General features: G+C 38.1%; 4 protein-coding genes across 7 annotated transcripts; 3 read left to right on the top strand and 1 right to left on the bottom strand.

The window, feature by feature from the left end:
- Nucleotides 1-24,934: 24,934 nt before the first annotated feature.
- On the top strand, nucleotides 24,935-31,516 carry CCNJ (cyclin J; the record flags this gene model as incomplete). 2 transcript variants are annotated; one of them, XM_079536497.1, is made up of 5 exons in its annotated part: nucleotides 24,935-25,003; nucleotides 26,567-26,777; nucleotides 29,151-29,450; nucleotides 29,576-29,702; nucleotides 31,105-31,516. In XM_079536497.1, the coding sequence occupies 5 exons, from the start codon at nucleotides 24,935-24,937 to the stop codon at nucleotides 31,514-31,516; spliced, it is 1,119 nt and encodes a 372-aa protein (XP_079392623.1). The 2 variants fall into 2 exon arrangements, with proteins under 2 accessions (XP_079392623.1, XP_079392622.1); XM_079536496.1 differs by having other exon boundaries at nucleotides 29,543-29,702.
- Nucleotides 31,517-48,317: 16,801 nt separating this feature from the next.
- BTAF1 (B-TFIID TATA-box binding protein associated factor 1) lies at nucleotides 48,318-118,051 on the top strand (the record flags this gene model as incomplete). The annotated part of the gene is made up of 48 exons (XM_079535919.1): nucleotides 48,318-48,460; nucleotides 54,334-54,409; nucleotides 57,598-57,729; nucleotides 58,531-58,654; nucleotides 61,338-61,413; nucleotides 62,395-62,496; nucleotides 63,122-64,039; nucleotides 64,925-65,035; nucleotides 65,923-66,202; nucleotides 67,059-67,146; nucleotides 75,646-77,131; nucleotides 85,050-85,173; nucleotides 86,287-86,401; nucleotides 88,295-88,441; nucleotides 90,582-90,745; nucleotides 91,041-91,177; nucleotides 91,812-91,923; nucleotides 92,863-92,931; nucleotides 95,447-95,536; nucleotides 96,527-96,622; nucleotides 96,857-97,033; nucleotides 97,556-97,696; nucleotides 97,816-97,940; nucleotides 99,316-99,436; nucleotides 99,512-99,616; nucleotides 99,830-99,979; nucleotides 100,609-100,751; nucleotides 100,919-101,093; nucleotides 101,574-101,777; nucleotides 103,485-103,911; nucleotides 104,894-105,084; nucleotides 106,292-106,445; nucleotides 106,536-106,645; nucleotides 107,189-107,390; nucleotides 107,937-108,085; nucleotides 110,168-110,320; nucleotides 110,912-111,033; nucleotides 111,298-111,465; nucleotides 111,633-111,710; nucleotides 111,790-111,919; nucleotides 112,533-112,674; nucleotides 113,074-113,204; nucleotides 113,672-113,797; nucleotides 114,490-114,642; nucleotides 115,223-115,434; nucleotides 116,315-116,474; nucleotides 117,027-117,197; nucleotides 117,905-118,051. The coding sequence occupies 48 exons, from the start codon at nucleotides 48,318-48,320 to the stop codon at nucleotides 118,049-118,051; spliced, it is 9,057 nt and encodes a 3,018-aa protein (XP_079392045.1).
- Nucleotides 118,052-141,236: 23,185 nt separating this feature from the next.
- On the bottom strand, nucleotides 141,237-216,935 carry CPEB3 (cytoplasmic polyadenylation element binding protein 3; the record flags this gene model as incomplete). 3 transcript variants are annotated; one of them, XM_079536195.1, is made up of 11 exons in its annotated part: nucleotides 141,237-141,464; nucleotides 144,269-144,450; nucleotides 146,700-146,814; nucleotides 148,084-148,202; nucleotides 165,307-165,396; nucleotides 167,260-167,427; nucleotides 171,901-171,924; nucleotides 182,356-182,412; nucleotides 194,476-194,635; nucleotides 215,720-216,627; nucleotides 216,857-216,935. In XM_079536195.1, the coding sequence occupies 10 exons, from the start codon at nucleotides 216,614-216,616 to the stop codon at nucleotides 141,237-141,239; spliced, it is 2,040 nt and encodes a 679-aa protein (XP_079392321.1). The 3 variants fall into 3 exon arrangements, with proteins under 3 accessions (XP_079392321.1, XP_079392319.1, XP_079392320.1); XM_079536193.1 differs by lacking the exons at nucleotides 171,901-171,924; nucleotides 216,857-216,935 and having other exon boundaries at nucleotides 167,260-167,400; nucleotides 215,720-216,616; XM_079536194.1 differs by lacking the exons at nucleotides 171,901-171,924; nucleotides 216,857-216,935 and having other exon boundaries at nucleotides 194,545-194,635; nucleotides 215,720-216,616.
- A 7,512-nt stretch (nucleotides 216,936-224,447) lies between these two features.
- On the top strand, nucleotides 224,448-245,273 carry MARCHF5 (membrane associated ring-CH-type finger 5; the record flags this gene model as incomplete). Its single annotated transcript, XM_079536292.1, has 6 exons — nucleotides 224,448-224,491; nucleotides 236,024-236,226; nucleotides 241,974-242,104; nucleotides 243,241-243,424; nucleotides 243,864-244,030; nucleotides 245,157-245,273. 6 exons carry the CDS (start codon nucleotides 224,448-224,450, stop codon nucleotides 245,271-245,273), a joined length of 846 nt encoding a protein of 281 aa, XP_079392418.1.
- Nucleotides 245,274-266,125: the final 20,852 nt, after the last annotated feature.

Here is a 266,125-nt window from a genome sequence, read left to right as displayed (position 1 = left end):
ATAAAGTTTATCTTTTAAAATATATTGAATGCTGAAATAGATAACTAGATGAGGTTAAATTTTACTTACAGAGTCACAAAGCAACCCAGAACATTTTTTGCTGTAAACAAGGAACATTTTAGCCCACATCATAAGAAAAACATCAAAAACAGGAAGTCTCCCAGAACTCTGCAGAGCCAACACATGAAAAAAGGGATTAAATGAGCACTCAGAAAATCAAATTGTGAGAGAAAAACAAAATGAATCATTAGCATTCTGCAAATACAAACTTGTAAATCTTTCTGTATCAGAGTCCTTTACAGAAAAAAAAACAAAAAAAGACTGTTTTACATTGTCTCCAAGTGTCAGTAGAAAAGATTAAAAAACAACAAAAGGAATGGTAACTAAATCAATAAGACCAGGACTAAGCATTCTAATTGAATAAAGAATGAAATCATTATATGAGATTAAGAGAGTTACACTGAGGTATAACTGTTCACTTAAAACAGAGGATATTTTTAACAGGATTTCTGAGGGCTATGAACTATTAAATCTGAATTTCATACAATGGAAATAGATAAAAACTCCTAAAATAAGGCACAGAAAACAACAATACATAGATTTATAATATAATATCTTGGAATTTACAGTCAGTTTTCTTGAAAGTTACCAGAAAGTCTCACAAAATTCTGTTATGGCCTGCACATTCCATATGTGAAACAGAAGAGTGAAACAGAACCATGGTAAAATTTTATGATGACAATGTTATTCAATTCACAATCTTCTGCGAAGTGCTGCAAACAGTGTTTGTGACGCTGAAGAAATGGACAATAAACTTGAAAGTGAAATGTGCAAATAAGTGCAATGTCAGTATTTACATAACAAAAAGTAATAGTAACTTTGTGTAGGAAATCATGGATTCCAGAATGGCTAATACAACCCAGAAGAAACATCTTTGAAATGTGATAGCCTTTGATAATAACGTGTGCATACCCAGTAATAATCATAAAAGAAAATAGAATATTAAGAGCTGTTAGAAAGAGTAGAGAACAAAACAGTAAACATCACGGTGCTACCACATATAGCCTTGCTATGGAGCCAGTATGATAGAAGCATTATGAAAAAGGTGAGCAAAGGCTGATGCATCACAATTTCGTATTTAAAAAAAAAAAAAAAAGAGAGAGAGAGGGAGAGAAAGTTAAAAGGCATGAAATTAAGTTATAAAAATCCCAGTTCAAAACAAACAAGCAAACAATGTGCAACTGAGGGCACATTCAGGAAATATACTCTCACAGCAGCTATGGATATTAAAAATTTGCATGCATTTAAAAAGCTATGAGACAAACTCACAGAAGAAAAATATGAAATTATTAAAACAGAAAGGTACAGCCTCTGAATCAAGATGACCCTGAGCCTCACTTGCTACGCACAAAGAGTGCAAGCTGGTAAAGTAGCACAAAGCATGTGCTCTGCTCTTCTACAGCTCTGCTGAAACATGCTTTGGGCTGGATGATGCTCTGCTACATAACTCAGTACATCAGTTCACCTTTTTAATTACTTTAATATACTCACCAAACAGACATATTCAGTTATAACAGAGTATCCCACATACATTTATTCTTACTGCAGATTTTCAGATCACTTGCATCCACAGAGTCTGCAGTACAACTAAACCAAAGCTCTTAAGGATTTGGATCTTCTTTTGAAACCTGTGGTGGAAACCTCACTCTGCCTTTGTGTTATGTAAAATAAGAAATTTTTTTCCTCCTAGAAACATGAAAAAAACCCACAAAGTTTATCACTTTGTTTACGGCTCTATCACAAGTACCTCAATCAAGACTAATGTGCTCAAAGATAAGACTGATTGCGTTAAGTAGTTTGCCTTGGTACCAGAAGTAGAACTTCCACATATCTATCTCTTGATTAGGCAGTACTAACACCACTGAATCATTCTCTTTACTCTATCTTCAGCTAAGTTTAGTCATATGAAAACTAAAGAGCTTGCACTGTTAAGTGAGGACCAGACTCTAGTCTCAGTGTATGTAAGTGTCTTTAGGATGAGTCGCAGTAACAGCTGAAATATGGTCAGACAAGCTAACTCACAGCAGAAACCAGGGCCAGAAATGAAAGTGGCAAGAGCTGGGAAGCAAGGCTGAGCAGATTAAGGGCAGGATTAGGAACCAGCACTGAGAGGAAGAGGAAATAGGATGAGGTACAGAAAGCAACAAATTGGATCAGGACTTAAGGCAACACTCAAGACCAAGAATCTAGAAAGAGCATCATTACAACTAAAAAGTATTCAGCTACCCACGCATCCTGCCCCATCTCCCATATGTTGAGATAGGTTACACTGATCAGCTAGCTCAGATGTCAGGCCACAGCCTTCTGAAAGAAACAAGTAATGGACAAACAAATCTCCCTGAGAAAGAGATGCCAAACTGACTGTGGAAGACTGTGGCTTTCAGTGACAGAGCGCTGAGCTAGCAAGATTAGTTTTCATAGAATCATAGAATCATAGAATCACTAAGGTTGGAAAAGACCTAAAAGATCACCCAGTCCAACCGTTCACCTATTCCCAATAGCTCCTACTAAACCATGTCCCTCAACGCAACATCCAGTAACACAAGAGCATCTTCTGCATCAGTAGATACTAATAGAGGACCCCAAGGAAATTTTTGTCAGTAATGAAGCCACATGTAAGCAGGAAGATGCAATCTCAAATGCCTGGGTGAGACACGAGATGGCCTGGCAAACATAGAAATGTTTAATGCATAGAGAAGCTGAGGGAACAAGGCAATCTCCATGACTTTCTCAAGATGGGGAAGATTTTACTCTTGGTGGGCAAACCAACTAGAAACCACAGACCATTGCATATACTGTCTTTCTGATGCAACATTGCAAAATACTTCCTGACTACTGATCTTGCTTTCTTTAGCAAGATCAGTGTCAATTTTCACTACAAAAGGTGCAGATATACAAACCAAAAGATTCAAAATCACCAAGTTATTCTAAGCCATAACATAGCTTCTTTGAGATTTACTGATTCCTGGATGTCTTTTCCAATGTCTTTCCTATTTTATCTAGTCTTAATCTGTTTTATTGGCTCTCAATGAAGCTTAAAAATGGAACTTTAGTCATTATTATATGACTGATAATAGTAATCTGCTCATTTTATATGGTCAGCAAGTCTTTCAATCATCTTGTGTTTTGTGTCTTTAACTGTCAAATTCTCCTTGCAGTTCAGGCCTGGCAAAGGCGGTAGCACAATAGAAGTTTCTCTGCATAAACCCCCAACAATGTCACGCATCTAGTCACACTGCAAATGATTCCAATTTCCACATTCATTCATCTACCTTTGGCATTTTCACTGAGATCATTAGTATCAAGCAGTGAGTTTTGAAACGTGGAGGTAAAGATCAAACTCTTTTTATGCAGCATTCCTGGTCATATAGTACCAGACTAATTTTGAAGTAGAAACATACAATGCAAAGCCTTTCAATCCCTTGATAAAATGCATTGTCTCTTTCTGGGTATTTCAGAAGATGTATTGGAAACAGCAGCTATCAGGTTGCTTTTTAATTGTGCACTGTGGCCTTGGATTTCACTGCCTAATGACTGGAGATAAGTTATCCTACCTTGACGCAGTTCACAATAGGGTCAATAAAGACTTTTTTCCCCCCACTCCTTAATCCATGTGATATGTGTTAGCTGTTATTTTAGTTCCGTATCCCACAAGGCTTTCCAAGCAATTCTCCAGACAAGCATATTGCACCCATCCCTGTTTACAGAAGCAGAGCAGACTGTGTGTGTGACCGCGTTTGTTGTTCTGTTATAAAGTGTCTTTGTACAGGGAAAATAAGCCTTTAATTAAGGGCAGCTGGCTCTGATATTCCATAATACTGATTACAATTTTCAGATATAGATAGGGAAAATCAGGGATTTTCCTCAGCCTAACTAAAAATCTATTGCTAGTTTACCTCTTCAAGACAGAGTATCTCATCCCTCTCAACAGATCAAGAAAACAACTAAATTGTAACTATTTTAAAATCTTAAATGCTCAGTGTTCATATCAAAGAAGAGTTTTATGAAAGAAAGCCAAGAAACATCCACTTTGTTACCATTTCATTCTGCATATCCACTAAACCAATTGATCTTGTGATCTTTGGTAGCTTATGTATTGGCAGGCAATAAGGGCGAGTAGCCAGATGTACGTGTTTGAAAAATAAGAGATCAAGGAGGGAAGTATAATATTGTCATTAAAATGATAGCTCCCACAAGCAAAATCTAGTCTTAATAATTTCCCATGTCAGTTTTGAGTTAGCTTTGCCAATGCTATTCATTATCTGTCTTTTCATGAAATCTATTCCCTCAATTGAGTTTGACCATTGAATTTTGTTTGTAAATCTACAAACATTAACTTGCTAAATGTTTGTAGAAAGAGACTGCAGAGATTAATAAGGCAAAAGATTAGGAGTAAGGAGAGTCTGAGTCCTAATCCCAGTTGAGCCATTTATGGCATAACCTTGGGGAAGTTACTTGACCTTCACGTTTCTCATAAAACTCTGCTGGAAACTGGATACCTCCTGGACCTCAGAGAATACCAGGCACATCTGCTGAGGTCCTCTCAATTAGCAACCTCAGAATAATGGTAAGTGGGCTTGCATTATAACTGTGGGGTGCTACGCACATAAATGCAGTTGAGGATTAATGACCTTTCTTTCCCTTCCTGGCAGGGCAAAACTGAAGTTAAAAGGTGGACTACACACCACACTTCATGTCCAGTTGGTGGATATGTCATGAAAAATATAATGGCACACAGGAGGCAATTAGGTTTAAAAGGATTCCAGCTGTTCCCTTCTACCCAGCATTCTCTTGCACTTCCAGCAAGGACATTTATGAGATTATCTGATTAGAAAGATTAGATTTATGTAGCAAGACTCTGAACTGCCTCCATGATGAACTTGTTGCAGTTCATTATTATGGGATCAGTTCCGTGCAACTGGAAGAGGCATTGTCTCTGAGAATGTGATGAATCTCAACTTTTCAGTATTGTGGAAGTCTCAGCAAAAAGTATCCAAGCAAAGTTTAGGATAAAGGGCATAACAGGAAAGAAGCAAAAGAAGAGGAGGGACCAGGGACATTTTGTTAGGGAGCTACTGATGACAGGTTAGACCAGGACTGGAAATTGTTGAAGCAAATTCAAGAGGGGAACAACAAGCCATGGGCAGGAGTAGCAGGACATTATGACTAGATAAATTACTGAGTCAAAGATAGTAAGACAAGCAGTCATAGCTAAGGAAAATGAGAGGGAGGAAAATCTTACTGACAAGAACCAGAAGGGGCAGAGAAAAAAACTGGAATTGGTACTGTGAAGAAGCTGAGGCAGAAAATTAGAAGTGGTGAGAGTCTGAGACACAGCCAAGTGTTTGTAAGCGAGAATGAAACCACAAGCCAGTGACAGAAGTGAGTCAATATGTTGCTGATAGAATGACTCTCATTTGGGGCACTTTTATTGAAGTTGGGAAATCATGTTTTAAAGCGAGTCCTTAAGACTCAAAGAATAACATCACTAAAGTGCCTCTGAAACCCCTAGTTTCACTTCTCTGTACAGATGTCCTGTGATGCCACCCTTGTTCCAATTTCAGAGAACAGCTCACCGTAGATTTGATTTAGCTGTGTAGTGAAGAAGGACACTGTTTATGAGCCAGGAAATGTGAAGCGGACAGGACAGGGGATTACAACAGTAGGGACAGTTAATGCAGCTGCATATTATGCTGGAAAACACAGCTGTACTCCTTCCTTTTCTAGAAGTCCCCTGGTATGCTAACCGGTCCACTGAAATACCCTATTATCTGTTCAAATTTTCAGTCCTTTGTTTTCTGAATAAGACAGAATCAGTCTCAATGCTGACAAGTACACAGCAGTTTAATCTGTTATCTGTGCCAATGGGAAACATTGTTAATATGTACAACTGAGCTATCACACAATTCTGGGAAGAACTATTTTGCAATTTTCTTAAACTGGGCACCCAACAACAGTTCCAGTTGTATCTCCTTTTTGCCCTTGTTCCACTTCCATAAGTGAAAGACAATACAACCTAAAAGACTCTGATAAGACAAGTAATAATGAAGAGATAGATGTTGTAAACATCAGGGACGCATAAGGACATTTACACTTGTATCTTCCTAAAGGATTTAACTAAAGTGCAGTGAACAAGGTACAGGTAAAAGCATCATGCAGAGCAATGAGAAAGAAGCAACGCAAGGAATAGCTGTAAACACTGCTCTTCCCATGTGCTGAATGAGGCAAGAAATCTGTAAGAAAGCAAGCCAGTCTGTTAGTGAGTTTTGGTCAATCCTGTTCCAGGCCACATTAATGAGTTTTGAATGAATTTCATCCCATGTCATCCAGCTCTTGGATAAAAGGACAAAATGAGCAAACATTTTCTTTTTTTTATGTGCTATTCATGTCATTATCATTCTTTATCTATGCAGAAAAATCATGGTCTACATAATTTTTTTCATATAGATAATTGTTTTGCGTATACATTCTTTCATTTTCTTATTTAGTATTTTTCCAATAATTCCTAAAATTCCGTCTCTTTTTTAGTGGCTACTCAGCATTAATTTCATACTTTTATGGGTTTGCCTACCAAGTATTCTGAACCATACCAGTATTCATCATCATGTATTTAAAGTCAAGATAGATTTTATCATGTGCAAATATTTACCTTCACATATATTTACATGAATTTCATTGACCATTTAGTCACATGATATTAGCATGAAACCTTTCCGCATCTTTTAACAACAAACTAGAGGTTCTTTTGACTTTTTTTACTCGGTACCATCAGCAGATTTTCACTCTCTTCTGAAATCATTTGTCAATAATGCTCAGTAGCGCAACCCCCTTGGGAGGGTTTCAACCTCCCTTTGCCGATGAAACTGGCCATTAATTCTTACCACTGCACCTTTGCAGCTTCCCCATACCATTCTTTACCACTCCCTTTCCCATCTTCAAAGCAGGGAGAATACTTTTTCCCTCACTCTGAGCAGCAAGAACTGCATTTCTCAATCTACAACTACATCCTCTACGAAACAGTCTTGCTTCCTTCTCTGAGTTTGATGGGCAGGAAAAGCAGAAGAAAATGAGGATGCTAAGAAAGCACATTGCATCATCAATAATTGTATCAAGGGCTTGATACATACAACACTCAGATAAGCTCTAAATATATGATGGATATTTGCCTTAGCAGAAGCCAAGGAATAGTTAAGATAAGTATGCCAATTCTTGTAATATTTCTGCCAAGGAAGAAGAAGTAGTGTGAGAATGGTGACATGATATATGAGGCAGCCAGATCAAAGTTGCTTCATTTTAGAAGGAAGCAGCAAAGATACTTGTGGAAAGTTAAAAGAGTGGATATGATTCAGCCTGTCAGTATATGGTTCATTCCATCCCTTGCTTGAAAATTTAATGTCAGCTTTTTTATAGATAGAAGAAAATTATGGGCAGTAATGTAAAGTGGAGGGACTCGTTCCCAGCAGTAACAGGTTTACTTACCTTGAATGTGAGAACCAAGTTATCAGGTACTTTTGTATTTGCACTCTGAATTAAAAAACAAACAAAACCACACGCACACAAGATACAAAGCCAGAAATATTTCAATGTACAGGAAGAATAAGTTGAATATAAAAAAAGAGGTATAGAAAAAAATATTGTATATATTAAGAAATTCCTAATCTCTCTAAAGAAGTCTATGTATTCAGAGAAGAAGTGCTAAGGATGAAAGATCAGTATAGAATAGGTAGTTCTTGTGAGCTGTGATTTTGGCATTCTGGAGTTCAGAAATCCTAGCAGAAAAAATAACATCTATGCATTGTTCTTAAAAAGAAAATCAAAAATAAAAAAGGAACAAAAACAATAATAAAGTAATCAAAAGTGCCCACGTGTTTTTTCTCCACAGTAGCAATGAGAAATCACATCTTTGTGAACATTTTGCAGATTGAGAACACAATTATGTAAAAGCTTCTAAGAGCATTTTCAACTCACACAAGTAAAAGCTTGCACGAGTTGCACATTCAGTAATGTAGGTAACAAATTCAGTGCATAATAAGGAAGACTGAAACCCTGTTGAGCAGTAGAACAGGTTATTTTGGCATCCCTAGCATCGATTCTATTTTGATATGTTGCCAACAAGGCAGTTGCAAGCAACTTTCCAAAGCCGCAGGTTGTGATGCCCATGTTGCACTCAGCTGAGCATAATGTCCCTTTGTTTAAAATATTTGAAACAATGGAAAACCAATGGTTCCAGAGCAGGTCACAGGAAAAACTGGGTCAGCCACACTGCATGTAGGGTTTTACAAGAGTTTGATGAAAGTGGTGGAGGTCAAAGGCTTTGACAGCATGACATAGTCAAATGAGACAAACACCAAGGAGTGTTTATCAGACTCTTGCAAAACCCTACAGACAGCATGGCTGCAGGATACCTAAGCCATTACATAAGGCTGTTTGCTTTTTTTGTTGCTGTTTTATTGTTTGTTTTTTAAATTAAAAGAAAGCAGAGGTTTTGGACAAAGCCTTAGCACAAAACAGGCATATAACAGTTGCCATGAAACTGCTTCCTGCTGCTTGGTTACTCTATATCTATTGTTTGCAAAAACAGGATAGTACAACAACAACAACAACAAAAAAAAAAAAACAACAAACAAACACACAAAACCAACCATTTTTATCACCACTGTCTTCTAAGAGCAACATACTGCAATACACTGACTATAAGATAACTGCCAAAACATGACATGGTAGTATGGGGAAGGGATGAAGTAGTTTTCCAGAAATAAAACTGTGAGCTCTGGCTTGGGCATTATGATCTGAAGAAATGAAACTGTGAGCTGAATACTTCACAGAAGGGATTAATCAATATCAAAGTTCTCCTGGAAAACAAGTCTCATTCTGTGATGGTATCTCTTCCTTGGATCCAGTTGGAAAGGAACTGCATCTACCCAGGCATGCAGAAAAGCCAAGTTGCATCAGTCACTGTTTGAAATGGCATAGCAGGACCAGCAGGATGAACAGTAATCAGCCTATGCTGAGTGGACGAATTTCTATAAAATAAGGAAAGTTAAATAAGTAAGGAGTTTATGCCAGCTTGAAGCTCACTAGCCATTCTCAACTACAGAGGTAGTTGCACTAATCAGAAGTGAAGCATTTCTCTGCCCCATGGTTAATACTCAGATAAGCAGTGGATCAGGAACAGACCATGCCAAAAGGCAGGAGTCCATTTCTTTAAGTGGAAGTCTTCTACCTTAGGTTGCATTGCAAGATTTAATGCAGGCAATTCAATACTAAAATACAAATGAAGAGCTCAGGAGATGGAGAAAAAAAAAATAAAAATCAGGAGAGATTCATTAATGAAGCCATCTGATCTTTGTTAGTGCCACAAAATGGTTGTTGTCAGAAGAAAGGACTGTTCCCCATCAGACTGAGCCAGCCAAGGTGGCAGTGGGAGAGGGAGGCTCTCTCCAAACTGTCTGGGGTCAAAGTAGATTTTGCCTTGGGTATGTTCAGATTCAGCAGTGATTCTGAAGATTAGCTGAAGCAGTCCAATTTATTATGTCACATAGGACTTGGATTTGCAGGAGAAGAAAGACTGTAACAAAATATAAAGAATGATTTTGCCCTAGAAGAATACTTTGCATTGTAACTATGAGTTTAAAGCAGCTACATTCAGTTCAAGCTACCAAAGAAGATGAAAGCCAGTAACTATGGAAACATTAACATCCTGTTGTAAAAAGCAATTAAAAAGAGCACCCTGTGAAATGGGCTAGAAATGGAGCTTTCAGTGCACCAAGATTTCAGTGCACCAAGCGCAAGGACACTTTGCACTTTCCTTCCCATGGTCTTTCTATTTCATCTTGTACTTCACTATCAGAGGGAAAAAAACCTCAATTGCTCTTCAATCACTTACGTGCTACATTTTCCTTAAGCATCTTGACCTTTTTCTTCCTGTTGACTAAACATGCAGAAAAATGTGCTAAATCCCTATTGATTGAAACTGCTTTATTGCTGCAAGACAACAACTGTTCTATATTTCCAAAACAGACAAGATTCTTCAGTTCTCCCAGTGTATTTGTTCCAAGGAAACTTGTCATGGATTATGATAAACACGCAGAGATCTAAGTGTAACATTTTAATTCTGGTGGGATGTTGATCCCAGCCTGAAGCCTTATTTACTTCTTGAAGGACTGCATGATTTCCTCTCACCACCACCAGATGATCTTCATGAAGGACATTCAGTCTCCCAATGAAATCTACATGCTTTTTTCTCCCACAACAGAGCTTCAAGATTATAAAGCTTAAAATGTAGCCAAAGCATTTAACTGTAACTATTAAAAAGTAAATAAATCAGAAACTTACTGGAGATGTGTTTACGCAAAATTTTGCTTGAAAGAATATAGTCATGATGAAGAGCAAGTTCAGACTAATTAAGAGATATGGAATCACGGAGATCATGTTTGCCTTGATTTGCAATAAATGAGAAGCCAGCGAGCAATTTCCCATTTTTAGTGAAAGCACTACCCTAACTGAACATAGAAGAAATTTCATTTAAAGCAGAGATATATTATATAAATAAATAAGAATGTGCAGGCAATACATAAACCATAGTTTTCTGAGGGCTCAGCCAGCTCTAACTGCAGTAGAAGAGGTCAGACTAGAGAGGGGTGGTGGTTCAGCTTGAATTACAGCTGTAATAAAGAGTCATAAACCTAACGAGTAGAATGTTCTGTCTCCATTCCCCTCCGTTCCCCGAGTGTGGAACAGGACAGTGCAGGAGACATCAGCATGGCAGGAAAGGATTTCTCATCGTCCCAGCACTCTGCCCATCTAATTCAAGTCAAAATATCACTTCCCACAGTTCCTCTCTTTTCACTAGTTCATTGTTATTGATCTGATAGAGCGCTGTCTTCAGAAAGCAGGTAATGAGAAGATGCAGAGGGCTGAGCTGCTTGTCAGCCTATGGCATGCTTCATCTCTGGTCCTAGTGTTCCCCCTAGGGGTCAAAAAAATAATTGTTTCCAAATCTATTCCCATACATGCCTGCCAAGATGACAAACCGAAATAGGAGTGCGAGTTCTGAGGCACCAGCACGTGTGCAAGCTGGTCTTAGGCTAAGATTCATCTACTATAAATTGTCAGGTTGTCATACGCGTCCATTTTCTCCAGCTTAACATATCTATCCGCTGAGCATAAGCTCGAGGCTGAACTCAGCTCTGACAAATTTCCAGTTCCTCAAACCTCAGATGGAAGGCTTTTCAGTTTGCTCAGAACACTCATGCTTCACAGGTTTTTCTCTCTTTTTCCATATATTCATCCCCCTCTCCCATAACATCCATGCTTTCATGTCCAGGCACTGAAGAGAAAACTAAAAACAAGCACTTTTAATTCAACAAACAAAAATTCATATTATCAACATGCATTGATATTTACTATTATTATCCAGCTTAAATTTCACTAGATTTAGGAAAGCTGCCCAGCTCTGTTACCAACTAAATGCATAAATTCTAGGAGGATTGAATCTTCTGCTTCTTCCTCACAGTGATTACATACTGATTATAACAAGACTCTCAAGAGAACAGATACAGCAACAGAAGCTCCTTGTTTGATTGCTCTGCTGCTGCTTGGCAGCATTTCACTGTATGCATACCCAATTTCACACACATCCACACACAAATACATATGCCTTCTGTTCCGAAGACTCAGTCAGTGGGGCTCTAAGCCACCAGTTTGTCAGCTACTGTGAGCAGATGAACTGTGCAGCTTAAATAGACAGGCACCAAAGGGAGTTCCAGAGGAGTTCACCTTAGTATTTCATGGCAACTGAGATAGATTCTTGGTGACTGGGGGCTGAAAAAAACGTACATGTACAAACCCAGAAGGCAGAGCCAACAGAAACCTGAGAGTACAGTCTTGTACAGCGCTTTCACAAGCTTTTGGCTGTCTACTTGGGAGTGTAGCTATTTAGTCACAGGCTGCATCATTCAGTGATGATACTGGCACCGGCACTAGTTTCTCACCATGGCTTTTCACTAGATCCCACTCAATCTGGGCATCACAGGAGACTTTCCAGGATAAGTGTTTTAGAGCCAACTGAGGTTTATAGCAACACCAGCCTTTTCAAGCCAAGACATGATTCATTAGGAACAAAATCAAATATTTAAGCACATAGCTTAAGTGTTCAAAAAAAGTCCTCATAGCCTAGCCTGCCAGTTTTCCCTGGTTCAGTGGGGCTCCCTAAACTCTGCCTGGAATGCAGGTACAAATTTTCAGGGGCAGCCCCATGCCCTGAGGTCTGATGGACTCATCCAGCTCTTAAGACTCTCCCTGATCAGCCCACATTTATTTAAAGGGACAGAGATGTTATTCTCCAGAGCATACCACAACCTCCCTGCTCACATACTGGCAGCTGTTACTCAGTCATTCTTGCCACATTAGGTGTGATTCAGTGATTCTCAACCAGTCCATTCAATTATGTGGGGAGAGGCCAAACCACTGAGATCAAGAGTCAGCAATTTTTAATTTAGTAGGTATTTGAGTCACACACCACTTTCCAAAACATTTCTCCCTGCTCTAAGCTGCCTCAACTTTCAGCCTCATTTAATTTTTTTAAATTGAAGATGGTAATGTGTCAATAAGGAAAAGAGGTGTCTTCAATACTTTGAGAGGTAAAAAGAACTCTGGCTAAAAAGATTAAAAATTCTGGCTAGTATTAGATATTAGAATAATACCAATGAACGTATATTCTTGCAGTCCTTCTGTCAGCTCTGAGGAATACCAAGTTATCAAGACTCCAAAACAATCCTGACAGCTTCTAAAAGTGCGTTTGGTAAAGCACTCTTTAATTTCACAGTTTAGAAGACAGATACATAACGTAGTTTCAACAGAGGCAAAAGTATCAAAATCACAGTGACAAATGCATAAATGATATAATCATAATAGCTAAATCCATGAAAAACTGGCAATTCTCCACTGCTCTTTAGCTGAAATCAGTAATCACAATGGCACATTCAAAATGGCTAAAAATGTTAGTAAGGTTCAGTTGGTAGAATGACCACAAGATTAAAGAATTTACCACTTCACTCAAGCATGAAGATGATCCTGAAATTAAGGCACTTCAATGCATTCTCAGAGTTGAAATCACTTTCAGCTTGGGAAAATTTCATCACTTCCATGCCTCTTAAGATATCGTTCTGTATATCATAACCCCATTTCAAGTGAGGTACTTCAAAATACTTTGTGCATAAACAAACCTGACAGGCTTCTTCATAGCAACTGCTCTGTTACACTCTTGTCCATAGCAGGTAAAAGATAACTAACTTCTTTTTCACAGTGGAGCAAACAGTTTCATACCACATTATACTTCATAACATTAAGAGCCCACAAAGACTGTTATTGCAAATGACCTGTTATCTATCACAGATACCTATTCAGCATCTCTAAGCTTATCCTTAGAACTTAACTCCCTAAGAAGCACACACACATTTTTGTCTTTAATTTTTGTGCAAAGGGCAGTTAACGTCAACATCCTGTGAAGTAAAACCTGCCTGCTTTTATTTCATTCCCATTATTCTTAGTCCTAAATTACTCTGAGACAGTGTGGCTTTGTTTTCTGCACATAATGTCTTCATTTAAAAGAAACTTCATAGGTTGCTCCAAAAAGTAATGCCTACTATGCAAAAAGCACAATAATACTACTTGACAGAGCAAATTTCCAGCTACGAAACACTGTTTTTCAACATAACCATCACCATCAGCTATGCATTATTGCCACTAAGAGCCTGCACACTGCGCTCACATACATCTGCAAGAGCAGAGATGACCGGCTGTTGCCACCACTGAAACCCACCATGCACTGCCTTGCTGTGCTCACATCCACTGCTTGGTGTCCATAAATACTCATTAAGCATCACTGAATGTCAATGGGTGCAGTTTTTTCTGCATGGAGGGAGGAATTCAGTGACACACCTTTCCTTCATACACATTTCCGTATCAGATACCGTTGTGTCAGACTGCCCCTCTGCTGCCATCTGTCACACAGCGACAACATGAATGGAATATTGGCAGTAAGGTTCAGCTTCTGCTGCCATACCACCAACATCAGCCTCTGGTTTCATAGGCCAGACATAATAACACTGGAGGCACTACTTTCAGAGCAGCCCTTGTATTATACGCATGTGTTATTTACCCAGATATTTTTGCTAACAATACCCAATGTCTGCTTTTAAGATACATAAACATAGATTCTGAGATGAAATATAATTCTACACATAGGCTTAGAAGCTTTCCCTTAGTAGGAATAAATCCTTAGCAATGAATAAAGAGAGTTAGGAAGAGAGCTCTGGTTCTGTTTGTTTGTTTTGCTTTTTAATATATTGTTTCCTCCTTCTGTATAAACCAGGATGCCACATGAATACTACTGAAAGAGCAAAATCACTAGGTGTGATTGCAAAATTAAAGGGCAAGTGGCAGTACTAGATTTGACAGCTCTATAAACAGAAACACTTCATTTACCAAGAAGAGGGCCAAAGCAAGTACAGCAGATTTCAGCTCAGTGCCTCCATTACTCCTGGGCAGAGCATTGCACACAGGAATCACATCAGTTCTGGCAGCAGCCCCTAACCACGCTCTTCTGAAATGCCAGTCCCTGCAGCAGCCAGGAGCATGATGTTCTCCTAAATCCATTGGCTTCATATTGCCAACAGCCTATGGCAGTTAGTGTAAGTGTAGTTGGTAACTTACTGAGGATATCAGGATATTAATGCAATGCAGAGCTGTAAGCTACATGGAGGAAAGCAGCAATATCTGGCTTTCCACCAATAGTTCCTATCCTGCATCACTCCTGATGGTGAAGGTGCCTGATTACTCAGACAATGAATATATTCTCTGTATCCTCAAAACAGCGTGTATACATAACCATTCGCTCTTCAGCTTTGGAAGGAATTTGTTTTCCTCAATTATATCATTAATATCCCAGATAAATAGGTTCTGTCTGATAGACAGCTATTCACATGGCAGCTACTCCCACAGCAGGGAACAGGAATGGTACCAGAACTACTCCTGATGCACAAGGCACTGAAAGTAACAAATTACCCAGTAAAGACTGTACAGACTTTGACAACTACAAAACAAATCTTACAGTGTCAAATTTTTCAGTAACTTTGGTGGGAACAGAACTGTTATGGTAACCAACATTGAACTTTAAAATATGTATTATTATTATCAAATTAAACTTTGGTGATATGTTCAAAGACGACATGTTTAAAGTATGGTAATACAGGCTTTGAATATATTGGTTTTTATTAATTCCACTCTTTTCCAGCCAGTTGGCAGCAGGACAAAGTTAAGCAATGCTTTCAGGGCAGGCCCTTGACAGATGAGCAATTACACTGGAATGTTACTCCTGAGAACTCTTTCTAAATGACTTGAACAATAACTTGTGTTATACTGCATTTTCCAGAATGACATCTTCTCCTCATATCAAGCTGTTAGTGAAGTAAGTAGGTTGGTTGTTCACAAGAAAATCCTGATTCAGAATTACATCATTTTTTCTGCTACTTCAGAAAGAAGCTAGAAACCGAACAGTAGGACAAACACTGGTCTTTTGCAAAACTCTTCAGCTTATTCAGCTGCTCCTTATGATACATAGAAATAAGCCCATTCCATAACACTGTAAAAGTAACCTCAATATACTTGTGCGTATTTATGTTTCAATAATCCAAACTTCAAAATAGTTGAAAACAGATGTATGCACTGCATATAACTTTCCCTCCATTACAGTTTCCCTACTACATGATTTGTGGAGCATTACAGATCCATGGTGATTTCTTTGATCATATGTTGCTGGCTCACAGCCACATATTCTCTAAACTATATCTTAAGTGAACACGCATTGCTATTATTTAATTTTGCACTGTGATTGATGTAGACTCAAGGGAAACACAAAATCTTGGTTAAAGGCAATAGGGACAGTGAAATAAAATTTCTCCTGTAGTGGGGAGGATGTTGTAGCTAAGCTGGAGAGCTCTCAATTCGCTTTGTGTTCTGCAACCTCAGAATATTTAACTGTTTGCCCTCATCTAAGGGCAGACCATTAATCAGCCTAAAACATATATTTTGGCTTTGAAAAACACTGACAAACCACTAGAGAAAGGCTGTGAAATAATATTCAGCATGACCTAAGTTGAACTCAGAAGCAAAAGACAGTAGATTCTTTTATTACTTCTCCTGAGGTTTTTTCTCTCTGAATTCAGTCAAACTATTGTAGTTCTACAAAGTCAAGCAAAAAGGGGACTATTCTATCCTTTAAAAATAATTTTATTCTTTTTCATTGACAGTAGAATAATCAAAGCTTCCATTGTCTTTTTTTTTTTTTTTTTTCTCCAGTAACTACAGTAAAGGTTGCTCCTCCTTATATTCTCCTTAAGATGAAGCATGCCATCTTAATTTATATTACTCATTTGATTCTAATGGAGACACTGGAATGAGTTAGCTTTACAAGATTATTTGTTTCCAGTAATTGCATTGCATAAGTCTCATTGAACCATTTGGACCACAGCTGAATTCTTCACAGAACAGGGAAGTGAAACTCAGAAACACAAAATGTTCTTACGCATCTGTCAGACCAGGCTTCCCCAGTCACTGACTGCAGATCTATATCCTGTTGGGCCAGCCAGTAGTGGAAACCTGATCACATTTTGAATTTCAATCACATTTTGAATTCATTGGAAAGGTAGCAGTATAAACTACAGAGTACACTGGCCTTATAATTTTAGTAAGCCTCACATTGGCTGCTTAGAGAACAGATGATTCCTGTTCATATACAAAGTAACTGAGTACTAACAGACAATTCTAACCAGTACTAGCATAACCAATTAAATTCTTCAAACAAAGCTGAAAGGTCAGTGTGATGTTATACTAGATCAAAGCTTTGGGTCACACAGTAACACATTTTTAAACCACTTGTAGGAATCCAAAAGTTGAATTTAATATTTCATTAAACCATAATGCAAACTGATTTCAGTATGTGTGGTTCTGTCTCTGTAGCATCATACCTCTGGTCTTCATAATCTCATAAATTTAAATCTATTTTTTATTCATTCATTATTTCCACTTCTAGATCAGAATCACAGAAGTTCTCATTTGAAATTTTTAACAAACATTGTCAGACAAAAAAAAAAAAATAATCAAACAGTTGGAAAAATCACTACAGCCCAACATGCTTTTTTTCCATACGTAGTCTGTGATCTAACATAACATGTTGATCTAACAGTGAACAATAATACACTTTCAAAAGCCAACTTTTCCATGGCAACCCCACCCAAGCTCATCAGTATCTGAGCACTGCTCTGATCATCAGAGGACTCACCAGTTCCTGGCCATTCCTATCCCTATTCTGCTCTTTTCCACCTCCATTCCAACATATGCTCCCCACCTCGATCAGTCACACACAGCCATGTATTCACCCCAACATTACCATGCTGCATTTGCATTCACCCTCTGCAATCCAGAATTCTTGATCCACTACAGCACCACCTGATTACAAAAAACTAGCTTTGGGCATGTAAACATCAACCCATGCAATGGGGTAACTTTAAATTGAATCATTCATGTTTGCAAAACTTTTACAGGGGATCAGAACTCAATTCAATTCAATTCTGGTGGTTTTGGGGAAAAACAAACAAACAAAACAAAACAGGCAGGAACCACTGAAAAACTGCCAAAGCGCAACAGATTTTTTTTGCAAATATAAAACACCCAGCAACATCAAATTATTTTTTATAAGCAATACTTGCTCTAATTGCAGTCACATACTAAGCAAAGCAATGACTCAAACATAAAAATTGACTTTTTCTACCTATTGTGAAATTGTTGGACTGCCACTTAAAAAAACACAAGCTGACATTTCTTAAGACTGAGGCTATTAGTCAGAGAAGAAACATTAAGTGCTAGTTTGTTTTCTTGTCAAAGATAATCTTGAACCAATTTAAAATATTATGCTGACATAGAAGTGTTTATTTACCATGCTGATATTTGTAACTTCAGACTGAGGTTGATATAGTTTTTCTCATATACAACGTTCCTCACTCAAATCAGTAAGTGAATGTGACTCCATTTTGCCAACAGTAGGAAGAGATGGTTTTTATTCATTGTTCTTAACATAATTATGAATGGGGCAAGAAAGTAAACACATGAGTTTATAAGGAATTGTGCATACAACCCAGTTCAAATTGCAAATCCACCAAACAGAGGTCATAGACAGCTCTGTTCATCCATGTCTGAAGTTTTTTATGGTGCTGAATGGGCAATGTCTCATCAATTCCACTCATCTCTTACACAGGGTGATGAAGATTGTCCATTTCTTTCTAGAGCAGAACCTATCTTGATACAGTCTGCTTCCTTACTGTGTTAAAGAAACAGTCAGTGCTGATCAGTTTCAACCAATAAAGCACCTGTTATGGGCACAGCTTTTATGCAAGTCTGCAAGAGTGTTCTTCAAACAGTACCAAATGAATACCCTAACACAGTACAGGGTCACAGTCTCAGACAGGAGTACCAGTGATAATGTACTGTGAAACCAAACAGTTAGGATTCATTTTACCATTCTATTCAGATATTCTTTCAACTGAATTGTCAATACACTTTTTAAGCAAGTCATCACAGTGCTTTTAACATTATCCAGATGGAGGTCTGTCTCTGCATTGTTAATGACACAGTGGGTGTAATGACTCACAATGCAATGAGTGAAAATACAGAGTACTGACTCATGTCTCTTAAAAACATGTCTCAGCTAGATGTTTTGGGACTAGGTGATTATGCATTGAATAGCATAAGATGACATTAAGAAGCAATGGTGAAGTGTCTGTCCATAAAGTTGGGGAATGGCATATCCCACACATCAACCAGACATACAGACATCTGCTCCCTCAATACATGACCGTGTGACTGGCAGTAAAATATGTCTTGAATTATTTTATCATAGTAAGACCTAAAGATTACCTAAAGAGTCTCTGATATATCAGAAGAAGAATTTACCATAGTCATCACTGCTACAGAACAAGGTCCCAGATACCATTGTGATTTATGATCAGATTAGGGTACACTGTTTCTACATACTACAACACCAAACTACAGCCCCGTCACTACTAAGGCATCAGAACAAGGTTCAGCACTTCTAAGCTATGTAACAAGCAGCACAGTACTTGAAACACACACAAACCCTATTGGATTTGGCAGGATTTACCCTGGCAAGCATCCTGGAAGAAAGTGCTAAACCAGCCAGAACAACAGGGAGGCTAACAGCAAGCCAGCCTGCATTAACAGGACCTTAGCAAGAAGATGAAAAAAGTGATATTACCCAAGTGATATTACCCTCTACTTCTTACTTACTGAACCTCATCTAAAAGACTGCATCCAGATTTGGGACTCCCTCCTCCCTCCAGCATAACAACATGGACTCACTGCAAAAAATTCATCAGGTGGCCACCAAGCTTGTTGGGAACTAGAACATTTCCTCTCAAGAGAGGCTGAATGATCTGAGCTTCTTCAGCCCACAGAAGAGACAATTCAGAAGGACCTAATAGAAGGCTTCCCTCATCTAAAAGAAAGCAGAGAGCTCTGAGTATTCCGGCCTCACCCTGCGCATGAAAATCAGAACAGACTTAAACTCAGAAAGCCTTTAGAAAAAAGAAATATATATATATTGATGGTTACTTTCAGTAGTAGCAGCTAGGTTTTCATTAGCAAGAAATCGGACCTGTGAAGTTTTCCTCTTCTGCCTGGATACAGAACTGACAACCAACTAGTCAAACACTTCAATAAGAAGCACTGCAAAGATCAAGTCTTTCCTAAATTCCAGTCAAATGAGCTGAAGCCTTCCAAGCAGGAAGTATGTACATATGTTTGAGATGCAAAAAATCTTTGGGTCTTTATAGTTATTATTTCCTAAACTGTGTGTGTGACTTACAGGAGGAAAAAAAAAAAAAAAAAGGAACCCCTCAGTGCAAATTATATCCATCAGCACTATTTCACTTACATGAGTGTTTTCTTCACCCAACACATTACCAAAAACATACATATTTATCTTAATGACAAACAAAACATTCACAGACACACTTTTTTTGCAATAGCTTCCCAGAGGATGGGAAAACACTTAAAGCCAAACTGCTTATCAAAATCCTTCGAAAAAGCATGTATCATTCAAGCCAGAGAATTCTCGGGTGCCTTTTCTCTTAATAGTTGTATTAATAACTAGAGACAGCAGCTCCAAAGGTTATTTATCAGCTATGTTCAAACACAGTAATCACATTTTAGTAGCTGTTCTGGGAATCCAAATCCCTAGACAACTTTTAAAATCTTACCCACAGAGTACCTTTAACATTCAATACAGGCATTTACAAACACAGCCGCAGATTACTTCCAGTAGGAGACAGCCCCACATTAATGCTTCTAAAGTGTTACAACTTAACCGACGTGCTACATTTCATCTACCACCGTGTTGTAAAGAACTCCGAGAGCAGCTACAGTCCTGTCTTCAGAATGATTCATTCTTTTAATTAAATGGCTCTGAAATTTTACTGCTATGAATGTCATCAAATGCAGCCTTTGTTTGAAAATAAGATCAACAAACACAGTAGTGAAAACAGATCTAACTTTCCCAGCCTTAAGAAACACAGGAACTAGGCTTGGATCAGTTTTCTGTTTAAAGATTATTATTTTTTTTTTTTTAATAAGTTTCACAAAACTGAGGTTTTCTTATACTGTAACTTCAGAAACACAGCCCTTCAGAAACAACGTTTCTATGTTACAATCTTTTATTCAGATGAAAATATCGAAACAAAAGTAAGACAATAGGCACAAAACTAAAACAACGTGTCAGTCTTTAGAAACTGTTAGACTCTGTGGTTGATGTACCATTAACATTAAATACAGCGTACAGAAATGGATCCTTCTATATTAGGAGGAGGATTACGTTTCTAATGCAGAGAGACTGCTGTTCTCAAGATCAGAGTATTTGCTGTACTTGGCAATTACTTGCAATTTCTCAATTTGTATTTTAAAAGATGTTTCTTTTTCCAGAGGCCAATGAGAACCACCAAAAATGTAGGGAGAAAAGTAGCTTAAACAGAAATATATGTATCAGCTCTTGACATACAGAACCTCCCAGTAACTATAAAGACAAGTCTGCTCACCCATCATGTCTGAATTTGTGTTGGGACTATAATCTGTGAATTACAGGTCCATAAATTCTACAACTTCAGTAGCTTTCCCATTAGAAGATTCCACAAAAATGTTACAAGCATTTTAGTCCAGATTTTACAGGTTCCGTTCTACCCTGTTTTGGATGTCATTCAAGGTCATATTTTTTTCTTGGTGAATTCCAAGAATAACATTGTTTCTTGTTACCTAGCACTTTTTCAAAGCACATAGAGGAGCTCTCACATCCAATCCTACTTTCCCCGTTGAGACACAAGTATTTTCTTAGGTGATTCATGGCCATCCACAGAAAGAGAATACGCATTTTAAAATGGTTTCCTAACTTTTATCTACAGTTTTCTGTTCTCACAGATTCCATATACTACACATAAGTAGAAAACTTCACACTTCCAGTTTCTTACCAACAAAGGCCCTACTACCAGATGAATACCTAATGAAAGTAATCATTCATATCCTCTGTTTTTTTCTAAGAACTTGCTAAGTTTGTTCTGCTTCTGTCCTGGCTTACATATAGGAGGACTAAGCAGGAATACTTAGAGCAATGAACACCAAAAGCAGATAAAATAAGCACCAGTTAAACTTTTAGCACCTGTCCACTTTTAGGACAGGTCATAAGACATGCAAAGAAGCTGCAGTAACCTATCCACATTTCATTACCACTATTTCCATTTCAACTCTCTAAACCTTGACAGCTCTGGACTCTGAAAGCAATCAGCAAATTCGCTTACCTCATAAAATTTGGAAGACTCTCAGTTCTTCCAGTCAAAAGTTAAGGTGCAGAGATGTGTAGGTCCTGCAGATAACAATGTAGCTGTACAGAAGTACTCTGGCTTTCTCAATGGGATGATTTTCTGGGAAAAGAACAGAGGCCACCTCAGAAGAGAAACACCTTTGAGCTAACTACACGGCATTTCAGCTTAGGTCGTGCACTTACGAAGGACATGAACAAACAAGATGTGCCCAGAGAAGAATAACAATTGGAGGTTTAGAAATTATGACCTGTAAGGAAAGATAAAATGATCAGTGATTACTGCAGCTAAAGAAACAATGGAAGAGAGGCATGACAATACAGTCTTCAATTATCAGTTCTCAGTGTCTGTGGTTTATAGGCAGTAAAAAGCTTGACCCATGCACCAAACATTAATAAACTATCCAACATAAGGACAATGAAGCACTGTCATGCACTCTTCATAGAGATTGTGATCTCACCTTACTGCTGTCTGGGAGATCAGAAAAATGCATGACCAGAGCAATTCTGGCCTCAGGCAAGACTGTGAGGCTCTTTCCAAACCTATTTTCTGACTGCATGAAAAGGAAACACACATGAAACTGTTTGCAAGATCAATAATTTAATTGAAATACATTGTATGTTGTGCCTAGCAAAATTTGAAATAACGAAGCATTACAGGGATCTGAAATGCATAGCTCCACAGCTCAGCTCTGTAGCACAGCAAGTAACCACAAGTGAGCGTTTTTCCTATTAAGACATAAATAAAATAGCCCATAGCTTTATCACAATAGTTCCTACACAGGTCAGACAACTGAGAAAGAAGCCAGCATGCATCTGTCCTTTTTTCCACCTAATACTTCAGGAACAGACTAATCCACACAGTCTTTAGGAAGCTCTAAGGAAAGCAGCAATGCTAATAACAGCAATTTCTCCCAAGACATAAGAGTGAAAACGTCCCTATTTGGGCCCATTGCAGCAGGTTTCAGCACATCAGAATTTATTAGTTTCCTCTTTCTCAAGCAGACAACACATTTTCAAAGATTAAAGATACTGTTAATGACCACAAGCCCATTAGCAACCTGTGGCTGAGTTGGAACACAAATTTTATATTACCTTTCTTCAGGAATCAATAATTCCTGAAAAAAAACCTGCGTACTTGCTCTGCAAATATTACAATCTGCTCGAGCATGCACTTGCATTTCAAACAATTGAGTTTTCCTCTCAAACTTCTTTTTCTTCAGGAAGCTATGCTACACAACAGAACAAGATATACCAAAATGTGCCTTAAAAACAAAGATTTCCAAATACCAGCACCATTCCCCAGAAGAAAAAGGGAATTTTACTGAAATCCATGTGATTATCCACCAAAGTCAGAAATACATGTGTGTAGGAACAGGCTACTTCAGTCTTGGTTACAGAGTCATTAAACTGGTTCTGTCAAACAGCTGGTTTCTATTTTCTTAATTAAGGAAAAGAATCGTGTCTAAACACAGGCAGAAATATAAATTTAAATCTACCCCCTCAACATAAATTGCATCCAAAGCATTTATTCTCCATCACTTTGCATGACTTGTTGTACCAGGTTGAACACCCTCGTTAGGCGTCTGTTTGGATATTTGACAACAACTTTAAGACATAAACCACTATAAAGAAGCGAGTATTTTGGAAGACCTCTAGAGCAGGTTGCCAACCAGGGGAAACCAGGTGGAAAAAGCCCTTCTGGAGCAGGTGCAGGAGCTCGTTTGGGCAACAACTCCCAGCAGAGCAGAGGGCGGTTCTCTCAGGTGCAGGAGCACGAATTAAGTGAGGGCACACCTATCTGCAAACCTTCCTCCTCTATTTGGTCAGTCCCACACTTGAGGGTCACGGCTTTCTGCAGCCCAAAAGGTGCGTTTCCTTCACTAACAGCCTGAGGTGCAGCACTGACACGAGCAAAAAGGGGCAACGAAAAGCTCACAGCTGAGCCAGGGAAAACAAGAAAAAGTGGTAACAGGTGAAAGTTTGCTATCTGCACGTAAATATGAAGTTTTATAACTTTTATTAGTGGTATTTAACCCAGTGGGACATAACTTCGCGTACTTTTTGGCTCTCCCAAACACCTCACGCTCAAGGCTCAGGAGAGCCCCGCGCTGCCCCAAGCTCCTTCATACAGCCGTCCCAACGTCACAAGACGAAGAACCCCACAGCTGCGGAATCGAAACGCCCAACCGCCCTCCGAGCGTTCGCTCAGTGGGCAGGCCCGCAGGAAAGGCGCACACCGCCCACTTCAGCACCCGGATCGCCCCGCTGCCGGGACCCGTTCCCAGTGAGGCCGCCCCAAGGCGGGCCCACGTAACGGCTCCGCCCCTCCCCCGGCTCCTTACCAAGAGGTGGCTACGGCAGCTCCGCGGGCCCAAAGGCTTCCCGCGCGTGGCCGCGGACAGCGGGGCTCGCCGCGCCCCTATGAGCGCCGCGCTCCCATTGGCGGCCGGCGGGCGGGCCGCGCTGTAAGGCAGCTAGCGATTGGCGGCGGGGCGGCCGCTGCCCGGCTTTGTACACACGCCGCCCCGCTCGGCCCTTTAACAATGGGTGAGGCGGGCGGCGCCGCGTGATGGCAGGGGAGCCCTTGGCACACCGCGCCGCGCTCAGGTGCCCCGCGCCAGGCCCTGCTGCGGCCGCTGTGTAGGGTGAGTGGGGGAGGGGGGAGCGCCGCCGGCCCTTTGTTGGGGCGCGATCGGGCTCCTCGCCCGGCGGCGGGGCTTAACGAGCCTCAGTTGTGCCGCCGGCTCGCATGACGGCCAGCTGGGCCGGGGGGCCGCGGGGCCCCGCGGCGAGAGCGGCAGCTGATCGCGCTTAACTGTGGGCGAGCGGGGAAGGGGCGAGCGTGGCGCTGCCCGCCCCGTCCTGCCCGCCCGCGCTCAGCCGGCGCCGCTTCCTCCCCTCCGCCCAGGCCCCGGCCGCGCCGCGCCGCCCCCCATGGAGCTGGAGGCGCAGTGGTGGACCGGACAGCTGGCGGCGGACATCCACCAGGCGCTGCGCTACAAGGTGGGGCCGCCGGGGGGGGGCGGCGGGAGCGGGCAGCGCGGGGCCGGGGTGGAGCGGGGCGAGCGGCGTTGGTGCCGGCGTTGGCTGAGACCTTCGGGACGCGTCTCTAGAGCGGGACACACGGTGCTGTGTGCTCAGCCTGCCCTGGGTCCTGACAGCTGATCTGCCCCGCTGGGTTGTTCTCTGTTCGTCCGGTACAAAAGGAAAAGGACTTTGCTCAGATGTGCGAACGGCTCCGAGCTCAAAGTCAGGGAAGTGGTGATGCTATTGCACCGCCAGCACAGCATCGGGAGCATTTAAGGGCTGTTCAGAATTGCTCCAGCTCTAACTGGGAGTTGCTTGCTGGGGATGGTTTGGTGTGGTAAAGAGCATCTTGACTGGAAAACGAGTTGATAGTGACTGAGCCTATTTCTGCTGCCTTGTGGCATTTGCGGAGAGGATTATCGTTCTCAAAGGTGCGACTGCCAAAGTGACTTGTGGAGGGGGAGAAACACGAGAAAAACAGGATAACGTATGTGCTCTCAAGAGTTACAGTTACTACAGCTAAGTCAGATTGTGAAATTCCAAAGTTTGGTAGGTATGAATGGCTTTGGTCATGATGAATTTTTTTCCTGATTTTATAAAACACTGCGGAACTTTGAATTGATGCTAAAACTTGGAAAATTGGGGGTTACTCAGTTCTAACCTGATGTCATTGGATTGTTCTGCTGGAAATCTTCTTGTAGTCAAAATCCTACTTAGTCTGCAATGCACAATGTAACTCATAAAAGTATGCATGACAGCAGGCAATGGCTGAGCTGCTGTGCTGCACCAAGGGGATGTAGGCAGGAGCCCTCGGATTCTACTTCTGCCAGCCCAAACTTTGTATTTCAAACACAGTGCCAAAGGCTTTTCTTCTCTGTAGTGTTGGTAGGGCTTTGGTGTTGTCCCCCTCTCCAAATCTCAGGCTGTGTGAGGTTTATGTGCCTTTAACTCAGTGTCTGAGAGCGTGCTGTAATCAGTGTCAGGGCAACATCAGTGAGATCAGATTGTCAGGGTTGGAAGTGCATGCCGGAAGAGATAGTATCCCCCTGCTTCTTTCCCAGTTCCCAGCTTCAGATATAGCTGTCATTGCCCCCCTCACAAAGGCACCTGCAGGACAATCAGCTTTGGTACAAAGTCTGGTTGCTCAGATCAAACTGCAACAGGAGAGGGCTGAGTTAAGCTATTGGACTTCGTGTTGAAGCATCTGAGCAGTCCTTGCATATTGCTGGTGCTTCCCTGCTGGAGAAGCCTTTGCAGTAGAGAAGGTAAAATCAGCAGTCACTCTAGCTGATTGGTGAAAATATGTTAAGCCTTACACTGTTATACTAATGTTATGCAGAACCAAAATATTTAATTCTGTAATACCACAAATAATCTTTGCTCTGTGAAAAGAGATACTGAAGCTAGGGGAACAAAAAGAAGAGGAAAGAAATAGTTTGCAAGTTCCATAATAAATGTGAGAATACCAGCTATGTTGGTTTGATGCCAGTGTACACTAAATGGTGGTTTTAATAAAATTGCATGCTGCTGTCCATCTAGGAGCTGAAGCTGCCCTCCTACAAAGGCCAATCTCCCCAGTTACATCTGAGAAGATACTTTGCAGATCTGATTGCCATTGTGAGCAATCGGTTCAGACTCTGTCCTGCTGCACGACATCTAGCTGTGTATCTGCTGGACCTCTTTATGGATCGCTATGACATATCCATACAGCAGCTGCATGTGGTTGCTCTTTCCTGTTTACTTTTAGCAAGTAAGTATGTAGCACCATAGTTGAACGAGAGCAATACAGGTGGTTCTGCCAAGTGCAGGGAGTAACCTGGTGGGGATACAGGGGGCAGAGGAAACAAAGTGGTTATAAAAGACTGAGGGTTAGATTTGCGTACTTAAATTTGGCCCAGATGATACGCCTTTCTTTAGATTTCTGTTTGGACCTCTGTTGGCACCTGATAATACAAAGGGGAAAAAGTGAATTGCAATTAAAAACCAGTGTTTGTGTTTGGAAATGCGAATTATTCTAAGATGAATTTTTCAGAGGGAAGCTACAGGAATGGAAAGGCTGCCTTCTGAAGAATATGTCAAAATAGGTGGATCCAGTGCTGAAAACAATTAAGATACTTGTGATAAAGGAATAAATGAAATAAACCATATGTAGACTGTTTTGCAGCCTGTTGATGGTGCTGCATGTGTCTGGCATACTTCAGATTTTGTAAATTGTGCTGTTCTTTGTGCAAGCCTAGGCTAAAGTAAATCCTGTACTGTGTCACATAAAAAATGTAATGTAGGTGAATACACTGGCGATTACACAGTACTCTGAAGATAGAATTAATTACAAACATTCATTAATAACTGTGCTGCTGCTTATATAGCGCTCAGCTAGAATCCTGTGGTGTGTATCCATCTTTATGCACTTCTGGAGCCTTTTTACAAGTCCCCAATAATATATGAATGTAGTTTGCAGCATGCTTGCTGGCAATTGTTCTTAAACCAAGCACCCAAGCATTGTGCTGGTAGCAGAGCTGACTGCTGATTCAGTTTCTGCTAACCCATTTCTCTGAATCTATTTTCATTTTCTCAAACAAGATATGTCACATTGTAGGCCCTGTCCGCTAGTTAACACCTCTGTGCTCTGGTTTTCTGGTTTTGGTATACTGCTTCCTTTCAGTGCACTCTGTCTTCAGCAGTACAGCTATTCAGCAGAACAGTTGAAAGATAAAAGGAGTTGTTTTGGAATTCTTCTGGGGGTAAATTTTGACTGGATACCACCAGCCACTTTGGCAGAGGATGGGGCTCCGAGTATTAAAAACCTGGCCTCAGAAACCAGTATAATCCATTTAAGAAAGTGGATAGTCTTTGAACTATGCCAGATCTTCAAATTAAATTCATGTTCTGAAGAGGATTATTGTTTTTTTTTCTTAATCACTTTTACTATCCTTTGTAACAAACTGCAAATAGTGCTTATGAGAGCCTGAAGTACACATTCTTCTGAGAAGCACTGTGTGACTTAGTATGGAAAGCACAAACCAAAATGCTGCTTTGAACTTCTGTCCTGTGTGGCTCAAACAAGTTGTTCAAACAGTATGGTAAGCTAGACAAATCACACTGTGCCTGATAAAGTTGTAGAAGTAATAAGAGAAATGATTATGTGAGTCCTGAAAAGCTTCCATTTCTGTAATTAGTTAAGAGTGGAAAACAAAAACGAACAGGCTGGGGCTGGCATGGCCTTAACTCCTGTGTAAATACCTCTCACTGTTAGTGGGGTGAAAGCAAACGATTGGTATGTTCAGTCCTGCAAAAGTCTCTAAAAATGTGCTTTTACAACATATCTGTAGTACTGAATAGTGGGTGTAAGATGGAAAGAATTTGCAATGAAATTTAAATAGCACAACCATATGGCAAACTGTATGGAAATGTGACACTTGTTTCCCTTATTAATGGATTTTCTACATATACAATTCTGCTTCAGGCTAAAAGCATACAGGCCTGACAAGTTAAAGTCCAGGGAAGGTTGAAGCTACCAGCAGTGTTAAGTTTATATGGCAATGTGGTTTTTCAGATGTACATTGCTGGAATCCACTTCTTTGAAATACTGGAGCAGCATATCTGCTATCAAATCTAAAAATGCACCTAGCATAACAGGTAATAACAGAGCAGATAAATTGACTAGAGAGGTAGCTGTACTCTAATGATTTCTAAAACCAAACAGGGTTTGTGGGGAAGAGAGAGTGATTAGGTCCCATGGCAGTGGTATTTCACTATATCACTTCATAATACAGTAGTTTGGTGACAAAAACTTAATATAAGTAGTGCCACGGATGTCATAACATAGCTTACTTCTGCACTTGGCAAACAGTAACTGGTTCATGGGCAGATGGATCAACAGGAAATATGGCACTGTATGATATCCAGCATGATGACATTATCTGCTGAAATTCAGTCCTTTATAGTACATGCTACTTTATGTCTCCAAGTAAGTCTTCCATTTGAGCTTTGCATTTGTGGAAAAGTCTAAAGCTTATTTGATGTACTAGAATTGAAATATGACCAACAACAGTCAGTAGATGCAATGTGTTTTGTAGTTCACGCATGCTGAACCCTTTTTCCCCCTCTTTCTGTTCATCTGAAGGTAAATTTGAAGAAAAGGAAGACAGTGTTCCCAAACTTGAACAACTGAACAGCTTGGGATGTATGACTAATATGAATTTGGTACTAACAAAACAGAATTTGCTTCATATGGAGTTACTGTTGCTAGAAACATTTCAGTGGAATTTGTGCCTCCCAACTGCTGCTCATTTCATCGACTATTATCTTTCTATTGCTGTCCATGAAACTGATCTTCATGATGGCTGGCCAATGGTTTGCTTGGAGAAGACTAAGTTATATATGGCAAAATATGCTGATTACTTTCTTGAAGTATCGCTGCAAGGTGAGTTATGTATTTCAGGTAATTACTTCTTTGTTGTCTTGGCAGATTATGTCCAACTTAAATGAATCTTTTTTATGTTTTCTTCATTCTAGATCATGCATTCTTAAATTATGCCCCTTCTTTAGTTGCCACTGCATGTGTAGCTTCTTCAAGGATTATCTTACGCCTCTCACCAACATGGCCTACTCGACTGCATCATCTTACTGCATATTCCTGGGATTTTCTAGTGCCATGTATTGAACGCCTTTTAATGTAAGTTAATAGCTGCTTTTTTCTGGCCGGTGTACCAGACTGTTGGTATGCCTAATTGCTTCTAACATTGTGTTGATTTTTTTTTAAATATCTGTTTATACTTACATATACTTATGTATTAAGTCATATTTTTAGGTATAACATGCTCAGAGAATCTGTTAAATATCTTGTTCCCAATCTCTGTAGTCCATTAACAGGCAAAAAAGAGTATGGGAGGCTCAGGATCTCATTCTTGCTCTTAAGACTGTGCCTTGGAAGTTAAAAAGAGGCTCCAGGCAGATTTTGGATCAAACATGGAATTGTTTGAAAAGCCAACTTACTGAGAGAAAAATCAGCTGGGTGGTTGCATCTAGTTTTGTGTTACCATGTAGCAATGCAAATGACATCACACAAAACACCAGCAAATGCCAACTTGAACCTTGCTGGTAAGGGTACATTGATACCTTGGAAAGGGTATCAAATCAGTTCTTACATTCCAAAGCTCAAGATCTAAACCTATGCCCACAGTAATTGCTATCCTCCTATAGAGGTTTGCTCTTGCCCATATATAAGTACAATTATGCACTGCCAAAGTACAGAAAATTCTGAATCTGGAAGAATCAAAACTGTAAATAAGGTTGACATTATCACCTTTGACCTCTGTTTTCTTCAGCAACAAATGTAATGAAGTGAATGGTACCTAGAGCACGCAAATGTGTTGCATTTTCAGTATCACTCTGGAATGCTTTGATATGGGAGGACAGGGGAAGCTTACAGTCTTTTTTGTAGTGCACCATAAAAAGCTTGCAGTCTCTTAAATTAAGACTGTTGATGGGCTGAACCATACCAAGCTCAAGAGATCAGCCCTGTACATACAGAACCAAAACCTTATCTGACTTAAGGTCTGATAGAAGTGTGCAGCTGGCACCTGCTTGCTTCACCTCAGCATAAGAGCATGTGAAAGAATAAGTCTAAATACATTTAAGGAAGGTATAAATCAAAAGAAACTCAAGTGAACTAAACTGTTTAAGTACAGAGCAGGACAGAATATCATGTTTTTTAAAGAAAAACTTCTACTCTGTTACCAAATTTAAATGAGACAGAGACAACAAGTAAGTATACTTTCAATGATCTGGCACTCAACTGCAGTATACTAGCAGACTTTCTTGCACTGAGACTATTTTAGATACTGCTGTATTGCTTGTATTGCACTAAAATTTGGTTTAGAATTGCTAGGAAAATAAGTGAAATCCTGAAAAGAAACAAACTTTAAAGGGCAGACTAAAAAAAAAAAATTTTTTTTTCTTAAGCTTTGGATCCTTTCTGGTAACCACAGCATTTGTTACTGCTCTTCAGTTAATCCAAGAGTTCAAATGACTTTTATAGCTATTTTAATGTATTCTGTCTTCTCCATTTGTTTTAGTGCACATGATAATGATGTGAAGGAAGCAAATAAGCAAAAAGGACAACACTCTCAGTCTGCTCAACATACTGTATTTCAGACCCCAGGTCCAACTGCTCATCAGGCTAATGTTCAACCACACATACCACAGTATCTCCAAGCTCATCAGTCTTCATTACAGTATCATCATCAGACATCACAACAGCAAAACTGTCAACAGATAGTATCAGCTAATCACACAGCATCTTATCCACTTCAGACTTGCCCTGCTGCCTTACAGTCTAGTGTCCAGGCTCGATCCCATGTACAGACTGGTGCTGCCATGTCACTAGCTGTTCCTCTAGAAGTGAAGCCATGTATAAGTGTCTCCTACAATCGCAGTTACCAAGTGAATGGACGATATTCCTGTGTTACTCCCTGCTTTGAGAGGTGATAAATACAAAACTGATCTTGTACTTGTTTATGGGGGGCAGGAAGTTGCATTGAGGGGGAGTCATTTTGTTTTTGTTTAACCTCAAATATGTTTGAGGGCAGGAAGTTGTATTAAAAAAAAAAAAGTCTTTCCAGGAAAAAAAGGCAACTGGATTGACAATTAGTACTGGAGCTCAAATACAGACTGCTTAAACTAAGCACACAGAACATCTGAAAGAATGTGTATACCTGGGCATAGTGACTTCTTACTCAGGCACTCAGAATAGTCTGTGCTTCTAATGCACATACTTGAAATATTAGCCAAAAGAAAAATGGCTGTGGACTAACTACAGAATTACTGTTTAATGAAGGAGATACGCAGTATTATTTTTGAAGACATTTATGTAATACCACCATACAGTATTAACGTTTACTTTAAATTTACTGAAACTTAAGAATCCACTGAATGCCAGATTTTTCCAAATATGTAGGGACCAGAGGAAGAAACAAATTTCATTTTGATAACTTCACACTCTTGCTTTTGTGTTGGATATTTGCTTTAGATATTTGCATTTGAGTTAACTGGTATTGTGGCTAGTTTAAGTTTTGTACCCCACAGGATAGATGCTATGTTTTTCCTTCTTTTTTCTTTCCTTGTCCTTTTTGTTTAAAGTAACTCTTTCATACTAACTCAGGGAATTTTCTACTCATTACTTTGCGCTGCTGGTTTGTACGCTTAATTGGGTATAACCTGAGGGAGAAAGGGAAGAGATTATAGCAAATGGAGTGGCTTTTTTTCAGGGCATCTACACACCAAGTACCAAAGGGATGCATTAGTGTTCACAGAATGTAGATGTGAACTACTGTCCAGCAGTGAGGTATTAATGATTGAAGAAAAGAGAAAGTTTCATCCGAGCTAGTGCTGTGCCAGATTGTTACAGTGGCTGTGATTCCTCCATGTACATGCACACACAACAACCAAGCATCCTCCAATTGTACTGACAGTATCAATTCTACAAAAAACAAAACAAAAAAAAAAAAAAAACAAAAAAAAAAAACCAATCTGTGTCAGGCTTACAGTGGAGGGAAATTCTCAGGTAATAGTGGGGCAAATTTATATTCTGTTTGGGAATTCCAGAAGAAAATGCAGAGATCTACTCTTCTAAATGGGTGGGTCAAAATGTGTTGCAGAGTGAACTGCTTTATCGCAATTAAGATGTTAATCACATAACTTTATGAAATTACACTATCTCCTGTGGAGCAGGCTGTCTGAGAGTAGAAAGCTTCACTTGTCCAACTCTTGGATGAAAATGGTAATGAAGATAGTAGGGCAAAACTGCTTAAAAAATAAAAAAAAATGCCAGCCTCTCCTGTGGTAGAATATGGGAGGAAGTTTGGATGACAGGATTCTTACTACTTTAAAATATCTTTATAGGTTGTAAACTTCAGGCTTTTTTGTTGTTGTTGTTCTCTTACCATCTCCATCTTCTGCTCATCTTAGTAGCAACACTTACAAAACTTGTACCATCCCATTGGGGATCTCACAAAGACCACTTTGAAAATAGGGGCAGTTAAGATATGCTACCAATATTAAGGTGAGTGCTTTGTCACTGGAGAGAGGGCCTTCCCATTATGTTCAGAATGGAGAGAATGCAAATACATTCATTCTCTCTGGAATTGAATGATAACATGCTACAAAAAAATCTATTTATTGATGAGGAGAATAAATCCTGTTCCTTTTGTTCTATTTTCTGTATAAATCCCAATTTTTGTTGAGGGCTTTTGTAGCATAAAAGTCTAAGTCAAGAGGGGTTTAGGAGGATAACAAAAGTTTATTGTTGAGAATCAGCTTTGAAATAGGCATAGGGTCAATTCTTACTTCTTTTAAGTGTAAAATCTTTTTCCTCACCTGTCCATCTATTAATGAATATTTCCCCTTGTCTGAAAGTAGCATTAAGTTGAGATTTTCCACCTCATAAGATGCCATGCTTTTTATTCAGCATTGTTACCCATGTAAAAGGGAAATGGACTTCCTTCTACCAGTTTCATTTTGTTGCGATGCTATATCCAAGTCCTCAGTGCTCTGAACTACCTCTGATACTATGAATGTACAGTCTTGTAATAGACCATGACTTGAAGTAACAGCAGATGCCTGTAGCAAACTTTTCTGGAAAATCTCATCAGCTAATTCATCATCTTTAGTTGTGATGCATCAGTATAGGCTTTTTTTTTTTTTTTTTTTTTTTTTTTTTTTTTGGAGTATTAGTAAAGTTATCCCATAGGCATTTGATATATAAAAATTTAACTAATACTTAACACTGGAATTATAATGGGTGGGGGGATTATTCAGTTAGTTAATACAACCAACTTACATTTAATAGGATATTTTTATTTGACAATTTTTAAGACATTAGGTCAACTGTAAAGAAATCCACTACTTGCTGTTTGTTTTTAATTTATTGCTTAGTCTGTCTTTTTTTTTTTTCTGACACTACAGCTTCATAGTGACTGCAGAGAAAATGTATACTGAACAGTTTTGATGTATTATTTAAAAGGGCTTTACCAGTGTACATTAAAGATACACTGTTCTTACTACTAGAACCAAAATGTTTTCTATAGCATAAATAAGAATGGTGCTCCTAAATGCAAAATGTCCAAAACAATGGAATCTTTGTGAGTGCTATGCATTCAATTTATTTTTAAAAATAAAACTAGTTTTGAATAAGAAAGTCCCAGTGTATACTATGCTTTATTTTTTTAATATTTAAACTGGCCCTAATAAGTCTTCTATCACCATTGCATATGAGCTGGAGGTATATGGACTTTTTCTCCACTTCACCACCCCTTACTTCTATGACACTATAAGCAGCTTTGGGAATGCTGACACAACCAAAAAAAAAAAAACCAAACAAAACCCAAACACTGCAAACTGGGGGGAGGGGGTTCGAGTGGGAAGGAAATCATGCAGGAAGGGGCTTTGGAACTAATTGTACCCACAGCATATGTTCAACATTGTACACTTCAACAACCTTGTATCCAGTGCACAGCTGTAACAAAGAAATTGAGAACAAAAGAAGTGTTGCAGGAGGAAAGACATGAATTCATTTTGCTCTCATTAAAAAAAAAAAAAAAAAAAAAAAGTGATACATGCAATCCTTTCAATACTTGAACTCAATTAGAAGAACACTTGGCTTTTGGCAAAAGGCTATTGCCACAAGTTTTTAGATTATTTATAATAGCTGTGAGGGCAGAAGGTAATAGTTTTTAGTTACTAATTAATTTACTAATAATGTATACATTTCACAATTGAAACAAGATATAGAACTCCAAACGTCATGTGGGCTGCTTAAAGTATCATTCCCAGAAGGCTAGAAAATGAAAATCTGAGGTCTCTATTAGCTTACATCCATTGTTTCAGGGATAAGCTCTAACTGTGGAAAACCTTCTGGAAGCTACAGAGGGAAAGCAAGCTCTGTTCTGTTCCACCAAGGAATAGGGACAATACATTACATCAGTATAGTGACAGCATACATGAATTACTGATACTTTCCTCTGGAAAGTTTTGTCTTCATCCTTAAGGTGGCAAACCTTCCGTCTAGACTTTCTCCATGAAATCCCATAGTTGGTTGTTTTCGAGTTTTGTTTTTTTTTTAATTGTAATTACAAAACAGTAATTACCACCTGACCTTTATGAATCTCTAACTACAAGGACTGACAGCTACAATTCAGTTAGGTATTCCAGTAGAATTCAAAATATTTTAAATTTGAAGCGTGAAGATTTGTTTCTGTACGTAACACACCAAGTTTCATCTGTCTCCCATGATCTGGGCTTATTACCTCTATCAAATAGTCCTAATTTCTGCCAGAAATTCATTTCATTTAGAAGGTGAAATTCAAAGTTCATATTTTGCAGACTGGCATGTAATTAGAAATAAAAGATTTTTCAAGCAATATGGCATGCTTCCTTACTAATTTATGAGTGGTTCCAAATGTTCACAGGAACATCAGCCTCTAGAGCAGATAGGCCTTATCTGACTGAACAGTAGTGCCCAGTTAGTAGTCTTTATTTCAGAGCAGCAAATTTTTAAAACACCAAGTGGCAATAACAAGATGCTGTGCTATTTTCAGTCTCCATTATAAATAATATAAATAAATAATACAGGTACTAAAACTGCAAACTTGAGATTCATTATGCTTATTCATTGTAACATTCACATTCACCATGCAAGTTATTTGCATCATTACTATACATATTAGCTGATGTATGTGCTCTCAAGCTGTCCAGAAATGCAACTTGCTGTTCTTGGAACGTGTGAACTTACTCTCCTGAAAAAATAAGATACAAGAACATTTTCATAGAACGTTGTTAAAATTCTCATGAAAGAAAGTGTGCATTTTCCATAGTCTATGAATCATTTAAATGACGACTTGAAACTGTGATTACATGTCTGTAGGAATCTTTTCATGTTAATCATTGCTTATAGGACGACTAACAGCCATTAGAATGCCAATTCAGTGTACAATCATGGAAAAGCAAAGGTTGGAAGGAATTTCAGATACCATCTGGACCAGCCATACACAGCAAGAGCCAGGCATAGACAAAAACTGTCTACCATCTTGTCAAGACAAACATAAGTCCTAGGTGTTGAAGAAGCATTGGAAAATGTACCTACATGAAATTTAGCAACATTCAACAGTGGTTTATTTTTGTAGTTCTGAAATGATGCATTACACAATGGTAAGATGTATTCATTAGAAACGTGTTAATTAGAAATTTGTAGGCTTCTTTGTTTTTAAACAGTGACTAAAGCAGTGTTTAGCTAAATGTAGCAGTATGTTTAAATGCACAGATCTTACAGGAGGGTAAATGGCATTCCAGATGGCTTCTTCACAGATCTCAAAAGACAGAATTTCTTCAGAAATGCCACAGAAACAGTTTTCAGAAAAAGTGCCCGTATCACAGAGAGTGGCTTCCCACATCTGGTATTGCACCTTATCCTATCTTAGTGCATGCTCACTGTGGAGCAATAAGGACAATTATCCACAAGGATTTGGCTACTCCATACTCTTCTAGCAAAGGTTATGAGTACCAAAACAACTATCTTCATCAACAGATGAAGGAGTGGGCACAGAGCCATGCATCCAAAAGAGCATTCAATGACAGACGTAGAAATAGGATAAGATTCTGCTAGGAAACAGTCTCTCTACTAGGAGAAAAGTCCTTACCAGGCTGCTTTATCTGAGTTCAGATTATGGCTCTAAAGAGAAACTCCCTCATCATTGAGATCACTGCATATTTGTTTTGAGAATCTTTTGTGAAGCCTCCCGAGACTTGGAAGAACTTGTTGGTAAGAAGGTAGCAAGTAAGTAGCACTACAGACCACAAAGGCTAAAGATACATCAGAAGAATTTTTTCCACTTCCTGGATTAACTCAACTGCAAGAGTGCAGAAGCAATTCTCAAAGCAGTTCCATTGCCATCTTCTTTATTTCTCTGCTTATATATTCCTTATATATTCCTCTTTATATTACATGAGGGTTGTGGGTTTTTTTTTTTGTTTTTTTTTTTGTTTTTGTTTTTTTTGTCTTTGCTTTCGTTGCTGTTTTTTGTTTTTTTTTTTTTTTTTTTTTTTTTAATATTTAACAGGAAACCATTTTATCTTCCTGTTGATTAATTTCACTTTTTACATCCTCCCTATTGACCAAGCAGTCAGCATTCTGGAGAGGACCAGAGCACTGAACTGCTTGTTCAGCTTATTTTCAACTTCATTAAGAGATTCCAAAAGAAATATTCTGCATTTTCCAGAGTTGGTATGATGGCACTTTTTTCCTCTAAAACAACAGAAAATACGTACTGGCAATGAAATAGACTTCCAGTGGGAAAAAAAAAAAAACTAAAAAGGCTTGCTAGTTTTCTTACATATATGCAGTAAGACCATAGCACATCTAGAATTAAAGCAGCACTTCATTTTGCAACCTTTTACAAATGGTTCCATGTTCCTTTCAAAAAGATGCACGACAATTCTGAATAAGTGAAATCTTTCATGTCAGTAGAGTAATTGCAGCACAAATTATAGTTTTCACAAATATACAATTGCAGTGGCTGCACCAACAAACTGAAAGAAAAAAAAAAAAAACACATCAAAAAAGCCCCAACACACACCTGGTATGGCTTGAAGGAACTACTAAGAGCAAACAGCAAAACAATGTAAAATAACATGATAGAAAGGATGAAATTGGTACTTCTCCATTATTACAAAGGAAAACAGAGGAACATTTCATAGAATCTGAAAACAATTTATTTAAATACAGAAATAACTACAACAAATTATCATAGCTTTCAGTGAAGGCAAGAGCTTAGCAGGGTTTCCAAGAGATTAAGCATTTACGTAGATAATGAAATCATTCAGGATTTAAGCCAATACTAATAGAGGTAACGGAGAAATACCTCTTAATGCAAATTAGTCAACAGGTATCCACGAAAGGATTTCTTGTGCCTTCCACTTAGCAAGTAGGTCTGACTACATGCAGAAATTCTATACATTAAAGCAGTTAATTGTCAATAATTTTTGTGATGTGATGGATATACATTTAATTTTGCTAAACACTTCATGTGCAGTATGTTTTTGTTAGGTAAATAAACAATGTTTTGTGTCTGTTGTTTATGCCTCATAATCAATATCTGCATCAATTCTTCAGAGCAGTAGTTGACATCACAGGTTTTATTTCCATTTAAGTTTACAGTATGACTCAGAAATCCATGCCTTTTTTTTTTTTTTTTTTTTTTGTTGGCTCTCAGAGCAACAATAAGGGAAAACATATACACTGGCAGGAAACTCTACAGAAAGACTCCATAAAAATAGACTACAAAAGCTACTAACTCACAAAGTACACCCATCCTCAGCACAAAAGTTTAGGAACCAAGAAAGTCAGCATTAATCTTGGCATAAAGACAAAATACAATGAAAATATTTAATGTATTAAAAAAAAATCTTATCTATGAATTTAAGGAATGGAAAAGCTTCAAAAAATTTTGATAAAAATTTATAATAAATCTTAGATTCTAAAGACTGAGTCAAGAAACTCAATTTAACATTATAAACAGAAAGGGTTGCTAACAAAATTCTCAAAATGAGCATATCTAACATAGGGTCCTAAACAAGCAGATACAGGCATAACAAAAGACAATTCCAGGAAGTTGAAACTTGATGAACTGGACATAAATGGTAGAAACAAAACGTTGTAACTAATCAGTAGAACTCTTCTAGGGAGATGATAAATATTCCATCATATCTAGTCTTAAAATGACAAACCAAGAGCTATAGCTTTTCCTTAATTAAAATAAAGAAAGACAGAAGTTCATATCTCATGGCTTACTGAAGGCAGCCAAACTATATTTTCAACACCAGAAATATCCACCACAATTTCAGATTTGCTTAAGCAAATTCCTAATTGTAACTTAGAAAGCTGAACACTGAAGAGCCCAGATTTTTTTCCCAAAACCAGAAATGGAGTGCCATTGCTTTTGTTGACTCTTGCTCTGTCTCAGAATTTCATCTTTCATTAAAAATAATGACAGCTCAGCATGAAGTCCCACAGCATCTCATGGAATATATAATGTGAACCACAGAAAAAAAGAAAGTATGAGAAAAGTCTTCTAACCTCCTAAAAAGCACTGTTAATACCATCCACCTCCATCTCTTTCACAGTTTAAATACAACAGATAACAGATGCTTAAGTTTAGGGCACTAGCTGAGTCTCAGAGCTAGGCTATTCAGATATGACAGGTGCTGATTTTCAATAAGTATCAGGCATACACCTGTGACATTAATTACTGGTCTACTTTCTCACAAATCTCAAGAACTGAAATTATAAAATCAAAGGGCAGCATTGTCCCACCACTGTATTATAACCTGTATTTTAAGTTGGCTGAACTCAGTCTCCGTGTCACAACAGAATCTACCTCTATCATTCGTGACTCCTTCTGTCATTGGCTTTCATGCTGAGAAAAAAAAACACCAAAACCAACACCTAACAAACATGCAAATGAAGCCATGAGTTTACAGAAATAAAAAAGGAGAGAGGGGAAGTATTGTAGATGAACATAAACAGAATTTAAAAAAAACATAGAAAAAAGAGAAAACATAGAAAAAACAGAAATTAAAAAAACAATGCTGACTGAAACTCTCCAGAGCATTTTACAGAAATTTTCCCTTCTTTACTATCACTTCATGCTAGCTTTATCTTTGCCAATAAGAATTGGAGGCCTCTGGCAGGATTATCTTGAAGCCCAGGTCTTCAGCATTTTTCCTCTCTATTCTATGTTTAATTTCAAATGCATTCTAAAGACCAAAAAGAGGACTGATAACCTCAATCAGGATCAGAAAATAAAGACATGCAGCACCACTAAAGAAAACACTATTTTGTGATCTAGGAAAAAATAAATTATGAATAGTAAAACATGGAAAAAAAAAAAATTTCCTGAGGTCAAAGCAATACTTTAAGATGTCAACAGCAATGCTGTCCAAAACATGGTATTACAAATATCTGTTTCAATTAAGAGAAATCAATTTACTTTGAACTGCATTAATAATGAAGATACTCATCCTGAACAGTCAGGGCATAAGCCCTGTTGTTTTAGTCACTTAAAAAAAAACAAGAGAATAACATCAGTACATTTTGTCCTGTATATGTTGAAGTATTCCTACAAACACAGGTATGCATGTTGAAAATAGCAGAAGTTTAACAATAGTGCTCCTAAATCTGGAAGCATTTACAGTTTTTAATCTCTTCTTCAGCAACAAATTTAAAATGTTCTTGCAGCTGTTTTAAGACAAATGTTCTTTGGAACGGTTTATTCCCTGAATCCCACATACTGTGAAAGAATGCAAGACCAAGGCTACAGTATTTCACAGATCATCCCCATTTCAAAATGCTTTTTTTCAATTAACTTTTAGAGCCTTTACCAAAAACCTTGAACGAATTTGTATATCTTTCTGACTAGCCCAATAGCATAAGCTAAGGCCAACCTTGTGGCTAATCTGAACACGAATCTTTTAATGGAACAAAATTTTATATATAAAAGGGTACATTACAAGCATTAATGCTTCCTTTGTTCCTGGTGCTCCCTTTATTTTTCAAAAATATGCATTTTTTTCTACGGCACAAAAATCTAACTGGCCTTTTCTGATTAGTATTGTGAATGAAGATGTTTCCTGCAAAAATCATTTTGCTTTATTCCTATATTTTCACCAGATTACCAGGTATCTACTGTCCCAGGTAGGTATTTGAAACTCAATTAATGAACCATATGGGATATACAGCATAAGATCAGCACACACCCACATCAGAATTCCAGCCTGTATCCTGTAAACTGCATGCTGCATTGGATCTAATGAGTCCAGAACATCTCAGAGTCTGATTTACTGTTATAAAAAAAAATTAACTAGAAAGCACTAGAAACCTTAAGTCATCACACTGAAGTTTCCCACAGTTCTGAACGTGAAATCCTAACTGATGAGAATCCTGATAAAACTGAAAAATATATGATTCATTACCACCTGCATCAAGGAGAATTTACTGGCTGAGAAACAGGTGTGACAAGAAAATGCTCCCTTCATCAGCTGCGCAGCATGAAGCATGCATAATTTTGTGTGACATCAAAGAATAGAGGTTTCTCCTTTTCATTAAGAAAAAGAAAGGAACATCTAAGTCCAAATCGGCTGACGTAAGAGAAAAAGCCATGTAAATTTTTTTCTAAATGTATTTGGATGGTCAAGATTTGAAAGGTCATCTCCTTTCCTCACCCAAAAGCAAAGCCATGCATACTCTTGATTTTAATGGGCCATGGTAACTACAGTTTTCAAACAAAATTTATACTTCTCTACCTCATAGGCATCTCACCTATGTTATAACACGTGAGCAGCTGACAAGCATATGCCTAAGCATTTTCCTGAAGGAGGATGCTTTCAAGAAATAGTGAAGGAGAAACGTTCAATTCTCCCAAACTTCCTGAAAACTTCCAAGTCATGGACTTGGACATCTCTACCACTTCCACTCCAACCCATTTTTATTTTTTTTTTAAGAAAAAGATCAACCATCTCCACAATCCAAGTCTCTGCAAAAACCCTTAGGAATAAAAACAGAGACATATCACAGACTTCTAAAGAACTCTACAGGTCAAGGAAAACTATTTGGAATGAAATCTTTCATTAAAATTTTGAGAGAACTTCCTCATAGACTGAAGCTTCATTAAAGGCATGAGACTGGAGGAGATATTCAGGTTAAGTCCAAAAACTTATCGTACACAAATATGCGACATAATTCCTTTCATTATACTGTTCTGAACCCTTGGTCTTCCAAGACTTAAAGCTCATAGAATTCAAGTCTATCAGCTCTCATTTATTTACGGTCACTTCTTCTTAAGCCAGTGTTGTCTTAATTTAAATCAGTCTTTCCTGTTTTGGGTTTCTCTTCCTGCTCCACTTAAATCAACTAGGGAAGAGCTGCATAGCTGCATCCCCATCACATGTCCAGGAGCACGTGCTTCAATAAGCAGTGGTCAAGAAAGGGAAATCACAGTCACCACAGACTTCTCAGCATACCCTTCTCTAGCTGAATTTAGTTTCTGCTCAGGAGAGCCACAACCAGCAATTTCCAACATCACAGTGCACCAGTGCTAATAAGACAGAAATAAGTAGCTCAGGGACAGATGAAAATCTCTGAGAAGCAATGGAGAAAATCAACTAGAAACTGAAGATCATTCTTAAAAATTGAAAAAATAAAGAACAATAAAAAAGGCTTCCCTGAGCCACTATTATTATTACTGGTAGTGTACCTGGCAAGTATCTGCATTTAGCTCGACCAAAGGATTCAAAGAAAAAACAAAAACCGCAGAGCTGCTGTAGGGGGCACTGTAATCCTTGATTTGCTCTGAAAGCAGAGAAGTTGTGAAGACTGATTCACGTGTGAAACACGCACTTGGATTAGCTAAAATCTAACATGAGGTCACATGCATTGCACTTCAGCAGAACCAGGACACACAGTCGTCTAGCTTTCATCAGCTACTGACAATGGTACCTATACATCCCCTTTTTTCCTCCCAGAAAGTTACATATACAATAATATTCTTAAATACAGGTTTCCCCTCCGATCTCAATAAAGCAAAAAAATTTATGTCCTAAGGAAACCTTAGCTCTCAAGATTTTATAGTCAAGGGCAATATCACTAAGTGTACAGTGATGTACAGAAACCTCACTCTAAATGCACCTCATGTACATTAACAGTTAACACTCCAGTTAACAGGAGAACAATTTGTCTTATCATACAGTAAAATGGGTACATCAGCTGGGAAAAAAACAAAACAACAACAGAAAAAAAACCACCAAAAAACAACCAACCCCCACCCCACCAAACCAGCAACCCCATAACCTCCTGGCTCTACACAAGACCACCCAAAACTCAAATCATGTTTCTTAGAATGTTGCCAAAATGCTTCTTCAACTTCAGCAGGCTCAATGCTGAATTACAGGTTAACAACTTTGAGATGTCTAACAAATATTGTTTTCCTAATTAGAAATGCCAATATAAGAGAAGTATCTCCAGCTTAAATCTTGAAATTCAAGCTTGACAAGACTTAAGTACAAGCAAATGATCAACAATTAACTGCAGATAATGAGATTATACTTTTCAGATCATTTCACACTGAAACAAGACTAATGAAGCACAACAATACACACCCTGGAACGTATCATACTCAGTGAGCCAATGCTAAGTGAACTGAGATAAAATGGATGTAGCTCAATTTAAGTTAGTATTTTGTTCTGTGCTTTGACAGTGCAAGTATGTACAGTGTATTTAAATACTTAGTTAAATACTATTCCTCCATTAAAGCTTTGCCAGACCCTTCTGGTCAGCATTATAACTCAATAAATCTTGTAACAAAAATACATTTAGAAATACCTTTTTTTTTTTTTTTTTTTTTTTTTTAATTGCATGCATTAAATTAACGCATTCCTGAAACACGATTTGGTTTTATATCATAAGCATCAACATTAGGATAACTGGCCTCCATACTCACATACTCAGGACTGCTAGAAGCCAGGCTACAGAAATAAATCCCTTTTAGCCTGTCTGCAACAGTTGCATGTCATATACAAATTGCATCAAATTGCCACATCTTTAAAGTTTATAATCTTACTTGTACAAAGAGATGAACTTAACCCATAGATTAGGTTTCTCCACAAGCCATTTCTGTTCATTGTGCATCATGGCAGCTTCATTTTGTACATAGCAAAACAGGTCTTGTGTCTCTTCTGCATTCTTCAGTCAGTGTACTGTTTAGATGGGTGCAAAATAGAGAGGATGAAGTGATGGGGATGGGAAGAAGCAGCATGGATTTCTCATTCAAGGGTGTGAAAGTATAGAGGTTTGGAGGGCACCCCTCCTCACACACAAGACCTCACCTACCATTTGGAGCTGGTGTCACTGCTGTTAGGTGAATACAAGGAAATCAAATGAAGGAACCTCTAGCTTCAACCATGGGAATTGCCACTGAGTTCAATAGGACTATTCAACGTAAGCACATAAAAATGAAAACTAATAGGCTTCTAACTGACTGCTCAAGTTTTGCTGCACAATAGCAGGAAGTATGTAAATAAGTATTTTTTCTTGTACTACCTTCCTGTAGGTCCTGATTTACAGGTTCTTCTATTTGTGGTCTACCAGCATCTTCAGTAAGCTATGAAAAACAAATCAGGAAAAGCTTTCAACATTTTAAAAGTACAAGGAAATCCCACTTCTCCCTCCCTCCCCCCATTTTAACTGATTAACTAACTGCTCACATTTTTATATTATGAAATAAAAATACTGACAAACTAAAGTGAATACACAAGTTTTCTGATACTCAATATTTAACACTGATCATTAATTCCCAGTTGCACTCTTTCCCAATGAGAAAATAATGGGGAATGTGAATTAATCTGTCAGTCACAAGCAGGCACTTTTAAGGGAGTCCTGACTATACAGTATGCTCCCTCTGGTGGTTACAACTCAAATTTATGTTTCACACAACAAAGCCTATTTCTGTTAATTTTTTTTTTCTGAATAAAATTTTATTTACTCAAATTTTATACAAGGTAAATAAAAATAACAAAGTTTTTGTTGATCCACAGCATTTCAGATTCAGAATTACATCCTAAAAGATATCGGGTTAGTAACATCAGACTTCAATGTGAGCTTCCAGGTTTGTTGCAATAACAGCAAAAAAAGAGAGATTTATTACCAGTGAACTGCTGTAATGTATACATCACATTCAAACTAATATTTAACATCTAATTAATCAGGGATATTGCGTTGTATATTGCAAACTGAAGCAAAAAGAGTAGGCATAATCTCTGTATGAACAGTGTAAACTTACAAAAGGATTGTAGATCTATACAGTACAGACCTAACCAACATTTGAACACATTCTAGTTGTCCATATTTTAAAACACAACAAAGGAAAAATAAGAAACAGTATATCCTAAAGCTCTAAAGTAATTATTAGATGGCTGGAAAAATTTCTTAGTGGGATTTGAGAACTGCAATAAATTACGTATGGCTCAAATCATGCTTCAATTTGCTCAGGTACACTGAAACCACCACATCCAGAATAACTACTCTTATACAGAAAAATAACTTAAAATCCAATAAGTTGAATAAGAACTACTACAATTAAAGGATAATAGTGATTAAATATGGGTATAAACTATAGGAGAAGAAAGCACATTCTCTATCTCCTGAGAAATGCAAATTGAGACTACAACTTAAATTCAAAATAGCAAAAAATCTAAGATGAACAATTAAATAAAGGTTACTAAAACCAAGAACAGAACGACTTTCACTTTCAAGAAAGTTTTTCTGAAAAGGTCCGAAAATATTTTCTTGCAAAATACAATTTTTAACCTTCAGATCACTAGGGGACTGTTCTGCTAACAGTATCCATTCCTATTTTTAGTACACATTTATATACGTTGTTGATAAAACTGTAGTAAGTTTTAACTTACTACCAGTTTAAAATTGGGTATAAGAACCTTGATAGGTTACATTTCAATCCTACAAAGATGTTAAAGCTACATAACAGCTAAAGAGTAACACTGCTTATCACTACTGTTCATGCGACTGCCATCGTTCACACTGATCCACAGTAAAGTTTTCTGAGACAACACGCATGAATTACAGCATCTTAATTACCTGAGAAATAAAAAGGATGAAGTACTCCTGCCTTCCTGTACAGTGAAGTCCTATTATACTGTATTGTCAGTAATTGTATTGTACAGTACATGTCAGCATATACCGTACAGTATTGTACAGTAATGTCAGCAGAGTGCTTTATTTAAGCTCTCAAAGATTTCTTTTTCCCCCCACAGCATTCTGTATGTTCTTTAGCTAATTGAAAATACTTTTACAGAGATGGATGATATGCTTACTGACTACAGAATGCACATGACTATCAGGAGATTGCAGGAAAGTTGATATGAGTTAGGCAAGGTGCACAGGGTAACAATTCAGAAGTCCCCAGAAATCTACTGAGGCCATCAAATACTTCAAAAACTGTGGAGCAAAGGATTCTCAATACCATCTTCGTTTTGTCTTGTATGCACAATCTGGCAGAACAACTGCTAACCAGTTTGCCTGTTGAACTTAATTCAATGCGGCAACACTCAAAAGAGCCAGAATCTAGAAGTTCCGTTGTTAAAAATGCTGTGCCAGATCAAATGCATCACCTGTCTTACTCTAATACTATCAAAACTGCCTCCTTTAAATCTAACTGCAGTTGTAGAACTTTCTTGTTTCAAGGTGGCTTTGCATCTTATGAGGTAATAAATTGAATTCCACTGGGCCTTGCTTACCAGTGCAGTGTGAGGCTCTTGTTGAGGAGCACGATGGCTTTCCAGAAGAACAAAGGGATATTATACAGCTGATACAGTTGTAATTTAAAGCATTAGGTTTAGGAGGAAAACTTCACATTTGACTCTAAGAAATCCGTCTGTTCTTCAAAGATGAAATGTGAGAACTTTGAGAGTTTAGGATCCTCTCAATAGAAGCACCTCATGGTAGCACTATGCTCTTAACAACTGCGAGTCGCTCCATGGTCTCATGCTTCCCTCAGATTAAAATAAAATTAAAAAAAAAAAAAATTCACATTGTTTCTGGAATTCACAGGATTTTTGTTTGTTTCCAGAACTAAAAGGGACAGCACAGCACTACCCAGAGCTGCAGAACTCCTAACAGCACTGCAGTGAAACCCCGCTCACCACGTTGCACGTGATGGCTGAAACGTGAGAAGCCTCCACAGCTCTCCCTCACAAATCTGAAGAAAACCCAAAATACGATCTGGATTCTCCTATTCTCAGGGGATGTTTTGTACTCAAAAACAAGGTGTGTAGAAAAGCTCTGGTGACACCTAGCAGGTGGCGGGTGCTAGGCTTTTCCATAGCTGCACTGCAGTAAGCACACAAGTCATGATTTCATCTGAGAAACAAGCGTTTCACACGCCCCGGCAGCGGTCTAGATAGAAAATACACCACCATTTTCTCAGAACACCACCTCGCTGCCAGCAGACACGGCCTCCTCCGCACACTTCCTTCCTTCCTGGCGGTGCAGACGCAATACCGCAGCTCCACAGCAGCAGCACAGGCACACTTGAGGAAGGGGGCGGGCGAGGACACCCCCCAGACCCGGCTCTCCCTCAGGGCTCCCTTTGAGCTCCGCTCCCCACGACCACAAAACGTTCCGCCCGCTCAGCAATAAACGCAACCCCTATCCCTACCACTTCCACACCACGCACGCCTCCCAGCCTCCCCCCTGCGCCCACGGGCGCCCGGCGCATGCGCAGACGCACGGGCGCGTCCCATTGGCCGGCCGGTCACGCACGCTGAGCGGGTGCTCGTTCGAGCCTAGGGGTCGCGGCCGCCGCGCACGCGCGCTCGGCACCCGCCGGCTCGACTGCGAGGAGCAGGCGCAATGCCCCCTCCCGGCAAGCTGGCCAGCCGCCGCGCATGCGCAGTCGAGACCGTTTCGGGAACGTTCTGTGCCGCCCGTCTCGCTCCAGCCTTCCTCTGCAAGGGAAATCCTGTCAGGGTACGGGCCGCCCGCAGCCCCGCTCCTCCCCGCCCCGGCGCCCGGGCCTTCCCTCGTTACCGCATCCTGCTGCAGCCCTCGCCCTGCTTCTCACGGCCCGGCCCCTCGCCGACAGCCCGGCCCCCAGCCGTCGGGCCGCGACCTCCCCTTTGCCCCCGTGTCTTTTTTTAATCCCTCCTCTCGGCTTGGCGGCTTCCCGCCGAGCGGCCCGAGCCGGCCCAGCCTCAAGCGTCCTCTGTGGAGCGGCGACCATGGGCCCTGTGCCGCAGGGGGAGCTCTGCGCCCCGCTGGGCTCGGCGGCCGCTGCTGGTGCTCGGGCCGCCGCGGGGTCGGCCCCGCCGAGGTTCGCGCGGGGCAGGTGGTCGTCCAGCTCGCTGAGGGCCGGCCTCGCCTCTTGCAGATGCTCGGAGCTTCCAGTCGAGATGAGTTCTGGCTGTGGGAGCGCGAGGGCTGAGCGGACTGCTCTGGGTCTGCCTGGAACATCTTCACCTTTGCAGCGCTGCTGCGAGAGTTAGAAACCCGCCGCCTCTCCTCTCTGGTTCTTTTGGTCTCCTGGAGAGGAGAGGTGAGTTGTTGTCTTTCCCTCTTGTACAGTTGCGGTGGAGAACATAGAGTAGCTTGCAAGCAGCAGAACTTTTTCAGGATGGCTTCCAGCCGCGGCTGACTACTTCATTTACTTTATCTTGAGTCAGCCCTGTGAAAATGCCCATTGATGGAGAAAGAGATAGGCACCGTGTTAACTGCGCGGTTCTCTCTCCTTTGCTGCAGTGCGCACTTTCACCGCTGTCTCCTGCTCTGCCTGCTCCTGCTTTCAGCATGGTAAAGAAGAACACTATCCCCGAGGGGTAAGTATCCCTCACACTAAGCGAGAGGCAGGAGCGGGCACAGCCCTGTCCATAGAGAAGGGGCATTCACTGCCCCAGGTGCTTCTTTGCCATGTACTGCCAGGTAAGCTAGGTATCTTTTCCAAGACAGGAACAACACAGCTTGTCATCCCCCAGGTGAGTATGATGCTCCAGCCCATCTGAACGTTCTCCTTCATCAGACAAATGCAGTCCCTTCTTCCTAACTTACTCACCTCCAGATGCATACTTACCTGGGTAAATGGGAGAGTAGCCCATCCTGACTGCTCAGAGTAAGGGAAGAGTAGATAAGATGAGAGCAGCTGGTTGCGTGCACACGATCAAAGAACACACAGGTCCAGAAACACGTTATCCTCTGTCTCTTGTTTTTTGTTTTTACGATAGGATGACAAAAAATGTTCTATCAGTGAAAATAAAAAAAAAAAAAAAACAACACAAAATAATGTATTATTCTACTTGCTTTCTGATGGCTTTAGTGGGAGTGCATATAGGCACCACTGAATATTCTCATTTAAAACAAATGTGGTCCCACTATTGAGCTCTTAAAAAAAAAAAAAAAAAAAAAATTGAAGGAAGTCCAACTTTAAAAGCTTAAGCTATGTTTTACTGCTGATGTTTGAACAAATTTTGTGATAGGAGGGTGTGGTGAGACATACGAGCGTGTTGTAACAGGACAGTAACTTGGAATTCATATGATATTTTGGGAAAGGTGGACATTATCTAGAGGAACCTTATTGAGAACGTTCTTAGGAGGAACAATGACATACAAAAAGTGTTTTCTTGCAAAACATGCTGGTCTAAAGCAGTGAATAGAAACAAACAATAAGCAAACTTTTAGAATTAGCTTCTAGAAACTGATTATTTCAATAGCAGACATACTCAGAGATTAAAAATAGAATAAAATTTTAGAAAATTCTATGCATGCATTTATTTGTTTGAAAGTTTCTGTTAAAATTCAGTTAGAACTTTAACACAAAAAGTTATCCTGAAAAGTGGGTTAGGCTTGCAAGCAATAATAAAGGGAGCCTGTAAGAATAACTCCTGCTTGTTTTTTTCATACTTAAAAATTATTACTAAAATGTTGTGAATGTGTCAGTTACTCATTTTTCCCTTCTTTTCCCATGGCATTTGAGCTTGAGGTGCTTTTAGGTTACGTGTGTTTCTTCTGTAAATATGGAAGAAACAGTGGCCTGTGCTTCTGGCCTCTCTGATTAGGAACTAACACCTGTGTATCTTTCACAGAGAGGAGAACATCTGCTGTAGAGTAATTGCTTTTAAAGATAGTGTTATCATGTGACAAAGCTCATGATACCAAAGTGTTCCCAGCTTTTGGAAGAAGTAAGATTGAGGTACACTGCAACATGAAGACAGTATTTAACTATGGAAATAAAATCTCTATTGTATCACTGTGAACATAACACTAAATTTTTTTGTTTGGTAACGATAGCGCAGGAGAAGCCTGGTAGTAGATAAGTTGACAGCCAGTGTTTTTTTTAGGTTGTCTTTGTTACTGCCTCCATTTTTTATGCAGTTCTTAACAGTTTCAATCCACTTTCTGCCAATTAAAGCAGTATGATAAATTTGAAGGCTCAGTTAGGCTTTAGCTAGAGATGGTACAAATAAAAAAAATAGTGTATTTTTAAAAATTGGTCAGCTAATTACTGTCACTTTACAATACTATGTCTGCAGCATAACTAAAGTTGACTGTATGTAAGGGTTGTATTACAGCACCGTGCAATGTTGCTGGAATCAGAACTGTGAGTGTGCCAGCACCTGAAGAAGTATTAATAGCTGATGTTGCCACTGGGTCTGCAGTACGTCTCATTTCTTGTTCTTGCATACCTGTTGCTTTCCCTTAGTCCTGAATGCTTGATGTTGCACTTTTTGCACAGCCTTTGCTCCAGCAAAGAGGAGAGAAAGTAGCCTGGAAGTACAATTTTCCGTATTCCTTCATAGCAAAAGTCATTTCTCCCTTTTCCCAGTAAAGTCTTGGAGCAAAACTAAGATGTGCAGTATCCATTGCAGCCTCAAAGCCTATAAAATAGTGCTGTGGAGGTGATTTCGTAACAAAATGAGATTTAATATAAGAGAGGGACTCAAGTGTCCTACTCTGCTGCACTTTCCCCCAGGGTCTGAAAGGTACTGTTGTTTGGTAGTTGTATGTTACAGTGTTTTACTGGGAGTCAGCCAGTAGGATGTGTTCAAGCTATCTAGTGAGCTTTCATAAAGTGCTGTGATGGTTTACAGGGTTACACATGTGGTGCATCAGCATCCCAAGTCCTACTGTGGGTATAATTTCATCAATTCAGATTCTGCTTTGAATAGCATCTGCCAAAATATAACCTTATTTTACGTTTCCCCTAGAGTCTAGAAAAAGTAATAATCCAAGGAGTGGAGTATTTTCATTAAAAAGACAAAATTGAGTGATTTCTACCTATGTGTTGTGAACGTACTTTTAACAAGATGCATGAAGTTTGTTTTAAGAAAGCAAATCAATCTGTTACTGCACATCTAAGATTTTTAGACAAAAAATAAGGCCATAAAACAATGCTTTCCATTTAAACAAAAATGGATAAGTGTAATAACATATCTTAATGTAAACCAGATATAAAGCCGCTTATAGTTGAGCTAACTACAGTCTGTAGTAGCAATAATAATTGTACTTATTTAACTGGAAGTCATGAAGGAGTCACAGAGATTTCAGAGGGAAGGGGGAATTATGTTTAATTGGAGTTTAACACTTTTCAACTGAGATGTGATTCTCTTATTTGGAATGGCTGGTAAAATTCTGCCTGTGTTCTGAGACTGTTGATGATGGTTGGGAAGTGACGAAGACAAAAAATGATAGAGAAGTGGGAAAGGAAAAGAATTAAGCAATTCATTAATTTTTGTTTCGTTACATTTCAGATCTTACTCTGCATGTATTCCATGGATTGTTTACTTATTTGAAAACTTGTAGAAATAAAGCCGTAATTAAAAACATGTTGTGTGTGTACAATATGTCACTTTGTATTTGAGTGCTGCTCTCTCTTCGGTACTTTTCTATTCAAACAAATAAATTTGGGGTTGTGGTTTTGTATAGAGACCAGAAAAAAATCACCATGTTGGGTTGATTAAAAAAAAAACCTCTCAGCTGTTTTGATGCAAACTTAAAACAGAATTTGATTTGCAGTTCTTTTACACACATGAGGTTCTGAAGGGTGTTTGACCTGGCTACTCATTTTATGAAAAGTCCAGAAATAGCACATATTGTCAGGTAACAGTTTGCCTTAGAGTATAATGACTTCCTGCCTGCATTTTGACAGCTGTTGTGTTTCATGCAGAAGTTCTAATTTTCTTCCTGGTCAGTCTGTCTTTATTTGATTGTTGTTTGGATTATTAAGCTGCAATGATTTACTGAATTTACAATTCCATTTTAGACTCTCATCACAATGTCTTTCTAATGTGACTGTTCCATGGCCAGAGCTGTCCCCACTGTAGTGTAAATACCTGAATGTTTCTAATGCCTAGCAGCACACATTGTCTATGTCTCAGGCAGATACCACTGGCTCTTTGTGGAAACTTCCTACTATCTTCTCAGCTACTTTATGTCCCGTTCAGTGTTTTTCACTCAAACCTTTTAATCATTGCTACAGGAATGATGATGGTGTTGAGTCTTGTAAATAGGATTTTTAAGATATTTTTTTTTTTTTTAGCATTTCTTGCTGATTTCTAGTGACTTGGAATTTACATTGGTTGCGGTAGATTTCCACTTATACAGTTTTCCAAGATAAAGCTGGTTAAAGGCAACTTGAGTTTCTAACCTATGGCATCCAGCTGTCTCCCTGCATGAGCTGGTTGGTCTTCTGTGGTTGGGATACTTTACTTCTGCCTTCCTTCGAAATGTTTCTAAATGCGTATGTGCAATTATGGCCTTTGGCTGCCTGATGAATGAATCCCACTGTTGTAAAGCATGTTGTATGTTTTATTGGTATTCGTACTAGTTTCTCTATTCCCAGAAGCAGCCCATTTTCTGATTCTGCCTGTAAGTTTGAGAGCAAAAATTTTTAATTTCCTGAGTTATTAAAAATAGCCAGAGGCTGGAGTTGGTGTTAAGCCTTGATTTTCTCATTATTTTAACAGTAGGTAAGATCAAATGTACATCTAATAATGGTTCACAGCATTTAGCTTCTTTTTAAGATGATCATAGAATCACAGTGGTTTATGATGTGAACAAGGTAAAATTAAACTATGCACAGGGTTGATTAAACTTCTTTTTGGTACAGTTGATTTTTTTAACTGACCACATCTTGCAGTCTGGACACTTATGTTGTGGGTTTTGTTAGGTTGGGTATTTTCTGTATGCTTATACTGCTTGCGATCTTAATTCCTATTGAATTTATCTATCTTAAACTAGGAGGCATGTTGCATAGAACGTGTCCCTAGTCATGAATGTATTCTTATACTGGCATCTCTGAAATGTGCTACACAAAAACTTTCTTCAGCACTGTGTAAAATCAGTGAATGCCATTTCTTTGTGGATTTGGAATTACTAAGACTTTGATTGTTAACATAAGTCTTCATGTTACTAAAGTGATTTTTGCTTAATTTTTCTACTGTCAAATATTCTTTGGTTTTGAGAGTACCAAGAGAAAGAGCAGTGAAAAATATTGCCCTGAAAAAGAAGAATACTACAAAGTGAATGTATTTGCAAAATCTAAAAGTTTTATACTTCTAAATGAAAATAAACTTAACATTTTGTTGTCGTCTAAATAACTTAAGTGAGGATGTAACACTGTATCTAAGAATGTTTGATTCAGCCAAGTTAAAAATTGATTCAGCCATTGAAAACTTTCTGGTGACCATAATGTAAGAACTGGGTTTTTTTTTTACCTGTTGTACTTTGTTCTTCTACTTTACTCTATGTTGGTGCTCCATTTGTTGGTGAGGGAACAGAGTTTTCTGGAAGCTGAAAAAGAAAGGAAGGAGAAAGACTGTTTTGGAACATAGCGTCAATACGGCGAAACGACTGTAACAGCTGCAGATTTGGGGGCATAATTCTAATGTATGATACAGCAGTCATGCACATAATCTGTAAAAAATATTTTATCATAGTGCTTTATGGAGAATAAATATTCATTTTATTATGACTCCTGCTTTTAGGCTTGCAAACAATAGGAGTGTGTTTATTTAAGTTGTGTAGTGTGCTAAATAAGCTTCCTTCTCCATCAGTCCTGTGGTAACACTGTTCATGTTCTCCTAGCATCTTTTAGGCAGCTCCCTGTTTCATTTATCCCAGAAGAATGCTAAGCTATTAATTGTGTTCAAATATGTAGTATCATAACAAAATGAATTTTTATGATTTTAAAATAATGTTAGTGTTGGTGAAACAGGATACTAATGGAAGATAATTTTTTAGAAAGCTGATTTTACATACATACAAGGATCTAATTGGACATCTTTTTCAAACTTTTGTGCGTATCTATTGCAACTGCTTGCTTATGTGACCAAGAAATTTAGGAACTATTGATTGTGCTTTTTGGAAATCTTAAAGCTTTATGCTAGTAGGTGCCCATTGTAGGCAGGAAAAGGTAACTGTTGTGTCTTTATGCTTGAAGTTTTAAATAACTATTACATTAAATCTACTGCTAAATGTGACAGCAGAGTTGCTTGATATTTGTAAGATATTTCATATAGTTTGAAGTAACTGCTATTACAGTTTTAAAGAAAAGGGCTTTTTATGTGCTTTGTTTTACAGAAGTTTTAATCCAAAGAGGACATATGTTATTTTAGAAGTTTTACTTAGAGCTATTTGTGTCTTTTGTTGACATCTGTTATTTAAAAATATTTTAAAATAAATATTTATTTCATTACAGATGGAGGAGTTTGACACCGGTTGGGCAGCCTATACCAGGAACTAGATTTATTGCGTTCAAAGTACCTTTAAAAGGGGTATGTATAAACAGTAACTACACATTGTCTTTACTAAATACAGTACAAAAATAATGAAAAATAGCATTAATATTCACAAAAACTTCAAAAAAGATTTATGGGCAAATATTTTGTTTAAATAATCAATCCAGTTATCTACCAGTGGCTTCATTTACACAATTATCTGTATTTTTTTCACTCTTCTGATGTATTTAGTGTTAGTCTTTTTATTTTCTGTAAATAAGACAATCTCTAACCAGTCAGTAAAGTCATTTAATCACTAATTTGGTGGCCTAAATTCAACATCTTATTTAACATCCTTTCATGACTGTTCGAAGAAAAGTCTGATTATTGCCATGGGAGGGGGTTGTGATATGAATAGCAGTCTAGGCAGTATAAACCAAAATACCATTTTTCAAAGATGAAGCACTTATTAAAATACACTTACACTGCAGTACTTTTAAAATTAGAGATTTAGATTACTGGTAAGCTTCAGTGATATGGAGAAACACAGTATTCATAGATTTATTCTATTTTTGTGTTAGTAACTCCATTAGATACTTAATAACATGGAATAGAGCCTTAATCCATTAAATACACTAAGCTAGATCTCTAAATTTTTTTGTGCCAGAACAAAATGTGGAGACTTCAGTTCTTTGATGGGTTGAGGTACATGGTTGCAAATTTGCCTTTCTGTATAAATCAACACAAATGCTGTATAAATTAATTCATGCAAGTTCTTACTTCAGATACACAGGAAAGAAAAGTTTCTGAGCTCTTTTAATATTCGATGGCTAGACATAACCATAGCAGTTAAAAGTAAGTAAGTCTTAACTGTTGTCTACTGATTGCACTCTAGTATTCATGTAGTAATTTTTTTTTTTTTTTCTTCTGGCATATTAGAGCCCATTACATTTTCAGTCACCATTCACTTTACTTCTGTTAGACTGAAGTGGAGTGCTTGCAGGATTTACTTCCTTAGCTGCTTTCCCAGCTTCAGTATGATGCTTTGGTTGCTTTGACACCAAAGGTCTTAGTTGGTCATACTTGCTCTGCATAATTGTAAAGAACGATATAGTAGCCATGTGCCTTTCTACTAAGACTGCCAGAGGGTAGATCTACTTATCAGTAGAAGACAGATTCAGTAGATCTGTAATTAGCTTCTCTACTGTTGGGGTGGGAGAGAGATTTTTTGTATTATCAGCTCCTGTAATTCCACTTGATCCAGCACCATTTTTTTCACAAACACACTGCTCTGGACAGGATTTTTGCACTCCATATATTTCTAGTTTCCCATCTGTAGTGGAAGTGCAGAGTCACAGCCTGAAGCAGCGATTGAGCACCTGGTGGGAAGGCAGGGCCAACCCAGAGGAGCTCAGGTGCTTGCAGTGTACCTAAGTGACTGGAAGGGGTGGAGCCAAGATCCACCCCTTGCCAGACCTCACTTAAGGGTTGGCAGTGGAGATGAAGGTATCTCTTGCCAGAGATCCCTGCCTGTTTGAGGCCTTCCAAAGGTAAATAGCCTTTTTCCTTCATTTCTGCATCTGAGTCTGCTGCATTTGAGCTTGTTCCCATTTGCTGTAGCCCAAGACTTTGCCACCCTGCCGTCATCGTCCCATTGTAGCATTACACTGTCACTCCAGATTTCAGAGGAAGATACTTGGTTGTTAGTTTACCTTTCCCCTGCAGTTCTCTGATAGCCTGGAAGGAGCTCCACCAGAGATCATAAAAAGGGCAGGTAAACTCAGCAGGATTTGTCAAGTACTTCAGAAAATCTCAAATAGCTTTTCATAACACAGTTAACTGGTCACGCGATGAAGCAAAATGTTTATAGATGTCTTACTTTTTAGGATGTATTTTCACTTGATTTTAAGTGCGAGTTCACATAGCAAAAAAAAAAAACAAAACTTTTTACAAGTTCTGCCACAGACTTCTGCAGGTTAGTAGTTTTCACCTCAAAGTTCATGAATTCAGTTTCAGATTTTATTAAAAAATAGTTCTGAGTAGTTGAGAGATGATTGTGACTAGTCTTTGTTAGGTTTGCACTTAGACGACCTCCACAGTTTTTCAGCAGTACACCAACATTTGAAATACTCAGGAATGAATACTTCTATGCACTTTCAGCCCTACTGTTTCAGTGCAAGCTTTCTAATCATATACCAGCTTTGATAGATAGGAGTTTTCTGCTGTTCATTCTTAAATTAGAATTCCTCTCTCTGTTTCCAGACTCAACTCAAAGTGCTAGCATCTTAGATAAGAATCTGTACAGTCAAAAGATAGAATAGTTACCCTATAGCATCTGTGGTTCTGAGAGGTGTGTGGTCTGTGGCTGCCTTCCTTTCCATTAGTTCTGAGTCCAGTCTACTTGAATTTCTTATTAACAAAGGAACTGAGAGGTGGTTGAGGCTGCTGCATCTGTTCTGCCACTCTTTATTGGTGGTGACAGAGCCAAAAGGCTCTCACAGTGGACAGCTCCCTATTCAGAGAAAATCCAGATTTGTGCACGAGGCATTTTCATACCTAGAGCGGAGAACACATGTCAGAAACCACAGGCTACAATAGGGTGAGTAAACAATTTTCGCGCTGTGTCTGTCAAATGAAATTAATTAATACAATTAATTAATTAATGATTATCATTATCCACCAACATGCCACTGTATTTTAGACTTATTTAACATTTCCCAGTGCTAGATGACACACAAGTACTTTCTGACAAGAGTTGAACCAGGGATAAAAATGCCTGCGTAACATTTGTGGGGAGAGGGTTAAAGCCTTGAGAGTAAGTGAACTCTGGCATCACAACTTCTGATGTTTTATGTGAAATATGCTGTTAATGTTGTGCTATTGTGCAGGACAAAAGAAATTCTGGGGGAGGGATTGCAGTGTTTTGAGCTTCCTTGTTTAGTTAGTTACTTAATCAGTATGTATATAAAATTATATGCTGCATTTTGCAAGGTTTTTGTCCATTAAATTAGTGCTTTTTTGTTAATGTTGTGTAAGTGAAAGTTCCTCCATGTTTTCTTGCCTATTCATGGGAACGGAAACAAATTTTTATTTTGTTTTTTTATCTGTATAAAACGTAGATATGCTCTTGATACTGCAAACATTCCATTTTGAAAACTGCCCTTTGCCTATTTAAATAAACTGAATATAGCAAATGTCTTATTAGAACTCAAAAAGCAAATGATCCTTTTCCATTGTTATTGTAGGCAATTAACCAGAGGCTTACCCCAACCCAGAAATTTACACCAAAAGACTTAATTGCTGCAATGAAAGCCCTAAATGTGGAGCTCGGATTAATTATCGATTTAACATACACCACACGATACTATGAAGTTAAGGTACTTGTAAGAGTCATAGCAAATTTTGTAATAGTTACTGCCATCATTGTTTTGAAGTATTTTTGCATTTACTCGCCTTGAGTTGGAATAGACGAGTTGAGCCATCTAGACTTACTTCGTGTCTCTAATAGAAACGGAATGCTTTGTGACAGGAAGAAGCTCCTCCTACCTGCTAGTTACATCGGTGACTCATTTGTGCTATGGCAGCTCAGAGTAATGGATGAAGACTTCAGTGCTAGGCACTGTAGAAAAGAGATTGGAGGCATCTCCAGTGGAATCCACTGAAAAAAGGATACATCTTGAAATTGCTTCCTTCATGATAGATTTGTTACTAGTTGACCAGCTCGTAGAATTTTAATTGCCTTCTATTGAAAAGGAGAATAGGTAGCCATGTTATAACTGAATGTTGATCTTCAAATGTGCATTGGCTTGGTACACTAAGGGGACAGATGTGTGAATATGACTGCAGGTAGATTCAGCAGGGTAGACATTCCTAATAATTGTTAAATGTGTTGGAATGGAATTAAAATAATCTGCTCTTTTTAATTAATTCGTGTGCCATCTTATTTTTAGGGATAGGTAGATGTAAAGACCTTATCTGATAGAAGAGTTTCTGTACAACAGAAATGTAAATATTGGTTTCTGAGAATGTCTCTTTGTGAAGTCATGTCATGATTGTTTTCAGTTTCTATGCAGCATTGAAACTACTGTTTTGCATTGCTGATATTTTAGATACAGCTTAGGGTTTTCACTAATGCAAGATTCCAGTAATTTTTACCATGTTTTTGTTCATGTTTCTAGGATTTACCTAGAAGTGTGCAGTATAAGAAACTTTATACTGTTGGACTCGAAGTTCCTGATAATGCTACTATTCTACAATTCAAGAAATGGGTCCGAAAATTCCTATGGGAAAATGCAAGAAATGGTAAATATCAGCATCGTATGCTGTAAAAGGCTAAAAAATAATAATACTTTGGTGCTAGCTGCATCATTTATTAATTACAATAGATGCCTTATGGTATCTGGGACTCCAGATGTCTGAAAGCACTCCACAGCATTTTCCAATTTACTATTATGTGGTAGTAAACGTAATATACCTTATGTCTTGTATTTGTAACATACCTTTCTCAAAAGTAACAATTCACTTCTTAATAGTATTATACCTGTATCTGTCATGTGGCAAAGCAACTCCAAGTGAGAAAAACTTGCTTATGAATTTCTGGTAATTATTTCTGGTAATTTACAGACCACTGCTGAGCAATAGATTTTTTTTTTTTTTTTTTTTTTTTTTTTTTTTTTTTTTTTTTAACTATAATTGCAAATATTTTTGTACTCCTTGATCCCAGTGTAGTTAGGCTTCTTTATTATACTTCTCTAATTGTGCTGGGGAAGTCTCTATCCAGTGCATGTTGAATGCCCCCATCTGAACTCCACCTTTTTCACAAGGTTTAAATCGGTTACCTCCATCTAGCTGACAAAGAGAATACTCAATAGAATCTGGCTCAGATTTTTCCCCATAAACTGAGTGTCACAGCTGCTGCTTCTCTGTGGATGTTGAAAATAGTACAGGGTTTCTCTGATGGCACTGGGCACTGATATGCAATCTAATGAAGCCCATTTAGTCACACGCAGCAATTTTCTGAATTGTTGCCATCATGTCCTAGCAGTTTTTAAAAATCATTTTGCAGATGTGGTGTCAATATTTCCACAGTGTGGATCTGCTGCTGGTTTTTGTGTTTTTGCACTAGCAAAATTATGTAATTATGTAAATTCAGAGGTGTGTGAGCTTTCAGTTTTTATGTTAACTTATGCATTGTAACATGCCCTCAGTTTCAGATTTCCATGGTAACTAATCATGATTCTACTTACAAATAACTTTTAAAGTTTGTTCTTTTACTGTTTGGGACACCAACCTAGAATAAACTTACACGATAGCATGACTGTCCTATGGCAAACAGTGATAGTGGATCTCATTAAAAAATTTATCAAAGTCCGTTTTAGAGACCTTCTGTCAGTACTTTGTCCCTGCCTGAACTTTGTGCTTCTGACGTTTGAAGTTTGTCTTCTAAATCTAGATTTAAACTCTTAACCAGTTAATATTCTTATACCAAATTTTGCTCTTACGTATTATTTATTCTCACTAAATAGGCCCTTTTTTGTGACAAGCACAGTGGACCTTTAAATATGTATTTTAATTTGTTGGGTTTTTTTCTGTTGTGTATTGGTGTGTGAAATAGTCTGGATGAGGTTTTTATCAGTGCCTTGCATGACCACATTGCTGTTTCCCTTATTGGAAATACCTCAGTTGAAACAGCCTAATAGTAGTAACTCATTCTTTTAGCCTACAGCTGATTAGTATAATCTTTTCAGAAAATATGTTTTCTTTTGACATAACTGATTCCCATCAGAGTGCTTGTCTGTGTCTGTGAACCTGAATACTTCATCTCTATGATTTGTCCCAGTAATCACCTGAATTTTCAGTCCAGTTAAATTAATTCTTCTTGTAATGCATTTCATACTCCTAGATACTAAGGATATTATGCATTTTTTTTCTTCTTTTTGTAAGTTTTAAAAGAATTTGAACATTAACTTATTTAGTGTTACATTTGCTAGTTGGCCAAGGTTGCTTTCAAAACCGTATTTTACTCTTTCCTATTACTGCAGTTCTGACTGGAGGCTGGCAGCTTTCTCTGATATCATTCCTTTTTCATATGTTCTTTAGAGTTAATCGCAGTCTTCACAGGTCTGGAAATAATGAGTTAACTGCTGCTAGAGATCTGGCATGAAGAAGACAAAGTCTGGATAATATGTTATTTTACAAGCATGACAATCATTCTGTAAACAACAACGACTTAATAAAAAGTTCAGCACTTTTTTTTTTGTCTTAAGCTAATTTCAAGTAATTTCATTTTCTGAACTACTAAAGCCTGTGTTTATCTTTTTTGATAGAAAAACTCATTGGTGTCCACTGTACTAATGGAATTAATAGAACTGGCTACCTTATATGTAGGTAAGGGTTGAAAAAAAAGTATCAGTATTTACAAAAGATATAGTGACTTTATATTAGTCTATAATCCCTTTGGGACAGCAGAGTAATCAAGTTTTTTTTTAGATATCTTATAGACGTTGAAGGCTGGGATCCAGAGGCAGCAATCCAAGGTATGTTACAAGCTTTGAACTCAGACAAATGTTGGGTTGTAATTCACATTTAACTATAATTGTATTCACAAATGCTACAGTTCTGCTGTAGTGTGCTGTTCTGCTGTTGCGTGTTGTTACCTCCTGTGGTAGTCTCCAGAGAAGATTTTCTGCTGATTTTCTTTCAAATGAGGTTTGAGCATTAGCAAACTGAATGACAGGAAGTTTCAGCTCTTTAATTCTTTTTTCTTTGGCTTTTGCTTTGAAGAATTTTTCAGTGATAGGTTGCTACCACTACTAGTTTCAGTTTTAAAAGAATAAAATTGCTTCAACAATTACAGCTTGCTGTGGCATTTGTATTAATGCGATTTTTTTTTTTAGTATTTCATGGTGAATAGAAAGCTGCTATTTCATCTTCTTGTGACTCAGTTTATGCACATGTCATTGGACATGTTCTTCTTTTTCTTTAGCTTTTGGTGATGCTAGGGGTCATTGCATGGATGGTCTTGTATACCTCACAGATCTCAGAACACAACCAATGAGAAGGTAAGCAAAAGCTTTTAGTTGCGCAGTTAAGATTTTTCCAGGATGTATTTTTAGAAGTTCAGTTACATTTGTAAGCCAAAATTGTCCCTCTTAAACACTTTGTAAACAGCTCCATAAATTCTGCAAGACTTCTGATGTGAATAACATAAAAAGTACCTTTGTTTATATTTTGAATTTATATGGCTTTGATGAATACGACTGGGCATTGGTGCGCTTGTATCATACTATCCCAACTATACTGAGTCTGTGCTCTCTTATAAATTGAGAAGAGCTACTGCTAAGATTTCATTATAAGCTCTGTGCTCTGCCTGCTGTTGATGGTGTGGTGGAACTAGATTATTTAAAAACAAACAAAACAAAACAAAAACAAAACAAAAAAACCAACCCATAACAACAAAAACCAGTTGTAGTGGAGAAAGTAAGGTGGAAGATTGTTCCCGAAGCTCCTGCCTTTAGTATTTAAATTCCTGACGCATATGGAATCTTTTGTCTTTATCGTATTACCGGTACACTTTATCCGGTACACCCCAGAGCACCTAAGAATAATTAACATTTACATCTCAGTACATTATTTGTACAATTACAACTTGTAGCATCGCATTGATTTTAAAATAATATCTGACAGATTTTGCTCCTTTTAGTTTAGTGCCCTTTGTTCTTGTTTTACTGTGTTAATTGCTGGTGTGACTGAGTGTGATTAAGAAAGTTAGTTCTGTGCTGAATTTTTTGAAGTATGGTACTTGTCTCATATTTTTGATGTTGTTGCAAATATATGAAGTTTAGGCTTTCTCTACAGCCCTTCCTCAACTAAATTCACAAGATTGAAATTTGCTATGAAAATCTTGAATGTCTGTAAGTTTAACTTACTATTTTTAAGAAAATCACTAATTCTCAACTGAAGAATCTTTGTGATTCTTTTTTCCTCTCTCAGTATGTTTGGGAGAAAAGGAAGCTTATGAGAGATGTTTTTATTCTTTACAGTAACCTTGGAATGGATGTATGGGATTCAGATGAAGATATTGTTCCCCCACCAAATGCAGCAGAAGGACCTGTGGAACAATTCCCTAATGAAGATTTTCAGGGGTAATAAGTTGAAACCTGGAATGAAAAGCCAAAAACCCCATAGTGCAAAAGATGGTTTTTCCTTAGTGTGTGTGAGCTGTTTTTATAGTAGCAATCCACTACAATGTTACAAGAGGATCAGCTGATTTTAACAATTAGAGATGTGGTGTTTTGAAACACTGAAAGCACTGAAATATTCTAAGTTAGAAGAGATTTTGTTTTCATGTAGCTTACTCATGCAAAGTATATTTACAGAATTAGAAAAAGTAATGAGAAGATAAAGGGAAGATAGGGAATATGTGCTATTAGGAATTGGTGAGCAGCTCTTTTGGGAAAATGTTAGAGTTTTACTATGCCTACTGGTCTTTGTTATTCTACAGCAGTCTGCATTTTATTTTTAATTAATTTCATATCTCTGGTTTTGCCCTATGGAATTATAGTTGACTGTTTGTCATATCTTCTAATTTGACATTGTCTGAAAGTTTTATAATTTTGCTTAGAGTTTAGATTCTTAGTAACTCTGATACATACATGTTTTGCTTGCAATGTGTTTCATATCAATTCTTGGATTAAAAAAAGCTTACTTTCATTAATAACTTGTACTTATAAGTACAGATGTTCTATTTAAGAAAAAAATTCTTTACAGGTCTGGGAAAAGATTAAGAGTTTATGATGACAACTCTCATAATAATTTGCAAGGACAAACACAACTGAGAGATTTTGATTTCATTAATAAGGGACCTGGACGAAGACGAAGACCATTTAATGACCATCAGACTCAGGATGACTTGCGAGCACCAATGCAGATGAGAAATTGGGACTACAATAGGGGACCAGGGCAGAGGCAAAGACCATTTCCTGATCACCAGTTTTATGATGATTACCAAGAAGACACACAGCTGAAAAACTTCAGTAACAAGGGACCTGGACAACAGCTGAGACCTTTTTATGGATGCCAGTTTCGTGGTGATTTACAGACAGAGAGACTATCAAGGAACTTTGAATTTAACAAAGGCCATGGGCAAAGGCAGAGATCTTTTCCTGACTGTCCATCCCACAGTGATTCACAGGAAGATATGAAGTCAAAGGATTTTGATTTTGGTAGCAGGGGCCGTGGCCAGAGGCAAAGGCTGTTCCACAATCACCCATCTCGTGATCAATTTCAGACTCCAGTGCAGTCAGAAGAGTCAGATTGTGTCAAAAAAGGTCCTGGCCAAAGACTGAGACCATTCCATGACTATCAGTCACAGCCCCAGATGCAACTGGAAGATTTTGAATTTGTTAACAGGGGCCGTGGGCAGAGATCGAGACCTTTCCATGATCACCAACCTCACAATGCTCACAATGACTTACAAACAGAGGAGCAGCTCAAAGATTATGATAATAAAGGTCCTGGGCAAAGGCGCAGACCTTTTCACGACCATCAGCCTTATGATGACTTACAGGAGCAGCCTCAGTTAAAAGACTTGGATTATGTTAATAGAGGGCAAGGACAAAAAAGGTCAAGACCCTTCCGTGATCATCCTGTTCAAGACGACCTGCCACATGAATGGTGTTCAGACAGGTACAATTGAAAGCACTGCAGTTTGAAATAGTCTTAGTTGATACTTTTCAAAAGCCTACAGTAGTTTGCATTACTCTTCATATATGATTATTTTGATTATCCTTTAACAGTAAGACCAGAACTAGCAGCACTTCTAAATTAAATTTTAAACTCTTTTAAATACATTTATTTGAAACAGTCATCTGTTTAAAATCACACACGAATGATCAGTTAGTTAACAATCAACTTTTTATTTTGAAGTCTCTATTTGACTTAAGTTTCAGTGCTGTAAATTTGAAGGCACCTTACCTAAACTACAAGATTGTGCTTCCTTAAAGCTCATGTTTCACCTTTTCTGGATTCAGCTTGAAACAAAACTTTGTCAAATTTAAACAGCACTCCTCAAGACAAAAGATATAAATTTTTATTTATATTCTCATCTAAACTGAGATAACAGTAATGTTAAAGGAAGTTTGACATTCCCTGTTTCATGAATTAATCATTTGTAGAAATCCTTTTGCTTCTGACTGCATTGTGTTGCTCCTTTTTTGCTGTATTCTTCCAAAAGCATATATCGCTTAGTAAAATGGATTTAGTAGTCAAGTTTCTTGCAAATATATTTCAAAATATTTATTTGATCTTTCAGAACATAGTTCAGATAATTGCTGGGCTAGTAAAACTTGATTTAATCTTTTTCATTGTACAGGTGAAACCAGGCAGTGTATCAGCACTATGAGGGTACTATTTTGACGTGTTAAACTAATAGGATTAAGATATTTCCAATAAAACTTCATTTGAAGAAATGTTAATAGCTATTAAATTATTTGAAGTAATTTTAACTGATGTTTTTCAAAAGCCTACAGTAGTTTGTACTCCTCTTAACATGATTATTTTGATTATCTTCAGAAATCAACCTTTTTCTTCCCATGAAAATGTATTAGAACCTCAGTTCTCCTCATCTCCTTCACTTCACAGAGATTATGGATCTGATAAGGATGACTTCAACAGAAGCTACAGGTAAATACCAGGTTTTATGTTGTTTTCTGATTTATACTGTTACTCTTTCAGTATCCAACTGCTGATAGTATGTTTAACTCTTAGCTGATGTCTAACAACGAGCTGATGAGAAAGTACAAAGAAGAGTGAGGCAGACTCTTTTTCATGGTGTGCAGTGATAGGATAAGGGGCAACAGACTCTTATTAGACCATCAAAAATTCTGTAGCCTATATGGAAAAAGGCTGTTTCTTTGAGGATACAGAAATGCACTGCCTAGAGCAGCTGTGGAATTGCCATCCTTTGAAATACCTTGAGCTCAGCTGGACCTCTGTGCAACCTCATATGGCAAGAAAGAGTTTGAGCAGGGGACTGGACTAGACATTACTAGACATCCCTTCCAATAATATTCATCTATGGTTTAGTGAAGGCAAAGATTAAAAATTACAAAGATTGTTCTCAATCAGCTTTATACACCATTTATTTTACGAAGTACTGTACCAAAGAGAATCCATAACAAAAATTAAATATGATATTTTGTAGATTCTTCTGTTGCAGAAGAATACAAAAATATTTTGCAAGATAAATACACAGTGTAATGTTGCTTGAGACTGTGTAACAGACAGCTGCTGTTAAGTATTTTTCACACAATGAAAATGTGTTCAGGAACAAAAATGGACCCTAAGAAACCTTCAGTAAATAGGCAATTTTAATTAGAAACAGCAGCTGAAACACAAAGCATTTTCTAGTTCATTTACCTACTAAATTAAAAAAAAAAAATTCTAACATCTAGTAGAGAAATTTTAATTAGAGAGGATAAAAACAAAAGTAGAAATCTGATTCTTGTTCTTTCAGGGCTAGGCAGTTTTAATTTCAATGACTTCACTGTTCATGTTTATTCTTCCTACAGTAATCGAGGAAGTTGTCCTGAAGACAATAGGAGAGTGCATCCTTCAGATGAATTTAGCAGAGGAAAAAGCAGATTTGCACCATATTCTTCATGTACAATGCATCCATCCTCATCTGTACACCAGGAAGATAGTTCATTAGACTGTGAAATAAAAACTTTTGAAGCTGAAACTACTAGAGAAATGGAACAAGGCAAAAGATTACCAGTTGTAACAGTTGATTACAATTATGGTCTGCCATTAGATTATGGACCTGAAGAGGAGGAGAGAACACCTTATGATGTACCTCCAAGAGACTATTACAGCTGGAACTGAATTAAAGAAAGGCACTGTTTCCTCAGCTTAAGCTTGCATCAATCAGTTTTACTTTATGTGGGCCAGGGTTCTTTGGTTGGTTTTGGTTTTTTTTACATGTTAGGGAAATGCAAACTCCAGTAGTAGAGAACTGATCTCTATTGTAAGATTTGTTTCTACTTCTATATTTATTAGGGTATTTGTTAAGTGTAGTTGGAGACAAGGTCTTGGTATACATGGGATGAAAGTAGTCATTCCTCTTAGCAAAATTGAAGCCATGTACTCTAAACTATACAACTTTCTGAGTGATAATTGTCTTTTGTTTTACATTTATTTATAATGTATGTAATAGTAAGATGCTAAAGTCATAACAAAATATTGCACTGTCAGATAAACTACCATTAAGGTTATAGAAAAAGCACTATGAAATGAATGAAATAAATTTATGTCAAATTCATCTTTTAATAATAGCAGCTTGTTATTATTGCTAACAGTTATTGCTAACAATCTCTGCAGCATTGCAGTTTAATTCCAGTTTTTCTGTATCATCAACAGAACTGACCTAGGTGTGCAATTTTGTGCTGCTGAGAACTTGGAGGTGACTTGGAGTTTTGACAGTGCAAATGTCAAACTGGTTTTTCAGCAACCTGAATATTCTATGCTGTGTTGGTTTTTTTCCTAATTCCCTCAATTATAAATGCTTCAGAATGGCTCAGTGCAGATGAATTTCACAATTTTTTTAGTAACACATCCAAACGAGGCAGCTCACATTTATTAGCAGATTGCCTTTCTCAGATGTCCAAGATTGCTTCTACTTATGTTCTTACAATTCCGTGTTTGTCAGTCAAGTGTGTCTAATTCTTCAGTTTTTGTTCTACTGACTTTTTCTACAGCACAGCAAGGTAATCAGAATGGAAAACTAACTTCTTCAGGTAAGTTGCTTTTAGAGTGGTGTGTTGCAACAGTCTCTTCTGAATTGACACTTCACCTGGGCCTCAAGATAGTAGTGTAACAGAAAGTAACAAAAATGATGCCAGCTGCAGATGTACAGCTGCAGCTCAAGTCCTACAGTTCAGAAACTGCTTTAAAGCAATACAGCTGTAAAGCAAAGCAAGAGCATATAAATCTACACTAGAACTCTGCAGAGTGTGTTCATGGCAAGAACTCCATAGACCTGTTTTGCCTTTTGACTAGCAGCATAAAACAGACTTCTGAATTCAAGGGTCTATGACTACTATATAAGGAATAGATTTTGGAAGTTTAGAACAGCTGGCAACTCTTCTGATTTTTAACACGTGCAAAAAGTTCTAAAAGGATTCTGTGCATATAAACTCAAAGTGCAAATATTTCATTGCCTGTGCAACTGGTAGAGCAACTTTGGCTTTGTTCATTATACGAAGTAAATCATTCCCTCATTTTTACAGCAGCTAGCCAATAGTATTTCCCATTAAATCTGGCTTTGTGAGCCTCATTCATATGCGCTCAGGAATGAAGGTGTCTGAATGTAATGTGATTTTGGGACTAAACGTTAAGAAAAAGGAACGTTTCTTCATTTATTCTTTTAAAATGAAGAGTAAAATGAAAGTCTTTGTCTGTGCTTCTTTATTTAGGGGAAAGGAAGGTCTGAAACTTGGGCTACCATATATCCAGATTCTTAAAATAATAATGCCAACCGAAAAAAAAAAAAATCTTCATGATGCTCTCCATGAGAGAATTAAGATTTATGAAATGGTATTACAAGTATTTGTTCTCTTCTTACACTATGTATGCAGTATTCATAAAGTGAACAAAGAGCAAATATTTGCTCTTTATGTTTTTTAATTTGAAGTACATCTTTAGGATTGAAATGACCCTACAGTAAATCCTTTCTTACTTCAGTCCAGAGGTGCTGTATGGCTGAAGAGCTGGTCAGTGCAAAGTTTCATACGATGAGAGATGGGGCAACTCCCTCAGGATTTAGGATGGATGATGGCCTTTAGTAGTCCTTGGTCAGCTCCTGCAGGACTGTTTGAGAGTTTCTGTTTGGGACTGGTCCCTGAAATGCGTCTTACCTCCTGAAGTATGCTAGGAATTGTTAGAGGAGAGTGTCAGTGGCACAGACTGAAACCTTCCATGAGTTTGTTAGCATGGAATATTCCATTGCCAGGGAATGTACTGTGATTAGCAGGCATCCTCAGGAACGGAGAATGGCTCTTAGTGCTGTAACCCCTGCAGCTAATTGTGAGCAATCCAAACACAGCACCCATTGCAAGCTACATCGAATGTGCATGTTCTGTGTGCAGGGTGCTGCAATGCAGAAAGCCTCCCAGCTCACCACGTAGCAGTTGGTAGTAGCCAGTGACCTCCTACTGGCTACCTTCAGTCAAAACTTAGTGGCTTGGCAGGAGTACAGCTGATGCTCAGTTCTATGAAAATGATGTGCTATGTCCTCTAAATCTTGAAAATATATGTGTAAATGTATCTGAAGTGGCTCTACACGGAGCCAGCTCCATGACACACGCGCTGCCTCCATAGCCCCTAACAGCAGGGCCCAGGCTGCCTAAAACAGCTGGAAATGCAACCACAGCACTGACAGTAAAGATTATCTGTTAAAATAAACTGTGAATATTAATAATTTGATGGAATGGCCTTCTTCAGATTAAGAGCCATTGGTGCATGAGGCTTAAAAATGTAACCCATAATAATATTCCTCTTCAGTACAATAATGCATGATCCCATTTAGGATTTACAACATTTTTTTGGCTGCTTTATGTAGCAAGTAAAAGAAAATTGTTTATAAACTCACCTTTTTTTCTCTAGACTGTAGTTGGTATAAGGAGTTAGTATTTTATCTCTAAAATGATTTAGTTATAAATACTGCAAAAACCTGTAGTTCTGTAATTCTATGGTGATGCTTGATATTTTTCACTCCAGTCATTTTCCCTAGAGACAAATAATGAGGACTTTCTTGAAGAGTTGGCAGGAGTATACTATGGGATGTTTTGTAGAAGACGACATGCAGGATCCTGAGCAACTTACCTCTGAAATCAGGGAGCATCTTCTAAGTAGGTATAGTTTGAGTATTGATGTAAAGATATACTGGCATTTTTGCATCCCTGGTGTACTACTTAACAATTGTGCTCGTCACTCACAGCACAATGGAAGTTTGCTGTAGCTTGAACAGGGCTCTGATAAGGCAGGCTAATGATAATGAACAGGTGATGTTTGTGCCACACACATTTGCAAATGATTGTTGCCAGTACCCAACTATGAGCTGTCAGCCTATGGTGATTCCCCCAAGTGGGTGGAAATTGAGATTTATGCTGAGTACTCGTGTTCACATTGACAAATATAATGGAATCAATGATGGCTGCAGCACCCTTTCAAGACCAATCATAAAGACTGCAATGGATTTAAGATGTTCCCTATGCCACCACTGAAAGTTAGCATGTTAGGAGGATAAAGCACTCCAGAGTCCAGTGTTATAAGTGCAGTCACACAGTGCAGCTTCTGCTGTCTGACAAAATAAATACCACTTTCATAACTATGCTGGATTCCTCTTTTCAAGCAAAATTAATAGATATGACGTTTCCAAAAATGGCTTTGTGATGACTATATGGAAATAGCCAAGGGTGGTTTTATAAATATTTTTTTAGAACTTAGGACAAGGCTTTCCCTCCCTATTGTTCTTGACAGAATTTGGCAGAGCTAAACCCATATAAAATGTTACTGAAAATTATCTCACGTTCCTCAGCTGAGTCATTACTGCATATTAGTCTCTGTAGTATTCAATTACTAATTGATCCACATGGTGGAAAATGGAATTAAATAGAATGCTTTTTGTTCTTTTTAGCTGAATATTGTATTTCAGTGGCACTGACTAAAATAAGTTTCCTTCTCTTATATCTTTCATAGTTCTACAAAAATATCATGAAACCTTGTTGACCTCATTTATGGATTTTTCCCAGTGAACCTAGAAATACCTCTGTAATATGGCATAGCAATAAAGAGCAGGACTTCTATGGAGAATGTTGTTTTCCTATGGCATCAAGTGTGAAATCTTAAAGAAAGATAGAAGTTGTAAGAGTTTCATTGTATGTAACTATTAAACTCTGAGTTCATACAAAAATTCCTTTTGTTACTGCCCTGAAGTGAATATTTAATTGGCAGCTGATTTTCATCAGGCAGTGAAGCATACAGGTGAATAAAAAAAGAAATTGCTTTCGTGTTATTACCAACTACTGGTATGTGATTCCTCTCTAGGCTGATTCATATTTGCTTCAGCTGTCAATGGAGTGTTCCTTCCTGTTCCAGTGGCTAGCAAGCACCAAACCCACAGATCTTTCTTTTCAGCTCCAGTCACCAGAGAAGCAGGTGAGGAAGTAACCTTGCTGTAGACTACAATATTGCCCTTTTTTCTTGAGGTGAAAAGGCAACGGGGAGGGGAAAGGGAGGGCTGAAAATAACCGAGAAGAGAAAAATGATCACAGGAGTGAAAAGGAAAATGTCAGGAGGTGGAGAGTTACCAGCGTGAGAGAAGAAATGTGCAAAAGATGTACATGTAAAAAGCTGGCCAAAGATTACTGGGTATAAAAAGCAGACACAGGTTAGAGAAAGAATTCCTACTAATTTCTTACCTGGGTCTTCCAGCAGTGTGAGCACTGTGCTTGTGTAAGCTACCAAACACATACAGCAGCATTCAGGCCTCTAATCCTTCCACAAAATCACGTGGCAGATAAAACTAATTAAGGCTTTCCTTTAAGCTTTAAATATCTAGGTGTAGTATAATAGCCTGAAGATACACCCTCCAGAATCCAATGAGAATTTCAGACAATCAAATATGAAACTATGCCACAAATCTGTTTCACACATTGAAAACAATCCCATCATTTGAGGAATTTGAGAATCCAATCCAACTTACATATTACAAGTGCATAGCTGACTTCTTGCACGCTCCCAGTATCAAAATGCATCATAAATTTACTGTAATTGTGCCCACTGCATTAAACTTACAGTTATGAATTAGAGTAACACAGAAATTTGAAGCAGCAGCTTCATCAAAGACAGGAAGTAAGCCAGTGCACTCACGCTTAGAAGCAAGAGTCGTTTTCTTCCTTTGTAAGCAATGTTCAAGCCTGAATGTTCCACAAAGGAAGATGAAAGGGCCCCCAAAATAAATATACTTAAAAGCTGACACAGACGACAATGACTTTCATGCAGTTCCTCAAAACAACCTCTTTTAACGTAAATACAGAGATTTTTTCACTTTGAAAGTTGTACTGCCAAGCTAAAGCCTATAAAACAAAATTAACTCCTTAAGGAGAAGATAACAGGCTACAAGCTAATGTTGATAACTGTTAATCCCACCTCAAGTGGAGTGTTTCTACATCATGCTGAACTTTTTAATAGCAGTGGTGAGTTCTGATTTTCAATAGTTATATCATAAATCTTTAATAGGCCTAAAATACATTCTGAGAAGAAGCGTTTGCAAATTAAAAATATTGTTTTCTGTCATTCAGTACAGTAAAGATGTATTCACCCAACCCATTTTTCAATCTAATATAAGCTCAGTAATTGTAGCAGAACTTGTAATAATGGCCACAGATAAGCCTTCTTTTCTATCTTTATAAAGCAACAGCTTTGGAAAGAGCTAGACTGGGTGTGAAACCTCTGTTCCTGTTCAGTCAGCATTACAGCGTGTTTCTACATCCGTACATCCCTGATGACAGCACTGCTTTTCTATTTATGTTGTTTGTACTCAGTTTGTGCACACTGGTATTACATGCTTTTTGTTTTTCGTTTTCAGGCTGCACAGGATAATGTCCCTCTTGCCTTATCTAATGGGAAAAAAAAGAGAAAATTTGACTACTGGGATTAGATTAATAAGATGAAAAAAACTTGCAACTACACAAGCTTATACAATGGAAAAATGTAATAAAAAGTCTCTTTCTAGTGTTCTTTCTACTCCATGTTATGTTTTTCCCCAGGCTTATGTATACCTGCAGATCTATAGAAAGAGTTTGACCATATTATTTCCATTTCTCTTTGACTCTATGGCTCTCATTTTTATTTGATGCCTTTTTTCAATAAATCCCACAAAACAAACCAACAGATATTTGGGAGGAGCTTTCTGGATATGAATCATTTATATATATGTATGTGTGTGTATTATAAGCGTATACATACACTTATTTATATAAATTGAGCTCACAGCTCTCCTAAATATCTATGTGAATTACTATTGTTAACAAACCCTGAAATATTTCAAAGTTCATAAGCCATGTTTAGTGAATGTACATATAGTTCAGTCACTTTCTTGACAGAGGAGGTGCTATAGCTACTGCTAACACTGCTTAGACAGAGGTAAAAACAGGGAGGATTTAAATGCAAACATAAAACTTCTGGAAAACTTTGGCTTTTGGGGAAAAAAAGAAAAACAACTGTATGAAATGGTTATATTATCTCCTAAGAGTCATGCAACAGGAGCAACAGGAACAAGAAGCTATCCAAAATGTTAAATGCTTGTTTAAAACAGGAGCACAGATATCAGCTAGACTAAAATGAGGACTTTTCACTTCACAGATATGGAGTGTGTAAATGTATGTTAATTCATTGGATTTCATAGTGTAAATGTGGTGACGTTTGGAACCTTTTGGATGTTTGGTTTTAACTAAATGATTGATTTTAACGCTGTTTAATTTCAAGAAACTGGAATGCCTCAAACATTTTTCACAAAAGCTGTGTGTGGCAATGTCCTAATTTGTAATACTGGTCAGGATGTCCCTCAGATATCATTTCATGGATATCTCTGAGGCACCTTTTGGACTGCAGGAGCTATTGATCAGTATTCAGTCTCTGAATGCAGACCAATGCTCTGATATGAAGCCTTTACTCATGGTGAAGACTTCAAAGGAAGGCTGTGTGCATATTGCTACTTTCTGAGGAGGTTTTGAAGAAGGCCATGCAACAAATCCTATACTAGCTTCTATTCAGACAATATTTACGAGAGACTATAAAAATCAAATTGAAAGTCACTGAAATACATGCAAACAATTATGAAATTTGTACAGGAGGGACCTGTTGGAGTGCATCCAGAGGAAAGCCACAAATATGATCCAAGGAATGGAACACCTCCCCTGTGAGGACAGGCTGAGAGAGCTGAGGCTGTTCAGCCTGGAGAAGAGAAGGCTCCAGGAGACCTGAGAGCAGCCTTCCAGTATCTAAGGGGCTGCTGTAGGAAAGAAAGGCACAGACTCTTTAGCAGGATCTGCTGTTACAGGACAAGGGGAAATGGTTTCAAACTAAAAGAAAGGAGATACAATCAAAGGTAAGGAAGAAGTTTTTTACAGCAAGAATGGCGAGGCACCAGCACGGGTTGTCCAGAGAGGTGGTGGGTGCCCCATCCCTGGACACACCCAAGGTCAGGCTGGAGGGGGCTCTGAGCACCTGATGGAGCTGTAGATGTCCCTGTTCATTGCAACAAAAGTTCACAAGTGGACACAGTTGGCTGGAGAAGGAACACACAAACTAAAAATAATTGAGATCAATGCAAGAAATGGTGACCAAAACACACCAACCAACTACAAATTAATAAGTTTTATCTAATTTAGGAAGAGGTTTCAGAGAGTATACTGGCACACAGCAGATCTACAGAGGAGAAATAATCTTAATATACACAAAAAGAAACAGGAGAGAATGTGTAGCAACTTCTTGAGAAAAAATGGGGAAAAATAAAATGTGCAAAAAGAATTCACATAAAGAATGGATAAAGAAGAATTGGTTTTCATAGTGTAGGATATAGATTGAACTACTGAAGATATAAGTGAACAGCTAAATAAAAGTTTACTTTTCACAAATGCCCCATCAAAATATAAAAATATATAATGTGAAACTTGGATGAATTGTGTTTCAGTCTAAAATGCTTAGATCATTCTTTCTCTTACAGATTATTTCACATGGACTCTGGTTTATCATCATTTCAGCAAGTATTCAGTTTGTAAGATCTGTCACCAATATTTTCCCTGCACTTCTTTTTATCAGGTAAGATAACTGCTATGGAGCTGTTCAAAACAAATTTTGTAGCATTCTTGATGGGTACTTCACCTTATGTGCTGTTGGAACAGTGCACAAAATGTTTTTAAGGAACCTAAGAGGATATAGGATCTTAGAGTTACATGGAAATTGGAAATGGGATGCTAGAATTGCACAGATATTGGAAATAGCACCTGAAGGTCATTTCATGCATGGCAGGAAAGAACAGTTGCTGGCTCCTGGCTAAACAAAAGCAGAAATATTATTCAGGATGTTTGCTACATGCATCACTGTCAACAGCATCTAACATAGAAGGAAAACAGATCCACCCTTACCCTTGCTATTCTCTGCCCTACTTCCTCCCTGCTCTTCCCAATCATGTGGCTGAATAGCAAGCACCCACCATTGGATGTCATGTATACACAGGGAGCAGGAGGTGTTATGTACCTCAGGTCATGCATTGGGACCCAGGCACACGCACACATCATGAGAGGCCCCTTAGTTTTGGGAGCAGAGAAGTGCATTTATTGGTTCTCTGATGGCAGGGGGGAGGTGTGAGTAGTTTGGGAGTAGAAGTGTTTCAGTAAGAGTTTTCTGACCTCCATCTAAAGCTACAGGTACTTTTCTTTATATTCTGCTATGGGATGTGTACTGTGCTACCTAAAGGTAGTTCTTACCTCAGCTCCGTGAGACGGAACAGACTTTACCTGGGTCACTGAGCACAGCACTGTGACAAAAACTGTCTGCCACAGAAAATGAAGCCTGGGGTTTGCTCTGGTCACGTTCTGTGATGTGAGGCCTCCAGTTGATTCGTGTTGCTGGTGGTTGGTACTTCTGGACTCGCTGCTTTCAGCATCCATTCCTCATCACCACCAATCTCCCACCAAAGAATAGGAGAGGGAACAGGCAGGGAGAGCTGTTCTGCTCCCCAGTGCTCTGGAGGGGCACCTTCCTGGGTTACTCAGGTGCAGGCAGGACCCATGTGCCAGAGGTAGCGTGTAGCTGTGTCTCTGTTAAAGAACTATACAAAGAGGGCGAGGATGCAGATGGAATTGTGTCTAAGTGAGATATGCGTATTACTGAGGAACGATTCCATATTGGGAGTTCACCATAGAGAAAAGCAAACCCCTCCTCAGGAAGGCTGGGGGCAAGCAGAAGCGTCTCTCTGAGGGCTCATCAGGCTGTGCAAACCGCAGGGGGCTGCAAATGAAGACTTCACCCAGTGGCACTATGCAGTGCATTTATGTAAGTTTATGAATAACTCATAGGAAAAAAGAAATCTATGATTGTTTTCAATTCATCAAATGAAAGGTTACGTGCACCAGCTCTATTTACATCCCGGTCTGGGCTCATTAATGCAGATTAATTCCAAAACTCTTCCTCCGTCTGATTTCCAGATTTCTCTTCCCTTGGATCCTGAGATAACGGCACAGCCCGCTCAGTTCAGCGGCCGTCCCGGCGCGGGGCCCTCAGCGCCTCGGGGCACGGCAGAGCGCGGGAGGGCCGCCGTGACCGGGCCGCGCCGGGTCGATGGCGACGAGAACCGCCGCGACCGAAAAGAACGGCCGAGAAACCGGTCATCGGACGCGGCTCTCCACACCCAGCTCCGCTTCCGGCCCCGACAGAACGACCGCTCCGCAGCGCCGACGGGCCGCGAAGCAGCGGCAGTTACCCGCCCCGCCAGGCCGTGCTGCGCAGGTGCGGCGGCGGGCGCGCTGCACGCCGGGAGTTGCAGTCAGCGCGGGGCTCCTGGGCGGCGCCGCATCGCCGGGGCGAAGGCCGAGGGACGGCGCACCTCAGCGAGCGGGGGCCGCGGCATGAGCTCCCCGGGCTCGCGCCGCCCTTTCCCGTCGCGCTGGCAGAGACGCGCCGGCGCTCGGCGGGCCGAGGTGGAAACGTGCGTCCGCGCCTTCTCGCGCCCCTCTTCGCTCCTCGGGGATGGGGACCGCGGAGCTCGCCCTCGCACTCCTCCCTCCTCCTGCGCGCGGATGGCGCGGCCCGCCGGAGCCCGGCGCCCCGCTCCCAGCCGGCTCGGCGGGCTCCGCGGCCGGCCCTGCTCAGCCCGGGTGCCGAGTGCGCCCGCCCTCCCCGCTCTTGGAAGCGCTCTCTCCATTGGCTGCGGCCGGGCGCTCTTGCCAATCAGGAAGCGGCTATCATGGAGGAAGGGAATAAATACAAGATGGCTGCTCGTATAAAACCAGGCATTGGGCTTCGCCCCGGCGATGGGGGAATTGAGGCTTTAACCCGCACTCCAAGGGCCGCGCGCCGCCGTCGCCCGGACCGCCGCCGCCTTTTCGGGCGGAGCGAGCCCCCGACCGCTATCGACCACAGCCGCGCTCAGCCGCTGCCCGCGGAGCCCCGGCGGGGCCGAGGCCGGGCGCGGCGCACGAGAGGCCCGCAGCTAGGCCCCACGCCTTCCCCCCTGCCGCCGCGGCGCCGGTCCCCCGCCCGTCGTCCCGCCGCTCGCCTCCCGCCGGGCACCGCGCCGGGCGGCCATGGCCGTCTCCAGGTCGGTAGGAGCCGGGAAGGGCGGGAGAAGGAGGCCCGGGCGCCGCGGCTCTCCGTGTGCCCCAGCCTGGGGGTGGGGGCGTTAAGGAGGGCTGCACCCCGCTTCCCTCGGAGCCCGCGGAGGCCTCGTGGGGCCGCCCCGTTGGGTTCGGGGCTGGCGGGGGTTGGGGTGCTGCCCGGCCCAGAGAGTCCCGCGCCCGGCCAACCCTCCCTCTCTCATATCTGCCCCCCCCCCCCCACCACCACCACCACCACCACTCCTTCCTTCGGGCTCGGGGCTCTGCCCCGGTTCCCTTCATCCCGCCGCTGCGGGGTAGAACCGGGGGGAAGCGGGGGTGACGCTGCCGAGTCTCGAAAACTGGGGATAAAGCGTTCTGCCTTCCGAGTCCCAGCTGTAAAGTAACCGAAATGAAAGGGGCTTCATGGGGAAAAGTGGCTGGTGTGTTCTGGCCCAGCTTCAAGATGTAGGGCAGTATCTGCTTACACACATGTGTGCTGGGGTGTGCCAGCTCTTAAAGTTGCTCACTGATATAGAGGTATGTCTTAATAGAGCTGTTCTGTTAAAACTGCTGAGCCTAAATTCCTGCCATCTTTTTTTTTTTTTTTTTTTCCCTCTGTGCGTGAAATGGACGTGTTAAGCTTCCAAACTGAACAGTTGAAAGGAAACATAAATCCAAATTAACCTTGTGATAGATTAGACCAAAGTCACATGCTGGTAGTGTCTGTGTACTTCTGAGGTCCTGTAACAAATGTAAATTCTATTTCTGAAGCTGTACATGAAGAAGCATACAGCTCTGTGTAGCAGAGTAAAGGTGTGTGTGCTTGTAAATCAGATGTGTTATAAATCAAACTTTTCAGTAGCACTGTGTCTTTTAAGGCCTCAATAGCAGGTGCCTTAGCTGGGGCTTAGTAGTTTCTTCAAAGTATTCCCTTAATCTTGTTCTACTTGCATCTCTATCAGCCCTTTATGTATTGGGGAACTTTTTGTAATGCTTTTCACAAGAACCTGGAATAGAAAGAGATTGCTGTAACAGGGCTACTATGTAATCTAACACTATAAGCAGTTATGTAAAATAGACTAATATTACAATTTAATTAGATGAGGGGCAGTCAACTTAATTAACTGTGCTGAGCTATGTAAGATATGGGGGCTAACTGGAATGCCAGGATGGAACGAAAAGTTTGTATGCCGAGGCTCTGTCAGTTGCAAAGATTAGTAACAAACCCAGTTAACAATGCCTCTGTATTTCTGTAAAACTACACAGCTTCAGTGAAAAACAGCAGTGAAGTTTGCAAAGATTTAGGTAACGTCTGTTTGGTTGGTAACTGATATGAAAACAAATTTCTGGTTTGGATAGGGTTTGTTCTTAAACCTCTCTGGGAAGTACTAAAAACGTTGATGCATTAATTATGTCATATGATGCATTGCTTCAGTGTGTAGTCTTAAGATCAAAATGTGACACGAGTGAACATGGAGTGTTGAGCTTTAATAAAAGTGCTGTGATACTTGTGAGTTGGTATAGAACTGCTTCAATTCCACATACAAATCATGTCAAAGAATTACTCGTTGGGATGCTGTAGCACCTTGCTGATTCCTGAGGAACTCCTAAGTTTCTCTCGTTTCAGGTATGATACTGCAGACCTTCTATCTTAGACTGTTTTTTAAGATACAGCAAAACTTAATAATTACATGGCTTTTGACAAATGCACCTGATACTGTAGTATCAATTAGTTTTGTAAATTCAACAATTCTTATATTCACCTTTTATTTCAGAACATTAGATTTCTAAAATTCTTCCCTTTCAGACAGTGTTCAAAACAGTTATTTGTAGTATGCTTCATAACCACGTTTCTGTAGAGGGTGTGGTTCCAGTTTCTCTACTAGCTCCATTTAACTGTAGAGACTGGATTTTTTTTCCTCCAGATAGCTACCCTTCTGTATTTTAAAGGACCAACATCTTTCATTGTTGAATGATTCTAAATGTACAGCTGTGGGGAGTGAAGGAGAAGATCATCTTTCCTTAAAGACTGTAGATGTCACTGCGTGTTTACCAGACATCAACTTTAATGTAAAAACTTCAAGGAGGTTAAACTAGGAGGGTAAATTCTGTATTGACACCTGAAAGAAAAAAAAAAAGAAATGGGGAGGAGGGAGGAGTGTTTTAACATGCTCAAAACAAATTATCAAGTGGTTTTTCTTGCAGTCAAGTTCAGTTTCTGCTGGTTAGTGAATTGGAAACCTTCCTTAAAACCTTAGTCTGGGTGATCTACGTAAATCTGGGGGATGCTTTGAAATACCGCAAAACTGCAAATCTTCAGCCTAGTTCTTCTGTTAATAAGGTCATCTTACAAGCAGAAAATACCACTTACTTGTGATCTACTGACAAAATAGTTGCTGACATTTTCATCTGCGTTCTCTCTATATATACATGCTTGTTTTGTCAATCTGCTGTTACATGAACTGAAGATCTACTCTGATTCTGAGATACTAGAAAATACACCTAAAAGCAGAACATCTGCAGAGTAGTTCTTCATATATGTTCATCTCTTTGGTAGTGTTATGCTGAAAAGACAAATGAACCTCAGAAGTATGTTTGAGCAGGTGGTGTTCTTTCTACACAAAAGCCAGTTTGTGTAGACATTCGCTCCCTTTTCCTGTCTAAATGTATAAATGAATTAGTATAATGTTTGCATAACCAATAAAAAAATCTTGACAGTGGAACTGAGAAGGAGGAGAAAAAAAAAAAAAAAAAGGAAGTGAAAAGTTTTGCTTCAGCTCAATTCCTGCAAAGTGTAGGTGAATAAACCCAGTGCCTTGTGAATAAGCTTTTGAGATACTTCAGCTGAAGAACGAATACTTTGGGGGAAGAACAGCAACAATGACAACAATCCTGGGTTACTCAGTGGTTGAGCTTCAGTAGATGATTAAGTGCTGATGGTACCTTTCAATATCAAATATACAACTTTTCAGTTTCTTTAGTTTGTTTAAAGGCAGCTCATGTATCATCATTTTAACACCAGGGCTACTTTTGAGGGCTATCTCAGTGTGAAGGGGAAAAAAACAAAATCTTTAAATGCATGAAGCTGGTAAGATGCACTAAAGGTAAACAATTTTAAATTAAAAGGTATACTCTTAAGTTCACCCTGAAATATCTTCTTGAAGACAGTCCTTTCAGAGTAATTTCAGGACACTTTCTAAGCAAGTAAGGGGGAGCATGACAACTTGCTGTTGCAAGCTGTTCTGTGTTTGGTCCCTATGATGTTAATGCTAGTTTTTGGAGTTTCCAGGGACTTAGTTTGCTTAGATTTGTGTATAACTGGAAGCATGTAGACTGGAAAGGTACTTTTCAATTCAAAAGAAAAAAAAGAATGTCAGAAGGATGTAGTGGTAAAGCCACTGGAAAATACATGGACCTCATATATTGGTCTTGGCTATTGAACTGTTGGGCAGTGTCTTCCTAATAACAAATTACTTATCTAAAATTTGAAGTTTAATAGGGGACTTAAATGCTTAGAAGATAGCAAAATTTTCCAGAACTGCTATGGATCCTGCATACCTTTTAGAAGTGTTCTATTGGGCTTATCACTGACTCTTCTTAGAGAAAGGACTTTGCTGATCCCTTGGAAGCTATTATTTTGTGCATGAAAGCCAAGAACTAAGCTGATCAAGAAGTGTGCTTTCATTGTGACTTAAAGAAAAATGAATAGTTGTATTCCTTTCAGAATTCCTGCAGTTGGCATCATACCTTCTCCCCTCTAATAACCAGAACAAGCAGGTGCATAAACTGATGTAATTACCAGACTTCTAGCTGAAAGGAGAGGAGCTCTGCTCATGCTAACGGGGACTAACAGCCCAGCGTGGATCTGCTTCCTGCTGCTGTTTGTAGGAGGGAGCATCTGTGCCATCATGGGGGTGAGCAGAGGTGCCATGCACTACTGCCCAAATGAGACAGACCTGTAGAATTTCTCAGACACATAACAGACTGACATGAAAGTGGAAACCAAGGATTGCACTCTGATAAGATTTCTAACCTGTTCCAGCAGTTAAAACGATTTTTTTATCAAGCTGTTCTCTATGTCACTTGGTAATGCACATCTTGTGTTGTTTTGAATATCTTTACAGCTTTCTGATTTCCTGTGTTATTTTCTTGGTATTGAGTTTGGATGTAGGTATGTATGTAACAGCTAACAAATAAAGCTTGTATAACCTAACACTGGTTCATATGTTACATCAAATATACGTTCCATAAGAAACTGTTAACTTCTGCTTTTAGTTGGCCTCTGTACGCAATGCATAATACTGTGACCAGTGTAATGATGGAGCTCTCATTTCATATAGGTGTCCCTTTCACTGCTCTATAGGAAATGAGGATTTTTGGTGTCTGCATGCCTACCTTCGTAACTATTTACAGTTCATTTTTCCTTTCTTTGTTCTGAAATTCATTCACTGGTTTTCTCCTTGCTGCCTATACTGGAAGTTGTTTTCTTGACTGTTTAACAGTTTATACGTGCTTTAACAGTGGCATGAGGTTTTTGAGCTGTGAAGCAGACCAAGCTGGGACCAAATGATGAAATAAAGCCCTGATTATTAGAACAACAGGAAGAACTCAAGTATCTGCATACAGCTTAAGTTGAACTCTGCAATGAGTGTCAAACCCATCAAGTCTAAATTTTTAGTTTGGTTTAAGTTTTCTAGGTTTGGGGCTACTTTCATGCTATGAAATAATGGCTGGGAAGTTTCTGGATCCTAAAATGTGGTTTATACTGGAAACTTATAAAAGTATTCCCTTTCTGGTGGGTGCCAGCTAGCAGTCTTGCAAGAGCTCCAAGTAGAGCATTTCAGGGATCACCTTACAAGGGTTTTTGTACAGTCACGCAATTTCTATGTGTTGGAGGCTTGCTAGGATGGATACGAGCTGTTCTGTACCACTTGGCCTTGTCAGTGACTGTGTCCTGGATGTTAATTGTACTGGCACAAAACAGATGTAGAGTCCAAACCAATGGCTTCATCGGCAGCAGTGATCAGTTTGCTGTCTGTTCAAAGCCTAAACTCATTTGAGGTCAACAAATTTCAAGTTTCCCCATCTGATCGGACAGGGTACTCATGGTACTTCAGAGCGCTTACCCTGGGCTGAGCAGGATCTTTCCACAAGTCAGCTGCATAAATCTTTTGGAAAAAAGTTTTGGGATAATGTTGATATCTGGTCATTAACTACCCTGCTATTAGCTTTCTAATACCTCAACAGCTGACAGACTTTCAAATTCACAGAAAACTTCACTGTGTGTGGGTCACAGAATGACGGTGCTACCGGAGGAGTGCCTCTGAGGTAGTTGTTGTGGCCTTTGTTGTGGTTGTTATTTGTAGCCTTTGCTGCAATAAAGACTGAAAGGGAAAAGGGTTGTTAGGTTTAGTGATATGGGAGTCAGTTACAAAGTTTCTCTGTACTTCTATTCACAAAACCCCCTTCAGTTAATTGAACTGAGCCCAAGTGTGTGATCATTCTGTGTGTCGGTGTTGATAAAGGGGAAATTCATCTTTAATCCCAGCCAACCTACTGTTCTGGTGAGCAGTATTGCAAATGAGACTGTTCACTGTTACAGTTCTGTTACCTTTAGGATTATTCAGTAAACTGTTGGAGTGGTAGCTGCCATGAAGTGGAAGAGTCTGATCCAATGTGGGATGGCTATTCCCAGTTGATTACAGCCCTACTGGTTATTCTTGAGTATCTCTCTTGGGTGGCTCTATGCTGGAATTAAGATTTCAACTTTTATCAGAGCTGGTGTGTTCTATTGAAAAGTTCTGGCTTTGATTACTTGGAGTATTTCTGTGGGGAGGATTCATGTGCCTAGATGTCTAGTGTCAATGTATCCTTGTCCACTACACAATGACAAGGGTGCCCCTACATCCTGCCCGCAAACTCCATGTGCAGGACTTGTTTGGAAGTGTCCCTGATGCCTATTCTTAAGCACTTGGGCTGAATCTCTGTTTCAGAAGTATGTGTGATGAACTCTGTGTCAGTGTAAAAGCTCAAGTTGAATTTCCTAGAAGGTATTTGAATGTAATACAATAATATCTTTGAATAATAGCTTTGAATTTCTGTTCCAAGTTCTGTCTTGCTGATGCATTTAAGCAATGATAAGAAAAGTTTCAGATTTCTCATTTGAGACAAAAAAGATGTGTGCCTCCTTTCTAATGAGCTCATACTGCATGAGTTCACAGAGGTTCATGTATCATTGTTGTCCTCTTGGTGAGATGTAGTTGTCTGCTTGCAAATTCCATATGCCTAGCACCTTTGTTTTAGTTTTATATGTAAAGTGAACTTATTACAGTCTAAAATCACAGATTACAAACATAGTCTGCTGCAGTTAAAAAGGTGATACAGCTACAAAAGTTATGGGGCTTACAAGTGACTGTTTAGTTTTATAACTGGAATTAATAAAACTGGAATTAAGCTTGAGCTTTTCTGAGGGTAGGCCATCAGTCATTTCCTCTTTTGAGACATGAAGAGTTGTTTGCTGAGGAAGTGGTCTAAGTTTGCTCATTCTGCTTGAATGTGGAGATGAAAAAAGATAACTCTGATAGTTGAAGGAGTGGGTGGCACTAAATGGCAAAGTTCTTAAGCATGGAATGCTGAAGACCAAAAAGGGTGAGTATAAGCATGAGGGCGCAAGCAAGCTAGATCAAGCTGTGATTCCTCTGCAAGGTAGCATGTTTTGCAGTAAATAATACAGATTGTCATAAATCAGATTGGGTTATTACTGTCAAGCATATTAAAGAAAAAAATACTAGTAAATAGATAAGTTCCCGAGGATGTGTTATTTCTGACTGGTGTGCTACAAGTGATCCCTAAAGCTTTTGTTTTCGTCTTTCTGTAATAGCACAAATCCACTGGTTTAGGAATGTTTAGATTTTGATTTTATGTAGCATTAAAACAATATACTAACTACTAAATTATAGCAATTGAAGCTTCAGTTTTATCTACAGAAAGTTAAATCTGCTTGTCTCTTATAGTAGTAGGAAGGGAATTATTTCAAAGTTCACAGATAGCAGAAGTGTGCCTAAAATACTAAAATGATTTGAAATAATTTGATTAGAAAATAACTTTTCTTTAATGGATATCTAGTCTAGTATCTCTGGTTGTTAGAACACATGGGTTTTGGAATTGTTATACTGCTATGACATTTTAGCCTGTTGCATTGCTGTTTTGTTGCATCAAATTATAAAGTATTCTCAGGAATAGATACAGTTCAAGTGTGTAAAAGAAAATACAAAAGGCAGTGAGGTACATGGTTGTTTTTTTTTTTTTTTTTTAAATTATTATTATTATTAGAAATAATGTGAAAAGCAATTCTGGTGAAAGGTGATTAGTAGGAAAAATCTAGCACGCATTATATTAATCCTTTTCCTGTATTTGCAAAAACATGGGGTATGTGTTTGAGGAAGGGGAGTTGTCAGGTTACCTGTAGCATTATTTAATCAGGTGGACCTGGGTGAGCTTCACTGCTGAGTAAATTCCAGGTTTGTGGTGGTGTGATATTTGAACAGAATTCTTATGATTACCTTTAAGAATAGAAGGGACAATTCTGATTGTGCCACATCCAGACTTATATTCAGTAGAGACCTCATGCTGCATCGTGTCCCATGGTTTCAGCATTCTGTAAAGAGAACTGTAGTAATTGTTTTAAGAGTTGATGTTTGGGGTCTCTCTCACTAATACAAAGTTACTGTGAAAACAAGTCTGGTCCCTGTATTTCATGGGAGGGCAGGAGGTATCAGAGTATTTTGAATCTGTAAATACAAGAACAGGTTAGATCTTGTGTGTTTCAGGTAATTAGAGGGAACATTGGTGAAAATTTAAAAATTCCTGGTATCCTGGAAAAGCAGAGGATAACTATAGATGTGAGTCTTCAAAATAAATGTTAATTCACAGTATGGATGATTGAGCCCTTTGCTTTCTCTGCCTGTCAGAATTTGCTGAAGATTGCTTACAACCTAACAATAGTGGTCTTTCAAAATTAAAAACGTTCTGTCTCAGAGAAAAGGAACCTATTTCATTTTCTTCTTGTAACTTGCAGGTTTTTTTAGAATTAAAGTTTCTAAAAGTTTCTCCATCATTTCTTTTTTTCCTACCAGATTACGTGTGCTTTTGGAGCAAATACAGTTTCTATTAGGAATAGGTATATTTGTCAGTCTGTCAGTTGGCAGGCAAACATTTCTATTTGCGTTAGATAAACTGGAAAATCTGGGGGGATATAAATAGAAATGGCCAACTGAACTATGAATCTGTAACACTTTCGTTTTTTGTCAATCATTCAGGCTTGATCGTCTCTTTATTTTATTGGACACCGGTACAACACCAGTGACAAGAAAAGCAGCTGCACAGCAACTCGGGGAAGTAGTGAAACTGCACCCTCATGAACTGAACAATCTCTTATCTAAAGTAAGCATCTTGGTTTTTTTCTGTCTTTCTGTTTTGTTTTTTGAGACTGCTATCAGGACTAAAATAACTGCAGGACAAAAATAACTAAAAAAAACTAAAATGAGTTTTCTAGGATGTGGTTTCTGTGGATAGAGGCAGCTGAAAGTATAGTATTTTTGTGGAACTCTGACAAAAAGGAAAAGAAAATTAGGAGGCTGGGTCTTTAAAAGCATGCTGTTTTGGTAGTCTCTGAGAAGGTTGCATAAGTCAGGTTTCACTTTGCATACAGTATTGGTATTCAGCATTTGCTGAAAGTTCCGATTTTCTCCTATAGAAAATCCAAATCTCTACTGCCCTTTAAATGTTTTGCGGCTGCTTTCAAAGACTGTTGCTTGTGTGGTACAGGATTGATATTATAGGAAGCTGCATGTCTTTAAAAAGGCTGGAAAATGGAAACAGGTTCCCATTAGTTTGAGACTGCAGTCTGGCCAAGTCCAGTAAAAACACCAAAAATAGTCTTGTTTCTGGCAGCTGGAGATGGCTGAGCGGCCTCAGTTCTGCTTTTATTGAACAGGTGCTCTCACCACAATTTATGATACCAACAGAACGGTCAGAGAATCATGAATATCAAACTACCATCAGTGAAAGAAATAATTCTTCCAGTTTTGAGGCATGAAGGGAAATCACTGTAGAGGAGCATATGTTATAGCTGGTGATCCATCTTGGTCTTCTTCGGTAAAATTTTGAAGTCTATTGTTCTTCTTGGAACAATTTTAGAAAGAAAAAAAGTTTCAAGCCTTGTTTGGTAGCTGGAGGTACATTGTATAAAGTGAAGTCTACATCGTATAAAACAAGGCTAACTTTGGCTGATCCAACTAAAGGCAACTTGCAAGTTCTTAAGGGCTGGCTATGGAAAGGGTTCTGCGAAGCAGTGTGAACGAGATACAGCGAAGGTCGCTTATGGTTTGTTTGGTGAGGTTTTTTTTGCCCTTTGTTGTAATTGTTTTGAATCTTGTCTTGATCTACAGCAGTAAAAGTGTTATACCAGAGCGTAATAACTGATAGATGCTCTAAAAGTATGTTGTTTTTTTTTTTCTAACAAAATGTAATTTATTTGTTAATTTCTCTTTCAAGGTGTTAGTGTATTTAAGAAGCACAAACTGGGATACCCGTATTGCAGCTGGCCAGGCTGTTGAAGCAATAGTGAAAAATGTACCTGAGTGGAATCCAACTCCAAGATCAAAGCAAGGTGCTTCTTAAATGAATTATGTAGAGTGATGCAAACTGACTGTGATATAAAAAGTCTTAAGGCAGCTGTGCCGTTCTGTTTAAGATGAACCTGCTTTTTTATTTTGTATTCATGGGCTGTAGTTACCTCTTTAGCTCGAGATGTTCATATTCAGTTACAGCACTGTGCATGACCTTTGCTTCTTCTAAGATTCACGTTTCTGCTCTGTACCCTCAAAATGCTTGACTCCATATAATTAAGAGGAATATTAACTGGTGAAACAGGAAAACTTTTTTAACCAGTCAATTTTGTCATATTTTGCAGTTTCTGAAAGCACCTTTCTGAGAGGTGACATGGCATCTTGTTGCCATCTGTGCTTACTTTGTATCTGGAGTTGTTGTATTAGGGACATTGCTTCCTTTGTAACAAAATTCCTATGTGCTTTGAGCTGCTCTCACATTATTTGCATTCAGTGCCTCCTTATTCCATTACTATAGAATCTGTTAAGCAGTTTCTGCACTTGCTTTATTCACTGCATTTGTTATTTTTATAAACGTTTGCTATATTTGCACTCCTTCAACAGTTTTCTTCTCTGCACCTTGAGAAGTTGCTCTGTCTTCAGTTTCTTCTCAGAAGACAGTTGCTTTATCTTTTAGACAGCTTTATTTGTAAATTTCAGTGCTTTTTCTTACTTGTGTTCTCCTTGAGATGCACACACCTGTCCATAGTATACTTGCATCTCTAGAGTATTGGTATTTATGTGTAGTGGCAAAATGATGTGCTTTGTCATGTTTTCAGTGTCCTTTCTGATGAAGCCCAGTACCCAGTTGGCAATTCTGTCACTGCCTCATAAGCTGATAATTACAGAAATCTAGCAAGTGCCTCCAAAATCTTTGTTCACTGTTAACTGCCAGGTCTCACATCTGTGTTGTGTAGTCACAGCTTAAGTTCTTAATGTTGCACTTTATGTGCTATCTTGTTCTTAAGAGTCCTTGTAGGATTTCATAGTACCATAGATCTCTTCTATCTGCATATTAGAGCTCTTTAAGGATGTTGATAATCATGTTAATGAGAGGGTTTTTTCAGGAGCTATGCTGAATCTTTCCCGGTATATCTGTATACTTAGTAGCTTTATTTATAGACTCTGCCATGTGTGTATATATATAATGAAATGTTACCTGCTTCAGGTCTGAAGAAATGTAGGTATTACTCATTTTGTATGGTGCTTAATATGCAATTAAATTTATTCTACTGTAAATGAACAAACTTTCATAAGTAAGCAAGAGACAAATTACCAAAGTAAAAGCTGCATTTCTTGTAGGCAATAGTGGTATTTGTAGTGCTGATTTAATTCAGGATGTGAGCACACCAGACTGTGTAGGAATGGACACTAAGTTATGCATGACTGGAAGCCACGAGGCATGAGTACTGAAGTTTTGAGGCAAGGGAATACTTCGGAAATGAATTCATGACCAGGAAATGATAAGACACCTTGTGAGGATCAACCATCTTATTGCTGTTGAACTGGACAAGTATCTGCAGCTTGTCTGCTCTCCTGCTCCCTTATCAGGGATGCCTGCTTGGTTATGTGAGGCAGAGTTGGCATGATACTTAGGCTTGAACTACGCGTGAGCCACGTGCATCTCAAACTGAAGGTGGCCTCATGTGCACGTGGAAAATCCTGTGTCTGTCATTGTCCAAGATTTTAAAAAGCTAAAGTCAGCAAGGGAGAAACACTAAAATTTGTGTTTATGAAATGGAGTCTTTGTTTTGTGAATGAAAATGCTGTATACCTGATAGTTCTTCTGGGGAGTGAAATTATTTCTTCCTCTCTGACTGTTATCTTATTCTGCCAAAATTTTGAGAACAGTCTTCATCACATTTTCCTTAATGTTATTTTCAATGTTTGTTTAGAACCAGGATCAGAAAGTCCTATGGAAGATTCACCTTCAACAGACAGGTTGCGTTTTGACAGATTTGATATATGCCGCTTGTTAAAACACGGTGCATCTCTCCTTGGATCTGCTGGTGCAGAATTTGAAGTCCAGGATGATAAATCAGGTATATCTCTATATTGTACTTGCAAGCTAGAAAACGTTGGTCTGAACAGGCTTGTTGTAGCTGTCTTTTAAGTCTACTCATCCATGGTTTCTCAGAATGCTGGGGAAATACAAGGAAGAAAATCTGCTCTAACATAACTGGTTTGTACTGTCTTTCTTGGATTAGAGTGTTTTTATAGAGGGTGTGTGTCTATTGTTTCCTCTCACTAGAATTAATGTACATGTAGGGGGGAGAGGAGAGCGGATTCCTAGCATTTCTGTGGAATTATTATTATTATTATTATTATTATTATTTTTTTTTTTTTTAGCTTCAGGAGATATGATCTCTTGTTCCTTACTAAAACAGTGCTCTCAGTATAGCTTGTAGGATGTGACTAACTGAAAAGCATTAAGATTTGAAATATAGGAGAGACTTCACAAAACACTGTTGAGGTCAGAAAGTCAAATATTTCAAATATTCAGTGCTATTTCAGAGTTGTTAAATACCATAGTATGATCCAGGTGGTCTTATGATTTACATTGTTGTGGCACTTAAATGTTTATACAGACATCAGTGTTTTCATGGTCTCCTAGTGGAAAAGAGGGATAATAATATTTCTCTGCAGTGAGTATGGAAAAAGTGAAATTATCTAGTATCAGTTAACTTAAGGCTTCTGTTAGAGATCTTCTTGCTGCTTTTCCATCAGAGTATGGGTAAGAAATGTGGAATATGTGTTTAGTAACTTTGTGATACCTTTTGTTTCAAATGAATTGTCTGACAACTTTCTGCAGCTTTTTAGCTGAGAATTAGTTTACATCTGTAAAGAGCCATAAAATTATTTTGAAGATATGTATGATACGTTGTCCACTAACGTTGTGAATGCCCCTCCCTGGAAGCATTCAGAGCAGGCTGGATGTGGCTTTGAGCAACCTGGTCTAGAGGGAGGTGTCCCTGCCTATAGTAGCAGGCTGGAATGAGATGATCTTAAAGGTCCTTTCCCACCTAAACCATTCTATGATTCTATACATGCATACATATTTTTACTGTACTTTCCTATTTCCAGTCCAGATTCCAGTTTCTGCACCACCTGAAATGGTGCCATAGATAGGAAGGCAGGCTGGCTGCAGAGCTGTCAGTTACTTACCCCTGTGCATGCTGCAATCTGTGCAGTGTACCTACTTGTTAAGTAATCAAACTGATCGAATAGGACAGTTTGGTTTTTCAGATATGTTATTTATCCTGCTGCCTTATAATCACATGACATGGTAAATAATATTGAAAATGAAAAATTAAGAAATTGATATAAAATATCTTTAAAAATGACTTAAAGTAATTTAAAATTGCTTTAGTTGATGTTTTTTTAACTGACAGGAAAATTCATAAAGGTTGCTTTCTGTTCTGGGTTTTGTAGCAGCTTTCCTTTTCAAGTAGGTGGCAGCATGAATGGATACAAAGCAAACTAATTTGGAAGGTTAATTCTATATAGACTCTAAAGTCTTCTAGATGTTAAGTAATTCAAATATTTGGGATTCAGTGTTCTTGAGGTAGTTTCAATTAAGTTTCTAAGTGTGCCTTGCTTGACACATGAAGACTTAAGGATTGGATTTTTAACAGACTCCAGCACCCTGGGAACATCGTGCTTATGCTTCAGGGTCCATTGCTTTCAGGAGAAAAAACTTTTGAGGAAACAAAATAAAGCAGAAAAGAAAAATCAACCCTGAAGAACAGCATTCCACAGAGATGCACATGCTGATTAACGCATTGCAGGCTCTCAAATCAGTTGCTGGATTTAGATTTAATTTTAGCATTAATTTTTTTCAAAGTGCAATTTCCTAAAAAACTTTTTTTTTTTTTTTTTTTTTTTTTCTCAGAAGCTGTTTTCTTTTTGTTATTGTCTGTGGACCAAATGTAATTTGATGAATTGCATGGGAGCTATTTTCTGTTCAAAAATCACTTGAAGTAGCTCTGTAGCTTTAACATCAGAAGGTTCTTCCTAGGAATCAGTATGATTGGGTTTAAAATGTTTTATTGATATATTATCTAAGTACAGTTTAGATTAGTTCCGTGACTTCTGTTTTTATGCTATTTCACTGAGCAAGACTTCACTAACAGATCTGGTTGGAAATCTGACACATCTGCCTTTCTGAAAAACTTTTTAAAGGTGAAATTGATCCTAAAGAGCGGATAGCACGACAGAGGAAACTGTTACAGAAGAAGCTTGGCTTAGACATGGGTGCTGCAATTGGGATGAATACTGAAGATCTGTTCAATGATGAAGATCTGGACTATTCTCCTTCTTCAGTTTCACTAGTAAACAAACAACCTGTAGGTAAAACCTCGGGCTGTTTCACTGCAAAGAATAATACAGTGGGTTTGCTTTATTTCAGCTTCCACAGTTATAACATTTTTATATTTTAAACATGATCAACTTCTAATATGATACGGTTTGGCTTCTTGAACCCTTAAACCCCATACTTCCACATTAGGATTATTTGATGTCAAACTGCTGCTCTGAGTTTCAGTTAAAGGAGAATTGGGGAAGTTGAGAACAATGTGGGTTTGGGGATTTTTCAGAACCTTTGTTGTAAGAAGAGCTGACAATGAATGGCTTCTCTTTCAGACTCTTCAGGCCGCTGAGTTAATTGACTCAGAATTTAGAGCTGGTATGAGCAGCAGACAAAAGAATAAAGCCAAAAGAATGGCTAAGCTGTTTGCAAAGCAAAGATCTAGAGATGCAGTGGAAGCTAACGAGAAGAGGTATAACAGTGAACTGTTTTGCTCTCTTTTTCTGTTACGCTTGAGTTGTGATTTGATTGATCTGTTGAAAAACTTCCTACAGTCTTTGCCTCTTAAACTTTTACATGCTAATTTTATTGATGGAAGCAAGGTGCTGCTGTGCTTATTCCTGGCAGACTATTAAAAACCTGGCTTGAAATCTTGAAATAATGGCATGCTGCAGTTTAAAATGTCTGGTTTGTCCTTGTTGTTAAATGCACACTGAGAATAGTACAAGAAAATGGGGGAATTAATACAGTAAAAATATTAGATACGACTTTCCCGTGTATGATGGCATGTTCCTTGTCACAGGCGTTTAGTGACATGTTATCGTACCTACCGTATTTATAAAGAGCAGTAAGCAGAATTATTTTTCCTTGGTTTATTTAAGAATCTCTGTATTTCTTGGGTAAAGCTGAGAAAGATTTTAATTTGGCCTCCTGGCTCAATTCTGTTACCTGCAACTTTGTAAATATTTTGCATGTTTCAGAAGGCATTACACTTTTTTGTTCATATTCTTTCCACGCTTGACTGTGTCTGAGACTTCAGCTGTAGAAGTAATTGCTGTTCATACAGCATACTTTCAGTCTATAAACTTATACTTGTTCCTTCTCAGCAATGATAGCACGGATGGGGAACCAGAAGAAAAGAGAAGGAAAGTTGCAAGTGTTGTCATCAACCAACCTGCCACAGACTCAAAAACATTGGTAGAAAATGCTTCAGAAGAGGTATGATGCTCTGTTCTGCTGTTAGTGAAAATGATCAGTTTTTTAGCAGAGTAACAAAATAAAAATTCTTTATGCTCACAAACTATAAGGTCATTTAAGGATAATGAGTGAGAGGAAAGAATGACGTTGACAGCTTCCCTTAGTATGTAGTGAAGCAAATGGGCTTCAAGCTGTATGCAGCATTGAGAGGAAGACACGTTTAATCCACCTGTATTAGTTTGCAACCCAGGTGAACCTGAATAGGTGGATTACAGGTGTTGGACCTGGGTATTAAACTGTCAAATGCTAAATGCTTGGATAGAAGATTACACTGAGCTATACATAATTTGATCTAAATGTTCACATACATTTTATTTAATCTTCTGACTTTAATTAGGCATGGTTTAGAATTAGATTCTATATTTAGTAGCAAGTACATTTGCTTCAATCGAATGAAAAGCTGAAAAATTTTAAGAAATGCTATACAGGAATACAAGTACTGCATAGAAGTTTATTTTTCAGTGACTTTATCTTGACTAAACTCAAAATAAGTTTTTCTTAACGTAGCTTAGTATTTGAATTCTTATTTGTGAAACAGTGATTGGAAAATGAATTTATGAAAGCTTAATAACCAAATGACAACTGTAAATTGAGGTGCTGCTGGTTGCTAGCCTTTCAATTGCTTTGTCCTTATGATGCTGTAAACTTCCTAATGTTAGTATCAGAATTTTTTTTTTCCACTGCCACGTCAGCCTTCTTATAAGAAATTCTAGAATAAGAGATATGCTTCTTATTTTCAGTAATGCAGAATGTGTACTGAAGAGTTGGTGCTTATTGCTTGATTAATTGATCCAATTACATTATCTAATTTCAAACTGAGATTTGCCTATTTTGCTTTTCAAAGACAATGCATAAATTTAAAGAATCACTAACTTACATAACTATTTATTATGAATTTAGGCAAATGAATGGCCTCTGGAAAGTTTTTGTGAAGAGGTGTGCAATGATCTCTTTAACCCTTCCTGGGAGGTAAGACGCACGCAGTATCTATGGTGTAGCTATATGAGCTTGATAAGAGGTAGACGTAAATAGAAATTCTATGCTTAGGACTTGAGCATTTTGCTTGGTAGCAAAACTTACATGAATCATAAATATTGATTACATAGTTGAGATCAGCCTGGTCTTACAGAGTTTCTTAAGCATTTTTTAAGACTTACTTAAAGGGAAATGAAATGAGAATTTCGGAAGTATTGAAATTTGAGCAAAACAACATTAAGTAATTAAAGCAGGCTTATCAAGACTTTGAGGAATAGTGTGCAAGCGCTGCTGACAACAGTAGCATATCCATCTAACTCTCATCTAGAAGAGGGGAGAAATCACCTTAACAGTGGATAGGCTACAAATCATTGTCCTCTTCATTTATGAGAAGCAATTTACTCTTTTTTTTTTTTTTTTTTTAAGAAGTACATTAAGTTCCAACTACAAAAACTATGTATTCGAGACTGCTTATTTCCAAAATTCAGTTGTTACGCTCACGCATTTACTCAATCCCTGTACTGTTTTCCACAAACTTTCATATTAATTCCAAGCAAAAATATGAAGTAACTGACAAAGGGTTTTCTTTCTTGAGCAGAAGATGGGAATAGCTACTGTGAAATAACCTCAATTTTGTAAAAAGAAAATTACCTTTCTGAAAGTTCAAATGTTATCACCAACTGTAATATTCTTAGGTGTTATCTGTATCACTGTTTCACCAATATCAGGGTGGCTGTGCCCATGCTGACCTCAATCTTGGAAAAGCAGAGATAGATCATCCACAGCCAGCATGAGTATTTTGGGCCCTGAGAAAAAGGTTAATTACATCCATGTGGCACATCACTGTATCTAAACTAATAAGCCTCATTTTATTTCAGGGCAGACTGTTTACAGCTGAAACAGAAGTCCACTTGTTTTCTGAAATACAGACACTCTCATAGCCATCTTAGTACATTTGATATGGGCTGTGCAGACCTGAAACAAGGAAGTAGATCATTACAGATTCATTTTTATTATATGTTCTCAATGGAAGAACAGGTTAAGCTATCTCAAAATGCATGTTTTTAAATTGTCCTCTGGCATATTCTTGCCATGTTTATAGGCAGTCTGGATGACTTGTTCAGACTGCTTGTCTAGCTTATAAGCTTAGCTGAAGTCGGATGTGCTGAATCCTACTACTGGTATTTCCTTGATGCATTTCTTTCTTGCTGCTGTTCTTTATTTTCAGAAGCTGAGAAGTTAAATTCTCAACAAAGTGTTCTTTTGGCTTGTAAAAACTAGTGTAAACAAGTGTATACACAAGTGATTGGTGTATAATGAACACTTAAGATTTTAAGACTATGCTTTCTGGCTGTTTTTTACTGGCTTACAGATTTCACCAGCAGCCCTTGAGGTGTACATATTTCTGTTTATATTTCACGTAAAATTCTCAGATAACTTGGAGAATCTACCAGCCACTTGGCTCTCGTTGTGACTGTCGTGAAATATACTATCAACAAGCATGTATATTAGGTGCTCTTTATAAAAATAACACAGTAGATTCTGCTCTAACCTGTGCAAAGGCCTCTCAGTGAAAACCAGGCTCAAATTTTTGCTTTTGTAACTTTTTGTGCAGCTGTTATGCTAGTTTTTCTTGGTTATCCAGTTGTAGCTAGCTAGGGATCAAAAGTATGAGAAACAGGTATTGCCATAGCATACCTTTCTGCTGGTATTCTGTAATCTCCAAAGCTCTTTCTACATGCATTCAACTCTATATATTTGGTGGGCGCATATATGTTGCCATAATTTGCTTTGCCACATTTGTTCACTTTTAATGTTTGGCCAAGCACGGTAGGTTTATAAACTAAGCTGAATAGTAATTCTCAGAAATTTGTGTTGTGGATCCCAAAATATCCACTGAGGGGATCAGTTTATAAGAAATATGAAGTCTACTAAGAGCACTGCTTTCCTTTAGCTTAGAAGCTTAGTAAAAGTGGTTTATCTTTGAGCAGCTCCTTGTGTCACTCAGTTCCTCCAAAGCCAAAAACTGCAGTGATCTAGAAGCTAACTGGAGTGTTTTATATAGCACCTGAGATTCATATGAGGTGACTGTATTTGTAATTGTTGATCTTTCTCCAAAAATTAGTGTTTTATAACATAGTAGCAAGTGCCTTGTTGGGTACATTTGTGCAAATACGATAACAGCATTTTTTCTGATAGAAAACAGAAACAATTCTTACTTGATTCTGTCCATAAACTGACAAATATTTAATAAATACTACCCTGTTCTAAAACAATTAATCTAATTTTATCTAATAAAATGCTACCCTTGTCCACAAGTCTATGAAATACCACTAACTCTATTGCATTGCATATATCTCTATTAGGGAAAAAAAAAGTTTGAATTACCTAGTGTAACCAGTTGCACTGTGGAGCTTTTTTTGTGGTTTTTTTTGTTTGTTTGTTTGTTTGTTTTTAAATCTTCTGTTCCTAAATCTTCTAAAATTGACATTTTATTTCACTTTTCTAGGTTCGACATGGTGCAGGTACTGGATTGAGAGAGATACTCAAAGCTCATGGTAAAAGTGGTGGTAAAATGGGAGACAGCTCATTAGAAGAGGTGAGTTTCTGGTCATGTAAATTTAATATGTAGCTTTCTTGAATTGGATTTAGTAAACTGACTTCTTAAAATGCTTAAGCTTTGCAGAAGATTGGTCATTTTGAGGGAATACAAACCATGAGGTCTTTCAACTCAAAACAATCTGGATCAAATCACCACCTCAACTGATTAAACACACAAAAGTATTTACATACTTCCCATGTATTTTAAAGGAAAATTTTAAAAAATGTATTTCTTAAGAGTGATTTGCTTATTATTAACAGTGAGTCTCATTCACACTGATAGGGCAGTAACAGCAGCAGAGAGAGCTTGTGGTTTAGAGAGTGCTGAAGAATGGCGAAATATATATATCACATGTAGATCAGTATTACTTCAGTATACGTTATGCACAGAGAAAGCAGAAGCTCCCGTAATTTTTAAGAGAAATGGTAATCTAGTAGATGAACAGTGGAGGTGCGAAAGATGATGTCAGAGTAGTAGTGAGTTCCTTTTACGGGGTTTCTCCTCTGGGGTTCAGAGTCACAAAGCTGTTGGGACTCTAACAAGATGCTAGAGCCTCAAAACAAGCTTGATGTAATTACCTAAATCTGGAGGAGACTTGACTGAGAAGTGTACTGCATCATAGTTCATGTTCATTTCTGAATACTCTTCAAACACACTGTAATTTGCCTAGAACACAGCGACATTACGATAGATTGAGTGACTTTACTTTTGCATGCTGTGTAGGAATAAAATCATCGGTCTACTTTACATGATGCTTTGGAGCCTTTTGATGAAAGTACTATGTGTACCATTGTGATGTTTGTGATAAGCCAGGTCAGAGCTAAATCAGTGTTGACTCTTCTGCCTTAATTGTGCAAGATGACTGCATTCAGTCAATTTAAACATACACTGTGATACCTTTTCAAATATAAATTTAGCAAACACAAGAATGTCGGAAATCCTTTATGAATAAATACAGACCAGATATTCATTTTTTTCCTTTTACAGATGATTCAGCAGCATCAGGAGTGGCTGGAAGACTTGGTTATTAGACTTCTTTGTGTGTTTGCATTAGACAGATTTGGAGACTTTGTTTCAGATGAAGTAAGTTGTCTGAGTGAACAGGTAGATCAGCAGACTTCTGCAGGAGATGATACTGCAGCAGATTGTTACACTTTGTGCAGTGCTACTGCATGTGCTTGCTCTAACTGCTCACAGATGCTTACTACAAAGTAGCAGATAAACATATTTCACCTTGTATAACAATTTTGCTCATCAGATTCTACTCATTAATTTATAAGTCAAAGTTCATAATGAAATGCCTCTTTCATCACCTAGGTGGTAGCACCAGTACGTGAAACTTGTGCTCAGACTTTGGGAGTGGTACTAAAGCATATGAACGAGACTGGAGTTCATAAAACTGTGGATGTTCTCCTGAAGCTGCTTACACAGGAGCAATGGGAAGTGAGACATGGTGGACTCCTAGGAATTAAGTATGCTTTGGCAGTGCGTCAGGTAATAACTCTCATGACAAAATGTAGCGAGCTTTGGAGCAGAAAGCTCTGCTCAAAGATGAGGATGTGCTGGAACAACAGATAGATATGAGAAAACCAACCTTGCTTGCACTGCATCTCATGTGGGTTAAGATGTATGACTGCAACTTTATTATCCAGGCTGCAGAAATCAGCAGGTGTCTCGCAGTGTCGTACGATTGTAACCTCATTAACAGTTACTTGCAAAAAAACCAAATTATAAATAGAGGCTGTGCCTTTTTAGCTTTGATATTTTCAGGCGTGAGGTTTACAGAGCTGTGTGCTGCGAGAGGTTTAGTTTAGCTCATGTTATTATTCTGCAAACATTGGGTTCTTGTTTATTCAAAACCCGAGCTAAATTAATGTTTACTTAATGAATGGTACCTTTTAATATTTAGATTACATTATTGGACTTGTAGCCTCTTGTTATATAACAAATACCTTTTAGTTGTTCGGTGTGTGCTGTGTTTTTTAAGTTTAAAAATACTTCTGCTCTTTTTGGCAGGACATGATTGATACATTATTGCCTAAAGTGTTGCCTGCAATAGTTGAAGGTCTCCAAGATTTGGATGATGATGTCCGAGCTGTTGCTGCAGCATCTTTAGTACCAGTAGTGGAAAGCCTGGTCCACCTTCAGTCTCAGAAGGTAACTGAGCTGTTTTCCATCAATTCTGATCCAAAATTCTGAGCAAGGTAACTAACACATAACAGCACGTGAATATCTTCTCTTTCAGTCTGACAACCTTTTCTGTTTATTTGTCCTAGGTGCCTTTCATTCTTAATACGTTATGGGACGCGCTCCTCGAGTTGGACGACTTGACAGCTTCGACAAACAGTATCATGATCCTTCTTTCTTCTCTTCTGACTTATCCTCAGGTCCGCAAATGCAGGTAACTTTTTAATTTGTATTACTTCATTATTTAATATAAATCACAAGTTATTTTCAGATAGGAATAATCAAAATAGCGCTCAAATCACATGCCAAGGAGATACTTAATTTAAATCAGTATTTTAATTTTACTCTTGCTTTTCCTCAAAGGGAAGGTTAGGACAGTGCTCCCAGTTTCATTTCATTAGTAGTGGGCCCAAAAATAATTAAAAGGTAGATGTTGTTTATATGTATCTTTTGCTTCTCTGCTTCTAACTCCACTGATTGTATTGGGTATTTTGTAAAATGTATTAGCTGCACTTAAATGGTGATTCTTTCCACAATTTCTTATCTGCTTCTCGTTGACAAATTCCAAACAAGCGTGCAAACTATTTACATCAAAACAGCAATTATAACATTACTGTTGGACATTGAACTGTTTCAATAGTCAAGCTTTAAAGTAAGTGTGAACATGAAAACTTGAATCAATAGTACAACCAGTCATTCTGTGACTGATAAAGGTAGATAAAGTGGTGGGTAAACATTTCTGTTCCAAAATGAAAAAGAGGAGAAAAAATTGCCATATAAAGTTACTGGAACATTCACTGAAGAAAGCGGAGGGGAGATGTTAAGTATTTCTCATTATGTATGACAGTTAATAACGTTTGTCCCTTCTTCAAAGACAAGTTTTTTCCTTCCTTACTAACTCTTAGTATTAAAAGGCCTTTTTTTTATTTTCAAAATATAAGTTTGTAATTGCTAAAAGCAGTAATTGTTAGCTTTTTAGAACAGGAAAACAAATCCTTCTTTAAGTTTGAAGACGGTGTTGAGCTTCTGTCTATTCAGGATTTTCAAAGTAAAGGATGCATGTTAGCGTGTTCTTTCATCGTACACACGGTAAACTCACAGCTGCTATGCTTAACACACCTTGCCTTTCACATTCTGAATGATTGTCACTGCCAAAGCTGGTTTCAGCACAAATACAAAATTAAGAATGCAGTTCTGCCACCAGCAACCCCATCTGTAATTCATCATGTAGTAGCAGTTGACGTCCAAGTTCATGCATAATAAATTAAAAACAAGCTTGGATCGTAACTCATAAATACCTAATAATAAATTCCAAAGTAACAAAGGAGAAAGAAGAATTTAGGAAACAACACAGTAAAAATACATGCTTAAATCAACTAGCACTTCATACTATAAGGAAAAAAACAGTATTGTCATGAAAAATAATGATCCTGACTCAAATTATTTATAAATGTTTAAGTTGTAGTAATATGATCCTTCACTTGAAATCACCCAATATATGCTAGTCTCTTTCTTCTGAATAAAACAAAATTAACTGTTTTCATTTTTTCCTCTTCTCACTGCCTCTCCATCACCCCTTCATGTACAAGTATTCAGCAGTCGCTCACAGTGTTGGTCCCACGTGTGTGGCCGTTCTTGCATCACACTATATCCTCTGTACGAAAAGCAGCACTGGAAACATTATTCACACTGCTCTCTACCCAAGACCAGGTGAGAATTGGAGTTACTAGCATTTTGTTATGATGAATATTGGAATCTTTTCAATTGTGATAATTCTTGTTTCAGAGCTCTTCAACGTGGCTAACTCCAATTCTGCAAGACATGTTGAGACATATATTTCAGTTCTGTATCTTAGAAAGCAACCAAGAAATTCTGGATCTTATTCATAAGGTATTTGTGAGTTAGATTTATACTGTTTGTGTATTCACGTCTTCATATCCTCTGTGCTTTAGCACCAATAAAGAATAATCTGTTTGTGTCACATTTTGTAGTCTGCCCATGTGATACATTAATACAGACTGAAAGGAAACAGGATAGTTTCTACATATGTGATTTTATTTGAAAACACATATAAATCATGATTTACCCTGTTTCTTTCCCCAGGTATGGCTGGAACTGCTAAACAAAGCATCTGTTCAGTATGTGGTTGCAGCTGCTTGTCCATGGATGGGAGCTTGGCTCTGCTTAATGATGCAGCCATCTCATTTGCCAATTGATTTAAATATGTTGCTAGAAGTAAAAACCAGATCAAAAGTAAGTGAAATATGATCTCGGTAAGTGTTGTGGGGAAAGTAGGGAAGTAATTAGCTGCTACAGTAATGGCCATGTTCTGAAAGTGTTAGCGGGGAGTAGTATTGCATTTCACAATGGTAAATATTGCTTATCTTGTAGACCTCAATTCTGTAGAGAAAAATAGTTCTTCTGAAGTTATCCGCTGGAATTCAGAGTATTATCATGTATATGCTCAGTGTGTATCTAGTATTTCACAAGTATTTATGAGGTTCTATGTATCTGCAGCGATTTCCTCAGAATCTGGTTGTAGGATTGCATCAAGTCTAAAAACAGTAATTTATTTCTGAAGATTCTGGAAGAGATTTAATTTTTCCTTTGTGTTCACTGAAAATGAAATTTTTTCAGCTACATGTTGAGAGTTAATATTCAGGTGAAGGAACCATATCTTTCATTTAATTGCACCATAGAGAATTACTGGAGAGGTGGCTTGGAATGGGTAACTGCTTTCACGAGTCTGCCATCCAAGAAACATTTTGAGTTAGTCCAGTTTTTTCAGGGAAAGATGGTTACTGGAAATGTTATGGAATATAAATTCGTCTTTTCTATTATAAACACATTTATTTTAAACCTCTCTCAATTTCATTCCTTAGGAAAAGGCAGCTGCTAAACTGCGTCAAGGTCAAACCCAGAACAAGGAAGTAATTCAGGAATATATTGCTGGGGCAGACAGCATTGCAGAAGATCCGGCAACCAGGGATTACGTTGTCATGCGAGCTCGGATGATGGCAGCAAAGTCAGTTTACTGGAAAACTGAAGAAATATTTACAAGCAGCTTATCTTTTTTGTTAAAGTGTTTCTGTTAAAATCTAATTATGTAAAGTGCTTTGTCATCTTCAGTTTGAATCATTAATTGACAAGTGATCATAACACTGAAGCAAATGTTCTTTCTCCTTTTGTCAGGTTGCTGGGAGCACTTTGTTGTTGTATTTGTGACCCCGGTGTAAATACTGTTACTCAAGAAATAAAGCCAGCTGAATCATTAGCTCAGCTACTGCTCTTCCACTTGAATTCTAAATCTGCCTTGCAGAGGATTAGTGTTGCATTAGTAATCTGTGAGTGGGCAGCCTTGCAAAAGGTAGGATGTTTCTGCAGCAAAAATAAATTTGACTTACTAACTTAATCCATAGCTCATCATCTGCTACTTCAGCTTGAAATAAAATTTCAGTAGATAAGCTAAAATACCAAAATCTTGATAGCTAGACAATGGGGGAGTAAATTATGCTACTCAAGTAGTTAAATGCCAACTGTTAGAACTGTGAATCAGTAAATACATTCACATTTCTTCTACAAACTGATCTATTCAAGATGCATGTTATCTGTGTCAACTTTGCTTTTAGCATGAACATCTTCCCTGTGTTCTACTGTCATTCCAGTTCTTAGTGACAGACTGAACATTTTGTTCATAATCTTTAATATTTTGAGTTTAAAATGTTAACGGGCTCTCTGGTACCTAAACTTCTGTATTTGGATTCTGTTGTTCATTACTCAAAACTGAACAGAAGAAATCTTGATGACTCAAAAATACAAATTATGTGTTTTGTCTTTTCTTTTACAGGAATGTAGAACTGTGGCGATTTGCGTGCAACCTTGTTTACTTGGGGTGCTTTCTGAACACCTCTATTATGATGAAATTGCTGTTCCTTTTACACGAATGCAGAATGAATGTAAACAGCTTATTTCATTGTTAGCTGATGCGCACATTGACATTGGAAACAGAATAAACTGTAGTGTATTTACAATAGATCAAGCCAATGATCTGGTAAGTAGAGGCATGCCTGCCCTTCATTCAAATCTGTTCTTGTCTTGCAATACATATTCAGCAGTTATTACACAGACAGCAACTCCCAGAAATCATGCGATAGCTTTATACTTTGACATGAGGTGCGTAACAGATACACACACCACCTCCCTCCATGATGTTTACCAACTGTTTAAAAAATGAAGTAGAATCCAATCTAAGTGCTTAGCAGAGAAAAAAACTTTCACTGTTCTGATTCCTGGTGGTAGATGCACTACTGAAATCTACACAGAAGAAAAAAAGAATGCAAGTGCAAATGCTTCAGACAACCATCAAAAGACTTGCAAATAAATGTGTAAGTTCATGCAAAGAGCTTTCTAAAAAAATATTCTGTGTAAAAGATGGGATCTTTTCTATGTGAGACCCTCAAATTAAAGGTGACTGGTGTAGGGGGGGTGTGTAGGTATGCTGAGAAGAACGAGGAGGTTTGGATTTGTGTCACTATGGCCACCATTAGACTATAGAAAGATGTTGAATATTCGGAATCAACTTGGAAATCTCAACATATCCTTAAAGTTATAGAAGATTGCATATAGGGGTTGAAGGGATTTTGGCAGCCAGTCTAAATTGATTAGATTCCCAAGGAAAAGCTAGACAGAATCATAAGAGCTTTTGTTTAATTAAAGGAGTTTTCATATACCTCAAGTTTTTACTCTTCAGTCTAGAAATACAGTTGCTTGACTGCTGCATGCTTACACAAAAGATACCCATTTTGAATTTAAGATTTCATAAGATGCATACCACAACTATTTGCTTTCTTTTGTGGCTATCTTCACCTCTAAAAATACATCATACTCTTTTTGTAGAATGGTTCTCCATGCATTAGATGTAAAAATGCTTTGCTTCTACCTATATACATTTTCTGCATCCCTTGGTCATTCCCTTAATCAAGGTCATGTGTAGTACTTGACATATGTGTATCGCTTCATTGTTGAAAGACTGGAACATTTAAAAGTAAAAAGCAAATAAATAAATTCAATAAGCGCATAAGAAAAGCACAAAAAAGCACCAAAACTCCCTCACTCTCTCAAAAGTTACCGTTTTTCATGTACATTTTTCACCTACTTCAGAGTCATGTATCCCATCTGTAAAATAAGGTCAGTGTTCCCATGATTTCTTGTAGCTTGCAGTCTGTTTTCTGTGACAAATTTAAGCAGCAGTAGTTGGCGGTTTGGGGGGGGAAATGGGAAATATCACAAGTGCTGCCGGCTTTATGTTGTGTTGACTTTTTCCTTAAATTTTACATCAGCCTGCACTACCTCAAAAGAAAATCATAGAACTTGCTCATGCACAGAACCCTACACGTCCTTTCTGGCCTATTGTATTCGTAATGTATTCTCCTTCACTCGTATCTTATGATTTCTTATAGGTAGACTTAAAATATCTGGATATATTTGGTGAACATAGGATATCTTTTGGGAAGTATCTAAATTCTTCTAGATTTGGGAATACAGAACTGAAATGTTCTTAATATGCCTAATTTTCCACTTAACCTGGAGTTCAAGATTCCAGAGCCTGTTTCGGAGCGCTTCCTGTAATTTGCTGGTAAAAATGGAGATTTCTATGGAATGTTGGAAGTGGCTCATGTTCTGCCACTAAAACCACGTTGTTCAGCGTTTGTTCCCTTTTTATAGTAAATAAAATAATTTGTAACTTCTTCTTCACTAGGTTACTTCTGTTTTTAATGAAGTGACATCATCTTTTACTCTGAATCCTAAAATTCTGCAACAGTTGGATAGTAAACGACAGCAAGTCCAAATGACTGTTACAGAAACAAATCAAGAATGGCAAGTGCTGCATCTGCGAGTCCATACTTTTGCTGCGTGTGCAGTTGTGAATTTGCAGCAACTGCCAGAAAAATTAAATCCTGTTATAAAGCCTTTAATGGAAGCTATCAGAAAAGAGGAGAATACGCTAGTACAAAACTATGTGGCTTCATGCATAGCAAAATTACTTCAGCAGTGTACAACAAGGTCTCCTTGTCCCAACTCCAAGATAATAAAAAATCTCTGCAACTCCCTCTGTGTGGACCCACATCTCACCCCATTAGCAGCGTGTCCTGCACAGCCTCAGAGTGGCAATGAAAATTCAAAAGGTACGCTATGTAGAACTGCTAGGATCTGTGCTTATCTCTGAACTGCTAAAATTTGTATTTGTAATATTTGAGTGAATCTTGCTTTCAGTATATTAAAATGCCAGCAACAATTTTTTATATATTAGTAATTACTTCATTCAGGTATCTTGCAGTTCCACACAGTGTGTAGATTAATGTAATATAACTTGGTTCCAGTTTTTAGTTACTTACTGTTATTTGCCTATCACTATCAATTTCTAATCCATGTCATGAAACTTTTCATTGAAATGGAATCAGTTTTGAAACCAGGAAGTAGCTTGTCAGAAAGAAAGGGGAAAAGTCTGATTTGTGTTATGTTCTGTAGACTAATTGTAAGGTGACAACAGATGAGGGCAGTGTTTGAAGTTAACAAAAAATCTTGTGCTTGCTGTGGACATGGAGTTTCTTAAAGTGACTGTCCAGTGCTAAAAATGTGTGGATTTAACGAGCAGTGCAGATTGAAACCTTGCTATCTATAAAATCTTCAGCCAACTTTCAGGTTTGGCCATTAAAGATTTTACTTCCTTTTTAATGTGTTCTCCTTCATCTCAGAGTAGAATAATACATTCATATCCAATCACAAATTAAGATCATTAGCCTAAGTAGAAATATCAAGAAATTCAAAGATACTCATCTGCTCTTTGTTTCATGATAAAATTCTCAAACTATTTTCAAAGGGTAAAAAGTTTTAGTCTTTAGGACATTATGCTGGTTTTTACTTGATTTTCTTGTTGAATGAGAGTTAATCTAGCAGTGCACTTTAGATTTCCTTGCCAAGTCTCTAATACACTCTTAACAAAGTAACTCTTCTCTATACTTATTTCCATTCCTGAGAGCAGTGACACTTACCCACGGTTTTCAAAGCACTTTGAGATCTGCAGATGATTTGTAAGTGACTATCACTTCCACCTACGTTTTAAACCACAGCTTAAATTGTTTTCAGCTATTCTCTCTTCTCCCTTAGGACCCAACTCTGACAAAGATGGGATGCATCATACAGTTACTAAGCACAGGGGAATAATTACACTGTACAGACACCAGAAAGCTGCTTTTGCCATCACAAGTCGAAGAGGTCCTGCTCCTAAAGCTCCCAAAGCCCCAATTGCAGACCTCCCCACTGGCAGCAGTGGAAGCATTCCTACAGAACTTGATGAGGTAAAGTTGAAAAATTTGCGTTTATAATTTGTATGCTCAGTCCTCCTCTTTATTAGTTTGAACACACTGAAATCAATAGTGCTACAAAAAGGTTGCCCAGGATCCTTACCCCAAGAGAATTAAGTCAAAATATGATTCTGTGAGACAAGCAGCCTATGTTAATTAATGATGGTGATAACATCTTAAATCTTCTGCGTGTTGTTAAGCAAATTAATTCTTCTGAAAAACCTTACATTTGGCACGGGATATCAGTATCTCAATATAAATCCATGCAAATGGATTTTCTTAAACTGAGCTGTGACTGTGTCCTGTTACTTACGTTGAGTTTTGATATACAATGGAAACTCTGAAGCATGAAAAACTATTTAAAATTCATCTGCGTTTAGGATGTACACCTGACTTCCACGCTTGATGTGCTAAACCTTTTTTGTTATCCTTTTATTCTTAAAAAGCTACCAAAGTATTTAATGTGATGCTTGTCAGAACTGTGCTCACTGAACAGCACTGTGGATTTTATTTTTAATTGTTAGTGTTTATAACAGTTTCACTCTCTGAAGAGGGTGGGAGCAGGAGAAGGGCTTAATAACAAATACGGTACTGCTTTTGGAAAGTTGTGCTGACACATTGCTGTTACTGGTGTCCTCTATATTGGCAATACCTTTAGCTCTAAAATTGGAACCAATTGGAAAACTTAGTGCTAAAACGCCCTATCAGTAAAAGCCACATTCCCAAATTTATAGAAAATAAGCTGCTATGTGAGATTTGCCTTTTTTTAACCTGAAAAAATAATAAATAATTTGTAAAGAAAAAAACAAACATGCAGATGTGTGGGAAGTAGCCACCATCAAAATCAGATGCCTAGGTAATGATGGGAGCCTCCTTAAAAATAATCATCATTCAGAGAAATAAAGTGTAGTTGTGAGTGATGTTTTTGCTTTGTGAGTTTTTTTTGTTGTTGTCTAACATAAATAACAAAGTAATCTTACAGTTTAGTGCCTGCACAGCAAGTTTTCATACAACTTCTGAATGTGAAAATAACCTTTCTATAAGTTGACCTTATATTAGTAATCTGACAGCACTTCTATAGAATATTATGTATGTCTGTTCACAAAACACGGAAACTTTGTTTTCATCCTCGTTTACATTTGTTTAGTAAATTAAGCTTAATCCTGTTCTTACTACTTCATTAAAAATTCTTCAATTCCAGGCTCAGAAACCATATGTTGTTCAGAGAAGAGGAGCTGAGTTTGCCTTATCTACAATAGCTAAACATTTTGGTGCTGAAATGGCAAAGGGATTGCCTCATCTCTGGGATGCTATGGTTGGTTCATTAAGGAACAACATTCACATAAATAATTTTGGTAATTATACTTAAAATTAAAGTTGGGGGACCAGAAGGATGGGGACAGCATGTTAATCATGTTATTGAACTCCTTTTCTGTTTTTAACAGATCGAAAGTCTTTGCTGGAAAAAGGAGATGCTCCTGCCCAGGAGTTAGTAAACTCTTTACAGGTTTTTGAAATAACAGCAGCCTCAATGGATATTCAGCTTCATCCTCTGGTAATGAAGTTCAAAAACAGATTTTTGTATGAAGCATTTCAGTCTGTTCATTGACACTGTTTTAGATATTTGTTTTGTACAGCTTCTTTTTGGGTTTTTCTAAAATGGGATAGGTTTACTAAATGGGACCAGCCTGGGACAAATTTGCAGGCTGGAAGGACTTGTTAATCTGCATCTGTAATCTATAATGATTCTTTATAAAAAGTTCTGAGTGCTTAGTACTGTATTTTTTCCAGGGTTAAACATGTCTTTTATTTAAGTTTTATTTTAACTTGCACTTTTACTAAAGTAATAAATATTTTGTTATTCTGAATGTTCATTGCAGTAGGGAATAATAATTGTTGAAAGCTGAATTGTATTTTTCTTCTGAAAAGATTTTTCAGTTCTGCACAGTGAGGTCATGTGAAGAAACCAATTTAAGCACTCCACTTTTTGGATGCAACAATGGTTTAAACATTTTTTACTTTAAAATAATTCAATATTTTTCTAATAGGTCATAGTAACCTCCTTTTTTTTTTTTTTTCTCCCCTATCCTCTATTCAGTTAATTGAGCATTTGCCTCATCTTTGTATGTGCCTTCAACATCCTAGCACTGCAGTGAGACACATGGCTGCTCGCTGTGTAGGTGTTATGAGCAAAATAGCTACCATGGAAACAATGAATATATTTCTGGAGCAAGTTCTACCATGGCTGGGAGCAATAGATGACAACACCAAACAAGAAGGCGCAATTGAAGCGCTTGCATGTATCCTTGATTGAGTACTCAAAAATGCAGAAGCCTCTCTTCAGCTGCAAAATTTGGAGGAACAAAAACAATTGCCTAAAAATAATGAGAAGGGGACTGAGGTAGAATGTTAAGTTATTGTCTCCTGTAGATAACAAATATAAGAACTTTATTTCCATTATTTATTCTTCGTTATTTTTAGTTTCTATTACTATTAGTCTTCATTATTTATCAAGTGAAGTTTTGGTGGAAGCAGTTCAATATTCTAAAGAATGCCGAATGTGGAAACCCACATTACTGTCTGGGAACAAGCTTAAAAAAATGAACTGAACTGAAAAATAATAAGGAAGTTAATGTTTAATGTTACCAAAATGCACCAAGTAGTGGAATTCACTGGGTTGGCCCTAAGTGTAGCTGGGTAGATCAGACAACTTTTTTTCATTCCTTTGTTAGTAGAAATCTTGTTCATTTGAATAATGTATTAATAACTTGTATGTGAAACTGCCAGGTGGATAATGTCAGACAATACTGAATGTGTAAACACTATTTCCTTAATAGATGATTCAGGTGTAATGGAACAGCTCGACGTAGGTATTGTTCCATACATTGTTCTTCTGGTAGTTCCAGTTCTGGGTAGAATGAGCGATCAGACAGACAGTGTACGTTTCATGGCTACTCAGTGCTTCGCAACACTAATTAGACTAATGCCTCTTGAGGTAAGTTGAAGTTCTAAGTATAATGAAAATATGAACTGTTTTGTCTTCGCATCAGCTACAAAGCCCAAGCCTCTGGATCATTAAATGCTGAATAAATAACTATCTTTTAGAAATTCAGTCCAGATCAGGCAACTGATGATTTATTCTTTATAATGTAAAATGAGAAAAATGAAACCCTTTGCTAGCATTTCATAAATCAGTGTTAAAATAAAAATTGTCTTTATAGGAAATTTAGTTCAACTGTGTACACAAAGTTAAAGTGCATATGTTAATTTGGTGTGTAAAGCAGCTTAGAAGTTGTATGTTTGTTCTCCTGGGTATGGTGACTGCCAGGGTGATGTGGGAGAGAATTTAAAAAAAAAAAAAAAAAAAAGTAGAATCATGGGTTGAGGTAAAAACTATTTACTAGGATAGAGAAAAAGGGATAATAGTTATGACTATAGATGTGTGTGTATATGTTATATACATCTGCTGTACACATTTATATATATATGCATTTGTGTATATGTATATATATGAATGTACTATACACGTTCATGTATATTTATATGAAGGTGTACATAAATGAATGTATGAAATACGTAATGCACAAGCAATTGCTCACCACCTCCTGACCAATGCCCAGCTAGCCCCACGAACAAGGGAAGAGACAGATGGACTCTCACCCTCTTCAAAATTCTCCACGCTATGTCAGATGGTATGGAATATCCCTTTGGCCAGTTTAAGTCAGCTGTCCTAATTCTGTTCCTTACCAGCTCCCTGGGATGGTCTTGGCTCTGTACAACACTGCTTAGCAGCAACTGTAAACGTCAGTGTGTTATCAACATTGTTTTTCTCGTAGAACCAAAAATATAGCATCATACCAGACATGCTGAACTACATAATTCTATCCCCTCTGAAACAAAGATGCTCTTCTAAACTCAGAAAACAAATTCCACAGCTTCTGGCAAGATCATGAATATTATCCAGTGGTGATTAAGCAGTACAGATTTGTTTCTGTTTATCACTCTTCCTGCAGCTTGAAACCTCCAACATGTTTTAATATTGCACTTCAAGGCTTCCAAGTAACTGATTTTCACCACCAGATGGTAACAGAAGACAGTTGAGAATTCATATGCCCTTTTTAAAATGTAAAAATATTACTAGCTTAATAGGTTTAGGATGTGTTATTGTCTTGATTTTTAATTTAATGTAATAGAAGCTTTAGAATCTGATAATAAGCAACTGCCTTGGAAGGAGCACTTTCTGTATGCTTACACTGAAATGTTCAAATTGAAAATGAGCACAGCAGAACTGAATTTCTAGGGAAACAATCTGACTGGTATGCTGCTGTTCATTCTAGCACACAGTTCTCTTCATATCCTTGTACTTTGGAATACATGTAGGTTACATTTTTTAAAGCTGTGTTAATTTAGTAAGCAACTCTTCAAAATGTAGAACACTTGTTTTATTACTTACTTAAATAAAGAACTTCCTTAATATGAATTGATTGATAGATAAGGAGATTCAGTATCAGATGTTGTGTGTTAAGTATACAAGCTTAGTCATGTGAAGTAGATTAATAATGAGAGAAAATACTGGTATGTTTTGAGGGGCAGTCTTCTGAATGCTAATAATTTTAAATGTGAGGCCAAAGAAGGAATTTAAATTAATAACTGTAAGGGGTTGAAGTCAGTAGAAACAGAGCAGTGAGTAAAATATGGAAGCACATTTTTTTTTATAGGGAGATATTTGACTCAAGGAATCTTAATTTAACCTCAGAAAAAAGGTCAGTAACTGTAGAGTTTTGATAAACAAAGTTGATGTGCTTGCTTTAATTTTCTTTATCCTTTCTGTTTATTTACATATTTTGGCTTCCTTTTAGCAGATGCTTGTTCTTGTTTGTCACTTAGCTTTTAATACTTAATTTCTTTTGCTGAGCTGTAAAATTCCCTGGATTTATTTTATATAAAGTTGAGAAGATTGCAGATGTTTGTCATCTGTTTATTTAAAATATTCAAGCTAGTATGGAGTTTTATTTCATCAGTGTGAGAGTTAAGTACCGTGGCCCTAACACTGCTGCTTTAAAAAATGCTATTTTAGGCTGGTATACCAGATCCACCAAACATGTCTGAAGAATTAATTCGAATGAAAGCTAAAGAACGCCACTTTCTGGAACAATTGTTAGATGGAAAAAAACTGGAAAACTATAAAATTCCAGTACCAATCAAAGCAGAGCTGAGAAAATACCAGCAGGTGAGAGCTTGTACTTCTTGTAATTTCCAGTCTGGTAGGGTTTTATGGAAAGGTTGTTTGGGCGTTAGGTATTTTGCTTTGTGTTTTTGTTTGTTTGTTTTTTTGTTGGCTTTGTTAAATCATAATTATTTTCTTATTAGCTGAGCAATGTGCATTTTAGACTCTTGGATGAGGAAGACCAAATTAAGTAATACATTCAATTTATACTAATTCCTTTTTTTTTTTTTTCCTCATGTAATTTTTCTCAGTGGTCAATGAGGTCTGCCTTGCTAAGGCTGTCTGCAGCAGCTTGCTATTGCAAGGCCAGGCCTCATTATAACATTTGGCTACTTTATGTTTTTACGTCTATTTCCCCTCTGATTTGAGTGAATGGGCTCTAGCAGATGCATTCATGGGGATCTCTTTTTAGACTTATGGAGACTATGCACCTGTTAGATGCACCAGCCAGTTGCACTTGGGAGTTTTGCAGTGATGAATAATGGAATATAGTTGTTTCAAGTGAAGCTTAGCTAGCCAAAAGTTTTTGGTTTTGATTTATTTTTTATTTTTTTTTTTTTACTTCTGAGGCATTTCTTCATTTTCTGATTTCAGGATGGAGTGAACTGGCTGGCATTTCTCAATAAATACAAACTTCATGGAATTCTTTGTGATGATATGGGCTTAGGGAAAACTTTACAGTCCATTTGTATTCTTGCAGGCGATCATTGCCTGAGGTGAGCTTAAATAAATATTCTATCATAAGGACTTGAACAAGTTTTATCTATGGTTATGATTTGTTGTCCTGGGCAACCTGGCGTAGGTGGTCTGGCTTGAGCTGGGGTTGGACCAGATGACCTCTAGAGGTCCCTTCCTACCTCTACTATTCTGTGATTCTGTTTTTTAAAATACAACAACAGAAAACAAAAAATCACAGAATAAAATTTCCACCACCTCCAGGAGTGGAAAAACAACAAAACTTTGTTTTGATATTCTTAAAGGGCTCAAGAATATGCAAGAACAAAACTGGTAGACAGTGTCCCCCTTCCCTCGTTGGTGGTATGCCCTCCTACACTCACAGGACACTGGGTGGATGAAGTGGGAAAATTTTGCTCCAAAGAATATCTTAATCCTTTGCACTATACAGGACCTCCTACTGAGAGAGCAAGGTAATACATTTTGTACTTTGTGTTTATGATTTAGGCACAGTAAAATATCATACTGAATTCTGCAGTTCACAGTTTGTGATTGTGGTAAAACATATGGTGGTACTTTTAAGGCTGCAATAATACAAAGGGGCACTTCAGTTATGATGTCTTTTTTTTTTTTCCTGAAGATTACAATATCAGGTGAAAAGGCACAATCTCATAGTGGCTTCATATGATGTTGTGAGAAATGACATTGATTTCTTCAGGTAAGAATTGCTTTGTTTTCTGAGGTTTCAATAACTTAAAATTTTAAATACTACTTAAGTCTATTTTCTTATTTTCTAGAAATATTAAGTTTAATTACTGCATTCTTGATGAAGGCCATGTAATAAAAAATGGAAAAACAAAACTGTCAAAAGCAGTAAAACAGCTGACTGCCAATTACAGGATAATTCTTTCTGGGACACCAATTCAGGTAACTGCTGTTCTTTTTTCTAAGGAGCTTGGTGAGTAGGAAGAATGAGCATTTTGCATTCTGTTTTATTTACGGCTGATCAGAGTTCTCTTGTTCCAAGTACATGCTGTAAAATAAGCTTTTTGTTAGTAAGTGCTTAGAAGTAAATCTTCTTTCCCATTATGCCTATATATAGAGCTGTGATAGTGTGGGTCTCAAAGACTCTCTACCACTTATTAAGGTAGTGGGCAGGAAAAGAGCATTTCCTAATGTTTCAAGTGAAGTTAACAGGAACCTTGACTTAAAGAACTCTACAGTTTGAGCTCTGTCCTAATGATGTATGTCTGGAGTATCCATCCCATCCAAGACTAAGACCAGTGGAATCTCCTGGATTTTGTTGTCCATAACTGAGGATGTGGCTTAAAACATCAGATACTGTAAAAAATCCACTTAGCTGTTGAAGAGTATGTAACTTAAACTGATGAAAGAGCCCCTGGGTTTCAGGAGTTCAAAATTGTGTTTGGAACCTTTGGAATATTCTCCTGGAAGCATTAAGTATGTATGGAAATGTTCCTGATAACTTGGAATAATTAATTTCTGAAAGGAATTTAACAACTGTTTCTTTTATGTTCAGAACAACGTCTTAGAGTTGTGGTCATTGTTTGACTTCCTTATGCCAGGATTTTTGGGTACTGAACGCCAATTTGCAGCTCGTTATGGCAAACCAATACTGGCAAGTAGAGATGCCCGAAGCTCCAGTCGTGAACAAGAAGCTGGTGAGAATCAAAATCTTCAGGGTTTGGGGTTTTTTTCCCCCTTTCAAAAAGTGTAGTCAATTCCAAGTTAAGAGTGTTGGTTTTTTCGGGGTGGGTTTTTTTTGTTTTTCTCTGTGTGTTCTGAATGTTTTGAATTATTTGTATTTAACAACTGTTTATATGGGCTAATAGCGACAGGACAAGGGGGAATGGTTTTAAACAAATAGAATCATAGAATTGCTCAGGTTGGAAGCATCCATGGCCAGGCTGGATGACTCTGGGCAGCCTGGTCTGGTGGTTGGCAACCATGCCCATAGCAGAGGGGTTGAAACTAGATGATCATTATGGTCCTTTTCAGGCCATTCTATGATTCTATTTTCTACAAAATTTAATTTGTTTCCATTCCTTTCCCTTCACTAGGGGTTCTTGCAATGGAAGCACTGCACCGCCAAGTTCTGCCATTCTTGCTAAGGAGAATGAAAGAGGATGTACTGCAAGATCTTCCACCCAAAATTATTCAAGATTATTACTGTGTTCTCAGTCCTTTACAGGTATGTTTAAAAAGTCAGCTGGAAGCTTAGGTTTTTTTCTTTTTAACAGCATAAAGATAAGAACAAGCAGTTCTGTATTCCAACGTCAATTTTGTATCAGCTCTTGACATTCTCTGAGGCCACAAGACTAAAAAAAAATCCTAGTAATATTAATATCTACATGCAGTTCAATAGACTGCACTTCACCTTAATTTCTGGCTTAGTTCTACAAGAAAAATTTGTTGGCATTTGTAGATTTTTCTTAGCAAATACTTCACAAGCTGAAAGAAATTCACTTTCTTCAAGTGAAAGAAAATCACTTGCAAGTGATTATATTATTAATGTTGATCTTATGCTACATATAAAATAGCTTTCCTTGTTTTCCATTAGTTTAGAACCTGAACTTGAAATTGAATTTGGAAAAATGTTATTTCCTTTTTTGTGAGGAAAATGCATACTCATTCTTTTGTCTGGAACATGGTCTACAGGTTCAGCTTTATGAAGACTTTGCCAAGTCTCGTGCCAAATGTGACATTGATGAAACAGTTTCTTCAATTTCACTACGTGAAGAAACTGAAAAACCAAAGCTTAAAGCTACAGGTCATGTATTTCAGGTACAATTTCTTCTCCAATTTTCACTAACTTGTTCACTTATTTATGATAATTATATTTGTGTTTAATTATAACTGAAAAATTATTATGGTATTGAGAATTTTTTATTAATTTGCCTGGAAGGCGATGTATAGCTATTATGCTTAAATTTTGTTACAGTGTATTAACAGTGATGTAAATATGACTTCAAATTTTTTTTACTAATATTTACTAGCATTCAGGTTTTGTGGATCTTACATAATGCTATCAACCAAAAATGATTATCAAGAGTACAAAACAGTAAGATTAAATTTAGTAGCCTCTAGTTTTATCATTTACACTGCAAAATTAAGATTGCAAAGCATGAACCAAACAGTTACCTTAAGGTTAGAAGGGAAGGTTCACTGCCTTACAGAACTGCAAATTAAGCTTTAGTTGTGTAGGAGCAATAATTCTCAAAGGCTTCTGCTCGGCTCCTATGCCTCTGACCTTTTCTCTGCTCTCATGGATGTTACATCTCTGTAACAAAACCCAAGATCATTACGGCCCTAACAGTAACGGATTCAGTGTAAAATATAGGTTTTCTTAATTAAAAAGGGTAAATTTAATTAAATGGAAATATACCAGTCTAATTTGTGGAATATGGCTAAGTGGCTTCTATACAGCTGTAACTACATTGTTACTAACAGTTTCTTTGAACTAAATTGAATTAAAGGCATTGCAATATTTACGGAAGCTATGCAACCATCCAGCACTAGTGCTAACAACCCAGCATCCAGAATATAAAAGAATTACAGAGCAACTTGCTGCTCATAATTCATCCCTTCGAGATATCCAACACGCACCTAAGCTTTCTGCATTAAAACAAGTAAGTAGACTTGTGTGTTGTGCCTTAATGTGTCTCTATGCTATGCTTTAGGATTTTAAGATCCCATCAATCTGAAAACTGGTCTTAAAATGTGAGTTAAGTAACAGATCAAATAGAGTCCAGGGGTTTCCTTCTAAAGTTTATGCCTTATTTTGCTGTTTAGCCAAGAAAACTCAAAATTGGAAGTGGAACAGAAAATGAGTTTTACATTAAATTTTGCTGCCTTGCAAGAAACTGTAGTTATTTTCTGTTTCTTACTCTTGGCCTTCTTATTGCAGATTTACTCCAATTTACTATACTGGAGACTATTAGTTTGATAAAATCAGGTTGTGTTAAAGATTTCAAATTCTACTGTAAATAAAGAAAAATGAAGAAAATGAATATTCTGATGAATCTTGAAAACTTGTAGTTTGTCTGTAGAATCAGACTTTTCTCTGTCATCTGAATGGCTGTTGCAGACTTCCTTTGTAGTTTATTGGGTTTCTCTTCCTTCTACTTTTGGTAGTCCATCCATATCAGAATTTACATGAGATCTACTGTCACTTTGGTATGCTTTAATTTAATGCCCTTTTGCTTAAAGCTGCTGCTAGATTGTGGTTTGGGAAATGGTGGATCTTCAGAGAGTGGTACAGAAGCTGTTGTGGCCCAACACAGGATACTTATCTTCTGTCAACTTAAGAGCATGCTGGACATAGTAGAGCATGACCTTCTCAGACCTCAGTTACCTTCAGTCACCTACTTACGATTAGATGGTAGCATACCTGCTGGCCAGAGGCATTCCATTGTTTCACGGTAAGCATAGTCATTCATGACTGATATGCAGACAACTGCAGTGAGTTATTTATGGTCTGTAACTGACACCTCATTGTACTGCCAGGCCATCACTGTCTAACTTATATTAAAAAGAAATTAAAAATAAAAATGCCACACTTCTGCCTGTGAAAGTGTATGTTCATAGCAAGAGTCTGCATCAGAACTTAAGCCTTTAAAGTAATTGGATGACTTTTTAATAACAATGTTGAGGAAGAAAATTGCTAATATCTGCTTTTTCTCTATAACCTGAGTAAAGACATCAAATTGCAGACAAAACAGAAGTATGTGGTTACCCTTATAACATCTGGCACACGAAAACAAGTGCATAAATTAGCAAATGATCTTGGTGTTCTATGCTATCCTTTCTGTATATCACCTGGAGATTATTACAGTTCTATGAAGAACCCTAAGAGACTTGGGATATGGGAATGTAAGAGCTATGTTTTACTTCATACTTAATGACTCTTTCCTGTATTAATGGAAGTAAAACCAAACCCCAACGTTACTGGCATGTGTTAATATAGGAAAAAGGTCTATCTTAATTTTAATATCAGGGATAGAAGTTGGAAGACAATTTTAAGGAACTGTATAATGCTTATGCCTGCATTTACTTGAATGACTTGCAAGTCAACTTATTTAGCCTAGGTCCAACAGTACAAATACTTTTATTGCTAGTGGATAGAAGTCTTAGATACTTCAAGCTTTATTTTGTTTTATTAGTAATTAGTAATAAATTACTCCTTTTTTTAATACTACTTATTCAGTATTAGATCTACAGAGGAACCTCAGGCAGCTAAGGTTCATATTTCCATCCTTAAAAGAATTTTACCATGCTTAACCTTTTTTTTTTTTTTTTCAGGTTTAATAATGACCCATCTATAGATGTTCTGTTGCTCACTACTCATGTTGGTGGATTGGGACTTAACTTGACAGGGGCAGATACAGTAGTGTTTGTGGAACATGACTGGAACCCAATGAGAGACCTGCAAGCCATGGACCGGGCACACCGTATTGGACAGGTGAAAAACTCTTTATTTTCCCATATTTTTTCTTGCTGAGCTCTTCAAATTTGGATAAGATTAAGATTATAGCACATACCAAAGTGATTTCTAGGGATTTCCACCTAGTTTTCAGTCACTGCTTTCTTACATACGTCAGATGTTGTAGGGTCTATTTTTCCCCAACTCTGTATGATTCCCTTTTCCATACTGAGTCACTGAGAAGCATCCAGAGAAAGAATCACGTTTTAGTGGAGGAACAAATGCAACAAAAACAAGGTACTGAAGGGAAGCCACATAGAATTGTCCTTCTCTGATGCCTGACAGGGAACAAGTGACTAGTTGTTACAGTCTTTACAGTTATGACAAACAGCAAAATTCCTAACTTCCTCAGCACAGATATTGCAGATGCCTCTACTGTGTGCTAGCATAGCCCTGTACTCATTCTTTTCTCTTAACAGCAGTCAAACTTATAAAGTTACCCAAGAGTAAACCAAACCATTTCCCACTTTCTTGAATACTGAAGCTGTTATTTTTTTTTCTTTTAGCTAACTGTTGTTTTTACTCTTTCAGAAACGTGTTGTTAATGTCTATCGCCTGATAACCAGGGGAACTCTAGAGGAGAAGATTATGGGTCTTCAGAAGTTCAAAATGAACATTGCTAATACAGTGATCAGCCAAGAAAACGCAAGCCTACAGAGCATGGGAACAGAACAGCTTCTTGATCTCTTCACTCTTGACAAGGTAAAGGAACGTTTTTTAGAAATAACTACCAAAACCAGAGGGAAGCTGGGGAAAAGCTTGGAATTGCAAAACTTCAGATGAACACTTAAAGTGCAATAATGAGTAGCAGGTAACTGAAAAACAGGAGGAAGGCATTTTCCCAAATTAATCATAGAATGGCTTAGGTTGGAAGGGACCTTATAGTTCGCTCAGTTCCAACCTCCCTGCCCTGGGCTGGGTTGCCACCCACTAGATGAGGCTGCCCAAGGCCTCATCCATGCAAGCCTTGAATGTTTCCAGAGATGAGGCATCCACAGTTCCTCTGAATTTTCACCTCTCTCTGAATAAAGACTTTCTGTCTGAAATTTAACTTAAACCTTCCCTCCTTTAGCTTAAAGCCATTCCCCCTTATCCAATCACTATCAGACTGCGTAAAAAAATTGCTTCCCTCCTGCTTATAAGCTCCCCTCAAGTATTGGAAGACCACAGCAGGGTCTCCCTGGAGACTTCTCCAAGTTAAACAAGCCCAGCTCCTGTAGCCTTTCTTGACAGGAAAGGTACTCCAGCACTCTAATCTTTGTGGACCTCCTCTGGAATTGCTCCAACACTTCCAATCATCAGAGTTAAAGAATCTTTTTAGGAATAATTGGTAAAGGAAAACTAAGAATGCATGCTTATGATCAGTAAATATTCCTGAAAACATTCTTCTCTCTTATTTTTTTTGGAAGGATGGAAAAACTGAAAAACCTGATACCTCTACCTCTTCTGGGAAAGCATCAATGAAATCAGTGCTCGAAAACCTTGGAGAACTATGGGATCAAGAACAGTATGACACTGAATATAGCCTCGAAAACTTTATGCATTCATTAAAGTAACCATCATATTTGTAACACAACTGCTGCTAGTTCACAATTTTTTCTGCTGATATTCAGCAAACTTCAAAGCATATATAGTGAACCTTTAGCTTAATGTGTAAATACTTATTGAAGAATCTTCAAAACGCTGACACTGAGTAGTGTCACCTGTCTCACCGGGGAGTTATTCTGTCTTAAACATTTGCACTGTATAGAATAACTTTAAATGTAAACATTGTGAGGTGGTTTGAATTTTACTTGTTCTGAATGGCTGCAAATTCTTAACTTGGTAGAAGAATAAAACAAAGCAGGTTTTTACAAATGTTATCAAGTCAAGTGTTATTTCTGTTTGAAGTAAGTCCACTATTATTTTTCTGTATCTGTAGTAGTTCTGTACAGTTGTTTCAGTGAATACTTTAGGTTGCTCCGTGTACATTTTTCTTTTAAACACAACTTGCTTTTATCATGTATTAAAAGAATTCAACTTAAACTTTCACTTCAGATCATTTCAGAACTTGTATCACCAGAGGCAAAGCCTAGAAGCCTTGAAAGTACAGAGTAATTAAATGGCACTAGGTATGTGCACCCACCTTTGTATATTGAGTATAAATACACTCTTCAGTCTTTTGACACCATCTTGAGAGAACAGCCAACTTGAACTTTTTAATGTAATGAGTTATACTAACTACAGGTAGTGGTCTATTTGAGGCCATTTTTGCATCCTTTTAGCAGGGGTGTACTTTTTTTAATTTATCTATAAGGCTAGAATATAGCCACTTGGAGAGATGCATGTATTCAGTATGTTTCAATCCTATATATTTTTTTGTAACTAAAAAGAAAATAAATATACAAACATTTTCCAGAAGTAGATTTTACACTGTCTAGGATTTTAAAATCCACGCTAAAGTGACTGTTTACTAAATTGATGCATGATTTAAAGCTTCTTAAAGGAATAGGACAGATTTTTTTCTTTAGGAAAACATATACATAGAAATACCTACATCCAGTTTGAGGGACTTGAATAGTTAAAATCATGTAATAAAGATAGTAAAGGACTTAATAGCAGTGAGTGAGAATAATATGGCTGTACGTTTAACAGCTTTTTATAAAAGGGAGGCAGTAGCAAAGGTGCATTTCTAGATGTGCATATGTACCAGTATATGCACTTTTATAAATATTAAATTATAGATAACTTACAGCAGACAGCAGTTGTCTGAAAACAAAAAAAAAATATATGTATAAATATAAAACCTAAGGTTTGTAGCTTGCTGTGTGCTTAAGCATCAGAGCTTAAAAACCACCAGAGACCTCAACTATGTAAAATAAGATTGTTTTAAAACTATATAAATCAAGACTGTTCTGCAGCATTGGAGATGAATTAATGTCACATTTCAATAGTTATGAACTGCCATACTGTAACTAAATTAGCATTCCATGAAAATAAAACTGGGAATATGTAACTTGTATGTTGTGTACGTGCATGTTTGTTTTCTCTGTACAGATGACTCTTACTGTGGCTGAATAGGCAAAAAAAAAAAAGCCAAAACACAAAGGGTTTTGGAAATAATAGCATTATATTCATTTTAACTGAATGCTTCACACACTATTTCTGTTGTGCTCCCAACTCTAATAATTTAAAGGAGGAGAAACAGGATAGGGCTTGGTGTTTTATAAGCAGAGAAACTGAATACTAGGTACTTGAAGATAAACTGGTGCAGTAATTTCATGGCAGTGCCCAGAAATAATAAGGTTTTTGGTTCCTTATTAGTCACAATACATGTTTTTCAGCAGGACTTTATTAGTTGCAGTAGAAGTAAACTGGTTCCTGCAGTGTTCTTGTTGGGGGAAAAGACAACAAAAGACTGTAAAATAGTTATTCATCTTCCTGAAGTTGCTATACAATCATAATGCTCTTAACAATGTTTCTCTTGGATGCAATATTAAAAAAAAAAAGTATAGCATTACCTGGTTTGGACTGCAGAGGGTTCACAGTGTATAAACTGGATTCACTTACAACAAAACTAAAGAAATAGGTTTTTGGCATGCCTCTAACTATACTCCACCTGCTGAATGGGTATACAGCTAGGATAGAATAGAAATAAAAGCTTCAAATATGTCAGCTTCTTAGCACTAAACATTTTGCTCTACAGCTTTTCCCCTGTTGCAGTGTAGTATTTGCTGAAGATGATGCTAACATTCCAAGGTGAGTATGCTCATGATTCAGTTTAAATGAAATTACTTTATGCTTAATCCTTTTTGTCCATCATAGCAGATTTCTATTATTTATAGATAAGCCTGCGTTTTGCCTTAAAACTACTAGATTTAAGGACATGCTTAAACTTACTAATATCCTTGATTTCACTACCACTCCATGGTTCTACAAGTTACTTAGGGAGCACATGGAATCACCAGATGGTTTGGGTTGGAAGTGACCTCAAAGACCTTCCAGTTCCAACCTCCACACCATGGGCAGAATCACCTCCCACTACAGCAGGCTGATGAATCCTCATCAAACCTGGCCTTGAATACTTCCAAGGAATGCAACATCCACAGCTTCTCTGAGCAGACAGTTCTGTGAACACCCTCTGAATAAGGACTGTTTGATTTTTGTCTTTCCAAGTAAGGATACTAGTCTCATTAGAAGCCTGGTGTTGTTTCTTTCAGAAAGCTTTATGCTTTCTGCTTAAAGACTTTTTGCAAGGACTATAATTTCTATCAATTCTGATAGATTTTTCTGTTATCAGTTAGACTCCATTGCAGTTCAATGACTCCAGCTGCCTCTCAAAGTGCTAACACTGCCGTGCCAGTCAAGTGAGTCAGGTGCCACATTCAGCCACCATCATGCTGAATGAGTCAACTCCCCACATACCACCGTAATTCAGAACTGGTGCACCACTGATTGCACTAAATGCAGCAGCTGAATGGGACAAGAACCTGCTTTTCAAAATTTGAAGCCTCTGCATAGATGAGCAGTCTGGAATTCTGTGAAAACATAAGCAGATTTAGAATCATAGAATCACCAAGGTTGGAAAAGACCTAAGAGATCATCCAGTCCAACCGTTCACCTATTCCCAATAGCTCCCACTAAACCATGTCCCTCAACACAACATCCAGCCTTTCCTTGAACACCCCCGGGCTCGGTGACTCCACCACCTCCCTTGGCAGTCCATTCCAGTGCCTGACCACCCTTTCTGAAAAGTAATACTTCCTAATGTCCAGCCTGAATCTCCCCTGCCGTAGCTTGAAGCCATTCCCTCTGGTCCTATCACTAATGACACGAGAGAAGAGGCTGACCCCCAGCTCACTACAACCTCCCTTCAGGAAGTTATAGAGAGCAATGAGGTCTCCCCTGAGCCTCCTCCAGGCTGAACATTCCCAGCTCCTTCAGCCTCTCCTCATATGGCCTGTGTTCCAGACCCCTCACCAGCTTTGTTGCCCTTCTTTGAACACGTTCCAGGGCCTCAATATCTTTCTTGCAGTGAGGGGCCCAAAACTGGACACAGTACTCGAAGTGCGGCCTCACGAGTGCTGAATATAGGGGAACAATCACCTCTCTGCTCCTGCTTGCAACACTGTTTTTGATGCAAGCCAGGATGCCATTGGCCTTCTTCGCCACCTGGGCACACTGTCAGCTCATGTTCAGCCGAGTATCAATCAATACCCCCAGGTCCGTTTCCTCTACACAGTCCTCCAGCCACACCGCCCCAAGCCTGTAGCGTCGCCTGGGGTTGTTGTGGCCGAAGTGCAGGACCCGGCATTTGGCCTTGTTGAAACTCATCCCATTGGCTTCAGCCCAGCTCTCCAGCCTGTCTAGATCCCTCTGTGGGCCTCGCTACCCCCAGGCAGATCCACGCTTCCAGCCAATTTGGTGTCATCTGCGAATTTACTGAGGGCGCACTCGATGCCCTCATCGAGGTCATCAATAAAGATATTGAAGAGGACAGGCCCCAGCACCGACCCCTGGGGAACACCACTCACGACCGGTCGCCAGCTGGATTTGACTCCATTCACTACCACTTTCTGTGCCCGGCCCTCCAGCCAGCTCCTCACCCAGCCAAGAGTGTACCCATCCAAGCCTCGGGCTGCCAGCTTCTGCAGGAGAATGCTGTGGGAGACGGTGTCAAAGGCTTTGCTGAAGTCTAGGTAGACCACATCAACAGCCTTTCCCTCATCCACCAGATGGGTCACTAGATCATAGAAAGAGATCAGGTTGGTCAAGCAGGACCTGCCCTTCATGAACCCATGCTGGCTAGGCCTGATCCCCCGCTCATCCCGCACATGCCACATGATCTCCCTCAAGACAATCTGCTCCATAACCTTCCCTGGCACCGAGGTCAGGCTGACAGGCCTATAGTTCCCCGGATCCTCCTTACGACCTTTCCTGTAAATGGGAGTCACATTGGCAAGCCTCCAGTCTTCTGGGACCTCACCAGTCAACAAGGAGCGCTGACAGATGGTGGAAAGCGGCTCGGCTATCACCTCCACCATTTGCTGCTTAAACGAACAGGGCTAAGACTCAATTTATGCTGACTAAAAAATTGCCACTTGAATTCATTTAGTATATAATTACTAATGTTAATGTTAATGCTTAACTATGCCAATTCCTTAAGACTTTAAATAGAAGGAAGGAATAGCCAAAGCAATAGAGTACTCAAAGCCAGGTAACATTAAGAAACTCAAACCTGAATTTAGAAACTTTGTTAGGTTCTTTTTCTCCTTTCTTCCACCAAATCTTTAAAAGGTAACACACTCAAAACTTGTGCTGGTCTCTCAGTGCTACAGCACAAGTGTGGCTAAGAAAACTCAGTGTTCAATGCCTGTTGTTAATTTAGCAAGTCATCAACAAACACATACTTTTACATACGATGACTTGCAGAACTTTGTTCTAAAGTAAAATTCAGGTGCAGATATGTTGAGTTCTAAGAGAATTCCATGTGCTAAGGGAAAACTTTCAGTGCTCAGTTTCTTTTTTTATAAATCAGGAGAGGAAGCAGATCTAGAGAACAGCATATTCATACATTCAAACTCACATACAAAAAGTACAGGAACTATAGGGAAGCAAGGAGAGCAGAAACAGGGGAAAAGGAAGAGCGCTACATTGCACGCTGCCAAAGGACTGTCCCTGAAAAACTAATCTGCCACACAGAAGCTCAGAAATAGCTAAGCTAGCAGAACATGCTGGCCACGTTCTCAGTACCAGGAGACTTTGCAGGGCAACACTATGCTGCCATACCAAGTCTATGCCTGCCAGAAACTTCCCATATGTCAGAGTAATTACACTCCACAGTTTATGCAGAGTGGCTACTTAGATAGTCCACTAAGAAAACGGGAATTCTCATCAGTGTGCCAGCAGCATATGAATCAACTAGTTAGCAGTGCTCTGCTTTTTGCTGTTGTTTCTACATATCTCTTTGAATAATTATTATTCTCTCCAGATACACTTAAGTATTCTGACTCCATTTCACGGGACTCATGCTACGTTTATGGTGATTTAATTATCAGTTGCAACCTACCATCCTAGAAATAAAGAATTCAAGTAGCAAACTGTAACAACAAGCCAAGGGAAAAGCTGACATAGATCTTTCAACATAAAATGCTCTTCCAAGTTAAAAAATATCAGTTGAAACATATACAATTTCTGCCATAGCCAGAGAAGAAGGACATAAAGAAGACATCAGCACGCTGAAAGCAATACATTCTGATTCCTACCTCTAATCTGAGTTAGAATTAGTTCATTTAAGGAGCAAAACCAGACATCTGACTGTGTAATGTTATAATGTGATGGAAAGTACAGGAATAACAGCAGGATGGCAAAGTTTTTGGTACAACAAATGAGGACAAGCACAGCTACAGCAGCCACGGTTACAGAAACAATGGAAAAGAGCTGCTTACCTTCAGAAGGACTCAGGTGGGCAGGGATCTCCAACAAGTACTCTCACTTCCAGTGCCACCCTTAAATGAGGCAAGAACTGGATCCTGGCTCCACCTCTTCCGGTCATTCAGGTACATTGCATGCACCTGAGCTCCTGGCCCTGCCTTCCTACCAGGTGCTCCATCACTGCTTCAAGTTGTCACTTACCATTTCTGCTACTCTCTGAAAACAAGTGTGACTTCAAGAAAAAATTCAAAGCTTTTTCCTTGTTTCTACACACTACCCACATCCTCACTCATTCCAAATTATCGAATGCTGAGGAACACCTGCAGCTGTTCATCCTGGCACCTCCATCTTGCAAATATCATCACTCACAGAACACAGGTTTGTCAACCAAACTGCAAGTACTGAGGTGCTATTTCCTGCTCCTTTTGGAGCCTGCAATACCTTTACCAGTATGGGTAAAGATAAAGTCCAAATACTACTCATATTTACTTCAAGAGCATTATCTTTACAACAGACTGTGCATAGAAGCATTGAGCACAGTAGGCAAACTAATGGTCATCGCCTGCCCACGGGTGTTTGCCACTGTTTGGAATGAATGTAATGCTCACCCCTAGGCTTCTGATCAGTTAAATTATCAGTTCATTTGCAAGCCAGAAAACACAATGTGGCACAGAACTCCAAGTTGGTACTTCTGCTTTCCTTGCTGCCTTTGTAAAAGCTACAAGACACAATCAGCATTTCAGGCTCTGCACAGCTGGTACAGTCAGCAGCAGTTAATTATTGTTTATAAATTGCAGAACTGTGTGTTCCTGCAGCTACAAGTTACATCACTCTTTGGCTGTGGCCGTTACTTATCAAGGCAACAAATAAAGCAAAACACCCAAAATCACACCATGATGGTTTACACGGGCTCGTAAGGGGTCAGGGAGAGATGAGGAGGAGCAAAGGACATGAGAAGCAGTTGCCGTCACCTTACCTCTGGGAACATTCTGCTTCAGCCTTCCCACCTGAGCAGCGACCAGCATGAAGCTTGGGAGAACACACACGCTTAGCGGGCAGATGGCTGCGAACGCCCAAAATAATAATAACAGTAATAATAAAAAGAACATGAAAGGCCTCCACACAGCGAGCGCGCTCGTACCCCACCGCCCCCTACAGCTCCAAGTTGCACCACCGCTCTCGGGCGCCCCCTTGGCTGCTCAGAGAAGGGCCGGGCCGGCGCGAGGCTGGCGGCCGTTGGGCGGCGCGGGGCAGTTAGGCGGCACGCGCCTTTCCCGCCGAGCCTTCCAGAAGCCGCCGCCTCAGCGCAGCCCCGCGCGCGCGGCGATGTTTGTCACGAACGGAACCGCGGCCGTGCGGGCCCGTGGGTTTCCAAAGAGCGGCCCCAAAACTGAGCGCAGGGCGGTTGGGCTGTGAATCCTTTCGCCTATCGCTAACGGTGCTGCTTTGCTGCTTGCAGAGCAGTCGGGGAGTAAGGTGCTGCTGCTCTCGTGTGCTAGGACTTGCATCTGTGGCACAGGTTTACTCAAGACGATAAACAGCATTTGTAATTATCGAATGCTTTAATCGGTTTTGGTTTGGCATTTAATCAGCGACAAAAGCTGTTTATTACCACATGAACTCTGCAGCAAACGTTATCCTTTAATTAATCTCTGCAGATGACGAAGGCTGGTGATGCAGCCTGTTCTTCACACCGCACTGTTAAGCTCAGGAACATTTCTTGTTGTTTTCTCTTTCGTTTTGTTTTTAGGCAGTTGTCAGCTGGCCCAGTAAAACGCCTTAGGGCAGGGAGCAGAGACTGAGCAGCACGGGATTATTCACAGCTGAGAAACGGGAGATGAGTGAAAGTTAAACCCTAATTTGGCTGCCATGGAAATGGGAAGGGCTATCAGGGCAGCGTGTGGCTGTGGCACTGACCCATGCTGCAGACTCGTTAAAAGATGGGGGGCAGCTGCTAATTAGTTATTTGAGGCTGAGGACACAATAACACCAGTAGATCTCTCCAACGAAGGATTCTGCTGAATGTTTGCTCTTGTGTTGTGACTTTGTACGTTGGCATTTACAGAAGTTCAAAGGAGCTGAGAAGCACCAAGGTCTCTCTATGACTATAACAATTCCATACCTTACAGTATTCACTGGAATGTTTTGTAGTATAGATAGAAGTTTTCTTACACTGCTGGCACAGACTTCTGCTGTTTCCTCATAGTCCAACCCATTCCTATGCCAGAATCTGACATCAATTTTAAAATTAAGCAAAGAAGAAACAAAATATTATGCCTTGAGTTCTCAACATTTTCTTTGGGATTTTGAGAACTAGAAGCATATCTGGAAAAGTGAATACCTTGTATAAACCTGAAGATGTTATTGGAGAGCATTTTGGGGGTGGTGGGTCAAGGAAGAAATCTCCTAAACATTTGGGAGTTGGCAGAAATGAGTTCTACCTTATTGTTTCCCATGGATGACTGATAAAAATTCTTGTGGAATTACTTGTTTGGAAATGCGATATCAAGGAAGAAGTTACTTTTGTATACTTAGCCAGCTTACTAGCAAAAAGCTGTTATAATCATGTAATCAGACAGATCTCTGCAGACCTACAGCAAATGTTTCATCAAATGTGAATTCTATTTTAGGAGGCATCTACCAGCACAGGGCACAGACTTTGTAAGTAAGGTTGTATAAATGTGATAGAATACACAAAATACTGGAAGGGAGTTGTGTCTAAAACTTGTTGTAACAAACTTCCCAATCAGCAAAAAGATTCAAAAGTAAATCCTGAAAACAAACAAGCAAAACAAACCTTACTGTGTTTGGGAAATGGGAAAAGAAAAAGAGAAAAGTAGAAAAAGGTACTGTCTCTTATGTCTTTACTTCTAATTTCTTCTCCTCGTTTGAGGAAACCTCGACCTTGTGCTAATGGAAGGACCCATCTGCTAGGGAAATTTACATCTCCTGTGGCAGGTGTTAATTGTGGTGAGACTAAAGAGCAGTTCCACTGCAGTGCCTCTTTCTCTGCGTTGGTAAGTGGTAGCACAGTAAGGACTCAAATTATAACATGTTATGTTTTCAGAGATGTGTTGAAAATGCCAACCCAATAATTACATTTTCTAAAGTAGTCCATGTGTGCTGTGTTACTGCTGGAGGCATTCCACATTTACTAAATGATGGGTTCCTGCAGTCTGACTTTCTGACATAAGTAGGAAAAAAATGAAGTAGGTGGATTCTGTTAAAATAAAACTTTGGAAGCTAGACAGGCTGAAATTGTGCCTCCCAGGAGGAGGAGGAGTGCTGAGGTGATACAGTGATTGGTGGTACAGTTTTCAGCCTTCTGTAATGAGTAATGGAAAGTAGGAAAACCAATACAGGGCTTGGGAAAAGCAGGTCTCTGCAAGGATGAGTCCTATGATTGTTCAGTTTCTTTGTTCACCGGAACAAGTATAGAGGTAGTTTTACTCAAAACAATAGTGCCCTGCTGTATGTCATCCACAGCTTATTAAAAAGGAAAAGAAGAATAAAAAACTTGACATAAGATTTCAGAATTCATTGGGAGTTAAGGCAGGTAACCAAGTTACTCAGTTCTAATTCAATATACAGGTTGGTCTCTCACCAAGCACGACTTGTTTTCTAGACATGTAATAGTAATGTTCTTGTATGCCTCTTAGCTTTTCCTTTCTGCGTAGTTTGGTACTTCGTCTCACCTGAGCAAAAGCTGAATTAAAAAAGAAGTGCTACTGTTATAATATGAACTGTAATATGTAACAATGCATATAATAATATATACAGTAATTACCTACAGCTTCTTTAAAAATCTATTCTTGATTTTCTAGTGGCTACAGAAACAATACAAACAGAAAGGTTATTGTTATCCCCAAATTACATCACTTGATTCTGTCAGGCTTCTTTTCAGTCTAAATGGAGAATATCCCTATTATTTCACAAGCATGACGGCATCCTGCCTAGTGGGTTGAAGAAATGATAATGCATTCCTATGGCCATTTGTCCTACTGGATAGCAGCCTTATTAGCTCTTTTTCTAAGAATAAAGCCAATGAAGAATAGTAAATGCAGGAGTTGGAGATGCATCCTTTAGATTTTGATTCATCAACTGCACTACTAAGAAAAGTCTGTTGTCATTTTTCAGATGGAGTGGTTGGATCAGAGCAACTTGAAGAACAGGAGCAATCCAGCAGTGACCTCATCATATATGTACCTTAGGACTTGGGCAGATAAAACGAAGCACAGAGATACTTGAGCAGTCTTCCCAGACCAGCCTCACTATAAAACCTCGTGCGAGCAGCAAACTGAAGGTAAAGTCTCTTCCCGAGTACTACCAGCAGGGGGGATTTTCTCCAGCAGCTCTAGTAACAGCAGTATGATGAAGAGGCAGACAAAGGCGATACTGTTATTCATGCTTTATTTGGTACAAACAATGCATTTTAATCTGCCTGCCAGAAATCAAGCCCGATTGAGTCATAACTGTTGTGAGCTTGGATGCCTGAATTGTTCCTCATGTCTGAGCTAGCCTTTTCTTCCTGTTTCTGCCAATCTGATTTGCAATCCAAAGGGATTTGTAGTGTTAACATAAGTACATTGAATAGGTTTTGACTAATTCAGTCTCGGTTGAAAATGAGTGTGTATGTAATGGGATATTTCTGAGAAGAACCCTCTTGTATTGTGCACTTCTGAGTACGAGGTTTGTTTGAATGCTGCCATAGTCTTAATTGAACATCATAGCCGTGTCTTTGAAGCAGTGATCTAATAAAATCTAATGCTGAGGATAGGGAGCCAGTTACATGTGAAACAAGCACAATCTCTCAAACTGGCCCAGTCACTCCAACAAGGGTCAGGCTTTCAACCTCAGATTTTTAAACAGTAGGAAAGAACCAGTATTTTAAAGTCCTTGTTGTTGTCAAGTGTCAGAATTAATAGACACCAATGAATGTTTTCTACAGTGGAAACAGAGGTAGGAGCTGATTGTGCTGAATTAGCTTGTAACAATGACCTGTATGGTCTTTTATTTTCAGTCCTTTCATTTCTCTTATGTGATATGTTTGGTTTGCCTAATTAGACTGAAAGCACTTCAGGGTAGGATCTGTGTCTGTGTTCTATGTAATTCCAAGTCAACAGAACTCTGCTTTGTACCGAGGTCTTTATACAATGATAAAACAGAACTATTTTCAAAAACAATTAGTGACACAAGCTTTGAGTGGGAAGTCATAGCCTGGCCTGAGGAGGAGGAATTCTTACTGCTCTTCCCTATCTGCTAATTAATATTTTCTTCAAAATGAAGAAACTAAAGTTTTTGCAAATGTTATAAATATTCAAAACGTTTGTGTGGTTCAGGCAGACTGAAGCACATAGATAGCGAGCGGTTCAGTTACATCTATTTGAAAATCAGATCAGCTTTCTGAATACCTGTGCACTTCAACAGAACCATAGGAGTTGGTACACACTAGGTTAGTGGTTCTTTGACCTCGCTATGCCAGAGCAAACCATCGGCCCCAGTTTGGCAATGACTTCAGTGTGTGTATAATTTTAAGCACATAAGTAATTCCAGCCAGTCAGGCAGGCTTGTGTTTAAGCGCATTGCTGACTAGGGGATTTCTGGCTCCTATAGCTGTTCAGATCGTGGCTCCCAGAAGTCTTTCACCAAATTTAACAGCATTTCTTCTTTACTCCCTTGTGGTAGAAAGGTGGTAGCCTACTTTGCTGTATAATCACAGGCAGAAAATCTGCTTCAGCTGTGAGAATCTATCACTTATGCATTGCATAGATAATTTGATGGGGATAAACACCCTAGAGGTAACTAAGAGGCTAAGCAGTGTATACTGCTAAAGCTGAAACACAGGTCAACATAGCTAGTTGGCAGAGAGTTTTCACAAGCTTTTCTAAATTTGGGTGCATTTTTCCACAAGGTTCAGAAGCAGACAGAGCTCAAAGTGGGCAATGCAAAGATGTGTTAGAAGTTGAAGGGTCCTTTCCAACCCAAAGCATTCTATAATTCTAAATGGAATTGCTTTTGCATGTGGATTGGGAAAAAGATATGTGCTCCCCTAAGAATTAGTACAGTAAATAGAGCTACATCAGCTCCATTGTAAATAAGAGAGAAATAGAGCCCAGGACTGCAAAGGAGAAGGTACAGCAGCTTAACTCCTCAGGGAAAGGAAGGACTGTTTGGGACAATGGTAGGTAGGGAAATGTATTTGTGTCTTTGGGTTCCTTGTCTTGAATTTTTAAAAATCTGTCCTTTGCTATACTGCACACTAACCTAGATGAGTGAGGGAATTTCTCCCTTCCTCTGAGCAGTGATGCATCAGATCATTTATTTTTAATCACTTGTGCTAGGAAATGTCTACAAGCCATCTTCCACCCCATCCTTGACTGTGGAAGAATCAGCCTATAATAGGGAGAAATTACTGCATTCTGGTGCAGGCCCTCCCTTGTATTTTAATGACATCTACCCCTTGAAGAACAGATTGTCCAGCCTGGCCCAGGTCACAGTGGAAGAATGGCAAAACTAACAATAAGCTTGCTATTGCTAAGAAGCTGTGCTTTCACTGTTTACCTAACAAAAGTGCATTATGCAAACTTACTTGCATTTTCATTAAATATATATTTCATTCCTTCTTGTTTTGAAACGTGCTTTGCCCATACCATTGAGGTTCTGGGACAAGAGCCCACTTTTACAACAATCCTGTGCAGTGCTAGGTTTTCCAAGCCACAGACCCTGCGTGCTTCTGGAAAGAAAGAAATTACATAAAATTATTTCTTGTCTTCTGGGACTTCTAATTTACTCCAGCATCATCCTTCTATGAGGCAAGTTGTTCTACAATTGACAAAACAGAATTTCTTTCACATCTTGCTTAAGAATTTGAGACTGGTAACTCTTTGAAGTGGGACATGGAATTACAAGGGTCACTGGCAGATCTGTTCAGGCAACTCTACTTGTGTAAAGAATCGCATGGGCCTTTCAGTTTTCTGTAACTATAGAAGGCATCTTCAAATCAGTGGTGATCTGCCTAGATAAGCTCCTTATAACCTCAGGCATCACCCTCCTGCTACATGCTAGCCAGCTTTGTCACTCTTTCCTAGCTCTAGGCCATATTTTCAGCACTTCCTTCAGGAAGCAGGAAAAGCCATGCACAGCTGAGGAACATTGTCAGCTGCTGTTGGTCTTCTCTGTTAGAAAATCCGCAGCTGCCCCCAGATGCAGCCCACACATCTCTTGCAAAACAGCAAGAAGTGGGATGCAGTTTATGGCAGGTTTTCATGGCTCCTGTAGGACAAATGGGAGCGTGTAGCTCTGGGTTTCACCGGGCAGTGCAGCCTGATACTGCCCTCTTTCTCTGCTCAGCTGTGCAGTCCTGCAGTTAAGCCTTCTGTTCAGTCTTTAGAGTTAGATCAGGGTGATCTGAATGGAGGGGTGAAAGAGTCTGGGGCATGGCTGAGACACTGCTCATGGGGAGAGGTTGGACTGACAGGTGACACCAGTTGCCTTCTGATACCTCAGAAAGGAGATCATATTCTTCAGATCCAGAAAGAAATAGCGTCTTTGCTGGTTGCCTTGTCTCACTGCCAGGATGAATCTATAACTAGTGAATGGCTTAGTAATAGGAGTTGCAGAAGGGCCCCGGGAGTCCAAGCAGGTGGTACAGCTAGTGATGACAGGCTGAGTCTGCGAGAACAGCATGTGTGCTGAAGATAGCCGGGGAGAACTTCTTTTAGCAGGAGCTGGGCAGGCTCGCTGTCACATGGCACTGGCTCAGCAGTACAGCCTGAGCTCAGGGGCAAAGTCTTCCGAATTTGCAAATTGAAGCAGACTGTACAGCGTATTGACTACCTTTCCTGGATGTCTTCTCACAGCTGTTTCCCACAAACAAAACCCTCCAGACTTCTTAATCCGACAATGCCTTTGAGATTGGCACAAAAACTGGGCATAGATTGTTTGAATACTTGATACGAAGTGCTCTCTTCTTGCTAATGCTATTTCTGTTACACTCTTCCTTCAGAGTGTGATTTAAGAGGACTCTATGATAGAAAGGCACTGCCGCTTGCTGACTCTGCAGTAGCTTCTGCGGCATTATGAATGCAGCTTAATTCCCCCGTGAAAAGATCCGACACAACCAATCCCCATGAACTCTTCACTCTTGACAGGAGCACAAGTGGAGAGGTTGATTCATAGTAGTCAAGAAATTGGGATTAAAAGCAGACAGGCTTAGCCCAAACTGTTTTGCTTAGTGGCTGTCACTGCAGCTTATAATATACAACTTAATTACTAGAGAACATCATTTCTGCAAGTGAAAGCAGTTTCCAGAGCAGAGAAGCTGCTATAAATACAGTTCTAAATTCTACTTAAATACAGGAGTTGAAACACTATGCAAAAGAGCAAAAGTGCTGTCTTGTTTTTGGCAACACTTCTCAATAGTAAGGCCATTGTCACCCACCTGATCTCATGTGTCATCCAGAAATATGAAATGAGGATCAAGACAGAAGGTATTTTCTCTTAAATCCTCTTTCTTCAGCAATGGCATCTTTGGTTTAGGGCATATGAAAAGATGTTTCTATAAACAGTCCTATTTTATATCTTAGATACTGTGTTAACAGAAGGCAAAACTGCAGGAAACTCATCTTTCCCCTTGCTCTTAGCTCTTTATACTGCATACATGCTGTACAGTGGAGCTCAGGCTCATAGTATGGTTGTGAATGGGGGGTGGTGTTTGTTTTTTGTCATTCTGGCTACTTGGTCTATATTAAACTTTTTTTCATAATAGTAATTGAAATAGTATGACTGATGGAATTTTAGCACTCGATTTTCTTGGGTTTTTCCAAACGTTACATTCCTGTCAGTGTTTAAAAAGCATTTGAACAATGCACTTACTAAAGTTCTTGAAATTATGGTTAGCCCTGAATTGGTTGGGCAACAGGACTCACTGATCTTTGTAGGTCCCTTCCAAATGAACTGTTTCCATTCAGCTGACTGATGACTGGGAAAATGTGTCCTAACACAGCAACTGTGGACTTTCACTTTTTTTTTAATCAGAGAGAGCAAGACTGCTAAAAGTTTGTAATTTCTACATTGTATGTGCTGTGGGGATTACTACTTTCATTGCACAACTACAAAGTAATGGTCATTCTCTGCCTACAAACTGTTAACAGGAAAATACTACAACGTTCCAGCTCTGGATTTGCTTTTTTATCCTTTTTTAGTTTATGCATGTGGTTTGAGTTATCATTTGTTTCATATTTTATCTCACTGTGTGAGGTTTCTTCAGCATTTTGAGGCCTTACTGTCATTTTCCTGTGTAGCAGATCTTTTTTCAGTGCTTTTTGGAGTGTTTTGTTTCTGCTCTGGTCAACCAATGGTACTTATCATCTTTGAATAAAAGAACACAATACACAAGTTTTAGCAGATAAACAAATCTACGAGAAGTGAAAAAAAAAAGTCAAGGTCACAAAGCTGAATCTGTGGAATTATGTAGCATTAAGAAGTTGAATGTCACTGTGGCCAATTGTTTAGACTGTGGGCACCAGGGTGTAATGCATGCCTCTGAGTTTTAGGCACCTGTACAGTAAATGTGGTGTAGAATTACCCAAAGCAGCTCAAGCAGTAGAAGAAAGATGCTTTAGTACTGGCTAGTCTGGTTACTTTTCAGTGTAAAATATCAGAGTTTTGTGCTCTTGACTGACTCACACTGCTTGAGACTGGAGAAGGTCTCTTGCTTTCTGCTGTTGCATCCAACCAAGAATGTTTGTATTCAAACCAAGGCTCTCTGAGCTGAGAGGGTGAAGCTGCAGAAATAAGTCAGTTATTGAAAGATTCAGGTGCTTGTGGGGGTCAGAGGGACAGAGGGTCTCTTGGTTGTGTTTTCAGCCCTATTTCTGACTTACATAATATCTGTTACAATGGCTGCTAAACACTTCTACTTATTTCTGCCAGACTGATTTTTTTCTAGATAAAATGTTGATTAAAATGGAGAAAAACTGGACTGCTTAGCCTTTTCCCATTCCTCCTCACCTCAGCTTTGCTAGTATGCACCTGCAGGTCATTAGGTGCAATGAAGTAAATGAACCGGCCGGTAGAAGTCGATGTAGGCATTTTCTAAGCTAGAACATGTTTAGATAGACTGTAACATAAATTATCAGGAATAATACAGTTACTTGCTTTAAAATCCATTTCCCTGGGAGAATGTACAGCAGGTCTCTCTGTGTGCTCATGCTGCTTAGATATTGTTTGTTTGGATCATGAGGAAAGCAGCTTACGGCTTCTAAGAGCTAAGCTTTACCTTTTCTACAGGTCTGTGCTTTTGGTTTGCTGCCTTGATTAAGAAAAGCTTTGCTGGTTTAGCTTAGAAGGGTACCTAACCAGGCTTAGTACACAAGCTTCAGTAGTCATACAGGTAGTCGCTTCAGTTTAAACCTAACAAGAATAACACATACAAACAAGAAGCAGGAGGGGTCATGCAGTTTTCTATACTTTTGAAGTCCATTGATTTAAATTAGTGAGAGCATTTTTATTATGAGCATTGCATTGTCTGAGTCAAATGCTATCAATTGAAGAAGGAAAACTGACGGTATTAGTACCTCACCAGTAGCATGGGATGTCCTATTAGTAATGCAGTAGTGAAGGACTGGGAATTAAATTTCCAGAGAGGCTGCTGCAATTCTTCCAGCAACTTTTTCTGTAGTAGAGAATGGGAATAAAACTAAATTTGGTTTTGTCCAGAAGAATTTGAAGTGTGCTGCTTACATAGGAACTCTATAGCTAGAGGCTGCAACACAGCAGCTTAACACACATTAACTGGAAGCTATTTGTAAGAGCTTCCTTCTCAAATTTAACTCCGAAGTAACCAGAAATCTATAAGTTTTCATACATTTATTTACTAGAATTCCTATTACAGATCGCTGCCTTCTAAAAACACTTTTGGAAGAGCAGTCGGCAGACTGTTCTCCTTAGAGCTGTACTCATTCACTACCTGTTTCAAAACAAGTCAGTGCCTGAACATTATTTGCTCTCTAGCATCCGAGCTTGCTGCTTTCATGTATGTAAGTTACTGCGCGTGGTAATGTTAGGATAAAACAACATAATGCAAAGTCGCAAGGCTCTGCACGCTAAGGGAGTGTGCACAACACTTGTTTGGCGAACACAGCCTCATAAGCTTCTCATATACTTTCCAAATGGGCACTTAATTTATAGCATTGGAGTCAGTCTATAATTTCTACTGCAGATCGTTCCAGCAGGGTTGTTGAGCTGTTTTTGTGCAGACACGAAAGAAAGCAGTGAAATAAAACACGCATAATTCGTGTGGTGTCTCCTCTGACCCCAACATAGCAGAAGTCACAGTTTTTTCATGGAAGCATTCTGTGTTGTTCCAAACAGCCATGTTGCTGAGTCGATTGTCTCCTATTCTTAGCATAGAAACCATTAGCAACTAATACTGTAGAGCTTCTTTCTCAGTTTTTTTTAATCAATCGGTCCAACGTTTAGCTTGCAGCCATCATTAAACTGCCAATTAGAAAGCACTATGTAAGGTAGGTGGCAACTGTTAAATTCAGAAAAGGTAATTGAAAAGGCACTCAATACTGTTTTAAGTGGACCATGTAGTCACAAAGTAATTGGGAAGTGTGCATGTGTAAGCGTATGTGGGAAGTGAGTACTGTGTGTATGCGCTGAGCCTTATCTGGTATAAAATTGTACAATAGGTAGAGGATTTGGTGTTCGGGTTTTTTTGTAGCTTGTTTGCATTCCCATAATACATACCCCAAGATTTCCTTAGCGTGTGCAAAGGATGACAAGTGTCAGTACTTCATACAACTATATTTAATAAGTTATTACAGAAAAAAATAAAGTCCAAACTACAAAGTTTAAGCAGTTGTAAGCAATAGCAGCATTAAGCTCCATGTTTAGTCACAGTACTGCAGTTCCATACAAGCATTAGTCCAAGCCAGAAAGGAAGAAGCCTTGTTAGAATTACTAGCAAAACAATCTAAGAGAACATGTAATAAAAGATACAGTACATTTAAAATTAGTTGAAAAACAAGTACAGAGATCTTAGCTGTGAATGCGCTAAAAGTTATGTCCATTACTTTGACAGTAAAAGTACAAATATCTAATACTTTATACCCCAACAGAACTACATCCAGGAAAAAAAAAATAATAAAAGGAATTAAACAAAATGACCTCTTATTAGCACCCTCATTTTTTACTTACTGCTAAACTTTTTCTCATTTATATTTGAGTGTACCAGAATTATGTGAGCAATGTGATTTCTGACCAGCTACCCATTTGGGGTACAGACAGTAGTGTCACTAACATGAATATAAAATACTCTGTGGTATGACTGAACACTATAGCAGCAGAGATAAGAAGTTTGTTTAAAAAAGAAAAAGAGAGATAAAAGGAAAGGAAGGGAAAGAAAAAGGGTTTAGCTGACATCATACAAACTAGCGTAAAAGCAACTACATACAAGCCAGATTAAACGAAAGAGACATTTCTACATATCTGTGACTAATCTTTCACTCATACCTTGCAAGTAGAGATGTCACAATACTGAAATATTAACATGGGAGCTTTTCCCAGTTAAGCGCCATTCTTTTTTTTTCTTTTTTTTTTTCTTTTCTTTTTTTTAAAACTACTCTAACAGTGAAATCAGCAAAGTTATTTGCTAACTGCATATTTGCAATACAATTTGTTTTAGCCCATGCCTTGCTAGCAGGCTATAAAATACAAGCATGTAGGCAGAAGTATAAGCATAAACTTTGTACCACTTAGCAGGAATTATTTATTCCCTCTTCATTCCTTAATCTCCTTTGTTTTCAATTTGCGTACATTCCAACCAGTAGTACCTAATTTGAGTCTAAATTTTACTTCACTATTTGATCTAGTCTATACATTACTTACAGAACTGAACACACAGAGGATACACGATAGACCGACTCTGGACAGCTTCTTTCCACAAGTTATGGATGAGCCACTCTAACACTGGCGTAAGTTAGTCTAAAAGGCCATCAATAACTCGTTGAAGTAGTTGTTTTGTCCAGAGAATGTCACTGTATGCCCTGTTTACGCAACACCAGTTTCAGTCTGGATTGGTTTAGGTGACAGAACAGTCACTGGCATCGGGAAGGGGTTTCTCCTGGCTGCACAGGAAAACAAAGGTGATGTAAATGGAGGTGAAGTGACGGGTGTTTTGATGTTGCATTTGGTATTGCCAATACGAAAGAAAAAAAAGGACGAAGACACAGGAGAGTCAGAGAAGAACAGAGAAAGACAAAGAAGCTGAACTAATGTTCAGACATGGTGGCAATATGGGTTACTGCATTGCTACCAGGAAATGGGCGTACGTTATTCTGCATTAACTAGGCAGCTACCAACACTGTGTGGTAACTTCATTAGAAAATGATGTGGGTACCTACGGTCTGCTCCATGCTGCCACTGATAAATGTATGCAAGAAGGAAGTTGTGCAGGAAAGGGTCATTTTAGTTCATAAATAAATAAATAACAGGGTGGCAAAAATACAATGAAGGATATATATTTTAGGAGATTCGGCCTAAGGCTATCGAAAGAGTTTTGAAAAGTTAATGACAAGAAAAGTAATGGAGCATTATGCTGAATGGGCAGGGTCAAAAACCCATCATTTCAATAGATTTAGTTAACTGTAACGGCAGTCGGATTGAATCAACACTGGTGGTGTATAAATCTAGACAGCGAACTGGTACTGTGACATCCCTATTATCTCCCTAAATCATTTTGATAAAGGAAAAGGCTTTTCAAAATATCACATTTTTTCTGCTTCATTCGGTCATTTTATTGCCCAATTCTTTGTTACAATTTTCCAATCGCTTTACATAACCAACCGTTTCATCATTGCCACACTATTGTAAACCACATCAGCAAGTTAATACATAAAGCTTTGCATTTCAAAAAACTAGACACTTTAGTAACAATATTACAAAGATTTTAGCTTCAAAAATAACTGAAAATGAAAAAAATAAACTTTTAAAGAATTAGCATCATAAAATTAATTTATTCCAAGTAAAAATACAAAATAATATTAATGACATTGACCAGATATGAAAGTCTCTCCCAGAAACAACTATATTAATGGTTGAGAAAGCACTCCTTAAAGAAAATACGAAATAAAAATGAAAAATATGTAAATATGTTTAATTTTTTTCTTAGCAAAAAATCTTTCTAAAAATAACAATGAAAATTTGTCTCAGTACAAAGGCTACATTACTATTGAAAAAATACCAGCATGAAGAAAAGGTACATATTTGACAGTAGAAAAATGATTTTAGTGAATCACAATGTCTAAAGTCTGCAATGAAAATAAATCTGCAATAAAGATTTATGCCTTTTTTCTTTTCATTTTTCTTTTTTTTTTTATACAAACAGTACAAACAGTATTGCACATAACAACAAATAGTCGAGGTTAGGTTAGCCTTCAAAAAATCAACTAGTTCAAGTCTCACATCAGAAAAGGCCACAATAGGACCTGTTGTACCCAGGGGCTTCTTAGTCAAGTTGCAGTTCAGAACTCCTTATTTTAAAAAATAACTTTTTTTTTTTTGAAGGACCCTCTTTTAATAATAACATATTAACAACTCAGGGGCACATTCATTTACAAAACAAAAGGGAGCATGTTATAATTTAATAAACTAAAAAAAGTTCTCTTTAAAAAAATACAAACAGAAGAACTCTCACAATTCTGGTCAGTCGTGCATAATCACACTTGATTATAAATATACAAATTAAGGGAAAATATTTTTTCCACCTTCTATTCACAACTTTCAGCACCAAATGGAGTTTGTTTACAGCTGTTTTTCACGATAATTTTGTTTTTTAGTTTTAACCCAACGTTACGCTGTAACGTACATCTTCCAGCTTCTCTCTTTCTCTCACTCTTTCTCTCTTTCTCTCTCTCTCACACTCTCTGGGGGTATGTTTGTACATGAAAGAGGGGTATTTCTTCAAAAGGGTTTACTTCGTTCACATAATTAGGTAGATTTCTGTAGGTTAGCTATGATCTTTAATATTACAGTTATAAAGCTCTAACTTCTTCATTTTCAAAAAAACTCAAATAAGCATGAAAAAAATAAAGTTACCCATCTGTTAAATCATTTTTCTTGCAGAATTAAATTAATATATATTTTTCTGAATAAACTTACTTAGAAAATATCATTTTCTTTCCTATATTTCAAAATTGAGGTATTGCAAAAGATCATGTCAGTCAGAAAGCATGCCTTTTTCTTTAAAAAAAATCATCAGCCGACTGTTGAAAACTGTCTAGATACAAAAAGTAGTGCATAACAAAATGTCTTGTACAGATGAAAAAACAGAAAAGACACCTGGGCTGGGAAAAGCAATATCACAAAAATGCCCAGAAGTAACCTCAAAAGGGATAATTATAATTAGCATTTTAAACCAGTAAAAAACTATTTTTTCTTTTTTTTTTTTTCAAAAACAGAAAAAGTTCCTTTCAAAGCCAATACTCGCAACTAAACACTGGGAAAAACAGCTTACTAAATTAGACACAAACAAGGACATCACGACAAACAAAACCCAGAACATTTACATCTACTATGCGGTGTCATATCCAGTCAGATTGTCCCCAGAACTGCAAAAACAAAGGAAAAAAAAAAAAGAAAAAAAATAGTGTACACATTCTCACAATCGTTAGTATACCAAGTGTGTTTATATTTATATGCTATCTGCAGCCCCATAGTTCATGCTAAAAAAATGTCCACTGTGTTAGCAGGTCTTAATTGTGTTCAAGCTTCACAGGATACATCCAGGGATTAGAGAGATAACGCCACATCCACAGAGCAGACATCTCATGTTACTTTTATATGCAGACATTTCTTTAGCACCACTTCTTTTTCTAACTTTCTTAAATGTGCCTAGTTCATTAGGTTGACAGACTATCTAGTTGGTAGTGTATGTATGCTAGTATGAGCTCTTTGGTTTTCTGGACAAAGTCTGCAACTACGTAACTGGTGCAAGCGTTAGGAGAGAGATTGTAAGTAAGAGCTCATTTCTGTTTATGTACCTGTTATGAACTGTCAAGAGTGTGTTAATGTCGGATACAGAGGCTTTAACAGTTAAGTTTGATCACAGTACTAGACATAATCACCTTACTATATAAAATAAATTGCACGATATATAACAGAGCACCGCAAAGTACTTCATCTACCATCCACAAATTTGTTTTATGAATATCCTACAGCTAGTTTTTATATCTGTTGTAGTATAGGTCATTCTGTAATGGGCTGATCCTAATTTCAGAAGCATTACATTTACTGAGGCATGCCTTCCTCCAGTCAGTAATCAGTTTTTTTTTCTTTGTTACTCAATATTTTGTCACCTAAGTAGACTCGTAATTTGTGCATTGTGGGCAGGTTTTATATTAGACATATATAAAATTTATTGCATGCAGCAACCTGATTAAGTAAACATGCAGTCAAAAAATATTGACCTTCCTTGGAAGCTTTTCTGTATGCTATACTGATCTCCTTTCAGCAGCCATCACTATTTTAATCACATATTCATTTTTTAATTGATACCCTAGCCTGAATAGAGTATTCTGGTATTAGTAATACCATTTTAATAGCAGCAAAAGCTATTGCAGCATACATTTACATAACACTAAAAGACCTAACAAAAAAAAGAAAAAAAAAAAGAAAAAAAAAAGAAAGAAAAACCCTTAGCAAAACAAAAGAAAAAAAAAAGTCTGATCCAGCTTATGAGGTATCATCCTTACAAGTCAAAAATGGAGAGCAACTAAAGGCTTATTTTCTTTAAGGGTTATTACTACGCTAAATGACCCAAACTAACAATTGCTGAATATCTGATAAGTTTTTGCTACATCTGCCACCTACTTGTGAATATTACCTTTGGTAAGTCATCTGCTAGGGGCAAGTCTAAATTTCTGAAAATAAGTGCATGCTCCAGTTTAAAAATAAAAATAACTATAATTATAATAAAAAAATCTTCATCACATACACATCAACCCAGTGAAGGCTGATGAGAATGGCAGTCTACATAATGTCACTAGTGACAAGTCTTGTGTAGGAAATTAAGGTACCAAGCAGATGTTTGTGTGAATCAAAGTGCAAAATCAGTACAGTTACACTCTGCCGGTTTGTATCATACTGGACACTGAGTTCAGTAATGTGACTGTAAATAATAATAATAGTAATAAAAAGACCCATATCTTCATTAAAGTCGAGGACGAATGCACAAATTTCCAGAACACTAAGCCCTGAGGCAGCGCTCTCTTTTTCCCTCGATTTTATCTACTCCAGTACTTGTTGCTGGGGGAGGCCTGGGGTTCAGCTCCAGCGGAACGGCACGTGGCGGGGTCGGTCACCTCCCTCCTTTACCAGTGGTTTGTGGAACTCTCGCCCAGCACGAGAGTGTATGCTTGCCCAGCAGTATTCACAGTAATACTGCAAACAGGTAACATTGGCACAAAAGAACGGAGCAAATTTTCCACCACAGCGAGTGCCTTGGCATTCATCACACATCTGATCATCCAGCACATATGGCTTCACTTCCACCTGCATCAAGAGACAGAAAGAACTGTAAGTCGATTACACAGTTTTGCTAAGTGTGAATAGAAGAACAATATCTTAGTTCTTTTGACTCTGTTGAAGGTTTCCAACTGATGCTGGATTAACCCAAAGGGCTCGGCAGTTAGATTTTCATACCAACCAGATTACTTGTCGGAAAATCTCAAGGATAGCTATTCAACATTTCTTAGAACAGTACTAAGATCGAAGTATGGCAAAAATAGTGCCACCGAGGAATTTGCAGCTAGGAAGCTTCCAGCTGTGTGAATACAGTTGTTACGAGGGCAGAGCAAGCGGCACGTATGAAGGAAACTGACTGATAAAAACAAACCTGTATTTCTAAACTTCAGAGTTGAGAGTCTGATGAGCTTCAGAGGTTTTTGGGTTTTTTTTTTGGTGTTGGTTGCTTTTTATGAACTGCAAAAATGCAGGACCAAGCTTACAGATGAAGAAATGGTTCACATTAAACAAAATTAAATGCACTAGTATTAAATACTCTGCTTTATGCTTGCAAAAATCACTGTCTAACTTCTGCATTTAGCTCTAGACATGTGGTAAGATTTCAAAGTTGTTGTAACTATGGTCTTGCAACCAATTACAAATAGGCTGGAGCAGTGGACTGTTGTCCTAGTCTCAGTTGTAAACATCCAAGGGCAGGGATGTTGTTGTTGTCTTATAAAGCACCTGTGCCAACCACAGCAGCATTCAGTGCGTGGCCAGGCACTGCCATAACGCCGCTACAGGAGCTGACAGCATGCGAGTTCTCTCCTGTTTTTGTTCCTCTGAATAATGGCAAATTTAAATGTTATTTAAATTTAAATAACATTTCAACTGACTGTTTATTTCTTCTGGAGAAGTCAGTAGTTTGTGCATGTGTAATTCTTATGTCTCTGTGATGCTATTTATAAAGTGTTTAAGTTCAGTTAGCTACATTTAAAAAAAGACTTAGAAAAAGATGAGATCTGCGTACTTAGTAAATAATTTTGCTGTAACAAAGTGTTTTGCTGCATAGAAAATTTGATCACAGTAACTACTCTTAAATGGTTGCAATATTAGACACAGAACAAAACAGCAAGTTGAAAAACAAGAAATTTGCACAGAAATGTTTATGGTAAATTTTACTTCAATTTGTCAACAAATGCTACTCATTTGAAGTAAAGCTTATATGGCAAGTAATATTTATGGCTTATGGTACTGATAGAACAGATTTTTTTGCTTGTTCTTTTTTAATTACACTGTGCTGCTGATATGACTCTGAAGATATCTGCTTATCAGATACCATGCCATTGTCTCAAATGAAATTGGAAGAAAGAAAGCAGGACCAGTGTCCAGCATATCTCTAGATCTCCACCTACTCACATTTCCTAGTGAAATAGTTTTAAGAATGGGTACTGTACAATTCAGAGATTTCAGTCTATTGGGGATAAAAATTTGAGGACAGAATTAAATGAATTCATGCTTCTTTAAACTCAAGGATAAACCTACATTAAAAACAGATAAAAGATAATGAAGTAAGCTTAAATTCTCCATCAACCATCTGGGATGAGTACTAGTTGTTGAAAACAACTACCAAATAGCATCATTTGTGGATGTGTCTTAAAGCTCAGGAAGAAAACAGGTTTTCAAGCACAAGAGATACATAACCCTCAAAAGATATAATCCTCCTAAATTCATTTTGTTAGATTCCCAGTAGAAACTGTATGAATTCAGTGCACAAAATAGACTAAGGAACAGCCTCATCTTAGATAAAATCACAACACGCACCAGCATCACAAAACTAGTTTGAGGAGATGCAACTATGACCTCATCTAATCTGACAAGAACAAAAAAATAGTCCAGATTTTTAAAGAGAAACTAAAACCAGTTTGGACTGTGCTCTGTAGGTGTGTTTTTAACTACATGCAGCATATAGTGGACATGCTCAGTACCCATCAAGATGACTCTTAATAAACAATTCGTAATAGATTAGGTAGAAAAACAGCCATCCCTCTTGTTATACATACCAGCACTGCATGGTACGTGTTCCTTTGAATAATTTTAAATGCTAAGTCCTCAAAAACTTGGGTGCTATTTGTACATGTAATCAAGAGGTAGAAAAATAGAAAGTCTGAAGATATACGACTTGGAAATTAAGTAATTTTTTCATTTAATGTCTTCAACTCAGAATTTAGTAAAGACATTCATTTCATCCTCTACTTGGAAAACCCTTAGAGCCCATAGACTAAGAAAAAAAATAAAAGGCAGCAAACACCTCATTTTTTCCCCTCCCATTTACTCATCAAGGATTTTTTTGGCATCTCTTTTTGGTTAAATAATACCCAATATTTTGAGGCCATCATTGTCTACTATTTCTACAATAATACCCGCATTTGGGGAATTTTAAAGCTAGACATTCATTGTGGAGAGAAAAGGTTGCCTAACTGCAGAATCACCATAAGTGATACAAGTAGCCAGAAGCCACATGGAGAGCCAGAAATAAAATCTCTTGATGCATAACAAGCAAACATCTAAACTCAAAAGAAGGTGGGTTCATTCTACAGTGCTTGATCTTTAGAATTCAAAACAAAAAAGGTGAGACTAAACTGAGTTTGCCATCAACTATTTTCTGATTTCAGTGTTAAAAATCTCAAGTAACAATTTTAAAGTCTACTTTTTCCACTATAGTCTAAATAATTAAAAATTATCCACCAAAGAACAGAAGTTACTGTTTTCTAACACAGCATTAGTATAAGGATGTTTTTAATCTCTGTACAGTTCTCTTAGTAACAATCATTTCGTACCACTTTACTTACCCGTTTATCAATGTCATTGTGTTGGAGCTGGACAAAGCGAGCACTGATAGCAGCAATGTAGCTCTGCTGATTAGAGAAAGCCACTCTGCCAGCACCTTTTGGGTACTTCAACTCTGGGTCTGTATCAATGCCAGCATAGCAGACACCTCCATATAAACGGTCCATAATCATTGCCAATTCAACTGCAAGAAGGCAATTTAAAAATATGGATTCAACATAAATAACAGTTCTGTTTGGTTTGCTGGGTTAAAAAGTAGTGGTATTTGCCTTAGTACGACTGTGTCCAAAGTCTAAAATTGCAAACCTACATGTTGGTTTTAAGCAGTTTGAAACAACTCTATAAATCACAGTAAAACATAAAGTCTAGAAATGAAACTTGCAGTGGTTGAACTGTAGAAAGAATGCACCTTGTAAGAGCAGGGATCAGATCAACTTTTCTGGAATTTATCATATAGCAAATTGAAACTGTGATGTTTGAGATCAAGCACTCAGGGTTTATCCCAGCACCAGCAAGGCTTGCTAACAGTAGTTTAAATATAAGGTCACTCAAATATACTCCTTTATTTAGAATCTGCTCTTTTAGCCTACATGTTAGGACTTTGAAAAGACATTAAGAAAGTATTTCATGTACGAAACAAAATTTGGTGAAACACCAGAAGTTATATTTAACACATGCCAACATTTAGGGTGAATTTTAATTAGTTATATTTCTAAAATATTAACTTGATTTTGGGTCTTTTAAAATGGTTTGCTGTTTTTCCTGGCATAAACAACTCAAAAGAAAGTTATAAACATTCACTCAGTAGACAGTGTGAGTGAATGGCTAAGGAAACATACAGAAAGAAGGGGAAGAGTTGAAGGAAATGGAGCAGAGGCATGTGAAGTGTGTGAAGACGTACAGTTGCTGAGACATTTTCTCTCTATAAGCTGATAGTAAAACAAATTTGATGGATGAACGACAAACGCTCAAAGCAAGGCATTGGGACCTGCCAAGTCAGTTTTTTTTTTTAATTCCAACATGTGAAAACCCTTTGGTAGCAAGCTAAAATTCAGAAATCTGAGATGAAGGGAAAAGATTATTATATTTAAACTATTGAAATTCTCACAGAAGTTGTTAACTACATATAGAATAGAGCTAATTATAAAACTGAATATGTTTAATTATTTAAATGTGCATTTGTGTAAACATGTGTCACATTATGGAAAGACCAAATGCTAATTTGTCCATTTGCAACAAGCAAACAAATGTCCAAGCCATTTCACCAAACTAGATCAAATTCATACTCCAAACAGTAAGGGGAAACTACCTCCAGGACATACAGACTAAAATATTCTTTTGCTTTCCTGCGATTTGTAACCATTATTTAGGTAATGATCTCAAAAAGTAACAATCTGGAATAAACAAGAGCTTTTAAGAGCATTTTAAATAATTTCAGCAAGTTACTCTTGCCAATAGACAAGGAATATATATGATTCCAGGAGGAAGAAACCACACAGTGTTCAGACATCTTACATAAAATGTCTGAATGAGACCTTGAAAGTTGCGGACAAGAGCTGGAAACTCACTATCTGCTTTGGAACATAACTACCTGTTTTCAAATGTAATGCATAAACAATCTATGAAAGGCCAAATGACATACAGTTCTGTGAAGTGCTATAATTAGAAGTGAGGTGATGTTTAATTGTTATCAGTTACATAATTATCCTCTCTTACAATTATACCTTATTTTAAGATGTTGAGGAAAATGGAAGCTGGCAAGAAACCTGGGCTAGGAGAAATCTTTCTGAGAGCAATGACTGAGGATCTTGCATACAGCTTCTCAGAATTATGGATAAGACTGGGCTTGGAAGAAAGAGAAAGTAAGGAGTTACAGTTGCGGGGGGCTAGGAGTGGGTCTGAAAGTAGCCTTCAGTACAGAGTGGGGCTACAAGAGAACTGGACAGGGAGAAATCTCTCTTCTGAACACAAGCTGAGGCCTTACCCATAGCTCCACAGGAAAGTCAGAGTTAGGGGTCAGAAAGAGGGAGAAATTACAGAGTTGGAAAGGAGCTTGGAGAAGTTTGTATTCTAGTCAAAGGGCAGGGAAATTCGCCTGCATCTCAGCAAGCAAATCAGGGTTAGGATTGAGATGGTGGATATATACAGAAAATCAGCCAGTTTCTGTATGTGATGCAAATTTGAAGAAAACTGTTTCTATCTATTATCCAAATCAGTAACCTATTTGGAAGATAAAAATTCAGGTTTTGTATTTCGTAGACAAAAAGAAATTAACTGACTTAGAAAGTGAGCTGTGATCTCGAGAAAATACAGGATATGTTTTCTGTATTCTATTCTATTTCTTTTACACATACTGTACATCTTTTCTACTTTTAATGTGTTCTGCTTAATCTGAAAACTCTATTACATGCCCAGCATTTTCCTTTTACTCACCAGCTCGGAGGGGCCGTGGAACTCCTCCAACAAAAATAGTCTTTCTTGGGTCCAAAGGCTGAGACCCATCCATCACAAAGTCACTGTCACTTAGGTTCCAAGGGCGAATTTGCACCTGTATAGGGAATTAGAGTTTATAGTTAGTAGAGGACTTGACAACTTAAAATAAAGAAAAAGTTACTAAATCATGCTCTAATCAACAATACAATTTAGTAAAAGCAGTGAATCAGTGGTGTGTGCACCAAAATGCCAAGAACGTAGCTTATCTAAGTGTTTGAGAGGAGGTGGACAATTAATTTTTCACCTCTAGAGGCCAGGCTTGAGTTAAATTTTTCATCATAGCAAACTCCTACCTCATTAGTTCCCTGTCCCCAGCTGCCATTTATAACAAGCAAACTATGAAAGGACTTCCAGAACATTTTATCACCTGTGCATAATTACCGATGGAGTTTGGACTTCACATTCAATAAACCACACATTTTTAAGCACTGATAAATGGAAAGAGATAAATTTCTGTGCTTGAAATACAAAAAGAGTTTATTTTGACAGTGCAGTTGCTCACTTTGTTAAGCTGAGAAGAAATTTTCAAACTACGTAGAGAAAAACTGCTCTCAAGTCATTTGGACATAAAGCTGCTCATATCTGCGTGTCGCTGTTAGTACATGCACACACTGACTGTGCTGTAATATTAGATAGTTCATTTATCTGTGTAAGCTTTTCAATACCATTTTAAGAAGTCAACATATTTTTATCTAATTGAATTTATTTGTAGTTTCCATTTAATCTGTATGTATCCATAGCCATGAAAAAGAGTAGCTTTGAAGAGTATTAGAGATGTTAGCAATAGAAACAAGGTACTGTATGTTCTATCATAGCTTTCTGCTTTACTTGTGTTTACCCTTCAGTTTATATATGGCAAATTGGACGTACCTAAGTTATAAATGTCTTGGTAATTGCATTCAGGACAAACAATAAAATAATGGATTACAGGGGATATTTGAAATTACCTGGTATTTAATGGAGGGAAAGAAGAGGAGATAGTTAAATTTTTCATTTCATTGCATAAAGCTTTCTTTCAAATAATGTGGAGTGAAAATGCTGAATCTAATTGTTTTATAACTAACATTGTAAAAGGGTGCATACTCCTGTGAGACACCAGAAGTACCAAATATAAAAGTTAATTGAACGTGGCATTTATCAGAAAGAAGCAAATGTTAAAACTGTGTTACGCTGATACAGAAAGTCAATTCAATGCAACACCAAGGGCAGCAGCAGGAAATGGACAAGTCAATTAACAGTAAGTAGTTATTTATTTATTTAGCTGAAAAGAGTAATAGCAAATGGGTTAATGGCCAGCAGAGGTGTCATGGCATAAGCTACTTACTGGTTTATCCTTGATGGTGGGACTTGATACACACAGGTAAAGTTTCCCATCTTCTTCCAGACAGGCATCTATCAGAGCTTGTACAGAGCTTTCTTCCTGGAACAGCAGGAAGGCATAACCTTGGAAAGGATAAAAGTGGAAGAAAAAAAGAACAGGTTAATTTATAAAACACTTTTTTTCTTCTTTTTTTTTAATAATAAAGAAAGCAACCCACCAAAAGAATAAAATATAAAAATTACAGGTAACTCAATGTTCTTAGTTTATTTTCATGAATTTAAATTCACCTAATATATCATACACTCATGCAGTATTGACTTCAGAATGGAAAAAAGAACACTTTCAGGATATGATTTATTTAATGATTTGAGAGAGAATATAGGCTGGTAACTAAGGGGTTCTTATTCTTAATCCAGCCAGTGGATACATGCTGGTGTCAGTGCTTATGATCTCACAGTGGGAGTATGGAATTTCTGGTTATTATATACAAAGAATGAATATTAGAAAAAAGAAAAACCATAAACAGATAAATAGCCAGTTTGGGACAGAGATGTTAACACCATAAAAATATAAATTATGGTTATACTACATGTTTGCTTTGTAAGTACAAATTATTTCTAAGCAAAATCACCTGGAACAAATTTCTACATTTTTTGTAAGCATTTTAAAACTCTGAAGTTATGAAACTCTGAGAACATTCGAAAACACAGTCATTCCAAAGGAAGGTTATCACCCAAGGAGAGATCATTGCTTTACCTTACAAACCACAAGCATGCTGTTAATAAGACACTGTGACACTCTAAAGTCAAAAGTTAACTTCAGCAGAGTACATCAGGAAATGTGACAGACTTCACAAAGTACAAAGTAAATCTTTAAATAGCTGCTCATTTAAGCTCTGCAAGGGTTTAAGTGTTTCTATGTGTACATACTTCATCTGAAAAAAAAAAAGAAGAAGAAAATGCTTACCTGAAAGCAACAAGCCAGAGTGAAAAAGAATGACATTTGTTGCATTTTATGATGAGTCCAAAGACTTGCTGTTATTTATATTTGAATACAACAGTTCAAAAGGAAGAAGAAAGCCCAACAAAAATTACTCCCAAGTGATTCCAAATTTTAGGACTTAAAATTAGACAGTGAAACTAAGTGTACGTGGCATTCCGTGCTCTTATGAATGCAGCTATCAATAAAGCTTTCTTCAGTTTTAAAGATCTGACCCAAGCAATCATGTTGTGCCACATCAGAAGCGAACCAACACAGCACACGCTGCAGCAGCAGAGCCATTTAAAGATCGGCCGCCAGGCTGAACACAGCTGCCACACTGAAAAGGACTTTCTATCATGCATGCTCTTTTGCTCCATAATCAGCACAAATTGTTTTTGTCACTGAATGTGAACATGTTGGCTTTGACCTTTCTAATTTGGCAGCTGCATGTCTTACAGGCTACCTCTTTTCAAAAAGTCTGCAGCAATTAGAAGCAGCTGGAGTTTAAGGAAGGACTCCAAGACTTAATCTGCCTAAGACTCAACTAAGCAACCACCCAATGGTACTCACTGTTTACATTATGACAACTTCTGGTATAGCTTTACACAGCCTGTTTGCTATAAAAATAGTTGTAACTTACCCTACCTTTGCAGTTTTGAGTGAATATTATTTGGTATTGTCTGTTTAAATAGATATTGCACAACTCTGATTTATTAGAAAAGAAAAATGAATAGGACACTGCCAAAGGATTTTCCTCTGTAGAGTATTATCTGCCAAATCACCTCTTTCCCTGTCATCTCCAGTTCCGTGTGACTTCCGTATGACTGGTCATTTTCAAAGGCATAAAAAAAAAGCATTAGCACCAGAACTTCGTCTATTTCAGACTTTCATAATCTTAAACCAGCAACATTTCCGAAGTTTCTTTAGCGTGTAGTCAAAATCAAAATTGGAAAGTGTGTTTTTTGGCTGAATCACTCAGCAAAAACATGGAAAACTGCTTGAAATGCTTCTTTCTCCTATGGAACTTTTCCAAGGTTTTTTGGGTCATAGTAAAAAGTTACACCACTAGTAGATGGAACTGACAGGCATTTTTTTGGATACACTGAATCGCATGATCATAAAAATCTCATGCTAGATAAAATTAACCTAATTTTGGCTGCTTAATTACAAGGGTAGTAAAAATTAGTACTAATTCTGTTTTCTAACCTGAGACCAACAGCAGCTGTGAACTTTAGTAAGCTAACAACTCGTGATTCTGGACTTCTGTGACTGGAACATATTGGCCTGCCTGCTAAGGAGTCCCCGTAGGCTCTCTGAAGTCAGTCAGGTAAGGAGATTACGGCAGCAATGCTTTGTTGATCTAGAGAAGCAAGCAGGCTGGACTGGCAAAGTACATATGCAGTGTCCAGCATTACTTAAGAATTTGGTGAGTGCACATCTGTTCCTGTTATTTAAGGACTTTGCATAGTCAGGATTAACAGAGATTGCAGAGAAATTAAAAGTAACTAATATGGGCAAGAAAGACACCTGCCAAAATTGGAAGTATTTTTTCTTACTTTCAAGAAATGCGCAATGATTGCTAATACTGATGGCCGAGCCTCCACAGTGCCACTGCCTGCATCTGCTTGTTCATACAGGCGTGTGCCTGCTTCCCTGGACAAAGGGAACATCTGAAGTGAACTTCATGGCAGAAGATGCACTCTGAACTCAGATTGCATTACAAAAACAATGAAAGTGGAAAAATATACCTGCTAAAATTGACATTGCAAAAAAGAATTACTTCACAATTGATAGAATTTAATAATGGTGGGGTTTTCCTAATAGGAAGAAAACAGCATTTTCAATAACTTCATTCATCATTTAATGAAGAGAGCAATCTAAACTGTAACTTATTCTTAGTTTTTATTAATTATCTTTTCCTGTCAGCTGTGTTTAACTGCAAAGTTTGGCTATGACTTTATAAAACTCAAAACACCTACTTCAGATATTGTATTCTGTTTTGCTGAATATTTTAATCCCTATTTCTACTACAATGAGAGATGAGCCTCATCCTCCCAAAAAACTCTGGGCCAGCAGACTTCTAACTGTTAACTTCTAACATTTAGAATTGGCAACTGTAATGACTTCAAGGTTTAAAGGAAACTTATTCTACAAGGACAGTGGGTGAGGTAGAATTAATAAGAACATTAGTTTTCAAAACAAAAATATGTTACTCCAAAAACACGAATTGAGCAAATGCCGAAAGCTTCTTCAGATGCCTCAGCATCATGTGCTTCAGCACATTCCTCTGTGCATCAATTTTCTTAAAACACGGTAGTGTTTGTTGTTTTTTTTGTTTCACTAAGGTTGTCTGAACAGTCTTTTTACTTCATGGTACAGGAATATTTTAGAAAGGTGCTAACAGTAACTGTGGAGATGTCTCACTCGCGCTCTAGAGGGGACTGAATTCAGTCTGAAGTTTTTCTCAGAGATTTCAACTAGTTCTGAGTTCATTTCATCTCTTCATATTAACACAAGCTTACCACTTTATGCTCAACTTGTATCTACAAGAAATAATTCATAAATGTTTTAAGTTCTTGTACTTAAGGACAGCAGTCTATCAGTTGCATAAACCATGAGTTCCATTTTCCAATACAAAGCTGGCAAGATTAACTTATTTCTGGCTATTAGGATCATAGCTACTTTGCAAATAAAGAAAATCATATATAATGAAGAGCTATATACAAGATCAAAGAGTATTTGAACACGTATATATGGCAGAGGTCTGCACTTAATCAATTGATTTCCTCAGTACCTGAGATCAAGTACCTGATTGCCCAAACTCAGCCCACTTGGAAAAATCAGATATTTGTATTCAAAGGGGCACATATTCTCAGTTTTATAACACTAATTTTGGACAGTGAGGAGAGCCCAATGTAAAGAGGAGGACTCTCTCCTTGCACACTGTATAGCAAGTCAGAACAGTCTTTGCGTATTCACGTGTATTTATCTCATATGCACAATGAAAAAAACACTTGAAAAAAATTGAACTACTTCTGAGGCACATTTTCTTTCATTCTGTCTTTTGAAAGTTTAGACAGGGTCTTTTTCTGATGTTTTATAGAATCCAACATGACAATAAAAAAAATCTGTCATCCACCGATGATCTCTTACATAACATTTCAATATGTAACATTATTAAGGAAAAAGTAATATGGACTTAAACTTGCACAGAAAATTAATATTCTAATTTAATATCTGTGACTTCATTTTTATATGGTTGAGATGGCTGCTGCAAAAAGTAGCTTTAAATGGATGTAATTTTTTCATGGAAGATAAATAGCACTCTCTCATTTTTCTTTCTGGATTAAAAAAAAAGTATTTAAATTGCATTGCAGTTGTACGAACTACGACTTTTGAATAGATTTGTTTTAAAAGCCCACAGTAAAGGAATATTTAGAATCAGTACAAACCAACTTACTAAATCAGTTAATGTGATGACAGAGGGTCATTGCTCAAAGTCACCACTAGTAATCTTACTAGAGGATGCTTTGACCATGAATAAAACACATTGCTAAATCCAAAGATGAAAGGACCATTAAAAATGAAACTCATTTTTGAAAAATAAAAATCCAGGGTGTTAAAAAAAACCACAGATTTTCTTTTAAACGTTGCAGTGACATGGCTGGATTTTCAAGACGACATCAAAGGCTTTAAATACTTAAGAAACCTTAAAATAGAAATGACTGTAATCTCACTTAGCTACTGCAGAAGAGTGAAATTATGTATTAGTCAGGGCTGCAAAGATTTCTTTTAGGCAGTCTAATTTTAAATAGAAGTGTATGACGCTGTCAGCTGATTCTTTTATCTAAAAAAGCTTAAGGTAAGAAATGTGAGCAGTTTAGCATGTTACAGCCAGACTCCTGTTTGCTTTATGGTGGTTGGTTTTTTTCCATGAGTACTAGATTGAGTCTGAGTAGTCTGGTAAATAAGAAATTCTCCATGTGCCACATTAAAGTCACAGTTTGGAGTACTTTTTGTTTGCTTTTAATTAAAGGTATGTTCTCCATATCCTCAGTTCCACAGCTGTGAAAAAAACTGAACCTTGAATCTGCAGAGTAATTAAATGAAGGTCACGTAAAAATTAAATGAAGCTAAATGGAAGACAAGATGTGCATCAAGCAGATCATATGGAAGGGTTTAATGAGAACAGATTCTGGATCAGTAGCCTCTGTGAAACGAACTGCGTGTCTTCACAATCCCAGTTTTACTATTAAATAGGCCATATCACTGAGGTTACCGACAGAGTGAAAGGTAAACATTTCACCTTCACTGCTAGTGACCTTAACATACCCCAAGTAGAAAAATCAGTTATTTCCTACACTGTCATAAGTACTATGGAAAAGTTTTTCCCCCACATCTTCTCCACATCTTCAGTGTAAATGAAAAAAAAAAAAAACAACAAACCGACCACAAAACTCACAGCACATCCACTTGCTCCACGAGGACAAGGGAAAGGAGCCCTAGTGTTTCCTCTTCACTGCTTCATGGAGAGGACAGCATTTCAATATCGATGCAGTGAATAACACTGGTAGTGATTTACAGGCTCCTTTCACCTCTAAAACATGCCAAGAAGCAGAAGGGATTTGCTGGTCATTGCTACCTGCGGTTTCTTTACAGTTTATGGGAAAACACTGACATCCAGATGCCATCTCAATTTTTCCTGTAGTAAAGATGCTTCTCCCCACATTTTCTGAAGAAATTTTGAAGCGCACCCCCTCCATTAAAAAGAAAAAAAAAAGCAATAAACCCATGGCAAATATTCTGAAAGGGAATCGAAGCCCCTACTTTTATGTGGCATTTTACTTCCACAGTGTGCAAAACATTGCAAGAGCAAATTTGTATGCTTGTCTCCTCTTTCAAAGGTCACCACCATTTTAAAACTTCAGACTTATGAAAGCATAGCAGCTCTAAATCAGAATCAAAGGGTATAAAAAAAGGCTATATCATACAAGTCGCTTTATTATAATTATGATAGTAGTCGCATGAATTAATTATATGACAAAGAGTAAATTTTTGATGAGGCAAGAGCTATCTCTGTGAAGTTTACTGGGTCGGCAGCATGGAATAGCAGGCATCTGCATGCATCAACATGAAAAAAAAAAAACAAACACAACTAAATTCAGAAGTGAATTTGTCAATTTCAGGTTGCAGTACTAAATCACTGCTGCTCTTTTTCATCTTCCACAGGGCTCAGGTCTGCTGCTGCTGCTTTAACTCTGAGCAGATGGCTGAAAAGAAACCAGCCTTCAAGTCTGTGGGAAAGCCCAGTTATCCTTGTTTGTCAATAAGCCAATTTCAGATTCTACTCTGCAGTATTAATATAGAAAAATTCTAGATAAATATGTCAGTAGTCTGCTTGATTCCACCTTCTATTCCTTACCTCAGCAGGAGGTAAAATGAATTGATGACATACAGTTTTCATGGCAGAAGGCAGAGACCCAAACATCCAGACTGCTTTTTAGCTGAAGTCAGTTATTTTTAGTTAAAAAATTTTGATATTGGATCTTACAACATAGTACCTTTTAAATTATGGGTTAAGTTTTATTTTTAAAGAAGAAAGGAAATTTCCTGCAGCTATGGGGCACAAACCAATCAGAAATTATATAAAGAGCTTCTCTCAAAGATCTTCAAACAAAAAGCACCTGACATCATTTATGCAGACCAAGAAGCCAGCAAGACATTCTCCCACGTGTGTGATTCCAACAGCCCTATGTGCAGACACACAGCTTGCACTTCACCAGGATTTCGTAACTCTCTCTGTAGAGGAACTGAAATTGCAAGACTCTTTTTAAGACAGAGTGCAGATGCTGGACTTGATAGTTCTGAGGTGGGGAAAACCAGGAAAGACAACTGTTCAGACAGGCTGTGTTCTCCATCCTTTACCTCAAGGAATCTACCCTAAGACCAATGCCTTTCACTCCAATAGAAATGTTGCGTAGGAAGCCAAAATCTTAGAGAAGACCTTCTGTTGTCTGACAGGGTCACTGCACACTACTGACTCTAATCCAGCCAGAACAGTTAGTCATCGTTCATCCAAAAGGAAAAAACATCTTTACTGTTTAAGAATTTTCCTAACAAATTCCTTGCAAATAAAACCACTGATCATCCATATCTGAAAACCATCCCTTCTGCTTCGTTTTTCTGCACACATACAGAGCTGGCACTATCATTTATCCATGAGGATGAACTAGGGAAAAAAAATAAATACCTACAAAATGCTAGTACTGTGCTGGAGCATTTGATAGTTTAAGGGCTGCACGTGAAATTCACTGCTAGAATTTTTCCCCGATCTGCTAGCCAGATGGTTTCAGCTGTGGTATCTGCAAATAGCTTGAAAACACCAAAGCTACGGATCAGGGGAGTGGTGTAAATTGACCACATAAAGGACACTGTGTGCACAGTGTATCAAGCAGTCAGGGCAGAAAAAAAGAAAAAAGCACAACAGTTTACATTCGGAGGATATTTTAGATCATTAGTCCATGTCTCTCCAGTTAATAGTACTTAAATTTAATTGGCGTTATTTGAGAATACCATGCAGATTAATTCAGTACTTCACCAAAAAACTACTGAAATTTTGTTGTTTCCTTTTGGACAGAACAGTGTAAAGAATTGAGCAATTTCAGCTTAGAGTAAGAAAGATCTCTTCCTTGCAGCATTCAGAACATATTTTGTGTGTTGGCATTTTAAGGCATTTTATCTAATCTAATCTTACACACTTTGTGAAATAATTCTGTAGTAAATGTTCTTGGAAGGTTCTTTTTGTTTCATTTTTACAGCTTAACTAAAATAAAGATAATTTTAAAACATCAAATTTGCAATTACTTGGTATTTAATTCTTCCCAAAGAAGATGTGCTGTTAGCAGTTTTTCCCTTAATAAAAAGGTTTCCATTGCTGACAACATTGCTTCAGCACTAGGTTTAATCATAACAAGTCATTATGTCAATTTCTGTGAGTTGCAGGTCAATAATAACTGGTTTGAATGTTCACTCTCATGTGTTTTTAAGCTCTGGTTGCTCAAGTCTCTCGTCTCTGTTGGCTGTATAGAAGAGACGCACCTTGAAGGCCTCAATGACAGAAAGCTTTTCCAAAACTCATCTAAGTCATTTTGGCTGAACAAATTTCTCTCTCCAAGTTTCTACTTAGCATGCAGTTTTCTGGGAGATCAGAATGGTACATTTTACAAAAAATATCATAGGATTTACCAAATCCTCTAAACCACTATGATTCTCACTTTATTAAACGAGAACTGCGCAGCCTCCACTGTGATGTAACAGGGCAATGATTATACGCAGATGGTGTTACCCACACACATCATAGATCCCCAAACGGGGGCGATTTTGCTGCCAAACACAGCAGTGGGATCGGAGAGAACGGCTCTCTGCTGCTCCTAGCTTTTGAAACCTGAGCGCAGCAGATCCTCTCCCAAGTACCATCTTCCAACACGTGGTGAATTCCTACTTCCAGTCTTAAACTCTGATTCGGGAGAATAAAAATAGGGCTCATTGCCTCCGAAAAATTCTTGGTGTGTGTTTTCAGATGATACAGCGCTGATTTGAAATTACTGTATACTTACTGTAGGGGTAGAATGGTGGGCATCACTACAGTGATTCTAGGAACAGGACAGTATAAATTACTGCTTGCAGGAATTTCTAGGGAGCGCGGATTTGTAACTCATGAAATGATCACAACTTACCAGGGGGTGCAGGAGGAATAAAAATTATTTCTGGATTACTGCCTCCAGAAAAAGTGAACCCACTGCAGGGCTGGTCCTCACCAATGATCCCCTTCAATTTTTCTCAACAATTTGAAAGAATCTGATGGTTCCTATATTATTAGCAACAGATGCTGCTCAAGCTATCAGCAAAGCACAAACTACTGTTATCGAGAACTCAATCTCCCTATTCATGAAACTGATTTTATCCTGGAGCCCATAACACAAATTAACCCATATCTTCCCGTTTATAAAACAACAGAAAAGGCAAAAAAAATAGAATTTAGATTTCTATGGTAGAAAAACAACTTATGGGAAAAAAAAAAAAAAAAAAAAAGCAGACCATCAGTAAAATCGATGTGGTTTTAGACACAGTTTATGAGAATCTGACAAATATTTAGCTGCTTTCATTTGACAAAAGCAGACTGCTTCTTTCTTAGGATTAACTGACACAAAAGCCCTTTTTCTATACTTCAGTATGTTCACATAGCAAGTAATACTTTCAACTTCTTTGTTCTGTGATTGCTGCCTTAAATCTTTTTAGTGCCTTAATCATTGAAGACCTTCAAGTACTGGCTAGAAAACCCTTCGAAACCCCACATTTAACGTCCCTTAGTGATCTAAAATTTTGTTGGATCCAAAATCTATTTTTGACAAGTATGTATGTTCTAAAGAAGGATCAATGGTTATTTCTGGGAGACTTCAATTAAGAAGAGCTTTAGTGACCTTTGCTTTAGATAAAAATAAAGATTGTGTGTCAATGTCAAATGTCTCTCCTCCCTCATTACATCATGAATGTGCTGGGAAAGGCTGAGAACTGGTGTTCTGCACATGCTCTGACATGCAGTTGACACAGCAGTAACATTTGCACAAGAAAGTATTTGGAAAAATAGCAACTTTACGCATTAAGTTTCACAAATGTGGACTTTATGCATTAAGCTTCACAAATGTGCATGCTTTCTGATTTGAAAACTGTGCAAAGTAAGAAGGAGAAATGCTACCTTTTGAGCTATTTCAGGAGAGAACAGATGTTTAACAAGTACACAAACTTCAGACTGAATTTGTATTGGAAGTTTTTATGATAAACTCTTTGCTAACGTGACTGAAAGGTGAGCGACCTTTCAATATAAGCGTGTATGAAAGAATAAGCAGTGCATTACTAGCAAAGATATTTATTCCACACTCTTTCTGGTATTGACCATAACCTGTTTTCTACAATTCGTGGAGGTGACATAGGAAGTGATTACAACTGCGTACTGACTATTTAGAACGGACACTTCAGTACTGTCACTGTCCTCCTTGAGCAGCATTCATCTAGAGAAGCTGTACAGTGTAACTAAGTTACCCTGACGCATCCTTTCTATGAGTTTGAAGGAGAAAATATGCTGCAAGTAGCACTTTTTTTTTCTTTAATATTATTGGGCTTTTTGTATTTGCTTAAAAATGTAACATGGACAATGTAGTGCTTAGGGTGACTAAGGAAAAAAAAAACAACTTAATCTCAATTACGGCATTTTCCCACAGGGGAATTTCAGACTCCTTCACTCTCTCCTACACTTTTCTTTCCAAGTTATTTTTTCCATACTGAGATATTTTGTACACTGGTTTCCTGGTAGAGTCCATCCTGGTGGTTTTAGGTTGCAGAATGGAGCTATTTGACTTCTGTTGTGACCAGAACCCGCCGCAGACTGATCAAAAATGAAGAAATCCATGTGACAGAGAATTTGGCTAGATGCTGTGACCAGACAGTCATTCAAAGAGAATCACTAGCATTTCTTTCCTAGTTGGACCATGAAGTGACACTGAGAACTCATTTTTCAGTCTGCTTAGGAACCTTTTAGCCATTATCCAATGCAAAATTTCAGTATAGCTACACAAAATTACTTAATATAACTTAGTTTTAGTTAAATATCCATTTAAATTTAAAATATATGATCTCTAAGAAAATTCACAATCAGAACTCATGTTTTCTTTCCCATACCAACACTTCATAATCGCTACAAATAGTGAAAATGCACGCCAGCCCTCCCGAGTGAGCCACGTGATGTGTAAGCTGCTCAGCGACTCGGTCTGATAGAAACAGTGTAATATACTTGGATGCTTAACTACTGTAGCATATATCACAGTAATATCTATCATCCACAAAAATGACAGAGTTGCATGCTCCTGAGGGCGTACAACTCAGTGTTCTTCTTTAGGAAATGGTGCAGTCAGTCATCAAGCTCGACGTGCTTGTTTCACAAAACACAAAGCTTTCTGCCGAAGAGGATCTGCATCCCCTCTCCACCTTTGCCCTGTCCCTGAATTACAAAAGTAATGATTCATCTTCAACTATTAAGAAGTAGAGCACCTCCTTTCTCTATAATATCATCTTTACGAACATTAAGATTTAAAGCCCATGATCACAAGTATGGCTCTATAACATCAGCTGCCCGATATATTCAAAAATTGAAGTCAGTTACCTCTGTACCACCAGAAAAGAGAACACCCAAGATGTACCCATGAAAAGTCTAAAGGTACATAAGATACTAAGGTGAATTAGGCTGCAATTCTAAAAGAAATAGCATTTGTTGTTGAAGGCAACATGAAAGCCAGTAGAGAATAATCCTGCAAAGCCACCTCAGAATGCAATTTGCCCTGCCTAGGTTTGATTGCACAAAAATAACTATATTTTGCCTCATCAGATTCTTGTTTACTCTCAGAAATAGAAACAGCAAATGGCACTGCTCTAGGGACAGACATTCTCTTACATGAAGCAGCTTCTTGAATGCTCTTTGAGACTGCTGTGCCAGTTATCAGACAGATATTTTACAATCATTATCACTTCACCACCAAGACTCATCAAGCACTGGATAGGAAGTAGCATGAAGATCTTTAAAAAGGAAGGCTTAAACAAAATTAATTGAAAATCTAAAAGCAACTTCTACACTAAAAACAATCTTAAATAGCAAATTAGTATGTGCTGCATGCTGCTGCCACACACGTCGTGTAATTGCATTGCTTTGGAACCGTGCTTTTCTGCTGTGGGAAGGCATAGGGCCTCCAAATTATGTACACAGCCTGAGAGATCAGTGGTTAAAGGACTGATCTTGTGTGCTTCTGTGTGGGAACATACACAAAGTTTCAAAAAGCACTTTCATTGCTTCTTGCCATACAGTGTGTTTCTGGATAAGGAACTTAAGTTCCCATTAAGTTCCCATACTAGAAAACATTCTAGAAAACGTTATTATCTCCAGCTTCAGCTTGTAAGATATGAAAACTGGCCAGGCACTCTTTGACGTACTTCAGCAGTACGATATTACATCATTGAGAACTAACAGAAAATAATCACAGAATGATGGGTTGGAAGCCATCCACAGTTCCAACCCCCTGCTGTTGGCTGGGTGCCACCCATCAGATCAGGGCCTGGAGCCCCGATCCAACCCAGCCTTGAGCACCTCCAGGGATGGGCATCCACAGCTTCTCTGAAATACTGAGACTAGTTTCTGTACAACACATCATTGCGCTCAGACAAACCAGATGCCCATTTCTGAATCTAGTTGGTGAAGTTAGAATTATGGCACCATACTTTATCCTTGTAACTATTCACTGCTGCTGCTCTTGTGGAAACTACCATCTCTACTGCACTGGCAGTGGAATTAACCATGCAAAGGGATCTCAGTCACACAACAAAGGTCAGACAACTGCCCATGACAGCATTCCCAGCTAGTTTACCTTGGAGACCATCAGGAATGCTCAAACAAGTCTGCTGCACCAGTGGTTTTAAACGAAAGCAATCACTTCCCAGTGTTGCTTTATGCAACTTTCTATATAGCATTCTTTTCTTCCTGAGATCTTGCTCATCTCTGTGCGCCCTGTAAGCAGTAGGTACAATGTATCTATTTTTAATCAAATAAATGACTGAAAAACAGGGAAAATACAAGAGGATCGGACTGTTGTACCACACGTCTTAATCAATCATGTCAATGCATTCCTCCATTGCAAATGCACCTTGTCTTCAAGTTCTGTCCCACCTCATTTTCTTTCTCTACAACATCTTTCCTCTTACAAGAAAAGAAATAGAAAAAATTCAGTAATTTTTGTCCTTGTAAAATGTTGTACATGTTCCAGTGAGTGCTAGAAAAATCATAGTTATCACTAAGAAAAATAAATCAGTAAAAGCTTTCTTTGGTTTTTGTTTTGTTTTGTTTTTTTTTTCCTTAAAGGTGTTGTTTTAAAGTTAGCAATGTGTTGAAAAAACTGAAAGGAGAATGTTTTTGAAACGTTGACACCATCTGTTTAATAAAAGAAGTAGGAAAAAAATTGTCTCTAGTTAGCATAAACATTGCTTAACTCAGCAGACCAGTAAGTAAATCAGAAAGCCTTCATATTTTAATCAAATACAAATTGAATTATCTGGATTTTGCCAGAGTGAAATAAACTGTCATGGAAATGTGTAACTACATTTGATAACTTACTTATGTGCATATTTAATTATTTCTCAACATCTCATAGGTACTCAGAAAATACTTAATCACAAGCCACATTCAGTTCCCAAAACTCTGTGGTGAAAGCCAAGTAAACATATTACAAACTGGGCATCTGCTTAGCGAGACCAACACATGGCATTTATACATTTTGCCAGTTCTGTTACTAATGCATCCAAGCAGATGCCAAAGGAAATAATCCAAAGACGCTTCAGACAGCGGTAATGAATTGGCCTTATTCAGAAGCAAAGCATTAAATTCACCTCATGGATGACACCAACATAAAAACACAGTGCTAAGCTTTACAATGCATAGGAGAGGTAAAAAGAAATGTTGAGGCAATAATGCAGATGCTCGCAACTAGGAATAGAAGCCTCTTACCCACATTGTCAGCTGTTGTCAACTTCTCTTGCCCTAGTGCAATAATCTATACTTTCAGTGACAAAACAGCTGGGTACCACCAGCGTTCTCTTGGCAATCTGAATGCCAAACTCGTTGGTGTTTCCTGTAAGGGCTGTTTTGATCTTCCAGATAATTTTGGTTTTGTTGTGGTAATAACCAAAATTTAACCACTGATCAAGCAGATCTTCCTCAAACACATCATGTCAGGTAAGATTTGGTATAGGTAACAAAGACCTAGAATACCTGCAAAACAGGAAAACCTGCATGGCACAGTACGCAGCACGCCCTAGTAGTACAACACAGACACATCCTTGTTGATCTGTAGTCCTCCAGGTCCAAAATCAGATTGCAATAAGCCTTGCGTGACTCACCATGCTGGAGATTGCAGTTCAGTGTATGTCACACAAAACTGGTCTACATTCACCAGGCCCTACACTTAATTGATCTTAATTGATGTGTTTAAGCAAAGGCAGTGGCTGTACAGGGCCAGTAGTATCACCATTCTCAGAATGCCAAAATCTTTGTTCAAGCTCAGCATTGTGAGAACGTTTCTGGACCTCAGCCCTGAAAGCAGCTTATGTGACACTGCACCTAAGCTAATCAACCACACCAGCTAATAAATTAGCTAATATGTCTTGCCAGATCAAGACTGCATATCTGCAGTCTGACTTACCCACCAAACTAACCAGATAAAGCACCAGATAAAGGGAGGAGGGGAAAAAATTCATTAGACTGTAGTTTTATTTTAATCTGTCAGATTTCATGCCTGATCAGCTTAGACATGGCTAATAGCTCCTGCAGCCTTTTGTTCCTAGTCTTAAGGATATCTAGACAGTCCTCCTAACATAAAGCAACTAAATGGAATTCATCTACTGCAGCGTTGAACACATTTCACAAATTCATGCAATTATGAATAAGGCACAGCATTTTTCTTGAACAATAGATGCAGAAAGTCCATATCCGTATGCTCAGAACTGTAAGGGATGACATCACCTGCACTTAGATGGTAGTAATTCCTGATGAAATTGCCCCAGTGTGAAACTCTGCTGACTATGCTGACCCAATGGTATGATTCTATCTGCTTCAAGCCAGTAACTGAATGCTTATCAAAGCAAACAAAAAACAACTTTCATTCTAAGTCTAGGCATAGTCATTTGGCCTGACCTACAGAAATAAAGGAGTAATAAAAAAGCCTATCCATCAAAAGGCCACTAAAGTCCATCTGGAGGCGACAGCCTCTTTTCAGAAAGAGCAGGGTTCAACATTACTGCCAGTCAGGCATGTTCAAGTAGGTGGGAGAAGCCTCAGAGATCAGTTTTATTAACGTGTGAACAAAAATTAGCCTCCACATCATCCCACTGCATTCCCACAGTCCAGACAGCCTCTCTTTTTTTTTTTATTACTATTATTTTTATTTTGGACAGATTTTCCATCTGAAATAACCCTACTGAAATTGTCAGAAATTCTACAGGTTAATAATGTGACATGGAAGGAAAGAGGTAGAAAAAAGGGAGAAAACATCTGAAATCACTACTATTTGACAGCTGGATGTCACTGAATGTTGTGCAAAAGCATAACTTCAAGCATCTCTTTCCATTTCATTTAATTTTTTTTTTTAAATAAGTGCCAGATAATAAAGGAGAACAGCCTAAAATAAAACAAGTCTAAACAAATAAATACTGTGTTTTAATTCTAAAGGAGCCTCTATGGAAAAACAGAAATAGAGGCATTTTATTGCAGTGCTTCTTTCAATGATTCCATAATACCCTTGCAAGAGGAGTATTCTTTATCTTTAAAATAGATGCAAAAGATCTGAAAAAAAAATACAACAGGCGTTCAAACCTGGCTTCTGACTCCTGGTCTTTTACGCAGACGCCCCAGCACAGAACCGCAGTCAGTTACGTACATTCAACCAACCAAGCTCAGTACAGCTCTTGAGAGAACCTCAAAGACAGGAATGCAGGATGCATAACGCTGCAGTCCTGATTGATAACTAAGAAGTTAGTTATAAATAAATCTGGAACAGTTGGGATTGACTGTTGTTTAGCACTTTCAGACAGACATTCAGGGCAACTGGCAGGGGCTTTGAAAGCCGTTTCCTATATTAGAATAATGACAAAAATAGAAGTGAGCCTGCATTCCCTTGTCTTCTGCTAAAATAGATCTTACTCGAAAACATTTTCACAGGTTTGTTGAGGCATAACTAGTCCAGTGTCACATACAGAACAAACTCAACAATAATTGGAAGTCCCATGTTGATCTGCCTTAAATAGTTACTGAATTAATGAGAACTAAAACTGTAGCGGAGAGAACCAAGAGATATTAGGGACAAGGAGAAACTTGCTTTATTATATTACTGTTCTTTAAACTTTCCAGTGAAAGTGCAAAAAAAAAAAAAAAAAAAAAAAGCATATTTTACTAACTGTTCTTAAGAACATGTGCTTTATTCATGTATTTATTAATTCAGAAAGAGATGTTGCATAAAAACTCCTGACAGCAAGGCTGAGTTGTGAGAATGGGACAGGAAAGACACAGCATGTATGTTTTGTTGTTCTGTTTTAAAGTGCCCCAAATGCTGTTTACAGAACAAGCCTTTGTACGGAGCTATCTTGCCTCCAGCATTCAAGATTCCACAGAAGCTGTTCATTACTTGTCTGTTACAATCAAAACCATATCTATGGAAATGTTGCAGGATTAGCTAGTTCAGTGACCAAGTAGCCCGCTCTTCTGCTAAGATAATCAGTGGCCTTAACGAGCCATTAAGAACTTCGAGATCCAGTGAGAGTAGAAAATCTTAATGTATAGATCAGAAATTTTGTGCCTAATTTTATGCTGCAGTTTTAGATCATGCATGAACTCCCAAACTATACGCAAGAGGCAAGTGTGATTGAGCATAGACTGTATGGTATAAAAATATAATCACAGCAGAAGATACAGTACAGAGCAATCGAGTTTAACCAAGCAACTCTCCCAGCCAGATTTTCCATAAACCCTAAATAAGTTGGCGTAGCATTTTGCTGATGGGTGTGAAAAAGCCCCACCTGCTTAACTCTAAGCCACTCTGAAACGAATCAGTTCCGGCCTAGCAGCTCTGTGATCATGGTGCCTGACACCTGCCCAAGCTGAAGACTTCATCTCTTAGTAGAATTCATTGCTGTAGCTCAGCAGCAGCAAACCCTGCTGCAAACCTTTTGGTTCTGAGCAGGATCACAGCTTCCTGGGTCAGCATGCACGCTAAGTAGGCTCATGCATCTTGGCAAAATACTGTGCATACAGTTCACCAACGACTTCTGGCCATGACAAATCATATTCTATTATTTTTATGGTTTCAACAATAAACAAACCACAACAGAATTAGGAAATTTCAAAAACTTTCCTTCTAAACTAAGCCTAGTATAAGTTAAACACTGAATTAAGGACTCCGTGCTTGCTGAAATACAAGGCTACATTTCATTCACTGAATCGCTCTTTTTTTCCATCATGGTAACTGCTGAAAATACACTTGTTGAAAGAGCAAATTCATCACTGATAATCAAATCCTTTCTTTTTAATAGATTGCCATATTGTAGACATAATTTCCTTTTACCAGAACAGCCTGCATAAATATATTTTAAGCTAATTACCTTTAGGTGGAAAATATGACTTGCTTTCAGCTTTGTGAGGCCAGTCCACCACAAGAGGTCCAAATCTACGAAAGCTGGCAGTGATCTCATCTACAAAAAACAAATGAGGCACCTTAGAGAAAGACTGAAGACTGACAGTGGCAAGGTAAGCATTTCTATTTTAAAAGTCCATTTTCTGTTCCTATCAAGAACAACAAAAACTGCAATACTGTACATTGATAATGCCTAAATGTTCTTTTAGTTCTGCAATATACATGGCTGCTTAAAAAAGGAACTTTGCATTCCACTAATACAAGTCTGCATTTAATCCTGCTGCAAACATGATCTATCAAAAGTGAATATGCTTCAGCTGTGGTCTACATCTAATTATAGCCACAATGCAGGGTCAGATGCTGCCACATGGGGACTGATAGAGAAGCTAAGTGTCTGCATGGCCACTCCTTGCAGCAGCACGATCTAGAAAGCAGGCTGCATCAGGCCATGTGTCTGTGGGGACTTCACCCCCACAGTCCCCTTGGAAAATCTGCCCTGAATCACCACGTTTGTTTGTGTTGTTGTTGTTGTTTTAAAGTATCAGTTTAAAAACACCAGAAAGCAAACATCTGAAACCATCCCTGAAACTATCCTATAGAACAATTTTTATTTAAAGAAAATTCTTTTTTTCCCTCTAATTCGTTCAAGTTTTTAAAATATATATAACTTTTCAATGCGTTTATGCATTTTAAAGGAAGTAGGAATTTAGAGTTATAGCTAATGCAATGCTAAATAGATCAGAGCAACTCATCAGAAAGAAAGGTTGGAAAAAAAAGAAAAAAAGCAGCGGTTTTCCAAATTCTTGGTTGCTATTTGAGATGCATCCAGATCACCTGATCCCCATGAGCTGCGTGTTAAATTTTTCAAGCAACAAGAGACACAAAACACAGAACACACAGATCAGAAGCTTAAGGAAGATGATGTTACTAGAGTCAATCTCTCATGTATGAGGGTAATAGCTCCCAAGCAGCCATGTTTCTTATTTCCTCTCAGGACAGGCTGGGCATATATTTCAAATCTGAAGTGTCCCAGCAGTGGTCACATCAGTTGTACCTGCTGGCCTGCTGCTGCTTGTATTTGGAGACTCTGATGACCCAGCTGTCCCCGTACCAACAACTCTGCAACTGGTGATGTGATGTGGGAACTGTATTTGTAGCTGTTTGTGAACCATTCATTGGCAATCCAGCTTATTTTTATTTCTTTTAACTGAAATTGCACCATAGTTTATTCTTCAGATTTAGTAGTGATGAGATTCAAAGATTCCTCCCTTTAAGGCATCCTTGAATGTCCTGTATATGCCAACTGAAGCTACGTAGTGATGGATTCCTGCTACAATATGAAAAATACACCCCAAACTGTAATGTTTTGGTTTCAGTCCGAATGTGCGTGTGTACATGCACGCAGAGTTAATATGGACTGAGAAAAAAACCTGACCACCCCTACTAAATGCTGGTTACTGTTGCAACCATATTAAATGCTCTACTTCTGTGAATTGAACACTACATATATGCTGCATAGGAAACCAATTTATTTTGATAAGTACTGCATTAACAAAGTCCATAAGTCAACAACTTCTATTAACACAGGAAATCCTACAGAGGACTGACAGTACCCACTGTTTTTCCTTTTTCCAGCTCTCCTATTTTACATGTGTGGGAACACATGCTACTAGTGCAGATTAAAAGACCTGCTATGCAGGCATTTCTGTCTTCATCTCCTCTAATCTGCAGTACAGAAGAATATCATGGGAATTCTCAGGTGTTGTGGGACAAAGTGAGGAGGATGTTTTAAATAACGCCACAAGTGCTACAAGTGATACACCTGGAAAAATGCATTTGTTGCTATGATAAAATGTCGTTTCCTAAGTAACTATATGAAAGCCAACTCCCATATCTCACCAATGTAACTTATTCACAGTACCTTCATCAATGTCAGGAGGAAGACCTCCAACAAACACCTTTCTAGAATAGCGTTCCACTCTTTCACCATTCTGACAGCGTGTTGGAGAGCTGAGACCCGATGATAAAGACTGATCACCGTGGCTGTCGTCTAGGAAGCCATCTTCAAAAGGAAAGAGTGAAGACCGACCTGTAACAGATTTTGTAGTATCTGTAGTTAAAGCTATTTCCTGGACAATTAAATATTTCAGTAAAAACTTACAATTTCCATTTCTAAAACACCGTTTTGCTTCTAAGAGAATTTCTAATGAGAAGTCTAACCAAGCAATCAGTTATTTAGATGATATTCATTGGTGTCACTCCTATTTTTTCAAATCTGTAACTATGTTATTCTTAGAAGACAATAAACTTAATTTAGTTTAAAGCAGAAACTCTTGGGAATGAAAATGGAAGCCAACAAGTTGTCCGCAGAAACTGTCATAGCTGCAGAAAGCACCTTTGAACACTTCAAGCCAATCCTTTTTGATTTAAGAGCTTCCATAGCAGATCTCAAAGAAACGAGTCAAAAATGCAGATCACTTAAGCCATGGCACTGCAGGGCAGGATGGCCTCCTTCAGAATGCTTGACAGTATCCTAACCTCAAGAGCTGCATTGCTTTCTCCTTGAGTGAGTGGAGGCAAATTTCTGAGCAGGGGGCAAACAGCAAAATAAACACAGAAAAGCTCTGAGTAGTGGATGTTAAGCGCGTAGGTGAAGCAAACAGCTTAGCTAACAAGATAAGAATTTTTAAAAGACTTATTAAATAAAACACAAACGCACTAAAAAAAAAAAGTTGTTAGCTACGTCAGTGTCAAATTGTTACTCAGTATTAAAATACACTTTCAGTAAATGAATGAACAGAAAGCAACACAAATGACTTCTATTCGGTTATTCGATGAAAAGTGAATTATTGTGATCACCTGATTCAAATAACTTGTTGCTACTATTACCAAAGTATACGCACCTTATCTTAAGAACAGATTTATTAACCCAGAAAATAGAAGATATTCAAAATAGCCTTAGAATTTAATTTCCTATACTTGAGTTGAAAAATAAATCCTGTAAAGTGGAAAGATGTATAAATGGGAACCTCATCTCAACTCTGAAGAAACTACTTGTTCCCTCATATCATGTAGGATTGCTCCCAGGGACAGAATTAAAATTAATTGATACAAACAGTTTATAGAGGGGTTAACTATAAATATAAATCGCAGGAAAAATAAATTACATGGTAATTGATCACACGAAATTGACTTCTAGGAACACCCAAAGAAGAGGAAGCTACAGCACACAGAAGTAAAGGGAGGAAAACCAGGGGCAAGGTGGAAAACAAAGACACGCAGACTGACACTAGTCAGAAAAAAATGTATATACTGAAATGATCAGTAATAGAGCCTTGAATAGTAAAGGCTACATTACAAAAAGAAGCAGCAAACCTACATATAAGGAACAAGATAAACAACCAACAGAAAAGATGTTCTGACTGACACAAAGCATGAGCTTCAATTTTTATGTAGGAAGAACACATTGAAGGCAGAACATTGGCAAAGAACACAAATGCAAAAATCCACAGAGGTAAAAATCCTACTGTGCTTTTAAGCACCAATATAGAAACAGGGCAAATGTCACAAACAGAGAAGGATTTAGAGATGCTACTCTTAAAGTCTAGCACAGCTGGCTGTCAGAAATGGCAGCTTTAGAGCATAAGCCAGAAAGGACTTGATAAATATTCTGGTAATGCATGGAGAGGTTATACACATATATGAATGTATGCATTTTAGCAGAAGAGAGAGCACATGAATGAGAGTAATAATAGGTAGAAGTAAACATGTAAGAAAATCAAATTATTTACAGACTAAATAATATTTTATTTCCCCCCACAAACATGCTTTCTTAAAAAAGATGGAAGTTCACACATTAAATGAATCAATATTTAGCTATTCAACTGAAATGCAGGTCCATTGAGGAGGCTGAATGAGAGCTGATTTCTGATGAAAATTGAACAAAATGCATAGTGGCTTAAAAGGCATGATGCCTCCTCTGATGGTCAGATGCTTGACAGTTCACAGGCACTATACTCAGATTAAGTGAATTCAAGAGATGATGACCTAAAGCTTTATAGTGAAGTATACAGTTAAGAGTATAAAGCAAGTATTTAATATAACAAAAGGCACAGAGAAAATGGAGTAGGGAACAATTGCTCAAGTACATTAAATACATAAATCCAAAGAAAGCCAAACTATGGAACCCATTACCACAGGCTTTTTAGGATGCTAAAAAGTTCCCATCATTTCTGAAAGAGGGAATGAGCAAGAACAGTGGAAAAACCCATCTTGGAGCATTAGCTATTGAAACATCACATCAGAAAACACCCAGGGCAAACCTCTATAGAGTATCATGGAAAAGCATTACTAAGTGCCCTGTTTTTATATGCCTGCAGCCCTTCCCTGGCACCTCTGAGTTGTCAAGGCAAGAGGAAAGACTTTCAATAGCTACTCTTACACCCATATCTGGAAAAAGTAAAATAAAATTTGAAAACCAGATACAGATCTTGTTTTCAGGATACGCAACTCAGCAACCTGAAGTGTGATTTCTACGGAAAAAAAAAAAAGCTCAGCTTAATTCACAAAGGAAACAAAGGATCAAGTAGAAAGCTGATAGGTTGCACCAACCCCCAAAATATTTCTGACAACACTCTTCCCACTGAAGATGCTTAGTCACAGTGACAGAGTGAAAGACTAATTAAGAGACTCCAGTATAATAAACATGAAATGAGTCCCTGCACAGACTTGCCTCTGAGTTCTCTGCATATTATTACTGCAATGCAAGTGGTAAAAGCAATGAATATGAGAACGTTTGATAAACAACACATCTTTTTTAAGCAGACAACTTAAGAAATGTGTGGTTCTTCAGGTTAAGAAAGCTCAAAACAACATTATGCAATTCAATATACTGAAAAAGCAGGGATATCAGAGAGGTTAATATTGTATGAGTAGGGCATGTCACAAAATCCCTAACACTGATGACGAGATGCACGCACACACACACACACACCTACTAGTTACCATAGAAAAGACAAATTCACATAGGCAACAATTATTATGGAGGGAAGCATGCATTTTAGCAGAGTAAAACAATCCTGAAAGTCCAGCGCATCCAGAACCTGTTTGCCTTGTTTTGTCATCACCACAATTTCTACAAAGAAGCCTACACTGAATTTTACAGCCTATCTTGCACGCATCACGATTACAATTGCCACATCACTTACATTTTGCTTCTACAAGTCAGCACAAGTTACTGGAAGTTAACAGTGCCCAGATGGTTTCCACCTCCCTTCCTACTTTGCTGCCATTTAATCAATCTGGAGACACATGGCACCATCCTATGCTCACGTGCATACAGAGCTTATGATATTTAATGTTTCAAGTACCATGAGAGCACCAAAGAAAAATATTAACGTGCTTTAGACACCGGATAACAATACTGTTCTCTGGAAGTAGGGAAAAATAGCAAGGTAAGTTTGTGGATAAAATCTAAGTTTTAAAAATACAAATCTCTGTTTACCTTTATCTATTAATTAAAAGCTAAACACCATCAGCTTCGAATCAAATCAGCTCCAATTTTATGTTAGAACCAGTACCAGTCCAGCCTACTATTTTAACCACACAAGTGCAAACTACTAGTTACTTAGAGGCTATTGGGTAACTCGTATGACTAGGTTTGTCCCCAAATTCTACACTGTGAAAAGGAGGCCTTCCAAGCAACGTCACGTGCATGGGTGCCACAGAACATATATATAAAAAAGGAGGGATCAAATGAAATGTAATGCCAAAGTACCCCAAACAGATGGCACTGTCCAATTCTAGCTGTAAAATGCCACAATCTTCACCATTATTTTCTCAGTTAATAAGTCAGTGTCGCTACAGCACAGTACATTAGAAAAATCTTTTTTGGTAATCAGCATGTTTGCTTCTGTCCACATTCATTAATCTCTCAGAATAAACATAAACACAGCTCTGTACAACATCTGTATAATGCTTTTCTAGGTGTTGCTTAAATGATGAAATATAGTTAAAACATCCTCAAATGTTTTTTTGTTTGTTTGTTTGTTTTAAATTTATTTCCTCTCTTGATTATCAGTATTCACCACTGAGGACAGTTATTAGTATTGGTATTCACAATGTTCTACCTAGGGTAAACTGATGCAGTTCCCAAGTGCAATCTTCAACAAAAGAAGTTTCATCCAAGAAAAAAACGTATGCTTGAGGTAATTCAATAAGTTCGCTAAACATTAAAAGTCTACAAAAAACATCTGAAAACAATCTTCATTTCTGGAACACCACACATTTAAAATCACAAATATGTGTCATGAAAAAGAATCTTAACATTTACCCATTCTCCAGTAGTAACAGCAACATACTGAGTTACCTGCTCAAATCATCGCTGCTTTAAGTTGTTATAAAAAGGGAGATGTTTTCAAAATGAAGAATATAAAATTGATTTATAAGAAGCAACTGATCAACCAAATACTGTTAAAATTGGTAACATTATCTTATCATAAGAGAACTAAATATTTACATCTCCCACTATTCAGCAAACAAAACATTTAGTAAATACTTTTACCTCTTCTCCGCCCATAGCTCCTGGCTGCATGTAAACACAGAAGAAAATTGTCGGTACAGCTGTCATTAGATTTAGCTCCAAAAGCAAAGAAAATGTAGCTTCTAAGTCTTCTTTTCCCCTCCCACCACAAAGAAGGAAAAGGCATTGAAAAGTGTGCAAAATGAAATTCAAACAACCCAAGACAAGAGAAAAAGTTTGAAGATGACACAGCCAGGGAAAAAAAAAACAAAAACAAAAAACCGCATACCTGCTGTGCAAGTTTTCTACACATCAAGATTAATTAAAAAAATCAGACACATAAGACTTACAGTACTACAGATGATTAATTTAGGATTATGTTTTTAAGAAGTAATACATTATCAACAGTAATCCTAATTAAAATAATTCATTTTGCATTTCATTAATTAGCTTGTGGACAATGTTTTCCAATTATGTTTCAAGTTAAATAATTAGCCATCTGCAAGTACTAAAATCCTACTACCAAAACCATATGAACTCAATAGCCAGAATGTTCAGACTGATAGAAACAGATTGGCAAATTCATGAGAACCAAATGCAGCATTTCAACGAGCTATGCATCAATGGCAAATCTACAGCGTTGTACAAGCGCAGAAGCCACAAAGCTGTACAAAAAATTCACTACACAAGCACCATTTTTTCATTTGAACTTTTAGAATACCAGAAAATGACCTGGAAAACAGTGTCTTCCATATACAGAATTCAATGTAACAAAATATATATTTGGTCTTCAAAGGAAATCAAGCATGAAGGCCAGGGATCACGGAAGAGTTTTTCAACAGCAAGTGAGCTTAGATAACAGGAGGAAGAGTTGTTCCATCCCTCTTTTTAGTGAAATACTGCCTGCCTTCCTCCTCTCTCCCACTCCAACTCTTGCTTCTGCATTTAACACAATGCCTTCAGGTCCTCCCCTGCACATCCAAGCTTAAGCTGTGATTCTCTCCCAAGACCCCCTTAACCCACTTGATATCCAGCTTCTTCTCCTCCCTCTATATTCCAAGCATCCCCTACCCTCCCGTTCTTCCCATCTTTATATTTCCATCCACACAAATGCATGTCCTGAGATGTCCAACCATGCACATAGCTTTCTCTTCCTCCTCCTTGGCTCCCCCCTCTGCTGAACGAGCCCATGGCTGCCACCCTGGCAGCCCAAGGACCTGCCAGTAAAATCCTGCACAAGCAGTTCCTTCCTCAAGCCCCAAAGAAACGCAGCATTGGCAAACACACAACTGTGTCATCTCTCCTCATCATCCCAGCAGTCAGGCAATAAAAAAATAATTACCTGACTGCCTCATTAGAGGAATTACATAATAATAATAATAATAATAATAATAATAATAATAATAATAATAATAATTCAAGGCCCATGATGAGGAATTGTTTCAAAACTACTTTTTCCAAAAAAAGCCAAGAGTTACTCAGCTAGGCAACTAAGGGTTGTCAACATACCCTTTCATTTTTCATTTACACAGGATGAAAAATAAGGATGTGTAATTGGAGACAATTTAAAAATATCCATTTTGGCTATAACTAAGATCAGAGCACAACAGAATTAACAGAAGTAATGGTTCATGGGGTAAATTCCATAACACCTCCAGTTTGAGTAATAATTTTGGAAAATAAAATTTAGGAATTAATCTTGAAGTAAGATATTTGGGAACCAATAAGAAAACAATTGCACTATGAACAGACAATGAAATTATTAGTGTTATATATACATAAGGTTAATTTCTCTCTCAGTCAACTCCAAGAGTAAAAAAGATGGGGGGCTCCTGGCAGAGATGAAGCCTCTTCCGTACTCTGCTCCTTACACCAAACACAAACATCTTTTTGCACAGAAAACCAACTCCTTGAATGGTCCCAAAATTTAACACAGAAGTGTCATTTCCTAGGTGCCTCCTAGAATGTTACACACAAACACATTTTACCACATGCACCATGAGACAGCTGCAAGCAGATCCCAGCCAGTTGTGCACCTGCCTTGCACGACCACTGCTGGTCACTATTTCTCCCACCCTTTTGCAACTTTCTTCAGCTCTGACAGGCAGTGAGCTGCAGAGCCACCACATCCTAGAGTGCATCTACTCAAGGAACAACAGTCTTTTTTGTTTGTTTGTTTCCTGAAACTGTTAACCCATCTCGATTCCATGAGTTAATTGAACTTTACAAACATGAAATTGTATGCTAAGGAACGGAACTCTAAGCTTTTTACAGATGAGCAAAACAAACTCTCCAAACACCAATTAATGCAATGCAATTAAGTAAATATAGTGCTGTTGGGAATCTTGGAAGTCTGCAGCTAAGGATATCCACTGCTGCAACATATCAAAATGCAATGAACTGATATGTGGAAATTTTAACAGCATCTCAAGAAAAGCTATATGAAGTGGATGAAAAAGAGCTAGAAGGCTTCCATTTTTATAACTTTTATCTGGCAGTCAAAGGAGAGAGAATTCACTGCTGGCATAATAATGACTTTGCAAACTGAGATGAAGAGCTACAAAACTCTGAAGATAATATGGTTTATATGATGCATGACACACTGAAGCACATCCACAAAACACAGCCCTCAGAGTCTGAGCAAAAAGCCCCTGCCTATGGTCCTGGGAAGGCAGTGGAGCAGACATCCACAGTGCAGTAATGCCAGCAAGAGAAAAGGGATAAGGACAAGGAAGTCACCCTTGTCCTTAAAAGTTAAGTTAAAAGTTACTCTTGCTCATTTAACATTCCTTCTGAAAACCAAGAACAACACAATCAAGCAAAGGAACATTTCATACCATATAACAACAAGAAAACTACCTTCACTCTTCTGCTCACTTCTTATGCTGGGAATAAGTTTGGGTTTATACTGTTGTTTATCTTGGAAAGTTCCAACTCAAAAAAGGACATTGTGTAATTTGTGTGATAAAAGCAAACCCTGTAAACAAACACCAGAATTGCACAAAAGGTTTCTGAGAATTATTTTTAGTAAGGCAGGTGTTCTGCAATTCATTTCTGAGATGAAACCAAGTGAAAAAGCTATAGAAAATAAAGGATTGATTAAAACATTCTCATCAACTACTCATTACCTAGTGCACATTAGAACATCAACAGAAATCATACAGCTCATCTAGAATACCTGTGAGAGCTGACATGCAATGCTCTACTGGCCAAGATCACTGATCCACGCAGATGAATGTTCTGTTTTCCCTAATGACACTAGAAAGAGCGTATTAGACTAGCCACTGTATGCTTTTCCTCCTGTTCCATTGGCATTTAAAGTAAATATGTTTAAAATGTTAGGGGGCACACTCTTGCCTGCTTCTAATATCTTCTTAGAAGTGTTTTGTTTACCATTTCTCGAATGCCTTTTTGATATTATATCTACTTTACACAGTTTCTGTGGCAGGAAGCTCCAGAAATGAACTACAGAAGCAATTCTTGAGCGTTTTTAAATGGACCTACTAGAAGTTTTACCAAGCGTTTTTCTAGTCCTAGACTTGTAGGATATGAAGAACAGCAGTTCCACATTCCCCTTCATTTGCCACCTTTGTGATTTTTGTAAGGATCCATTACATTCACCTTCAACATTCTTCTAACCAAACTGAATCATTTCAGCTTCTTCAGTCTCTTGGTAATTCAGTACAGTCACAGCAGAGATGCATTATAAGAAAGCATAGTTCTGAGATGCACAGAAAATTATATTCTAATAGTTAGTGATTGAGCTAATATGAAATAAGGAAGGAGCACAGTTAACAAAATAAAAGCGAACAAATGAATAAAAATCTAAACTTTCAAAAGGAATAAAGAAAACAGAAACAACAGTGGAACTGATGTTCATTATTAGGCTCATTAGCTTTTCCTGAGACTACAGAGAAAGTTTCCAAAACCCAAAGTTCAATGCTCTCACTGGTTTAATTTATTCCCATGGATGAGAGAAGCCATAAGAACATTTTTACACACACACACAAAAAAAAACTTATGCTTTTGGGTTCTTAATTGTTTATCATTCTGGTCTCAAGTCACTGCTAGCTGGTCTTGCTGTACTGTTATGAAGATGGTACTAGGCACTAGTCACAGCACAATTCAGCTATAAGTTACCAGAAAAAAAAAAAAAAAAAAACCAGCAGCACCTGGTGAAAATAAACATCAGTGATGACTATGTGGAAGTTTGACCTAGGAATGCTTACCATCTGAAGTGATTTAATTAAATGCTGACATAATACATAAGTACATGAAGACAAAACACTAACTTATATTTCAATATCCCTATAAACCAAGACTTTTAAGGTTAATAAACATTGGCAAAACCAAAACACCCTACTTGGGTAACATCTCCTATTTCCACACGACATGAAATCATCAGCTTCAAATGCTGGAGTGGATATTCAGTTACAAGTTCAATTTCTATGGCTTAGAAACTGATATTTAATAGAAACACATTTATGTTACTAACACTATCATCAAAAATTGTCCCTATAAAAACTCAAGTAGTTGTTCACCAATATTTAGCAGATCAGAAGCTTTCAACAGCTTTGTTATGGCCATATTAACAACTGGTGAGAAGAGACTCCTGGATAACCTTTTCAAATGCATCAAACCTTACTAAAAACTGATAACTTAAGTCTACAGGCAAGATCAAGTATTTCCAGTAGGCTCATAGAGGAGACAATCTTGCCAAATCAATTTGTCAGCTTGTCTTTTAACTCAGGTTCTAACAGCAATATAAAACTGACAAGCTGTGAAAGATCTTCACAGATTTCAACAGAGGCTGACCAAGTATTTTGGATTCCCTTGCAGAAATTTCTTTAAGTCAATTTGTTTGCTATAATGTACATAATACTTATTTACATGTTTCTGATTTTTAAAAAGCATCTACCATTCACCAACCAGTCTCAAATTACCTAGTGAAAAAACCATCATTGCAATTCCAGCAAGACAAGACAAGTTTCCACTGTTCACTTTGTCAGTCCATCCTGTTCTGTCTAATTGGTGAAGGCTATTCACAAACTGTTGTTAACACGTGAAAAAAAATCCCTGAATAAGAGGTAGGCAAGGTAGGTTCTATTTAAAAATTGGGCTTCTGTACAGATGGAAGCCTATGAAAGACAGCAGCTAAAGGTGAAACAGTGAGTAACAATTAATAGCAATCAAAGCAATAATATTATACACACATAAATGTAACTTAGAATTATTTTAACAATTTTACCACCTAAAATAGGAGGCAAGCTTGACAAGAACAGCTTGTATATAAGATGAGGCCAATGTTTAATAAAAACAGCATTAAGTTAATTATATAAAATACTATTCATCGATTACATTTCTGGATTTTAACTACATAAGCAGCTGACAAATGAACACTATCTGACAAAACTCAGTATGTGCACAAAAGTAGGGAAAACTAAGAACTATGTTTGAGAGAAAAGTATTCAGTTTAATTCACTGTATTAAATGTTGGCTTCCCTGCCGGATGTTTCTACTGATCTTTACATGTGCAGAAATCTATTTGCTTACAAATAAAGCCTTCTATATATTAAGTTGCCACCCTCAGACTATTCTCCCCATTTTGTTAGGGGTATTTAAAATTATTTTTACTTCTGCATGTTTGATTGTTGAAGAGCTGAATGATGATGAGCTTGTTTAAGAAAACAATTTTCTTCCACTTTCTTTGGCTGAAAAAGCTGTTGACAAAGAGCAAGATCTCCATCTTCCACTCCTTTTAAGGAGGTCTTCAAAAGAAAAAAAAATACAATGCAAATAATTAAGATTTTGGAATTGAGATGAACTTTTTATTTGAGAGTGGTTCAAATGATAGTTCTTAGTTTCCACTGATTGAGAGCTGGATGTGCAGACTGGTGTTGTGATAATGTAGTGGTATGACAGCCCCTTCTGGTTCACTTCTTTCCAATGACACACTGCAAATGATTGCTACAACAAATCTCTCTGTAAAGTATGTTAGCATACATATGCTACTGAATACCACCTTCACAATAATACAGTCCATATGCAAGCTGTATTCAGGTTTTTTCTTCAGAGACAGTTAGCAAGCAGGCATCTGTGCAGGAAAGAAGACTTTCCTATTTTCATTTCTTAGTTTTCATTTTAAAAGTAGATTAATGATAAAGCTCACATTTCTAACAGCCAAGCTGATGGAAACTTCTTTATATTGCTTCCAAACTACCAAACATTTCTGGACTGCAGTCCCATCTCTTCTAGCACCATATATAATGCTTTTGAAAAAGCCTGGCAAATCTTGATCATGAAATGCTGCAGAAACAGATGGCATGCACCCAAAATAGAGGATCACACGGTTGAAAGAAAACCTCACATTGGTGAGGTTTAGATGCAGGAAAAGTAGTGAGGAAAAAATAAGGTAGTACAGAGCTAGCAAGTGGAACTAAAAGGAAGAAAAGTAAAGAAATCTTCCCCTGTTACAAAGATACTTTGGCAATCACTGATAAGCAATAGTGCTCTTAGTGACAGCTAAATTAGGTCCTAGAAAATACAAATATATAGAAAGAAACTTGAAGGGAAAAGAAAAAGAAAAAATACCTTTTCTCTGCCTGCTTTTTTTCTTTTTAATTAAACAAATATAGAAGGAACTTTGATATAACTATAACTATCTTACAGTCCCCAGGGTAGCATCAAACCTAACCGTACAGCTGATTCCGAAAAAGGTAACAAGGTCATGTATGAAGTAACAGTCACACCCTCTGGGACTCTTATAGCACTGCTGTCTTTGCTGTGTCACACTTCCCATCATTCGTTTTCCCCTGCCATTAAAACAATTCTGATCTCTTAGATTAATAAGGATTGTAAAAACAGACCTAATGTAGCTCTCTCAGTGTCTTTTTTTTTTTTTCTATTATTCCTCATATGCAAATGAATCAGTAATTGATTGCAGCTTGATGTGACAATTGGGCTTAAGGTCAGAGAATTCCAATAGATAGATATCAAAATAGTCAGGACAGCCTGACACCTCTTAGAAGTCTGCTGCATATTTTCTGAGAATATAATATTCTCACTGCCAAAAAACTCCCTCTCTCTATACAAACCTAGTACACTGTCAACTAAAGATTTTGCAAGAGAAAAATAATTCAATAAACTTTCTATTCAGAAGAGTTCATTTCAAAGTATATGTATGTCACTGGCAGAAGATTAAATATACAGTGATATTTCAGCAAGCTTGTTATATCTAGATATGACATGTTTGGATGCATTGCATCAGAACACACAAAAAGAAAAGCACAATAGCTCTTAAGGAGACAAGACAATTGTAAGAAGACACTAGAAACATGAAAATACTTTGTTTTGCTTCCATTTTCTTTCATGGCTTGAAGATCTCCCCCCATAATTATTATTCATTGTAATAAATCTAAACAAACTCTATACATACACCTAAAAACGTGCCCTAAAGCACCATCTTAATATTTTAAAAGCTATTTTATTAGGGACAAATAGAACTAAATGGCAGAAATGAAAAGATAGTCAAATCACAAGCAAACAGCACCAGACCTCACAGACAATACATTTTTAGATAAGAATGAACATTGGTACCAGATGGAACATTTGAAGCCCAGCAGCACTGCAAAGTCACTGTGCATAGCAGCTTCAGGAAAAACAAAATCCCAGCACTTCAGAAGTGTGGGTTTATTTATTTATTTGAGGAAATGAGTGGGAAGGTGTTGGCTGTTTTTTGGTTGACGGGTATTTTTTGTTTGTTTTTCAATTACTTTTAGTCTAAATTCATTTTACAAAAGGTAGCTTTGTAACCCAGCAATACTGTGTTTCCTTAAACAAAGACAAGGAGTAATAGAATGCACACCACTCTCTTTTTCACCCTGTCTACTTCCCTTCCACTGAACTTGCTGGCTTTCCAGCGTTCACAAGAAGCTCTAAGGACAGCTCACCACCCAGCTGACAGGTAACTGTGTCCCCATGCTGACTGTTCAGTCCAAGTATAGCTAAATTCAAAAGGAGCATATGTTAATTCAAAGGAACGCCCAAACCCAGTGTTCCCATTAGAGCAGTGGCTGCAGAAAGCTATGACTAAAAATAAGAATGAATACCAGCAAGATAAGGGGACAGAGGACACCTTCCTGTTCATTTTGGTCAAACAGATTAATTTACATACCATTCTTAGTACTGTAAAGATTATTTTAAATTAGGATTGCAAATATCTAATAAGAAGTATCCAGGTCAGTTGTTGGCTTCTATAACTTCAGACGTGTTTATGCAAATAAGATATTTGTAATTTCATTTGTGCCCCATTTTCCCTAGAAATTACACTATCAATTGCATTTAATAAAATACTGTAGATGAAAGTTCATAAAAGTTCTTCTATTGACTGTTTAGATCAATATCAATGACATTATTAGAAAATCAAACAGATATCATTTCTTGATTAAATGAGAATTTCAATTCAGCAGTATAACAGTTAAGTTTTGAAACTAATCATACACTAATAAACAAAAACAATCTTTGTCTAAGTAGTAGTAGAGGATACAGTAATGTAATATTTGCAAAGACAATTTGATTTGTAATCACCAAATTATCTGAGGACTAGCATATAGACAAACAGTAGCTTTTCCCCTTTGTATAATGCTTCCAAATCTAAACATTCTCATCTCACTTTTCCTAAACAGTCTCTAGGACTGAACAGCACATTCCTCAGTGAAAGTCTAATGTTCATTATGAACATTGAGCACCTCTACCCTGTACCCATGTACAACTTGTCTGCATACAAGTAATGCCAGTAATGTCAATAAATTCATAATAATTACGCATTTACAAGAAATCTTTCTATCTCACTAATTTTATTATTTCAGAACAAGATGCTTCAAGATGACACTGTTTTTGCCTGGGGATGAGCAACTTGGTGGCTATATGTTCTGTACTTAAGCCCTGACAACTAAGGGGCTGAGATTTTAAGGTCCTTTAAGCAGCAAGTTGCACACTGCCTCAAACAAAACAGCCTCCTTCAACAGTGACAGACAGTAACCAGTGACCAGTGTAACCAATAACTGAGAATTGCTATAAAGGATGGGAAGAAGCTATAAAGGATGGGAATTGCTATAAAGGATGGGAAGAAGCTCAAGAGGCAATCATCCCCTAAAATATTTAACACATGGTAGGGAAGAGGTTTTGTGCTCCTGTTGGCATGAGCCTAAGTTGTCATCCAGCTTCAGAAATACTGTGGGCATGCAGACATTATAAGTAATGTGATTTAAAGAAGTTATGCAAATTCCAAAATTTACTGGAATGAAATCACTGAGATTTTTTTTTTTTTTTAATCCAGATCACAATTGTTTCAGCAGAGGAAGGTAAATTTCTTCTTGGACTAACTTCTCTTAGCTCATTTCCCAATGGCAAAGATAATAGATCATATGGGGGTTAAGTAGTTCTAAATTTCTTAGATTTAGCTGCATACAGAAGAATAAAATCACAAACAGAAGCCAATTTTTTAAGCTTATATACCTCAAAACCTGATTTTATTCAACTCTCCAAAGTTTTAAGAACAAAAATAAACTGGTTTCACAGAACAATTAATGTGGCTTCTGCATTCTTAGTGAGGCAGAAAACAGTGCTTTGTATGGCTTTTTCCTTTCCTGTTTTTCAAAACTCCCTGCTCTACAAGAAATGTTTCTATGTATTATATAGCAAAAGCACTTGGTTTTGATTTTCAAACAAGAATAACTCAAAATTCAATCACAGCCTCCCATCTTCACAATTAGTTTTACAATTACAACTGGCAACTGAAATGCCCACATTAGAACAAATGCACTGAGACCACAATTCCTGTCAAACAACAGCACTGGGATGTGTAGGACTTGCACCCACATGCAGCCAGCTTTCCCCTTCAGTCATGTCCTTAATTACAAGGAGCATTTCTCCCATTTAATGACATGATTTCCTATAACGTATGCCTCATTTTGATATAGGCACATGTTCCAACCATTACTACAGAAACTCTGCAAAAACATCTCATTGTTAAATGTGTAAAACTAAATGAGAGCACAAGTAGCCTTATTGATTCCAAAGCCTGGCACTAGAAGTCAAAATCTTAAAACACTTGCACCTTTTATGTTACAAGTTTTCCACTCTTTACATATAACAATTATTTTTTTAACGTACGTGAAGACCAAATATCTGCAGCTATCAATAATACACCACATGATTTACACAGACAGTAAAAAAGAAGAAAAAAAAGTAGTGAGTAAATTAATCCTAACGCCTGTGACTAATACAGCATTCTAAGCAAAAATACAAATTTCCATGTAGTTAAACGAATGTTTCTGTGGATATGTTTGTTGCAGATTTCCATTTATGACAAAAGTTTCCATTATAATTTATGTTGCATTCAGATTACAGATATTTAGCTATCACAATTATTGTATGCAATAAACATACGAGAATATTCAACATAGTAAGATCAGATTTTATGTACTAGCTACTTACTGTTAAGGGCCATAATATTATCCGTTCCTGGATGATGGAAGTTTATTCCCATACGCCCTGTAATACAAATAGAAGCTATTTTTAATGTTTTTATTTCAAAACTGAATGCAATTTATTAATGTGAAAAACTACTGAAGGTGGTGAACATTCAGGGTAGCCAAAGCCTCCATCTACTGCAGATAACCCCTCAGAGCACACTTTTAAGATGTTTAACACTGTAGAACCTCCAACGTTATGTTCTTATAATACAGAAGAGTCACAGAACAGTGAGAAGTATTTAACAAACTCCTTTGCTTTGTACTAGATAAGTATTACATTTATCCTTTCAAAATAAGGTCTCAACGCTCAGCCTTCTACTTGCTGCAGTTTATTATAGGCTTCAAATGAAAATAGCATTACATAAACACTCCTTACTGAGTAAAAATAAGTCACAATTCTCCATACTACCTGTGACACTAGGAACAGATCACTGGTGGCTAGAATGCTTATGCTTCAACCTGCTATGACTCACTGTTTGAGATAAGATACTGTGTTGGACAAAGCTTTGTTCTAGCGGAGTACAGAAACTCATCTGCACTTTGAAAAGCATTTTTGACCCATAACATGGAGCCATGACATACAGCAGGCTCATTAAGAAAGTCAAATGTACTCTACTGGTGGCAAGAGTCCCAGAAGAGAGAGGCAAAATAGTACTAACAGTTTAAAGATTGGCTTAAGAAGATTTTCACTGACTATAGGAACTGGGGATGGGAAACAATTCCGATATTTATCTTGTTTTAGAGGAGAATTAGATCACAAAATCCTATTTTTACCGTCAAAAAAATAAATGAGCTAACTTGATAAATATTAAGTAGTATTAGAAACTAAGACCAGTCTTAAGTGACTTAAAGCATTAAAAACATTCTCTGAAGAAACTTTTTAACATTAATTACTACAGTAACCACCCACTACCACCACTGCAATTAGAAAAATATAATTGATTCAGCCATTGGTTGGAAAAGGATTTAAAAGGTTATTACAGCCCTGTAGAAAAATATTTCCATTACAAACATCAGTTACCTACAAGCATCGTAATCGTTTTTATGTGCTCTTTGTATCTTTAGATTTGTGGGTAAGTTTAGGAGGCAAAGAAGTAGAAGGCTTGCATTTGTTCACTAAGTTGGTACTCCAACATAGGAGTTTACCTAAAGCAACAGCACAAACCAGGAAGTTCCTCTGGTGGAAACTCTTTTCTCTATTACTACAAAACCAAGTTCTAACAAAATGCTATGACAAAACAGAGCCAAAGTAGATCTTCTACAACGTTTTTAGCTCCTATCAGTATGTTAAAGCTTTCTATTTCAGGTCAGAGAGACTGCTGTGTTGTAATTAATACTCTTTCCGAACAGATGTAACACAAAGTTTCAGTTCAATTCTGAAACTAGAGTCACAAGCAGTTTAAGAAAAGCAAATAAATCTTCACATTATCATTTTCTCATTCTTTTACAAAGAAGTCCTCCACAATAAGAGTATAGTGAAGGAAATGGCACCTGCAGAAAGGAGTGGGAGAAAAAGGAGGCAAATAAAATTTCCATTTTACTTTCTAGCTCCTTGAGCAAGGCTTGTTAAAGAGATCTTCGTTAACTACTTCAGATTTTCTCATTACAGACCTAATCTTTTATAGTTCACAATATATATTCACATTAATCTGGCATTGCAGAAACATTAAAGCTGCTATTAGTTCAGTTAGTATAAGCCTGTGCTAAAATATTTCAGAAATCTTGCCAGAGTAATTCCTTTTGCTTAGCAGCATACTGAATAAGCATGAGGTAGCAAGTATATCTTTATTATTATTATTATTATGAGAAAAGGCATATATAATAACCTACACTTTTAAATTAAGTCTTGTAGTAAAGGAATAAAGATGACTGCTATGAAGAAAAAAAGAGTAGAAATCAAATGCATAATGCTTGGAAGAGTTCTCAATCCTCCCTTGCTCAAGCTGAAATTCTGCTGTTTTCTCAGCTTCAGAAATAGGATCGTATCTGTGACATCTGGGTTTGGTTTTTTCTTCCCTCCAGGCAGTCACTGGACCAGGTGCTGCTTGCATGACATTTTGTCACCTGCCCTTGGCCTGCTATTTTTAAACTGTTCTTGTCAGCTATCTTTTAAGAGGAGCAGAAAATACAGAGCAGCTCAAGCAGAAGGGCATTTTCACATACTGAGCTAAGCAGTAGTAGGGATAATTCTATGCATCTTCAAAGGACCCCTACAGCAAATCTACAGGGATGTATTAATGGAACACTGTCCAAACTCACTTGTATTAAAACCATTCAAAATGGACTGATTGTACACCAATCATAAGGCAAAACTGTAACTGATAGATGGCCTTCCATATATTAATGATATATTCCTAGATTAATGATATACTTTTAACATTTTTACTCTGAAGCAAAGATCACAAAACTGTATAATTATCCAAAGAATGAGAAGAGACCACAAAAGTTGCAAAAGAATTGAAATACAATTAGAAACATATGCTCTCAAAGAAATATTTGGGTTAAACATAGAAATTACTATCAGGAAGCTACTTTAGGAAAGCACATGTATGCTATCTAGACTTTTACTAAGTCTATATAAGCACGTATTTCCGATTTTACTTTTCGTATTGAGCACTTTGATAAGGTTTCTACTTTTCAAGAATCTGAAGGAAAAGAAGCAGAAATGCAGAGAAGACAGAGCACAGAAGTTAGGTACTCCAGCAGTTCAAAGTCATAAATAAGAGCCCTTTCCATAACAACTACCTTACTACTTGTACTCAGTGTGCACCTGCCATTTTCAATTTACTTGTCTTGGTTTCATAGCTATCTGCTTAATATATATCCAATTATACACTTTTATAACTGTACTTTCTATCACTGTAGTTAGATGTCAGTAACAATCACTCTTACATATAAGTCCTTCCAATTTTAAAATACTTATTTTTAAAAAATATATTAATAATAATTGAATCCAGTTGCAGTAGTATTAAGCAGTTCGTGACTTCTTGCTCTTTTAACATTTTAGAACATAATGGTTTTAACCATTCTTATATCACAGACTAGTATTTTTTGCAAGTCTTCTTATGTCAATAAATGCCTTAAATTCTTGTTTCTAGCAGCAGTTGGAGAGATTTTTCTGGCTGCACTTCTTTAGTTCTCTGCTGCATGCTCAATATGCTTATTATGGCAGAGAGCCCAATTCCCTTCTCAGAGTACATCTCAACAATATGCACTGTCTTTTCTGTATTATGCAGGAAATAAGAAGGTGCTGTATCTCACAGACAAAATTACTTTACATTAAACATTTAAATTCAATATCTTGTTATTTTAATGCATTGATTTTTGAAGGCATTTCAGAACTCTGTCTATACTTTGTCACTTACAATGATCACTTTAAACTGGTGGAAATGTTTTCATTGAAGCTGAATTTAATTCTAAGCAAGGAAATATGTTTAAGTTCATGAGTACAACTGTTGCCTCCCAATTTATACAAATAATTTCTTTTTACGTGCTCCAAATTAATTTCATTGCAAAAGTACCAAATACATGCTTTATTTGCCTTCATCTACCCAGACTTACGTACCTGAGCTAGTAGTTTCAGATTCCTTAGTTAACTTGTTCTTCCACTACCCTTCTATATGCAATATCTGGATAATTGCTTGTATAGGTCTTGAAATAACACCATGTCACCAAAATAATTTAGATCTAACTTATTAAATCCAGAAATATTTCTGATATGCAAGTTCTTTGTTCTTTCTTGGAAAGCATTGTTAGCAATTACAAAAAGAAGAGACCATCTCTATCTCTACTCACAACTTCAATATTTGTATTTTTTTGTATGTTTTTGCATATAATGTCATCCCTGCTGTTTAACTTCATCCCATTCTCTACATAAAAGCATAATGATTTTGAAGCAGTTCCAAAATCTTTCCAATAATTTAAAGAAGTATAACTTTCACAAACATGTCATCCTTTTTTTTATTTATAGACCTAAATAGGTCTGAATTACATCAACAGTTTTGAGAAAAAACATTGCTCCAGAAGTAATAAAAGTAATAAATATGTACACAAGGCATGTTTTTTACCACTATTACCTCTTTTTTTTTTTTTTCAGTGTCCAGAGCCTATAGAGGTTTCCTCATTCTCAACTCTAAAATTCGTTACTGTTAGAAGACAGCCAAGCTCATGAGCATGATCTTTACAACTGTGTAAATCTGATCTTTCATCATTACATTATTTTCCTGTGTCTGAAAGAAACACCAGTGATTAAGTTCCAGAACTGTAAGTATTTCACTTCTTGAATTGCATTCATTTTCTCTTCCTAAATGTTGTTTTTTTGAATTTTGAAATCCTAATTGACTCCTAGATTGCACATTCACTTGATGAAGAATTAAGATTACAGTTATCTTTTTTCATCATTTTGATATTACAGACAAAATTCCAAGAAGTGATGTTTACAGTTAGTTATACATTGAGTAAGACTTTTTGCACTGTTATACCTCATGGGTTTTGCCAAGATCAGCCACTTACACTAAATTCAGCAGTTGGTATTTGGCACGACATTTGTTACCAAATAACAAAGGCAGCCTGCTTTTAACTGGTCCTGAACTCACTGAGATCAAGAACTTCTCCTCAGTTCTTAAGATCATTGTTGCTATCAGTCACAAGTTTTCACTACAAACTCCAGCAGCAATGTCAAAAGAAACTGTCAACAGGACAAGGTCAGCTATACTTCCTTAATAATAATACCTCTTTTATTGTTCTTCTCTCTTCTATCATATGATTTCGAAGCTGGTGCCAAGATAAGGCATTACAAAACTGCAATAGTTATTTGGAAAGACAGATAGCAAGTAGGGTAGAGCAAAGTTTAGACATAGAGGTTCAAAAATCAAAGCAAGATCAATATACCTCCTCAGACGCCTGAAACAAGGTTAGACCACTGAATGCATGTGAGTCAAAATATTTTGCAGCCTACACAAGCACAGCTTGCTTAACCATGAATCACAAGAGGTCAAGGAGTGTGAAATGCGTGCGTGTGTATGTAAGAGTGTAAATCTGGCTAGACTTCAGACTATTCTCTCCCCTTCTCCAGCTCACACTATAGATATCTGGCAACAATGCTGCACTAACTCAAATAAAGGTGACCAGAACAATTTTAAAAGCATTAACTATGTAAGCAAGGGTGCATATAGAGAATTATAAAGGGTAACTCCATGAAGAAGTTTCAGGGGTTTGGTTGTTGGTTTTGTCTTTGCTTTTTAAAGTCTATTTACAATTTGTTCACATCTATAATTTAAACACCTACTTGAGAATCAGATACTCTTCAAACATTAACATACACAGAAGAACAAGAATACTACTGTATGCCAGAACAAAAAAATTGAGATTACTGTGTTCACACACCGTATAATTTTCCTGTACAGATACATAGAGTAGCAAAGCGAACAGAAGTGTCTAATTAACAGCTATGAATCAGAAACAAAGCTTGCTATACTGCTATCAGTAGTAAAACTTGCTGATACTAGCTTCTTACCACTGACTAAGCAAGCCTGTGCCATCAGAAGAGAAAGATATCTATAAAATAAAACAGAATATACATGACAATGAAATGCATTCTTTCTAAATGAAATGTATTGCTCCAATAAAAACACCAAGGTCAGTGGTGCAAACATTTTTAGCTTCAAAAAACAGCTATTGAACAGAAAAAGAAACCTGACTTTACCTATGAGGCACAGACAAGGACATACATATATATACACCTATTCTACCTATAGCTCTAGAAATACACTCAAAAATTCTTATTCTTATTGGGCAGCCTTGCAGGAATAAAAATCGATCGCTATGAAAGCAGACCTCTTATAAGCACTCCATATTAAAACATACAAAATACTCAAAGAAGTAGAGAAGTGAAGAAAAAAAAATGGAGGAAAAAAGTTTTATGGGGCCAATTCTCAACAGTACAATATAAAGATGAAATTAAAGAGAAGGGAAAAAAAATGTATATCTGTATCATCAGTTCTATTAACAAACTAAACGGAACAACATCCTCAGTCCTGCTCAAAACAAATTCAGCAAGTCAATGACAAGGACATGCTGGATTGCAACAGCAAATAAAGATGCATGGTTAGATTATAGAATCATTGAAGCAAGCAGTAAGAAATATGTAGCCTTTAATAGTCATATTCTGTCCTGAAACAAAGATTAAAGAGGATTTTCTTGAATAAGCAGTGATTAAAAGCCAAAGGAAACACAGTATGTTTCCTTTAAAAGGATTAGCTTGGGTGGCCTCATTTTACACATAAATAGATGTGCCAACACATCTGTCTGCTCACTCTGGTTTTCATGTGCATTGACAGAAAGGTGCTCAGTGAGCATTGAGAATTTAAGAAAGGCTGTTACTGTGCACTTTTTCTATATAAAAGTGTTGCAAAAAGCTCTGAGTGGCACCATTTCTTGAACTGGGATGACAACATCTGTTCTATTTGCACGACCTTTGTGTTCAGCTGCTGACTGCAAACACAAATACGATCGTTCACCTTCACTTTTCTCAGGTCATGTGGCAAACTTACTGCTTTGCTTACAAAAAGCTTATAAACAATTAGAGCAGAACAAAATCCGTTGGCATGCACTCGAGCTAACTGAAGATCGAGATGGAAAAGTAAATGCACATTCTGTATGTATTAAAAAACTCACACATACTCTTCAAATACTGTTGTCAAACTCACTAGCAATAATATCACTGAGTTAAATGTAAGCAGAAATCTCAAATTTTACTTTGTTTTCATGTGATCTGGTGTACTTTTTAGAATGATAAACAGGTAGCAACTTCAGTTTTCTGTTGTGCAAATGTACGGGTAGCATTAAATGCTGGCAAGCAAGATGAAGTACTCCAACATAGATGCTACCTGTACCTCTGAACTACTGTACATTTGCATATACAACATCAAACAATCTCAGAAGAACAAATGCTACAACAGCCAGGAAGCTGCTCATTCTATTGAAAGAGTATCACATAACTGGCACATATTTTGTTATGCATCCTTCTGCAGCTTGATATCCAGTAAAAATAGTTTCAATACAGCCTGCTCTGGAAATTCTGCTTGTACATGTGTTGTCTCCAAATACTCATACTTGGAGATACATCAACCATTACTGGATAAAACCTCCAAATTTTTGCTTACTTGGAGATTTGCATATTGCAAAATGTCTTACTAAGAAAAAAAGACAGATATTACAGTTATTCGACCATAACAGTAAATATTAAAAACAAATGTTTAACAAGGCTATGATGTCCCCCCTCAATTTCATATTTTGATTCAGCTTCGTGATCTGTGGGAGCACATGTGCATAACATATGAACAGATGAAATATTTTAATTATTTAAAAATAGAACAAAGGCAGCTGCTAGTCACTACTGATCAAAATACATTTAATAGATTAGAATGTCTCTGTGTTGCAATGTAATATTTTGACACAGATAAACATATTGCAACAGTGACATATTACACCACAGGAGAGACTGTGACTGAAGAAAGAACTTTTTGAAGAAAGAAACATTTTAGCCACTAATAAGTAGCAACTACTCATATTCTGATAACACTGTAAGGCAAAAGTGAATTAGGTAGAAGCAGGACATGTATACCAACAGGTTATGAACTATTGCAGATATGTTTTTCCTCTGTAAAAAATAGAGATCTCTCTGTTTCGGTATTGTATATTTTATTGGTAGCTCAGAAAAATAAGACAAGCAACTCAGAAAAAGCCTTCTCAAAATACTGCTTCTGCCACATAGGCTGGGTCATGACTGACACAAAGCCGGATGTCCTTGGTCATATGCAGCAATTTATCTTTAACCAGAGGAACCTCATCAGTCCTCTGCTCTACCTTTTGCCTAATTTTTCCCTCATTTTTACAAAAAGAGAAAAATCTTTTGAATATAGATGGAAAGAGGAAAAAAACATTGAAAAAAAATTTGACAGCAGAGAAAGCAGGTAAGGCAGTCCACCTGAGTGTCTTGGATGAGGAAGAAAATGAAACTTCTTTATAGAGAGTTTACAGTCTTTAGACAGCTCTCAGAATGAGGAAGAACCCTACAAGCTAGGTATTCCTATCTGGCAGGAAAAGCTGGGGGTGAGGGGAGAGGAATTGGTTTCAGACAGAAAAACAGCAAGAGCTGATGCTGGAAAACTTCCAAGGCTGGGCTCAAGATAAATTGCAACATAGAAGGATAAGCTGTTAATTCACCTAAGTCCAGGAACCTCTGAGTTAGATATCAAATCTCTCTTACAGCATGAAACACCCAAAGAGAACTAAGTGACCCTAGCTGGAGAGGACCAAGCAAGCCTGCCAATCAGATTGAATTTGTACTCTGTCAAGTAATTGAATATTGTGAGACCAAGGATCACTTCATTTCTGTTGCACTAAAATCCTCCAGCATTTCTCTTATTCCATAGTTGCATCAACACTAAAAAAAGCCACCAAATCACATGCTATCTCAAAGCCAAGCGGATCCTGCTTTGAGAAAAGTGACCTGCTTCAACAACCTTGAAATAAACTGTTGACTTTCATGGCCTGCAGTACAAAATCTGATCATATACACCTCTAAATCCAATGAAGCTTCCACTACTATAAATAAGAGGACAGACTTCCTTTCACAGCCCTGAACTTCTCCCTCACTGAACAAAGTGGAGCACACAGAACTGACCTACTCAGAAATAACAAGAGACCAGAACCATCTCAGTCTGCTCTTCATGTCAGGATCTTTCCCTGTTAGCTTTCCTATCCATATTCTAATTAAGAGCCTTTGTTACATAACAATTATTTTTTTGGTTCAAGTGTCTGTTAAGATGTTGGGAGAGGAGGGTTGGGGCACACATGCCAAGAGGGGCTACGATCTAAGCAATGTTTCAAACTTCAGATAAATCACTGGCAATATTCCACTAATTAATAAATAGTACACAGAATACTTTTATAAATAGATATTTGTTGACAGCAGCAGGCTGGAATGATCCTGAAATAGCTGCACTGACTTCGTAACTCACATTAAAGGTTCTAAGACTGTATAGCTTTTCTAGAATGAAACCTTCCCATGTTTTCCAAGGCAGAGGCTTTTGCCATTTCTCACCTCATCTCTTCCATTTAAAAACCTTTAAAAGTAAATATTAAAACAACTAATAAGGTCAACTGACTTGTAAGTGCAGATAGCCAAAATTATTTGAGAAAACAAAGCTCATTTACCAAAAAATGAACACTGTTTGTGGTTCTGCTTTTTGGTGCTTATATTTTATTTTATTTATTATTATTTACTTATTTTGTGGTTGTTTTACATTCTACACATGCATGAAAACACTGTGCAAAATCTAAGAAAAGACGGTCACAGATCTTAGAGGAAGGGAAAATTTTAAAACACACAATTCACTATGAAAGACAAAGCAAAGAAGAAGTAGCTCTAAGTGCCGATTACTAAAATTCCAGAAGTAGCAGTTTTAATTTAGCAAAGAAGCATTCACAAAGGAATGCCTATGAGAAACTGAAAATTCAAACTGAAGTACATAAACACAGTATTCAAAAAACTTAGAGATGAAAATTAATAAAAATGGGGCAGTGGCTGGTGAAACAAGCAAATGCAAGCAAAGTTGATCAGTTATGTTCTCAAACTAAAGTGTGCTGATAGTGTGTGAGAGTAAGAGGAGTGTGGGATAGATAAGAATAAAGCCAAAGTGAAGTGAAATCTGAGGGAGGAGCAGAGAAGGACAGTTGAAAACAGTCTGTGGATGTGGAGAAGGAGAAAGTTGGAGATGCAGGAGAAGAGTCAAGACCAATTTTCACTGAAAAGACCATGAAAATGCAATAGCAGAATAATTTTGCAGGTTTGTTTGTTATTGCTTTTTGTTTCTAAACAAAAAGGAATCAGTTAAAATAGTACTGCACAGCTATTTAACACAGGGGAAGAAAGCACTTGTAGGAGGATAAAATGATCATGTCCTGAAACAGCCACTCTTACAAACATTGTCAGTTGCACTGCACAGTGTGAGAACTGGAGCAGAGGGAAGTGCACACAAGGTGAAGCAAAGGCTGGAGGTTAGCAAAGTCATCCCTGCACTTGGAGGGAGGAGAAAATGAAAGCAAGGGTAAGAATTAACTACATCAATGGGAAAACAACAGCTGGGCAGAGATGGAATCAGAGATCTAATAGTAAACAAGAATTCTCCAGAAGTTACTGGCCTGGAAGAGCAGTAAGTAACAAGGCAGGAGGGCTGAAACAGGTGAGCAGCACTCAGAAAATATGTCAAGAAGATCACATTCAGAAAGCGACAGAAACTCTCCTTAGAGAAAAGGTAACAATCCTGTTGGCAAGTGGAACAGATCAACTACAACTTCACAATTAATACCCAACTCCTTTGTTCACTGGTTTGAGTACAGGGAAAACTGTTCCTGCTGCTTCCAAGTATCTTGTTAAACTGTACAGCCTCCTACACAAGTCAACAACTTCAAAGAGGTGAAAATGATTTATTTACTTACTTTCAAAAAGCTACTTTGATTGAAAAGCAAGAAGATGCTTAATAAAGCCAAGAATCTCATGTTATCTCATGCATTGAGGCAACAACAAAGCACCAACACTAACAGGGACTCAGCTTCGTGATAGAATGAGTCAAGACCAAATACCTAAGTACTTGTACCATTGTTATTTCATTGGCTAATACTCTTATCTAAAACGTTTTTAAAACTGTTGTTAAGGGACAATAACAAAGTAAAGGCCATATTGCTTTCTATGATTTTAAAGTGTTTTTCTAGAGTAACACAATTTCTAATAGTCTTCCTCACTTTTTTCATTCTCAGGATCATACGAAAATTCAGCCTTTAAAAAGGTCAGCTTCAATTCATATGTTTAAATTTATACTTAAGTAAAAACACTTGTGTTGAGCTAATCAAATCAATAGAACAATTAAATCTTCTTCATAGTAATTTTGTTGTTGATTATGAATTTACTTCATTTTAAAATGTACATGGAAAATACCAGTCATGGAATGTGTATAAAGCAGAAATCTCAATATATATATATTTTTTTTAAATTAACATTTATGTTGGAGGAATACGATCAGAATAGAGATGTGGATATTTCTTGCCATTTTAGACAGACGAATAATAGTTAGAGGCAGAAGTATGAAGGCTATAGCACAGAATAATTGAGGAAAGCACAGCTACAGAGTCTCTTTTAACCTGAGTTTGGAATGTTTGAGGTAATTGTTGCATCAGAAAGGTATGTGTATGCATAGGAAGAATTATACAAAACAATTCCTTCTCTATCAGTTCCAGCATGTTAAAGTTTGGGAATTGTTTCTAGTTCAGTGTCCCCTAGCACATAGCCTACTATCAGCCTCAGTCTTTCAAGGAAAAAAAACTAGCAGTTTGTGAGCAAGAATGTATTCCTGTTTTGAAACGTAACCAATGAAAGATGAAGACGGAACTGTGACAGGCAATTAGGATTCATTAAATGCTTGTGCAACTTTTCACTATTCTGTATCAGCTAAACACTAGAAATAATTTTTATCTCCACTGCTACATCTGGTAGAACAAATACACTTCAGTAGCGTAAATAAGCAAACTTTCTTAATGCTTAACAACACCTAATACTTGTTGGTGCCTCCTATCATTCTGAAATCCAAATCAAGATGCATTTTTTAAAACCATCCTTAAATAATTATGGAGAGTAAGCTTAACACAGCAGCACTTTCAGATCCCCATATATTAGCTGATGATCTGTAAACAACAGTAATATTAATGCTGTACAAGATTTTTCAATATAATTGGACTCCAGTTGCACACCTCATACTACTCATTTTGTGAACTGAACAGTGCAATTCGGTGATGCACAAAGTTTCAGAAATGACAGTTGTTAGATAATATTATGATTGTGCACTTACACCAAGCGATACACATTTCACCTTATCTTCCTACTATAGAGATGATTATCCTAAGATGGGAAACAGAAGTATTACATAGCTGACAACTCATTCATTAGCAGAAAGTTCATAGCAACACTGAAAAGCTGATTTTTGTTCAAAAACCAAGCAAGCATGGACATATGAATATTCCTAACCTGTAAAATGATTCCTCCACATTATATCAGCGAAACTCATTGGTGGGCCACTGGGAGGGTAGTGTTTACCTTTCAGAGGCTCATGATCAGTCCTTATCATATCCATTAAGGAATTTTCCAAAGAGTGCAAGTTAAAAGTGTCATAGGGCCTATTCCGGTCCTAGAAGGAAATAAAATAAAAAAAAAAAAAAAGGAAAGAGACTGTTACAGACTAATCATTTTCTAGCACAGGCTCATTTCTCATTTTAGAGAACTCCAAAATGCAGTTCTATTTTTCTTTTGATACATTCTTTTTATATTACAAAAGAAATTTATAAAGATAAGCCTCCACAGCTGTTAAAATTATACTCTATTTTTAACTACTGCTCTCAACAGCATAGACAGAGAACTTTTGCAATATTTCTGAAAATACACATATAAAAAATAGTTAATTGCAAATATTAATATTTAAGTAAGTTGGAAATACAGATGTAGTAATGTATCTACTGGAGAATTGGCATTACTTCAGAGTTCAGATATATTTGTTTTACAGCTTTTTCATCTGCTGTCTGTCACAGTGCTTCCATAACACAGAGCAGAAGCAAGCAATGCTCAACAAACCAGCAGGTATATCTGCCCCAGAAAGTACCAACATATTTTTCATACATCTAACACAAATCTCAGTGCTTTAAAAAAAATACATTAGAAGCAAGTCAAAACAAAATACAAGATAGGAGATGACACGCTTTCAGAATAGGGTACTCAAAAACCTGAGTAAGGGGCTTGTATTGTTTGAATATCTCATTTTTGTTGTTTTGCTGCAGTTCATCTTCTGTTTTCATGTAATTACAAAATAATAAAAATACAATGGGTCTGTAAAAATAACCACTTTCAAGAAGTTTGTGAAAAATTTTACGGAGATTTACTGATGACTGGCTCACTGATATCTAGAGTGCTGAATGCAGTGGGACAGCATAACAAAATGGCCCATCTTCCCATTGTAGTCAGACAGTTTTTAAAAAACATTACTTTTCTTAATTTCATCACTACCGTTAAAAAGGCAAACCAGAAGTATGTAAAAGATCACAGATACTTGACAGGGTTTTTAGTTCAGAATATTATGCTAAAACCTTCAGTATCACGCTTGTGTTCTCAAAATTCCCGGAACAGTTTTCCACATGCTGGTCGAAACAAGATAATACTCTTGCTTGGGGGAATAAAAATTAAAATCCTTAGACCAGAAGCAGCAGTACCCAAAGGCCTTTGACTGCTGCTGAGAAAACCAATGTTCGTATGCTGTTTAAAAATGAATTTATTTACCTTCCCAAAAGGATCAATACATGCGTGTCAACACAGCATATGAAAGAAAATTTATGCCCAGGAAGTCTAAAAGTCTTGGGGGGTGGGTAAAAAAATAAAGTGTTATATCAAACATATCTAAAAGTGATATATCTAACAAAATACTTCACTTTGGTATAAGGCAATCCAATATTTTGCAATATGCGGCAGGTTAGAAGAATTTTATTGTATTTGTAAAATATGAGGCCAGACTGAAAATTGTTCCCGGGATGTTAAAAAGAATAAAACAAAAAACACCCACATTCCTGTGATTAAGGAGTGTTAAATAGGATCTACATTACTCCTCTCAAAGTAAAAATAGTAAGAATTATAGTCACCACAAATTGTTTCTTCTAAGTTTTTAATATTCTGTACTGTGAGGAGCTACGAAGTTACTTAACCATGGTTTTTTTAGGAAGAGAAAAATACATGAAATTAACATATAGCTTAAATCTTAAATAAGGTAGAGGAAGTATTTTTCAGTCAGATCAGTCTCCTGATCTGGCTTACTGCACAGAGAGCTTAGCTGGCAAAACCCAACAGTGTCAGGAGAGCACAAAGGCTGGACTGATGTTTTTGCCCCAGTGATAGTTTATTCCAAATCTAAACATTTCCAAGATTACAGTCTTGGAAGTTAGAAGGAAAGAGTTCAGAAGAGGACCAAGCCTACAAATTGATTTCAACTGTCCTGTACTAACACGAATGTTATATTGTAAGTATGCAGCTGCAAATCTATGGAAGGTCCTGTTGTAAAACTTCCCAGGGAGCTGTGCAAATGGACACACGTGAGAAGGAAGGGGGAAAAAGATCATGGAACAAAAGGCAAGGCTATGATACAGGGCAGATTTGTTAGAATGCAGAACTCTTCTGGCCTTAAAGAGGAGTACAAGCCTGCCACATATTTTCAAGGTGAAATTGCACCTACATTGGACAGAGGAAGATCAGTCAATCAAAACTCTTATGCTTTCCACTGTACATCAAAGTAAATCAAGTAAAGGGAATTTAGACTTCACTAATTTTTACGAGTATACTTAAGTTGTATACTTAATTTGTTATACTTAAGTATAATGCATGCTCACTACAGATTTTGTATAATGGGTGATAAACAAACCAGAGCTAACATTCCAGTTCCTAAGGGCTGCTACCTTTTTTCTTAGGGGCTTTAATTCCACCAGACTTGTTACTCAGCACATACTGCTTCATATATTCAGTAATTTCTTCCAAGAAGCCTTGTGTTCCTGCACACACAGAAGGGTTGATGTTTCCTTATTTCTTAGCAGGAACAGTTTCTCTTGGTTTTGTGAATTGATACAGTTCTGTCTCCCAGCTTTGCCTTTTGCATGGTTTCATCAGATTGCCCATGTGGTGCCAAACAATCCCAGCAATGGAAACAATCCATAAAGGCCCCCAGCAGCACATGAAAATGCTGCAAATTGATTTGTAATAGGACCATGATCAGAAATCAAAATATATGCTACAGAATGATAAAACACACTAAAAAAAAATTTGGAAAAGCAGTTTGATAATTCTGCAAGTCTGCAAAATCTGCTCAGGCCTAAATGAGACAAAGATCTAAACTAAAGACCTAAATCATAGATTAAAAAAAAACCTTCAGCTATAAGGCACTGCATTTAGTGAAAAAGCAATCACCAAAAGCCAGGAGAAAATTAAGTCCAGTCTGCCAAAATTGGATTGTACTTTTGCTTTGCACAGACAACAGCTCCTTTCCTGTTAGTTGTACATGATAGCATATTTCTGTTCTTACAGTGCTCTCATCTTGAAAGAAGAGCAGCTTAACAATAAGAACTGAAGAAAAAATGGGTCCCATAACATCAACTCTCAGTTTGTCTGCTACCTTTAAGTTCATCCATTGAATAGGCTTCCTCAAAGTTTCTGTGTTATGCAAAGCAAAAAATTATAAATGCATACACAGGATCAAATTCTTGAAAGATCCCAGAGCAAAACTGGACCTTCAGCTGAAGTTGAGTCTCAGCTTTCTACCTTGAGATATCTTACAATTCGTTGAAAATGTCTCACAATACATCGTCTACAAATTTCCTGTTAATTAATTATACACACAAACAGTAACTCTGCCAAAAAATACTTGCAGTGTTACAACGCTAAAATAAAATGAGAAAATGCAATAATTGGCATCTTATACTCTTCTGCATATGTATTACACTTATCTTTAACTACACAACCATTGTAATTTTTCAGAGGTCTCCAGTCACCATCCAGCACACATAACGAACCTTGACTAGGAATGAATCAAAACTCTTTGAAGGAGTCTGTTCATCCCTAAGACTGATGCTTCTGTTGCATATTACAGAAGTTGGCTGAGGTGCAATCTGTTTGTCACCAAGTTCCAGGATGGGAAAACATGTTCTTAAAGGATACTTCAATTATGAAGCAAAGATTACTTAGCAGTACCTGAAGTTCTCTGAAAGATGTAATTGACACGCACATATATCCTATCATTTGAAATCAAAATAAATTTTCCCTTTTGTCATACCCTGTGATATAGCAAGCTGCCTTGTTGCCTTTCAACTTAGAGCAAAAGCATGTAAGGGCAAAACATAGCCAGCACTGCCCCTCAACAGAGCACCTTACTGTTGAAGAGGGAAAGGTTGAGGATGGGGGAAAGAGCACATCAGCACATGGACAGTGAGTACCTGCATGACAGTTGCAAACAATCTTTTGATGACAGACCACATGCATATGCTTTCAAAGAATTTTCCTTGTCCAAATTTATCCAAGACAGACTTGGAATTCTTAATGTAAACAATAATCAACATCATTGTTTTACTAGGCATTTCTCACAGCAGTGCTGCATTTGACTTGCATTGCAACAAGCTGCATTTTGATAACAATGGAAGATTACATCTTACAATTCCCAAAGATAAATCAGTAATAGATTCAATCTTGGAAGCATGAGCTAATATGGCAAGTTCATCTCTGGATGAAAGTAAAACCAAGACACTTTGAGAAATGTCGTGTGGGTTAGAATAATTCTTAATAATTTTAATATATATATATATTTTTTTTTTTTTTTTTAAGGTCACTTTCAGCTAAGGGGAAAGGAGAAAATGGGCTCAAAAAGAAAAATCAATAAGAATTTGCAACCCTACTCTAAAGTCTATTTTGGACAGCTCAACAAAAATGCATGTTTTAACTAACCCTTTGAAACTCCAACAATTATGGATGACAAAGTCAAGACCAGATCTACAGCTTGTGCCTTAAGTGGTTCTAAATGGACTCTCATACAGCTTGGCTTCCTTTCAACATCGACAGGTAGTTCAAAGTAACCAGAACTGATGAACTAATAAAGGAAATGGTCAATATATCCCATGGCAAAAAAAAAAAAAAAAAAAAAAAAAAGACAGACACACTTCTGGTCCAAAAGATGAAGTTGCATCTTTCTCTATTGTCTGCAGTGGGTTGCAGCAGAGAAGAAACTTGACATTGAACTGATTGAACTGCAGTCAGAAAAGAGTAAAGATTTACCCTGAGAAGGCATTTCAGTAATCTGACACGTCTTTCCCAAGTATAGCTACCACTCATAGTCAAAATCTTTAAACACTTATTTACGCATGTGTTGAATTCACATCAGCATGGTCATCTGCATTTATAACACGAAATGCACACTGAGCTGTGAGATACAAGCAGAGTAGCTTGCGAGCAGCCTCAGTCACCTATACTCTTCCAGTGACGTTTCCTTGTGTTTATATATTTCAGAAAAATCTATTCACTGACTTCCTGCTATGTTTTCTATATTCTGAACAGTAGCTCAGTTTCAGTAATTCATTTCAGTGCTCTATATATTCCTGTTGCCCTACATTTAGGCTGCCTGCACCAGCACATGTCATGGCACAGCACAGCATGACTGCCAAGCAGCAAGATGGCCTCCACTCATAGAGCTGTTCACTGTTTCTAAGGGAATACCAAGCAGTGTTTAGGCTCAGGCAGTTTCCTCACAGATTCTAGGACATCACATGCAGCATGTAGATTAGAAGAAAGAAATGAGATACTGAGGAATGGGTAAAACTCTCACGGTTTAAAAACCTTTCCTATTAATGCAAACGCCTTCACCATCATCACTGATGCATTTTACCCTTCTGTGCCTGCGCTCAGCCAAGTTTGGATTTGGCTGCATAACGCTGCTAAGCATTGCCAACTAAAGCTGAAGTCAATGGAAGCACAGCTTTGGATAAATACAGTGCAAAATGCCAGCACTGTCTCAAACTGGGCTCGCTTACTCTATTCTAGCACCTGCAGGAGAGGTTATTGCTGAGAAAGCAAGGAAAACAAGTTTGTCTCACTCCAGCATCCCAATCCAAAAGAAAAAAAAAAAAGCAAATAAAAGCAAGCACTATGGAAGTTTGGCTTGGAACATGTCAGTCTGCTGTGATAATGCACGTGAACGACTGCAGCTAGCAAGCTCTGAACACTTTGCTGAGCAATCGTGTGCTCCTGGCAGCTTCCTCTGATGCAATCCCACTTGCACCCTCCATAGATTCAACATACAGATATAGATACGTTCTTCAACAGAAGTGAAATCTGAGGAATAAGGCCATGTGGCAAAGTAAATTGATCACTTCGTGAAAGAATAAAAAAAACCCTGTAAATAGCAAGTGTTACTTCCTTTGCAGCTTGGCACTGGAATGTTGCCATTAGCAACATGACTGACAACACAGATATGGACAGAACCAGCGCAACCAGAAATTTCAGTAATTTTTTTCCTTATACTGGATTTCATAAAAATATTAAGTAAAACCAAACAACTAACAAGGGATACAATGTAGACAGGAGGGGAAAACAGGGTAAATTTGTACATGTGCACAGTAAAGAACACTACAGCAGAGCTAATAGTACTAAGTCTTAATGGCACTTCATTTTAATTCTACATTCTTTTTTGAACTTTCTTTCTCTGTTCACAGAAGAAACGCATCAACTTCTCGTCTCCTTCTTTCTTCTCATCACCAACTACAGCACATTTTTGATTTCCTACATGTTCAGAAGTTCACTGGGCAAAAGGTGAATTTTTTGCCCTTTTTTTCCCTAGCTTATTCAAAAAGACTTTAAGAAAAATGAGGAAGCTTAAAAGAAAACAATATAAAAAATATCTAATCACATACAGATTAGGGAAACATTTTAATACCATTTGAGCAATGACACTTTGGACCTCTAGATAAGAGCATTTAATCATCTTCACTACATAGTTGTACTGTACAACTTTCACAGTTAACATGCAAGAATTCAGATGAAATCCAAAAGCCTTGAGTACTTGACTGACTCCAGCAGCTTTTCAGAAAAAGGTAAATGACATCTACAAAGGTACCCCTCCTATAGACTATGAGCCCTAAAATGTCACAAGGAAACTAAAAACTTTCACTGGAATGTTTGCAATTTGCATTTCCAAAAAGCACAGAAATAGGAAGAGATAGAACAGGCTTTACACTGAATTAGAGAAACTAATCCTAGTTATATTCTTCATTTTAAAATTCATTTTTTGCATTGCAGTAAAGATGAGATTCTCTTTTTGCATGCACTCAAACTGCATAAAAAAATATTCAGTCTTTACAGCCATAAGGCTTCGCAATGTCAACAAAATATTCTGACAAGCTACTAAATATTGAGTATTTGCTTGCAAACTCTGAGTAAGAAGGTAAAGGAGTTTACCCAATCTTTTCTCAGAGGTGGTGGCTCTAGGGCAGGCTGAGTCTGAGCAATTTATACCTTGGAATTATAGAGAACAGACCAAAATATAGCACTACTGAGTACAAATTAAATATATTTACCTCTTGTTCTATACTGTACTGATCATTTCTTTTAGCTACTCAGCAGAGCCTTATTAAGCAACAACCTACTTACTGCACTGTTTGAATGATCCTTTGCTGCTCTTCCAGCACATACTTTGATGATATGCTCAGCACACATCTTACATCATTACTAATGTTACTCCTCTACCTCAAATTCAAAGGCAATAAATCATTCAGACCAGCACTTAACTGTGTAACGTAGTACTTCAACTAGGAAAGTGTTTATGACCAGCAAATAACAATATAATGCACTTAAAATTTTTCCAAACACATTCCTTTCTCCAATAAATAATGGCAAATAGACAATGTGCTACAAAGAAAAAAAGAAAAAAAGAATCCACAAGTCAGCCATTATTCTAATACCTCATTATGCCATTGTAAGGAGTGATCTGTACACAACTGTCTGAGCACTCACAGGCAGCATTCATGTTCAGCCATATTTTGTTCCATGTGATGTTTTAGATAAAAATCTGCTCATCAGTCCAGTTTAGGAATGCATCTCAAAAAGCTGATGTATCCACTTTCTATTATAGTTACAGATTCCAGCAACAAATGGTTGTAACCACTCTAAAGTATAGGATTAAAATAGTTACCCCCAAGACAACCAGCAATTCAGAAAAACAAGCAAATGAAAAAGTAGGAAGTCAGCAGTAGGATTTACCAGGCCATTCATTAAAACCTTAAGTTATCGAAGGGACATCATTTAAGTGGTTGAATGGCATACTGTACAAAACTTCAAAGGTGACTTATCAGGGTTGGTTTTCTACCATTCTGTTCAGTAGAATTATCCCCGTATTCTACATACACTAAGGAAAGGTAAACTTTGACTTAAGAACTTCCTGTACTCACTGAAAATGAGCACAACTGAAGTGCAAACCTAAAATCACAAAATCAAAGCACTACAGAAATGCAGACTGCAAATGGACAAGGGAGTACTGGGGATGCTACAGCATAAAAGGACCATACTTCACAGTCTAGGCTGTGCATAATGCAAATGAGAGTAGAGACAAAGTATAGGGAAGCTCTCAAAAATATTTACAAACTGAGAAGTCTATCGCACATTGTCATAGGATAATGAGACAAAATGGGATAGAAAAGCATGCAGGTAGTAACTGTCAGATGGCTGATTGCCTTTGCTCAGTAAAGGACTCTCAAAGATTTCTCCAAAACTGAAATAGGTTTTATTTTTCAATAATCACTGACATATATATTGCCAAGATCAAATATATATATATATATTTTTTTTTTTTAAAGAAGCATGTTACTGAAATGCTTACAATGTTTAAGCCTTATGACAAAAAACAAACAAACAAACAAAAAAAACAACAACAAAAAAAAAACCCACCTGAAATACTGTCTTATACCTCACACTTATTGTGCTTTTTAAAAAAAACAGTGCAATTGAAATAATATTTGTCATATTTCAAGCCAGGCTCCCGTTCCATGTCTGCTATGTTCAGAAGATAGCAGTTCATGAGCAAAACAACTTGTAAGTGCCAGAATTCTGGCTAGATATTTCCACCAAAAAGGAAGGCGATATTTCTTCTGTTCCTACGGGACAGTACTTTCACCTGCAGTGTTTGAAGAACTACTCTTAGAGAAAAGAGGGATTTTGCCATTTCAGTCCTTTACTTTAAAAGGAAGAAAAAAATGAAGGAAAAAAAAAAAAAAAAAAAAAAAAAGGAAAGCATAGTGGGAATAGTTGTTCACTAAGAAAAGAAAAGTGAGGTCACTTACTGACAGACCTAAAACAGGACACAAACACTCTCAATGAAAACCAGCACCAAAGAAGACAAGAAGGTGACCTTTTCAGTGTGATGTCACTTCGCATTCAGCAGGACTTAAACAAGACCTTTAACCTATTAGCTGCCATTTCACTGAATTCGCTTGTGTAAGCGGCCATATCCTACCATTATGTTATTATAGCACGATTAATATGCATGACAAATTGTGACACAAGAATTAAAAACCTGCTTACAAAGAGGTACACACAAGTCCAGGCAGTCAGGCTCTTCCTAATGGAGACTGAAAATAGTTTAGGCAGCAAATGTTCTCCATCCTGGGCCTTCATCCAGGATATAACCTATTGTAGAAGCCAAAGCTGTCACAGCCATCTTCTCTTAGGGGAAAGAGGACCACAATCTCTCTCCAGCTGTGCACTTATTTCTAACCATGAGTTGAGGATTCCTTTATAGTCACTGAGAAATGAGGCAATCCTTTTATAACACTGTTATTATGCTATATTAAAAAATATCATTTAAAAGCATTCAGTGTCAATGTTGTAATGAACTTCAAAGTTGTTGAAGGCTGTGTATATGCAACCAAGCAGGTGAGAAATGCATTCAAATAACTGCTAGACATTTGGATTTAATGATTTAAATAATTTAGAACAATTGCGTTAAAATAAACCAATTTACCCAGGGATGGCAAGAGACATGTAATTATTTACTTATTTATTTTTGAGCTGAAACTAATTCAGTACAGGGGAAATTCAGTTAACACTGCTCCGGACAGTGAGAAGATTTTCAGATAAAAGCCATCCAGTTTGCAGCTCTCCTATTTTAATAAGGACTGACAGGCACATTAGCAGATTCTGTTATAAGGAAGGAACCAGGATATTCAGCCACTTAACCACACTCGGAGAAACTGTAACAAGTTCAGTGTTAATAACTCAAACAACAAATGTTTTGGAATATGGCACACGGACATAATAATTAAAGAAGTATTATGGGAATGTGACAATGTGTATATTCGACTGATTAGTTTTTACAATTGAAATTCACAGCTGTCTTTAAGAAAGAAAAAGTAGAGTTAAGAGCATCGTACAGTAACTATGCAATATTCTAAAGTATGATTTCTGGTTCTTGAAATACACCCTTGAAAGAGTATGATGAAGTTGATATAACAAGGACTACAGTGTAGCACTTCACCCAGTGTTACAAGCAACAGTAACAACATAAACGAAAAAAAGCTGGAAATGGTGCAATTGGGGTATGAAAAAGATGCCAGAAAAGGAAAAAAAGTGATAGCGCTGAACATGTATCATCTAAAGAAGAGTTACTAATGAATTTTCTTAAAAACAAATAAAAAACAAACAAAGCTTAAGACTGAACGTATTGACAGGTAATAGCATTCAAGTAGGAGCACTCTAACTATATTTGCAAGATCTCATCAGTGTACAGCAGACCAGCTCATCATACAGAACCAACTAAATGAATCCGAAGAACTCAGCAAAGCAGGATGATATTTAATATTGCTAACTACAAGGTCATAAGATCAAGGACTCAGTCATCAGTATAAACTGAGACCTCAGCAACGAGAAAGGACACAAAGGAGAAAGAGTTAATTAGTAAACTTCAGGACAACTACAAACCACAGATAGGAATGGAAATGTGAAAAGGTTAAAAAAAATAAATAAATAAAAATCCAGGCTGCATGAAAAGTGGTACTTCTGGTATATTTGCATCAGTCTACATCTGCATTCATATTTTATATATCATATGTATATAAATGTATTATCATTGTATACTCTCTATTATTCCCATTCATCTATGTGTCTGACTGAGCTAAGGAATGACCTATGTTTTGAAACCTATACCAGTTTGAGTTTATATTCAAGCAAGGTGAAAAAGAAAGAAAACTTTCCAGTTTCTTTAAAAAAAAAAATAATAATAAAAAGAATGAACCTTTCCAAAGAAACTGTAAAATTTATTGCAATCCATTTTAAAGTAGTTGTAAATGGAATGCAGGAAGTCACTTCTGCCTTGCTTAACAAGAAAAAAAAAAAAAGTTATATAAGCAATCTTCTATTTCTACTTTGTGAAGCCATGTCAGAAGAATGTGATCCTGTTTAGACAAGGGCCAAGAGGCTCACTACAGAAGCTTAGAACAAAACATTCGTTTTAAGCTCTGCTGACAACGTTGGTTGATTCAATTTCTCAGGTATCACAGGTGCAGTTTCATTTATTAGCAGACAGCAGCAGGGATCACCAAGCTGAGGACCCTTCCTAACGCAACGTGAAATCCAACCTTATGTTTGCAATATTTCATTAGTTGAAATACTCATCTACAGAAAGCAATGAGTTACACTGTCACCTTGGATAGCCATATATGAACACACCACAACTTCACTTCCATTTTGCTTTATTAAAATCCTACTTGTTCCCTGAAGTTCTCCTTCACCCTCTCACTGTGCTTTAGTCTCCCTACTTCAGTTACCTACTACCAAAGACCTTGTGAGCTTTAAGAAAAGCCTTTTCTGTTACTGTGAGATGTTTCATTGTTTTGAATTATGTATTTTTTTTAAATGACACAGGAAGAAACAAATGAGCCTAGAAAGAGTATACAAGCGAGACTCTCCTAAAGCTAAAAAAATTCACCAGACTATTACTGTGATCATTAATTTAAAACTAAAGGGTATCTTTCTTTTCTCTAAACTATTTTTAAAATGTCAGCAACACAAAGCATACTATAAACATTTGACAGATTTGGTTATTATAGATCATCGTGGTTACTAAGCACATCAAAAGATGATATTAAATTTGTTTACAAGCCATCTGTTAATGTGCTCTACCCTAATAATCAGATAATACATTAATCATTTATTAACTCTTTACAGATGAGTAGTTGCTGTAAAGGTCATGTAGAAACTGAAATAAAAATAGCTGCCCACTGGTTCATTCTTTAATGCATTTAGCAAATCTCCTTCACAAAGTAAAACACTGTGTTACAGGACCCACCTAAAATAAGCTCTGTTCTCAGTGAAGAACACTTCCTTGTGAGACCACAGCAAGAACAGTAGGATAATACATTACACTTAATATTTCTGAAGGATGCCGCTGGAAAGACAGAGGTAGTCAGGCGATGCCACGCTGCTCATTTTCTACCACATTTCCCACTGCTTAACACATGATAAGCTTCAGATTTCTGCCTTTCAATTCTAGGTGTCTGTCTAATAAACTAAGCAGATAAAAGGTCACCTGGACCTTAGTTGATGCACAATGATAACATACAAAAAAGAACTGCTCAGTGATTCAAAAAAAACTTGTGCTTGTACATATAACATGAAAATGTTACTGAATATATGAAAAATGTTCCTTGAACTAAAGCACAAACATTTGCTTAGAAAAATAAGGGTTACACTTCCCAGTTATTTTTTCTGAACCTAACGCTACCATTTTAATACTTCATGGGATAGTCTGGATTTTTTTTTTCCCCAAGCTAATGGGAAAGAGATGGAAAAAAATTGACAGTTAGAAATAGAGAAGGTCAATAGAAAAGAGAAAAGGAATGATTGGGTGATGGCAGTCACGACAAAGGAAGGCAGATGATCTAAATGCAATGCGTTGCTTTTAGATAGAGTAATTTGACAGAGCAATTTTGTTCCAATTCCAGTTCCTAAATTTAGTTCATCTACATATACAGTGTAAATAAACTAGACAGTAGCAATGAGGAAGAGTACTGATTTTTTAGTTACAATTCCAACTTTAATTCTCAAAAGCAAGTCACACTCACTAGGTTGTCTTTAATTCTTATGAGGTAGAAAATGCATAATCATTCCAGACAACATTAAGCTCTCATAGAACGAGTGATGATGATTCAGCTTGTGACTACTAAGGATTACTGGGCCTTGCACCGTAGCTTTAAGTTTTGACAGATCAAGCAGAACAGGGAAGGCCAACTCAAATGGGAACCTTCAGTAAGAAAAAGGGAAACAAAAAGCAGGAACAGAAAGAAGAAGGAAAGCTTGAAAGGAATGAAGTTGAACTGTTCAAGATGGAATGAAACAAGAACAAGGAGTTATGTCCACAAAAAAAAAAAAAAAAAAAAAAAAAAAAAAAAAAAAATCACACTTCACCCAAAGCCCTGACAGGAACCCCAAACATCAAATGCCTCTAAAACCCGCTGGCAAGTATGTACTCCACACCACATACATTATTTTCCTTAACCCTGTTAACTCAAGAACAATCTGTGCTGTTGACCAAAGGACTACAATTTGGTTGATGAATCATGTGAATATCATCATAAAACGGAAGACTATTTTTGGTTTTGCTTATACATTTTACACTGCTCTAGAACATTTAAGAGAGCTCTGAATTTTGTAAAGCCGTATAAAAAGATAGCACAGAAGAAAGACCACTTGGGCAATTTAAATTGTACCATTCTGCATTAATAATTAAGTATTATTAAGTAAATAATTAAAAATATTTTTTCCAACACAACTTATTTCAGGCAGTGCCCTGAGTGGACCTTCAAATTGACTACAGTTTGTCTGTAGAAGCTTTAAGTTGTCACATGCACAATTTGGAAGATGCATAGAGAAACCACAGACAGCTGAAGGAAGAGAAGAGTAGATCTCATTCAAGGAAATAAACTAGTTTTCTTCTTTTCTCTAATGAAGAGTTCTTAATTCCTGAATAATCACCCGTTAACTTCAACTACAACTGTTCACATGTGACAGTTTATTTTCTTCACGTCCTGGTACTAGCTTGGGATTAAAACAAGCAGCAAGCAAAGGCAGTCAGTGGATGTTCTGCTCTGAATAAAAAGCAATATGCTAAGTATTTCAGAATAACAGCTTCTTAGTGTTCTCAGATTGAACATGAGAAGGAAATTATTTCTCCAAGCAGAGCCTTTTATTTACATCTTTAGAACAGAAATTATCCACCTCTTCTTCTCTCAGCACTAATGGAACAGAGGAGATCAGCATCCGTCTTCATACAGACAGTGCACAATGCTTCTCTTCTGTAAAACCTAAGAATAGCTGACTTTCTTTAATCTGAGATTATTTTGAAAGGCATACAATAAAAGGTCATGTTGAATAACAAGGAAAAGGTATCAATTAGCTGTGTTTGACCAATGTTACTGTTAACAGAAAGGATGGAACCTTATAATTACAGTTTATGAACACAAAATGTTTCAAGATACACAGGCATGTTTTCTGCAGCATTTCACCACTTGCCTTTTGTAAATTCTAAAGTTTACAAGTAATAATCAGAAGATGACAGAAATGAAGTCCTATTTCTATAAGCAAAAATAATACATTCACCCATCTTCAAACACCTGCTTATTAGTAATATATACAAGTGGTATTCTAATAACAATTGCTTAAAAACAATGCTTCTGTACTGTATTTCCATTAAAAGAAACAGGAAAACTGAATAAAGAAGGAATAATGAAAAAACGTGGGACCTCAAATTTAGTTACGAAGCGTAACACATGTCACAACAGCCTAAAAGCCAAAGAATGGAGATATTTCTCCTATGCACTTGCCAGGCAATGAGAATAGTGAACAATTATACTTCCACCTGCACAAAACTTTCTACAATAAATATGAAAAGAAGCAAATTATGTTAATAACAGCTAAACCTATTTATCAAAGCAGTTCTCAGGCAGATGCCATTCAATATTATCAGAGCTTGTTTTCTGAAGAAAGCAAATTATTTATACATACTCAAACACAGATATGTACACATGTATTTTATGTGTATTCATACTCAAAATGCTAACATTACTAGGAATGACAAACTTGCCTAAAGCTTTGCAGTATGCATTCTTTACTTCTCCCATACTACGCATTTCACTTACTCCCATCATTGGCCAGAGGAAAAAAAAAAAAAACCTCTAAATATACACAGACATTTAGGAAGCTCCCCTGTAGAAGGGAAGTCCTAAGCCCACATAGCAGCAGGAGCCCAAAAGGAAATTTAGCTAACTTGATGCTGAGTCAACAGGAATTAGAAAATCCTCCTTCCTGCCCTTTCTGAAATTTCACTTCCATCGCACCTTACTGAATAAGTAGGCTGAGATAAGAAGTGGAAAAAACCTACAATGGCAGTACATTGTGAAACTGAGCACTTAATTGGGCTTGCAATAGACAAGAAAACTGATCATCCCTGAGCATAGGCAGAACCTTCTACCTACTTCCACTTCTATTCCACTTCAAGATCGTACAGAATTTCTTTACGCAGATTCTGTTGTCTTCGTCTTTCAGCAGGTAATTGCAAACAACAATTATACAAAAAAAGAAAAAAAAAAAAAAAAAAAAAGCTTTTTATAATGATTCCTGTTGACAGAGAGTTGAGAGACAAAGCAGGGGAAATAGAAAAGAATACATTTTGCATACAAAGTCTGGTAACTACCACTATGCTAGCAGACTTGAGCAGATCCTTCTTAACGTATTACAGGTTACAAAAGCAAAACTGCGTGCTTACTGAGGGAAGAAAAAAAATGAAGTTTGTAAAGGCTTTTACAATGATCTTTTGTATATAAATAGTATTTTCAAATTCATAACAATCTCAAATGATCAGTTGGAAAAAGAAAAACAAAAAGTCAGAGTATCTTCAAATCTCTCTCACAGGTCATCCCTGGCTAGCTTTGATGATGATGCTTTTCTCTTCAGACTAACTTGACAGTTTTAGAAAGCACATTTGTCTACCCAGTCTAAGCGAAAATCAGATTTGTACAGTTTCAAACCACTAAGAAACTTCAAATTAAGCAGTGCTACCTTTTAGCTTCCCCTCTGATGCGCTTCATCCAGGAAGCATTCAAAGAATCTTAAGGAACAAAGAACTACTTTACCAAACATGGAGAAATGGAAATGTTCATCATCCACACAGCAAACTCCTTGAGATTTTCTCCTTGAAAATCATCGAGGCCAGGAAAGCATTGGTTTTTCATATCTCTCTATCCGACATTCAATTCACAAAAGCTGCCTTTGGTCAATAAATAAACAAACCAACCCAGGGAATGCAACCCAAGAAAGGAAACAGCAAAACAAACAGCATGCTCTTCACCTTCCAGCTTACCTTCCAAAGGCAGATAATTCCTTTAGCATAAGACAAAATCATTGATCCATTGTACTATATTAAGACCTTCAGCATCTTTGAGGAAGTTCTGTCTATCTATAGACTTCCTGAGACCTTCACCTGCATATTGAACTCACATCTTCATTCTACCTTCATTAATTTTGAGTGAGGGCTTAAACGGGACTCATTGTTTACTTAAAATCAAAGGCAATCAGTGATTAGTGCTCAAATCATCACACTTTTAATATGAAACAGCAATGCATTTGTTATTCCATACTGTGTTATTGCTTAATTTATTTGAAAACACAGAAATTCAATTCTCACTCCTGAATATTCAGAATTCAGGCCTTATTCATGTTCAGTGACACAGTAACACCAGAAGCACATCAGAAGGCAGGAGAGGGCAGGAGAATAGCAGAAAATCCAACTAAGTTATTCCGTGCGATTTTGTTTGCTTATTTCACAGTCACAGGCTGTCAGTACTTGTGTAGCATCAAATAAGGAAAATTAATATTACACTACACTTGAAGAAATAGTTTTCAGGACAGCGATAGTGCTCCTGTTACCAGTATAGTTACTTACTATACTGTCAATAAGCCAGCACTCAGACTGTCAAATTTAGAACAGGGAAATAGCATTTCAAAAAGTCTTCAAATACATTTATTACATGATATGCAATTTTTAGCTAAAAAAAAAAAAAAAAAAAAAAATAAAAAAAATCTAGGCTTGAAGTCTTCAAGTTTTCAAGATTGAAATTAATTAGGTCTTTAACATTTTTTCCCAGAAGTAGAAGACAGTTATTGTGTGCATGAGTGCACTGCATGTACATTTATATACACATGAGTGTGTGCATATACATCTTTTATTTAGAATATGAACTTGCAGTGGAGTAGGTAAAGCTATATATGGACTAATGTGACAGGCCCAAAGAACTTCAAATATTCAAAGAAAATAGCCTCTTCTGGAGCTGTCTATTAAGTGTCAACTGAAGATCACATCAGAACTCTCAGCATTATACTGTGGCCATTTCTCAATCTTCATTTTACTCACTAAAGAGCTCCGTTGTGTTTACTACCACACACAATAAGGTACTTGAACCTAATTAGTGTACCTATATCTAAATACAGAAATACACATACTAACATATTTCTGCATCTATACATATTTTTATCTACACATATTTATACTCCAACCAGCTTCATGTTTGGAATTTTATTTTTAGTAATACATGTATCTTTGAAAATTTACCTTATTATATCAGCTGTATGAAAGCAAATTCCTATTCAAATTGCTATTTCAAATTTTAAATTCCTTTTTCAAAAATAGAAAACAAGGAAGTTTTGTCATTATTATCTCTGACCCTTGGCTACTAACAGGCTCTGAAAAAGAAGGCATGTTAAAATTATCTTTATCTACAGTAAATACCCCATTGTTTATTTTTATTAGGGATGTATTTGTCAGTAAAGCTGTCAAGAATGACTTGATACATGCCAGAATCTTCAGAGCACTGAATATGCTGTGCAGTTTTTAAATCTATAGTTTGCTATTATGCATTTTTGATGCTTTCTAAAGAACATTACTGGGAAAGAAGTATATCTAACAAAACTTGTATAAATTCTGAGAAATCTTTCATTTATTTGCTATAGTGCTATTGTTCTACTAAAATCCCACATGGTAGACTTCTTTAATCAACATACTGGCCTCCAAATATTTAATTCCTTCTCTACAGTAAAGATAATTTCTTATCCATTCTTTCAAGGATCTATTTCAGGCACTGTCAATCCTCCTAACCCCACAAGCTGCATCATAACATATCTGAAAGGAAAAAGCCAAAAGAAATACACTATTTACCTGAGAGAACTGAAAGAAAAAAAGAGTTCTGGGAGTAGCTCAGAAGCATGAGATGACAATAGCTCTCTTCAAGCTCCACTGCTCTACTGTAAAAAGGAATTGAGCCACAGCCCTGGTCCCAGGGACAATCAGTTAATGCCAACCTCAAATATCAGAAATGAGGATAACCTGGCATAACGGCAAACACTGCTGTTCATCACATGACAAACACAACAGGTGAATTTGGCCTGAACCACCCATAAGCTGAAGAACATTCAGAACAGACTGGCTGCATTTCTATGCTTCAGATCTGGCCTTGTTCCACATCTGTTCCCACAATCTTATCTCCAACTCTTATTTGCTACAGTACATTTCATTCCATACCAACCGCCTTTTTTGTTCTTCTTTACAGCTATCAGCTTTGTACCTTCAGGTTTTTTTAATGCAACACAAGTCATTTTCTTCAGTATGCATACTAAAACAGTCTCCTTCAAAGCATTTTTAGTTGCCTCTCAGCACTGATCATGACTCAGATGCCAACAGCATTCCTCTCAATTGATACTTTATGTGCTCTCGTAATTTAGCACAGGTCCTCCAAGCAGCCACCTTATAGGCTTTTATGTACAAGGCACACTAATCTACTGCTCAAATTCAGGGATAAAGACCCTTAGCTTATTTCTCTATACACATATTCATTAGAGAAACATCAAGCAATTCTATTTTTTCTTCAGAACTAAATTAACCAGAAGTTGATACCAGCTATCTTCAAATATAACAAATTCAGAATACGATTCTGGACTACAGAAATTCTCTACACCAAATTTTTGATGATTAAAATCTGAAAAAAAAAAAAAAAAAAGTATCACTGTTAATTCCAACAGTGAACACATTAGTTTCGTTTTGACTCAGAACACCTTGAGCTTCACACGTTAATAATTAATTAATTCAAGATCAACTAAAAATGTAAAAAGACTGTAAGATTCAATGAAAGGTAAAAATAAAGGGTTAGTATATGGAACTTACTAATTTTTACTTGCATGGGAAGTTTACTGAAAGGTATTTCTGAAGCAAGTTATAAACAACAACAGAAGCTTCAGTTCTGAAGGGTGGCAGATGTACATGGACAAACCTGCCAGAATTACTTGATAGTGCTGACAAGCAGTACTTACTGTGTCAACATATTGCCCAATTTCTATGAGGAAAAACAAACAAACGCAACCACAACCCAGGCAGCAAATATTACACTCATATGAAAATCATTTTATCAATGTAAATTTGAAGTAAACAGTTGCTTCCTAACAGAAGTACAGTTTCAAGATTTCTTTGGCAATTTGTGAAGAATAAGAGCAATTGGCATTAATGCAGATCACAGCCTTATATGCAAAGTTCAGCAGTTTGTACTAAAAAGAATGTTTGTTTTTTATAGTACAACAACAATATAAATAAAAAAAAACCCACAAGCTTTCCAAGTCTCTGAAATCAGACTGGTACTTCAGCTGGTGCTGAAATTAGTCTAAGTGTTTGCTTTCAGTTGAAAACACAAGATCACATTCAAAGAGAAGAAAACATTTCCAAATTTATATACTGACTAATAACTTACATTTTCAAAACCTTAACTTTAAAAATGAAATGAACTTTTCTTCAAAGCATTTATTTCCTTTCTTCCCACCATGATGACTAAATACCAGACAGATTAATCTGTGACAATTTCTAGTCGCAATAATAAATATCTCCTTAATGAATATACAACTTTATGTATCATGTTGACAAAAGCGCAGAAATTAGATCATATACTATTGCTAGTCCTACTAAATTTAGCCAAGTTTATAACTTTTAAAGGGTGATAAATTAAAGAGTACTTGTACACTGAAACATTTGACACTCCTTTAGGAGTGACTGAGTGCTATATCCACTGGCTTTTGTGCTAGAGAGTTCCGTGCAACATAATAGCTTCACTAGGCATATTGTATCTGAAATATAACCTTTCTCCCGTCTTCAGAGCTAGAGACATTGCCCAGCAGTTAATCAACAGACACTCCACCTTAATTTAGGGTAGCCAATAAAAAATGAGCAACTCTCCCTTTAAATAGAATGAAGCAGCAAAATGAAATATCAGGGCAGACTATAAGATACTCTCTTTGAATGGGACTTAAAAAGTGCACAGGAATGCATATATCTTACTTCAACAATCTCTTAGAGTAATGAGTGGGGTTTGTCTTTTGTTTGTTTGCTTTGTTTCTGACACTAAATGTCAAGCTAAACACTATTCATACAAAACTGATCTGTTACAAATGTTTGGGAGTTCATAGATACTGAGAAAGCTAGTACCTTAAAATAAAGCGTACACAAATGATTTCACTGCATTCCAAAACAGGAAATTTTGACATATCTGAGACTAAAAAAGCTAGCCTGGCAGAAAAGAGTGATTCACTTCACCTTGTATAAATAAAACCGCAAGTGCATGCCCTGCTTCTTTCAACTTAAAATGGATTTCACACCACGACAGGTTTCGTTCTGCATTAAAATTGCAAATCTTCTGTGTGGCCCAGTTTCAGCTGCAATTGATCTGCTTTGTCGTCATAGATTAAAAAAAAACACTGAAGGGCACTGCAGCTTTAAATATTTCAGAGCTATGTAGCTAGTAAATAGACTCCATTGCAATATGGCTCTGAAGGTCGTGTCCTATTGTCTCTTTTCTCTGCAAATATTTTGAACAGCATAAATTAGTTTATTTTATACAATACCTCCCTGCCATTCCTAAATCACGCCAATTGTATTGGGTATTTCCTTACTGGAAAGGACAGATACGCCACTCTTTCCATACACACCCACGCTGCTTCTAGACATATTCAAAACGTCCACCATGAATATAACAGCAAAGGGGGATATATCAGACATACACAGCTTTTCCTATATGTACCTTATATGAACAGATCCCCCTGTTAAATGCCCCAACACAAAGACAAGTAGTTATTTCAATAGTGATAAAATAATGGACTGGATTTCAAGTTCAAAAGCACCTTTGGTTAAAATTAACATGCCAGTTAGAATACTGAAGCAAGCAATTTTAACGTCTCCTGCTCTTCTCATATGGGAAAACACGAGAGAAAAAAAAAAACAAAAACAACAGAGCAGCAATAGAACACAGTCTGCCAAACCTGCCTTTCATGTAGGAAGGCTACTACCTTTCTAATGCTACAAACAAACAAACAACAACAACAACAACAAGGTTAAGCCCCGTCATGTTTAAGAACAGATTATAAGTACAAGGAGACTGCTAACATCAAACCAAAATTTGGAACCTCTGAGTGTGCACCTCCCTGGGACCAAACTTATTTCTTTTATATGGGATGACTATTCAGTGCAGACATGAAGTATGGAGATGTCTCTCCTATAGAAAAGTAAAGTGAAATATATCCCTGCAATAAAATACAACTGTGATAGCAGTCACTATGTAGAAGGTACATTTACCTGAAAAGGCAACAGATTGTTGCCATTGTCCGTCCTGAATGCGTTGTCTTCCATCCAGGATTTGGGGGTTAAGGGTGCAGCCCGTGGGAACTTCGGAGGGGCAATGACATTGCTGGAGAATGGTTTTTTAAGGGGTGAAATGGGATTGAGGGGGGAGGGTACACCGACCCCCACTCCCACGCCAACCCCCACTCCAACTGCCCTTCGAGGGTCCCTACCAGCCTGCAGCCCACCCCAAGGGTTGGAAGGTGTACTCCAAGCTGCATTTTGATGGTTATTCCAGCTGGAGGAAGAAGAAGAGGATGCAGAAGAGGAAGACGGTTTGCTGGTCATGATGGGCTGATGGCTGTAAGCAGCATTTCTCTGGGCAAAAGGCGCCTGATTAGGGCTCACAGGAGACCTCCGCTGCTGCTGCTGCTGCTGAGCTTGCTGCTGCTGCTGCTGATGTTGGTGGTGTTGAGTCTGAGCTAGGCCAATTTGAGGAGAGAAAGTGCCACCAAATACAGGGTTGACATGGTGTGGAAAATTCTGGAAAAGCATTGTTCCATTGACCGGAGTAATCCCCTGGAAAAAGCTATCATCCACCGTGTTTGTGGTCCCCGTCGACCAGGTGCTGCCGAAGGAGGGAGACAAGGAGGTGCCGGCTGCAGGTTCTTGTTGAGGCTGGTGAAAGCTCAAGCCAGGCAAAATGGGAGACTCCATCTGCATCTTCTCCTTGCTATTTTGGGAAGGAGCCGATGTGCCGATACTAGTCACTGAGCTGCTGTCTTCTGGCTTGGGCGTCTCTGACGAGATGGGCGTAGAGGGGGCTTCTGCTGAGTTTGGATCTTGCTGCTGCTGCTGCCGCTGCTGCTGGGGCTGGGCTTTGCTTTTGTCCATCAGTAAATCATCCTGCATGGTTTGCGCAGCTGAAACAGTAGGGGAAAAAACCACAAAGACAGATTATTAGCATTGTCATTCATAGCACAAATGAGGCTGCTTTAATCATTTGCCAGTCAAAAATCTCCTCCTATTAGTAGTGCTATATGCTACAGCAAGTTGCAAGGCAAACCCGTAATCTTCCCCCTCCCCCATTTAGGAACATGTAAGCTTTGATCATGCTAGATTGTCTTGAAAATATTTTTTAAGATGCTTCACCCTTTTTGATGCCTTGTTTCCCTTCAGTCTAAATGAGAGATGTGCTTATAGGGCAGAGATATACAGCAATTTCGCCACGTCTCTTTTCTCTTACACCGGAACTCAGAGCTCTCACCCTGCAATGAGAAACTGATTCTGGTTCCTGTTTTTCCAAGCACCCTCCTCCTCCTCCACCTCCTCCCCCTGGCTATTTGCATACGTCAATAAATACTGCTGCGTCCTTCAGCAAGGTTAAAGAGACACCAGTCTCCGCTCTTCTCCACCCCCTTTCCGATGAGGGCACCTTTAAAGGAGCCGGTACCCATTTCCCCAGCAAGCAGCCAGGCTCTCCGGCTGGCACCGCCGAGCTGGGGCCGCGGGGACGGGGAGCGACCCTCGGCGGGGCCGAGCCGGCAGCACTGCGGGGCGCAGCGCTGCTTCGCCGCAAAGGCGTCCCGCTCTATTGCCTTTTCCAGAAAACCGTCCGTCATCTGTTCGTAGGGAAATATAAGGCCAAAAGGAGCAAATCGGGGAGGTGCTACTCGGCTGTAATGCTCCCGATGCTTTCACAGTGAAAAATTAAAATGAGGTTAAGTAGAATGTTTTAAGTAGAGACATGGCCATCTTTAGATGCACAAGACAAGGACTAGTGATAGAATTTATTTGCTACATCGATACGTAAGCTTAAACTCACTTTAGAAGCGAGCGTACATAGCATGACTGAGTGTTATACCTGATAGAAGAGGGGATTCATATAAAGGAGGGCAGGTACTGGAATTTGATCAATATTTCAAAACACCATAATAGTAATGCAGATGTAAACATCATTGCATGGAACTAAAACAGGATCCTCCACATGTCACAGACTTCTAGTCAATTGAAGAGATTATTATACATTTCAAAAGCATGTTGAATGAGCCAAAACCAGTTTCTCAATTGAAGTATGTAAAAGATGGTGATCACCAAATGCCTAATTGCATTTCTACTGAGCTAATCACAACAGCTTGGCCACGCTGTTTTTAGGATTGCTGTTTCAAAGTAACAAAGTAAAGTCCAGCCAAACCAATTATCTGGTTAAGAAAGGTGTCAAAGAGCAAAGTCAGTGACTCCTGACAACGGTTTTGAGATGGCCTATACACACCTTTAGTTTATTATTTTTTAATTCCTACATAGTCACTCACAGACTTTTTACCTCAAATGAATGTAAGGATACATTTCTTCTATAAGTTATTTGGCTTGCTCCCTAGTATTTCCCCTCTCCATACAAAACGAACAGCAAGGGTTCATGCAAGTCTATGCTGTGAGACAACATTAGGGCAAGTTCCCAAGAACGGGGCAAACTATCACACCCAGCCAGCAGCCCTGCTGCTGCCAATGGGGCAGGGGAAACCTGGAGGCAGCTTAAAGCAGTGCTGTAGAAAAACCAGAACACACCAAGCTTCATGTAGCTTTCCATCATCTGCGTTTATAGCAACATCACCATTAATTCTAAGACTGCAGAAAATTATTGACAATTTTACAGCAGAGAGAAAAAGCATAATTGTTTACCCCTTTCCTGCACAAAAGTATATTGAGAAAAAAATACAGCAGCTGAAATACTACAGTCCTGCCATCAGTAAAGTATATTTAAATCAGTTAGTCATCAGGTTATCTATAGTGGCTAGCACAGCAGTTGTTTCACATATGTACCTTGACTTGGCCATTTGTTTTTGAACTTTATCCTAAAGACTGTAATCCACATTCATTTTCATACCGTTTCTTAAAGGTAAAATCACCACAATTCAATTCTCTTGTCAAGGTCAAGACCTACCTTTAACAGCAAAGCCAGTCTGAATGGAAAAACACTGGATAAAAAAAAGAAAGACTGAGAGGCCACCCATGCCTAACACTGGACTATACACAGCAAATAATCAAGAGGTGCTATAAGTATTTGAGCAAATACACAAACCAGAACAGGAAATCTATATCCCCACAGCAATACCACCTCTGCTTGCATGCAGTAACCCATGCAATCGACACAGAAATTCTTAAGGAACAGTTACCTTTGGATTTTCTGTATCTAAAGCTCAATAAAACAGTGTGTTTATTTTGTCCTTTCGGGTTTGGTGTGACAAACAGTCGGCCACTCTGGCAAGAGCACTTTGACAACTGGGAGCTGTCAGCGCATGCTCTGCCGCGGCATTCTGGGTTTTGCAGTCCGACGGGGGCGGCGTTGGCTGCCCAAGCAGGGCCTGCAGCGCCGGGCAGCTCAGCTCAGCTCAGCTCAGCTCGGGCTGCTGCGCTCCGCTGCCCAGAGGAGCTCGGACAGACGCAGCGCGTGCCGCACGGAGCTGACAGCGCGCAACGGCAGCTGAGCTGCACGCAGCGTTTTTATGGCCAGAGCACACAGCTACGTGGAGCAGCAATCGCTAGCCAAAGGAGTGCTTCCAGGACTCCCAACTTCCTTCAAATCTCCAAATTTACGTACAAGGAATTATTTACAAGGCTTATCATCTATGAAAAACCATCACCACTATTACAAACGGGATGGTGCCACATTACTTAGATGTAGAAAACATTAAGGAGCCACTTGTCACAACACCAGTTCTAAAAGCATTCCAACTGAAACACAAATAGGGCAAGTATGAAACTTCAAAACAAAAATCAGCACGTGGGCTGTATGATATGAATACCTTCCAAATTGCAAATTACTGTTTCTTCATTACTGAGCTACTGTTATAACTTCAAATCCTTTAAAGAAGGAAAATAGTAATAACCCTACACAGGAAAAAATAAAAAGGCAGACAAATACTTTACTATTTACCACCACATCCACTCCATACTGCAGCTCCTCATTTTAGCTACCTTCCTTCCACAACCACCATCCACATATCTCCTACTTCAGTACACAGATTGAAAGGAATGAATCTCATTTTGATGTTATAGGTCAGACAGTTTTCAGAATTTAGTCTGCAGGCCTTTGTATTCCATCTTATGCTGATCCATTAATTGTTCTGGATAATCAATGATATCAATAATTCTGGAAAAGGAATGCTAACACTTGTATGAAAATCACATAGCAGAAATCTGAAATGTGAAACTATCAGCGTTTCGTAAAGCTTCAGGCTGTCTTTTCGAAGATGAAATATGCCCAGCTTTGTGGCTGAACTCTGAGAAAGATAAATGAGCGTATTTGAAAACGGCTTGCTAAATTACCCCTGTATTTTGCTTTCTGCTGTCTATTTATGCTGGAGTGTGTGGTCCACTCGCCTTGAATTAATGCTGTAATCAAGAGTCTCTGAACACTTGCTCTAACCTGTTTGCACTGCTCTGAATCATTAAAGGCCAGGAAAATTGCTTTCTGACAGCAGCTGAAAATGTCTCATTTGTTGAAACCTTAGCTAGTACAGGGCTAGCCCTGGTCACTGTGCAGCCCTCCTTTATGTCCCTTCTTGCTCCCTGCAGATGCTGTGAAGACTGATGTGAAAGGAGACAGAAGACAGCTTCATTTGCAGATCAAATATTAAGATAATGAAAGTAATCATGACAGTCAGTCACAAACAGAAATGCTACTTAACCAAAGAAATTCAAGGTTTAATGGAGTCTTTTGATCCATTAGCTACCAGAAGCTTTTTTTTTTTTTTTTTTTTTTCCCCTACCAGCCAACTGTTTTGTAATTGGAAGTTAAAAGATAGTAACAACAGCTGTATCAGGAAACAAAAGCTTCATTCAATCTGATACCTGAATTTCTTGACCTGGGCCAACTCCAAAGAAACAAATGTAAGAAAAGCTCAAGTAAGCCTAGCTAACTTAGCTAAGATTGTACTGAGTGCGTTTTTGTTTGATGAAATTCATTATGAAGTAATTTACGCCTTCTATAGCTAAAAACCCATGCCAGTCTTTCTGTCACAAAGTGAATTCTCCAACTAACTTGAAGGTTAAAGTACATTACTGAAAAACTTAGTTTTATTGTAGAAACATTTTTCTCAGTTTACATATATCTCATTTGAATTTAATGGAGGGCTCCTTGCATTTAGAAAGACAGAATCAAGCAAATATGAAATATAAAGTGATCTTGACATTTATTTTTCATATGCAGTTATAATGCACTATTGAATAAAGAGAATGCTTTCATATTGCCAGATTGCCTAGCTTTGTTTAAAATAGTGAATAATTCCAACAGCTTCAGTGCTGTCAAATGAAAAGAATGTGCTAAAGCAGTGCTGCTGAAATGGACAGGTAAATATTTAATATACTCCATGCTATTCTAATGTTAATTGTTTATCAGTTACCTTAACAAGCTTAATGAAATCTCTGCAAGTTTGTTATCAAACAATTTAATGTTTTAAAATGTGACTTTCTGATATAAATCTGATAGCTCTAAGCAGCTTATATTATTTTTCATAGTTTTCATTTAATTCTGTACTTCTCTTCAAGTGTGTGGTCTTATTTAATTCAAAATGGCTGCCACCTCCAGCTGGCACCAGTGAGGCTGAGTTCTGCCAAATCCCAAGTGGTAGCAGTCCTCATCCTACACTTCACATTGGCAAAAGGGAGTCCTCCTCAGGGAGTCCCCTCCAGGCTCAAATGCAGCTCCCATTGGGTGAAGGCGAGAGAGGACCAAATGAATCAGCACAACCATCAGAGAGACAGAACAATGAGGACTCCATTTAGGGATGGTATGGAAAACAACAATGTAAAAATAATAATAAAAAAAAAAGCTGCAAGAGCCAGTCTGAGGTTTAAGATATAAACTGTCACTGTAATAAAAAGTAGAAAGAAAAGGAACAGTAAAGGGGGATAGGAAGAGTGAATTGAAGGAGACTGTTGGGGAGAATAAAGAAAGCATTTGAATGGGGCAGCTGCATATCCAGTCCTGGTAGAGGGAAGAGATGAGGATGGAATGACAACTTTTGTTCTGTCGGGGAATAAGGAGAGTTCTTTCAAACTTAGAAACTGTTGGTTATTTATGTATTTTAATACCACATTTTCTTTCTGAGAGGACAAATTGAGATTCCATACCTAAAGCTGCCCAACAAAGTCTTGAAGATTGAAAAAGACACAAATCAGTTTTTAGATTTGGGGATTTTTAAGCTATTCATAGGATGTTACGAGGTCTGTCATGTTTTTCTATATTGCATATTTACAAGGAAATATGATGTACACACCTGCCAAGTGTTTACCACGTGACCCAATACACATGTCTCAACCGCTTTTGTCATCCCTCCCTCCCTGGCAGGGGGCAAAGAAGCCTTCTTTGTGAGAGACTGTTCTCAAGCTTCATATAGTAGCCAGGTGATGATGGATTCCAGTCACATTTCTTTGGGTAACTATTGCCCAAACTCATTGCTGCTGATCACAACCTCATAGCCTTATCCTAAATGGCAGGCAACTAGCTTATCCTCCCTGCCCCAAAACCAAAACACAGAAGCTGTACAAATCCCAGAAATTAAATAGACTTCCTTCCTTTCATTTGTAAGGTTTCAGAATAAATGCATAAAACCTAAGCATTTGTCTGGCCTATCTGATCAGTACTTTGGCCAATAGACAATGCATTTGTTCCAGATGAAGTCCAGGAATCACAGACTCTGGTAACCAGTACTGCTCTAATATTTCACAAGCAGCTGTAATTGGGAAAGTGGGTATTAGGTTCTCTTCCAGGAAGCCACGCCTACATGGTTTACTCAGCCTACTGTACGCACAAGACTTCCCAGTGCTGCAAGTAAAATTGAATTTTACTGTCCTAAGACAAAGTTAAAAATAAATTTTCTCGGACAGGATGTCAGCATGCTGCCCTCTTCCTACTTGCTTCTGTAGATACTTTCTGTAGGAAAAAATTACCAAAATGTAACTGCTTTGGCACTCCTGCTGATGATAGCTTTGGTAATCAGGAAACAGACAACACTGTCCTTATTCTATGTATAGAATACAGCTTGTAAGTCTAAGTCCAGATAATAAAAGAAAAATGGAAAATAAAATCTGAGAAAAATAATATCAGGCACAAAGCAATAGCAAAAACAGAATAATGTACATAAATTTGGGTCCAACTGCATAACCAACTTACACGTTTGTTCTGTAATCTGACAACAGTGCAGCCCTCCACTTTTTTTTTTTTTAAACACATATTTTACAAGATTTTTCTCCCATCAAAGACCCAAAACCAGACTGATTTCCCCTTAGCTATGACAGCAGGGTCAAAGGATGAAGTACATTCACTGCAGGCTCCTTCTTGTCCTACCTGATCTCCGCAGCTGCACAGAGCTACCAGGCAAATTCTGCTCATCTCAAGCAAGAACTGATGTGTGCTGAAGAGGGTGCGCAGGTGTGGAGCTGGCCCAGAAAGCCACCACCTTGTACAGCAAATGAAGCATAATACAGCAAGATACAACTGACACAAGATTTTGAGGACTGGCTACACACAGCAGTTATTAGATATGTATATACACATCCATCAAAACTCGAGAAGAAAGACCTAAATCTGATCTTTACCCACCAACCTTCCTAAGAATTGGAACTGTAGTAAGCGTTTCTGCAAACAACACCTCTGCCCTTTGCGTGGGAAGCACAACATGCAGAACTTCTCCACACGTGCCAATACGTGCACATCTGGGCTGAGGAAAGAGCAGGAGAGGGCCCCAGGGGGACAAGAAGCAGCAACCCTCAGGTGCTGTCTGTCCCTTTGTTCCATAAAGGCTTTTCAGACTCAGAAGTCCCAGCTTCTTATGCTGCGCTACTGCATATCGACTTCAGAATATAGAATGGATTTTCAAAGCCCTCAAGGACTTACACTCCACGGTTACGAGCAGCAGTGGAAGCGCTGCACTACCACCAGCCGCCCCACAGCTCGCTCAGGGTGCCAACGGCCGCCACAAGCACACAACGCGATCGCAGCCCTTCCCCAGCACCGCGCGAGCCCTCTCTCCCCCGGGGCAGAGGCTGCACCTGCCGGCCGGGTGGCGGCAGCTCCTTCCCAGCTCCTCTCCCGCAGCAGCAGCGCCGCGCGGTACCCTCAGCCGCCGCCGTGAGGGAGGGGCTGCGGTGCGCGACGGCCGCTCCGCGCGAGGGAGAGCGGAGGCGCAAGGGCCCTTCCCGCCGCCCTCCGCTCGGTGACCCTGTGCCGGAGCGGCGGGCGCGGTGCCGGGCACGGCGCTGACCGTCCCCCGTCGGAGCCCTCTACGCGAGCGCGGCTCCTACCTGCCCCGCGCGCGGTGCCGGGCAGCGGTTAGGCGGCAGAGGCGAAAAGCGGCATAGAAAGGGAGATGGACAAGGAGATGCGGCGCCCCGCGGGACCTTTAAAGCCCCCGGAGGCGGCGGGACTACACTTCCCGGCGTGCCTGGCCGTCTCAACTGCCTGCTGAGCGCAGGCGCGCTGGGAAGAGGGCGGGGACGGGCGTCGCGGTTGCGCTCGGCCTTTACCTCACAGAGGCACCGCCGCCTTTCATCTCGGCGCCGCGGCGGCTCTGGGCCGCGCCGTGCGTGCGTAGCGCCCTCCGCGCGCCGCGTCCCGCCCGCCGAGGGAGGCGCGTGGCGGGGGGCGGCCCCGCTGCACGGCCCCGCTTTCTCCCGGCGTGACGCGCGGCTTCCCCCGCGCTGGGCCCCTTTGTCAGGCCGCGGGCCCTCGGCTGTTGGAGCCATGTCGGAGCAGACGGGCCTGGCGTTGCCGCAGACCATGGACAGGTACGGGAGGACCGGCTCCGGGAGGCTCGGGCCGGCCGGGGGCGGTTGCGTATGTGTGGGTTCGCCGTGGCTTTTGATGCTCGGGTCGTGCGGGCCGCGTTAAGCTCGGCCGTGGCGTGGCTGGAGCGGGCTGCGGGGAGAGCGGCGCGGTGCAGGGGGCTGCCCGCTTCCTGACGCTGCGGGAGGTAACGCGGCGTCGGGAGCGTTCGTCGAAGCGTTGAAAGGCGACGTGTGTTTAGCCGGGCCTTGTGGGCTTTGTTACTACCTTTGTCTGTTTTGGAGGAGCGTGTAGTTTCTTTTTTGAGTTGCTAAGAAGTCCGACCTGTAAACTCCTCTGACTTAATTCTAAGGGAGAAAAGGCGTTTGCTCTTATTACGTTTGCTTCCTCTGATTACGTGTGTTTGCACACAAAGCACTTTCACCCTGTTCTGCTGAGAATTTGAGGTTCCCACTGTGGGGCATTGAGTCATCCAGGAAGCACTTGAGAGCCGCACGTATAGGCGACACAACAGCACAGTGCTTCTGAAGGTGGGAGCCCATAAGGAATCTATTCTCTACTGATAAACCCATCACGCTTTTCATCACAAAAATCTGGGGAAAAGGGAGAAAGACCTCACTGAACTCTGATGTTGTGATTTATTTATTTATTTATTTATTTATTTATTTTACTTCTGTAAGGAAAGAGGATTTTAGTAAAATACAGGCTGTTATCAGGCAGGTGATGGAGGGACAAACTCTGGGAGGCAAGGACAGAGCTTGCTCTGCCTTGAAGGTGAGGATAAGGAACTTCAGTCCGATGCAAAAAAACAAAACAAAAAACTATAAATAATTTGCTGGGGGGACAGAGGAAGAGGAAAAGCTTATTGTTGATGTTTTAGAAATCTGGGAAGTGTTGTTAAGGAGGCTAAGAGTCAGGAACTGGAAACATTTTTGCAAGAAGTAACAGAAAGAGATAGGTTTTTTTTTTTTTTTTTTTTTTTTTTTTTTTTAAGAAGCGCTGTAAGGGAGGTATTCTATTTTACTTCCTGTGAATATCAAGTCTAAAAAGGAAGACGGTTAAGGATGACAAATGAGCAGGAGGAGGATGGTAAAGCTGTTGTGTAGAAAGGAAGAAGAATGAGGAAGATCAGGAAGAATGTTGCACACCTGAAACTAAATTTCATCTTCATCCTGGAATTCATAGTCTGATGATATGTAGTATTTCGTTATTTTGGATGTCTAACAAATCATTATGTTCTGAATGGCTGCCCTGCTGTCTGTGGCAATTTTAACATAACATGAGGCCCTAATTCAGTGGGAAATGTCTGAGGTGGTATTTATCTGTGTTGCAAACAGTAAATTGATGTAATTAGATGACTCTGCCTAATAAAACTGAAGCTTTTCTTTTGTGCTCATATCAGCATTTGGGACTGTGATACGCAAGAATCTAGAATCTTTTGTGATGTCTTTGCAGGTTTTTTTCTTTCAAACTTAGATATTTTTTTTTTTTTTCTTTTCTTTTTTTCCCCTTTAGGGTCTTCCCAGTATTAGCAAAGCTTACTGTTCATGAAAAACTGTCAAAACCAAATGGCATGTAGAAAAGTAAGGAAAGGTTTAGGTGAGCGTTTACTAAAAAGGAAGTTGGTTAATTAGCAGCCAAACCAGTTCACTGTTCTTCAATTGGATGTGGATATCTGCGGTTTGATGCACGTTTCATGTTCTTGTGAACTACAGTTTCACAAAGCTGAAAGGACGTATCCAAATACTTCCCAGTAAATTTGGAATAACAGTTGATAATCTGAAATAATTGGAAGGCGTTCATGGCTTGCTTAACAATAAGGACAATAGGGAAAAAGTTTGAAGTACTTAGGAAGCATAGAGGAAGGCATGAAGAAAGACCACAGCTTTCATGCAAGCTTGTTGCACTCAGTATAGGAAGCTTTAGAAACAGCGCTGTGGGAAACAATGGATGGGAATGGTAAGAAGGTGCCGAGTATACAGGATTTGTATTTAACTCAGGACTTGGTACAGTACAAGTAGAAGGATCTTGGAGTAAACAAGACCTCAAAATGCAGTCAGGGTAAGTTTTCTATTATGTACTGGTGTTATGGAGTGTGGTTACGTTACAAGAAACTTTCTTGTTCCTTCATCTGGTGTTTCTCAAAATCATGCATAACTGCTTTTATGTTGTATGTAGTGATGATCAAGAAAAACATTTCAGTATTTCACATCATTAGATGTGAATTATGTTAGAGGACATAACCTGTGAATGACTCCTTTGTAGGGATTCTGAAGGGCAGAAGTTCCTTTTCTTTCATGCTGTTATTGTTGATGCTAATGACAGATAGTTGTTGCGCTGGGTAGCAGTAACAAGTGCATACAGAAAAGCTTGTGAGTTAATGTATTGTCATTGCACACAGAGCACATACTCTTAAATCAAACTGAAATCTTGTAGTGAAGGATGCAGAAAATAGCTTTTCAGTGAATAAGACTTTCTTTGGTGTCTAACACTTCTCAGTGAGAGGAGAGATTTTTTTTTTTTTTTTTTTTTTTTTTTTTTTTTTTTTTTCTCCTGATACCTAGGTGGTATCACTGAGAATTCGCAGAGAATGGTGAAGTACTGTTGTCTCAGGAATAAGTTATTGCTGTAGATCTGAATGTATGCACTACTTTGTATGCAAGGGTGATATCTCTTAAATCAAGTTCTTCAATATGTATTTGTGAGAGATAACATCTGGCTTTCTTTACTTGGCTCCTAGGTTGTACATCTGTGTGGCATTCTTCTTGTGCATTCTTCTTGGTATTTTTCCTGCATAATTTTAGTCGGAACCACATTTCTAAAAAATGATACCTTTCTAATAAAAAGCTGTCACAGTGTAATGAATTCCTTACTTGAAATTTCTAGCTAAGGACTTTATAATTAGCTGAAGTGAAGGGTTGCTACACCGTGAATGCAAGAGGAAATAACACAGAAATACTGTACTCACAGTGGTATGAGGGTCTTGAACATTTACAATGGAAGTATTGTACTTGGTATGCCAGTATTGCAAACTGAGTCCTTTTTGTCTTTTTAAATATCACTTTTAAAATAGGCTAAAGAAGAAGGAAGGTTTTTTCTTCTTCTTTCAGTTAGGCACTATGAACTTCCTGTCTTGGCACTGTTTAACGGTAGTTCTTCCAACTGAACACTTGTAAATGTTGCCTTGTTTATCCCTTGTTAGGTGTTCTGGCTGCTTTGTGCATGCTTCAGACTCTTTTGTTCTTCCTAGCTAATGTTGGAAGATAAGCAGTTGAACTTTGTCAGATTTTGGTTTGATTGGACTAGGTTTGATTAGTAACTTTATCTTTTAAGCATGTAGGTCACTCTGAAAGCAATGCTTCCTATTTATTTTCATGGAAAATATAACACGTGCAGAATAACACTATTTCACACAGTAGCACAATAGCACTATTTCATAGACCAAATTGTCAGCTGCAAAATGCTATTTTTCAAGACCACTTCTTCCTCCATTATACAAGGACTGCTCTGAAAGTAATGCTTCCTTGTTTTATCAGCAAAGATAAATGAAAACTGATTGCAGACCTTCAGAAGGTCTTTTGCCCATCTGTGTAAAAGCATCAGGATGTTAAGCTATTTTAACCTTGAGACTTCTGTCTTATGTGTGTAGCATTTCCATATTGACATCTGCTTTGATAGGCTTATATACAAACTTGAATATTTTAAACTTAATGGCTTAACAGTTTATTTCTACCTGCAGACAGTAGGAAATTAGCTCTCTGATTTTAGGGTTAGGAAACTCCCAAGATGCTGTTTATCATCTTTGGTACTGAAAATCTTAGTACCTCATATATATTTCCAGGGCGTTCAAACAGTATTCATCTACTACATCTAAGAAGCTGAATGAAAGATCTTATTGATAGCTTCTTAGATCTCTGTAATAGTGCTTAGCTGTGATTGTTTCCCTTGGTATGGTGGCTTGCAGTGCTTGTTGAAGTGAAAACTTGTGTCAACTAATACAAATACACCAAGTAACTATTTTAATATGTATAATTTCAGGGGAAAGAAAACAACTCTACAAGATTAAAGTACTACTTTCAGAAGGTTTTTAAAAGAAAACTTTGAGTGGCAGTGAATATATCAAATGTTCATTGGTGCTTTGCTGTAGAGAGGACAGGGAGTCCTATGCATGAAAATGTGGAATAGTCCTTCTCTTTTAAAGCTGTAGTGTCTTTAGTTGCTTCCTGCTCTCCCCTCATTTGTTTTTCCTGTTAACAAAAGCTCCCACTTGGCACCTGAATACTTTGTTTAAAAGTCAGCATTTTATGTTGGATTGAAACGTGTCAGCATAAGATAGCCTTCTGTGAAGGATGCTATTAGGAAGGCCATGTGCTGAGTGCTTATGATTGTTCTGCTGGTGAGTCATGCAGTCAGCTTGAGAGTGCTGGGGAGAGTTACTTAATGTTATGTTCAGACACCTTGAAGTCTGGTTTGCATTTAGTAAATATTCTTCCAGATTTTCAATACCAATGCCAAATATGAGTAGCTGTTCCTAAAGCCATTGCCTCCCAGCCATCTCTCTTCTTGGGGTTTAAAATCCATACTGAATTGAGATTTTTTTTTGTGACTTCAAAGTTTCATTCTTCAATTTTCATTATGAATATTAGGAAGATAAAAGATGACTGTCTCTTCTAGGACTTTTCATTTGCTCTCTCACATACTGTAAATTCTATAATAAAAGTAGAAGTTATAAACTGAAAAAATAACTTGAGTAATAGCATCTGTTACATAAGCTATTGAATTCAAAGCCATTTGCTTGAAGACTTCCTGCCAATTTTTGCAGCTTTGAGACCCCACTTTCTATTTTATTTCTGCTTTGTTTGGAAGAACATAATAGAAAAAACTGCTTTAATCATGGAACTAAGAATGGAATGTGGACAGCCATAAGCTCGGTTTTTAACTGATAAAGGTAGTGCTGATATGTTTACTTTTAACTGTACTGTATCCAAAGATTGTTTCATTCTTACATTAGCTGTGTGATGCTGGAAAATCACAGAATTGTAGGGGTTGGAAGGGACCTCTGGAGATCATCGAGACCAACCCCCCTGCCAAAGCAGGTTCCCTACAGCAGGTCGCACAGGTAGGCATCCAGGCGAGTCTTGAACATCTCCAGAGGAGACTCCAGGACCTCCGTGGGCAGCCTGTTCCAGTGCTCCATCACCCTCACTGTAAAGAAGCTCTTATGCACATTCGTGAGGAACTTCTTATGCTGCAGCTTATGTCCATTTCCCCTTGTCCTGTCTCCACATACCACTGAAAAGAGACTGGCCTCACCACTATGCCCCCGCACCTCAGATATTTAACAGAATTGATGCAGAAGTTTGAACTTGCATAAAATGCAGACTGTGAATGGAATCAAAGTTTGTATTTCTTATCTTTTATCATTTGCTTGTCACAGTAGTGGTTTAATGTTGAGACAGCTACAATTTCAGGAATGTCAAAGTTCTGTTCTCTATCTATGTTGCTTCTGATGTTTATAACACCTACCACCTAATTTTTACATGTACCACAAACACCAGTATTAGTATTCTTGTCATGCAGTTTCTCTTGTACTTCCTCCAGTGCAAATTAAACTGTTGTACATAATGTAATGCCTTTTAAAAAGAGCAAAGACATGTTTTCATCTTATTCTTGAGACTGACAGTTGTACTTAACATTCCAGTTTAAAACAGCATATTAAAAATACTTTGATACCAATCTTTGAGAACACACAGATATGGTTAGTGCTTGATAAAGGAATGTAAGTAATTGCTAACCTTCTGTTACGGAAAAGTAAGTCTTCTGGGAGATACGTTTGGTATCCTTTGACTCAGAACTTGAAGGAATAATAGTTAAATTCCTTTAAGTCAACTCAGTGCTTCTTTCCTCAATACTAGAGGATAAATGAATATAGTTGTTGCTCCTAAGGGGGTGCAGCTAACAGGATTCTGATGAAGCATGAAGCGGTTGCGCACTGATACCCATCCCTGGTGCACAGACAGCACTTCCAAGCAAGCTTCTTGAAACAGAATTGCTTGGTTATCAAGGTTTGCCTCAGTGCTAATATTTTTAATTCTCTGGTAATGTCAGAAAGCTGTTTTCTGGAAACGCTGACTAGGGAATCCTCTGAATGTGTAATTAAACAATAGGAGCATCTAAGTAGAATATCTTAGCATGCTTTGAGTTCCTTCTTACTAAGAAACAGCCTCCTGTGTTTTAGAGTCTCAGATCCATTTTCTGCTGCCTGCACTGGCACTTCCTTTCAGTCAATCCTTTCTCTATCCTCTCTTTATCTGTAGTAATTGAGTATTATAAGATGGAGAGTTACGAGTTATTTTCTGTGCATTGTTCTTTATTAAATGCTTTTTCACCAACATTTTTTATGTGTTGGTTTGACTGAAGTGTTGTCATCCTCTAACTGGAGAGTGTATTGACTGAGCTGCTGAAAGCAATGGTGCAAGTAATTTTTTTTTCTTCCTCAAAGTGCAGAATCCAGGTCATGATGACTGTGATCAAGAGTATAGTTGAAAATGCTTTTCCCAGGGAGCCTCAAATGACTGAAGTTTGACAGATATATGATTTCTTGTTTTGCTATGCTTTTATTGTCTGGCAAGTAAATTTGGTGCATTGGAAGCCATGGAAACAGTTGAAAATCAAAGTTTAGCACATAGTGAAGCATGTAATGTGTCCCTGGGGGGTGGGCATTGGTGTAAGAATTCAGTACAGTAGATTGCAGATGAATTATAGGAAGAATGACTGTTAAATCTACTTTGAAGTGTTACTCAGTCTCTTGTTGGTGTAAAAATTAGGTAGTTCAGCCTGTCAGGAGTTGGGTGTTCTACCTTAATAGCAGGTCGTGTTACCAGTTGGAGAACACTGTGTGGTCCTCTTGCCAGCTGGAGTTCTTGTAGTATCTTGAGCATGCTACCTGCCTTGCTTTCTATAGCCAGAGTAAATATTAGTATACAAATTCTATCTCATCTAGCTTCTTACTATATCTGTTATACATGCATATCATGCTGCTCTGCAGTTCAGCACTGAGAGAAGTTGAGACAAAGAATTTTTTCTGGTTTTCATTTTCCTAATCAGAGCTTTCAGACATTGCAAACAATTAGTACATGATTAAGATGTTTAAAGGAATACTAAGGAAGTATTTTTAAATGATCTCAAAATCATAATTTGCTAGGTGTTTTGCCATGTATTATTACAGTAGTAGCATTACATATTAGTAATATTATGTATTACTGCTACTTCTTACTCAGCCTTCATTTTCTGAATAATGTTCAACCCATATTTCAATTTTGGAAGTAATTTGTCTGCAAGCTTTGTGATCTCACCCCTCACCCCCCCACTGTTGGGTTTGTTTGTTTTTTTTATTTCCTGATGGTGAGATTCACATGCTACTGCCCCCTAGCCGTTGCTTAGTGTCTTAGATCGCTGGAGGTGTGTGCTAGGCTGCTAAAAAGTAATAATGACAGCTTAATTAGTAAAAATGTGTTATGTTTCAGTAATAAGATGCTTGTTATGAGTAGTAGTTTTGCCTGATCTGTCCTTTGCACGGTTTTAGGAGAGCCCTGCTTTCCCTCTCCACTTCAATAAAACAAATGTTTGCAACAGCTCTTTGTGTATTTAGAGACCCGCAGCAAGGCTGCAGGTTATTACTTCAACCAATAGTGTAGATTCTTTGGTAAAATAGTTCCCCAAACCCAGTGAGAACTTAAAAGTACTTGAATGTATGATAACTAAATCTGTGGGGAATTTCTTAGTCCAAGTTAAATAGAAGCGAAGGCCATGAATACATGTAAGGCATGACTGGAGCACAATAGATGGTGGCTGGCAGTCCAAGATTTAATTTTATCTGCAAGCTAGAAAGTTGCCAGCAGGATTTTGTGAACTTCCTTTACTTATATCTCTTCCTTTATATAGTTTGGTTAGCTCAAGAGTAAACACTTTCTCCTTAATCAGAGCTATTATTCACAGCATAGAAATAAGCTAACTTCCCTTAATCGATAGACCTCTGCTATGGTTTCTAGCTAGTTATTTTGTTTTGCTTCTATGCATTTCCCTGACTGCTTATTGGCTTTTAGTCATCTGTGGGCTTTTTTTTAAAAGGACAAAATATGTATTATTGAAAAGCCTCTTAAAATCTAGTTTCAGCAGTGCCATCCTCTGGCTAGAGGAAGTCAGAGCTGTTATATGGATACCACAGTTGTGTGGCCATGTATTTGTTTCTGATATTATCTATTTAAGCTTTCCTGGCTGTTTTTTGACAAAATATTTTTGTATTAAAGGTTATGTCATCTTCTCTTCTATTTAGCATTACACCATATTATTGACCGGGGATGGCAGGATATTAAGAGATGTGACCTTCAGGAACTTCCTTTAGTAGTTACACTTAGTTTCAAGGGGACAGGATGCTTTCTAGCTGAATGATCCCAGCTGGCATATAGCTGCTATGCCACTCTGCCTTAAAGAAGATTGGTAGAAGTTATGATGCTGCATATAAAGCTGGTGTCGTGCACTGGAGCAGCTTTGCACTGCTATCTTTCTGGACTCATTTCTTCAACTGGTGTGAGTCCTTCTTTTTCTCTTACGACACTGAGAGTTTTTGGAGTTTGACAGACAGAACTCAGGTTGAAAATGAAAGCATTTTCTTCTTGGAGAACTGGAAAGTACAGGGGAGATAGCAGCACTCCATCTCTAATCCTGCTGCAATCTCAATTTTCCTCTGCTAACTAGCTTCAACCATCGTGTTGCATAGGTCTTATGTATTCTGCTGCTGAAGTCTTCATGATGCTTTAGGCTTTGCAGCTGAGTGCATCTAACTCTTGCTCTCCCCCATGAAGCATTACTAAGCTAGCATATCTCATGGTAAGCGGCACTACTGCTTGATAGCTTTTATCAGAAACATAGGCCATGCTTGCAGTCTCTTGTGACCAAAGAATGACCCTCTAGCACAAGACCTTCCTGCTGCTTTCTTCCAACTCAGGAAAAGGAAGTGCTTAGCAGAGTACTTGCAATATATTGTTTCACTGCCTCTTGAGAAAAGAGCTTACTGAGTTCTTCTACTGAAATGAATTGCAAAGCAGCTTGCCTATGTTGTGTGCTGCTACATAACTTCCTTTAATTTTGAAATCTTGGTCTTCTGACTTATGTATGCTTTTACAGTATTTAGAGTGTAGTCAGTAGGTTTATTGGAAGCTTATTACTATTAATCAGTAATATTTTGTCTGTCAGTATTGTCTATGTATTAAAAACTTTGCTTTACAAATAGCGACTCTGGTTATTCTTTTGGAACAGTGCCTTTTCATGGCCAGTTATTGCAGTGCTTTCAGTCACATCTCCCAGTACATGCTTTCACCTGTTACTGCATTGGCTCGCAATGCTGTCATTGCTATCAGCAGCCTTTTTTTTTCCTTTTCAGATGTTAAATTCAATTGTAGTAAGTATTCAGTGCTTGGCAGAGTAAGGATGCTTTGTTCTGATATTAAGGTAACAGCGAATTTGTACTTCAAGGTAAAATGGTATACTTTATAATGTGCAGAAACGTTTTCCTGAAGAGATTTCTTGTGTTTTATGAAAGATCTGTAATGGGAGGAAAATGGTTTTTGTGGCTCATGGTTACGTGCTAAGTCCTGCTGAAAGTCTTGCAAGAATTTTCTTCTCAGAAGTTTTTTGTTTGTACTTGAAGTTCATGTGTGTTTGCCACTGATCCTTGGGGATCAGAAGCTGTAGGAGAGCAGCTTCCTTAGTGATGCAGAATTCATGGTTTGGAGAAGCTTCTTCTCAGGCAAGCTATGGATTTTTAGATTACTTGTATAACGTTTGGAGTGTAGGCTCTCTGATTTTTGATACAGCTTTCTATCTATCCACTTTGCTTTTCATATGCATGGTTTCCTGAAGGGAATTTAGTAGAAAATAAAATGGATGCAATTAGTTTTTCTGATAATAGAATTTTTTTAGTCTGGACAACTTTTAGGTACTGGGGACCAATATCTAAAAGGCATTTGTAATCTTATATTCCAGGCTGAAATGATACTGGTCTGCTTTTCATGTGTTGTGCTGCTCTCAATTGCCTTTTTTTTTTCTTTTTTCTTTTTTTTTCCACCATACAAGTATAGAAAAATACATTAGTATTATTGATTTGGCTCCGTAGAAAAGTCATCAAGGAAGAAAGGTTTCTGTTTCTATCAGAAACAATGCTTTGTTCTGCCTTGCCAGCCTTTTCTATTTCAGGTCATCTGAGTAGCAACCCCCATTCAGTAGTAAGAATCAAGGTCATATTTTATTCAGTACAAGAAAATGGAAAATGTGGCAGGAGCCAAGGTGCTTGTTTTGAAATGGTTGTCTTTAGCTCTTTCAGCTACAGATGCAGTCAATGGAAAGGCATAAAGCTGATGACAAAAACATGAGAAATTTACTGTTCATTATTCATGTATTGTTAAAGGCTTAAGACTGTAAAGGATTTTGTTATTGTCTCTTAAGTCTTTCAAGTTTTTTCAGTTATGATTACCTGGAAGGAAATTAGATGAATCAGTTAAGGAAAAGATGAGGATTTTCTTATTAACAGAATACTTGGACATAATTTATTCTGCGAGGTGCTCATGGACATATTTGCTAATTAAATAATCTGTCATTATTTGAGTATGGTTTAGACTTCTGTGGCTTTAATGCGTTTGGCCTCATAGGCAGCCACAGACTTAACTAGCTCTGTTGTGAAGTTCTTAGCTTGAAAAATGAAAGTATAAGTTGTGAATATAGGATTAAATTGGATGTGGAATTAGAGGAGCAAAGAACAATACTGGAAGATGAACAATGCTGTGAGTAGTAGTGTATTGATTTACAGAAAGTGTGCTGATGGAAACAAGAGAGGGTGATGCAATAAAGGTGAGATATAGTTGAGCAGCTGTGATGTGGCAGAAATTGTTTCAAGGAGACCTGAAGGGGGAGGAAGAAGGTCAACAGCTGACAATAAATTCTAGAGGAGAGGAGAAGTTTTGTTAACCACCTTACACATCCCTACATAAAAACTGCAGTTAGATGCATTTATTTACAGGGTTTGTAACATTGCATCGTTTGCTTTAAGGTTTTGTCATGTAAGAGGCTTGGATTTATTTTCCCAATTGAAACTACAGCATTGATCTTACATTTTTCATTAAAAAAAAAATTACAAAATGCTCAGTGTGGAAGGAGATACTTGATAATACAGGTAAACATTTAATGCGTTTAATTATTAGAGGGCTGAAGTACAGTTGCAGTGCTTTTTAACCCATAAATGATCAAAAACTGAAATTAGTAATTCAGAATGTATTAAAAGTATCTGCTTAGCTGTCTGTGATACTATGTTGTTAATACCACAGGACAAGACTGTGGTTAAAAAGAAAAACACCTATGTATTTGGTGATTAGGAATGAAGCAACCAGCATCATTTCTAGGTATGCTTTTTCTAAAAATACATCTGAAAGTTTAGCACTTGAAAGTAGCAAAAATATCTTTTTTTCTTCCTGTAATTACAGAAGCTGCTGGGTTTGTTTTGCTACCGATGAGGATGATCGGACAGCAGAGTGGGTGAGACCTTGCAGGTGCAGGGGCTCTACGAAGTGGGTTCATCAGACTTGTCTACAGCGCTGGGTGGATGAAAAGCAAAGAGGAAACAGTACTGCTAGAGTTGCTTGTCCTCAGTGCAATGCAGAATATTTAATAGTATTTCCAAAGCTAGGTAAGATGTGTATCATTTTAATCATAATATAATGGGTTGTTTCTGTACATTGTTCCTAATTCTTTTTTTTCTTGTAATGCTTGGAGCCTCTGTTTTATTGACAACCTTGAGCTGAAAAAATTAAGCTGAAAGGAAATTTCTGAGTAACAATGCATATTGCTGAGAGGGAAGAAAAGTGGCTAGTATGTTGTCCATTGTCAAGAAAATGTAAAACAGCATGATAACTCATTAGGAAGTCATTGATTTATCAGTCCTTGAGTCACTTTTGTTATAAGGCAGCTATGAAGAAGGCATCAAATGTTGATAATTAGCTTTACTTTTGGTGTGTGGGGTTGATACCTGGACAATGAAGATATACTGCAAAACGTGAAGGTTTTGGCAGTGGGCAAAAGAAGTGCCTGTAGTTTGGTTAAGATGCATGCACAGGGGGAAAAAAAAAAGGCTTTTTCATTTGTTCCTGCAATTTGTGGCTTCCTTTGTTTGAATGCTAAGGTGCCTAAATACTAATGTTCCTAGCTTCTGATAAATCTGGCATAAAATTCTTGCATGATTCTATTCAACTCTTGCATGCAGGCATCTTTTGATATGTTTTCTCTCTCAATACCAGCTTTTTCCATGGTAAAGATACGAGGGAGGCATAAAATATAACATGGCATATGTAATTTTACACAAGTCTACAGCAGACCAGGAAAATGATTTTGGGTTCATCAAACCTCCATTGTGACCTCAGGTCCTTCAAGCACATGGGACAGTTGTGCCCTTTTGCAGCTCTTTTTTGTAACCCAGAACTGTTACATCAGAACTCTACTGTAAGTCAATCAAGGTCCCACAAGGCAAAGTTAAGACAGTAAGATTTCACAGAATCACAGAATTGTAGGGGTTGGAAGGGACCTCCAGAGATCATCGAGTCCAACCCCCCTGCCAGAGCAGGTTCCCTACACCAGGTCGCACAGGTAGGCATCCAGGCAGGTCTTGAACATCTCCAGAGAAGGAGACTCCAGGACCTCCGTGGGCAGCCTGTTCCAGTGCTCCGTCACCCTCACTGTAAAGAAATTCTTGCGCATGTTTGTGCGGAACTTCCTATGCTGCAGTTTCCAGCCGTTTCCCCTTGTCCTGTCTCCACTCACCACTGAAAACAGTCTGGCCTCACCATTCTGCCCCCCACACCTTAGATATTTATAGACCTGGATCAGGTCCCCTCTCAGTCTTCTCTTCCCAAGGCTGAACAGACCCAGTTCACTCAGCCTTTCCTCATAGGAGAGATGCTCCAGGCCCTTCACCATCTTCGTGGCCCTCCGCTGGACTCTTTCCAAGAGATCCTTGTCTTTTTTGTACTGGGGAGCCCAGAACTGGACGCAGTACTCCAGATGAGGCCTCACCAGGGCAGAGTAGAGGGGGAGGATCACCTCCCTCGACCTGCTGGCCACGTTCTTCTTAATGCACCCCAGTAAGCCATTGGCCTTTTTGGCTACAAGGGCACACTGCTGGCTCATGGCCAACCTGTCATCCACCAGGACACCCAGGTCCCTTTCCGCAGAGCTCCCCTCCAGCAGGTCATCCCCCAACCTGTACCGGTGCATGCAATTATTCCTCCCCAGATGCAAGACTCTACACTTGCTTTTGTTAAACCTCATCCGGTTTTTTTCTGCCCAGCTCTCCAGCCTATCCAGGTCTTGCTGAATGGCAACACAGCCTTCAGGCGTGTCAGCCAATCCTCCCAACTTTGTATCATCAACAAACTTGCTGAGGGTGGCCATTATCCCCTCATCAAGGTCATTGATGAAGATGTTGAACAAGACCAGACCCAGCACAGACCCCTGAGGAACACCGCTAGTTACAGGCCTCCAACCGGACTCTGCACCACCAACAACAACCCTCTGCGCTCTGCCAGTCAGCCAGTTCTCAACCCACCTCACTGTCCACTCATCTATCCCACACTTCCTCAGCTTTGTTATAAGGATGTCGTGGGGGACAGTATCAAATGCCTTGCTGAAATCAAGGTAGACTACATCCACTGCTCTCCCCCCATCCACCCAGCCAGAGACAACATCATAGAAGGCTACCAGGTTGGTCAAGCACGACCTCCCCCTTGTGAACCCGTGCTGACTACTCCTGATAACCTCCTCTTCTTTCAGTTGTCTGGAGATGACATCCAGTACAAGCTGTTCCATCACCTTTCCAGGGACAGAGGTGAGGCTGACTGGCCTATAATTGCCTGGGTCTTCCTTCTTGCCTCTTTTGAAGACCGGAGTGACATTGGCTATCTTCCAGTCTTCAGGCACCTCCCCCGTCCTCCAAGACTTCTCAAAGATGACAGAAAGCGGTTCAGCAACCACCTCTGCCAGCTCCCTCAGCACCCGTGGATGAATCCCATCAGGTCCCATGGATTTGTGAACATTGGTGTTGCCTAGGCGCTCCCGGACCACCTCTTCCCTGACAGAAGGGAGGTCTTCCATTCCCCAGATCCTCTCACTCACCTCCAGGGTCTCAGATTCCTGAGTGGGAGCTTTTTCACTGAAAACAGAAGCAAAGAAGGCATTCAGTATCTCCGCCTTCTCAGCATCCCCCGTTACCAGCACACCCCCGTCACTTAGCAGGGGAGCCACATTCTCCCTAGTCTTCCTTTTACTGTTAATGTACTTGAAAAAACCTTTTTTATTATCCTTTATCCTCTTTGCCAGATTTAATTCCAGGCGGGCTTTAGCCTTCCTTGTCGCATCCCTGCAGACCCTGACAACATTCCTGTATTCTTCCCAAGTAGTCAGACCCTTTTTCCACATTTCATGGGCTTTCTTCTTTCCTTTGAGTTTGTGCACGAGCTCCTTGCTCATCTACACAGGTCTCCTGCCACCCTTTCCCGATTTCTTCCTCACAGGGACGCACCGATCCTGAGCTTGGAAGAAGAGCTGCTTAAATGCCCACCAGCTCTCACAGGCCCCCTTGTCTTCCAACACCCTAGCCCATGAGACAGCTCCAAGTAGGTCCCGGAAGAGATCGAAGTCTGCTCTCCTAAAGTCCAGGATAGCAATCCTACTTTTTGCTTTACTTCTTCCACTCAGGATCTTGAACTCCACCATCTCGTGGTCACTGCAACCCAAGCTACCCCCGACCTTTACTTCCCTCACAAGCCCTTCTCTATTAGTGAGAATAAGGTCCAGCAGTACCCCTCTCCTCGTTGGTTCCTCAACCACCTGCATCAGGAAGTTGTCTTCAACACATTGCAGGAACCGTCTGGACCGCGCATGCCTGGCCACATTGCTTTTCCAGCAAATATCTGGATAATTGAAGTCCCCCATAAGCACCAGCGCCTGGGATCGTGACAGCTTCCAGCTGTTTGTGGAAGGCCTCATCAACCTCCTCCTCCTGATCAGGGGGCCTGTAGCACACACCCACAACGGTGTCAGCCATACCAGCCCGCCCCTTTCAAGCAGTCTTAGCAGTAGCCCCTTCTTGTGTTGCAGCAACACATCACGTGTCATGCCATTCAAAAAACTAAAGTTTCTTGAGCAGGTAAGATAAAGCAGCTAACCAAGTTTCCATGACATACCCTGGTTTACAAACGTAATCTATGTTAAGACTCTTCTGATGTACTGCTGGAAAAAGGTTTCCATGAAAGAGTACTTTCTAAAAACTCCTCCTAGTGAAGTATCTCCTTTTGTTGTTTTTTAAATACTAAAAGAACTGCTTAAAACCCAGAGGTTTCATTATTATTATTTCATTTTAATAAATAGGAAAACCAAACTTGGCAGACAAACTTCTACTAAAGCATGATTATTTTTAACACATGAAACGTGAAAAATATTGCTGTATTTTGTTCTTTCATGTATGTCAGATTTTTTCATTTTTGTACTTCTTTAATATCATCTTAAAAGATATGTTTTGCCTTTCTTTCTTACTATTTTCACCCTAGAGGGATAATTAAAATTTAGTGGAACTTTTTTTTTTTTTTTTTTTTTTTTTTTTTAGCTCAAAATTCTGTACTGTGCTTCCTTTCATGATTGGGATCAGTGGGTGCAATCTGTTAATATTTTATCTTATACTTCTGCTGTTGCCATACCACCTTGCCAAGTTACCTTTCAGGACTTGCAGCATAGGATGATTGTACGTGGTTTTTGGGGGAGTTGTGGTGATGCTTTTTTTTCGGGGGGGGGGAAGGTGGTGGAGAAGTCTCTTGTCTTTACCTCCTTCAATAGAATGATGTAAATTTTCCAAATAGTGCACTGAACTTTGTCAGCGACTGTAGGAAGCTATCAAGATATGCCAATGACTGTGTATTTAGCACTTGCAGTTATGACCTTGTTGCTATTTCAATATGCTCATAAATATTTCAGCAATCTTTTAAATTTGTCCTGGAAAGTTAAACATAATTGTTAATACAGTTGAACTGGTTGTTCAATGAATTTATATTTTGAGTGAAGCATTCCTTCAAAAAACCACTAAATTTCATTCCTGTTCAACAATAAGTTGCTCAGTTTGAGAGTACATTAACTCTGTAACTTTGTCAGCTACTGAATGACTAATTTACATCACTTGGTGTATTTGAAGCAGGGTGCTGATGAGGTGTTTTCTGTTGCGAAGGAAGAAGATTCCCACCCTTAAAACTAGGACTTTTTATCAAAACAGCACATTCTGTTCTAGAAGATGCATGGAAGGGTAACTAACTTACAGTATATTAGTAGGGTAAAACATGATTCTGTGCCAGAGCTGGACTAAGAGGCTAATCAACATTCTGCCCAAGTTAGTTACACAAAACTGTCTACTAGATTGTTACATAGCTTAGCCTTATTTACAATTACTTATGTCAAGTCTACATATAAGCTAGATATGTTTGAATTGTGAGTCTTCAGTATGATACATGCACAAACACCAGTTAAAAGTTGCAATCCCTGCATCAGTTCTCTGGATAGTGTTACCATACAATTGGTGTACAAAATATTGCTCTGCATTTGGGAGTGCTTTTCTAGAATGTCAGTGTTGATAAATATTACTACTGGTTCACTGAGATGTCCCTGTTACTTGTTTTCATTGGCTGGCTTCAGCTGACTAGAATTGGTGTTGCTATTGGGTGGTTGTATTTTTTATTGGTTTGTTTTTGGTTTTTTTTATTGAAAGCACACTCACTGTTCTCTTGCAGAGCCAACTAAATCATGGAATGGGAATCACAATTTTGTCAGGGATAAAAGTACGCAAAAAAAGTAGTCACCAACTGTTTACTTTCTGACAACACATGTAATATCCTAAAGAGCTTGTTGTAAAACACAAAAATGAAATTGCTGCTGTTCTACTGATACTTAGAAGTCTGGCAAACACAAAAGTAGCATGGATCATGGTCATAGTGGTAGCCGCTTTTCAGTTCCATGCATACTTTTCAGACTCTTCAACTTGTGGCTTTTGCTTTGCTGGTTCTCTTGCAGTCTTCAAAAGAAAAGATGTGAGTATGCCCTGCTTATCAAAGTTGGCATGAGTAATGTGTTGCTGTGTGCAAGTCTTGAAAGTGGAGTTGTCAATAAACAGTGAAACTGTATTATCAACAGCTCTAAATGAAAAGAATTTTTTTCCTCCAATATTTGAGGTAGCCCTAAAAATATTGAGTGCAACCTATCGCTTTTCCAGTGGAATGAATCTTTGCTTTTTTTTGCTCTAGAGTGGGATAAAGTTTAGTGACAGCTTTCTTGTGACAGTTGCTGAGAGCTTTCTTCAGTATGCTTATAGCTGCATCTTGAAACCTTACTTTTCCTCTGTCATAGGTCCAGTTGTTTACGTTTTGGATCTTGCAGATCGACTGATCTCAAAGGCATGTCCATTTGCTGCAGCTGGAATAATGGTGGGCTCCATATACTGGACAGCAGTTACATATGGAGCTGTGACAGTGATGCAGGTACATGTCTATTTCCTCTTCTAGATCTTACAAGCCTTGAAAGCAAGGCTTTTAAATAGGACTTTTAAATTAAAAAAAATAAGACTCCTTTCTTCCCTTAGCTTAAAATGTGGCTGTATGGTATTTGGTTCTGGTTCTGTTTGTATAGGAACTTGTAGCAAAAGTATAACCATTTCAACTTGAGCCCAAATGAGTTGATGCAGTCTCCCTGCTACCAGTGTCAAATGGCGATATAGGAGTGATATAAAATGACTTACAAGACCTCCTCCATTCCGGTGGATGACACTCCCAACTACAGAATTGAACATCTATGAATTTCCTCATCTCATATCCTGTTCTTGTAGCCCTTACAAGGGCACTGCAGGCATCTGTAGGGATAAAACTGGAATTTAGTGAAATGTACTAATCCTTATCTCTCTGAAAACTGCTACACTAAGCCTTTTTCTGTAGTAACTTGTATGATCTTTTATAGCTTCTCTAGAACTACATAACAAAATGGAAAACTAAACACTCCTCTCTATGGTTGCTTTACTTTTGAAATGAGAATCTGGCCTTGAGCAAAGGCAGGCTGTGGGTCTAGTTAAGCAACTGCGTGGTTACAACTTCACACTCATGTTGCTATAAATACCTGGCTAAATCCTAGGTTTGAAGAATTAGATTTTTTTTCCTCTGGTTGCACACAGTGTGATCTCTCTTACGTAGAGGATTCCTAATTATGAGATTTTTAATTAAAACATCCTGAAATACAATTTATCCTTTAAAGAGGAAGATCTAATCAATTTGACTATAGAATTAATCATTCAAAAATTTAAGTTTTTGTGTGCATTGTGGAAAGCTTTCTGTTTTCATACTTCAGATGTTTATGCTTCTACTCATGCATGCAGAAAGACATGAAACTTTTGCTGAGATGGTGAAGAATTGTGTTACAGGTTTCTGTTGCAAGATTAATGACACTCACACTAGGGCAAGAAGCTCACTTGTCTGCATTATGCTTGATAAACAGCCAAGGATGCAAAAGGAAGACTGAGTACATCAGTTGAAAGGTTTTATTATCTTAAAATGCATGGTCGGTCCCTCCCCAAAGCAAACTTTTAAAATTGTATTTCTTGTTTGTCCACTATATACATATTTATCAGGTGGTTGGTCACAAAGAAGGTCTTGATGTTATGGAGAGAGCTGATCCTTTATTTCTTTTGATTGGACTTCCCACTATCCCAGTCATGCTAATACTGGGCAAGATGATTCGCTGGGAAGACTATGTGCTCAGACTGTGGCGCAAATATTCTAATAAGCTACAAATTTTGAACAGCATATTTCCAGGTAATGTGCATTAATTTTAAAAGGAAATACCAAGTTTGAGTTTCTCTGTCTAGGAGACAGGGATATGAATTTTTACCATCCTTAAGTATGGGTACTTATACCTTCCCTCTATTATGTTTTATTTTGATTGTGCTCATACAGTACCTAGTGAGGCAGGTGGGGCAGCAGAAGCAGGAATGTGGTTTCAGGTAAGGCTTTGGTAATGAAAGAAGCTACTAAATATAACAGTTTTTCATTTGAAAGTAGAAATGAATATAGTCCCTTAATTGAAATGGAATATCTGCTGAAAAGAGGGTGAGTTATCAAAGTAATTAAACTGAATATCTATGCTGATGCACTGTATATTTATAATGAAGCCGAGGAGGGCAGGACTAGTTCCTCCTATGTTCTGTTTGAGGCAGTAGCTACATTCTCTCCTTTTCTGCTCTCATCCCTTCAGGCATTGGTTGTCCTGTTCCTCGTATTCCAGCAGAGGCCAACCCGTTGGCTGATCACGTCTCTGCTACACGTATTCTGTGTGGAGCTCTGGTTTTCCCTACTATTGCCACAATAGTGGGCAAGCTGATGTTCAGCAGTGTTAACTCAAATTTACAAAGGACAATCTTGGTAAGATACTTTTTTCTTTGCTATACAAATAGTTATATAGGATTGTAAAGTGCTGTGGAGTGGGAGGAAACTAAAAAGTGTAAATTGAACCAGAACTTAAGAGTGGCATTTGATTAAGGGTAGAGGAGATTTCCTGAAGTTGTCTACCTTGGCAGCGGGTGAGGTTACATGTGAGAGACTTTTTTTTCCCCTATGACTGAAAGTAACTGGAAAAGGCTGAAACCTGTGTCTGGTACTGTGCTAAGCAAATCTTACCAGTAGATGAACAATCAGTATTTTCTAAGAACAGGCTCTGCAAGTGAGAACTAGGGCTAGAAACTAGAGAACTATCAGCCTTTTCAGATTAGCTTCTGCTGACTCCTTGGAAGAGTCAATTTATTGAAATAAGAGTAAAAAGATATATTTCTTACACCTTAAATGAAGGCAGAAGAATGGTAGATGAGAAAAATCTCCTTTGTGAATAACCTCTCAGGCTTGCAGCTTTTCAAGAGGAAGCAGATTGAGTTTCATGAACTGCATCCCTGGTAGATGTGACTGTCACTTCAGTCTTTTTTTTCCCCAATTCTAGCAAGTGGAAGAAACAGCAGTTACAACCATTCACTCAGGCTAAAGGTTTCTTAGTGTTTCTCCTTACTTTGAAGACTTGAGATGAACACAGGTTAAAACTATAAAAATAATAAATTGTCTTTCTTTCACCTTATGCTTGTTTTTAGCAAGTACCCTCTACCACAGTCTGTTTATGGAATGGTAAAAAACATTATTGTTTATGCCATCTATAATTATTCAGAGAAGGGGAAAAAAAGCAGATAAATAACTGTTTGACATAAGTTTCTGAAATAGAATAATAGACTTTTAGAATATGTGTTGAACTCCCAAGGAGATGAAAGTTTTAAAATACCTGTAGGTCTATTTTGTAATTCCTTATATGTAACTTGAACCTTTGCAATGCTATATTGTGACAGAAAGCTGTTACAATCATTTGGAATTGTCCTAATTAGCTAACTTGAAAAGAAAAAGCTGTTTGATTAGAAAGTACACCCTATTAAGTAAGTTTTCTTTTACAAAGAACATTTGCAATGATAAGATGCTGAACTTTGCAGGCTTTCAAAATCTCTTTTTATTTCAGGGTGGAATTGCTTTTGTTGCTATAAAAGGAGCTTTTAAGGTTTACTTCAAACAACAGCAGTATTTGCGCCAAGCTCACCGCAAAATTTTAAATTATCCTGAGCAAGAAGGTGCATAAAGCTGTGATCATCTGATGTCATACAGTCTCACCTAACAGGTTTTCATGTTGTATTGGTTCCATCATTATTGCACAGTAGTGGAGAATTGTGATAAGTTGCTGCTCCTGTTTTTTTCTTTAAGTACAATAAAGCACTGTCTTGTGGCAGGGTATATCCTTTCAGTAATCACTGAACCTAAGAATGTGACTTGCTTTCATTGTTTTGGAGTATTTCTCTTGAGCAACAGGCTTTGGAATTACTTTCTTTGAGCCGATTTGCTGAATGGGTGGGGAAAAAAAAAATCACCAACTACACAACAAAAACGCTTCAAATTGTGTAGTTAATAGAGGCTGTGTTCAGATGCTTTTTCTAATAGTGTGTTTTCATACCCAGGCTGTCATCCATTTCAGTACTTCACACAATGAAGGTTGTTTGTTTGTTTGTTTGTTTTTAAGGAAGGAAATGAGTCATTACTAAGGGAAAATAATTGTGGGACATCAGGCAATAAAGGGTTTCTTGTATCTTGCTGGTGTGGAACAGGGAGTGCACAGTACACAAATGGCTGGACAGAGAAAAAGATAGATCATTCTACAGGACTGGTGTGTCAGCTTTAGCCACCTAAGTACAAGCTTTTGAAATGAGCGTGGCTTCCAGGTGACTGTTGTATTACTGATACTTTTTATTGTCCTGTTGTATCTTCTGCAATGCCTACTGTTTTCTCATGGCTTTTTTTTTTTTTTTTTTACTGGTTTGTAACTGGTACTAGATAGCTTTCTTTTTTTCTTCACAGCAAAATAATGACATGGGAGAAGTGAATTTCAGTTACTTTCTAGTTACGTATTAGAGCAATTGTTTAGTTCTCGTGTTCCTTTTGATTATGTAAGTTATCTGTACAAGTAAAAAGAGTAGGAAAAATATGAGGAAACAATGAATGCTAAAGTTACATTTAGAAGAAAGCTCTAGTTTTCAGTTTCAACTTCAGATCTGGGGGCACGGCTCAGCTCCTGTATCTGGACAAGTCTTCTCTGCCCACGCCATCTGTATTGGCAGGATAGCCAGGAACAACAGCTGGAAAGAAAGGGCAATGCTACACTGGAGGACTGAGTTTAAGACATTACCAGCAGTTTAGACAGCTGAGTGCAACTTGGTTCTGTTCTGTAAAGGACTAAGGACAAATCTTAAATGTGTAATAAACTAAGTTAGTTTATTTGCACAGTCAGCTTTACTGTTATAACATGTTCCAAGTAGCCTGCTGATGGGGACACTGGCACTTCAGTTATTTCAGATATTTAAAAACTTAACAGAAATTAACTTTTCCAAAGTTACATTTTGACGAATATAACATGGCCGTTTAATATTCCTATCAGATCTAACCTCCAGTTAGTACTGGAAGTTCTCTTTACAACAATTTGTTGCTCTCAAAAGGTTTTTTCTTCTTCATAATAGGATGTCAAATGCATGGAGACAGGTTTTAAAAAAAAAATTAAAAAATTAGTGGAAGTACTCATAAGTAACTATTTCTTTTCACCAGAAATGAAGGAAATGAGAGATTTGACTGCAATAATGTATGTTAAAAAAAAAAAACAACCTTGAAATATGGTACCTTTTCTATAGTATACTTGTCTTAAATACTGAGATGTAATATTTTAGAACTGTATAAAGTGTATATAATGGCCACCTACTATTCAAAAACTACAGTATAGAAAATTATACGTTTGATCCATATCAAATACTTTGAGATTCGTAACTGAAACTCTGAGCTGTAACTGAAGAATTGCTACAATCTTGCAAGTCTGCTGATTATATTTGTCTTTGAGTGGGCTCAATTTTATATAAACTTTAGATAGAGTGGCAACCTTGAAAAGTTGCTGCTTTATGTAAGATAGCCTTGAAACATATACATATTTCTTACGGAATTCCTCATTTTGAGAAAACAGCTTTTCAGTGGTCTTCACTGTATATATTTCCAGGCAATTTATTACTGTTTTTTAAAGTCTCATGAAGAATGGAAGGATGCAAATTACCAGTCTTGAAACTTGTTCTATGGGAAGAGATAATTGTCTTCACTGAAACTTGAAGCTACTGTAAAAATATCATTACGGAAACACTGTTTGGATTATATGATGATTAAAGTGGTGGCAGAAAGTCATTACTTTGGTTACTATGTTGTAAATCTTGTTTTTAGTATTACGAATTACAGTTATGTTGAATTAGGCTGAATAAATATTTTTTACGCTCCGTAGTGTATTTTGTCAGTTGAACAGAAGCCAACAACAACGGAATGTGTTTTAATGTGTATCTGAGGAGTTATACAATCAATTTTAAGTTGATAGGTCAAAGAAATATCTTGCAGTAAAGGAAAAACGACTGAGACTTCAACCTTACACTTCAAATTTACTATCCGTTGTTTTTTTTTTTCCCTTGCTTGTTTATGATTAGTGAATGAGATGATGGAATGCATTTGTCAAGCATTTAAAGCAAAACGTTGCAACGTGACAGAGCTCTGTTAATACAGAATTGTGATTGGGAGTTGTTAGGTAACTCTGGGTTGGCTGATGTGCCAGCTTTATTGGGGAATACAGTGATGTCTCTTCATTTTGAAAGGTAATACTGACTTTAGGAATGATTCTTTTTCACTAATGGTTAATGTTCTGATACCTTCACAGAAGGAGCATTAAATGTAATGTAGCATTTCTCAATGCAATATAAGATTCTCAACCATTCTTATCCAAAATTTGTCTTTTTTTTCCCCCCCTATTTAGGCAAGAGCTGAACTACAATTATGGTAATGCATGAGGAATGATTCTCCCCTTCTCACTCATTTTCCATCTTAAATTGTTAGATTTAAAAGGATCTCTACATTTGTTTGAATGGTTTTTCTTTTGTTTGTTCTCTTTCCCCTGTAAAAGTTCCCATTTGCAACAGTTTCTTTGAGCTGCCTGTTTTGAATTACACTAATTCCCTCATCTCCTGTGTTTTTTTTTTTCTCTAAAGGTAGCTGTCTCCTTTGACTTATCAGTCAGGGATCTATGTTGCTATTTGGGGCCCCACTCCAGGGAAGCATTTGGAATAGTTCTGTGCTTGCTTGAATACATAGGTAGGTATTGTTGACTACAGTATTAGCCATCTTTGAGGGCACCATTCTATTTGACAAATTTCTGTTGCATGTTTACAGTGGCAGCTGTAACTGAACTGCCATACTGTAAACCTGTTGATTGAAAATGGACATCTTCTCCCCTGACCTCACATGCTGTGATTGTAGGGAAAAAAAAACCTGTTTCAGTGCATTCCAGCATAATCTGGGGAAATCAGAATTTAGTTGTCTCAGTTCTTGTAGACATTGAGGCCTAGACTTTTCTTTGCTGCTGTTTAGCAGGTTCCGCTACTGGAGAAGTACCTGTGCCAGAGGTTGCCCAGGATTTCAACTACTTAAGTTCTTTCTGCTTACTGATTTATGCTACTCTAAAGTAGACTTTCTTAGTTTATTTCAAGGGCTTATTCAAGAGCTTGAGTATGGTAGCTTGCTTCCCAGAAATGCAAGTAAAAAGATGTGTGCAAAGAATATATTGCAAGTGGGGGCAAAAATCTTGTGTTGAGAAATGTTGTGTAAACAGGGACCAATCATATCCATTAGATCATGGCCCCCTGTACTTGAAATTTAAGGTGTGTGGCCTTTTTGTTCTTGCCTGTTATTTACTCCTGTGCTTGGTTTATTTAATTTCTTTTGCACCTCTGCATATTATAAGCACAAAGGAGTTATTTCTGGTTGTACCACAATAAGTACTTCAGTAGAAAAATTCCATTCTGGAACCAGTGAAAGCAAATAGCAGTCATGACTTGAAACTGCCTCAACTAAACAGCTCAGCAGCACCTGTCAAAACATATCTTGCAGGCACCTCATTTAATGCTGGATGACTAAGCCATGGAAAAGCAATTGCCTAAGCAGTGGGCCTCTATAGGAAGTACTTTGTTTATTTAGGAAAAAAAAAAAAAGTTATGCAACTTTATTTCCACCTACAGAGCACTACTGGTGATGCAGTATGCATAGCGGACTGGTTTGTATTTTTTTCAGTTGTTCTTCCACTCTTCAGTAACATTTTGCTGCAGCTAACAGAAGCCAATAAAGGAACACGCTTCTCTATTTACCACATGTGTGATTTGGGGAGTAGTTGCCATTGCTTTGCCATGAGTCATAACAAGAAGCTAATATCCCTACTTGGTGTACCTCTGGAAGAGCCTTCTGATACTAGTTTTCCAGACATTTCTGATGCTCAGAAGATAGAAGAGCTAAGATAACCTGGAATCAAAAGCTTCTTGATTTTTGTTCACAATTAAGGCTTTTTCCTTTTCCAGCAGAATCATATCTGGTTCAGAAGCATTTGACTAATTTGAAAGAAGAAAATCTCTACCACCTTACATCCCTTGCATAGTTCTAGGCTAAGATCCCAGGGATAATTGGGTTTGTCACAAGTGATAGTGTGAGGTGTTACTTGGGCACAAATTGTGTGCGTTATTCTGTTTCAGATAACAAGAGTACAGTGCAGGAGGACAGTCCTCCAGTATATTTGCTTTTCAACTTTAGGGATTTATTTTCTTAAGACAGATGTTAATTAAATACATATTGTAACAAGTCCCTCTGGGTGAGTGAAGTTGCAGAAGTTCTGTGGAACACAAAGTGCATGATGAAAGCCTTTTGGAGAGAGGGAACTGAAGGAATAAAAACCAGAGCGTCATTTCTAGAGATGGGTCCAAGTCTGTTCATTAAGTCAAAAGGGCATTTTTTCCTAAGTCCCCTCAGTACTGAGCTATGTACGTTAGTGCATTTCTCACCATCAGTACGCTAGCAGTTATTTTCTCTGCAGAGAGAGACAGTCTCTGCAGTCAATAGAAAACAATAGCAACAGCAGAGAACTGTTGCTAATGTGTAAGGATAATTCAGTCTGAATTTCATCAAAAGTTTCAGATCTGTCTTAGGTCCTTTAGTGCCTTTTAATTGTGAGGCTATGGCTTTTCATTCTGTTAGTGGCTTTTTTGGGGGAAAAAAAGTATCTTTTAACTGCAGGATTCTATAACCCTACCTCCCCCCCGAGTGCTGTTAAATTTCAAGGTACTATAAAAATGAAAATGTTTTCTACTTAACATAAATTAAAGGCTGTAACTAGCCTTCCCCCACTGCCAAGTGCAGCCTTTCCCAGCAGGTGTAATACTGTACTACGCGTTTTAAGTCACATACCCCCTTACTTATTACCAGGGCTCACTTACCCATCTCATTTCCAAGATAAATGAGAATGCAAATAAACACTAATAATTTGCAAGCAATTTCAAAACTATGGATTCTTGTTGGTGTTTGATTTTGCTGGTTTTTTTGTGTGTGTGTGGTGTTTTTGTTTTTTTTAAAGCTTTTCTTATGCCTTCAGGTCTTCTATTTTGGACAGAGTCGAGAGTAGGTGATTACAGACAATCTGTAATTTTCTTTTCCATTTCCTGGTCAAAGCACTTCAGTTCTAGTTTAGCTTAATCATATTTGCTGTGTGTTGGAATCCTTCTACATAACACTTAGCAGCCCACAGACATTATATTGTCTTTATCTACAACTAAGGAATAAGAAGAGCAGAAAAAGGGCGTATGGGTATTGATCAACTTTACTTAATTTGTTGTAGCTGACACTTAAGTGTTACAGAAGGAAGTAATTATTTGCAGACTGAAAACTGACTAGCAGAATGCTTTTGCCCTGGTTATCCTGTTTGTCCTTATAGCCACAACAATTAAATTGCATAAACCTTACAGTGTTTTCCTTCCTTTCTCTTCACTGATAGGACCATTGGTAGCATCCACATAAGAAGAGTTAAGAGAAAATAAAATCATTATTTATAACAAGTTGGACACCTTCAACAGTTTGTCTGTCAGCTTTAGGAGCCTCATTACAGGATAATTAGTTGCATCTGGAATATTCCTCAGGACCAAATTATCAAAATGTTATAAAAAGCAGAGCATGAGATTTGAATTCATCCCTTTTGGCAGCTGCATAATCATCAGCTGAGAAGCTGTATAATTCTTCCACCTAAAATATATTCTTATGAATGGTAGCCAGTGAGCCAAATTTAAAATCTGTTTGCATACAAGAGAACATGACAAAGAGAAACTGAGTATATTCATCAGCTGTGATGTGCAGCTTGGATGGTGGCTTCTGTAGTTTTGTTTTGGTTATATTCTGTTTTTAAAAGAACAAGGCTTGTGACACTGTGCACAAAAGGCATAAGCAAGCTGAATTCACAATGTGGCACTTCTGTTCCAGTCAGAAAGCAAATCAACCCACTGAAATGTAATTAGTATAAATCAAATATGCACTGCAATTACGTAGCACATGGTAAGCAGACTGTAAAACTGAGTGGTGTATTTTTGCATCCTAACATTTCCTGTATTCCCAGAGCAGCTTTTTTCCTTATTATTGCACTTCTGAGATGTAATTAGATGGCCTCAAAATATCTCTTCTCTGTAATAACCTTTTTTCTGAAAGTCAAGTCTCTACTAATTGATTAAAGGAACAGTATCACCATCAAAATACAGTAACGTGACTTGATGTCCTTCTGTCCAAAACATAAGGAAGCAGAAGGCTGGGAAGAGTGTTCAGTAATGAAATTCTTGTACTCTTTAACAGCTGAACTGGGTGCTATGCCTCAGGAAGGGCATCTGGTTTTTTAGAAATCATTATTGGCATTAAAAATGAAAACACCTAATCAGTTTGTAATCACTGCTCCCATCACACAGGCACACAGAAATCATCCTGATTCCAAACCAAACAGATACTGGAGTGGCAGCCTGCTGTGTCAGCTGTCTGGCCCTTTGAATAGTGTTCTCTTCATGTGCAGGGGTCTCACCTGCTTGGGGATATATAGCAGTGAACACTGAAAGCGAGAGGACGTGCAGAAATACTTGCCTCCTATTATATAAGTAAGTAATAATGCTGAAACAAAGTCATGTGGTGACTGAAGTGTGAGGGATAGAACAGGAAAGGGCTGCAGGCTCACTTCCATCTGCGCGATCTGATTTTTAAGTTTCTGAAGTCCTACAGATTCCTTTTTCCAGCAATTGCTTGACACCATACGCTGCCAATCCCAACCCAGGAATGGGGTTTCTTGAACGTGCTCGACAAGTTTCTCACAGCTAGGTGTTCTTGCAGATGAAAGGTAACTGAAGGTGTGGTTACACAGCTGGCTCACCTACTGTCTTTGCTGGGTGAGAGGATACGTGTACCACAACTTTGTGTCAGCATGAGCCACGGACAGTACCGGCTGATATTTCCAAGTTGTACTGGACTTTGCCCCTTCCTGCCTTCCACATGACTGCTGGTTCTGGTGAGGCAGTGACGCTCTTGCCTCTGGGCTGGGTTGTACAGCAGTGCCCCCATCCTTTTGGCTGGCCGCCTCTGTTGCTGACAGCTCAGCCAGGCTCCCAGCTCCAGTGGCACAACAGGTTAATGTCTGCTGGAACAGAGTTGTTATTTAATGATATATACAAAAAGGGATCTGAGACGACGTCGTCTTGTTGCATTTCTGCATTGAGTCTGTTCTTGGGACAGCAGGGAACTACAGAGCTCTGCGCTGACCTGAAAGTAATGAGGCTGTACTGCAGCCAGCCTGGCAGAACAGTACCTCTCACTTCCTCTGGGATTAGAGCCAAGTCACTTCTCTTCAGGCATATGAAAGGCCTAAGTCATGCTGTAGAGTCAAAGACAAAGAGGGCATGAGGTGCTCCCTGCAATCACATACAGTGAAAATGGAGCCTAAATGCAGATTGCTGACCTACTTAGCTGTTACTTGCCTCAATGAGGATGGGCTTGAGTCTAGTATGAGCTACTGAATGAGCTTCACACTCACTTCTTCCCAGTAGGTATGATATTATTAAACCATGCTGTTGCTTTTGTGGTACATTACAACGCTCTGACACCAAAATGCAGCCAGACCACAGCACAAGTTTCACAGAGGTCACGTTAGCCTCAGCCTTCTAAATAGCAAAACACAAAGATGAGAGAATCGTGGCAGGATTCTGAAAGCATACCAATTGCTTGGCAGAAAGCATCAATTTTATATCACGTCAAGAACATCATTCCTCCTCACAGCTGTGGTTGCAATACAAGCCTAGAGCAGATGCTGGAATTGTAAAATTCTGTATTATCTGAAAGCAGAACTCGCTCAGTCCTGCAGCAGGTAAAAAGTCAGTGCTGGCCAGCACTCAGTGATCTTTTTCCTGCTTCTACTGCTCCTGCCACTAGTTGTGGTTGTGCTGAAAATTTACTCTTAAAGGTCAGAGATAAAGATAGACGTGGATTTGTAATCCTGAACACAAGTAGTATTTGAGAAGATGATCTCATATTCTGGTCCTGTCCTTTTATAATTAATCTCTGCATTTTCCAGCTATGTAGGAATTGTAGATTTTGGCTAATCCTTTGGTATGCCTCTGGTGTTGGAGGTCTTTCCATTGACAGCAATTCATCAGTACAGCTGAAAAGAAAGCACTCTAAGCTGTCAAACAGAAGAGAAATGAGAGCTTACAAAACAGAATTCTCGCTGAACTGAGACAAAACTTCCAGTGCTGACGATGACGAGGAGCAGAGACTATCATCTCGTAATTGCCAATTTAGCCACAGCTGAGCCTGTACTTATCTGAATTGGTACTTCTGCTAAATTCATGGTTTTGTCCTGTGCTAAGCCTTGAGGTTGGCAAACACAATACTAATGCAGTGTTCCAAGGATAACTCCTCTCAAAAGCCAACAGGTGGTGGTTAGTCTGGGGACTGAATCGTGGGGGAAGATTGGTTTTTCCTTCATGTGGGCACCTGCTGTTGAGCTGAGACATTTTGCCACCTGCAAGCATCAAGGTGATGAGCATGCACTGATTTTCTCAGGAGATGTTTGCTATTGCTCTCAGTTCCAGCCTCAGCCATTTTTTCTAAGCCCAAAATATAAACTCACTTTTTGTTTAAAACTTTCGTATTGTGCTCTTGGGAGTCCTGCCTAAAGAACTGCTTATCTTTGGACATTACTCATAACACTGGTATTCTGTCTCACCATGAAGTGGTTGCCACCACACACTGGTGAGTAAATCGTAAGCATGCCTTATTCTGTCAAGGACAGGTGATTTGTAGATGATTACTGTCTAGCCTATGATTTGCTTTCTCATTAAAAGATGTTTCGAGTTAATGAAAAGCATATAAAAGGGTACATGAAAATATGCAAGAAACATTTGTCTGATCCATTAAGAAACACATTTTGTTCCAATGCAGTAAAGAGCAGACAAGAATGCAGAAATAAAAATTACAGAATTGACAAAAAAAAAAAACCAAAAACATTTGCCCTTTTAAACCATCGTCTCAGAAGGTTTTATACTGCAAGAACAATTCTCTTATAATGTAAAATTAATAATCAACTATAACATTAGGCACTGGAAATCTGAGTAAAAAAGCATTTGTTTAGTGTTGATGGTGTTAGTACATAACATGACATGCCTAAACCAGAAAGTGAATACAAAATCCTAAAATTAGACTTTCATTACTAGAACAGAGAATGGAAAGAAACTGGAAGATGCACATCATTTCTCCTTTCATGTATGGGTATACTGCTACCCATTTTGGGACAGCGACCTTCTAATAGCCTTCTAACCCACGCTGTGTACATAAGAAGCCATGTACTTTTCCAAGCTGACAGTTGCTCTGTTCCTATATATAGCTTGCAATAGAGCACGACAGAGAAAACTAGAGTCGGAGGGATGACACAAAAATAAGCTATTGGATTCAGGCAAGGGAGGAATTTGCCTTCAGCTGAAATTTGAAAAGTTACAGACCAACATGCAGCTTTGAAAGGCTTATTATCAGAAAGAGTGTAATTTCTTTTCCCATCATACATTCTCAAAGTCATAGCTGCAGGCCTTTCTTCTGTTAATATGGGCAGCATGTTTGGTTTGCTTTTTGGAGATCACAGGCTTTATGACTGCCCACGGCACGAGGCATCAACGTTGGAACCAGCTCTGACACAAAGTGCAGTGCCTGAGCTCAGGGTGTGTCCAGCTGGCAGGGACGGGCTATGGGCACCTGTGTTGCTCGCAGTGCTGGCCCTGGGCAGAGGAAGATGAGTCCATGGCAGCCCTGACGCATGCAGCAGTCTGGGGACAGCTTTTGCTTGGGTATTTTTAAGTCATATGTGGGATGTAAATTCAAGGCTAATGCCATTATTCAAACTGCTCTCATTAACATGTAAGGATGTATGGCCACAGCCATCTCATAAAGCTCACTTTCAGACTGGCCCCCTAGCCTACATGAATTCACCCTTCTCTTTGTTGCTAGATTTAGGTAATTTATTACAGCTGTGTGTATGTGAATCTGACTTGTTCTCCATGAAAGGCTGCAACCGAGAGGGTCAGAAGAACAGAGCTTAAAAAGGAAGCTGTAGCTTTCCTAGGCTTGCTCTTTGATATGCAAGTAACATCGCTTCAAACTTGCATCACGGTGGTTAATAGGCAGAAGTAGGTCTAAGGCCATTCAAGCTCTGACTCATCTCTCCTCTGTGCAGGGGCCTTTTGCATTAGTGAGGCCTTTGAAATTAAAAAAAGGACAAAGGAAAGACTAAAAGGAACTTAACAAAATGTGATAATTAATTCAACTACATTTAAAATCACTAACTGCAGTGTTATTCAATTGCAGTGAATGGAAATTTAAATAATTCAAAATACATCAAATCTCACAGCAATTATTCAACTGAAAGCTCTAAAGTTCAGAACCATCTTCAGAGGGATGTGTTTCTGATGCACGGGAGTTCTCCCAAGCCAAAAGCGTGCATTATCTCTGGAATGTTCTTTTCAACCTTACAGCTCTCAAGAGTATGGTTTATTCATCTGTCAGTGTATGCACTTCTTGCCAGTGTATCACTCATCTTTTTTTTCTCCAAACCAGAAAAGAAAAACAAAAAGAAACCCCACCCTGTATTTTTAGAAAGACAGAGCAAGCCCTTAAATAACAAGTCAGCTGATTGAGAGTCCATTCTATCTCCTTCAACCACGTTTCATATTTGCCTTGAAGTTAAACCTGTCCAATGAGCTTTTGCTCTCTGTGACAGACTTATAAGCAATTTATCTTCTTATGCTGCAAGCCAGGCGGCTCTTTCAAGCGGATGTATGACAGCCGTGGGAGCTAAGTGCAGCCCATGGACACAGCCAGCAGTGAGCATGATTCAGGGAAAATGGAAGCTTCCCGGTGTGTTGAAGAACCAGAATGGGGCAGGTTCAAGGGTTAGGCGTAAGGCAGCCCTAAGTTACAGAACCTTGCAAAGAAAGGTTCCTTCCTCCACTTGACGAAAGGCTGATACCACCACCAGGTTGCCTGACATTTCTTTTAATAAGACCACGTTTCCAATTGCTAAGATCCTCGTCAAACTTTAAGCACCGTGCTGGCACGCTGAGCACGCGGCCCGCAGGGAATAACCACGTAAGATTTCCTCTGTGTTCGGTGAGGTGTTGCGGCAGGTCTCCCATAGTCTCAAACTTCGGAACAGGGAATCGGAAATCAGGAGGCAGGGAGGACTTCAGCCCGGAGGTGGTCAGGACGAGGAGATGGAGGACGGCCGCCGGAGCAGGGCGGGTCCCGCTGCCACGGGCTTATCGCAGCGGCCCACCGCTGGCACGTGCGGTACGCCTCGTGCTTCTGGCCGAGATAACCGCCTTCCTATCAGCGAAGGAAAGCTGCCACCGCCACCCTTTATCGCTCTCGGGTTTGAACGCTCGGCCCGTACGGCCGCGTGCAGCTACCTCTGCTCTCGCGCCCGTCGTAAACGCGCTGCCGACGGCCGGGCAGCACACGCCGAGCCCTGCGGCCGTTCGAGGAGAGCGGCTCCGCACCGCACCGCGACCCCGGGACCACGCCCGCCTCCCGCCGCCCTTCATCACTCGCCTCCCCGAGCCGTTCTCCACCCCGCTCCGGCGCCTCTCACCGCCTCGCGGAGCTCCCCGCCGGCGGTCCGGCTCGGCAGCGGCTCCCGGCGGCCGCGGCCTCGCGCTCCGCGCTCTGAGGCGCCGCGTGAGGGAAGCGGCGAGGCGGGAAGCGGAGCGGCTCGCGCCGGGCAGCTGCGAGGAGGAAGGCGGCGGTTCTGCGGTGCCAGGGTGCATCAAGACTTCTCTCCCTCAAGCAAGATGCTGAATGTGCGGATGAGAAACTCATCGGCAGCCTTGCTGCATGTAATAATAATGAAACATTTTCTGTGTTTTAAAAGTAATTTATTCTTTTCCAGGTTAAGCAGTTGAAGTTTTCATTATATTTTTTTTTCCTTAGAGTCAAACAAATATGATTTTCCTCATCAGGAGGAGAAAATAATTTGCATGCACAAAGATGAGATGCACAACTCTTCACATTATTATAAGGAACAACAGCAAATGTTGTATCGTAGCACCAAGAATTTCCATTACAGTGTGAAGGAAAGACGCCATAAAAGCTTCTCCTCATGGCAAATCTTTTATGGTGACATTTGGATTCTAAAGCACACTTTTCTAAGCAATGAAAATTAAACTTTGCATTACAAATAAAATATAACTACCTTAAAAAAGTTAATGCTTTCTAAGAATTGAACTATGAAATTTGATTTGTTTTCTTGCATAGCAAATTTTCTTTACTCTTTGAAAGAAGTAAAAATTAATTCTTCCTTGCCTTGTCACCCTTTATCCCAAGCTGGCCAAACAACAGGAAGTAATTATTTAAGGTACAGCATGAACCTGAACATTCCTTCACAAGTTAAGCCATGTAATCCCACTCTTAATATTATAAAGATAACACTATAGAGTTAACATCTACTGTCACTTACATTGCTTCTGCTTGGCTTTCTAGGTTACAAAATATTAAGTGCCAGCTCTACAGACTTAGGAAGGGACCAAAAATTCAGATTTATAGTCTTTTACTCTCTTGCATCACCATAAATAACACATCCAGTACTGCTCATTTGCTCAATACAAAGATTAGGGACTGGATGCGACATGTAATTTTCAAATAAATAGGCCTATCCCCTACCTGGGGTACAGGAAACTGTTGGAAGTGGCACTAAGTAGCACACTGTAAGTACTGCAAAATTTAGAAATGAAGTTCTGTTTACCTAAACAAGAAAGAGGTTGCAACATTTAGTGTTAAACTAAGTGAAAGCATCTGTTGAGTAAGGAGACAGTTCCATGTAGCTGCTGCTCAAGGATAGTGCATCTTAGATTGCAAAGGGTCAACAAAGATGCGATTAGCCTCCTGATGCCTTCTACCATTTATCTACTTTCAGAACCAGAAAACAACATTACAAATGTGGGGCTGTTTTGTTTGCTTTTGATAGCAAAGAGCTGCTCTTGGCCTGTGGATTCTGCAGTACTAACCATCCTAATTATGTGCCTCCCCACTGTGCAATCTCTGCTGCAGTACCCGTCTGTCAGGACTGTGCACACTGGTGCCAGTACATCTCCGGTATCATCCGAGGGCACCTCAGCATGTTCACTGAGACCAGAATCACCAACAGAACAAGTAAAAATAGTTAAGCTTCCTGACCCTAACTGTGCCTTCCCTTATAGTCCTACTTAATTATGTACATAATCCTATACCCAGTTTGGATTCTATATTCCAGTTACTTTTTTTTTTTTCTTTTTCTAAAACAATTACTTCCTCCTGAGCTACTGAACAATCAGGTATATAAAATCTTTCCACAAACATATTTTCTTTAACTTTAGAAAAAGTGATGGATTAATAACATTACAAATGTAACTAATACAGATTTTTACAAATTTAGATAAACGTTATCTTGGGTTTTAAGTTTATCTTCATGGATTATGTGTGGTGGCTCCTGGAGAACAGCAGGGAGCTCTAGCATCTTTTAATTATCTATTGCAAAAGAACTTTGTAAGATCACTGGTGAATTAAAGCCTGGTCCAACAATCTGGATCTCAGATTAAAGAAAAGAATGAATTTTTAACGAATTCCAGGCCTATTAAGCTTCTCAAAAATATTTACAATTATCTGAAATGATCTGTCAGGGTTTATACCACAATCAGTGTACAGTATACCTATTTTTTAATCTAGGACTAACTATCAAAATGCTACAGGGCATCACACTTATTCCAGTTGTCTGGTTACTTTGAGCTCTTCGTTAGGGTTTAATCTCCAAATTATCTCAACTGCTTTTTCTTTTTCTCTTTTTAGTGGAAAATGTAGTTAGTAAAATTCATAAGAGATTCTGCTACCTACTATTCTGCTGCTTCCAAAGCTCAAATAAACTCAGACTGTTCAGACACTGCAAGTTGTCCTGAAAAAAGTTATCGTATTGACTTTTAATTACTCAACATTTAAAAGGCCTAATAAAAATGATCAACTATACACTTGAGCATTGGTAGTTTACAGACATTAACACACAAATCCTTTTCACAGGAATTCATAACCTACACACAATGATATGACAGACATGATCATTAGACAAGAAGAGTAAAATGGCATGCAACTAGCTGCTTTCAACTTATGTGCATAATCTTCCATTTCAACATTATTTTTATTGAGTAGCTCACTGTGAGAAAGCACCCAAAATCACTCCTACATTTTGTATACACTGAGCTTAATACAATCTTTTGTTTTTTAACATTCATAACATCTTAAAACTAATGATGTTTGACATTTAAATTCAAGTGGAAAATCAGAACTACAAGCATTCTTTGTATATGTATTCTTCAAGTTACACAAAGTCTACATGCTATTCCACTCAAATATGCCTTCCAAGAAAAGGCTGTATATAAGGTACATTTTTATTAGATTACTTACAGCAATTAAACCATACTGTGCATACAACAGCAGATCAGTCTCCTGTTATGGTTGAGTAGCACCTGTTTTCAGTTTACGTCTGAAATACTTGGTTAAGTGTCCCACTGTGCTGAGCTTCAATAGCAGTCACGTGGCTTTCCAGGTCAAGACATCACATAGATGCCGCCTTTGCATCATGTTACAAATAAAGCTTGCCACGATTAGAAGATGAATAATGAAAAAATGTCCCAGAACACGCGTGCAGCCCGCACTTAGTGCTTGGCAGTGCTAAAGGGACACTGATGACACTTGTGGCTGGCATGACAATGGGAGTACCCTGGTCCTCTCACTTGGGTCAGACCTGTCAATGCACGATGAACTGCAGGCATGTGCCTTAGAATGACACAAAGATCATTGGAACTAAACAATCAGTTTGTGGGGATGCCGGATCCAGTTATAAGTACAGATTCCTGTGTTCCTAAAATTCTTCTAATCCTGCAGACAATTTCATCTGGAAATATCAATCAAACCTGTGAACTGGGGAATTATCTATACAGATTTTTTCAGATTCCTGAAGCTTCACCCTTAACAGATATGTATGAGTGAATGGTACTGGTACCTCACAGTTGAAACACAGAATGTCATTTGCAGTAAGAATGCAATTACTTAGGAAATACTTTGTTTTCAGCATTGCGGCAGGCTTGGAATACAAGTATCAGAAGGCTAAACGTTACTAAAATGACAAATAGATAAAGCTGGGAAGCACTGAACCCTTTGACAGCTTATTGACTCTGATGCACTGTCAGGCTCTAATCCACTATCATCCTCCCTTGCTTTACACACATACACAAATGAAAAAACATGTTGAGACTTGAGGCTGAACCTCTGGATTGAAACCTGTCCTGCTAAGGTTACTTCACTCCCAATCAAGTTTGAAAATACCAAATAAGATATTTTTGAGCACTACTTGTGAGAACATTTACATGTTTTGGTGTTTTAACCAACTCTAATACTGTCTTGTAAAGTGCATCACTTCAATAGCTAGATGGCATATGTTTAAAAGCTGTGCCCACTAAAAGGCACATATCAACAAAATATATCTTTAATGCCAACACTCAGGTGTTGTTAACATTTGTACACCCAGTTTTTCTCTTAACAGATTTCCCAAAATGCCCTCTTTGTGCATGCCCTGAATGACTCAGCCTTAACAATGCCCATTTTCTCCAGGTCATCATTCTCACCTTCCAGGAGACAAGCAGTGCAGTTTGGGGACTCCCTGATTCCTCTGTTGCAACTGTTCTAATTTTGCAGAGTAAGCACACACACGCATTGAGTCCACACCTACCATCGGACACCCACTTTGATGCACAGGTGGAGGGGAAGGGGCCCTGAGCTCCAGTTGCTGCTGCAGTGTTTACCTGTCTGTAACGTCCTACATGACACAGTGGCTGTCACTAGAGAAGCATCACAATTCTTTGCTCCCTTCTTGAAAGAGAAGCTGAGCTGAAAGAGAAGCTGGACAGGCAGTGAAAAGCTGTAATGTAAACCTGAAGCAGAATGAAGCATCTCTCACACACAGAATGGTGGTAAACCCTCAGAAAGATGCAGGATTTGAACTTGGATCCCTCCTGCAGTTTCCTACTGTCTATCCCGGTTAGTTCCTCACGCAACATAACAATAACCTGAAGGCTATGCAGAGGTTTGTACCTCTCCCCATACCTTGCATAAATAGTAAAGAAATCTGATTCTGAATTTTGCATTGCATGATAAAAAAGGGGATCCTAAAAGTTACTAGCAGCAAATGCTCAGCACAGTGGTGTCTACATCCTTCAACATTTCACTTTTAGTGATAGTTCATATTGCTGGGATGCCTTAAAAATATTAATTTAAGCAGTCAAATATTTTAAATCTTATAACTTTTTATATGCTTGAGCTCAACTACACGGGTTTAATTGTGACATTTCCCATGTTACTGTGCCTTTGGCTTTAACCACGCTTGCTTCTTTCCATTTGAAATTCAGAATTCACATGTTGCTGAAATTAAATTCTACCAAGAATATATACTACTACTTGCATTTTTTAATAGTAAGTAGACTCTGAAACGCTTCAGCAGAATCTACGTAGGCTAGGCTTTTTTTTAAACTACATGAAAAGTCACAGAATCATAGAATGGCCTAGGTTGAAAAGGATCACAATGACCATCTAGTTTTAACCCCCCTGCTGTGTGCAGGGTCACCAACCACCAGACCAGGCTGCCCAGAGCCACATCCAGCCTGGCCTTGAATGCCTCCAGGAATCGAGCATCCACAACCTCTCTTGGCAACCAGGTCAGAAAGGTACCTAAGCAATTCTTCCCTTTAAATAGTAAAGATGTGTCCTGTAGTGTGTAGCATGTATCTATACTATATATATGTGTGTATATATATATATATATATATATATATACATATACACACACTATATATATAGTATATATAGAGTGTATATATATATATATATATATATATATATATATATATATATATATATATATATATATATATATATATATAAATAAAAGAGAGACCAAAAAATATATATATATATATTTTTTTTCAGAATTGGATTTGAATATCAAATTAGTTATCAGTTCAAGGAGAGGATCCAGGTATAATTGTAGTTGACCATATAAGTTCAATGGTCATTTATTAAAAAAGCATGGAAAAGTGTATGAATAAAGACAGAATATAAGGATTTTTCACTTTACAGTGGAGCTACAGGGAAAACATACTGGTAGAGAGAAGATAAGACTGGAATTCTGGTCTTGTATTAGAACAGGAGTTAGAAATAAATGAAGTTCAAAAGCTACATAATGATATCTTCACACATTATGATTACTCTTGAGTGCAATAAAATGAATACAGGGGCTGTACACATCAACACACTTCAAGTTTTTGATTCATTTGTTGGGGTTTTTGTTGTTTTTGTTTGTTTGTTTTGTTTTGTTTTTGGCTAAACATGACAGTCTATATTTGGATGGCTTGGGTTTTGTTTTTTTCAGAAAAGATAACAAAGCTGATGTTTTAAGATTTGTACAAATTTGTACTCTAACAATAACAGTGTTGTTCAAGAGCCTTCATTTTAGGTACTAATAATTTTCCGGGTGGTTTGCAAGCATTTGATTCCAGTGATGAAATTACCAGCCACTTCTTGCCAAAGCCAAGGATAAAAAAAATCCTGTCTCGTTGCCTTCAGAATTCACAGTTCTTATTTTTCTAACAGTCACACTTATTCTGTAACTTTCTGCAAGTAATCCTTTGGTGTGCATAAAACAAGATGACCTAAGAATGTAGTTTCTCAAAAGCAACATTGAAGTAAATCTGCACCAGCCAAGATTAAATGTGGCTGCAGTGATGATCTGTATTTACAATTTCAGATTTGATTATTAAAATCTGGTCTTATGGAAATATTTCTACTTCATATTATAAAGCTTTCACACTCAGGGAGCAACACAGGTGATCTGCCTTAGAGGTGTGGGAAGACACAAGGGCAAGTCTTTTGAAACACCATAGAAGTGAAGGAGAACAGTTCTCCAGCAATTCCATTCAGCCTAACCAGTCCAAGAAACTGCAAAACTGCATCATAATGTATAGTAAAAAAACATTCAAATATGAGAGATGTACCATTACCAGTATGAAAAAAAGAAAAAAAAAAAAGAAAAAAGGAAAAAAAAAAGAAAAAAGAACTCCAAATGTTAAATTCAGATTGTTTATTGTAAACAGAATAACTCTAGCACTCTGTCATACTGGCTGTGTCACGTGCACCCAATTCCACATCAACTGCTTAAAATAGCACTTGCAAAAATTACAGTTATGTAATAATAATTTATGGTTTCTTACATAAACTAATTAACAAGCACTAAAATTGAATTACAGTGTATCCTAGGTAGTTTTTTATTGCTTGTAGACACTGCAGCTTTGGATCCATTATGATGAACCCATTAGTATGCCTGAGTTTATCAAAATTTACTGCTATATCAAACTCAGAAACTCTAAAATGCTGGAGAACACTTAAAAGCAATTAAGAGTTGTTGGAAAACTACATGTGCTTCCACATCCAGTCACAGAACTTTACAATTCCACATTTTTTCCTGGGGAAAATGTTATTTGTGAGCTTGTGCTAAGTACACTGCCATTCCAATTCATTTATATCATTTGTTAAGAGTTGATAGTACTTCCACTAATATATATTTATTATTATTTTTTTTTTTTTTTTACAGAAGCAATTTGATTTTATTCACCATAAGAGTGGTATGTTTAAATACCACTAATTCCCAAAATATATATTTTTATAATATGCTGTCAGAAGTTTTAATATATATATATATAATACAAATATTTTTACTAAAAGAAAACTATAAACAAAAGCAAAAGAGTAAAAAGTCTGTTTTACATGGAAGATCCACGAAAAACATGGCGAACAAAGACACCTGTACTGTTTTTGCTTATACCATGGCTGATTTTTTTTTCACCTCAGGCTACAAAAAGTGCTAGTGGACTTTCCTGGCAACAGGTTACATCACAAACTATCATCAAATTTATTAAAGAGATGTTCAAACATGTCCTGTTAGCCTTAAAATCACCTTAAATACACTCAATTCAGCTAGTACAGCCTCAAATAAACAAAACTTAAAGCCCTTAAAGCATTCATTTAACTGCTTTCAAAGCCAGCATTACTACAACACTGACTCAACGACAGGAACACCCCTATTAAATATTCCAGGACTCTGATGTACATGACACACATTCTATGTCAGGGCCTCAGTTTTAGGTTATAGTAGGAAGCAAACTCTCACTAACACCTCTGATATAGCAAGGGCTCATTATGAACAGATTTTACATCTTGAGTGCTTTTCATCCTCCATGCTGTCTGAATAATTACACTCAATTTCATGCACTAAACTTGTAAGAGAAGTTAGTAAGATGTTCCCTTATTTTTTTCTATTTGGGGAGTTTACCCTGATTTGCTGTCCCAAGTGGAAGACTACTGCAGAAGGCAGTGGACTTGGTGAAGACTGAACACTGTATTAACATTTTACTAAGTTATGAAATATCTATACAATATTTCAGCATTATTCTTCATCCTTGGGCTTCATACAATCTTCTTAAAAGGAGTAGGAAGGAATATTCTGTGATGTAACCTGAACTGCACATCATTGCCAAGACTACTGCTAACCCAGTACTGCTATACCAGCACTGCTCCATCTCAAATGCCCTCTTGAAGGACAAAAAGGACCCACAGAGATGTATCATAAAAATAATGAATCTGATTCCTTACAGGGCCTATATTTGACATTCGTCTGTTCTGCAGTCAAGAACTAACTCATGCTTAAAGTTATTTGCACTAGTAAGTACTTGACTGAGACCTAATAACAAGAAAGGCAAATTGTACTGGTGGAGAAATCATGCAGTCTATGCGCAACTGAAAACAAAAATGACACCAAATAAAGTATCTTATACATCATATGGAAACAATTCAGAATAACACTGAAAAACTGAAGAGGATATTATCAAGACAATACTAGGACAACACTTTTGACAACAAAACTATGTTGGACTGTTGAAGTGTTTCCAGCATTTCACGAGTTTTAATATAAAATGTCCCCAAATTTATATATAAAGATTAAAATCATGTCCATATCTTCAGTTATTTTCATTAAGACAATTCTTTCATTTATTACTATGTTATCAATTTCTCTTTTTTTCCCCTCCACTGGTTTTCACCAAACTTAAATAGAAAACATGTGATGTTGATTGCATTAAGGATCAATTTTAAAAGTCACATTCAACACAGCACTTCAAAAAACGTGAAACTCTATTTTAAGAAAAATTGTTGACCCCATCCCATTCTTTTCTCACCCTCCTCCAGATCCCAGGAAGATTATTTTGGGGCTACTAAATGATGTTGATTGTTTTTCAGGAATAATGAGGATATTTCAAGCAATTGTTTGCTCCAGAAGGTTATTTTATCAAAATTAAAGTTTGAAGGGGTTCACTATTTCAAAAATATACTGCATCTACAAGTTGTTATTATTATTAC

The sequence above is a fragment of the Tetrao urogallus genome, assembly GCF_951394365.1.
Source record: "Tetrao urogallus genome assembly, chromosome: 5".
Lineage (NCBI taxonomy): Eukaryota > Metazoa > Chordata > Aves > Galliformes > Phasianidae > Tetrao > Tetrao urogallus.
Note: the sequence above shows the minus strand (reverse complement) of the source record. Positions and strands in the feature narration are given on the sequence as shown.